Source organism: Tenrec ecaudatus, chromosome 14, assembly GCF_050624435.1.
Source record: "Tenrec ecaudatus isolate mTenEca1 chromosome 14, mTenEca1.hap1, whole genome shotgun sequence".
Taxonomy (NCBI): domain Eukaryota; kingdom Metazoa; phylum Chordata; class Mammalia; order Afrosoricida; family Tenrecidae; genus Tenrec; species Tenrec ecaudatus.
Window position 1 is genome coordinate 119,651,471 of NC_134543.1, and position 253,097 is coordinate 119,904,567.

Sequence of the window (253,097 nt, forward strand, 5' to 3'; positions counted from 1 at the left end):
GTCCTGTGGTAGGGGCAGCACCCCATGACAGGGTGCCCCTTACATTCACAGGGAGGGGTCATCGGACACTGGGAATGTCCCCTATGAGGGACATTCGATATTCCCTCCAAACTCTCAGAACATAAGAGACCCTACCCTATTGTCCACAATTTGAAACTACCGGCCACTCCCGGGGAGAACGATTCAACTTTCTATTCTTGTAAAGAAGTACAGTCTAGGAAACACCTAGGAACAGTTCTTCCCTGCCCTATAAGATCACTGTGCGTTAGCATCTACTCAATGGCAGTGAGTTTGGTTTGGGGTTTGGTTTTTCTCATTGGCTCCATTTCCCGCCCTCCTCCAAGGTTATGTGTCAATGAAAGATAGCTCCATTCTGAGCCTCCAATTTGTCCCTCTGAAACTCAGTACTCTTTCCAACTAAACACCAAAGGCTGTGGTGTGGGGAGGAAAGGTACTACCACCATCCTTGTCACTATCAATGGAACTCTTTACCCTGGGAGCTGCTCTTTCTTCCCGAGACCACGCCCACAGCTTGCACCATTACTGCGGGGATCAGAGGTGACAGCTTTAAGAGTGAGAAATGAGAGGCCTCAGCAAACTCTTCCCCCGTGCTTTATACTAGACACAGTGCATTTGTTCAGCAAATATAAATAAATGAAGCAACAGTGCCATGCACATTGAGCATACAGTACATTTCTAGAGAGGGTGGCATGGTGGACAACAAGTCAGGCTACTAACTGCAACATCAGCAATTCGAACCCACCCCCTGCTCCTCTGGAGAAAGACAAGGGACCTGTTCCTGTAAAGAGTGACACCCTCAGTGACCCTGGGGAGCAGTCCTATGGCTCAGTTGACTTGATAGTGCTTGGTTTGGGGGTGATTCTATTGTATACTTTGTTGTTGTCGGCCTCCAAGTCAATGCCAGCCCACAGTGATCTTATATGCATCAGAAAGAAGGCCCGTGTCCTCCTCCCACTCACCAGGATGCTCAGGGCCATGGTTGTGGCCTCCCAGCCCCTCACTGGGCCCCCACTCCACCTCCCCCTGCAATTGAGCCATCGTGATAATGCATTCAGAGCAAGCATTTAAGCCCATGTTCAGTTGTGGTCCATATCATTTTCATTGACTAGTTTTCAGAAGTAGGTAGCCAAGCGTATCTTCGTAGTCTGTCTTAGTCTGAAAGTTCCACCACAATCTGTCCCCAAGGGTTACCTCGCTGGTGTTGAAAATCGTGGTGGCATAGCTTCCGGCAGGATAGCAATAAGCTGATAGACAGATGGTGGCTGTTTAAGTGCCAGCTCCTGATAGCCCATATGACAGAGTAGAAGTCCTCCCTAGGGGTCTCTTGCCAATAATCTTTTGAGAACAGATCTCCCATGGAGCAGTTGAGCATTTGAAACCAATAAATGTACTATGATCAGCCTACTTCTTAACCATTGCACTACCCAGGCTCCAGAGTCCGTGTAAAAAGGAACCGTAACCTAGCGAGCTTGGAAAACGGCAGGGTCTCTGTCTCTCATGACAGATGGTATCTCTGAGGTGTGAGAGGTCTCTGCCTTATGGAAAGATGAAGAGAGAGAGCAACTCCCCAATACCAGGGGCCCATTCTCTGTACCTGAGCCCCACTACTGCCTCCCATGGTCTGCCTTCTTAGTACCAAGGCCCTCTGCTTTGTGTCCCATCATCTTGGTGCTCTATGGCCCATGCAGTGTCTCATTCTGTTTTCACCGGTGTTCCCTGGCTTGTCTAGAAACTGAGATAGTGTGCTCACACGCTGTGCTACTCATTAAGTCATCACAGATGTGTCTCTTGGATGAGCTGCACTGGGCAGCTACATATAGGATGCTGCTCCTTGCATGTGTTATATTCCACAAATAAAAGGAAAATAATAATAAGGAATAGAATTTAAATTTAAAAGAGGGAGCGAAAGAAAGGTCACAGGCTGCCAAACCCTCCAGATCCCTTACCCATCAGACCTAAACACTGGTCTGAGAGGTTGGAATAGGAGGGCAAGTAACACTGAACAGACTTACATTCTTTTGTGACCCCATAAGCTCATTTCAAGCCGACAGAAGAATAAACACAGAGATGCAGTGTCTCCAGTCTCACCCTTATGATGCTCATGTTTCCTAAGCAACTGGCCTTCTCTCCTGCCTGGGAACCTCATGGTGATGCCGTGAGTTACCAAGCAGAACCGTTCCAGAGGATTTTCTTGGCAACCACCTTCACGGAAGCAGCTCACCAGGCCTTTCTCCCGGGGTGCCTGGCTGGGTGTACACTGCTAACCTTTAGCTTGATAGTAGAGTGGAGGCCATTCGTACCACCTGATGAGCTTTCTCCTGTCTTCCAGGACTGTTGGTTAGACTCAGTTCTGACTCATAGCAACCCTGTAAGAGAGAGTTGAACTGCCTCCATCGGGTTTCCAAGGCTGCAATCCTTACAGACGCAGACAGCCACGTCTTTTCCCAAAGAGCAGCTGGGGAGTTCAATGGCCAGCCCTTCGGTTAACAGCTGAACGCTTGATGACTGCGCCACCAGGGCTTCTTCTCGCCTGCCTTATCTGCAAGTGATTGCTCCCTTGGGGAGCCATTTGGAACAAACCTGCCTTGGTGGCCCGCGGGCCAGCCTCTGTGCCATCTCCGTGTATTTCACACTTCACATGGAGCACAGCAAGACCCAGGCCAGGGGGCTAAGGTCAGAGAGTCAGCATGCCAGCAACAGTCCCAGAGGCCACTGGGAGAGGCCAAGAGTCAGTGAGGCCCATGAGTGGATGCCTGGGAACAGAAGCCCTGGGTGGGGAGGTAGGAAAACAGGCAACGTCACAGGAGGCAAGTCTAAAGGAAGCAAAATGCTTGCCGGCTTATCTGGCCTAGGGTAGCTTTTCCGGGACCAGGTGTGACTGTCTCCTTTTGTTCCACTGTTTCTTAAAGGCACCACCTGTCACCTGGCAGAAGACTGATTCAGCAGCCTGGGTGTACGCAGGGGACCAGCCTGCCTTGGCCATGGCTGTGTTGGGTGGAGCCAAGCCTCTCACATGACAGTGGTAAGTTAACCCCAACAGATGTCTTCACACCCTAAATCATAGGGAACGTTGGGGTGGGAGAGGAATAACTGACAGTGTCCTTGATGAAAACAGACACTTCGTCACAGTATATTTAGTGGAAAATATGTCAGAAGCACGGGCTGAATGCTGCATCCAGGCTGTGCTGCCTAATACATCACAGCCAAGAAGAAAGCCATTGCTAAAACGCTCCCTTAAGTGTGTCTGCGGTGGGTACTATACAGAACAATTAGACAGCAGTCCAACCCTCAGGGTCCAGGCGAGACACATAAATGGGAACAGGCAGGCACAGCACATTGACCCAACAGATATTGATTGAGCATGCCTACTATGTGTGAGGCACCAAGCTGACTCTGTCATTAGCCAGGGCTGTTCTTTATATTTTCAAAGCAAGTTCACATACACAATCCCATCTGACCCTCGTAAAAGGGTTTGGGTTTGGTTTGGTTTCCCTAGTATAGGGTAGCATTAATCTGGGAACCCCTAAACTTCTCTGCATTGGGAAATAGTCTCAATAAATACAAAAGATAGAGTCAGAGAACATCTTGAAATGAGAATTTCTTAGTTTGTGTCGTTTCACTTGGGCAGTGCTGTCAAGTAAGTATTGATTATTAACCGCAAGGTCAGTGGTTCAAACTCACCATCTCAGAAGAAAGGCACGGGCATCCTGCCCCTGTAAGATTTATAGCCTTGAAAAGCCCAGAGAAGGAGTTCTTCCAGTCAGGATCAACTCAATGGCAATAGGTGTGGGGTTTAGGTAGGCATCACTCAAAGGCTATTTGTGTTCACATCTCTGGACACTTAGACTCTTTCCGACCTGTGTCAGTAGCCTGTTCTTCAATCTGGGCACTTATTCCACCTCACCGCCTAACATAGTTAACGTTTATTGTGCCAACATGACCAATGAACACATGTGGGATTCATTGAAGGATGGAGAGAGAAATGGCTCAGCAAACCTCGCCTCTCTTGTCTCTTGCTCTTTGATCATTGGACCAGTGTTCATCTGCCTTGCTTGTTCTGTGCCTCAATTTGCAAGCTACACTACCTCTGGGACACCTCGCCCATGGACTGTGTCGCTGTAATTTGAGGTTCCTTCGAGACCTGCTGTGCCACACTATTGGAATTTACATTTCTTGAGCCTGGGACTGCCAGACCCTGTCATCTGGCAACTGTTAGTGACCTGCCTTGCTGTTTGCTGCCTGTGCCTGGAGAGCCTGCATTGCTCTATAGAGGACTACTCAGCGACCCTCAAGACTTGAAGGACTGCCAGTGTCTCACAACTGTCTCAGGGGAGTGAGTAGCACTGAGCCATTTGTACTGCTTTATAATTTATTAACTGTTTATTTCTTGTGTTATATATTTATCTAGATGTATAAATATATATATAATTATTAGCATTTGGATTTTGTTTCTCTAAAGAACCCTATCTAACACATTACCCGTGTCTCTGAGTTCTGCCTACTCTACTTTTTGGTGGGCACCATGTAACATATTAATAAGGATACTTCAGCTTCAAACAACAGAAAATCTAGCATGAACCCTAATGATCTAATATAATAAGCGATCTGAAAGTAGATCATGCTGGAAGTGGCACATTAGTTCAAAATCTCGATGAAGGACACAGATGTTTCTCTCCACCCTAGCATCCTTAGGCTTGTCCCCTCAGAGCACTCTGCGGCAGCTCCAGCACTGGGCCCTCACACGACTGTATCAGAGGCAGGACTCGAGAAATAGAGATATAAAGATGCGTTTTCATTATTAGTCTTCTCTCCCTTGTTCCTGAAGCAAAACTTTCCCCTAGAAATATGGGGAAGGGTAAGTTTCCAGGTCATCTGGCCACGCCACAGGCAGCTCACAGGCAAGTGTCTGGTTTTTATGGGAAAATGGGGAAATTCAAAGTGGTTAAAAAATTGTTAAAACCTCAATGCCAATGAATCTATTCTGACTCACAGAGACCCTCTGGAACACAGTAGAATTGCTCCCTGTGGGTTTTCAAGGCTTTACATCTTTACGGGGAGCAGAGAGTCACATCTTTCTTCCGAGAAACGGCTGGTGGGTTTGAACTGCTAAATTTAGATTAACAGCCCAACACGTCACCCACTACACTGCAATCTCTGCTGCCAGCAGGTTTCTGATTCCTGATTAGTATCATAGCTAAGAACTTAGTCCTCCTTTTGATCAGAAAGGTGGATTCTCTAACACTATCTATGAGTTGCTTTATTAGCTACTGACGAATAACAAATAACCACTGATTTGGTGAATTAAGACCACACTGGTCTGTTTTCTCACATAGTTACATAGGTCAGAAGTCTGGGAAGCTTCTCTGATTAGAAGAACCAAAGCCAAAACAAAGGTGTCAAGCGGAAGTGGGCTTGTCTCTGAAGCCCTGGGGAAGAACGGGCTCCTGTGCTCTCTGAGGTTGTCAAATGAATTCAGTTTCTTGTGATGGGAGGACATTGGTCCTTGATGCCCCACTGATCATTAGTCAGGGTTCACTCTCTGCTCCTAGTGGCTACCCTCTGCCCTTGCAGGTGACCCCTTCCATCTTCAAAGCCAGCACAAGTGCACCGACTCCTTGGCCTTCACAGCTCTCTCCGTTCCCCTTCTGCCGCCATCCAGAGAAAAGTCTGCTTTAAAGACATCTTGTGAAGAGACTAAGTCCACCCAGACGCTCTACGTTCCATAATCACAGGAGGAGCAAGGGGTGAAGTTCACGGGGGGAGGCTTAAAATCCTGCCTGCCAGAGTTGGCCTGTAAAAAATTACCAGGATTTATTCCTGAAATTCAGAAGGGGTCACCCTTCCTCCAATCAAGGGCAAGAGGACTTCTGATCAAACTTGGCCTCTGTGAGCAAAACATTAAAGGAGTGAATGTTTGGTTATATATACTTTACCATAATTAAATGTTTAAGTCTAGGAGAGCCTAGGTGTTGGATGAGCAGCCAAGAGTGTCTGCTGTGATTAACCGTTCCTCTGTAAGAATGAGATAAGGTAAATTTAGTTAAAACAGTGGAACAGTGTCTAAGGTGTGGGCATTATTTTTCCATGACAACAAAGTGTGCAAGACAAAGATTCCTGCCACATTTACCTCTCCCCTCACCGCCCCCACTGCTCCCCCACCCCGTATCTCCTTAACCAGCTCCCACTCCCACACAGGCACATAAAGAACGCAGACTGGCGGGGGATTGGTTTTGTTTTTTAAATCCCACTGCCATCCAGTCGATGCCAACTGTATAGGCTTCACCATCTTAAAACGGAACAGAAAGTCTCGACTTCCTCCATCGGGGCAGCTGGTGGATTTGAACTGCCGACCGTGCAGCCCAACACTCCCCAACAGTGCCAGCGCCACGGCGTTCGATGGTGTCCGCTTGTTATTTAGTGTGGCTAGATGTCTCGCATTGATTTTTCCCTGAGAAGTTTCTATTAGGTGAGAGAGAGAGATAAAGGCAGAGGCAAACCTAGGACTTACCCAGAGCAGGTTCAAACGCTGTCCAGGGTGCTTGCAATGAGCCTTGGTGGGCTGTGTGTTTCAGTGAAGACATGCATGCGCTTCCAACACAAAAGATGCCTCCTCACCAGATCTTTCAAGGCATGGTTTTCTGATTCATTGCCTCGGAGCTCCGGTGTCCTTCATTAGAATTCCTTTTCCCGGGTTTATGATGTCTATTTGGATTTAACTTGCCTTTGACCCCCTCCTGCACGGAAGGGTCTAATACTCCAGGTCAGATGTCTCCAGGGAGCTTACAGGTGTTTGCACAAACCCATGGAAATCCTTAAGAAGTGCAACTGATCAACCAGCACTGGTCCAATGCCTTTCTAAATTCTTTCCTCTGTTTACCTGCACTTGCAAATGCTTTCAGGCTCGCTCTCATGAAGTGCCTTGCTTTGCCAGGAACCCCGTTCATTTGTTCTCGCTGCCTCCTCCGTTCAGGAGAACCATCCGTCAGGTTCTGGAACAAGGAAGCGTCTGTGTAGTATCAAAAAGTTGCCACCTCACGGTCGATGGTGAGAGACTCTGTGGGCGTTTTTGTGTGGACTCAGGCCGTCGTCTCTGGGAAGTGCCTCTGTGTACAGTGAGTGAGGCAGAGAAGAGTCTTCATTTCAAACACAGCTAGCATCCTCTGGCCTTTTCTTGGTGGAAGCCCTGTGCTGCACGATTAACAGAAAGCACCGGGAGCAGAAGACCAAGCTGGGGTAGGCTACAGGCTTCCTGGCCACCGCTGGCCTCCGCCTGCCTGAGCTCTATGGCTTGGTGCATTTGCCCTCATAGGCTGGAAGAGGCTGTTTATTTTCTACTCTCAGTTATGCATAAAACTGCCTAAACTCTTGTCGTAAGCCGCCTAGACCAGAAATAAAGATGGCAGAAGGGTGATAGGCTTCTCTCTTAGCTGGTACAGAGTTGGCAGCGCATTGTTGCCCTGGTACAGCTTCTGGATCAGAAGACTGGTTGATCTGTGGCCCATCTCCTCCATACAACCATCATCTCTTCTACAGCAGGAGGCCTCCCCAATCCCAGACCCATTTGGCGTCTGGCTGGGAGGCTGGAGAGCACATGGTTTCCCCTGGTGCCTTTGTGGCCCTTCTTTAGATTCTCAGTGACGCTACTGTGGATCTGAGGACCCAGACCTGGGGCTAGTATAAAAGTGGGAGTCACGCTACAGACTCACAGAGATGGCCATCCCAGTAATTGACTGCATAGATCACCAGGGTCATCTTCTGTCTGCAGCGACAGAGAGGGAATCTATAGACAGCGTCTGGTCCATCAGCTATCTGGGAGGTGTAGACCAAACATACTCACTGCCAACGAGTCTATGCTAACTCAGAGCAATCCTGTAAGGCAGAGCAGAACTGCCTTGTGGGTCCCTGAGGCTGTAAATCATTAGGCAAGAAGGAAGCCTCACTTATCTCCCAAGGAGTGGCTGGTGAGTTTGAACTGCTGACCTGGCAGAGAGTCATTCAGTGCGTAACCCACTAGGCCACCAACCCCCATTGGGGAAGTGTAAAAGTCTGTTCAGCAGGGATTTTCCTGCATAACCTCCCTCATGGCCTTACCTTTTAACCCACCTTTCATTTTCTCTACTGAAATATCCCTTTTCATATCGTATGTCGTTTGTATCTTTTTAAAGTGCCTTATATATTTTTGAGGTAAGGCTTCATACAGAGCAGGTGAAGTATATTCTTCCAAAATTGGTTGGATGGTTTTGATCATTGTGGTAAACATAAACGTGATTCGGTGTTGGCCGTCTCAACTGTTTCTGAGTGCAGAATTCAGTGGTGGGGATGACACCCTTCTGTCATCTCACCATGGTCGCTGCGCTTTCCCTCAGTCACCCGCCACCATGAACATCGACCCCAAAGCCATGGGGTCGTAGGAAGGGAAAAATACAAAGGCCTGTGCCCAAGAAGGGGAATTTGCATAATGCAAAGCACTTAGGACATATTCTTTGAAGATTGAAATGAAGTAATTTAAATGAATAGATTCTGTTGAAAAATATATGCTTGGATTCAAGAAAATCCGAATCCCTGACACAAGTGAAGGATGAGGACATGGCACTCCTCACTGCAAAACCCCCTGGGTAATTAGAGACCTGCTCCATGAAAGTGCTCACATAAGAAATGCCTTCCAAAGCCTGGGGTTGGCGAGAAATCCCACTATATTGTACAGAGCAAACGTTTTACAGCTACGCGGTGTCTGAATCGGCGGAATCCGTAAAAGGAAATTATGCCTGTATTCTAAATAAATTCACAGAATTTTCTATTTGCCTCATGGAGAAAGATCTAGGTCAGAAAATGCCTTAGTCAATGCAGGCTCATAGAGACTCTGTAGACAGAGAACTGCCCCTGTGCCCTCTGAGACTGTAGCTATGGGATTAGACAGTGTGGTCTTTCTCTCATGCAGTGTCCTGGGCTTTCAGCCCAATGCTATACCACCAGGATGCCGACTCATCTCGACTCCCTGTGGGTTTCTGAGACTGTAGCTCTTTACGGGAGTTGAAAGTCCAGTCTTTTTCCCATGGAGCTGCTGGTGGTTTTGAACTGCCAGCCAGGCAGACTGCAGCCTAATTCCTAACCACCACAGCACCAGAGCTCCTACAAAAGATGTTAGGGTCCTCTCAAATTTCTCAACAGCCCTCTGAAGTAGATGCTTGGTTTGGGGGTGTGCGCACGCATGTGTGCAGGTGTAGGTGTGTGTGTGTGTGTGTGTGCACGCACACGCGCATGCGAGAGAGAGAGATTTCCACTTTGGGAAGGGCGGTGGCGGGGGAGGGTTAGGTAAAGGAAGGTTAAGTAATTCCTACAAGAGAACAAAACCATTAAGTGAAAGACCTAGAAATTAAGCCAAGAGCTGTCTGATTCTAAAAACAACTCCTTCAGAGTACTCTATTACTTCCCAAATATATAGCTGAGCCCATCCCAGACCCACTAAGTCAACATATCCAAAGAGGGGCTTGGAAACATACCATTTGCTCAACCGTCAAGCCGATTCCCCTTCTTGGCGATCACATACGTGGCAGATCACATACGTGTGCTCTGTAGCATCTTCATGACCGTGCAGAACTTTAGGAAGCAGATTGCCAGGCTTTTCTTATGAGGTGCTTCTGGGTGAGTTCAAACCCCCAGCCTTTCATTTAACTGTTGGCACCTAAGAGCCCAGGTGTGTCTTACTATCCAAGGAGTGCAAGGAGACCATTCTGTTGCCTTGGGTAGCAAATACCATCCAATGGAAGTGATCAAATGGAAGCTATCGAAGTTCACCGAACTAATAGCAAGTGTCACGCTGGCATTTATCCGACTGTAATATCATAGAACATGTGTTCCTTGGTTTAACAATATTGCATTGTCTAATTTAAGGTTCTCTGCATGCCAAAACATCAAGAACATTTTTAAAAGTTGAAAATGGCTCAGGCTTAGATTTTGTAAATGTTCCTCTCCACCCATGCCTTGATCTTGAGCAGCCGAGACACGTTCGAATTCACTTTGGTTTGAAGACCAAATGTTCCCTGGCAGCTTTAGAGCGTGCCCAGCTCCCGTTGTGCAGGGGGATGGGAGGTGGCAGAGCACGAGTCCCCATGTTGGGGTGACTACCAGATTCCCCCTCTTCCACAGAATCAGCAAGTTCCACGATCCAGGAAGTAGAGGCTGCCTCTCCGCCTGTCTTTTCGTAGCCTCCGTTTTTACAGGCCTAATGAGAAGAGCCAAAAATCAGATAAGCCTGCAGCAACAGTATCCATTACAAAAGTGAGCAACCTACTTGGACAGCCTACACGTTTCATTAACTAAGCGGACAGCAGGACGGCAGGGATTGCTGGCAGGGCTGAGTTGAAGGGAAGCTGGGAAGCGCTGAGAGGCAGCCAGGAGGGAAGATGGACACATGGAACCAAAATCTGAGACCATCCAAGGGGCTCTGGGTCCCTGATCCTCCGCAGTAAGTTTTCCAACATCTCCCAGAGAAATCTGAGACGTGGTTAGAAAATGGTAGGGCTAGCTGCTGCCATTTTTAACATAGGACTTTGTGTTTGGGAACTTGGCTGCTGATAGCATGTCCAAGAAATGCACTTTGAATGATATTTCTAGGTTTCCCGTCTGTATTGACAAATCATTGTCATTCCCCTTTACAAAAAAGACCAGCTTAATCTCTTTGGGCACACGTCTACTCCTGTGTGTTCCTTACACGATCTAAAAGCTCCATGCGGTTGGTACTCTTGTGAACACCACTGTAAGCTGAGGAAACAACCACTGCAGTGTCCGCGCAGGGTTAGTAAGTTGCTTGCTAAAAGTCAGTCAGCGAGAGGCCACCTCATAGCCGCTGCACCCCCAAAGGACTCCACCTTCTCAGGGCATTTATTTTTCAAAAGCTAAATCCTTGTGTTGGGTGGAGACATCAGTTTTAATACTATGTATATGGTTTAAAAATAGGCATCTGTTGAACCTCTCAGGACCAATGGTGAGAGTGGTGATACCAGGAGGGTGGAGGGAAGGTCGGGTAGAAAGGGGGAACCGATCACAAGGATCTAAATATAACCCCTGCCTGGGAGACGGTCAACAGAAAATGGGTGAAGGGAGACATTAGACAGTGTAAGACATGACATAATAATAATAATTTATAAACTGTCAAGGGTTTGTGATGGTGCTGCAGGGAGGAAGGGGAAAGCATCAGGAGCTGGCACCAAGGGCTCAAGTAGAAAGAAAATATTTTGAGACTGTTGATGGCAACAAATGTACACGTGTACTTAACACAATGGATGGATATATGGATGGATTTTGATAAGAGTTGTACGAGCCCCCAATAAAATGATTTTTTTCTAAAAATAGGCGTCTGGATACAAAATGGTAACATTTAAAAAGCATGTTACAGAAATGCATGCAAAAAGGAAAGTGTTGGTAACACTGATTACATGCAAAAGAAATGTGGAACCAAAAAAAGTGCAGGGGAGGCTCCTAATTAGGATGAAAAATAGAAAAATCCACACTGAATGATATGAATTAACAAAGAAATGCCCCAGGAGATAGAATTAATAAACGTCAAACAATTACAGTGGGAGGTTTTCATTTATTATTATCAGGTTAGGCAAAAATTAGACAATCTTAAAAATTAAATAGACACATTCTTAGAAGATGGGGCGGGCAGAGATATAAATTTTAAACGTGACTTGAAGCCAACTACCATTAAGTCCATTCTGAGACTGTATCATAGGTTCCCAAACTTACGTGGCCTACTTTTCATTTTTAAAAATGACTCAGTAATCCCCTGCCAGTTAAAACTTTTGTATTATAGCCCAGAGTCCAAGAGAAAGTGTAGAATCCGCTTTTGCAGGGCTCCCTAGGACACTGCTATTAATCGTTATGGGACAGACAGCCTCATACTTCTTCCACAGAGTGTCTGGGGGCTTTGAACCACCAAACTTCCATCTAGCAGCTCAATGCCTAATCCACAGCACCACCAGAGCACCTTAAAAGCAACTTAGAGGGTATGAATACTATACAAGTAATACATTAGAACCAATGAATACACATTAAACCCAAAACATAAGGGAAACACGTTTTCTCCAGTGTGCTTTACTTTAGAAATATAAAACAAGTGAGCTAAGCATTTGACTGAAAATTGTATGAGAAGTTCTCACTTCCTGCCCTGGGGTCGAGTCTGACTCTTAGCGACCCTACAGTACAGGGTAGAGCTGCCCCAGTGGGTTTCTGAGACTGTGACTCTACCAGAGTAGAAAGCCTGGTCTCATTTCTGTGGAGTGGCTCATGGGGTAAACTGCTGACCTGCGGTTAGAAGCCCAACACGTAACCAAAAATGGAGAAAGTCAGCCTAAAGGAAAATAGAATAAAATCAAGATTAAGGACAAAAATAAAATAGAAAATGGATGGAAATAATTTTCTGAATAGGCTACAATTTTATTAATTTCCTTATCCATCCTATTTTCCATCAAAATGTCCACCTCTTGATTATGGGACAGATAAAACCCGTGGCAATATAATAAGCAAAATTGCAACTCACCAAACTAAACATAAGACTAAAGGTCTGACAATTGATCTTCAGAAAGTTTTAAAGACATGCTGACCTTGTGGTCATGTTTATGATGATAATTGATTTGAAATGGTTAGCTAAATGAACAACACAAAAGACTAAGCATAAGACTCACAACATGGAAAATATGATGAGGGAGAAGAAATTTAGTTATTTTAAATACCTGATCAACCCAAAGAAAGATTGTACCAACAAATGTACTAAAGAGTAATTCCAAGAAACACACTTGTCCATATGAATTCACTCCAAATCATTCATAAAACCCACTTCCATTGAGTCTATTCCAACTCATAATGACCCTGTGTAAGTGAGACTAATTGATTCTAAGGTAAGTGCGATGCTCATTTAGAACCCCCAACACACACACACACACACACACACACACACACACACACACACACAGAGTCTTGGGATGACAGATGTCGTTCCCCACTAATACCAATTCCAATAAAACTAGTTTGTGAAGAGTTTAACCAGACTCAGGCCCAAAGCAGATTTCCCCAAAGTAGTGGGTGAACACATGACTCCATGAACACCTGCGTAGGTGAACAAAGAAAATAATGAGGTTAATTAGCAAAGTCTACATGGGCTCAGAGTCCCTAGGTGGCTCCAGCAGTTAATGGTCTCCTCTGCTAACGGAAAGGCACCCAGAGGCACCTCACAAGAAAGGTTCAGTGATCTATTTCCAAAATGCCAGGCTTTAAAATACCAGGACAGTTATTAAAATACCGGGACAGTTTGACTCCGACACACATACACTCTACTCAACTGTTGACCAGCTAGCTGGGCTTTGGCACTAAGGGTGTTCAAGGCAGGAATGACTCATACGTGCTATATGTCGACTACCTTTTACTGGTCACTAATCACTGTGTCAGGCCCAGTAAACGCAGGCAGAAAAGTCACTTTTAATTAAGCTTCTGGAAAACAACCATAAATTAAAATAATAATGTGTGGTGTCCATTAAGGTTCACTACCAAACTCATTCACTGTCATGGAGTCATCTCACTGATAGCGACCCTACAGGGCAGGGGAGAACTCCCCTGTAACTCCTTAGGAGAGTAGAAATCCCTGCTTTTAATACTTAGAGCAGCTGGTGGTTTCGAACTGCTGACTTTGCCGTTAGCAGCACAATAGCTAAACAACCACCAAGGCACCTCTGAGATAAACTTCAGGAAAGGCAAAGGATGACATCACAGAATACCTTTTAGAACCGAAGTGCTACATTTTGCAGGACTGAATGGGATGGAGGAAGGGGGTGGTGGGTGTTGTTATTGAAGAAATGAAGACAACCAGCATCTTCCCTGAATGGATTGTGATTAAAATATCTCCCTCCCTCAAATCAAGTTAAGTATTTAAATATAATTTCCATTAACATCACACCAGAATATTTACCTTGGTAGGTAATTCTCAACTTGGGTACAAAAACGAACAGTCAAGAAAAACAAAATAGATTTAAAGGAAAGAAGGCCTTTGGGGTGTTGAAGGGAAGCCAAGCTAGTCTTTTGGGTTACCATGACCTCTTTTAAAATAGAATTACTAAAAATAATGTCCTATTATGAAAATAGAAATAGAAGGCATAAAATAAAATAAACATTTTAAAGTACCCATTTGCATCTAAAAACTAAATGCATCATTACTAAGAAGAGAGGCTATGTAACACTGTTTTATGCTAATAGGACAGCAATTTACATAGAAAAATTGAGTTAGGTTCATCTCTTAAACCATGTACGTTAGCAAAAATAGGCCAATTTTTTTTAAAAAAGAAGAATGAATGAGTACTTAAACTACCAGTGCTTAGAAGGTAGTATTAAAGTATGCTAATTTAATCACTTCAAGACCGCAAGACTCAATTAATAGATAAATAAAATGTTATAAATATTATAGACTGATAAATCTGACTACATGAAAAATTTTTAATTCTTTTCAACAGAGAGGAGCCCTGGTGGTATAGTGGGTTACACAGTTGACTACTAACCACAAGGACAGCAGTTTGAACTCTACAGCTGTTCCATGATAGAAAGATGAGGCTTTCTGCTCCCATGAAGATGTACAACCATGGAAGCCCACATTTGTATCGTTGAATGTGGCTGCGTGGGTTTAAAGAGGGACCTAGGGACTAGTATTGGCTTTAATGGACTTATCTGGACTAGGCTGGGATTTTTGCTTGATGTAGAATTGCTCTTTGATGTAAAGCTCTTTCTATGCATCTATGAGTGTATCTGTATTTGTTTCTCTAGTCAACCTGGCCTAACACGGTGACTTGAGGCAGTTCCGACTCCTAACAGCCCTATCTACAACAGAATGAAACACTGCCCAGGCCTGTGCCATCCTGACAATTGTTCTTAAGTTTGAGCGTATAGATGCAGCCACTGTGTTAGTCCATCTTGGTGAGGCCCTTCCTCTTTTTGGCTTTCCCGATACTTTACCAAGCATGATTTCCTTCTCTGGGGACTAGTCTCCCCTGACAACATGTCCAAAGTATGTGAGATGAAATCTCATCATTCTTGCCTCTAAGAAGCATTCTGGCTGTACTTCTTCCACGACAAACCTGCTTGTTCTTTGTGTAGCCCACGATGTTTTTGATAGTCTTCACAGCACCATAATTCAAAGGCGTCGATCCTTCCGCAGTCCTCCTAATTCAATGTCCAAGAAGTGATTGAAAACTACATGGTTTGGATCTGGTACAGGTTAGTCCCCAAAGTACCATTCTTACTTTTCAACACTTTAAAGAGAGCTTTTTGTAGCAGATTGACCCCATGCACTGTGACTTTTGACCTCTTGAATGCTGCTTCCATGAACATTGATTGTGGATCCAAGCAAGACAAAAGTCCTTAACAACTTCAAGTGATAAAAAGGAAGACTATTTTTTTTCTTTATCATTTTATTGGGAGGTCTTACAGATATTATAACCATCCAAATTCAATTAGATCAAGCATAGTTGTGCAATTGCTGACATAGTTTCAAAACATTTTCTTTCTTCTTGAACTTTTTGTTATCAGCTCCCCTTTATCCCCTGCCACACCCTACACCCCAGGGGGGGGCAGAATATATATATTATCTGTGTCTTACACCATCCATTATAGCCATTCACCTATACTTCTGTTATTTGCTCCCCTCAAGTTGGGTTATACAGTCATCATTGCTATCAGTCCCCCCCTTTCCCGCTTTCCTTCTCCTCTCTTCCCATAGCCTTAGGGAATCATAACGCCTGTTACTATTTCTTAAGGGTTTATCCATATTGGATTTCATGCACTGAATGATCATAATTATATGATCATAATTATATTGTGTATGAACATACACAAGTCTCACACAATTAATGAGTTTTGAACTTCTGATACCTATTCCTGTTGATACCTCATGCTCACACAGGCTAGTGTACTTCCTCCATGTGGCCTTGTTCCCTGCTAGATGGCCACTTGTTTAACCTCAAGCCTTTAAGACCCCAGATGCTATGACTTTTGATAGCCAGGCACCATTAGCTTTCTTCACCACATTTGCTTATGCACCCATTTTGTCTTCAGAAATCATGTCGGGAAAGGGAGTATCATACAGTGCCACATTATTAGACCAAACTGTTTTGCATTGAGGTAAGATTTAAGCAAAGGTCCAAAGTCCATCTCCTTTGCTATATAAAAGACCTTTGCTTTATAAAAGATAGGTGTATATATGTATACATATATATATACACCTATCTTTTATATATTTTATATAGTTACATTTGTACACATCTATATTTATGCCTATATGTATAGTTTTTACTTTATTGTTTTTCTCTTTTTTTATTTCCTCCTGCCCATTATCATGTTTGCCCATTGTTCACCTCTCACTAATTCCTCTTGGATACATGTCAAGTGATCAAGCATGACTAGGAATGCTACACCCTCCTCACCATCAATTTTAGATCCCTTGTTATTCCTCTGCCCCTGCCGTTATTGGCTCACTCCCCTACTCCTGCCTCCTCCTCCTCTCCCATGACCGCCAGAACCATCAGTCCTGATGCTGTCTGTCTCCTTGGGATTGCTCCTCCTACCTATCTTATATAGATAGATACCAAAAGGGAAAAAACAAATGTACAAATAATTCCAAGTCTAACTGTTGTCCTGACCCCGTTGAATAGATGAGTATCTCTCTATTAAATAGGGAGCAGGCCCTGCAATGATCCATCAGTCTAATCCGCCAAAAGGAAGACTTCTGACAGGATAGAGCGACATCATGGCTACATCAATGGGCTCAAACATAAGAAGCAGTGTGAGGATGGTGCCCGAGCAGGCGGCATTTCATTCTTTTCCACACAGCATTGTGGTGAGCAGGACTGACGTGACCGCACCTAACAGCAACAGTGGTTTTCTTACTGATTATAATTCTTTGTGGTTTTGATGTGTTGCAAATATCTTTTTTGTATCTTCTCTTTTAAGATTTTTTTTTGAAAAAGAAAAAATCACTACTGAACAGTAAATCAACTGATCAATTGGTGCATCTAACAGCTTAAAACCATGCACAAGCATATCTAGGTACAGAGTAATGCTAACCACGCAGATAAGAGAATCAAGGTCTCTCATTGGGCATTGGGATGAATTTTTAGATATTCAGGAAGCCTTCGATCACTGTCACATGCAATAAAAGCAAATACAATGTGCTTTAAAGAGCTGAATGTTTAAAATGAAGCTGAAAGATAAATCAAAGAGAAGAAGTAGATGATCTTCTGATCCTAGAGTAGAAAGCTTTTTATCAACAAAAGCAAAAGGAAAAATTTAAATTTTAATACTAAAAAGGGCTAGCATTCCTCAGGTACTGTTCTCAGGGTTTTGCGTATGTGAGTGAAAGTTGATTACAGAATAAATGTTTTCATAGTCTCATGATGTTCCCTCACAAATTACTTTTTAATTACAAAAAAACAGTAATTAAAATTTAATTAAGAAAACCCAGTAACTAGAAGACAGATTTTGAACCAAATAATCAAAGTGAACCTCACCAGTAAGAAGATAAACCAACATCAAGTTCCTTCTAGTGTGAGGCTCTGAGAAAGACATTTGACTGCATCTGTGGTATTCTTGCCAGGAGCACCAGACCTGGCAAAGGGAATATCAGACCAAGGCAAATGGGGGACATTCTACAAAATAATTGGGCTCTCTCTTTCAATAATGTCAAGTTTGTGAGTGTTAGGGATTGAATCATGTCCCCCCCCCCCAAAGGCACCATTACCTTCAGCATCACGTATTTGTCCTCCATTAGCTTGTCTGATGTAATTGTCCGATGTGTTGTAACTCCTAACCCCTATGATGCTAATGAAGATCCTTGGTGGCCTAATGGGCTAGTATTGAACTACCAACCACAAGGCCATTGGTTTCTGTGAAAGCATCTCTTCCCAATAAGATTTACAGCTTTGAAACCCAGTTCCACGGTTGCCCTATTAGGTCCCTGTGAGTCAAGATTGTTTTCTTAGCAGTAAGTCATGGTGCTAATGAGGCAAGATTAGAAGCCATTACATGGATGAGGCAGGATACAATCTACAGGATTACGTTATACCTGGTACAAATGTCTTTAAAATTATAAAAGGAAGTAACAATGGAGCTGAGATCAGAGGGTCTTACTACCACCAAGAAAGAAGATCCCAGAACAAAGCACATCCTTTGGAGGCAGGCTCCTTGTGCTGAGAACCCCTTGGACCAGGGGAAGGTGGATGCCAAGACACACAGAGATCTCAAAAAAATGCCAGGCCAATGGTTGTTGAAAGAAGCCAAGAGCCTTCCCCTAAGCCTTTCTTAGAGGTAGGACACTGAATTTGGACTTCCGACCTCCGAAAATAAGAAAATACATTTCGATTTGTTAAAGCCATCCACTTGTAACTGAGACAACTAACGACAAAGAAAAGAAGCGAAACAATTCCAAATTAAACGAGACTGTTTAAAAATGACTGCTAAACACATTGCGTAATCTTCTATTGAATCCTGGACCCAAAAATAAAATACATAATTATAAAACATGTCATTGAAATAATTAATAAGCTTAAAGCCCATTTGTCAGCCACTGGAGACCTCCTCACATAGGGGTCTAGGGAAGGAGATGAGTCAGTCAGGGTGCGATGTAGCACCGATGAAGAATACAGCTTTCCCCCAGATCCTGGATGCTTCCTCCCCCCAACTACCATGATCTGAATTCTACCTTGCAGGGATGGATAGGGCAGAGGTTGTACACTGGTGCAGATAGGAGCTAGAGGCACAGGGAACCCAGGGTGGATGATACCTTCAGAACCAGGGGTGTGAGGGTTGATACTGGGAGAGTAGAGGGTGAGTGGTTTGGAAAGAGGGAACGGATTACAAGGATCTACATGTGACTCGTCCCTGGGGGACAGACAACAGAGAATAGGGGCAAGATATGACAAAATAATAATCTATAAATTATTAAGGGCTCATGAGGGAGGAGCGATCGGGGAGGGAGGGGGAAAAAAGAGGACCTGATGCAAAGGGTTTAAGTGGAGAGCAAATGCTTTGAAAATGATTAGGGCAAAGAATGTACAGATGTGCTTTATATAATTGATGTATGTATATGTATGGATTGTGATAAGAGTTGTATGAGCCCCTAATAAAATCTTTTTAAAAAAAGAACAGTAAGAGCTCCCAATAAAGTGATTTAAAAAGAGAGAAATAATTAATAAGGGTTGAATATGACCCATAGCGTATATATGGGGGGGAAAGTATAGACATTTTCACAGCAAACAATGCAATGTCCACTGTAATGTTTTTTATGAGAAAAAGTGTATCAACAGAAGAATGAGAAATTGTGATATATTTATACAATGAAGCCATTTATTGTAGTTTCTTCAGCAGAGATAAATCTCAAAAATAAAATGAGTGTAAAAGCAAGTTACAGAAGGTTATGTGTAGTAATAAGCTGGAAAGCATAAAATAATGCTATATAGTTTTAGGGCCACAAACATCTGTTGCAACTCTATACAAACATGGATGAGAGTGACAGACATCAAATTCACCATGGGGCAGTTGCTCTAAGGAAGGAACATGGAGATTGGGTTTTGGAAGAGGAAAGAAAGCATTTAAAAAGGCCATGGCATTCTAGTGGTCGATGTCCCCCTTCCAGGTGGGAGACCCAGATTCGAAATCCAGCCAACACACCTCATGCACAGCCGTCACCCATCTGTTAGGGAAGGTTTGTAGGTTTCACTGAACTAGCAAGAAAGGCCTGGCAATCTACTTATAAAAACCCACCAAGGAAAACACTATGGATCACAAAAGTCTAAAGCGCAGTTGAACAGGGGATGGCACCGGACTGGTAGTGCTTCCTTCCATGGCGCCTGGGTGCCACGAGTCAGGGTCAGATCGATGGCAGTGAAGAACAACAGCTAAGTCTATTTACAAAATCAGGAAGCATACATGGCGCAACATTAGAATCTGATAGACCTAAGAAGCGGGCAAGTAGGGACTGTTTTGTGTGTTTTAAGTAATTATTCTCTGTTTAATTTTTTTATTTTAGATACACACTCAGATTTTACAAATATGTAAAAATAGATAATTCATTTTTAAAAGTTAGTCAAGAAAATGAGTAATAATATAAAAACAAATTCAAATACATCAATACCATTTTAGCTAATCACTTTAGTAGGAATTTGGGAAACGATCAATATTATTGTTGACAAGAGTGAGAAGTAGAGAGGATAAGGGAGGCACACTCATTCGCTGCTAGTGGAAACTTCAAACAATACAGATGTACTTGTCTGTGTACACGAAAATTGAGAACACCTACTTTAAAGAAGGTAGGCAAAGGAAAGGATGGGAAATGAAAGCCAAGGTTTATATATGATTTTAACAGAACTGGAAGAAACCCTGGTGGTGCAGGGGGGTCACCTCAGGAACATGGATGTAGCAGGCTGCTGGGTCGGAGCCAGTTCTGCCATCATACCGACCCCCTATGAGTCAGAATCAACTCAATGGCAGTAGGGTTCAGGCTTACAGCTAGTGCAAATAATATTTTAGAAGAACCTTTGATATTACAACATATCGTGGATATGCTGGCTAATACAGAAGCCGGTCGTTAGAGCATTTATGCAGGATGTTCGCTGTTGCACTTTTAAATTAAACACAGAAGGGCAAGTCAAAAAATACGACTAGGGTCCCAGTTCACGCATGCATGGGTTTATTGCACACGAAATATGTCGTAACATGTGTCTGTGAACGGAGACAGCTACGGACAAGTTCTCTCAGTCATACATACCCTTAGTCTCCTGGGGGTGGGGGCTTCAAAACCAAACAGGCCCAATCGAAACCGGGGCTTCTGCTGAGATAGTTCAATTTAAGACACAGAGGTCATCTCAGGTTACGGTGACTGTGTTCTGGGATTCCCAAGGGGTCACTGTGATAGACTGTCTTGAAGGTCACAGGACAATCACTGAGACTTATTAGGAAGAACGTTTCAGGAAATTGAAAGCTACAACGGCCAGAAAAAAAGTTGTTCAGAGAATTTATTTTTCCATGTGACAATACACCAGCTCAATTTTCAAGGGTAGAAGGCTCTGTCCTGGGAAAATTTTATTAGGAAACCAGACCCCATTCCCCCCCCCAAACCCTCATCTTATCCTTTCAAGCTTCTTCTTGTTTTCCAAACTCCAAAAAACATTGGAAAGGAGCATGGATTGAAAAGGAGGATGAAGCTGCCTCTTCTCTGAGGTGTAGATGGAAGTGTGCAGATTCAGTGGGGAAGGGTTACAGAGTAGGAAACACCACCTTTGTTGGGTTTTTTTTGGTGTTTATTTTTTTAAACATTAAACATTAGGGGCTCATACAACTCTTATCACAATCCACACATGTACATACATCAATTGTATAAAGCACATCCATACATTGTTTGCCCTAATCACTCTCAAAGCATTTGCTCTCCACTTAAGCCCTTTGCATCAGGTCCTCTTTTTTTTACCCCTCCTTCGCCCTCTCCCCCCTCCCTCATATGCCCTTGATAATCCACAGATTGTTATTTTGTCATATCTTGCCCTATCCGGAGTCTCCCTTCCCCCCCTTCTCTGCTGTCCCTCTCCCTGGGAGGAGGTCACATGTGGATCCTTGTAATCAGTTCCCCCTTTCCAACCCACTCACCCTCCACTCTCCCAGCATCGCCCCTCACACCCCTGGTCCTGAAGGTATCGTCCACCCTGGGTTCCCTGTGCCTCCAGCTCCCATATGTACCAGTGTACAACCTCTGCCCTATCCAGTCCTGCAAGGTAGAATTCGGATCATGGTAGTTGGGGGGAGGAAGCATCCAGGATCTGGGGGAAAGCTGTGTTCTTCATCGGTACTACCTCTCACCCTGACTGACCCACCTCCTCTCCTAAACCCCTCTATGAGGGAATCTCCATTGGCCAACATTTGGGCCTCGGGTCTCCACACTGCACTTCCCCCTTCATTCACTATGAGATATATATATATATATATATATATATATATATATATATATATATATATATATATATATATATATATATATTTATTGCATGATGCCTTAAACCTGGTCCCTTGGGCACCTCGAGATCGCACTGGCTGGTGTGCTTCCTCCATGTGGGCTTTATTGCTTCTGAGCTAGATGGCCGCTTGTTCACCTTCAAGTCTTTAAGACCCCAGACACTAAACACCACCTTTTCAAGCTTATAGAGGTAGATGGAGTTTACATCAACAAATAATACCTTAACATTTTGATACTGTTGTTCAATTAATGAGTCTATGATTTTGTAGCTCTGCCTTTGGACTTAAAGACACATGAAAGATAATTTGGAAGTATCCACATAAAAATGTGCCTAGTAGTACAGTAGCTATCTCTGGATGGTAAATAGTGGACCTTCTTATATTTTTCCTTTTCATCTTCTTTATTTTTATATTTTTCAATAGTAAACATGTGCCACCGTTATCATCAAAATGGTTATTAAGAATAAAACAATCGCCAAAATAAGCCCGGGTTAATTAAAGATTTAAATATAAAATCTAATCTTGGAAGAACTTGCCGAAAATGGAGAAAAGTGTTTATCAGCTCTCTGGGGGTATTTTGACTTCCTCGCCATAAAAGCAATTGAAATGATTGCACTATAAAAAATCTGCACCGCTACAGTTATTTCTCAACGAGAGAAAATATTTCTATCAAGCATTATAAAGAATTAGGACCTATCATAAATTGCTAATTCGATTTTGTCAAAGAAATGTCGAGATGCCAAAGATGAATGGGTAAAAGATGAACCATTCCCAGAAGGGAAATACAATTAGTAGGCAAACATAATGGGAAAATGTTCATTCTCACTGAAAATCAAAGGAATGTAAATGAGAGCAGTCTGAACATGACAATTTACATATTCTAAAGGAACCAACTCTCACCCATCTGTCAGTATGTCATGCTGAGGTGGGTGCCACGTTGCTGTGATGGTCGAAGCTGTGCCACCACTGTTCCAAACACCCACTGGGTGCACGGTTCCAGAAGAGCTTTCAGACTGAGACAGACCAGGAGGAGAACCCTGACTATCTACTTCTGAAAGGTAGCCAGAGAAAACCCTTTGGGTCACAGCAGAGCATTGAAAGAGGGGACCCCGGGTTGAAATGTTCTCAGAAGCAAGTGTGGCAGCAACGATGTACGCAAGCATACCAAGGTTTGTGCAGCGGGTGCAGGACCAGAGGACAGTTTAGTCTGTAGTGCATGGGGGTCGTGAGCAGAGTCAACCCGGTGGCAACAAACCACAACAAACGGAATAACCGCACAAGCACAAAAGAAGGACACAAGAAAACCTCACCATCCAGTGATGGGGGGAGGGGGCTGCCCAGAAATTGATGGTAGCAATTATGGTCTTTAGGCAGAAATGTTAGCACTAAGTATTTATTCTTAAAATATAATTTTGGTCTATCATCTTGTCCCAGCATTAAATATGGCACAGTTAAAAAATAAAATGAAACAGAAAACAACAAGTGCTGGTGAGGATGTGGAGACTTGAATCGTCAGACATTGTACGAGGTTGAACTGTACAATGGAGCAACCACTGTGGAAAACAGTGTGAAATTGCCTTTGGAAGTTGGAAATAGAAAAAAATGTCAATATGATGCAGCATTCCCACCCTAGGCAGATATGCTACACAAACAGGAAAGTTGGAATGAGTGGTAGTGGTTGTTTGTTGGGCAGCTAACTGAGAAGTTAGCTATTTGAATCCCCCAGCCACCCCTTTGAAAGCTAAGTCTGTCTGCTCCTATAAAGATTTACAGCCTCAAAAACCTATAGGTCTCTATGAGTCTGAATTGTCTTGATCCGCTGGGTTTGTGTTTGGGGGTCTATGTACATTACATCGCAGCACTATTGCTAAGAGCAAATGGATGGAAACTACGTAAAGACACTGCCTAAATTATCCAATCAGTGATAGGCTAATAACAAACTGTGATACATGCACACAATGGAACAGATGCAACGTTGAAGACAACAGCGAATCGGTGAACCACCGCAGCACATGGATGAAGCTGGAGGACGTTATGCGAGGGAAACGAGCCTATCACAAAAGGACAAAAGGATGAGGCTGCTACTGTGAAAGAAAGTTTACACCCAGCACATAGTTCACTAGCCAGAGGATAGGTGCATTTGGGGTTAAGGGACAGGCAAGATACCGTAAAGGGGACGACAGCAATAAATAAACAAATTAATTAAAATGCTCGAGGCAAAAGGAAGAGCGATTTTCTATCTACACAGTCCTGTCCCGCCAGTAGGAACAGTAACCTACATGTGGATGCTCAGATCGATCGATCCTCCAGCTAAACAGGTGTGGGGCAAAGAAGGAGACTACGCCCACCGATGTACAGGGGTTGGACAAAGGATATGTCTACATATGCTGAAAATGTGTCCATGATGAGACTAGAGCACACAGAGGGCAAAGTCATGAAAATGCCTTCACCATAACCAAACGTTTTGAAGGAATGAGTCACTGGGCCTGGGGACTCAGGACCGTATCTCAGGAGACCCCCCAATGCCAATGGGCATAACGCGGTCCACGCAGACAGGGCCCACATCCTACTGTGGTAAGAGGTGACTGGCATCTTCAGAGCTTGTCAAGGGCCTCTCGTCCTCATCCGCAGCAAACGATAGTGAAAAATAAGACGGACACAGGAAAACCATCAGTCCAAAGTGCTTCAGTCTCCATGACCCTGAGACAAGAAGAATTAGATGTTGCTAGGCTGCCACTACCAACTGCTCAGAAATGTTAGAAGGCCACCAAATCTGAATTTTTTTTTAAAAAAAATAGTTTTTTAAGAAAAATTGCCATCACGTCATAAATCCCCTGTGGATTTCCAAGACAGTAGATCTTTATGGGAGTAGAAACCCTCATCTTTTTTCCATGGAGTGACTGGCAGTTTTGAACTGCTGACCTTGCAATCAGTAGCCCAACTCATAACCCACTACGCTACCAGGGCTTTCTTAGACAGAGAGGGAGAAGGATTTATGGAAACCCAAAAAGACACTTCTACTCTGTCCGGTAGTGTTACTATGAGTCAAAAATGACTGGGTAGCAATGAGTAGAAACTGAATGGGAAAAATACATGGAACAAAGCTCAAAATCATAAAAAAAAATTTTTAATTTTAAAGACCAGGATTACTGGTTGGATAGAGCCTGCGGGAACATCCACCACCCTCCCCACAGGCACCCTGTAGGCCCAACCCTCAACTCACCTCTGATGCTCAATTTTCATCTAAACAACTCTCAGATGAACAGTAACACTGAGGAGGTCTGCATTCAAACAGTCAACCTCCGGAGATCAAAGAGTCCACCTTCCTTCAAGGAGGTAAGAGGGGTTTGATAAGAAAGCCAGGGAGAAAGGAAAAGCAGGAACAGGGAGGAAGAGGGATGAGTGATGTTATGCTGCAGGGATTATAATTCACAAAATAAAACTATTATGAATTGCTGAATGCTAAACTAACCTGCTCTGTAAAACTTTACCCAATTTATGGAAAAAGCAGAGACACCCCTCCTCATCGCCCTGATTTCCGAATGTTGACCCACGAGAGAAAGACAATGGAAGCAGGCAAATGTCATTATTACATTGAGCCCTACATTAATAACAATGCAGCCTTAGCTTTATCAGGCAGGAGGACCAGAGAGGTCGCCAACAATTCCCCAATTCTAGGTGCCCTCAGCTCACCTGCAGGCCGCTGGACTTCAGCTGCCCCACCCCTACCTCTAAGTCGAAGGGAATGGTTGTGAAGAGGCAGTCCACTCATGTTTGGGCCTCCTTGCTGGAGCCTGCAAGCCACCGCTAAGGTGGACGCTTGACCTCTTCTTCCAGGTCTTCAAGGAAAGCACTGTCCTTCAGGGTCTCTGGGCCTTGTGTTGGTAGTGCGTACTGGTCTGCCACCAGAGAGTAGGCCTATTTGGGCCCCCTTCTCATCACTGCCATTCTAGTCTGAGGTTCACGAGAACCTGTGTTTCAAGCGGGCCCCAGGGGTACAGTGGATTTTGATTCGTACCGCCATAGTCTTTGAAACGCCCACCCAAGACTGAGTTGGGCCATGGCGAGAAGGCATGTGCGATTCCAATGTGGGAATTAGTTTCCCTATCCCAGAAGGCTTAAAATGAGCCTTCTCCAAAGTAGGAAGAGGGGATTTCAGGACCATCAAGGGAGAAAAGCCAGGAGTGAAGCGTGTCCTTGGATCCAAATATTTCTGTGCTGAACCTCTTTGACCCAAGGGGCTGTGATTCTAGAGACGTGGCAGCGAATTGGTGGAAAATGGCAGCCATAGAGACAGCAGAGCTGGAGTGCAAAATTGAGTGGTGGAGCCTGTATGCTCCAAGTACTATCTACAATATAATCCACATCCAAAGGAGGGAATGGTGCCAGAGCTTAAATCGTGGTTTGCAGAAGACTATGATTGACAGTGGAAGCCCAAACCACTTGCAAGATGCACACATCGTTTAAGGCTCCAGCGATTTCCCTCTGACCATAGTCTTGTTATCAAAGAGTATCGTGGAAACGATTATAGTAGCCATAGTGAGGTTAAAATATAGCATCTGATTTGATCCCCCTTTCAACTGGTTTAAAAGTTCTATCAGTTTAAAAAATGTGAAGAAAATATAGACATGGACAAAGCCTTTGGTGAATCCTCTCTGAACACGGATTATGAATGTGAATATGAGAATATAGCCTTGCGGTCATACAGAGTGCATTGGGAAGTACATTATGGAAGATCACATGAGGTTAAAATCTAACACCTTATCATTTGATCTCCCTTCGAAGCATTTTAAGTGTTCTAGTTTTAACATTTTCTGTTTTCTTTTTATTTCTTTTTAATTTTTTTCTGTTTTCTTTTCCACTTCGATTTGTCTCTCTTATATTGTTATTGTTAACTTTTTTGACTCTTTGTTTGATTTGTTTCTGCATGTTTTCAGCACATGAAATACAGAATGGGCGAATCCATACAGACAATGTCTCGATTAGTGGCTCCTTTAGGGCACTGCAGGGTAGACTGGGGGAAACAAGCAGCTAATAACAAGGAGTACAAGATAGAAGAAAACGTTCTAGAGAGAGTGGAGCACATCCTGGCCCACCAAGTCCTGAGAACAATATTCCTGCTCAGAGCAGCCAATGTACAGAGGAGACCACAGAACCAGCCTCAATGACCCATAATGCTATGAGGGACAGCATTGGAGACACAGTGCAGGAATTGTGCCCGATCTGACCCCACCACACCGAGGCAAAACACTAAGGGCGTGCAATAGAACAGCAAGGAGAGCAGAGCAATAATATCCCCAGGGAATACCAAAAATAGACTGAGGGTCCAGGGCATGGCACCCCATCAGACTCGACTAGAAAACACTCCTAAAGGTCAACAAACAGACCTTGATCTATTTATATGCTTTTCTCTCTTTTTTTGTCATTGGTTTTTGCTGTTGTTGTTTCATTTCTTTTGTTGCTTAGTTTTGCTCTGTCTTGTTTTTGTGCATCTTATTATCTCTGCAGGTTTAGCTAGATAAGATAGGCGGGATAAACAATCTGGAGGAGAAAACAACTGGACCAATGCTTCCTGGGGGACATGGGAGAAGGGGATGTGGGAGAAAGGAAATGAGTGTTAACAAACCCAGGGACAAGGGAACAAGTGATCTAAAATCAATGGAAAGTAGGGTGTATGAGATCTGGTAGGGCTTGATCAAGGGCAATGTAACCAAGAGGAATTACTGAAATCCAAATGAAGGCTGAGCATGATAGTGGGACTAGAGGAAAAAGCTAGGAGGCAAAGGGCACTTATAGAGGCCTAAATACAGGCATGCACATATGTAAATATATTTATATATGATGATGGGGAAATAGATCTATGTACATATATTTATAGGGTTAGTATTAAGGTAGCAGATGGACACTGGGCCTCTACTCAAGTACTCCCCCAGTGCAAGAACACTTTGTTCTATTAACCTGGCATTCTATGATGCTCACCTTCTCTAAATGATCGCTGAAGACAAAGTGGGTGCATAAGCAAATGTGGTGAAGAAAGTTGGTGGTTCCCAGCTACCAAAAGATATAGTGCCTGGGGTCTTAAAGGCTTGAAGATAAACAAGCGGCCACCCAGTGGAGAAGCAATAAAGCCCACATGGAAGAAGCACACCAGCCTGTGTGATCAGGAGGTGTCAGTAGGATCAGGTATCAGGCATCAAAGACCCAGAACAAAAAATCATATCAATGTGAATGAGGGGAGTGCGGAATGGAGCTCCAAAGCCCATCTGTAGGCAACAGGACATCCCCTTACAGAAGGGTCACAGGGAGGAAACGAGCCAGTCAGGGTGCAGTATAGGACTGATGAAACATACAACTTTCCTCTAGTTCTTCAATGCTTCCTCCCCCACCCCCACCTCCCCATTATCATGGCCCCAATTCTACCTTACAAATCTGACTAGTCCTGAGCATGTACATGGATACAGATAAGAGCTGGAAACATGGGAATCCAGGATAGATAAATACCTCAGGAACAATAATGAGAGTAGCCATACCAGGAGGATAAGGAGAAGATAGGGGGAGATAAGGGGAACCAATCACAATGTTCTACCTAAAACCCCCTCCCAAGGGGCTGGACAACAGAAAAGCAGGTGAAGGGAGACATTGGTCAGTGTAAGACATGAAAAATAATAATAATTTATAAATTATCAAGGGTTTGTGAGGGAGGGATGGCGGGGGGAATGAGGAGCTGATACCAAAGGCTCAAGTAGAAAGAAAATGTTTTGAAAATGATGATGGCAATAAATGTACAAATGTGCTTGACACAATGGATGGATGGCTGGTGATAAGAGTTGTATGAGGCCCAAATAAAATGATTTTTAAAAAAGAAAAGAAAATGTTATAAAATTGATTGTGGTGATGCTTGTACAACTCTTCTGGATAGGAATGCACTATTAAATTGTATATTTGGATTATTTCCCAAACAAACTGTTTATTTTACAATGATGACCAAAACCCTGAGTAGTAGGCTTCCAAGCCTAGAGAACTAGGTTTGCCATCTCATGGACCTAGAGCCAAGTGCCTTGTGTCAGAACTTTATAACATGTCTTGAGCAGGGCAGAGGTCAAGGGGCCATGTAGCTGAGACACTGAGCAATGGAGAGAGGCACAGGGGAGAACAGGCACTGCAAACCAAAGAATTGTACCCTTCGCATTTATGACCCTGGATAGCCATCTGTTATCTTCCTAATATGAGTATTGTCTATGCATTTTTCCATGAGTTCTGTGCAGAAATTACAATACATTATTGAGTAGAGCACAGAATTAGAGTGCCGTGGTTGGAATCAGATTGGGTGAAGGAGAAAAGAAGGTGGCAGGATGTCTGACCTCCACTTCACAGGAATCAGCCAAGGGCTGATGCTGGTGATGCTCCTTCTCCACCCCCACTTAGCTATCTTATGAATTTTAGCCCCTTTCAATCTCACGAGATACTCCATGACCTTATGCGGTAGGAATCTCAGGTTTCAGTACCCTACTCTATGAAGGTTCAACCAAAACCCATTTGGGTCTAGTCAATTCTGACTCTTGGGAGCTGTGTGTGTTACAGAGTAGAACAGCTCCACGGAGTTCTCTTGGCTGTAATTTTTACAGAAGCAATCCCTAGACCTTTATTTGGTAGTGTCACAGGGTGGATTTGAACCGCCAACCTTTCGGTTACTAGTCAAAGAAAAACTGTGCACCCAGCAGCCTGTGTAGCAATTATGATTCAGTTAAGGCAGAGCTAGACTCAAACCCAAATCTTCTGACTCAAATTCTTCTCCTCCCTGGAGTCAGCTTTTGCCCAGAGTAGGTATCAACAGCCTACCATTTACCTTCCTTGTTTATTTATTGCCTATGGGAGATAAAATAATGGACAAGGGGGTTGCTTTTCTATCAAGAGCTGAAGCAAGTTGTTCTGCAGTAGAGATGCTATGGCAGAGAAAGAGATCATCCCTCGGGGAGCAGAGGCTGGCGTCAACCTGGCTGTGCTGCGCACGTTGGTCTTCAGGATCCCAATTACACACAGGCTGACCTCGGAGATTTAATCACGGCTGCTCCCCGCTGCATTGTGGAAACGGTTGGCTCTCCTGAGTGTCTTCCGTGAAACCTGACAGTCGATGAGGCGATAGCAGGGGGATTGTAGAGTAAAAAATGGCTCTCTCCAGTGTATCATTCTGCCAGCCGTAAAGTTAAAGGAAGCTGAGACCGAGCAATAGTTTTGTCCTCCTTTGTCTGCACTTGGCCTGGAGGGAAGCAATCCTTCCCCCGCCTGGCTCACTCCAAGCCAACCTCTGCCCACGTGCTGCTGAACTCTGATGGAGGGGAAAGTGCAGGAGATCCGTGGAGCTGCTCTGAATCATGTGAACGTTTCTCCAAGACAGAATTTAAATGGAAGCCAATGGGTCACATCCACACAGACACCCAGTCCCCTAGCAAGCAGGAATCACCCTCTAGCGTTGAAGAGGGTCTCCCATCACCAACCCTCCCCAGAGGGCAAAACACACTTGCTAAAGGGAACTTCCTGGGTGTGTGGGTGGTTTCACTCCACTTCCCAGGCTCTCTTGGACCTAGCTCAGGAGACAAACTCACGCAAAGCTCCTGTCTTGACCCCCGAGAGTCACTTCTTCAGGTCTTTGTGTTCCTAGCTTCCCTGCGAGGACTCCTTCTGAGTATATCTCTAATATCCACGAATTGTATAACCTGAGAACTCAAAGCACTCCTTAAATTTAAATTCCAGGTCAGAGGGTCTGGATAGGTGCTGATGATGGGAATTAGTCAGCAAAGAAGAAAGCAACCATTGAGTATGGGCTTTCCTTTGTTAGAGGAAGGAATGCCTAACAATACCTGCAGTTAATGGCAAAGTCAAGGACATGACACCTACATTCTAATTTTTTAAAAAAACACTGAAAGTAATTATCCTGGGGAGCCCAGTGGCCTCGTGGATTACCCAGTGGTCTGCAGTTCAAGCCCACTACTTGCTCCTTGGATGGAAGATGAGGTCTGGGGCTCATAAAAATTCACAGCCTCAGAAATCCCACACACACACACACCCCCCCCTGAGCAGCTCAACTCTGTCCTGGGAGTCATAATCAATTAGAGGTCAGTGATTTTGGCTTTGGTTTGACATTTTTTTTTAATTGCAGTCAGTTACAAGAAAGGAACAGAGAACAAGAAGCAACATGTACAGATGTTGCTGGCGTGTCTGCTCATGTGACTCCAGCTGATAGAGACCCCGTATTACAGAACAGAGCTCACTCCAAGGCTTTCGACATGACAGTGGATTCCCAGGCTCCCTCAGAGCCACTGCCTGGTTTCAAACCACCAACCTTTCGATTAGTGCCTGAGTGCTTAACCAGTGTGCCTCAAGGACACCTCATGTCAGGGACAGGGGAAACAAAACTCAGGATGAAAGGTCATAATAAATAAAATAAGAGCTGGCCTATTGTGTTAGGCATTATGATAATATGAATGTGGATTTTCTCATGCAATCCTCCAAAACCTCTGCCACGTAACTATGGCTACCTCAGACGAAACCCAATTCTTTATACAGAGGACCAGCAAGAGCAGACAACAACCTACGATTAGAACACACAACACAACACACAATGATACCACCCAGATTACAGTCTCCAAAGTAAAGCAAATCTACAAAACTGAAAATAGGGCACCCACACTATCAATTTTCAATTAAGATAGTGGCAAAATAAATAAAGGGAATTGTGCCGTTACAAAACTTTCAAAGGGGAGAGGAAGTCAAGTAAATTTCAAGATAGAACAGGCTGCTTTAAACTTGGGACTAAGTCAATTAAAATACAGGGTTCCCTCAAAGAAAATAAGTAAGCCTCATTAAAGCAAATCAGAGGAATATCATGAGAATTTAGTAGACACTAAAACATCAGCAACGAGGGGGGGAAGACAAGAAATTCCATGAACAAAGTGGACTCAGCACATATTATGTTGAATAAAGAAACCTCCAGCACCCCCCAATAAAACATACACCCACAGAAGAATGGCAGCAATAAATGTATACTTATCAACAATTATATTGAATATAAATGAATTAAATGCACTAATTAAAGAGATAGAGTGTAGCAGAATGCATAAGAAAATAGAATTCATCAATAAGCTGTCAACAAGAGACACCACCAAAACAAAGCCAAAAATAGACTAAAATCCAAAGGGTGAGGGAAAAAAATCTATCATACTAACTAATCAATAAAGAATAGGGGTGGCAATATTAATTTCTGACAAAACAAACTCTGAGGCAAAACCAGCATAAAAGACAAAGAAAGACATTATATAATGACTAAAGGGTCAATTGAGCAATGACATAACCATAAGAAATATCTATGCATTCAGTGAGAAAACTTTAAGGTACATTGAATAAAGTCTTAAAGAATTGAAAAGAGAAATAAACAATAGTAGCAAACTTTAATATACTACTTTTTTTGAATAAAGTACAGAACAACTAAGAAGAAATTCAACAAAGCCACAGAACTAAACACAACTAGAGAGAAACTCAACAAAGCCACAGAAGAACTAATCTCCCAACTTAACCTCATAAAAGTATACAGAACACTACACCCAAAAATAAAACATGACACCAGCGGTTCTCAACCTGTGGGTCGCGACCCCCTTGGGGGATCGACTGACCCTTTCACAGGGGTCACCAAAGACCATCAGAAAACACTTATATCTTTCACAATATATAAGTACATATTGTTTTTGTGATCAATCACTATGCTTTCATTAGGTTCAATTTGTAACAATGAAAATACATCCCACAAAGAAGATATTTACATTATGCTTCACAACAGTAGCAAAATGACAGTGATGAAGTAGCAATGAAAATAATGTTATGGTTGGGGGGGTCACCACAACAAGAGGAGCTGTACGAAAGGGGTGCAGCATTCGGAAGGTTGAGAACCGCTGCATTATGCACTCTCTTCTGACACACATGGAACATGTATGCTTCCGAGCAGACCAAAGCAAGCCTCAATAAATTTTCACCCATCTGGATACTACAAAGCATCTTCTCAGATCACAGCACTATAACATTAGAAATTGGCAATAGGAAGATCAAGGGGAAAAAACTCCAATATATGGAGATTGAATACAATTCTGCTTAAACACTACTGCGTAATCTCAGAAGGAAGAGGGAGATTTTATCACCAGCACAAGAGCCAGGAAAGGGCATGTTTTCTGGGCGCTGTGATCCCGGTACATGGAACCTCTTGGATCTGAAGACAATGTTGACACCAGATGTGTGTCAGAGAGGCAGCAGCAGAACCCAAAGCTACCCTGTGAGGTCGAGCCGTGGTGTTCCAAGCCCACAGAGCCAGCAAGAGCTAGTGCCTCCTGGCAGGGGACGGGTGGGTGTAATGGAGGGCCTCCAGGCATGTAATTGAGGGAGCTAACTTTGCTCCTGCAAGGAAGCAGAATGGAATACCTTCAGGCTGAGGCTTGGGTGGAGTGGTGTACTCTTTGGGCATGTATTGGCAGTCCTAAGAGAGCGCTGTAACATTACACAAGCAGGGGGCCCTTTATCCAAATAGGCAAAGAAGAAATAAAATTCTGTTTGCAGACTATATGATTTTACACATGGAAAATCTCAAAGACTGGGCAAAAAAAAATTTATAGGAATTCATTGAAAGATTCAGCAGTGTGGAAGGATACAATAACTCAAAACCAGTCAGATTTAATACCAACAAAGAGACCTCTCAAAGAAAAAAAATACCATTTCCAATAGCCACTCAAAAGGAAACATACTTAGGAATAAATCTAACTAGAGAAACAAAAGACCTATGCAAAGAAAAACAAAGCTACAAATAACTGTTACAAGAAACCAAAAAAGACATAAATAAATGGAACAACATATCATGCACATGGATAAAAAGACTTAACATTGTAAAAATGTCAATACTACCCAAAGCAATCCAGAGAAACCATCTCAATCCAGATTCCAACGCCGTTCTTTAAAGAGAAGGGGACAAAAAGAACTTAGTGCCTAATTTTCTAAGGAGAGGGAAAAAATCCGAAAGAGGAAGAGCTAAGTAGGAGCCCTCTTACTTCCTGACCTCAAAGCCACAGTAGTCAAAACAGTACAATGATAAATGCACAGACCAATGGGACAGGATGGGGAGCCCAAGAAGTAAATCCATCCACCTACAGACAGTTCGTCTTTATCAAAGGGCTGAAACGCAACAATAGGGAAGAAGTGGTGTCTGTAGAGAGTGTGACAAAACTGGATATCCACTTGCGGAAAAATCAAACAGGACCTATTGCACATCATATAAAAAACAAATTCAAGAGGGATCAAAGATGTACATTGAAAACCTAGATCCCATAAACATCATCAATGAAAGCATAGGAACAAACTTAAGGGCTCTCATAAGTGGCATAAATATATTATCACACGTAATAAAACACACAAATAGAAGGAAAAATAGATAACTGAGACCTTCTGAACACCTGCCATTTATGGACATCAAATGGTTTCACGGAAGAAAAGACCCCACAGAGGGGGAAAATGGGCAATGGCATATTAGACAAGGGATTAATATCTAAAATTTGTAGAGAACATCAACACTTCAATAAGAAAAAGCCAAATGATGGAATTTTTTCATGGGCAGAGGCCACGAACAGACACTTCACCAAGAAGACATCCAGTGGCAACAGATGTTAGTGATCATTAACCATTCAAGAGATGCAAATGAAAGCAACGAGATGTCACCTCAGCCCAGCATCCGTAGCAAAGATCCAGACACAACAAATGCCGGCAAGGATGTAGACACTGCGGGTGGACTGTCAAATGGTGCCGCCACCCTGGAAAGCAGGAAGACTCCAACCTATGTCAAAGAGATTTTCATCATGAGGCTTGATGGCACTCTCTAATTTGGGGGGGGGGTGGAATTAGGCATTACCTTACTTCTCCTGGTTTTCTAGGTCAGACATAGTAAACTCTGTGCTTGCTGCCTATGCAATTTTAAAAACCGCGACCAGCGACCTGATTCCAACTCATAGCAAACCTATACTGAATGTCTAAGACCGTAAATCTTCATGGGAGCAGACAACTTCGTCTTTCTCCCTCAGAGCGAGCATCCTGGGGAGCAGCACAGCGCCTGACCCACGGTGCACCCACAAGCCTTAGGAAGGGAAGAACCCAGCAGGGAAACCTAGCTCCTTTCAGAGCCTAAAAAATTAAAAAAGATGCCCTTGCTTTCAGGAATGACATCAGTCCTGTTAGGTTCAGATGTCTATGACTCTTCACTTCCCTACCACACCTTAACATGAATTGAAAGGAAAATGGTGTACTTCCTTAGGAAATTATGCATTGTCTACAAACAATAGTTTTGCCTGGGCCAGCTGATGAACCTTTTCACTGCCCTTGAACTCTTTCAAGGAGCCCTGGTCACTTAGTGGGTTATGAAATGGACTACTAGCAGCAAGTCCAGATTTTCGAATTCCCCAACCGCTGCTCAGGACAAAGATGAGGCTTTCTGCTCCCATGAAGATGCACAGCCTCTGAAACCACAGGGACCATTCTACCCTGCCTTATGAGGCCACCATGATTTGGAACTGACTTGCGGCAGTGAGTTTAGGTTTTCTTTTTCGTTTGAGCTGTTTCTCAATTTGGTAAATTGTGGATATTTGGTAAATTGTGGATATTTGGTAAATTGTGGATATTTGGTAAATTGTGGATATTTGGTAAATTGTGGATCACTAGTAGAAATGGATACGGGAGGCAGAAGAATAGTTGAGGACTTCAATCTTGGTGTTGGCAAAGAGTAACCAAAGTGCCATGGACTGCCAGAAAAGGCATAACTCTACGTGGAGGAAATATGGCTAGACGACTGCTTAGATGTGAAGAGGGTGTGCTATCATGCCAAGTCCTTTGGACATACTATTAGAAGGGACCAGTCCCTGAAGAACACCAAGCTTGGTAGAAGGTCCATGTAAGAGAATAAGACCATCAATTCTCTGGATTAACACACTGACCGCAATACAGGGCTCAAACCTAGCGCCTACTATGAAGGTGGTGTAGACTGGGAAGCATTTTGTTTGGGTACACATACAGTACCTATGGTTGAAATCAACACCATGGCATCTAACAAGGACACGAACAGCGATGCAAATTTGGTCTTGTCCTGGAGAGATTCAAATGACTTTCCTCGCTGACTATGGAAGAAATTAGTTTCACTTCCACTTCACATTCATTTCATCTTTCTATTATCCATATGTTTGTGGACTTGAGCTTCTTAATAAAGAGTTAAATCATATATTTATCGGCATTTTGTTTTTATGTCTGAATGAGAATAGTTTTTTAAAAAATAAAGTATTTGCAGAGAATTATTAAAGCAGCTGGCTCATTGTTTTCTGGAAGACCCAGAAAGACATACTGATATGATCTAACTCAGAGACTCAAGAATAATAAGATGATGGAAGAGCGTGTGTATCACGGGTTTATGGTGGAGATAAGCTGTCATCATTGGTAGTCCAGGCTCACCCTGACAATTTCCTGTCACACATTGCTCTGTTCCTAGCTACAGGCTATAGTTTCTTCACCATGCCGGTCCCTTTTAACTGCTGATGGCTGAATAGAGGAAGATAATTTTCATAGAGATGGTATAATTTATCCCAGTAGCATGCTTTCATTACTGCGAGTTTCTCTTGTGTCTCTTTGGGTTATTTAAGGGCCATTTCCACGGAATAGCTGAGAGAGGCTGCGAGGGCCTCTCTTTAAAGACCAATGATAATCAGCATACAATGTGTGTACACACACAGTACAAGATGGTTTGTTGCTGTGTGTGTGTGTGTGTGTGTGTGTGTGTGTGTGTTTTAAACCTGGGGTACAAGAAGATCTCACAAGCCAATTCTAACTGCCTTTGACACACCTACATCTTGCTCTGTGGGCCTTTAAGTCAGACAAAGATAGTACAAATCCCATCCTCTCACTTAATAAAAGGTGGAGGATTTCAGCAACTCGGCAACTCTCTGAGCCTGTTTTCCCCCTCTGGAGAAAGGAATTCATTGTGCCTACATCACAAGATATTTCCCAGGCTCATAGGCCACCGTGTAGAGTCTGACAACATGCTTATAACCATGGGAGTTGGCTCCTGAGTTTGTCACTCCTGCCTAGTGATCAATGAACAGCCATGTCAACAAGAAAACTTCCTGGCAAAAAGTGACGACTCATCGGTAGCTCGTCAGAACTTCAGCTAGATCGTTGGGAATTCTGAGAATCATGGTAATTCATTTCTGATTTCTAGAAGCCAAGGGTTGTATGTGCTAACCTTGGAGCGTTTTTACGAGATGTGTCTGTGACACCGTGGTGTCAATGTCACTTAATACAAAAGCGTGTCAGTTCATTTCAATCTGACCAGTCAGTACCCCTGGCCCGTCCAGTAACTTTGCCCTCAAAGAAGTACTGGGATCCACAAAGAGAATGGGCATGTGGATGGGTCCACATCCCACAGGATACCCTTGTGTGTTGCTCCTGATGATTCATGACTCGCTTGGCTTTTCTGCATGAGGAGCTTTGCCAGGATCAGCCCTCACCGAGCACCAGCTAGCTCCCCAAGCCGCTGGAGGATGCAGGCACAATGTAGGCATATGAACAATACTAGACCTTGCCCTCCCATTTTCCCACAAAAAGGAAAACTCGCCAGGAGCCATTGGCTAACTTTTAGGGGCCAATAATGTTCACTGTCTTGCTCCCTGGTCAAGGCCACTTGTTCTGTCCTTTTGCTTCCAAGCATAAAATGAAGAGATAGAAGTGGCTTTCCATTATATTGGAACTACTAAAATCGCAAAATGAATGATTGGTTCCACCGCATCTCAGCATAAAAGACTGCTCTGAACGTGGTTGGTTGGTTGGTTGATTACTCCTGCCACAATTTTGTAGCTGAAATCCAGCACAGACCTGAACACATAAAAGTAAATATAGAAAAAGGTCTCAGAAACAGAATTTGTTAATGAACTTTTTGAATCTCTCTCATGGATACCATAGCCAGTTCTCTACTGATATTTAGGCTATTTTTAACTGTATACGGGGTACCTTAGAGGCATGTTCTGGGCACCTACTCTCCTAGCTGAACCTTCGGTAACCTATGATATTGTTGTTGCAGGTTATTTACACTCAGGAAATTACGGGCCATCATTTGCCAGTTGTCCAGAAAACACCACCTCAAAACTGATGTTATGGAAGCATCCTGGTCAACGGGAGTGCAATTTGGGATTGAATTTTAAACTCTCTTGGGATATAGACTTGCGGGAGTCCTTGAAGCTTATGAATCTCTCCAAACTCTTATCCCGAGATAATCTTTAAACCAGAAGCCTTGAACCAAAACTATTGCCCAAGCTCTCCTTCAGTCATGCAGTAGTTTAGAATGTCTTCCTTGAGCAAGAAGCTCTCTGAACTAGCTATCTGGGTGGAATCAAGAACACAACAACAAAACTCCACTGCCATTGAGTTGATTCTGACTTATAGTGACCCGATAGAGCAGGGTAGAACTGCCCCTGTGGGTCTCCAGGACGGTAACTTGGTAATGCAAAAAGTTAGATGGGAAGTTTAGAGGGCCCGTTGAGTTAACTGTGGAACAGACCATCAGTTGATGGCATGAACGTGGAGTAGAAGAAGATTTTCTTAAACCCATGAAAGATAAAATATGCCCTGCAGTATATTCCACCTGAATTTTCAGGACATTTCAGGAACACATTTGCTTCATTGGGCACCAGGGACGGAAGACTTGATGAACTGCGGAATGACATCAAGAACATACTGCGGGGAGAAAGCAAACAACCATTGACGATAGGGGAAAGAAAGAAAAGATCGAAGTAAACTCTGAAACTTGCTGTTGAATGTAGCTGACCTGAAGCAAACGGAAGAAAGGACGAAGCAAAAGAGCAAACAGAAACTTCCAAAAGGCAGCTCGAGAAGACAAACTAAGGTATTATAACAGAATGTACAAAGCCCTGGAGTGAGAAAACCAACACTGAAGGATATGCCCAGCATGTATCAAGCTTAGCTCTCGAGGTGCAATATTAAAAGCTTCTCTGGGCAACTATTGAACAGTGTATGACAAGCAACAAAAGAAGATGGAAGGAATATACAGAATCACTATATCAAAAAGAACTGGCCCAAATGGAGCCATTTTAGGAGACAGCACATAATCAAAATCTGATGGAACTTAAGAAGTCCAAGCGGCACTGATGATATTTCAGAAAAACAAGGCTCCGAGAATTGACAGGATGCCAGCTGAAGTGTTTCAGCCTCTGATGAAGCACTGGAAGCATTCACTCATCGATGCCAAGAAATTTAGAAATTTCTGTGGTCAGCCGATTGGAAGAGAGCTATATTGAGCCCATGCCAAAGAAAGGTGGTAGAATTAGGAAATTAATGAGTAATACCATTCATGGTTCCTACAAGTAGAATTTTGCTGAAGATCATTGAATAGTGATTGTGGCAATAAATTGACAGGGAGCCGCCAGAAATTCAAACTGGATTTAGAAGAGGATGTGGAAAAAGGGATATCATTGCTGATGTCAGATGTATCTTGCCTTAAAGCAGAGGATATCTGAAAAAAAGCTTTTCTTCTGTATTATTGATTATGCAAAGGTATTCGACAGTTTGCGTCTTAAACTACGGATAACCTTGAGAAGAATGGGAATGCCAGAACATTCCGAATGCTCATTTGGAACTGGTACATGGATCAAGAAGCAGCTGTGCCAACAGAACAAAGGAATGCTAGATGATTTAAAATTAAGACAGGTGTACATCGAGGCATCCTTTCACTATCCTTATTCAAACTGTATGTTGAGCAAATCCTCAAAAAAGTTGAATTATTGGAGGAAGAATACAGTATCAGGATTGGAGAAATCTTATTAATAGCAGAAGACACAACTTTGCTTTCTACTTCAAGCACTTTCTGATAAACATCAAAGTTTGCAGATTTCCATATAAATTACAACTCAGTGTAAAGAAAACTCAAATCCTTACAATTGAGTCAATAGGAAACATCAGGATAAACAGGGAAGATTGAAGTTGTCAAGGATTTCATCTCGCTTGGATCAATGCTCATGGAAGCAGCAGTAAAGAGATCAAGAAACATTGGGTGCTGGGTAAATCTCCTACACAAGCCCTCCTTTAAGTGTTAACAAACAAGGATGTTACTTTGAGGACTAAGATGTGCCTGACCCAAGCCATTACATATATATTTACTTTAAGTCTATTTTTATTAGAGGATAATTCCCACAGAAGCTTCAGCCTCAGTAACATCATTGTAGGTAACAGTTTTATCCACTCAAAAATATTAAATTAATATAAAACATTCTCCTATAAAATTTTTAAGAGTTGTCCAGTTTGTTATAGGGTTCAATAAATGTTAACATGTTCTTCATCTGCAATGATTTATGAAGAGTCTCCAATCCTTTAGAAGAGCATTCTGATTGGGAATTAGTGTCAGATTTTCACCCTGAAATATGTGTGCTTTGAGACTGTTCTCAGGAAGTTCTGTAAGATTGAATACCCCACTGTGTAAGACGGGGTTCTCTAGAGAAACAACACCAGACTGTTAATAATTTTATGTATATTTATATAGCTATATATAACATAAGAAATAAATACTTAATTAAAGTATAAAGCAATACAAATGGCTCAGTCCAACTCACTCCTGTGAGACAGCTGTGAGACATTGGCAGTCCTTCAAGTCTTGAGGGCCACTGGGTAGTCCTCTGTAGATCAATTCAGGCTATCTGGCACAGGCAGCAAACAGCAAGGCAGGTCACTAACAGTGAGCCAGATGACAGGGTCCAACAGTCCCCAGTTCAAGAGATGTAAATTCCAATAGTGTAGCGAAGCAGGTCTTGAAGGAACCTCAAATTACAGCAACACAGTCCACGGGTTAGGTGTCCCACAGGTAGTGTAGCTTGCAAATTGAGGCACAGACCAAGCAAGGCAGCCGCACACTGGTCCGATGAGCAGAGAAAGAGACAAGAGCAGTGAGGTTTGCTGAGCCATTATTTATCTCTCCGCCCTTCAATTAATCCCACATGTGTTCATTGGCCAGGTTGGCACAACAAACATTGACTATCTCACCCACTATGATCTATTTGAAGCACTTGTTTTGTCTTCTTTTCTTACTTCTTCCACTTCATTTGTCAAAATCTGAATTTTGTTTTTTAGGCTCAGAATACTCTCCGTCATTGACTCTATGGTCTCTACTATTTTATCCACTTCTTCCTGCAACAATATCAGACCTGCTTTTGTTAGCTCTGTGCTGTGATTTTTTGTTTTCCATTTTCAGTAGATTTGACCCGTTGGTTAAATTTTTCAGATTTGTAGGAGGGACTTGCAGTGTCGCACATAATTGTAGCAATCTTTTTTTTTTCTCACAAAGTTAAGATGGCACTGAATTTTTTCACCTTCTTTAACATTGGTAGTCAAAATGGTTCATATTGCTTTTTCAACCATAGCTTGCAGGTGCTCTTGTTTTATCTTTGAAAGAGGTTGCCCGGTGTTTTGCTTGTTGCGTGTTCTCTTCACCTGTTTTAAATTAGCTTGCTTTGTTGTCCTGTCTCTTTAGAAGAAAGATGCTTTTGTTTGTTGGTTTACACTGAACCTTTAACTTCTTTCTCTGATAACTCCATTTCTTCTCCATCAGTTCCTCTGATAACTCCAAGTCTTTGTCCTTTTCTCTTGGGATTTGTTTTTAACTGCTGAGATTTTTCTTGGAGAGCTTTACTTTGCCAGACATCCTGGACACAGCAGATTAAGCGTTTTCACCATTTATCGCTAGTTTCTCTTCAATCCTCAGGTTAGCAGTGCTCAGGCACGGTATTTGCCATCACGTCTTATGCTTGTGAAAGATAAACATTGAATCAGGATGTCTGAAGAAGAATCTATGCACTTGAGTTAACTATGGTATTGATGAAAAGTATTGAAAGTACCATAGTCTGCCCAAAACACACACACAAAAAAACAAACAGATCTGTCTTGGTCGGAAGAAGTTCAGCCAGAATGCTCTTTAGAAGCAAAAAAGGCAAGCCTGTCTGATGTACTTTGAACAGGTTGTCAGAAGCGACAGGTCCCTGGAAAAAGACATCACACTTAGTAGAGAGGCCGTGAGAAAAAGAAGAAGACCATCATCAAGATGGATTGACACCACGGCTGCAACAGTGACCTCCAACATGACAGCATGTTGAGGGTGGCGCAGGCCTGAGCGGGGCTTCATTCTGTTGTCTACGGGGTCGGTACGAGTGAGAACTGAGTGGCCACCTAACAGCAGCAGCAGCAGCAGTGAGTTCATGTCAGTGAGTCTGTGTGGTAAAGGAGATGAAGGATAACTGCATAACTCGAAGACTACAACCATCATCATTGGTTTGTGCGTGTAGAAAGAGCTGAACTGGGGTATGTTCTGCTGGGTATATTTTCAACAAAATTCAAACGAAATATTTCTTTTAAAGAAAGCAAGAAAGAGAGTTTGCTCTGCTCCCTGGCTGTTCTGCAATTCAGCCTTGGACTTTGAGAATCCAAGACCATTAAAGATTACGGCCACCTAGAAATCTTCATATGATTAACAATCTAGATTTCTCAGGCGTGTGAACTCTGACAAGAGATCTCTCTGAACCTCAATTTACCCACCTGTAACCTGGGGGGCGATAATTCTCATCAAATCTGACTGTCCCAGGAGTTTTGTTATAACTTAATCTTCATGATCTCAATTTATGGCTGAGTAAGTGGAGGCCGAGAATTACAAGAGTTGCCCAAGTCAGATGCAGAGTCAAGGCAATAGACCCCTAGTCACCAGGCATTGTAAACCTTGAATAAATATAAAGCCCTGCTTCCAAAGCTTACAATACATCATTCTGTCCAATAGTCTGTGATCTCCTCTACAATCTTGTTTACACCTTCCATTTGTTTGCTGGCCATTTTCTTTCAAGCAGAGATAAGGAAAAGGTTAAACTCCAATCCAACTTCTTTCCCAAGGAGAACCACTTCCAAGCCAACTCAAATTAACTAGTTTCCCCTCCTTGCTTTTGTTGTTTTCCCACATGGTACAAGAACATTCACACAGATCACCTGGTGGCCCAATTGAAGCTTGGTCGCACCCACCCTGGCAGGTTGTCTTCAGGAAGGAGAGATCAAGAATGGAGTCATCTGCCAAGGACACGATTCTGCAAACCTCATACATTTCACCCTTGAAGCAAATGAAATTGAGGTTTAAGAAGACTCACTTGTATTCTGGGGAAAGCCAGAGGTGCAGAATTAAGAGTTCAAAGGGTGCCTGGGCGGTACAAATGGTTTGCATCCAATTGTTGTTGTTGCTGTCAGTAGGTACCACCCAGTCAGTTCACAAGGACCCTGCATACAAAAGAAAGCACAGCCCAGTCCCACACCATCACTGTTCCTATGTGTGAGCCCACTGCTGCAGCCACTGTGTCAATCCACCTCCTTGGGCGTCTTCTTTCTTACCTGTCCCTCTACTTTACCAAGTAACACATCCTTTTTCAGGGCCTAGTCTCTCCTGACAACATGACCAATATGCGAGAGGAAATCTTGCCTTCCTAGATAAAACTTGGCCTTGCGATCTTAAGCAACAGCACCGTGGGAGAAAGGCTCAGAGAACGACTGTCGTAAAGATTACATTCAAGAAAATTTGATGGTGCAGTTCGACTCTGGAATATACAGGGTTGGGATGAGTCACAGGTGACTGACGCCATGCACACAGGTTTAGGTGGCTGCTGAGGTTTGGGTACAGGTTTCTGAGAACCAACCCTGGGCTCAGCTGTCTACCTATCCCGATGTTTCCATCTTCTCTGGTTTTTATTAGTGAGGTGCCTTGGTGCCCTATCCCAATCTCTCTAAAATTGAACTGTAAAATTAGAGAGATAAAAATCCCAATCTAAACATTATTGTTGTGATTACTCCTTTCTTAGAACTATAATTAGAGGTTGCTATACTCAGGTATTCCCAGTAGCTGGAGATGAAAATAGAAAAAAATATGATTCTAAATATAAAAACCTTGCTCTTCTCATCAGTCAACTTCACCTTGAACTCTTAGCTTCTCCCTCCTGGGACTTGCTCTCTTTACTCCTGTAAAATATTTATCCCTTTCCTTCTGATTAACTTTCTTATCACCATCACACTAAAGAAAAGGGTTACATTGCAGGTCATCAAATGCCAGTCTCTGGCAATCTCTGGTTCTTCAAGAAGCTCTTCAAATTAAAAGAGAGCAAGAAGGGGACAATTTTTTAAAAATCTAATTATAAAGCCATTATTATTTCAGAAAGAGGATGCAGACCAAAGTGCAACGTCACCCAAATTAGAAAAGTCCTTACAGAATTGCACAGGAAGGAGCATCTAATCTCTCCTGACGTGCAGGGCTTGAGAACTGCTGGCCTCTCAGGGATGCAGGCTTACCTCCTGCTCATTGGCTGCAAAGCAAAGAGTTCCTGATAAACTGCTGCGCTTGCTTGAGCCTGGAGCTGACCAGAAGATCCTGCTCACGGATCTACTACTGCCTCTTTGGAAGCAATGATGGAGTCAATCCGGAGCATTCCCACTCCGTATATGGATATTCATTTGTTTGCAAATTATATAGCACTACTATAGTTTTATAAGGAGCCCGGGGTAGGCTCAACGCTGCCAAACAAGAGCTGCCACATTGGAGCCCGTCAGCCACTCTGTGAGAGAAAAGGCAGCCTGCTCTGTGCCCATCACAGCCTACGAAACCTCCTGGGGAAGTTCTACTCTGTCTTGTAGTTGCTGAGAATTAGAATCAACTAGATGATATATAACAAAAATATATTTCATAATTACATATATGAATTCTATAAATCAATCCCCATCGAGTTGAGTCAGACGCATGTCAATGTAAACTGTAGTCCATGGGGTTTCAATGGCTGGGTCTTTTTTTTTTTTAAGTAGATTCGCCAGGCCTTTCTTCCAAGGCACTTCTGGGTGGACTCAAACCACCAACCTGTCCGAATAAGCCAAAGCTCACCATTGGAAGCACTCACTTGTTGTTGGTAGGTGCCCTTGAGTCCATTGTGACTTCCTGTCACCCTACGTACAACAGAACAAAATATTCCCCCAACCCTCAGCATCCTCGTAATTACGATGCTTGGACCCAGTGTGGTACCCAGTGTGCCCATTCACCTCGTGAAAGGTCGTCCTCGTTTTCACTGACCCTCTTCTTCCCCAAGCATGATGGCCTTTTCCAAGGACTAGTCCCTCCTGATAACACGTCCAGCATACGTGAGTCAATGGCAGGAGCATCCTGACTGTGATTCTCTAAGACAGAGCTTTCCCAGCAACATCATTCAAAGGCATCCTTTCTTCAGTCTTTCTATGCACTGCCCAGCATTCACGGGCAAATGAACACATGATTGAAAATATGATGTCTCAGGTCAGGCACACCTTAGTCACCAAAGCGACATCTTTGCTCTTTTGATTCTTCCAACAGGTCTTTTGCGGCAGATTCGTCCAATGCAAAGCGTTGTTTGATTCATGGACTGCTGCTTCCATGGATATTCATTGTGGATCTAAGGAAAGTCAAATCCTGGACTACTTCCACCTTTTCTTCATTTGTACTGGTTTTGCTTATCGGTCCAATCGTGCACCACCCAGTCACTCCACAAACTGTATAGTACTCACATCTCAGCCCAGCTTCCTGCATTATCTGCTCAGCAATATTGTACTGGTACACGCCTTTTCTGATATTAAATTTTTATCTATGTTCAGGTTACTCATGAGCACCATGAAGTGCTATGAAATTCTCACTCCTCTTAACATTGTCCATAATATTTTATGACCTTTGTGTAGTCCATACACATCCCATCTGATAGCAGTAATGTTATACGTCATTCTCTTCTATACCTGACTTGAATTTCTAACGGGTCTCTGTTATTGTACTCTAACAAACATTTTTAAAATTATCTTCAGAAAAATTTTACTTGCACGTGATAATAATGATAGTGTGTTATAATTTGAGCACTGTGGCATCGTCTTCCTTTATGGATACAAACACGAATCTCTTTCAGTCAGTTGGCATAGATGAGTGAGTGCTTTCAATACTTCATCAACTTCTTGACACGTTTCAATTGGTGTTCCATCGATTCCTGAAGTCCTGTGTTGGCTAATGCCTCCCGTGAAGCGTGGACTTCTTCCTCCAGTGTCAATGGCTCTTGCTCATATTCTACCTCATGAAATCATTGAATGGCAACTAGTTCTTTTTGATACAGTGACTCTGTATTCTTTACATCTTCTTTTGATGCATCTTGCCTTGTTCAATATTTTACCCATAGAATCTTTCCATTTTTTTCTTTAGTTCTTACTCTACAATCAATTAACAGTCAGTTTCAGAGTATCTTCTAACATCTATTTTGATCTTTTCTTTCTTTCCTATCTTTTTAGTGACCGTTTGTTTCTTCCTGTGTGAGGTTTTTGATGTCATCCCACAGCTCATCGGGTCTCCTCTCAGTAGTGTCTAATGTGTCAAAGCTGTTCTTGAGATGTTCTCGAAATTTAGGAGGGATATATTCAAACTCGTGTTTTGGCGCTTATGGACCGGTTTTCATTTTCTACAGCTTCAACCTGAACTTACATATGAATAATTGATCGTTTGTTCCACGGGAAGCCCCAGGCCTTGTTTCAGCGTCTGATATTGAGCTTCTCCATCTTCTCCTCGGACACATGTCGTCAATTTGATTTTCTGTGTATTCCATCCGGGGGGTCCATATGCATAGTCACCTTGGTGTTGTCGAAGAATATTGGTCAATCAGGAAGTCACTGATCTTGCAGTCCTCTATCACGCAATCTCTGGCTTCATTTCTCTCACCAACGCCAGGCTTTCCAACTACTATTCCTTCCTTTGTGTTTTCAGCTTGTGCATTCCGATTGCCAATCATTATCACTGCGTTCTGATTGCATTTGTGATCAATATCAGACTGAACAGGTGAGTAAAATTCTTCATTGTCAGCATCCCCTGTGTCTGATGCGTAAATACAAATAATAGTTGTATTGACTGGATTTCCTCGTGTGGGGGTAGATATTATCCTATCATAGACAGCATTGTGCTTCAACATAGGTCTTGAAATGCCCTTTTTGACGATGAATGCAGCACCGTTCCTCTTGAATCTGTCATTTCCAGCATAGTAAACCATTTCATTTTCTGATTCAAAACAGCCAATGCCTATTGAAGTTCAAGAATGCCCAGGATATCGATTTGTAGGCATTTCATTTCATTTTTTGATGACTTATAATGTTCCTGACCCAAGCCATAGTGTTTTCAATCACTTCACTATGCATGTGAAAACTGGACATTGAGTAAGGAATACCGGAGAAGAACTGATGCATTTGCATGGAGGAGCTAACGAAGAATATGAAAGTGCCATCAACTGCTAGAAGGCAAACAAGTCTGTCTTGGAAGAAGTAAGGCCAGAATGCTCTTTAGAGGCAAGGACGGCAAGACTGCATCTCACCTACTTTGGACATATTGTCAGGAGAGCCCAGTGCCTGGAGAAGGTCATGATGCTTGGTAGAATGGGAAAGAGAAGAGTCCCTAATGAGATGGACCGATGCAGTGGCTACCACAATGGGCACAGACATAGGAGAGATTGCGAGGATAGCAAAGACCCCGGCAGTATTTTGTTCTGCTGTGCATAGGGTCACTATGGGTCAGAACCCACTCAACGGTCCCTAACAACATAACAGTAACCATTTCCCAAATTCATACTTTGAACATTCCAAGTTCCAATTTTTAATAGATGTTTGCAGCTGTTCTCATTTTGAGCCATGCCCCTTCAACAAAGAAGCTCTCGGCGGCGTGACTCCATCCCTGTCATTATGGCTCTACTTTGAGAAGACAGCTCTTCCTCAGTCATAGCTGAGGACCTTCTGACGCCAGGAGCTCAACAAATTTTTCTGCTTCTCTTCCTGAAGTTCCCAGTATCTGACAATGGTTTTGATGCCATGCCTATGTTTCAGGGCCTAATTCCTCAGGTGTGGAGAGCCTAGTCCTTCACTGAAGTCTGTTCTTTATCTGGAAACTGCTAAAACCTGTCCACCTTGGGCAACCCTGCTGACATGTGACATACCAGTGACATAGCTTCTAGCTTCAGAGAAAAACAAGAGCCACCACACTCCAACGAAGGGACGGTCAAGTTGTGGTGCATCTGACTAGATGCTCCGGAGCCACAGCCCCTTAGGCAAAGGACAGAACACAGGTAGGCTTTGGGTTGGGTCCTAGCCTATCCAACCAGCTGTGGCTTCGGAAGATCCTCCCGGTCATATTCACCAAGGCAATGACCATCAAGTCATCGAACCATCTACTTGGCATCCCCCCCTTAGATGTCCAAGAGGCATTTCAACCTCCAGGTGGCCAAAATCGAGTCCCTACCTGACCCCACGAAGACAGCATGGGATGGGGCGATCGCTCATTCTGTTGTGCGTAGTGTTGTGCTCTCAGAACTGACTTGATTGAGCATGTTCCATGCCCAGTGCCCCCTCTACCAGCTGACAGCAATGCCTTAGTCAGCTTGCTCATCTGAAAGAGTCCTATTGAAGTCTTCCTCCACCCCTCTTTTTCTCACAACTCCCCTTCCAGCCATTTGGAAAATCTGTCAACTCTACTTCAAAATACAACCATCCTCCTTTTCTTCTCCCCACTTCCTCTGTTACAAATTGGACCAAGTTACCATCACCCTCTAACGGGATCGCAGCAAAAATCTCCAGAAAAGTCTCCGAACTTCCATCTTCGCTCCCTTTTAATATGTCCCAACCTAGCAAACTAGAGTGATCTTCTAAAAGTGTCATTCAAATCATGTCATGCGTCTGTCTAGAACAGCGGTTCTCAACCTGTGGGTCGCGACCCCTTTGGGGGGGTTTCAAACGACCCTTTCATAGGGGTCGCCCAAGTCATGACAGTAGCAAAATGACAGTAATGAAGTAGCAACGAAAATAATTTTACGGTTGGGGGGTCACCACATGAGGAACTGTATTAAAGGGTCATGGCATTAGGAAGATTGAAAGCCACTGGTCTAGAATGATTCTTCGGCCTAAAAACCCAAAGAGTCTATAATGGCCTACAAAATTATGTGTGACCTGTGCTACCACCTCCTTCCCTGCTTCTGACTCCACTGCCCACTCTCTTTTTGTTCACTGGTCTTGCTGTTCCCAGAACACCAGGCGTGCTCCTACCCTGGGACCTTTGCACTGGTTGTTCTGTTTGCCTGCAGCTCTGCTCTGCAAGATATTCTCAGGGCTAATTCTCTTGCCCCTTCTCGAGCCATTGCTCAAAGATCAGCTTCCCAACAAGTTTTACCCCGAATCTTCATTTAAAACCGCATTCTGCCTTACCTGCTCTTATCTTCTCACCATCACACACACACACACACACACACACACACACACACACACACACACACACACACACTCTGCAGACACATAACTCTAAAACACTTCCATTTGTCCATAGCATTGATATTATTCTACACATCTACACGAGTCTCCTGTTTATCGCTTGTTTATTATTTTTTAATCATTTTATTAGGGGCTCATACAACTCTTATCACAATCCATACATCCATCAATTGTGTCGAGCACATTTGTACATTCATTTCCCTCATCATTCTCAAAACATCTGCTCTCCACTTAAGCCCCTGGCATGAACTCCTCATTTTTTCCCTGCCCTCCCCGCTCTCCCCTCCCTAATGAACCCTTCATAATATATAAATTATTATATTTTCATATCTTGCCCTGTCCGACGTCTCCCTTCACCCACTTTCCTGTTGTCTGTCCCCCAAGGAGGAGATTATATGTACAGCCTTGTAATTGGTTCCCCATTTCCAACCCACCTTCCCTCCAACAATCTGGTATCGCCACTCTCACCACTGGTCCTGAAGGGATCATCTGCCCTGGATTCCCTGTGTTTCCAGTTCCTATCTGTACCAGTGTGCATCTTCTGGTCCAGCCAGATTTGTAAGGTAGAATTGGGATCGTGATAGTGGAGGGGGGGGGAGGAGGAAGCATTTAGGAACTAGTGGAAAGTCTTATGTTTCATCGGTGCTACATCGCACCCTAACTGGCTCGTCTCCTCCCAGGACCCTTCTGTAAGGGGATGTCCAGTGGCATCTATGGCTTGTTTATTATCTGACTTCTTACTCCCCAGCAGATAGACCATTCGAGCAAGACTAAGATCTTTGTTCTGTTCACTTGTGTGTCCCTCGATCCTGGCACATATACTCATGAAGGAAGGCCGGAGGGAGGCTGGGAAGGAAAGAAGGAAGAAAAGGACCGAGGAAGGGAGAGAGGAAGACAGGAATGTTGGGTCAAATAAAACTAGAGCCCTAGAAAACACCACCGGGTCAATCATGGCAGCCTTGTCCCTCTAGGGTCTCGCTGAGTGGCCTCCCTGTTCAAATGACCAAAGTCCTCAACAGAGGTAATCAACAGAGAGCGGGACACAGTGTGTTTGCTCTAGGATCATCCTTCCATGGGACCGTGAAGGAGGGCACCGAGTTCTGGCTCTGCCTCTCCCTCAGCTCCTCCTTACACTGAGGTTAGAGGGTTTCAGCCTCTTTCCTGTAGAGCCTAGATCTGCTGCTCCACCATACTTGGACCACCGCCTGCGGTCATTGTGCCCAACTCCGCGGAAAACCAACTGTTGGGGGCTTCCCACACTGCCCCGAGCCGTTGTCCCTTCCCGAGCTCAGGGACTTGAAACTCCAGGGCTGTAACCCTTCTACCCTCCACAGCACTGCCAGAGGGAGGCTTAGGCAACATGGGGAGCCACCTACCCCTGACCTTTGACAGACTTTCCAAACACAGCACGTTCATTGCCAATTGCTCATTCTGGAAGACTAACTTTGGTAAGAAGGTAAGAGTGCGTGGCACTGCAATGGGATCAAGACAAAACTTTTGTAAATTAATATTTTCCTTTTCAGTCCAGAGAGTTAGATCGGGGGTGGGGTGGGGGTCACCAGGAAACTGTCTGGACCCCAGGTAGCACGTGTAAAGGTTAATTATTAATGGGCAGCCTTCCCTAACAAAGTACCGATAGACACTCTGGTCTCTTCAGCTGGAGAAAGACCGCGGACCCTTGGTGAGACGGGAGAAATGGAGAGCCCCCTGTGCATCTCTATTCTCTTTGTTCTGTGCACCTTGATCCCACCGAGCGCCCACGGACAGAGTCTGCGACCAGGTAGGAGCTGGTCTTTTCGCCGAACATGGGCATGGGCTTTCTTTATCAATGTGTGTCACAGAGAACCCCGGACTGTGGAACCCAGCTCGCCACTGAGCAAACGGGGTGGTAGCTCTGTAAGCAGCATCCCAGGCTCGCAGGGACACGTGGCAGTTTGAGTTTTTGAGGAAAACATTCTGAAAGGAGGGGTCTTCTAATAGTGCCTAGAGCTAGCAGCCGAGGGGCTGGAAGCAGCCCTGATAACATTCCTTCAGAGGAGAATAATCCCAGAGCGTGTCGGACCTTCCCCAGAGCTAATTTGGCCTCGAATTTGCAATCGGGGAGGACGGCTTGCATTACAAGGCTGTGGCTTGTTGGGCTTGTCTAAGTGGCTGGATCTGGTAAGTCCTGCTCCCAGTCAGGTCTGGAGTGGAGGTCTTGCTGCACGGTGTCTAGGATTCGTTTTTCCGCCAAAGCTTTGCTCTGAGATTTCAGAACCCAACATCCTCGACACCTGTTTCCTTTGAAAACGCCCGCGCTGGGTGGAAAACCAGATGCAGATCCAAATGCCAGGACAGGGAAATGGATTAACAGCCGGTTTCCAGCTGAACAATGCATGGGAGCAGACGTTGACCAATAGGAAGTCACTGAGTGATTTAGCCCAATTGGACAGGTGTTTGGAACGACCTTTTGTGGGGGTTACCGGTCAGAACTATTCATGACTTAGTAGATAAAAGCTTGGATTTCTCTTCCTTCCAAGACTGTGGGCTACATTATGGCCTCCTCCCTGGGGACGGACAACAGACAAGTGGGTGAAGGGAGATGTCGGACAGTGTAAGATTTGGCAAAATAACAATAATTTGTAAATGATCGGGGGCTCATGAGGGAGGGGGAGAGGGGAGGGAGGGGTAAAAAGGAGGAGCTGATACCAAGGGCTCAAGGGGAAAGCAAATGTTTTTGGAATGATGATGGCAACAGGTGTACAAATGTGCTTGACACAATGGATGGATGGATGGATGGATGGATGGATGGATGGATGGATGGATGGATGGATGGATGGATGGTGATAAGAGTGTATGAGCCCCCAATTAAATGATTTTTTTTTAATACTGTGGTCAAAGGAACTCCAAACACTTTGAGATTCAGGGATTTACTCACTAAGGAGATCCTGGAACATTCCAGAACATTTTGTATCCGATCATGATCTTTTATCTTAGCTGAGATACTGACTCTTTCGCAGCATAATGATCGTCATTTACTGCGCATTTTGGGTGCCACGCTCAGCGTTAATCACTTTGCATGCCTCATCTCAATTACAGAGTCATTGCCAGTGTTGTGCCTCCCGTGATGATTGATTGCCACATGAGAGAGGTTCCCCAGGTTCACAGTGATTTTGCTGAAGGGACTTATCCTTCCCTTTGACTCGAAATGTTGTTTTGGCTGTTTTCTTGTATTTATATTGTACTCTGTATCTAAGTATAATATGGATATGGAGAAAAGTGTCTGTATTGTAAATGCTCAATAAGTGTCCAGGAACTAAACCAGCATCCCTGAAGCATCCTTCATGTGTCCCCTGGGTCTCTCCCTGCAACCCCACCCCACCCAATAATCCTAGGAAATAATATTTCAACACCGGGTTTCCTTTTAAATCTATGCTGCTATCTATGTTCTCAGCTCTCTGTTTACCCATGTATCGCTCTGTGCTACTATCCATCCCTGTGTGCTACTATGCATCTTTTCAAAACTACTTTTTATTTGATTGCCCCTCCCTCCTTTCCTTTTCCTCCTGCCTCACCCTGGCTTCTGCATAATCATCAGAGTTGGCTTCTGGGGTGTGGAAACTGTCTAGATTTTTTTACTGTATAGTACTGGTCTCATACAGTAATTATCTTTGTAGGCTTGACTAACTTCATTCAGCATGGAATCTTCCAAATTCGTCCCTGTCATGGGATGTTTAACAGTTTCATCATTTATTTTTAGGAGTGTATAGTACTCCATTGGATGGATGTACCACAGTTTATTTATCCATTCCTCTATCAATGGCATTTAGGTTGCTTCCATCTCTTTCATTTAGGTTGCTTCCATCAATGGCATTTAGCTGCTCATATTTTGCTCCTTGTTTCTTTATGGTACATGCTGACCAGAGAGGTTATGGGGCATGGGATGTGTCGAGCCCTATCTGTCTGAGGAGGCACCATGCCTGCCACATTCCATAGTGGTTCTGCAGTTTTGCAGTCGCACCCGCAGCATAGGAGCGTTCCAATCTCTTCACATCCACTCTAGCATTTACTTTTGGTTTCTTTTTAAACTTTGCTATCAGTGCTGGTGTGCGCTGGTATCTCTTCGGTGTTTTCATTGGCATTTTTTGAATGGCTAGTGATAACAAGTATTTCTATATACGTTTCTTGGCCACCCGGATGTCATCTTTGGTGAATTATCTGCTCATGTCTTCTGTTCATTTTTTACTTGGAGTATATTTGTTGTAGAGGTGTGGTTTTCTATAGACTGTTTAGATTTGTCCTTGATCTGAATTATCATTGCCAATTTTCTCCCGGTCTGTGGATCCTATGTTTACCTTTTAGATTCAGTCTGTTGATGTGCACAAATGGCATATTTGTAGGAGGCCCTATTCCTCTATTTTGTCTTCTCTTTCATGCATGGTTTTCATTATGTTTGATACTGTGTTTGTGCCTTGTATTAGGGCCCTTAAGTTTGTCCCATTTTTATAGGTGATCTTACTAGGCCCTAAAATTTATGTTCAGTTCTCTAATCCATATTGATTATTCTTTTTTTAAAAATCATTTTATTGTGGCTCATACAATTCTTATCTCAATCCATACATATATCCATTGTGTCAAGCACATATGTACATTTGTTGCCATCATCATTCTCAAAACATTTGCCTTCTACTTGAGCCCTTAATATCGGCTGCTCATTTTTCCCCTCCCTCCCCACTGCCCCCTCGCTCACGAGCCCTTCATAATTCATAAATTATTATTACTTTGTCATATGTTACACTGTCTGACATCTCCCTCTGCCCTCTCCTCTGCTGTCCATCCCCCAGGGAGGAGGCTATACATAGATTCTTATAACCGGTTGAGCGCTCATACAACTCTTAACACAATCCATACATCATCAATTCTGTCAAGCACATTTGTACATTCATTGCCCTCATCATTCTCAAAACATTTGCTTTCTGCTTGAGCCCTTGGCATCAACTTCTCATTTTCCCCCTCCCTCTCTACTCCCCACTCCCTCATGAACCCTTGATAAATTATAAATTATTATTTTGTCATATCTTACACTGTCCGACGTCTCCCTTCTCCCACTTTTCTGTTGTCCATCCCCCAAGGAGGAGGTTATATGTAGATCCCTGTAACTGGTTCCTCCTTTTACTCCCCCTCCCGCCCTCCACTCCCACCACTGGTCCTGAAGGGATGATCCATCCTGGATTCCATGTGTTTCCAGTTCCTATCTGTACCCGTGTACATCCTCTGGTCTAGCCAGATTTGTAAGGTAGAATTGGGATCATGATAGTGTGGGGAAGGAAGCATTTAAGAACTAGAGGAAAGTTGTGTGTTTCATTGGTGCTACATTGCCCCCTGACTGGCTCATTTCCTCTCTGCGACCCTTTTGTAAGGGGATGTCCAGTTGTCTACACATGGGCTTTGAGTCCCCACTCCACACTGTCCCTCATTCACAATGATATGATTTTTGTTCTTTGATGCCTGATACCTGATTCCTTCAACATCTCGTGATCACACAGGCTGGTGTGCTTCTTCCATGAGGGCTTTGTTGCTTCTGATCTAGATGGCCGCTTGTTTACCGTCAAGCCTTTAAGACCCTAGATGCTATATGTTTTGATAGCCGGGCTCCATCAGCTTTCTTCACCACATTTGCTTATGCACCTGCTTTGTCTTCAGCAATTGTGCCGGGAAGGTGAGCATCATGGAATGCCGGTTTAATCGAGCAAGGTATTCTTGCACTGAGGGAGTACTTAAGTGGAGGCCCAATGTCTGACTTACACTCAGTATTCTATTTGTGAGTGACCGCTGTGTGGTTGGCTAACATTGTAGATCACACACTCACGTAGCTGCAGCATTCGCTGTGTGGATGAATCCATGCTACTCTTGATGGGCTGGGACTGTTTGTGCAACCAAGACTTGGCCACCCAAAACCCTCAGTGCTGTGAGAGAGAGATTGAAGAGAGGGAACCTTTCCCAGAGTTCCTGAACATTGTCTGCATCTTCCTTAACCTAGCTCATTGTGATTGTCGGCTTGCTGCTTCCCCAGGGCGCCAAGCTGCCCAAGACCTGAGGGAAATGGTCCCAACTAAGGGGAGGTGACCCCGTGGCTCAGGTAGAGGTTCAGGTTCAGGAGGCCTTTTGTTCCCCTGAACGAAGAATCTATCAGAATTCTTGACGGGGTGCACCTGTGGGCAAGTATGTGGCCTGTGGGGTGCCTTCCGGAGGTACCTGCAGGGAAGCAGGCATCCTGCAGAGGAGACCAGTCAGGTAAGTATCTCTCCCAGTGATACTCACACAGAGGTGACTTTGCTCCCCACTGGGACATTTGGCAAGGTCCATAGACATATGTGGTTGTCACAAGCAGGGGTGGCTTTTGTCTTTTAGGGGGTGGAGGCCAGAAATGTTGCTAGATATCCTACAATATACAAGACAGCATCTCCCTGTCCCATAACAGAGAAGATATCCCTGCTGTTGAGGCTGAGATCTATATTATACCAAATTTCAACTCTCGCTGGTCAAGGACCAGACAGAGCTCCCTCGAGGAGTCTTCCTCCTTAGCCCGCTTCTCCCATCTGCTGCTTTTCATGATGATGAACGGCCTCCGGCTCCTGGCCTCACTAGTGTGCTGTGTGTGCACCAGCAATACGCACACCTCTTAATCCATCTTCACTCTGTGCTCAAGCCAGCAGCTAAGGAGGTGGATGCAAGCTCCAAACAACTCTCCTAGTGGCTATTCAGTTCTAGTAAGATCTATGTAGACTTCAAATTAGCACATTTTATAAAGCTTTTCTTTTAATGTAAATATTGGGGGTTTCATATTGCTGTTAATCTAACCAAGACTTTATCCAGAAGTCCCCTTAACTCTCACAGACTTGTGCTTATTGTTGGAGTAATTTGGTCAGGGTTCAGGATCTTTATTGTTCACTTGGGTGCATGTATGATGCCCCTGCATTTACACAGAGACTCAAAACATGCCCATTGTAAAGACAAAGAAACACAGTGTGTTTCATTCTATGATTGTCGGTGCCCTCTTAAGGTTTTTATTTGAGTCTAGAATTTAGAACAGTAAAAATTTTGATGACAGGTGAGATATACTATTTGGTTTGGGAAATAAAATGGGATTAAAAATGTTGGTCGTCTGCAAAATCGTTTCACTGACTTTGAGTGGTAGCTTTACAATGGAAATGTGTTCTTTGCACATTGTGGTTGCACAAGATCACCTAAGAAGAGTGAGGCTGTGGATTCTGCATGAGGGTTAAGGAGAATCGGGGAGAGGAGGGTACAGAGTCAAGGGGTGAGGGAATGACCCGCTCCGGGTGTCACAAAGCAAGGACTATTGAGTCTAATAAAGGAGCTGAGGTCCCTGGGCAAACTTCTCTCAGGGAGAAGGAGGGATGCACCCAGTACCTTGGACAAGGGCCACTTTGGATTAAGGATGTAGAGGGGCCACAGGAGTTCACCTGCAAGGGCGAGGGACCGGGAGGCTTCTGGCGGACATGGTGTTTTGAACATGGTCTTCTTTTTTGAGCATGAAGAGTACTATTTGGACAAAGTGCTAAGAACACAAAGGTACAAGCTCAGCAACTTCCAACCTCGAACTTTGGGGGATAGAACATTTTTAAAAGCCATTGGAAAGCAATGGACAGTCTAGCTATGGCTATTTCCATCATCACACAAGTTTTTTTGAATGCTGGCTACATTCTAGGGACTGCTGGGTGTGCTAGTGATGGGACTCAGAGACCACCGTGATGCTCAAACTTCAGCACTCTTGTCTATCACCCAGGACCCTCCGGGGTGGGCGTCAGGGAGTTTTGTTGCTGTCCACTGCAGCCCGGGACCCATGGTGGCCCCATGCCGGACAGAACAAAATGCTGCCCCGTCTGACTCCATTCCTGGGATCAGTTGTGGATCAGGTAGATAGGATCCATGAGATTTTCATTAGTTGGTTTTCAGAAGCAGACCCCCAGGCCTTTCTTCCACTTCACTGAAAGCCTCCCAGGACCTCTCCGGCCTCCACACAGACAGGTGGAGCCTTGATGGAGAACCGAACCCAGGTCTCCTGCCTGGCACCCAGTGCTGTGTGCGTGTGCATGTTTTGGGAGGCAGAGAGATAACCTTTAGCAGACCATGAGAGGGGGACTATGGCCTCCTAAGATTTACAAACCGACACGCACTGAGTTTGTAGCTTCTCTAACCTATTGGTGTTTCTGTGTGCCGTCAAGCTTAGTACTAAGCCAAGCACAACACAAGGGAAAAGCTGCCCGGTCCCATACCATCCTCACGCGGGTCCTGTTGTGTGACCCCATCATTGCAGCCACCGTGTCAGTCCATCTTGTCCATCTTTCCCTGCCCCTCTACTTTACCAAGCATGATGTCCTTCTCCAGGGACTGGTCACTCCCGATGGCACGTCCACAGTACATGAGATGAAATCTACCCATCCTTGCTCCTTCTTCATTTTCAATCATTTTATTGGGGGTCCTTACAGCTCTTATAACAATCCATACATCTATTGTGCCAAGCATATATATATATATATATTGCCACCATCCTTTTCAAAATATTTTCTTTCTACTTGAGCCCTTGGTATCAACTCCTCGTTTTTCCCTACCTAACCCCTCCCACTCTCATGAGCACTTGATAAATTATTATTATTTTCATATCTTACACTGTCTGTTGTCTCCCTTCACCCAGGTTTCTGTTGTTCATCACCCTGGGTTGGGGGTGGGGGCAGGAGGTTATATGTTAATCATTGCAATCAGTTAGCCCTTTCTCCCCCTTTCCCCTGCACTCTTGGTACCATTACTTCCATTATGGTTCCTCAGGGGTTTATTTGTCCTGGATTCTGTGTATCGAGAGCTCTTATCTGTACTTGCTCTGACATGCTCTGGTCTAGCCAGATATGTAAGGCAGAACTGGGATCATTGGGGGGAGGGGGTGTGAGTCAGGGAGTTTTAAAGAACTAGAGGAATGTTGTGTGTTTCATAGGTGCTATACTGCACTCTGGCTTGCTAGTCTCTTCCTTGTGACCCTTCTGTGAGAGGATGTCCAATTGTCTACAAATGGGCTTTGGATTCCCATCTGACCCCTCTCATTTGCATTGATAATATTAATTGATTTGGGTCTTATGATCCCTGATAACTGATTCTGTCAACACCTCATGATCACACAGACTGGTGTGTTTCTTCCATGTGGGCTTGGTTGCTTCCCTGGTTTAATTTCAAGCCTTTAAGACCCCAGCCACTATCTTTTGATAGCCAGGCACCATTGGCTTTCTTCACCGCATTTGCTTGTGTACCCATTTTGTCTTCAGTCATTATGTTGGGAAGGTAAGCATGACGGAATGTCAGGGTATCAGATGAAAGTATTCTTGTATTGAGAGAGTACTTAAGTAGTGGCCCAATGTTTGTCTGTTAACTTAGTAGTTAAAATATAATATATGTATGTAGATCTATCACTATATATAAATATATTTACATATTGCATGCCTGTATATAGACCTCTATAAATGTCCTTTGCCTCCTAGTTCTTTCCTCTATTTCCTTTTACTTTCCTCTTGCCCCACTATCATGTCCAACCTTCATTTGGTTTTCAGTAATTCCTCTTGGCTACATTGTACTTGATCAAGCCCCACCAGGCATTCTACGCCCCTCACCATCAATTTTAGATCACTTGTTGTTCTCTTGTCCCACCTCTCCTTCTCCCATGCCCCGCCCTGGAAATGAGGGTCCCATCATTTTCTCCTTGGGACTGTTTACCTTGCCTATCTTATATCGATAGACATGAGTGTTTTCTGATCAAGTCTGATGGGATGCCAATCCTTGCCCCTGAAATCTATTTTGGGAATTCCTCAAGCACTTCTTTGCTTTGCTCCCCTTGCTGCCCTGTTGCATGCCCTTTGTGTTTCACTCCCGTGGGGGTGGTCAGGCCGGGCACAATTCCCAAACTGCCTCAAGTGTTGTCCCCCATGCACTATGGATCAGTGAAGGGACACTGTGTCTCCTGGTGGGGTGAGCCCTATAGGTCCTCTCTGTGCCTTGGCTGCTCTGAGCAGGAGTGCCATCCTCAGAGATTGGTGGGCCCAGATGTGGTTCTCCTGGTTCATCCTCTCTCTCTCTCTCTCTCTCTCTCTCTCTCTCTCTCTCTCTCTCTCCCTCTCCCTCTCCCTCTCCCTCTCCCTCTCTCTCTCTCTCTCTCCCTCTCTCTCCCTCCCTCTTAGTTTGCTCCCATGTGGTGGTCTGGGCAGACCCACCACTCTCCCCAAGCTGTATCTTCAGGGCCGTCCTCTAAAGTGCATTCTTCTAAGGAGAAGGACCACATAGCTGGGATTGGGGCAGGCCCCACAGACCTCTCTGTTAGTTCACTGCTTCATGCCAGTATGTTGCCTTCAAGTCTTGGCACACCAGGTTGAGGTCTGGTCTCTCTCTCCCTTTCCTATAGAGACATAAACAATACCCTCCCCGTGGGTGGGTTAGTGCCCTGCTCCCCCATTACCCATGTCCTCTTTTTTTCTTTCTTTCTTTTTCTCACCTTTTTAGTTGACTGACATGTGTATCCCTGGGCTGGGTCTGGCCCTTGCTTCTAGGGGACATTCTGGCTATACTTCTTCCAAGACAAATTAGATTGCTCTTTTGGCAGTCAGTGGGACTGTCAATATTCATGACCAGCACCAAAGTTCCAATGCAGTGATTTTCCTTTGGGCTTCCTTATTCAGTGTCCAACTTTCACATGCATATGAGGTGATTGAAAAGACAATGGCTTCGATCAGGCGCACCTTAGTCCTCAAAGTTACATCCTGGCTTTTCAGCACTTTAAGGAGATCTTGTGCAGCAAGTATAGTGAACTTTTATATGAAATAAGGTGGAGAGGGAGGCCAAGTAACATATATGCTGAATCACAACTATGAAAGGCTGTACCCGCATAGTTTTAGGCAGAATAATACACACATTCAGAGACCATATGAATATGTTATATGGCAAAAGGAAATTAGGGTTTCAGATAGAATTAAGGTTGCTAGTCAGCTAACATTGAGATGGGGAGAGTATCCTGAGCTAACCAAGTAGACCCAGTGTAATCACAACGGGTCTCTCAGTGGAAAAGAGAAACAGAAGAGAAAGTCAGGGGCTACAGTATGTGCGGAATCAACCCATCCTTGTGGATGAAGAAAGGAGGCCACAAGCCAAGAATTGCAGGCTACCTAAGAAACGCATATGGGTTGGGTTGCTAACCACACAGTCGGCAGTTCAAAACCTACATCCACTCCTCAGGAGAAAGATGAGGCTTTCTGCTCCCATAAAGAGTTACAGTGTCAGAATCCCACGGCGTCAGTTCTATCCTGTCCTACATGATGGTTATGAGTCAGAATCAACTTGATGGCAGTGATTTGGGGTTTTTGAGGGGTTGGGTTTAGGTAAAGCAAGGAAGCAGGTTCTGCCCTGGGGTCACCAGAAAAGAGCCCAGCATGCCAGCGCTTTGATTCTAACTCATTCTTGAGGACTAGGCCAGACTGTAACCTCCAAAAACGTAAGGGGATACGTTTGTGTCGGTTTTGTTACTAAGTTTATCCCATGTGTTACAGCAGCAATCGAAAACCAATGCACGTGTATTCATGTATTCCTAGGGATTCAAAGAATCTTTAAAGATATAGAAAGTTACCAGATCATAGAGCTTTATTAAAGATGGTCAAATGTAGAAGAAAACTGTTTAACTAATGTTTTAAGGACTCTGATTAGCTGCAGTCCGCGTAGTTGAGAATCCATGAAAATTGTGTTGCGTCAAGTAGAGGGGTGTGGGAATGATCCACCTGGGTGGCAAAGAGTGGTGATATGGTGAAGGGTACCACTTGCCTGACCCCAGGGAGCCACTGGGAAAGAAACCTTGCACTGTCCCTTCAGACTCTCTACCTGGCCCAGAGTCCCTCTCCATCGGGAGAAGACCTCCACAGTCACAGAGGTGGTGGCTCCTGGCGGACGGGCCAGGCAGCACCAGAAGTAGAGCTAACTCACCCGCGTGTGCATGGAGGTCCTCGCAGGCCTGCCCTTCCGGTCAAACCTCATCTTCCTCTGCTGGAGGACCGTACAGCAGGGTGGAGAACTGAGGCAGGGTGGGCAGCAGGAACCAGACACTCCCACTCAGGCTCCCAGCAACCGGACAACCTCCTGGGGCTCCTGAGTCTAAGAGAAGGTGCAGTTCTTGACCAAGGCCACAAGGGAGCGCTGTGGCTTCCCAACTGCCTGGGGTTTTGGGCTTGGAAGAAGCCAGTTCCTGGAGGCCTCTGGAAAACTCAGCCAGCCTGCACTTCTCCCTCTGCTCTCTGCTTAGGCGCCCCCTCCAGAAATTCTCAGCTTCTATCGCTCCACAGTGGGGGCTGGGGGAAGGGACAGCGCCCGTCGGACCACAGCATTTTCACCTCCGTGTATAGGGGCCCAGCTCTTCAGTGGGTTGTTTGTGCAGCCATTGAACATACCTGTATGGAGAGCTGTAGTGGAAACATGGAAGAGTACTTATTCCCCTATGAAGTGGGGGGAAGCAACGCCAAAATGTACGTGTCCTGTGACAACATCTACGTGGACATCCCTAGCATGGATAGGAAGGATACTAGACGAGCATATACCCCCAAAATGCTTACACTTGAGTTGAGCTCCCATCTCTTGAAAACTGTATGTAACCTCAAAATCTGTGCATAGGATATTGGACTAGGTCCCTCGGTGGTTCTCTGACCCTGTGGAGGGTCAGAGTAATCTGCAAGGTTCACATCAGTAACAGTTCTGGGTCCCAACCTCAGAGTCTAAATGGGGAGAGGTTGTTGCTTGGCGCCGGAGAGTCCGTTCTGACCCAAAGCAGCGCCACGTACAACAGAACAGAACAGTGCCCGGTCCTGGGCCATCCTCACAATGGTCGCTATGTTGGAGCCCATTCCTGCTGCAACTGTGCCGACCAATCTCCTCGACGGTCTTTCTCTTTGTCATGGACCGAACATGATGTCCTTCTCTAGGGACTGGCCTCTCCCGATACCACGCCCAAAGCAGGTGAGACAATGCATCCCTATCCACCCTGCTCAGAAGTATTCTGCTTGCACCCCGCTTCCATCGTAGACTTGTTTGTTTTTCTGGCAGGCGGTGGAATATGTAATATTCTTCACCAGTACACCATTCAAAGGCATCCATTCTTAGGTCTGGGGCAGCTTCGGAAACTTGCTTTTCTCACAGCTGCATCTGGGGATGGACCATGTTGAAAGCTGGTGTTGTTAGCTGCCTGGGGTGACACCACCTTATAGAGACCTTGTGGAGAACTAAGTGTCACATAGCCCTGGGGTATCTTCACAAAGGCCACTAAGTTTGAGTGCATTGTGGTAGCTACTGCGCCGAACCAGCTCACCTGGGGTCTCCCATGCATGCCCTCGTTGCCCTCAACTTTACCAAGCATGAGCACCTCCTCAAGGCTTTTTGGAAAGCGACAGCCATGCTGTTCTCCCTGGTCTGTCTGAACCCAGAAGTTCCACTCACTGAAACCTGTGCCACTGTGGCGGTGGGTGTCAGGTACCATCAAGTTGACTCCGCCTCATTGCAGCCCTGTCAGACAGACTAGAGCTGCCCCATGGGTTATCCGAGGCTGCCCCAATGGAGCCAGCAGTGGTGGGTTATTTGGGTTGGCTTTGGTCATCTTTATGGGACCAGATCTCTGGGTCTTTCCTCCTGCAGAGCCGATGTGTGGGTTCAAACTGCCAGCCTCCAAAAACCAAAGCAAAAAACTCAGCCAAACACTTAACCGTTTTACCACCGCAGTTCATTGGAAAACTGCTAGAAAAACAAAGCTAGTGTGTTAGGCCGAGTTGACTAGTTATACATTTCATATATGTATAAAAAAGAGCTTCATATCAAAGAGCAATTGTATGGTGATAAAAATATCCCAGCCCAGTCCAGATCAAGTCCGTAATTCTGATATTAGCCCACATGTCCGATACCAGTCTATAAATTCCTCTTTAGACTCATGGAGCACATGCAATGATGCCGAATGCAGGAAGATCCCAGGTTGGCGGGTGAAGTCTTGTGGGTCCAGTGGCAGTGGAAGCATCTCAACACTGGTGTGGGTCTCCACATGGTTCCTCCAGATCTCTGAGTATCTCTACAGCAGGAAAGGGAAGGCAGAGAAAGCTCCCAGAATTCTCATGAGAAGGCCACGCCCACAAGGAGGGGTGATCTGATTGACAGGCCAGACCCCACCCCTTTATTCTTTTATCAAGTTGACATGAAATTGTGTGACTACAACAACTAGCTAGTTAATTTTAGAATAAGCTTTGAATCCGGGTCTCCTGCCTTCCAGGCTGGGCAAGTCTAGCTCCATTTCTAAGTCTCTGGCATTTGTGGGGAAGAGGAGCCAACATCTATCTACACTCCAGCAATATTAGATGTCCTCCTCTCTGGGTGTGACCATCTTAAGTAATATGAAAGTCTTAGCATATTCATCAACATATATTCCCCCAAAAGATATAAGGCATACCAAAAAGACATCATTTCTAGATGAAACATTCCCAGGCTGGGACGTATGCGTCATTCCTGGAAAATCTAGTTGAAATAACGAATTAACGCTGCATACTGAACCCCTCCTTGGCAAGCCTGAAAATCTGATGAAGAAATGTATTTGTCTCATGAACCTGGCATTACCAAAGGCTCCTCTGATTGGTCTGCCCCTGATGGCTCAGAATGTCCCAGTGACAAATGTTCCAGCTTCCTGGTCCCCAGAGAAATCAAAATAGTGCAAACAGCCTCATCAGTTCAACAGCAGCGAAGGAGAGTGCTTGTCAACCCCCTGCTGTGTACCCAGCCCTAGTGGTACACCCTCCCCCATGAAGAGCTGTGGAAGAAAGACCCGGGAGTCCCCTTCCATTAAGATCCTAGCCAAGAAAACCCCCATGGAGCTGGGGGTGCTAGGGTTTGGCTTTTTGTTTTGTGGGTGTGTGTGATGGGGATGAAAATGTAGCCCTGTGGCTGCAAAAGGTCTTCAGCACAGGTCTCCCATTCTTTCTAAATGCGCTCACACAGACGCGGGTGTGTTTGCATGCGCGCACAAGATTGAGGAGCCTTTCTCTAAAGAGAAACTTTCTTTCAACATGGTAAGCACTCAAGCAACATGATGTTTAAAAGCCTTACAAGGGCCCAGGGCAGGCGAGGTTGGCTGGGGAGCCTTCCCTGACAAGGTGATTTTTGACATGGATCTTGGAGGAAAATAAGCGGAGGGGATGATGGCAGAGGGTGAGCCCACCTGACATGGACGCTAGAGAAAGGATGAACGAGCAATCTGGGGTCCGCCTGGGCCCAGAGTGGGGCTCACACAGAAGGGGCAGAGTGGAATGGGGGGAGGGTGGTGAGGTCCCTAAAAGCCCTGCTCAGCAGCTCCTCCTGACATTCAATGGGACCATTGAGGCTGGTGTTATTTGAAAGGTGGGCTGCCTTATGCTGGCTGGTGGAGGGTCTCCGCTTGGCTGACCACCCAGCCTCATGGAGAGAAGCGTTGTCACAGGAAAGGGCAGGGTGGGGTGGGAGCAGGGCAGCCTAGCCTGGCTCCTCTCCCACAACCACAGGGCTCCTCGTCCAAGGCAGGCCCTCAGACTGGGCAAGGATCTTCTCCGGCTTCCCGTGAATTGCTATTTGACATTCCCTAATCGTCTCTCCCGCATGAATGACAGAGACCAGTGAAACTAAAGCCGGAAACACACAATCAAATTTTAAATGGGAATTTTCCATTTTAAACGGCCTTCTTCCGAGTGTGGGAAGAGAAACATTTGTAAAGTCCACATTCTGGTAGAGCTAGAGCTGTTTTAACTTTTAAATCTTCACTTCCACCAGGATTAGCTCATGGTTTCTGCAGCCCCCTCCTAAAGACTGCTGGCTGAGTGTTCCCACCCCAGGCCCTGGGCGAGACAGCAGTTACACGATTGGCCACTAAGCGAAACGTCAGCGGTCTGAATCCACCCAGAGGAGCCTCAGGGGAAAAATCCCGTAACCTCTTTCCAAGAACATCAGCCTCAAAACCCCACAGCCTCAAAACTCTGGGATCTCCTGACGTGGGAACTGGCTCCCTGGCCACCGGTTAAGAAGTAGGGATTATTCTTGCTTGTTGTTTGGTGGTTAGGGTCCCCACTTTGTACAGCCAAAAAGTCCATCACACAACCGCCAGCAGCACCCCTACAGCCAAATCCAAGTAACAGAGACCTCCCTCTGAGGAAGCCTGGGCCTGCCAGCAAGAGTGCACTGAGGGGGCTTCTCAGAAGATTCGGAGCTGAGGCTCTCTGCTCTCATGAAGGGGAATCCCTGGTGGTGGAGTACTTACAGCACTGGGCGACAACCTGAAAGGTCAGCAGTTCGAAACCACCAAAGGAAAAAGACAGGGCTTTGTTACTCCCCCAAAGAGTTACCATCTCGGACCCCCGACCAGAGCCTGTCTACCCTGCCCTACCGACCTGGCCTCAGTGGTTTCATAACAAGTCGTACAAACCCTGGGAAACCCACATGTCCTGCGGGCATCGACTGATGGCAGTGTGTCTTACAAGAATCAAGTCTGATTGAGTAAATCTCAGGAAGATTCGCTGGGAAGGCAGGGGAAGGCCTGCATTGGGCTCTGTCCAGAGGGGGAGAGAGCTAATGTGATGATTGTGTAGCTTAACAGTTTGCTAATTAGCTGATAATTAATTAATCACTACTGACTAATCATTAATTAAATTAAGGATGACCCAGGGAGATGAAAGTAGGCTTAGCGCTGGCGCTGGCATAGAGCAACAGTCACCGTGCCAGTCAGAACAGGGCATGTTTACTCACACACGGTTCCGGCTTAAAGCTGCTGACGGAAAGGCCGCCGGTTCAAACCCACCAGAGGCTGCAAGTAAGTCAGATGAAGCTGTCTGCTCCCATAAAGACTGACAGCCCTGGAGACCCTGTGTGGCCGCGCTCCTCTGGTCCTGTGGGTCACTCTGTGTCCGAGTCCACTAGAAGGCAGCGGGTTTGTTTTGTTTCGTTCTGATTTCAGAGCGGCCTCCTCTTGTCTTGTGGCAAAGGCAAACACAGGTGTGGCGTGCACCTGCCGCACACTGCTTCCGTTCCGTGGGTATTGTTAAGTTCAATTGGGAACATCATGGTCTGGCTGCCAGCGGGGCTGGTTTAGTTGCTGTGTCTTGTTTCCATTTTCTCACTTATACAGAACCCTGAGTCGTGTCTTTGAAGTCTCTCTATACCTATGCGCCGGCTCTAGGGCCAATGCGGCTCCCTTCCCTTGCTCTTATTTCTCAGGACAGCCTGGGTGTCTGCCGCCAAGTAGAGTGGTCTCCACCCTGCCCCCTGAGACCTACACCAGCTGCCTCATTGAATCGGCCATACAAACACTGTAATGTGAGGCAGAGGGGAAATCAAAGTTCACCACCCATTATGAACCGAAGGCAGTGTACCTGTACTTAACAGAGTCCTGGCCACGGACAGTAGGGACCCTGGTGGTATTGTGAGGTAATTGTTGGGCTTCTAATCACCAGGTGAAGGAAATCCTCATATTTAGCTGAGAAGAACCAGAATGTATAAAATAATAGTAATTGTTTTAGACAAAATATAATGTGCCAGGAGTTGGCCTATGTATCTCATTTACACCACCCACCCTGTGAGACAGGCATCGTGGGCCCCATTGTACAGACAGGGACTTTGTGGCTCAGAGACATGATGTCATTTGCCTTAAAACACTCAGCTAGTGAGTGACTGAGGCAGGATTCATACCACGGCCCGACTTCAAGCTTGCCACTTACAACTACACCTGAGGATGGGCCCTCGGGGTTGGCTGAAAACTGAGTTTGCCTGAAGACCAAAGAGCCAACCAAGGTCCTTGTGATTTGCATCGGTGCTTATTTCTTGGGGGGGCGGCGGTGTCCCCTCAGAACCCACGTGGGTTCCTTGGCCTTTGGAGTTCACCCACCCTGGACTGTCAGGGCCAGGGCAGCCTGAGATCTATACACCCGAGCTTCACCAGACCCAACCACTTCTAACCGGAAGCCGCACCGAAACCAAACTCACTACCATCAAATCGATGTGACTCCAGGTGACCCTGTAGGACAGAGGAGAACTGCTCCCGTGAGTTTCCGAGACTGGAACTCTTTACGGGAATAGAAAGCCCCGTCTTTCTCCCAAGGAGCAGTTGGTGGTTTCAAACTGCTGACCTGCAGACCGCTGAGCTGATGTAACCACTCGACGACCAGGACTCGTCCAAAATTGCACACACCTTACAGATATCTGATATATCTGTAACTATATATCTGATGAGTGACTAAAGAGCATAGTTTTCGTGGTCCAAGAGGAAATTCATCCCGGTAAACGTTCTGGTCTCCACCTGCACCCAGGCCTGCATGTTCACCACAGCCCCTGGATCCCGAAAATCAAGGCCCCCAACACAGGTGTGGGCGCCGACGTGCACGGCTCAGAAAGAGAGCAGCCCCGTGAGGCTAATCCGGAACCTTCTGGGCTGGTTGTAAGGCAAACAGGGGTGTGTGAGAAAGGCCAGACCTTTTCCTTTGGGTGAGAATCCTCCAGTTCAGGGTCGCATTTGCCGTCTGAGTGGGGCCCTCCATGGCTCCTCTGTGGCCAGGCCTGACACACCACACCCGGCTGGCTCCCCAGGCCCAGTGCTTCCTATCATTTCCCAATCTGGTACTCCAGATTCTTGCTTATGCCCTGGCTGCGACCCTCGTGTCCTACAGAGGCCCTGCCCTCCGAGGGAAGTAAGGGATCCGATGCCTCTCCCGCATGGGTGATGTCGATGCTCACAGCACTGAAGGTTCCGGGACGGAAAAGTTCCGGGTAGAGGGATGGGGCTCAGCCTCTCCACTCACCCCCAGGAAGCAAACCAAACTGGCAACGTCAGTCAGGAGGTCTGAGCCCATTCTCCCTTCAGCTTTCGCCCAGCAAAACCTTGTCCAGCCCTGCTCTGTGCCCTTGGTCTCGGGCTAGGCTCTGGGGAAGCCTATGAACAGCACAGAGAGATATTTGTTCTGTTTGAGCTTCAGCAACTCCGGGGTGGTGGGGTGGGGGGGGAGAGGGGGGAGCGGCAGAGTTAGAATAGAGACTTATAAATATACATGAGGCTGGAAAGTGAGCCGTCGCAAGCCCACACCCTCTGAGCCAGGCCCAAACAGGGGGCCTTGGCAGAGAGGGCGAAGGCCGCTACGGCCCAGCTGAGGCCCACCGTCGGCCAGCTGGCAGCTAGAGGAAGGAGACATGGGCCCCTTTCAACAGCATAATGAAGACTTTCTGGAAGCACAAGGAACAACTGGCCAGAGCCCAAGAAGGAGCCGCTGATCTGGCTCCTGTTGGGGATGATCAAACTCGCGGGCTGGGACACCGCCTCCAGGAGCCCTGTCTTCTCAGGACTGTGCTCACAGACAGCCAGGAGCGCACTCTCCTCTCCGTGCCGTGGAGAGCTGTTCGCTTCCCCCACACAGGCTGTGTTTAAACAGGTTAGAGCCGAGGCTCGCCCTGGCCTTGGCTCAGGAAAAAAGGCCCAAGGTCAGTCACGACTCCCGTGGATTTCATGGCCTGCGGCCTCCCATGTTCCCCACTGCAACCATCAAAAGGAGAGGCGGTGCCCAGGACGGAGCAGGGCTGGGAAGACAGATGCCAGGCTCCTTGGCAGGTGTAGGGGCTCCAGAGCCGGGGTGCTCCATCTTCCTGATGCTGAGACCCTTTCATACACTTCCTCATGTGGTGGTGACCCCCAAACATAAAATGATTTTCGTTGCTACTTCATCACTGTCATTTTGCTACTGTTAGGAATCAGGAGACCTTTGTGAAAGGGCCATTCGACCCCCCCAAAGGGGTCTCGACCCACAGGTTGAGAACCACTGCTCCAGAGGGAGACTCTGGGGGCCAGGAGAGGACGAGGTGCGGGAGGCCCGGGTTCAGTTCTTGGCCACAGTACCGGGGGGCAGCCAGCGGTTGGTGGGCAGTGTTAAAGGGTGTGCTGCTGAACAGGTTAGTTGCACTTCCCAGTTTGATTTGACTTGCCTTCCTGAAGGCCTGACCCTGCTGGACATCCTGTCGTGTGCTTACTGTCTGTCCTGTGTCGTCTTTGAAAAATGTCAGTTTCAATTCTTTGCCCCTTTGTTATTTTGCAACTGAGTTGTACATTTGTTGTATTCTGGATTTTTAAGCTCCTGTCATATATACCAGTAAACAATGACCTTCAAGTGGGCTTAAGGAAAGCCATGCTCTACGGCATTGCCAATGGCTGGATTTTCAGAACAAAATCGCCAGACCTTTCTTCTGAGGTACCTCTGGATAGGCTGGAACTTCCTTTTGGTTAGCAGCTGAGTGTGTTAACTGCATCCCCTCCCCAGGGACTCCTGTAAGATATATAATTACCAAATATTTTATCCCATTCCATAGGTTGCCTCTTCCGCATCCTGGTAAAGTCCCTTACTGTACACAATGTCTTGCTTTGGATGAACCCGAAAGAACCCATTCCCATTGAGTCCTTTCCAACTCAGAGCCATCCTACAGGACAGAGCAGTACTGCCCCCCTGGTCTCTGAGACTAACTATTTACATAGACAAACTGCCTCATCTTTCTCCCAAGGAGCAGTCAGTAGATTTGAACTGCTGACCTTGCTGTTAGCAGACCAACACATCATCCATCGCCTTGAATCAAGTACCTTTTATTTCCTCTTTTGCATCCTGTGCTTTGGATGTTGTATGTGAGAGTCCACTGGTGAATACTTGGTCCTGAAGAATTACTCCTGTTTTCACTCAAAAGCTTTAATGATTTGAGTTCTTCCACGATCCAGTTTGTGTTCATTTTTTTGTATATGGTAACATAGGGGTCTTTCATTGGGATGATCCAGCCTTCCCTGCTCTTTGCTAAGGAGGTGATTCTCAGTCCTCTGGACTTCCATGGACTAGGAAATCCCTTCCAGAGCCTTTCAAGAGGGAAGAGAGGATGTGTGTCCTGTTTCTGTTGTCTCCTTGTGCATAAATTTCCCTTGTGCATTAATTTCCCTTGTGCATAAATTTCTCCTTGTGCATAAATTTCCCACCATCACCTGAATGTGAAGTTCACACTCCCCTCGCCTCATGGGAGCTTTCTAGAGCAGGCCTTCTGGAACTTTACTGTACAAAAGATTCACCCGGTGTGGCAGTTTGGTCTTAGGTCATCTTAGACTTGTGTCAGGGTGGAGTCCAACTTGCCACTCAGCCCACAGCCTGTTTGAATCCACTGCTGCAGCTCTGTCTTCCTGGGGGGTCTTCCTCTTTGTCCCTTGACCAGATGGCCTTGGCCAGTTCACCTGCATAGGAAGCCATGGAAAGACCATGGCTTGGGACAAGCCCACCTTCGTCATCAAAGGGACATCTTTGCTTTCTAACCCTTGTCTTTTGCAGCAGATTGGCCCCGTGTGATGTGGTGTTCGATTTCCTGACTGTGTCTGCCATGGATCCAAGAGGATGAAATCCTTTTAAAAGCTCCGCATGTTCTCCGTCACCAGGTTATTTACTGGGCCCCATGTAAGGCTTCTCGTGTTCGTTCCGTTTAGGTTTAACCCCTGCCGAAGATAGTGCAAGCCATTTGTGCTACCCAGGGGCCTCCGATGGGGCTTCAAAAACTCCGTGGAAAATAGGAATTCAAAGACAACAGAATTTTCCACTAACTCTTGGAAGACCCCTTCCTATTGCTGCGTCTGAGGTCTGTGTTTTCCCTTCAGCCCCCTGCATCTCTCTGGTCTTAATGCACGTCTCACCCACACTGAGGCATGGATAGAGACGGGCCAGGGAAGGAAGGCATGATGCAGCTCAGGCACATCCCTGACAGCGGACCTGTGGGAAAGGGGGCCAAGTGGCAGGCAGAGACTCGAAAGGACTATCGGAGAGAAAGGACAGCCAAGATAAAGGCTCAAGACTGCCTCCCGTCGTGCCTTTCGCCTGTTCCGGGCGATAGGTTTTCCTAACGAGGCACAGCCAAGCCTTTTGCAACAAGTTTCTAACAAGGTAAATCAAATGCTGTCCAGAGTAGGAGCTTCTGCCATGAATTATGGCCCCAACTTTGTCACCAAATGGCTGTGTGGCTTTGAATAAAACTCCCCCCTTCCACCGGACCCTTTGCGGGGCTTGGGAGCTCTGTAAGTTCTCCCTGTCTGTCAGAGGATGGCCAGCTCTTAGTCATCCTACAGGACAGAGCAGAGCTGCCCTGGAGAGCCCCCAGGCCGTCATCTTCGTAGCAGTAGATCACCAGGCCCTTTCTCCCACGTTCAAAGTTCAAATCGCTGACCTTTTAGTTAACAGCCGAGCACACCGCCAGGGCTCCTGTAGCAGCGTGCCTGGCAAGTCGTAAACACACAGTAATGAAAATACTTACTGTCAAATGACATGCCAGAGAAGAGTAGCCAGTTAGCCTCACTCTCAGACCCAGTAACCCAGCCAGTCCAAGCATGTGTTTACGACGACGTACTCCAGCTAAGCCGGAGGTGAGAAGCTTATGGGATCCTAAGAGGGGGGTGCTGTCAGCCTTGCTGGTAGTGGAGGTTGGCAGGAGGGGCCAGGAGGCCACTGGGGCTCCCAGCCCCTTTGTTCGTCCTCCATGGCAGCTCAGAGCCCGCCCCCTGCACTGCATCGCAGCCCGGCCAGTCCATGTGTCCTCTCACCCCCTCCCCCCCACAATCTGGGAGTGGAACGTGATGATGCATGTTGGAAACCATCATCCAGGCTTAACTCCATGATCAGAGCTAAGAACCACGGCAGGGGACAATCGCTCTTCTTCTCGCTCAGCTTGGAATTCACTTGGAATGAACGTGCTGCCCAACTTTCTCTCCCAAAGAAATATCAACGTGTGCCGGCCATTATTGGATAGTGTCCCTGCTCTTTGGGACCGACGGCTATTCATTTTGAGAGACATACATGCCTTTATAATCCACGAGGGTCGCTGGGGGTAATGGGTTTTAAAGTGCATTTGTTTCTTCCCTTGGAGATTTGTTTTATATCGCGTCATTCTGTTTCATCTGGGGATAGAAGCCCCCTCCTACCCCTACCCAATAATTATCCCGGTGTCCGCTGTGCCTCTGGAACAAGGAAGCCAGTCTGACCTTGGCCCTGAGCCATTAATGTGGCAGGAGGAAGAGACTTATTCCCTGGCACTGGGAAGGAGTCAGCGAGTGATGGCTTACCCAAGTGCTGGATGTTCCAGTCTATCCCAGGGTACCTCAGAAGAAAGGCCTGGTGCTCTCCTTCTGAAAAATCAGCCACTGGAAACCCTCATGGAGTCCCGTCCTACACACACGGGGTGGCCTGGAGTCACCATCAGCTCGACCGTAACTGGTTTCATTCTGTGTTGAAGGTGCAAACGCATAGTCTGAGGCCAGAGTTAAGACTCCCAAAAAAAAATGTGCTTGAGGAGCAATAGCTGGTCCCCCCTGGAATAGTTCTAGCCTTTTGTATGGCTTAGGGTGGGGCCTGGACACTGAGGCGGGAAACTGAATCATTTAGCACAGTGCTTGGACAGTGGTTCTCAAACTCAAAAATGCATCATAGTCATGGCTTCCGTTGGAGGCTTGTTCAAACATGGATGCTGGGCGCTCCACTCAGTTCCTGGTCCTCTAGGAACAGGGTCGGGCCCAAGGAATTGCATTTCTACACTGGCCCTGTGTTCCACCTGAAGAACTGCAGATAGTGGGACATATTAGAGGCCAATGGTAGAAGAAATTGGGTCTTTGGCAGTGTCTGGCATTTTAGGCGATGTCTGCAGATGGCAACATCATTTCTACTGGGCAATGCAGGGCTTTAAATCCTGGTCTCTGAAATCTTCAGTAAAGGACCAATTCCATTTAAAAGCACTAAAATTTGATTTTGTTTAGAAGATTTATTACAGTGCTAAGTGGACCTAGAACACCTCAATCCACCTATCATTGTCTGCTGTATAAGGCTACTAGGGAGCCAAGGTCCATGGGGTCATGGCTGGGCCACAAGGGCAAGGGTGTTGTGAAGGTCTTGTTGTGAGACAATTCCTGGTGTTGGTAACAACTGGTTCCCACACAATGGTCCCTAAGAGAGTTGGGGGTGGGGGGGGGTCCTGCTTGAGTCAGGGCCTTGCAGGTAAAACTGAGCCTAGAGCAATAGAGGGACACCCTGTAAAGGCTTTGGAAATTCTACCAATACATTGGGCACCCAAATGTTCTGACATTGATAGGGTTCGATTCTGCTATCAAAACCCAGGCCAGACATGACAGGTATCCTTTGGGAAGAAAGAAAGTCAACATATTTGGAGACAGGGAAATAGTTGTAACAACTTCCAATTATGCTGGAATTTTTTTATTACAATGACAGAAATCCAGATCCAACTCTAGTTAATATAAGCAAAAAGGAGGATGTATTTACCCAAATACCAGGAATATACGAAACATAAGCTTCAAATACAGCTGGATCTATAACTAATAAAGCCATCACATTATCTCTATCTCTCCCTCTCTCTCTCTCTTTGGTTGGCGCCACTGCAAACAGCCTCTCTATGACAGTTTGCAGGAAATCCAGGTTTCCTTGGCTTGGAGCTTGAAATCCCAGAGAGACTTGGTCTTGTCATGTACCTCTGACAACCAATGCAGAAAGAACGCTGCTTAGTCAGTTGTCTGGATTGATGTCTGCCGTGGGTTTGACTGCTCTGATGTGGAAATCGTGCCCACCCCTTGGACAGGATCATCTCTACCTGCATGGGAGTGAGGAGGCTCCATATTGGAAAGACATTTCTGAAAGAAAGAGATGCTGCTGGACCACAGATGACTGCCCTCCTGCTTCCCGGGGGCAAGCAGAGTGACGGCTCAGTCCTGGCTCACACACCCCTCACTACGCACCGTACATATTACCCCCAAGGCAGGAGCCAGTGTTCGCTCACCATGGAAACACCAGGCCCCGGTGTACTGTAGTGGAGAAGCTACAGGGGGGCAGAACTGGCTCCTTCAACACTGGAGAGCAGGGAGAATCCAGGCTGGCATTACAGATTCAGTCATGTGTAGGATGATGGGATTTTAAGATCCTCACGCATGGGTCCTCCTCCGGGAAGCAGCATTGGAATTGGGTGCTTAGGGGATGGCCAAAGGGCTCTTCTCAGGTTTATGTGACACCCACACTCCAATGATGGTCCAGGCTGTACTGCAGTGGTTCTCCAGGTGGGGTCCCCAGACCAGCAACATCACTTAGGACCTTGTTACAAATTCAAATGCTCAGGCCCCACCCACACTTGCAGAACCAGAGACTCTGGGGGTGGGGCCCGGCGTTCTTGTTCCAACAAGTCCGCCAGGTGATTCAGACACAGAGTCACCTTCTGGGAAGCACGCTGGGTATGTTTGTTGGATTCAGTTCACTGAGTTCAAGAGGGCTCTCTAAAATAAAATCCAGGACTTGGCGTTACAGCTTTCTTGAGCAGTCTGAGTTTAGAGGGGGATGCACACAGACTGGTTGTATATTTTTCGCGTCTTTACCTTCCACCAAGCACTATCAAGTCATATTTTTTCACCCTTAATCGCATCTTGGGAGGATTTCTTAACGTATAATCTTTTTATATTCGCTTATGTTACCTCGGAGGTCTGTTATATGATTTGAAATTCTTCTTTGGCTCCGTCATGAGCTGCATTCAGGAAGGGAGATGTGGGGTGGGGAACGGGTAGATCCACCCTCTCACGCCTCTTCCCACAAACCTGTCCTTGGCTTCTCTCTCTCTCTCTCTCTCTCTCGTTTCTGAATCAAACTTCTCTGGGTCTGGGGCAGCTGTGGCCACAGGGATCCTAACTCCATCTTGGTTGTGGTGAGCTACCCTCAACCCCCTCTGGCTCCTTTGATCCATCTGCTGCTCCCGGCTTTGGGTCATCACCTCAATTGACCCTCACATCACAGTGCCTGGAAGAACAGAGTGGGTGGATTTTGAAGGCCTCTCAATGTGACCCAGCCCATCTGTCACCTAGAATTCAACCGGGACCTCTTTAGGCTTTCCCGGCGGGCCACTGTCCTCCCATTCTTCCCCATTTTCTAGCACCTCAGAAACTTCTGGGGTCTTCTTCTCCACCTCCTGAGGGTCAAGGGCGGTGGAAACGGAGAGGGTCCCATCCCACCTCAAGCATATACCACAGTCCCTTCATCTCCCTGGACTGAGCCTCTTTGCTTCAGGTAGCTGATGTGGCTCCAGCCCCCACCTCGCACCTAAAACCAAACTCGATGCCCTGGCGTTGATTCTGACTCATGGAAACCCTGTAAGACAGGATAGAGCTGGTCCCTGGGTATCTGAGATTGTCCCTCTTGACCAGAGGCCTCCTTCTCCCACTGAGCCTTTGTGGTTTCCAGCTACTGAGGTTACCAACCCAATGAGTGACTCACTGCGCCACCGGACCCTAAAAATCCCTGAGCATATATCCAATTCTACTGAAGTTAATAGATTCACTCTCTCTCTCTCCTCTCCTCTCCTCTCCTTTCCCCTTGGTTGCCCCTTTTTCTCATTTATCTACCATACTACCTATGTTATTAACTGTTTACTATGGAGCTATCTATACTACTATCTGTCTATGTGTATTACCATCTGTTGGGCTGGGTTTTCTCAAAACACAAAACTAGGCACATTCAACTACGGATGAGAATTTTATATCAAGAGATCAGTCCAGCACAGTCCAACTGAAGTCCAGGGGTCAGAGGCTACCTGGAGACCCCTCCACACTCACACAGCTGCCAGCCAGTGACACAAGGAGGAGAAGCAGGAAGCTGGGAGATCAAAGGCCAGTAGGTGTAGGGTCACGTGCATCCAAGGTCAGTAGGACCAAGGGCACCAACAGCTCTCAGGGCCAGCAAGCCCAGAAGCCAGATGTCAGTCCAAGCAGGCAGAAAGGAGCAGAGAGGCAAGGAAGAGGCCAGTGCTCTGTAGCGCCTTTTGTAATAGGCTGCTGCCAAGAAGCCACCATCAGGTTGGCACCCACTCCTCCAGGGCATAGCAGTAAGACTTCATTTTTCTCTTTGCATCATGCACTTGAACTAGCTCACTCAGCGCACCAGCTTCTTCCTTCCTACCCACGTTGGATACGACCTTCCAAGGCTGACTACTCTATAAAGCCTTTTTATGATGAAGATGGTGTCATTCTGGAATCAGCTACTGTGTTTTTAGTGACTCCACACCCCACGCTGACCAGGAAACTCCATTTGGTCATCAAAATACCTGACACTCTGCTTGGGCATTTTCTCCATGTCAACTTGACTAAAATGGATGTAAGCTGAGTATTTCCAACTTGCACCTAAGCCCCAGCAGTCTCTCTCTGTGATCTGCATAACCCCTTTCCCTCTGCCGCCTGAGCCAAAGCCCAGGTCTCCAATCCTGGCCCTGATGCTGGCTCTTTGGCCATTCCTGCTCATCTCCTATGTCCTTGCCTTGTTGTTAGTCTTGAATTCTATGTTCCTGCGGTGCCGGATGCATATTGGTTTATACTTTTTTTTTTCTGAAAAGGAACATATGTAGCTAGAGGATTAAAAAATACATTTTCATGAGCTGGATAATAACAAAAATTAAATGCAAAATCTCCTTGCTGTCCCTAGTAGCTAGAGTGCTTTAAAAAAACATTCATTTCGATTTTTTATTGTTATAGAGACAGGAATACTTCTGGAGAAAAATGCCTGCCCATAGATCCAGCTCCCTGCCTCTTGGAAGAAAAATAAAAATGGAAATGAGGTCATCCAAGAAGTGTTTGTTGAGTACGAAGTCACACAGACTGACCTTTGAAGTCTAAACATGTTCCTCCCCTAAGCAAGGTCGAAGAGTGTTGTGGTTAGACCGAGAGCTGAGCCTCCCCACAACCCCTTCAATTAAAGCGCCACCCAGGCAGATTCAAACAAGCAAAACCTGGGGGGGTCCTTTCTATGTAGTGCTTATATTGTTACCTGTCATCCATGGCAGGTGTGTGGTCCTCAACCGTGGGCTTTTTCCTCCAAACCAAAACACCTAGGATAACACCTTTCCAAAGAGCAGCCTTCATGCATGGGGCTGCGCTCCTTCCCCGGTCGATTCTAAACCCTCAGTCCTGTCACAAGTGCTTTGGGCAACCAGGGGCAGTCTAGGGTTCCTTTCCCCCTTGAGAAAAGCTCAGAAACCAAAGAACCCTCCATTTCTAAGCCCATCCTGGCAGAATCTGGGTCACCCATCTGCCTGAAGAATTGCCTATGACGTACCACCCACCTCTGGCCCTGGCGGTCCTTGATCCTGGCTTCCTGGGACAATGGAGGTGGGATGGCTCGGCACCTTCTGAAATGGGCCCCTTGCCAAGCATGCTTCTGGTCTTTAGGAGGGGATTGAAGGTGCGCATTAGGTGAACCCCCAAGTCTGCCATCTATAACGTCCCTGAGGTCCACGGCTTTATTGTTTTTCTAATGAATATTTAAGAAGAAAAGGTCATTGATCATAGGCTGTTGAAAAAGCTATAACTCTCCTATTGGCTCTGGGCGCCAACCTCCTAGGAAGGAGAGAAGGGTGGGCCCACTTGATGTTTCTCGGGCGAGGAATGTATTTTCTAGCTCTGCTGAGACTCAGTCATTCAAATGTCAACAGCCTAGCAGACATTATGGAAGGCTAGCTTGCCATCAGCCTAAGAAGATCCCGGGGCAATCTCATCAAAATGCAATAGCTAAAGGACAAAGTCCATCCAATCCACAAATACAAGGATTAAACAAAATGTACGTTATGCATCCAATAGATGTGTTCAGTCACCAGGAGAAAGGACGCTCGGATTACTTGGATGGGCCACGAAAACATACCGGATGAAATGAGAACCAGGCCCAACAGAACAAACAGTCCATGATCCTACTTGTAGGAAAGATCGAGAATAGGCCTGGGTACAGAGCAAAGAGTTGATCGGAGGTGACCAGGTCTGGGAGAGCTGCAATGAGGAGTGGAAGGGTTTTGCGTTTCTGTGTGGGGAGATTGAAAACGTTTGGAAATCGATGGTAGCGATGGTGTACAACATGGTGAGTGTAATTATTGTCACTGAACTGTCCACTCAAAAAGCATGCAAATGGCATTTTATGACACATATTTTGCCACAATCATTTTTTTAAGTCCTACTGGTGGATATTGAATCCTTCCAGCCATCCAAGCAGTGACCCAGAAAGGGTATTCTGAGAGACCCCGCTTCAGAGACTGCTCACAGAGGGGCCAAAATGCACATGGATGGGGTCAATCTTCGGCTTTGCTTCCTGGGCTGAGTGAACCAACCTTCTGGACAACTTTGGACAGCTGGCTCCACTTGTGGCTTCTTCCTTCCAGAGTCCCTTCTGAAGAGTTCAAACGAAATAAAGGCGGAAACCGCATAAAAGCTCAAAGCGTATCAGCCCAAGTCCCGACTTGGCCCAGGTTTTCAGGAAAGCAGAGGAGGAAGCTCCACCCACTGCAAACAAGCAAGAGGGGCGTCCGCCAGCATCCAGGTGTTTCGTGCAGGGGGCCTTTACACTGACGAGGGAATAAACAGGAAGTGGCCCGTGTTGAGGTAACCGGCTAGCAGGTTTTCTCTGTGTGTTCTGTCTACTCCCACGGCTGTCACAGGAAGGAACCAGATAACCCCCCACACCCTTCCCACGAAAAACCAGCCCTGCTTCTGGCTCCGTTTACCCATTAGGGAGGAGCCCGGTTATCTCCCAGCCTCACAGTCCTTGTGCAAGCAACAAGGCTTCCTCTTTGGCACACATCCCTGCGCGGCCTGGGCAGGGCCAGCAGGATCTGAAGTGTGCCGATGCTTGGTTGCTCTGAAATTAGAATAATAACTGACAGAGCATGTAGTTGATTCCTATCTGACAAGCGCTGACCTCTCCACTTTTCCAAAGAGGGGACAGCTCACCAACTTTCTCCTGAGGGCTCCCAAGCAAGCCTGCTTGAGCTTCAGCTTATTGCCTTCAGGGCCACCGGTGGATGTCTGCTCTGGAAGCCCTGTCAATGCCTAGCACACGCACGCAAGCTTACTCCAAAATCCAGGAGCCCCCAGCCTGTCGGAGCCACGGTCCATTGCGAACCTGGCATCTGGATTTAAGGTCCTTGAAGCATAGCTTGAACATCATGTGGTGCCTCTGTGTTAGGCCAGGTTGACTATAGAAATAAATCCAGAAATGCGTTTACATGTGTAAGAAAGAGCTTTATATCAAGAAGTGATTGTATATCAAGAAAACATCCCAGCCCAATCCCACTCAAGTCTGTAAGTCCGATATTAGTCTGTATGTCACTCTTCAGACTCACAAAGCCACACGCAATGATGCAGAATGCAGGAATATCACAGGTCAGTGGATGCAATGTCTTGTGGATTCAATGGTGCTGGATGCTTCTCCAGGGCTCTGGCATCAACCAGGGTCCACCTGTAGGAAGGTGAAGGCAGAGAGAGAGGGAGAGGCTCCCAGGAACCTCCTTGTGAGAAGGCCATGTGCCAACAAGGAGGCGCCATCAGGCTGTGACCTGATTGACCAATTGAATAGCACCCCTACACTTTCATATATCTACAAGTTGATGTGAAATTATGTAACTACCACAGCCTCTTACCTGGAGTCCTAACTCTGTGAACATAAAGCAATGAGGCGCAGGCTTTAGAGAATTCAGGAGTTAGAGAATGCCTCATGGACAAGAGGAGGGGAGCCAAGGTGAGTTTTCTGGGTGATCTGGGTAGTGGTGGAGCTCTAGTGACATCGTAGTTACTCTTTGGACTGCTAACTGCAAGGTCAGCAGTTCGAAACCACCAGCTCCTTGGAGAAAGAGGAGGCTTTCTACTCCCATAAAGAGTTACAGTCATCAAGGGTTCATGAGGAGGGGAGGGGAGGGAGGGAGGAAAAAGAGAGGAGCTGATACCAAGGGCTCAAGAAGAAAGAAAATGTTTTGAAAATGATGATGGCAACATATGTACAAATGTGCTTGATACAATTGGTGTATATATAAAAGCCTCTAATAAAATTATTTAATTAAGAGAGACAGACAGAGAGAGAGTGTGTGTTACAGTCTCAGAAACCCACGGGGCAGGTCTACCTTGTCCTATAGGGTCGGCGTGGGTCAAAATTGACTCGGTGGCAGAGAGTGTGAGTTTCGGGTTGTGGATATGTGGAAAGGGAAATAAAGGAAAGGGAGGGGAGGGGAGGAGGGGGAAGAGGAGGAGAAGTACGGGAGAAGGCAGATATGCAAACTACCATGCGCTCTCTTGAGCCAGGAAAAGGCCCACCAACATGAGCGGAAGGCGGGTTGCCATTTCAGAGGCCAGTAAAATTTGCCAGACATGCTACCAAAGCCTTCATTTAGGTTCTAATCTCACCTGTTCCCCATAACTACCATACCAGGGCCCTCTTATCATAGAACCCCCATCTCAATGTTGTCCCAAGGCTCAAGACAGCTATGTGAGCTACTCAAGGTGAGCTAGCCAGGGGGCAAGCCCGAACTGCAATCTTCACATCACAAACTGCACAGCCTGTGCAGGTCCACTTCCTGCCCTGCCGCAGTGTCTCCCAGGAAGGGTTTGGAGACGTTCTGGATTTAGGGTGTAAAGAAGGAGTCAGACGCCGAAGCCAGAAGACCTAGGATCCAGTGCCAAACCTCAGCCTCTTTTGCCCTTGACTCTGTCAATGGGCCACTTCATTGCTCCGCTGAAGCAGGGAGCTAGCAAGACTGGAAAAAAGAAGTGAGTCAAATATCTAACTAATGAGGCGTTGCTGGAGACTGTCTACAGGTTGGTTGCAGAGGGGAGGGGGAGAAAAACCAGGAAGATCGAGCTCTGTGCTGTGCAGAAATGCAGACGTGAGGTGGAGAGAGCAAATGTCAGGAGGTGATCCCCTCTGGAGGTGATCCCCTCTGGAAGGAAGAGATCGAAGGTCAACAGCAGTTAGAGGTGAACTGAGATGGTAGCAATGGTAACAAGTGACATTTACTGAGAGTGGTGCCAATCATCCCCAACCACCACATTCTAACAGCCCCTCCCCACACTATGGCAATGATCACTGCCCCCTCACTTCACAGATGAAGCTCTGGGAGGTCAGAACACAGAGCTGGCAGGTGGCCGAGCCTGGACTTTCTATCCCCATGAGATCCTGCCTCCTCTGAGCTCATTCCTATCAGGTTTCAATCCATTTGCTAAAATCTTATCCCATCTTCACACCCCTACCCCACCTGCTCCATGAGCTGTCCACCCTCCATGTGCAGAGAAGGACACCCCACCCCCAGCCTCTCTGCATCTCACCCACACTGGCCTTCCCAGGATGCCCTTCTCCCTCTCACCCAAAGTCCCTTCAAACTGTAGTCGCTCCTTCACACCTTCATGGCCCACTCCGCCCACCCACGCACTGCCTTCCGCCACCCGCCACCCTCATCCCTCCCTCCCCCCACCAAGTACAAGTTTGCTTCCAGCAGTTCTGGAATGTCCTGTGTTCACTCAGCCTCTCTCCTGCCCGCATGGCAGTCTTCCAAGTCACATGCAAATGCCATTCTCTCCATGCCCCGCAGAGGAAGGCCCATCTCCTCTTTGCTTCTATCCTCTCTTTACCTCTATCTGCATTTACCACCCTGGACCCGCTAGGCATTTTTGTCCGTATGTTCATATGACCATCTTCTCTATAGTGTGACAAGCACTTGGGGGACAGAAAGGGCTGTCATTTGTGTCCAGTGCATGGCATGTGGTGAACACTAGCTAAATGCTGACCAAATGTCCATCTTGACTAGGATGGAATGAATGAATCTATATCTGGGTCCAGGGAGAGGGACTGCTCTTGGTTCCAATGCCATATCAAGATCACACTTGTCATCTTAGGAGGACTTAGTGGTCATCTAGGTGGATGGTCTCCCTAGTGAAGCGTCTACCCTCTCTTCACTGGTTCACTTTCTGCCTTATCCTTCATGGACTTCATTGGTTCACTGGTTTAAACACACACGCACACACGCACACGCACACACACACACACACACACACACACACACACACATACTTATTCCCTGGTTGAACCCCAGACCAAGACCAATGGACTAAACACCCTTCCGCCGCTCTTAAACAAATTCATCCTCAGCTGGAGTGGACCACACCGGGCAGGTCTGCGGATGGGCTCTCAGAACCAAAGCTGGCACCCTAGAAGGAAGGCTCCATGGAGCCAGGCAATCTCCAACGTGGTTTTCTCACTTGAAACCATCCCCATTCCTCCTCGTGCCATGTGGAGCAGTGTGGGGCCCAGCCCCGGCTGCCTCCAGCTGACCCTTCCCTCTCCAGCCATCCCCGTGGGAGCCCACTGATTGAGCTCCAGCACCTGCAGGCCCGGGCAAAGTTGCCCCTGGAGGTCCAGCCCCCGCCCTGACCCCTGCCTGCTGAGACAGGCCTGCAAGTTTATTCTGGGTGCTCATTAGCACATGCACAAGCTGTTGAATTATTCTTACATTGCCAGTGCACCCCAGAGTGCTGAGGACGTAACCCTGCCTTTGAAGTCATTATAGGAGAATCCAAGGAACGGATTCCAAACTCTTCCCTCCCAGAAAAGGGTTCCCACCGGAGCAGCACTGGGGTAGTTGGCAGTTAGAGGGGTGGCCAGACGCCAAGAAAACACTGCTTCTACCGAGCATCGAGCACCGAAGCGCAAGGCTCCTGGCCCTGCCAGCTTGGTTCCTGTTCTCCACGGGCCACTAACTGGGAAGGGACACTCTGCCATCTAGTCACTATGACACACTGTCAACTGTCTCTATGAGTTTCCAAGACCGTAACTCTTTATGGGAGTAAAAAGGCCTGCCTCTTTCCCAAGGAATGGCTTGGTGGTTTCAAACCGCTCACCTGGCGATTGGCAGCCCCCATGTGTAACCACTACACCACCGAGGCTCCTTGTGGGGGGGAAGCACGTGTCATTCCAAGAGGCCTGACGGCCTCTTGCTCAGAGCAGAGAACGCTGGTAGGTCCCGAGGCCAAGGCTCCAGCTCTAGTGAGCTCTGTCGCCTCGGGAAAAGGGTGCAATCTCACTGCACCACGTGGCCTGCAGGGCAGCGGAAGCAAACAAGAACCAGCCTTGTTCTTTTGCCTTGTGACTTCATCTCCCCAACCCTCATCTCCAAACTCATCCAACTTTACCCCACTGAGCTTCTTTCGATCGCTACATCCACAAAGGCCTCCAGCACCCCCTCCTCTGTGAATAATGGAACACTAGCTGCTACCTTCAATGGAGCATTTACGACGCCAGGCATTGTATTAAGCCATTTCCTCGCCTCTTCCCAATAATCCCACAGTCCCCACTCAACACAAGAGGACACAGAGGCCAAAAGAGGCTGCCTAACTTACGCAGTTCACACCACTAGTACCCGCAAGGGCCAGGACTCGCGCCTAGGTTTTCCAAGTCCACGTGGTGAGCATTCCAAGTGCACAGATAGATCTGAGTCTGAACGGACGGGGGAAGTTCTCACAGTCTCCGACTGTCCATCCAACCACGCCAGCTTGGGGTAGGGTCACAGGCGATATCCCAGGGAGCACCTTCCTCTCTCCTGGTCTGTCCCATGGGATTCTGCCACTCATTCCAGTGCCCCCTGCTCTCTCCTCTGGATCACAACCAGAAGGGCAGCCCCTGGAGGGAAGACCATACTGGAGGGGCTTCTCTGTTCCAACAACAGGGCTGCTAGCGGCCCACAGAGGAAGCTCGGTGAGATGACAAAATAACAATTTATAAACGATCAAGAGCTCATGAGGGAGAGGGGAGGGAGGGGCAAAAATGAGGGGCTGATGCCAGGGGCTGACGTGGAGAGCAAATGTTTTGAGAATGATGAGGGTAACGAATGTACAAATGTGCTTGACACAATGGATGGATGTATGGATTGTGATAAGAGTTGTATGAGCCCCCGATAAAATGATTGGGGGGAAAATAAGAAGAAGCTCTATGAATGTTTTAACCGGCAAATGGAAGTCATTTCGAGGGAGTCTTGGCAAGAGCAGACATTCTGGGCGAGGAAAACAATTAGCACACTTTCCTGCTAACCACAAGGTTGATGGTTCAAGTTATCCCCCAGAAGAAAGGCCGGGAGAGTTACTTCAGAAACTCATGCACTGTTATCCAGTCAATGCCGACTCAGTGAGCCCCTGTGGGTTTCCGAGACTGTAACTGTTCACTTTAATAGAAAGCCCCATCTTTCTCCCAAGGTGTGGCTTACGGTTCCGAACTGCCAACTATGCAGCTCATAGCCCGACAAGTACCCACTGCACCACTAGGGCCCCACTTCTAAAATCCCTGGGGGGCACAGTTCTCTTCTGACACGCATGAGGTCACCATGAGACAAAGTGGCTCCACGGCAACTGGCCTCCCAAAACCTCCTTCGCCATGACAGGAGTCTGTGGCCCAGAGGAAGCTGAATGTTCCGAATATCTGTCACTCTGCCCATCCACTCTCCTGTGGTGCTAAATCCATCAGGTGTCGGCCCAGGCTGGCATGAAAATGTCTACTAATGCTGAACCCGTTCCTGACCATTCTGGCCCAACTCTCTCTCCCACCAGGGCCTCTGCAGCTGGCCCCGGTCAACCATGCTCCTCCCATGGGGAAGAGAGTGGGGCTGGGGGTGGGGACATCAGGTCTTCTCCTCTCCACCTGAGATGAGCCATATGCTCACTCCCTCCTCCAGTCCCACCACCTGACCCTCCCCTGTCCTCTCCTAGGACAGGGATCCCGACATCAGGTGCTTAGAAACGCTCCTAAGCTTATTTTAAAAAATCACTCCCTTGAGGTTCTTCGGCCATGCTTCATTTGAGTAGGAAAAAGGCGGGAGGGTGGGGGGGAGTCAAATAAAGGTACACAGTATCATCAAACATTTGATTTTGATACATCTTGCAGGATTCACACAGTAGATCAATACAGATAAAATCATTCGGATTGGCTGATATTAAACATTGCTGACCCCGGCATTTTATTTTTCTTATAAAAAGCATTTGGAGATCTCGCTGCATTGTTATGGCGACAGGTTTCAAAGATGAAAGTAATGGAACAGAAAATAGAACCGTGGAGAAAACACAGATGAAAGGCAAATAGCCCATTTGGAAATCCAAAGCGTTCTCTTCCTTGCACTCTTTTTTTATTTGAGAAAGGGAAAAAAATTGCCACAAGCGCTCATCTGTGTTAAAAGCGATCGTGATCAAAGGAGCACAAACTGGTCCCCTGCTTGAAGTCCCGTCTCCTCTCTGCTTGTCTCTCCCCCTCGTTAAGTGCTCCAGCATTTGTTACGACTTGACTGACGACTGCCTTTCCAAGGCCAGTGCGCCCAGGCCGTGATCTGTGTTGTCACAGAGCTGCCCCAGACGTTCTGGAGACCTGGCAGCCCCTGGGTGGTATGACCACAGGCAGCTGCTAACTGGAAGGTTGGAGGTTCAAGTCCAGCCGCAGGCACCTCATAAGATGGGCCCTGTGACCTGCTGGAAAGGCAACCATGGAGAAGCCCACGGAGCACAATTCTACTTGGACATGGACTGAGGCAGCACAACTGGTGATGAGTGTCCGGGGGTCGCTTTTACCGCCTGAGTGACTGAACGAGCCTAACTAGAGCCCCGCACCCCATCCACATGGTCAAAGGTCAATCTCCTGTCACTAGAGCCCCACAGAGCTTCTCATGAAGCAGCACATACTGAGCTGGGACAAACAAGCACCTACCATGTAGAGCAGGATTTAAAGGCAGGTGAGCATTAAGCATTAGAACCACTTTTCTCTTGCCATCTGTCATCAACTAAGGCAGTTTTGGGTTTTGCTCAAATTTGTGTAGAATGTCATTTTCAATTTCACTTCAAAGTCCCTTGGGACCTGTCCTTCCAAGTTCTTTGTTCTTCTCCAAAGGTCAGTGGCTTTGCCAGGCATCACACAGGTGGGATGCTGCTTCCACTTTGTCTTTAAAAAACGAATTAAAAAACAATGTTCTAAATTAAACAACAACAAAGACGCTGAGATCTACATGTGACCTCCTCCCTGGAGACGGACAACAGAAAAGTGGATGAAGGGAGACGTCGGGCGGGGCAACATATGACAAAATAATGATTTATAAATTATCAAGGGTTCATAAGGGAGGGGTAGCGGGGAGGGAGGGGGAAAATGAGGAGCTGATGCCAGGGACTTACATGGAGAGCAAATGTTTTGAGAATGATGAGGGCAGTGAATGTACAAATGTGCTTGACACAATTGATGCATGTATGGATTGTGATAAGAGTTGTATGCGCCCCTAATGATTTTAAAAATAAAATAACAAACAAACAAAAAAGATGACTGTGCCTACATGTGTGTGCTAAAGAAAAGACTGGTAAACTTGCTGCCGTCTCCGAATGGTCTGAGGGTCTCCACGGGACCCCTGCCAAGGCCGGAGGACGAAGAAGGCTTTCTGTGACTCACGACACCCTGCATGTCACACTGTTGCACCCCTTCTTCCAACCAGATAAGGTCCTTTCCCCACCCTACTACCTCCCGACCTCAGCCTTTTGCCCTTTGAGCAGGCTCTCTCAATTGATTGATTGGGTTGACTTACAGTTACTATCTCTTATGTCCGGCAAACGAGTTTATACCTCAGTAGCCATAACCAAGAGCTACAATTTATTTTCTTTTTTTAAAAAAATCACATTTAGAGGGAATTCCATGGCATCGTGCCAAAACAGTTCAAAGGGTTTTCAACAAGAGAGTGAAGTCATAGGTTAAGTACAGTCTACAGGCAGTCTATAGGCAGACGTGACAAAGACTGGATGTCAGACTATGTGGCGTGCTGTCAAACTAGGAATAGGTATAAACTAAACCAAACCAAACCTACTGCCATCGAATCCGTGCTGACTCTGAGAGACCCCGCAGTGGCTTTCTGAGACTGTAACTCTTTACGGGAGTAGAAAGCCCAGGCTTTCTCCCGAGGAGCTGCTGGTGGTTTTGAACTGCTGACCATTCGGATAACAGCCCAGCGTGTAACCACTACACCACCAGGGCTCATTCAGGTATAGGTGTAGCTCCAGACATCTCTCAGGGTCTGATTAACACAGGGGCAAAGGAATTGGATCTTCTGGGACCTTAGACGATCCCAGAGGGGATGGTCTTAAAAATCCTCGGAAGGTTTACACCAAACTCGTTCATGATTTCCCTGCAAAGTCCTGCCTACGTGGTTAATCAGCCGTCATTACATAAGGTGATTGGGGGAAATCTATCTATCTGTCTCAATGGTTCCTCTTTTACAGCCAGACAATGGGGTGTTTTGAGGGGGCACTTGACCACTTTCACCTCACCATTCTGAAGAGGATTTCCTCACACTCTAATCAGCCTTCACCAGATGCACCTCGGTTTACGGAAGACCTGCTTTCTATCTTGCATGCACTCCTTCCTCTAATGAGCTACAGGTTAAGCTACTGTACTCTGGGCCTTAATGTTCTCACCTGTGAAATAAAGTGATCGATGGACTACGTCACCTCTGTGGCTCCTTGAAATCTGAAGAATCCACGAAGGTAGATTTTTGGGCAAACAAGGTTAGTTCTTTGGGCCAATGCCAACGTCATAGGTAAGAAACAGGCTGCCAGGACTTCTCAAGTTTTCCCGTTCTTAGGAGTCCCAAGCCAGCACAATCCATCCCTTAGAATGGTTGGGTGATTTCCCCCTGAGCATACCATGACCTTGACCATGCTGAAGGTCATCCTCTATTTGGCTGCCTGCACACATGGCCTCGGGAGACCCTCCAGCTCTGTCCACAGAGCATGTTACTGCAGGAGATGCCTGTGGATTCTTCTCTTTCCACACCACATCAACCTCTTAGAGGGTACTTACTGCAATCGCTAAGAGATTTTTCACAGCCCTTCTTCCAGAAACTGGTCCTACTGCTCAGGCTTGCCTTTAATCCATTGCATCTTGATTGCGCCTCTCCAGTGTCCCTGGCCTTATTCCATGCAACACTCCCGTCTCTGGTAATGTCACTGGTGGTGTAGTGTAGGGCGATGACAACCACCTTTTCCTTCCTAATAAACTTTAGCCTGGCATCTCCCCACATTCTCCCTGATAGTTCCTGCCTTTGTTCACACCTTGTATTTCTCTCGATATCCTTGTTGGCCCTTGGGGGCTGGGGAAAGGAATCGGGTAGACTAATGAAGCAGAGATCCGCCTTCTGGAAGGCCGGTGACACTAAGAGCTACATGGACTTCTGCTGCAAGCACCTCTGACCATGGTCTCTATGACCAACAGGCGCCTGTCTCCCAGGAGCTTACAAGTACACCGCATCTGCCCACTCTCTTGGATTACCCTTTCAAAATCTCTTATTGTGAATTTGGAGCCCAGGTGACACGGTGACTTATGAATTAGGCTGCTAACTTCGAAGGTAGCAGTTTGAACCCACCAGCCGCTCTGTGGGAGAAAGATGAGGCTTTCTAGTCCTGTAAAGAGTTACAGTCTCAGAAACCCACTAGGGAAATTCTGCCCTCTCTGATCGGGTCATTGAGTTAGTTTGTTGCGTCAACCTGGCGGACAAACACAGGTGGGGTTAGTTGAAGGGAGGAGGGATAAATGGCTTGGTGAGCCTCACATTCCAGTTCTCGGGTCTCTTGCTTTGTAATGGTCGGACCAGGGTGCAGTTGCCTTGGCTGATTCCCTGCTTCAGCTGGCAAGGCTCACTTCCTGCAAGACAACCCCAAGGGAAAGCCACATGGACCTACCCTGATACAGCCCTGGGTGCTGGAGCAGCTGTGTGGAAACCCCTGCCAGCACTGGGATACTTACACATTCACTGATTCAGCTTTCCTCCTGCAGTCAGCGTCATAGTGTGTGTTTTGTGAAATGAAGGAGGACTTTGTGTATTGGTGTTGGACATGTGGGTTAATGTTGGACTTGTGGGCTTGGGCAGCACTGGGTTGGGATGTTTTCTTGATGTGCACTTAACCTTTATATAAAACTCTCTCTTACACATGAGTTTCTGTGGATTTGTTTTTCTAAAGTACCCAGACTAACACAGTCACCATGAGTCAGAATTGACTGGATGGCAGTGAGTCTGGGTTTTGACAGTGAATGGGGCTTACAGAGCAGACCGCCAGGTTTGCATTCAACAATCTGCATACCTCAGCTTATCCATCATGGTCTCCTCAGTATATCCACCCTTTCCCACTTCTTCCCTGTGTTTCCTGTTTCCAGTCCTCCTCTGTCCTGGTCCCTAAATTGAGGTGTAAGGAGCTCCCAAGCTCCCAGCTCTTATTTGGCTAAAATTTGCCCATCATTGTCCTTCCTGGTGGTTTTTCCTGCCCCTTCCCCTTGAGGCTTGGGGGGTTTATTTTGATTTTGTTTTTCTGTGTTCAAAGCTGTCCTTTCCCCCAAAATGACCTCTTTCCCTTAGCTCCGGAGTTGGTTGTGGAGTTTGTGTTCTGATGTCAGGCTTTCAGGGAGGGAGGGAGCTTCCTTGGGCTTCTGTGGAGCTGGAAGAGCACCCTGCGACCTCCCTGCGGGCTGTTTGTGCAGTGACTTTTGCCTCCTAGCTAAAGTCAGCCTCTTATTAGAGAGGCCCATTCTCAAGCAAAGTGGCTGAGCGGTTGATGTGTTCACTGTGTTTTCTTCTGGAACTTTCCGGATCTGCCCAGGCATGTACACATTGGCACTTGCTCAGTGTTGCATAGTTGTTCACCTACCAGGTCACCCTCACCCCACAGGTCTGCCCACCATGTAGAAAAACTGGCAGCTACAGGGTGTAGCCACATCATGGTGCCCTCAGGCTATTTCTAGAGAGAGTCCGGGAAGGCACAGTGAAGGGGTTCAGGTCTTGGGGTGTGCCAGAATCACCTCTGATCTGTGCTTCTAACAAGGTTGTGACCCTTTCCACACTTGACTGATAGATAGAGACGACAAAACAAGAAGACCTACCTCCGAGAAAGGTTGAGAAGATCCGTTGAAATAATGGGCATAAGTTGCTCGGTACAATTAAGCACCCCTGGGTGGCACAAATGGGTCAGCATTGACAATGAGCTCAACGGCTGGCGATTCAAGCCCACCAAAAGGGACGTAGGAAGACAGGCCTGGCCATCTGTTTCCCAAAGGTGAAAACACGATGGAACATGGGCGTGGGGGGAGGGGGGGTGAGCTGGACCGGGCTTGATGGCAACTACGGAGAACAACAGCAGGAACCTTGCTGCTCTGGCACGCCTCCCTGGAGGAGGACAGGGGACGACACTGAGCTCAAAGAGCTCTGGGCCACACTGCATGTCTCACTGAAGAGCCAGGACATGTTCCGGGCCACACTGCAGGTTCCACAGAGGCTCGTCTAGGACACACTGCACATCTCACTGCAGATCCAGGCCTTCTGCCTCCTCAACTAGCACCCTTCCCACGTCTCCAACAATGCCCCCCAGTGGGCCCCAAACTAGCAGCGTCAGCATCCCCTGGGAACCTGTTAGACACGTCAGTTCATGAGTAGTCTCCCCAGGGCACACTGAATCTGAAATTCAGAAATTCTGGACGTGGCACCCAGCCATCCGGTTTCAACAAGCCCTCCTGGGAAGGGTGACTCACAGTCAAGTTTGAGAACCCTTGTTCTATGGAAGAACACCTTATCTTTGATCTAATGCCAATATCTCTCACTGCCATGGTGTCCAGTCTGACTCACAGCGACCCTCTAGGGCAGGGGAGAATGGGCCTGGAGGTTTCGGAGGCTGTGACTCAGTAGAGTGCCTCATCTTTCTCCCGAGGAGTGGCTGGTGGTTTCGAACTGGCTTTGCGGTTAGCAGTCCAACGGGCACTCACTATGTCGCCAGGGCTGGTGATCCCATCAATTCCCCTTTCTAGTAGACGTGCAACATTATCCTCTCAGGAGACAGGCGGTCGGTGCATACCATTTACTATGTAACTCAGGCACTGGGGCTCACCCCTGGAAACACATGAGACAATCACGGAGGGGCTTTATTAAATCACACCAAGTCTGGGGCCCACCCGGTACCAGTCAGTGTTCGGTTCCAAAGATAGCTCAGCCTGAGACTGAGAACTGCTGCTCTAGACTTAACTTACTTGCACGGAACTTAGCCTCGCTGGTAAGATTTATACCTCAGTGAGGTTTGCGTGCTTCTTCGCAATCCACTTCCCCTCACTTGGCTTCGTTTCTCCCGATGAACCTTGTGCCATCTGCCCTCATCAACCCCCGCCCACCTTGTGCCCACTCTATCTGCACGGCCCTGGCATTAATACAGAGGTCTTTACTTACTGCAGCTCAGCCTCGGTGTCGCTGTCCACACCTCTGGGTATCCTACTTGATCGGAAAAGGTCTTACCAACATTAAACTTCAGCTCTCCATGGTTCTTGTTAGTGTTTTCCTGAGGATGAAAGGGGCTTGCCGGAGAACAATTTTGAGCTGACGTGCCCTAAGCTCACCCCTTGGCCCGCCAGGGCTCCCAGCTATATTCATTACGAAAGACTCAGCATGCTATTGCTCTTGTTAGGTGCCCTCCGGTTGACTCCGTCTCGTAGCAACCCTTTGCACAACAGAAAGAAACACGGTCTGGTCTGCATCACAATGACTGTCCTGTCTGAGTGCCTTGCAGCACCCACCTGGTCCACCCAGCTCGTGGAGGCGTTTTTTGATGAGCCTGGTCCCGTGCTCACCCTGAGTGGGGAAGAGATGATTAGGTCCAAACTCATCAGGAGACTTTCTCCTCCCTCCGTGGGAGAAAGCGGAGTTACGGTCGTGGAAACCCACAGGGGCAGTTGCACCTTGTCCTGTAAGGTAGCTGGGAGTCAGGATGGACTTGACGGAAGTGAACTAGTTGTGTGGGATCCCTTTGGGTTGAACTTCACCAAACTGATAACCAGCTGCTGTCAGTCCACTTGACGCACGGACGCTTCATGCGTGTCTGAGTGCAACTGTGCTCTGTAGGACTGTCGAGGGGAGGGAGGCCTGTTGATGTCCTGGGTTACACATTGGGCCACTAACCGCAAGATCAGCGGTTTGAAACTACCAAAAGCTCTGTGGGGAAAAGACAAGGTTTTCTACTCCCACAAAGAGTTACAGTCTCAGAAACTCGCAGGAGGAGTTCTACCCTGTCCTGTAGGGTTCTTATGGGTCAGAATTAACTCAATGGCAGGGAATGGGTTCACCAGATCTTTCCTCGGAGGCACTTCAGGGATAACATGAACCTCCAGTCCTTTGGTTAACAGACAAATGCAAGCTCAGAGTCAATCCAACCTGGTGTTTGGACATCATCAGCTGCCACACAGGAACTTGGGCACTTTGCCGCCCACGGTAGCCAGGCAGAAGATGGGCCACACTGGGTGGCCTCACTTACCCAACCACCTGGGCTTGTCCCGTGGAGTCTGGCCACTGTGACTAGACCAGGAAGCAGAGGAAGGCCTGAACTCTTGCAGGACCCCATTGAGGGACAGAAGAGTGTTGCCCAGTGGACCCTACTTATCCACACATCATGCCCTATAAAAAAAGCAGGCACTTTCACTTCCAGCACTTCCCTGAGATAAGAGAGGCGTGGACACACATGGCAGCCTGCATGGGACTAGGAGAGGCCCCTCCTACTGAGCCCGACTTGATTGGCCCTGAGAGGGCTGGCAATAGAGAAAGCAGGCAAAGTTACACAGTCAAAATTAGGTATGAAAGGACAAAAGAGAAGCAAAGCTTTAACCCCCACATGCTTCCCTGTAATTTCGCCTCTACCGCGATAATCCCTGCCTAAAGCTGTTGTGGGCTTTTTAGAAATTCTTCTCTTCAGGTGGACCCTTTCCTAATGGCTGGTGGCCTTCCATCATCCTCGTCATCTCTGTAGAGCACAATCTTTGCATTTTAAGACTAGACTCTGTCCGCGGGAAATTTGTTCAGAGCAGGGACTATTTTGCACATGTGCAACCCAAAGGGCAGCTTTTTAATTCAGTACATTTTTAATTAGGTGGCATAGTCCCATGATCCGTTGTTCAAATGGCATGAAAACCTTATATGAGCATTTCTAAAGAAAATGCATTTGTTCCTACTTAAAAACGCTCAATACAGAATTTGAAAGAAAGAGAGAGAAAACGATACATCTTTAACGGTATCACTCAAAGACAAAATTTAAGATTTTTTTTTTGGAAAACCATCCAAAAAAGAGTTGATGGAGATGGACACTTGTCATTTGTGTCAGCCTGCATTCCCTCCTCCTAATACCTCACACCCGTCTAATCTTTGAAGTAGTGGGTGACAAATGGGCTCAGTTACAAATGAAAAGGAGGGAAGAAGTGAAGCATGGCAGTACTTTGTAGGGAAATTACGAGTGTCTGATAGTTACAGAGGCCTCAGAACACACTCATCTTGCATGGTGATGATCTGGCATGTAGGCTGGGAAGTAGGTCTCAGTTCCAGTAACAATTCCATTCCATCAGGAAGGACTACTTGGAACACAAGATGGAGAGGAATGGCAAATTGACACGTGGCTTAATGAGAAAGAATGCTGTGACCTATTAGCCGTGTTTGTCATCGTCCTGGGAGAAGGGAAGGGCCATCTGTCTAAGGGCAACACGCGTGTCATGGCGATCTGGAAGCAGACTGAAGAGTGGATGGGAATTGTCTAAATCACCCACTTAGACTCAGCGCTTCTGACATGTCACTCCACTGAGTGAGTGAATTAGACCACTCAGACATGCATGAATGGCCCCTCCTCATTGTACAGAGAGGTGCAGGCAAGACAGGTCCCACTGGTTGTGGAATCACTCAACTACTGAAGAACTAACAGAGATGTTAGGAACCACTGGAGGGCCTCCAGGAGTCCTGGTGGGGCACTGAATAAGCACTCAGCTGCTAACGCCAAGGTCAGTGGTTCAAACCTACCAGCCTCTCCACGGGAGAAAGAATTGCTGGTCTGCTTCCATCAAGATTGCAGCCTGGGGAACCCACAGGGCCATTCTACTCTGTCCTACTGGGTCATTGTGGGTCAGAATCAACCAGATAGCAGTGGACTGGGGATAGGTCCTCCACCTTCGTCCCACCCCATTCAGTCACAGCTGTCTCTGTGGCAGTGCCCCACCCTGACCCAAGCCAGCAACCCTTTCCCTCTTGCACGTGCCCCTGGAGGCTCCTCTCGCCCTCATCTGTTTCCCCTCCCTCGGGGGAGGAGCTCTGGGGGGTACTTCCTACCACCTCCCTCCCCAAGGCCTTGCACACCACCCTGCACAGACTCTGAGTGCGCTGGACTGACCAAATGCAAGTAAACTCTTTGGAGTCCTAAACGTATAAGAGCCCCATCCCTTAGCCATGTCCTGGGCCCTTACTCTACTCTTTGAGTTCCTAGGGGACACAATCAGCCAAGTAGTCCATGACTAACCAAAAGGTTAGCTATTCAAGTCCATCCCGAGGCGTCTCAGAAGACATGGTTTCTGAAAAATCGGCCATTAAAAATGCTCCAGAGCACAGTCCTGCTCTGATACACGGGGGAAGGGGCCACTGGGAGCTGGAACCAACTTGACAGCCATTGGTAGCTCTGCGTCAACATGTAAATTAAATCATAACTTATAAATATTGTGAACTAAAGGATAAAATAAATCTTCATAAAAGGACGGTTATTCAAACTCAAGATAAAAGCCCTGGTTATGCACTGGGCTGTTAATTGAAAGGTTGGCATTTCACGGGGTATCCAGGACGGATGATGCACTTCAGGCCCAGTGCTGAGAGTGGCGATACCAGGAGGGTGGAGAGATGGTGGGGCAGAAAGGGGGAACCAATTACAAGGATCTATATATAACCTCCTCCCTGGGAGATAGACAACAGAAAAGTGGGTGAAGGGAGACATCGGACAGTGTAAGATATGACAAAATAATAATAATGTCTAAATTGTCAAGGGTTTGTGAGGGAGAGGGGAGTGGGGAGGGAAGGGGAAAAATGAGGAGCTGATGCCAGGGGCTCAAGTAGAAGGCGGGTGTTTTGAGAAGGATGAGGGCAACAAATGTACAAAGGTGCTTGACGCAATGGATGGATGGATGGATGGACTGTGATAAGAACTGTATGAGCCCCCAAGAAAATTATTACATTTTTAAAAAAGAAAGAAAGGCTGGCATTCCGAGCCCACCCAGTAGCTCTGAGGGAGAAAGCGTTGATGCTCTGGTCCCACAGAGATCCCACCCCAGAGAATGCGATGGGGAAGTTCGACTCTGGCACTTTGAGTCAAAATTCAACTCGATAGCGCATAGCAACAAACAATGGAAGAAGCTAAATGCCAGGTATCATGCTAAGCATCTTACTTTCCGGATCGCATGATGTTTGCGCAGCCCCGAGAGGTTTACTGCTATTGCCCGACGGCACCCAAACAGAAACGGCAGCTTCATTATTCAGTGGAGGAAGGAGCCATGAGTCGCCTTGGGTCCGTCTGTTGGTGACTGTTTCAAGTGAATCGATGATCATTTCGACTTGGGTTTCAGTAAGGGGTGTGAACTTTGCATCTCTGGCCCCCAAATAGTAAGAGGAGGCAGCCACTCCCGGCCCTGCTACTGGGACCCCCAATGTCAACCAATGACCTCCCCAGCCAGGCCCCGCCTAGGTCCCTAACCACTTGCAATCCTCTCAGAGCAGAGCAGCCTGCTGGGACTCATGGTCCTGCGTTCCCTGGGCACTGGCTGCTGGGTGGGTTTTATCGGACCAGAGAGAAGCAGGGAAAACTGATGAGAACTCAGAGATCTGCCAGCGAGTCGGAGATGAGCCACAGGAAATGCTTTTGTCTAAAAATATGCCATTTCAGAGAGGAAAACAGTCATTAGAGGGTGTGAGAAGCCCCACGGTGAGGCTTTCCTCACCGGGAGGCCAGTGGAACAACCAAGCAGCCCACCCACTTCCTGTGCGATTAGAGAGATGAAAGGCAAGCAGATGAAATGACAGCCCACAGACAGGACGCCAGGGGAAATGGCTGGGGACAGCATCGGAAGATGCCACGGGGAGGGAGGAGGAGGGAAAACATGGCTCTGGCTAATATTTCTCTCGAGTCAGCTGGTTCAGCTACAGCTTTGACTCGGGTTTCCTGTGTGCTTACTCTCTGCCAAGCCCAGTTGGGGGGTTTGCATACATCATCCTGTGCTATCCTTTAAGTAACACTGTGGAGTCTTGGAGGTTAAATGACTCATCCAAGGTCACACCAGCTTCCATCCCGGCTTCTCTGACTCCAGGTCTCCTGGTCACTCCAGCGTACCAGGCACCTCTAGGAAGATAAGGCCTCCTGACCATCCCCAACCTCCCCAAGGGAGGACCGGTCACTCCCATTTACCCATCAACCTGGGGCCATCTTAAATTTGTTTTATCTTTTCTTGCATTGATTAAGCAAATCGGCTTAAAGAAGCTCACCAGCCCATCAGGTTTATTCAGAACTCAGTCAGCACAGACACTGCAGTCACACCAGACTGCGCTTCTCCAACTACTGGAAAGGAGGGTGTCAGATAAGCCACCAAACCCAGGGCAGCCCTGAAGCAACCAGCGTCCCTCCTTTGCCGAGGGTCCCAGGGATGGGGGGGGGGGATAGGTACACTTTGGGTGGGCAGGGGGTTCCTGCAGGCCCACCTTGACCATCAGGGAGCAGGTCCTCTGCACTTTCCAGCCATTTCCCTTTCCACTTCCCCCAGTTTGGGAGTGATCCAGACTGTTTTGTAGACAAGGAAAGAAAACCTCCGAACCTCAGATATTCCCACACAATGAGATGCTACATGATTGGCTGAGCAGGTGGTGTGCATGTCTTGCTGTGTATGTTTTGCCATATACAATCTCAACAATAACAAAATAAAAGAAATATTTCAGCGAAAAAAAGTGAAGGGTGATGGACGGGACACTCATCTGCCAGGTGGCATGTCAGGCGTATTCCAGCCACGATCTCAATCATGACAAGAATCCCAAGAAAGCGGTATTCTGACTTGTCTCATGTTACGGATGGAGCTATTCCATCTCAGCAGGGCTCGATGATCTGTTCAAGGTCTTGGCATAGTGGACGTGGGTCTCTGGCTCAGCAGTGACTCAGTTTCTCATTATCTCGGGTAAAGCAGGCTGCCAACCAGTCTCCAGAGCCCAGGTGGGAAGAAGGCAAGCCAAGTTCTTGCCGGGCAGACCCTAACGAGCTAGCCAGGGAAACGTGGTGCTGGGAAGCTCCCTTTCTAACCCCTTTCTCTTAGGATCACATTTCTCATACCATCCTCCAAGGGACATAATTCACAGGAATTTCCAGAAGCAAAGTGGTCTAGTTCCCCTTGATTTCATCTGTGCCCCAATGGGAGGCAGTCCTGGTCACAGACAAGAGCCAATCCCAAGTGCGTCTTTAAGTAGAATGTGTAAGTTGTAGGTGTCCTGGTGCCTTGAGCTAACCCTCACCAGCCACTCTTCAGAAGAGAGAGGCGCCTCTGCTCCTATAAAGATGCACCATCTACACCGCCGTCTGGGTCACTGTGAGTCAGAATAGACCCCCTAGCGGTGGGAAGGGAGTCAAGATGGGTGCTTATGATTCGTACGTACCCTTACATTAGTGCAAGCTTCTCGCTGATTTAAAAGCTGCATGTCTAACAAGTGAAAGCGACTGTGAAGAAGAATTTATATTGAGTAGTTGTTTCAATTATTTCAAAGTGAGGGCAAATTTGTATAAATTAAAGAGCAAATTGACCACAAATTGTAACCTGACGCTGTGACTTCCTTCCAGGCTAGCATCGTGGACTGAAGTTAGGGCCAGTACTCTCCTTCATGGATCTGGGTAAACCAAGGCACCGTCACAGTGACTCACACAGGGGCAACACTAGAATTCACAGAGGTGGTTGTCCATTCGTTGGTGAGCCTGGGTGGGTATATTTTGCTGCAGGTGTTGGAAACCTCCATGATCTGGCCCACCTCCTCCTAGTCTCAACTCACACTCTCTCCTGCCAGAGCAATCTGCACCCTGCAACTACCCTACACACACCCGCCTGCCAGCTCCCACTCCTGAAAGGCCTACCCACCTCCTCCCCATAACTGAGTATATCCATGGGTGAACCAACCTAATGCCATGTCTGACAACTCCACCCCCAACTTGACATCTCGGACAACACCCCACAGACACACACATACTTCACTGCCTTCTTAGAACTGCCGCACATACTCAAGTATAAGCTGACCTGAATATCTGCTGAGGCACCCAAGTTAACCACAAAAACGGCATTAAACATGTGCTGATAAACTCGGCTTATCCTCGAGTACATACGGTAATAAATTCAAAGTCACTACTGAACTCCAAGAAGAGGAGGAGGAAGAGAAAGAGGAGGAAGAAGAGGAAGGGGAGGAGGGGGAGGAGGAAGAAGAGGAGGAAGAGGAAGAAGAAAAGGAAGGAAGGAAGGAAGGAAGGAAGGAAGGAAGGAAGGAAGAATTATAATAAAAGCTCACATATCTTGAGATGAGTGCCAGGTACATTACAAGTTGTGTCCCATTTAATCTTCTACCAGTCCCATTGTGTAGTCCTGAGTGTCATTCATTCCCATTTCACAAATGAGAAAATGAAGACTGAGTAAGGGTATGTAAAATGCCCCAGGCCATACACACAGTTCGTGTCCCAGCCAAGAGCTGACCTCAGAGTCTGGTTCTCAGTCAGAGATGTGCCCCCTGCTCAAAGGCATCGCATTGATGCCGTCGCCCACTGCCTGCCCGCACCATCAGCCTGACTTTGCAGGTGCTGTGTAATCTTTACAAGGCTGTCCTCCTGCCGGTGGAGAGCACCTCCCTGCACAGCATCGAGCCCTCAGGAATACATCGAAGAGGAAATGTACATCCAACTAGAGAGTGGAAGCAAGTCTTATAAATATTAAAAGGATTTGCCATGCCAATAACGATTCATTAGACACCAACCATGTGGCCCACATTCTAATAGGCTCTGGGGTCCCAGTGTTTAAGCTGAGCCTATCAGACTCAACTGTGTGATGAATTCCCACTTTCCGATCTACGAGTATAGAGATTCGGCCCTCTATCGGGTACTGATTTTCAGTCTCCTACCAGCTCCTCTGTTCATTACTGCTTGGCAAACAATGTGATTTATGCATGAAACAAACACATTAAGATGCAATGTAGTTAATCCAGCTGTCATAACTACCAAATTAGATTGAATGGCAATCTACTGATAACTCAACCTCTGCAGAAAAAGAAAAAACTCAGCCTGAAAATAATCAACCCAGTGGTACTGTAGAGGTATTGCTGAAACAACTGTTAAAGCTATAGAAAGGTGATGTCAGGACTGTCAGCTATTAGCGCAGAGTTTTGTATTCTGGACCCAGATGAAGGCCACTGAAATGTGAAGCTAATTTGTCCAAACAGAATTTCTAATAAATACCTTTGATTGTTCCTTTGTCTTTATCCTTTGTTCAAGATGGGCAATTAGCAGCATTTGCAATATTAAAGGCAAATGAAATTGGGTCTCTGCCCAGCCCGCCTACAAAGGACTTCTACAGCAATAAAAATAATCAATTGGATTCTTCATTTTCTGCTGGGTCCGTGTGATTTCCCTAATAAAGTCAATGCAGGCTATAATTTGCAGGAAAAAATAAATACCACTTGCAGGAGGTGTGAAATCTCAAACCACAAAGATGTCATCTTTTCCTACAAAATTGCTTTGTTATAAGGGCATGCAGCTTGAGCGATCAAAGACCTTGCCTGTGAAAGACTGTAAGTCTGGGCAGACTAGAGAAACAAATTCATAAACACGCATATGTGTATAAGGGAGAGGTTTATATACAAGAGGAATTGAAAATTGAGAGAACATCCCAACCCAGTCCAGTGATATTAGCCCATATGTCCGATACCAATCTATAAAGTCCTCTTCAAACTTATGAAATACATGCAATAATGCCAAATGCAGGATGAAAACAAACCAGTGGGTGGAAAGTCTTTGGGTCCAGTGGCATTGTAAGCATCTCAGCGCTGGCAGGAGTCTCTCTGTGGCTTCTCTGTCTTATGAGGTCTGATTGCGTCCGTGTGTCTTGTCTTCTGCAATATCTCCCAGGGGATAGAATAAAGTGTCTTCCACCTCCAAGGAGGAAGTACCGGATTTCTCAGAATTTTCAGGAAAAGGCCATGCCCACACAGAGGCCTCATTTGCTCTGATCTGATTGACAGACTGGACTCCACCCCTTCACTCATAATCCTCTCAAGTTGACAGTTAGATACCGACCACAAAGACTGACCTAAATTTTGTCATCTACATGCACTTGTGTGTTTCTCCTCTTCTTTTGCTCACCAGCAGTTTGGGCCTCATGAGGGAAAACACAATGAGTCCAAAAGTCAATGTTGAAAGTCCACTTCCACCACTCACAGCCTTGGTTACCTTAGTCAAGCCATTGAGCCTTTCTGGGTCTCAGATTTCTTCTTATTAAAATGAGACCAAGAGAGCAGTGCCTACCATCAAGGTTCTGCCAGATCCTAGGAAAGAACTAGCCCACAGCAGGCAGGCAGGATATAGATCTTAAAGAAATAAATGGGTGTGTGTCTAGTACCGTAGCTAGCATGTGGTCAGGACAAATTAATTGTTGCCCTACAAATGAAAACGTACCCCCCACCACCTATAACACCCAACTGCTGCTTCTTCACCCAGCAAAATCGTACCACTCTATAAGACTAGAATCCAAGTCTGCTCCCGCTGAGAAGCCTTCCCAAGACCACACTGGCTACAGAAGGTCAGACTCCTAGGGACTTGTTAGACTTTTACTTCCCATAAGCCTCACCGAGAACTTGAACCTCGTGCCTTCCCAGTGTTGATTCCCTTTCCCTGAGGGTTTCCTCCGTTGCCTCGGGAGCAGGTCCACAGTCTGTGGTCCTTGGAAATCTCATAGCTCCTGGCTAAGAACGGGACTCAGAGTAGATGCTCCATAACTATTCATAGATTGGCTGGGTGGGGCGGCGTGCGAGGGTGGAAGTTCAGCACCATGGAGATGAACAGGTGCTCAGGAGGAACTAGCATGTTGCCCTGCCCTGGGAAAACCCACAGCATCCTCACCTGCCCCGTTTAAATCCACTGCGTTTCTGCTGCTTTCTCTTCCCTAGAAAGCTCCCTCCACTTTGCTCAACCCTTCCCACTCATCAGGGATCAGTCACTCTTGTGTTCGGCAGGACAAATATACAACCTCTTCAGGGAGCAATGTGGCAATAGCACTCTGATTTTAAAATATCATGTACATTTAAAAATATGTAAAGGCATATGAATACGGCTTGAGAAATTATAGACACCTAAACATTTATCCTGGTAGAAAGACAAGGCTTCCTAGGCAAAGAGTTACAGCCTCGGACAGGCACAAAGGGGCTGCGTCCTCTCACCACACTTATTCAATCTGTGGGCTGAGCAAATCCTCAGAGAAGATGGGTAACTTGAAGAAGAATGTGGCATTACGATTGGAGGAAGGTTGATTAATCACCTGCCATATGCAGATGACACCACCCTGCTTGCTGAAAATGAGGAGGGCTTAAAGCCCTTGCTGATAAAGATCAAGGATGGCAGCCTTCAGCATGGATTACAACTCAATGTAAAAACATTAAGTCCTCACAACTGCGTCGGTAGGTAAGATCATGATAAACAGAGAACAGATTGACGTTCTCAAGGATGTCATCTTGCTGGATCGGCGCTCAATGTTCATGGAAGCAGCACTCAGGAGATCAAACGACACATTGTATCGGGTAAATCTGCTGCACACGCCCTCTTTAAAGTATTGGAAAGTAAGCATATTACTTTGAGCACGAAGGTGTGCCTGACCTCAGCCATGGTATTTTCAATAACCTCATGTGCATGTGAAAACTGGACATCGAATAATACATTTAAACCATGGTGTTGGTGAAGAATATTGAAAATATTATGGACTTCCAAAAGTACAAAAAGCTCTGTCTTGGAAGAAGTCCAGTCAGAAAGCTTCTCAAGGCAAGGATGGCAAGACTTCATCTCACTTACTTTGGACGTGTTGTCAGGAGAGACCAGTCCCTGGAGGAGGATAGCGTGCTGGGGAAAGCAGAGGGGCAGCAGAAAGAGAGGAGGGCCCTCAGTAAGACGGATGGGCACCGCGGCTGCAACCACGGATTCTAACGAAAGAACAATTGTGTGGATGGCCCAGGGCCCGACGGTATTTCATCCTATACCTTTAAAAAGGCAGGGAGCAAAACTAGTCACTGTCATTCTGAATCCATGTTTATGCATGCATTGTCTATCTTTCCTTAATCTTTTGTGAATTTTCATTTGCTTTTAAAAAGTAACACATTGTCCAAACTATTTAAAAAAATACAACACGGTGCATAGTATTGAGTCTCGCTCCCCATCCGCTTCCCCTTCTTTCACTCAGATCCTGTCCCAAAGAGAGCTAAAGGGAGTCTGAGAGCCCCTCCTCTTCTAGTGGACAGTTAATGGCTCCGGCTGAAGTGGGTGTAAGGGGAAGAAGCAGAGCCTGTGACGCATGCAGGTCACCTCACAAGTGCAAGGGGGCTGCTGGGGTTGCTTTAATGCTCTGGGGATCAGCTCCCCGCCGCTGCTTGCTGCTCGAGGCCAACAAATCACAATCGTATATGGGAGGCACTCAGAGACCGTGATACGTGTTTCCAAGCAGCTCAATACCACATGCATGTTGTGCTGAACAAGTCCTGTATTTCCGCGATGGAAGTCTATGACGCACATCTACAGCATGAAAATGCTGGGCTGTGGCGTTATGCTAATTAGCAACACAGGTCCTTCCCCCTGGGTTTGGGGACCTTTGAATGGGTGCAGGTTTGGACAACAGGATATCTACTTTTGAGCCTGATTCTGCCACTAGCTGGGTCTCCTTGAGCAATCCACTTCTCATCCTGAGCCTTAGGCAGATGGGTTGGGTGATTTCTCAGGCCCTGACCAGACTGACAGCCCCACTGTGTGGATGGGGTGGGGGAGCCAGTTGCTCAGGGGCAGGGTGGCTGGATGGGCCTCTCAGGTAGTAAGTGATTCTCGAGCAAAACTACCAACTCTCTGCATGCACTTACACAATGATGTAAGTGTAGCAAATACTATGTTCTTTAAAAATGGAGTAAATCTTTAAAATTATTGTATCAAGACTGAAATCATGTGCAACTCACATCGCCTATGTCGAGTTCAGCTGTTAACAGCCCCTTTGTCAAAGTCAAGTTATTGAAGTCGTAGAGATTAAGAAATGACTACTGGAAACCAATGACTTACAGAAGAAGCTCATTTACAGGAGTAATAGCTCAAACGACCCATGGCCTCATCGATCCCGAGACCAGAAGAACTAGATGGTGCCCAGCTAACGCTACCGATCATTTTGAGCAGGGACACTATAAATCACAAAACAGAAGATGATTATTACATTATACTTGACAAAGCAACTGAGGATCGTGGCCTAGCCACGTTGACACATGAACTCAGCTATCGCAGTCACTAAATAATGTGTACAGAAACTATTAAATGAGTACCTAATTTTATGGGTAACCATGTACCCAAAATTCAATTCTGAAAAAAACAAAAACAGTGACCACAGGTAACAAAAGTTGTACAGATCAGTAAAGTGAGAGCTGGGAGAGTTCGTAACCTCTTACAAAACTCTCTGAACTCCAAGGGCCTCTAATCTGATTATTGGCAAGCAAGAATTTTTTATATGACACATTGGTAGTGCGGTTGACAAAATGACACCTATGATATTGGCAGTAAAAGGGGATTTGGTAGCTGCAGAGGTGTCCCGGAAACACTACACACCCGTGAGCACAATCATTCACATGTGTGCACACACATACTAATGCCATGGGTGGGCGGAGCCTGCTGTCTGAATAGAAGGGGCCATTTCACCATGTCTCCCTTACTTCTTTCTATAGCACCACTTAGAATTCAGGCACCATTCACCAAATCAACCACAGATATAAAGTAGAAAGATGATTCTCTATCTATTTTTTAACTAAATTTGGGGATTTCAAGAACACAGCTGCCTCCAATAATACCATGCTCATTGAGTAAAAATATCTCTTTGCAACTTGTCCTAAATCAATTTTTTTTAATGAGCCCTCTTTTTGCCTACTTAGTATGGGTAATTTGATAGCTCTGTAAAAAGCGCTATTGAAGCTAGAAACGGAGTATTTTCTAATCTATTCTCTGGGAGATCTATCTGTTAATCAGATATCTTAATTTCCCCAATGTTTAAAAAAAGGCAATTTAAAGCAACTTCCCCAAGTCATTCCAGGACACTCCTTGAGTTCTATTCTCCATGTTTAAAGTTATGCCCGACACAGGCCCCCTCCCTGTTCCGAATGAGAGGTTGGGTGATCATCCATTGGTGGTGCTGTCTATCCGAGCAGGCCATCCACAAAAGCCCATGAGAACTGGGCCTCTGACCAGTCTTGCTGGGGTGGGCAGAGTACGTTCAGCCCCAGGTTCCCCTTGATGTCTGCTCCTGGCAAGCTTGTTCTTGGCATGCTAGCTCATCAGTTTTCTCACCACTTGTTGGTCCTTGGGCCTCGCTCCTCTCTTCCACTAGGCACCTTTCTGGGCACCAACAGACAGAAAGTTGACTAAGCCACAGTCTTTGTCCAAAGCAAAGTATGATTAAGAATGAGGGCAGGCAAACACATCTGATGAAATGCCATCCCTGGGATGTCATGCCCAAGTGGGATGTGCAAAGTGCCCAGGGAACAATTCATTTATTTTTATAACAAAATGCTTATATTGTATTTACTAGGGACCAGGTGGGGTGCTAGGCTGGCAAGGGCTTTACCAGTATTAGCTCATAAATCCTCACAACGCACTGAAACGAGTACTACTGTTATGCTTTTGGACTGATGGGGAAACCGGGGCATGGAGCAGCTAGGTAACTTCCCCAATGTCATTCGGTCAGTGTCGATGCCAGGTTCTGCTTAGACCCCCTCGATCCAGCATCTGTGCACCTATTACTGGATGCTGCTGCCTCTCCAAACACTGTTCTCCCCAAATTAAAGTTCCAACCAGTTGCTGTTCAATCAGAGTCAACTCACAGAGATTCTAAGTGTGTCTAGTGAAACTGTGCCCCATGCAGTTTTCAATGGCTGGTGTTCCAACAGATATACCACCAGGCCTTGCTTCTGAGGTGTCTTGAGCTGGAAAAATCCAAACCCACTGCAGTCCCATTTATTTCAACTCATAGCAACCCTCAAACTACGGCCTGCGGGTCACATGTGGCCCACTGAGGACATTTATCCAGCCGCAAGGTGTTTTTGCCGCCACTGCCTGTCCTGCTTAGCAGCTGACTCATCCAGTGTGCATAGGAATTTGTTCATAAGGTTTTTTTTCTTTTTTTACATTTTATTAGGGACTCATACAACTCTTATCACAATCCATACATATACATACATCAATTGTATAAAGCACATCCATACATTCCCTGCCCCAATCATTCTCAAAGCATTTGCTCTCCACTTAAGCCCTTTGCATCAGGTCCTCTTTTTTTCCCCTCCCTCCCCGTTCCTCCCTCCCTCATGTGCCCTTGGTAATTTATACATCGTTATTTTGTCATATCTTGCCCTATCCGGAGTCTCTCCCCCCCCCCCTTCTCTGCCGTCCATCTCCCAAGGAGGAGGTCACATGTGGATCCTTGTAATCAGTTCCCCCTTTCCAACCCACTCACCCTCCACTCTCCCAGCATAGCCCCTCACACCCCTGGTCCTGAAGGTATCATCCACCCTGGATTCCCTGTGCCTCCAGCCCTCATATGTACCAGTGTACAACCTCTGCCCTATCTAGCCCTGCAAGGTAGAATTCAGATCATTGTAGTTGGGGGGAGGAAACATCCAGGATCTGGGGGAAAGCTGTGTTCTTCATCGGTAGTTTTTTTTAACTATATTCCAGCCCTCCAATGGGCTGAGGGACAGTGAACTGGCCCCCTGTTTTAAAAGTTTGAGGACCCCTGCTCTGTAGGATTTCCAACACTGTACGTCTTTAAGAAAACAGATAGCCTCAACATTTTCCTTCAGAGAGGCCGGTGGGTTTGAACCACCGGCCTTGCAGTTAGCAGTCCAACACTTAACCCACCAACACCACCATCGTCTTCAGATGGACTCAATGGGCAACCTTTCAGTTAGCAGCCAAGCACCCAACTGTCGGCACCATCCAGGATTCCAAATGCAAAGACGCGTCACTAAAGTCATTTGCAAATGGAATACACAGACTGAGAGTGCCACAGAACACATTGAGGAAGCGACTTTGGGCTAAAACCTGACCGATGAACAGGGGTTACGCTGCAGAGCAGAGGAAGGAAAGTTGAGTTGCAGGCGGAGCTTCCGGGTGAAGAGGAGGGCGATGAGTTCTAAGCACTGAGCCTCTGTGGCAGGAGGGTGCAGAGGGAGGAGGAAGAAGATGATTCCAGGGGAGGCTGGACGTGGTAAGAGAAGATTTCAGCACCCGCCCTAAGGTCAAGGGATATTTTAGGAATGGCTTTCCCATGAATAATGGGCTGGACAGAAGAGTGACAGCATTCGTTTTAAACCATCTGGTTATGGTTGAACTTGCCAGTGTGTGAGATGGCCTATAAAAGGCCCAGGAGCGGAAGCAGACAGGTGCAGGTGGAAGCTAGGACAGTAGCGCAGAAAGAGAAAGTGGGCTTGCAGGTGAGAAGATAAACAGTGGCTTCGGAGATATCGAAGACAGGCAACAGACAATGATTGTTTCATTATGGGAGGGTGTGAGGGAGGTGGCCTCATAAACTCTCAAGTCTGGGAGCACTGGGGACGGGAAAGAAGACCCCACACCACATCCATGGTCAGCATTCACAGGTGCCTCCAAGCCTCCCTGCCTTCACTTAGACTGGCCCCAGAACGTTCCCAGTGCTCCCTCTCCTTTTCCTGAAGAACTCCTCCTCGGAGACCCAGGCTCCTTGCCATACGCAGTGGAGGCAGGCCTAGAGAGCCACCTACTAGAATGGGTGCTTGTACGTGCACCCTGTTACATGGACCTCACAGCACTCTTTCGAGGAAAATATCATCACCCCCATTTTACAGATTAGGGAACTGAGGACCAGACAAGTTCCAAAGTTTGCCCAGGCAGGTCATGAATTAGAGATGCTTGATGTCCCCTTTTTCTCAGTGGCATTGAGGTGAGTCCCTGTGCGCACTGAGAAGCATTGGGCAGGTCTGAGCCATAATCAGTGGAGCTGTGTGAGAATCAGCCAGGGTGCAAGTGAGGGCTGCTGGAAGCCGACAGGCGGTACCCATGAACACAAGAACCCAGCACAGACTGCGCTTAGCTCTTTATCTCTGGAAATCTTCTCGTGAAGTCCCATCTGAGCACCAGGCCCCAGGACTTCCCTGTTCTCCCTAGAAGTCACAGACTAGTGATCAGACAGGCCACGGTGTCACTAAATACAAAGGCTGTGTTACCACCACCCTGTTGAATCCACTTGCTTCCTCTCCTCACAAGGACCCTCCAAGCACATCACTGTCCCTTTGCTTGTGGTCCCCCTCTGCCTGCACCCTCCTCCCTCTCCATTATTTGTCAGGAAAAGCTCTCTCTACAGGGCAGTCCCACCTGTAGCATCCCTTCCGCATCTGTCCTGACTGGGTGTAGGGTAACTAGTTTTTCCTGGTTGGCCTGAGTCTTACAGAGTCTTACAAGATGCAAGACTGTTCGTGCTAAACAGAGAGCCCAAACCAAAACCCACTGCCATCAATCCAATTCTGACTCACAGTGGCCCTTTACAGGGTTTCTGAAACCATAAACCTTTATGGGACCAGAAAGCCTCGTCCCCTTCCCTTCAAGTAGCTGGTGGGTTTGAACTGCCTTCTTTGTGGCTCAACAGTCCAATGCTCATCCCTTAGTGCCACCAGGGTTCCGGGCCTGTGTAAACCAGAACACTTAGTCACCCGGGTTTAATACCTTAGTTGTCTCTGCTTACGACAAGTCCACCAAGTGTTCAAGTTGCCTAGTAGTCATTGGCTCTTTCTTCTGTTCCCTCCTCTACAGCAGAGATGACTCCTTGAGATGAGGTCCTGTACCTTGCTCACCCCATACCCTTAACACCTGGCACTGTGCCTGCCCCAGAGCAGCTGTAGAGGCCGTGTTTGGAGAACACGGGTATGACATGAGCACAGACTCAGTCTGAGCATGGTCGATGGCACCTACTGGCCAGCAAGTGGTCCAAGGGCATTCTTCTAAAGAAGCACGTGGCCAAGTTCTCTCTCTCTCTCTCTCTCTCTCTCTCTCTCTCTCTCTCTCTCTCTCTCTCTCTCTCTCTCTCTGTCTGTCTCGCTCTCTCGCTCTCTCGCTCTCTCGCTCTCTCTCTCTCTCTCTGCCATTGAGTGGATTCCAACTCATAGGCACCCTATAAGACAGAGTTAACCTGTCTCTGTGGACTTTGGAGACAGTAAATCTCTACAGGAGTAGAAAGCCTCATCCTTCTCCCTTGGAGTGGATGGTCATTTTGAACCACTGACCTTGCAGTTAGCAGCCCGGCATGTAACCCACTATGCTACAAGGGCTCATTTTATGGCAAAGATGATAGATAGATAGATAGATAGATAGATAGATAGATAGATAGATAGATAGATAGATAGATAGATAGATAGATACATGATGATAGATAGATGCATACATACATTCATACATGATTGATAGAGATAGATACATACATACGTACATGATGATTGATAGATGCATGCATACATACATTCATACATGATTGATACTAGATAGACAGATAAAAAGACAACATGACAGTGCACACAACAGTGGCACACAAAAGTCAAGGCATTTATTTATTTGACAGCGGGTAATTAATGGAATCCCATCACTTGTGCATTCAACTTGACAAAGGTCAGCCAAAGGCTCTTGGCAATCCGGCGGCACAGAGATCAAGCACAAGGGAAGGCAATAGGCAATTAAGCACTGGGATGCCGCCGCTCGCCATGCCATCCACCGTGAGAGCAAGTGGGCAGCATGGGGCCCTCTCGCTTCCCTCGTGTCTCTCAAGTCTTGAGCACATAAAGACCCTTATTCCGCACACAGTGTGACCCCTGAACTTAGGCGACTTCCACTGCTGACCAACTGAGGACCATAGTGACCTGTCTGTACTTTATAGGTGATGAGACTGTCAAGGGTAGTGGTGACTGCACGGGCGTCCTGGCTCTAGAAGCCCCAGGAGTGAGGCCCTGTGGCCTCGAGGCAGTACCCTGCGCTGGAGTACCAGCTGCCAGTTTGTAGCTAAGTGATCTCCATGACAGAGCTGCACGCCGCCTCCTGTGGAAATGGGACAGAGGGGACTGCCTGTACCTCACAGTGGGGGTGAGGGCTCAGGGAGCAGAATTGCTGCCGGATGCACGGTGAATGCCAGTAAATGTTGTTTAATGCTATTGACCTCCTCCCCCCGCCCCCAGGGTCATCTAGACTGTCATCTTTACCCAAGTAGATCGCCAGGTCTTTATGCTTCAGACCCTGGGTGGGTCTGAGCTGCCAACCGTTCACTTGGCACCCGCCATTTGCACCACCGGAGCGTCTTCACTGAACTTCGCTATTGCTATTAGCGGTGATAATAACACGACTTTTGTTTGGCAGTTTCTTTGTGTGTGTGTCCAGTACAAAACTTTATTAGTTTTTTTAAATATTTTATTGGGACTCATACAACTCTTATCACAATCCATACATACATCCATTGTGTAAAGCACACTCATACATTCATTGCCTTCATCATTCTCAAAATTCGTTTTCCACTTGGGTTCCTGGAATCAGCTCCTCATTTTCCTTTTTTTCCTCCCCCTCCCTCCCTGCTCCCCTCTCCTTCATGAACCCTTAATAATTTATAAATTATTATTTTATCTTATCTTACACTACCCGGCGTCTCCCTTCACCCACTTTTCTGTTGCCCTTCCCCCAGAGAGGAGGTTAAATGTAGATTCCCAAGATCGGTTCCCCCTTTCTACCCCACTTCCCTCCCAGTATCGCCACTCTCACTGCTGGTCCTGAGGGGTTCATCTGTCCTGGATTCCCTGTGTTTCCAGTTCCCATCTGTACCACTGTGCATCCTCTGGTCTAACCAGGTTTGCAAGGTAGAATTGGGATCATGATAGTTGGGGAGGGGAAGCGTTTAACTAGAGGAAGGTTGTGAGTTTCATTGTTGCTACACTGAACCCTGTGTGACTCATCTCCTCTCCACTACCCCGCTGCAAGGGACGTCCAGTTGTCTACAGATGGGCATTGGGTCCCCATCACACGCTCCCCTCATTCACAATGATATGATTCTGCCCCCCCCACCCGCCTTTGGTGCTTGAAACCTGGCCCCACAGCCCTTCATGATCACACATGTTGGTGTGCTGCTTCCATGTGGGCTTTATTGCTTCTGAGCTAGATGGCCACTTGTTTACTTTCAAGCTTTTAAGACCCCAGATGCTATACCTCTCAATAGCTGGGCTTCATCAGTCTTCTTCACCCCACTTACTTATGCACACATTCGTCTTCAGCGTTTATGTGGGGAAGGTGATCACACAATGATGGTTATTTGGCAGTTTCTTTAATGACTAAACTGTGTGGCCAATTCCCCCAGGTGGCCAAAGCGAAAGGCCACCCCTTCATAACTAGCTTCCAGATGATTGGCCATCGAAAACCGACTGCATTTCTGCTTCTTGGTTATCAGTCACATTACATCTTCCGCTGGTGGTTCTGGCTCTGGAACAGTGTGGCCCAAACAAGCCGCCTGATTATAGCGCCTATCAAGCACAAGCAGTCATTGAAAAGCAGCTTTCTCAGGAGCTGGGACTGAAAATAACTGGGCAATTAGCCGGCATCACAGGATCTCCCTCCCCACCCGATGCCCCGTCCCTGTAACGCATTAGGTGGAGCACAACAGAGAGCTTCTTAAAATGAAAAGTATAGCCAAGGCACTGTGGGGTTTGCGATCATCTGTGTCCCCATGGAGACACCATGAAATCCTGCGGCCGAGAGCATCCAGGGCGTGTGATGGGAGGCAGGAAAGCCACGGAAGCTCAGCCCTGGCACCAAAGTAGCCAGGTGACTGGGCCCCACCCCAACTCTGGGCCTGTCTCTTCCTTGTAAAGTAGGAAGTTGGCATCTTGACTCCCACAGCTCCTTCCACTCAGGAGCTGGACGGTTCTCAGAGACCAGGGCCACGTGCTCGGTTAGCCACTGACTTACGCATCGCCGTGTGGCTCCGCTTCCCTGTCTATGCCATTCCTCCAACGCTGATTCCTTTCATCCCGACTGGAGGGCAGTGGCAGAATTCTCACCTCCCACGAGGGAGACAGAGTTCAATTTCTAGCCAAGGCCTCTCATGGGTAGCCACCATCTCGATGTCGGTAGAGCTTACATGTTGCTGTGATGCTGGATGTGTTTCAGAAGAACTTCCAGACTAGGAGGAAAGACCTGGTGGTCAAATTCCACAAAGCAGCTAATGAGAGCCCTGTGGGTCGCTGATGATAGGGATGCCACGTAACGGGGGTGCTCCTTGTTCTTTTGCCCACGAGGGAGGGGGCTGTGACTCAGGGCACACTTGACAGCAGCTAGCCACAACATTAGGTGCTAGGCACTGTGCTTAGGTCTGGGATCCTCTGTCTCATGCCTGTTCTATCTGGACATGCTACAGGTATGCCCTCGCTTCCAGAGTCAGCCTTCCTAGACAAAAGTGCCTTGTCCCATTTCCCTCCCATCTCCAACTAGAAATCTCTGTGGGCAAGGAATATACTAGCTCTCTGGCCTGCGCCATCCTCTGCCATATTTCGGCATGAGAAACTCTGGAGTTTGGGTTTATTTTGGTTTGGGCTTGTTTGGTCTGGTTTGCTTTGGGCCTCCCATTCTCCAATCTTAGAGTTCTACAGAAGAATGGGATTCTTTCCCTGCATAACTCATCTCCACAATACCCAAGGCTTTCCTCCATGAGGGCCACATCCCAGCGTCTTCAGAGGACCTCACGGTCAATGCTCCACTGTATCTCAATTGGAGGGAGGGAGCGGAAATTAAACAGGATTAGGAGTCACTGGAGAAAGTCACTTAATCTTGGGTTGTAGTTTTGTCACCAGCCCAAAGCGTGGGGCATTAAGGGCTACTTTCTAAAGCTGTGTGTGGCCCGAATGGGAGTGTGCATCTGAAAGTGCATTGCAAACTGATGGATAAAAACATAACCATGACTCCCTCTTGGCCTTCTTCCTATTCATGACAATAGGAAGTTATCTTCAAAAAATAAGCAGAAACCGTGATTATCTTCATATGACCCCAGAAAACTTTACCTGCCCCCGTGGGGTCTCCTCCCCCTCCTGTGATCTTGGTACCATTCAGTTACTTGTAATTCACTTCTTTGAGACTTCCAATGTCTCCATGTTCAGGAGCACCCCATTAAAGACCCATAGTATCTGTCAGCTGTGATGTGCTGATGCTATGAGGAGAAAGTGCGTGCCCTGTGATGTCGCGATGTCCTAAGTCCATCCGAACACTTAATTTTTGTTGTTAAAACCCATCATTGTGTGATCACCTTCCCCACATAAATGCAGAAGATGAATGTGTGCATAAGTAAGTGTGGTGAAGAAGGCTGATGGTGCCTGGCTATCGAGAAATATAGCATCTGGGGACTTAAAGGCTTGAAAGTAAACAAGCAGCCATCTAGCCCAGAAGTAACAAAGCCCACATGGAAGCAGCACATCAACAGGTGTGATCATGAAGGGTCGAGGGGACCAGGTTTCAAGCATCAAAGGTGCGGGGGTGGGGAAGGAAATCATATCATCGTGAATGAGGGGAGCGCATGATGGGGACCCAATGCCCATCTGTAGATGACTGGACATTCCTTGTAAGAGGGGTAGTAGGGAGATGAGTCACTCAGGGTTCAGTGTAGCAATAATGAAACCCATACCCTTCCTCTAGTTCTTAAACGCTTCCTCCCCCCAACTATAATGATCCCAATTCTATCTTGCAAACCTGGTTAGAAAAGAGGATGCACAGAGTACAGATGGGATCTGGAAACACAGGGAATCTAAGACAGATGAACTCCTCAGGACCAGCGGTGAGAGTGGCGATACTGGGAGGGAAGTGGGGGTAGAAAGGGGGAACCGATCTCAGGGATCTACATATAACCTCCTCTCTGGGGGGTGGGCAACAGGAAAGTGGGTGAAGGGAGATGTCGGGCAGTGTAAGATAAGATAAAATAATAATTTATAAATTATTAAGGGTTCATAAGGGAGGGGGAGCGGGGAGAGAGGGGGAAGGAAAAAAGGAAAATGAGCTGATTCCAGGAACCCAAGCGGAAGGCAAATTTTGAGAATGACGAGAGCAACGAATGTATAAGTGTGCTTTACCCAATTGATGTATGTGTGGATTGTGATAAGAGTTGTATGAGGCCCAATAAAATGATTTTTAAAAAGTTTTTTCGTTGTTATCCCAAACCAAGCCGTGAGATACTGTTGTTGTGTGCTGCTGAGTGGAGTCGGAGTTTTCGAGAACTCATATGATAAAACAGAACTGCCCCCACACAGGGTTTCTAAGGCTGTGAGTCTACAGAAGCAGACTGCCACGTATTTCTGCCACACCGTGGCTCCTGGGTTTGATCGGATTACCACCAAGTGCTTAACCTCTGCGCCACCAGGGCTCCTTAATCTGTGAGGTCTGAATTGTTATTCCACTTATCTTTTAATGTTGGGAGCCTGCCCCTAAGCGAGTTTGGGAGAGTGGCCAAAGGCCCCCAGGTCCTGGTTCAATTAAACCTGGGCAGTGCCTGAAAGGGAGCCCTTGGGGCAACCAAATCAAGAGATCAAGGGATGCCTTGCATTTGGGTGAGTCTCCTGTCGAAGACCTCTTTAAAGTTCTCCGAAGCAAGGATGCCACTTTGAGGACTAAGGTGTGCCTGCCCCAAGCCGTGGTGTTTTCCAATTGCCTCATAAGCACGTGAGAGTTGGACATCGAATAAAGAAGACCACAGAAGAATCAATGCATTTGAGTTACAGTGCTGGAGAAGAATAGTAAAGTACCATGGAACCAGAGCAAACAGGTCAGTGTCGACGTACAGCCAGAATGCTCCTTAGATAGAGGCAAGGATGGAGGGATTTCATCTCACCAGCTTTAGATGTGTTACCAGGAGAGACCAATCCCTGGTGAAGGACCTCATGCTTGGCAGGGAATCTACGAAAAGGAGGAGGACCTTGGCCAGGATGGACTGACATTGGCAGCAACAATGGGCTCAAACACAAGAACAACTGCGAGGATGTGGAGGAGCAGGCAGGGCCTCGTTCTGTTGAACCGACTCGACACCACCTAACAACAATAGTCGTGCCGGAGAAAGCACCCTGGTGATGCAGCACTTAAGCACTCGCCTGCTAACTGAATGGCTGGGCCTCCTAACCCAACAGGCGCTCTGTCAGATGGAGACATGGCAGTCTTCTTTTGCAAAGACTCGCCACCTTGGACACCCTGTGGGGCCATGGGGACCAGGCTTTACGGTACCTGGGAGTCTGCCTCAACTGTACAGCAGTGGGTTTGGTTTGGTTTTGGGGTTGGGTGGGTTCGGTTGGTTGGGTTGGGTTGGGTTGGTTGGGTTGGGTTGGGTTGATTGGGTTGGGTTGGTTGGGTTAGGTTGGGTTGGGTTGGGTTGGGTTAGTTGGGTTGGGTTGGGTTGGGTTGGTTGGGTTGGGTTGGGTTGCAAGCTGGGGAGGTAGTAGGCCAGGTAACACACAGGAAGGACAGAGCTCCGGGAGAGAGGCAAGAGGTTGTTAGCCTGAGCACCTGCTGCAGCCACCAACTTTCTGACTTCCTCCAACCCGCTGCCCCCAAATGCCCCCGCCACCCCCATGGAGAAAACCAGCATTTCTGCCAAGAAGGAAGTAAGAGATGGGAGTGTTGTTTATTTTCCAAAACAGTGTATCCCCATCCAGATATATTGTTTACTGGGCCCTCGAATGCCCCTCAGTAGCAAAGGGGGTGGATTTGAGCCTCACAGTCGATCTGGCACCACTGTCCTCTGCGAGTCAGTGCTGTTCAGTGGCTAATTACCCCGCTGTCTTCTCACCTCCAGAGAAAATGCGAGGCGCCCTCTTTCCAAATCTAGTCCTTAGTGCTAGCAGCACTTGTATTTTTAGAAGCTGTTTTTCCCTGATAGTTTCACAACCGCTAATCTGCCACTCTCCAGATGAATATAAATTGAAACACAACAATTAAATATGGAGAAATATTGCAGCCCATCATAATCGCCAGTTCCCGAAACCCGGCACCCGGGAATGGGTGGAGCCCCTGACCGGTCCCCAAAGCAACAGGAAAGGGGGGCCTGAGGAGAGGCGTTACCTGCTGGCATCCGGACTCTGATGACAGGCTGCCAGCCCGTTATTAGGGAGGGGAGATGTGCCCAGGAAACTTCAGGTCAGCCAGAGGCTGAAGCTGGAGGAGCGCAAAGGGTTATAATTACCCAGGGAGGAGGCTGGCCACAGCTCACCTGCTCGGGAAAGAGTGCTCCCGTTAAGTAGCTGGGAAGGAATGGAGTTCACAGGGGATCCGATTTCTAGATTTCAGCCCCAAAGCCATTCTCAAATGTATCTCTTGAAATCTAGAGAAGGAACAAAAGTGTCTTTGAGAGTAGGTATAGGTGGCCTTGACTCTGAGAGCAACAGCCAGACGAGGACAGACATCTGGGCCGCCCTGGGCCTGCCAGTTCCATCCTGATCGGCCTAGCAAGCCCCAAAGCTGGAAACTCAGACCTTGGCCTTCCCAGGAATGGCCATGCTCCCCAGACCCAAGAGAAAGAGACTTGTGTTATAGGGAGCAAGGCCTGGCCTTAGAGTGTCCACAGCAAGAGTGTCTGGGCCGGAATCCCGGCTTGTATTTCTGACTGCACTCCTTAACAGCTATGTCGCCTAGGGCAAGCTCTTCAACTTCTCTGAGCCTCGATTTCCCAACCAATAAATAAAGCAGGAACCATCCTAAAGCTTGTTGTGGTCAGCTGCCATTGAGTTGTCACCTGTGGTGACCCCATGCACAGTGGCATTGAGTTGCTGTGACCCATGGGTTTGTGCCCAGTGATTTTCAAAAGCAGGCCTGCAATGCATTCCTCCCATCCCCACCTGATCCCCACACATCAGACATAAATTCCAGATAAAACAAAACCAACTGCCAATGAGTCAATTCCCGGTCATTGTGACCTTATATAAGGTGTCCGAGGCTATACATCTTCATAGGAGCGGATAGCCTCATCTTCCTCTCTCAGGGCAGCTGGTGGCTCTGAACCACTGACCTTAAAGTTAGAAAAGCAGCCCAACACTTACCCGACACCACCAGTGCTCCTTAAATCCTAGATAAAATTCCTGCGTGCTCTCTCTGCTCTCTTTTCTGGTGCCAGAGGCTGGACAGACACAGCTTTGTAACTGGATGTGCCCCACCAAACGGGCCTCTCTGCTCTCTTTGTTTCGCTCAGGGCACAAGTCCAAGGGCAAAAGCCGATTTGGGGCTTTAGCAGATCAGGACTCCAAGCACTGGCCCTCCCAGAGTCTTGGGACTGAATGCAGGTTGTCAGCACAAACAGGGCTAGGCCGTGCAGGACTGTGGATCCATGGGGCTCAGCGGTGCCAGGCTACCGTTTGTCACATGCCTCCGTGATGTTCCTTCCCAGGTGCCAGCAGGTCGGGGGCTGGAGGCCTCTCTGTGACCCTTGAACACATGACCTGCTCTCCTCACTGCATTTCTGAGCGAGTTGGATACTTTGACATGGTCCCAGCAAATAACACAACCCTCATTGTTTGCAAGAGTTTATCCCTGCCAAGTATAGAGGCTCCACCCAGATTCCGGCTGCAGAGAAAGCCTCCCTGATCCATCATTCCAGGACGCTGGAAGGTGAGAAACTGGCATCTACAGAGTTGACGGTGCCCCCAGCCCAAGGAAGGAACACTTGTTTTCTGGTTTGGTTTTAATTTTGTTGGCGTTCTAGAGAACACACACAGCCAAACGTACACCGGGGGTACCATTTCTGTGTGTGCAGGTCAGCGATATTGATGGTCTTCTTCAGGTTGTACAGCTTCCTCCCTCTCCCTTCTTCTCAGAGTGATTCTTACCCCGTTAGGATTAACTCCCGTAAGATCTCTTTCTGATCTTTTCAGTTGCTGTGGCCTCTTAGATCCCATATAAAGAGTTCTTAGAAGTGGCGTTTGGGGTTTCGATGTTAAAGAGGATCTCAGGGCAATAGGGGGCCACGTGGCCTCCAGGGTTACAGCAAGCCTAGAGGCTGTGGGAATGCCAAATTCTGTTCTGCATTGTTCTTATTGCAACACAGCCACCCCCACCCAGGCCACGGGGCCTGCCGGGGTACATGGGTGTGTCCATTCTGCTGTGTGTGAAAGTTTGCTGCTTTCTGCTTATGGTCCTGGAGATCTTGTAGGTATTTTTGTTTTATGACAGCTAATGATTATTCTTACTGTGGGGCAGGCTGTGTGACATTGTAAACTCAAACCAAACTCCCGGCCACTGAGTGGATTCTGACTCCCAGTGACCCTGTGGGACAGACGCGAACTGCCCTTGCAGGTTTCTGAGACTGTAAAGCTTTATGGAAATAGAAAGCCTGCTCTTTGCAGAGGTTTCAAACTGCTGGCTTTGCGGTTAGCATCACAAGTGACTACACCACCAGAACTTCCCCCCACATTCTCTGAAACCCACACCGAACTCACTGCCAGCAAGTCGGTGCTGGCTCATAGCAACCCTACAGGACAGGGTACAACTGCCCCATGGAGTTTCCAAGTCTAACTCTGAATGGGAATAGAATTTTCGGTCTTTTTCCCCATGGAGTAACTGGTGGTTTCGAACTGCTGACCTTGCAGTTAGCAGCCCGACGCTTAACCACTATGCCATCAGAGTTCCTATCACATTCCATGAATGAGGCAAAAAGTAGCACTCAGTTCCACTTTGTAGATGAAGAGCATCTGCAGAAGTTGAAGCGGCACTGCAGGCCTGTTTATCCATGCGCTTAGTGGTACCAGGCACACGTGTCACGTGACTCCATGTTGCCCCTTCCCAGGTACCAGCAGGTCCAAGGCCACATAGTCCATAAGCACGCAAGCACCCGCTCCAGACATTCTGATCTCAGAGCGTTGTTAGCTCCTCAAAACCAGCTGCCCAGCCCCCCAATCTGGTGTGCTGGTGGCAGGGCTCCAGAGACCGAATATAAGGCACTAAGATATCCACTCAGCCCCCAAATGTCACTCCATTCCATCTTGGCATGGTGCCTGAAAGCCTCGGATCTTTTCCTTTATTTTAAAAATGCATGCTTTCTTGACATACACAACTATCTTTGGACAGGATCAGATGCCATACTCGCTCCCTGCCATTAAATCCGTTCCAACTCAGTGTGACCCTATCTGTCAGAGTCTAACTGTCCCGCTAGGTTTCTTGTAAGGAGTCCAACTCTTTCCAGGAGTGGAAAGCCTCATCTCTCTCCCACAGAGCAAGCGCTCTCTTCTAACAACATGTCCAAAGCACGGGAGACCAAGTCTCTCCATCTTTGCCTCTACGGTGCATGCTGGCTGGACTTCTCCAAGACAGGTTTGTTTGCTCTTTTGGCAGTCCGTGGGACTTTCCATACACTTTGCCAGCGCCATATTCAAGTGCTTTGATTCTCATTCAAACTTCCTTATTCAAGGCCCAACTTGCACGTGCATGTGAGGCCACTGAAATCCCACGACTTGGGTCAGGCCCACCTGATCTTAAACCATGCAGTGTTCCCTGGTTCTGTTCACACAACTACCTCTTGATCCATACTCGAGTTCTGCAGGAGCATGATTAAGCATTTGGGAATCCCTAATCTTCTTAAGCCTATGCAATAGTTGCTTACGGGTCCACACAGTCGAATGCCTTTGCATAATCAAGAGAACATCTTCCTGGTAGTCTCTGCTTTCAGTCAAGATCCGCTTGACATCAGCACGCCCTGTCAATGTACTGCTACAACCATGGCTGGATGATCTTCAGCAAAATTGTACTTGCGTGTGATATCAGTGACACTGTTTGATAATTTGTGCATTCTGTTGGATCGCCTTTCTTTGGAATGGATACACATTTGTATCTTTTCCAGTCAGTCGGCCTGGAAGATTGTCTTTCTGATTTCTTGGTTGAATTGAGGGGGTACTTCCAATGCTTCATCAGTTGGTTGAAACATCTCAGCTCCCAGAGTCTTATTTGTGGCTAAAGCCTTCAGTGCAGCTTGGACATCTTCCTTTAGTATTGTGTTAGTCTGGGTACTTGGGAGAAACAAATCCACAGAAACTCGTGTATAAGAGAGAGTTTTATATAAAGGTTAAGTGTGCATCAAGAAAACATCCCAACCCAGTGCTGCCCAAGTCCACAAGTCCAACATTAACCCATCAACCCATATGTTCAATACCAATCCACAAAGTCCTCCTCCATCTCACAAAACACACACTATGATGCCAACTGCAGGAGGAAAGCTGAGTCAGTGAATGTGTAAGCATCTCAGCACTGGCAGGGGTCTCTATACAGCTGCTCCAGCACCCAGGGCTGCATCGGGGTAGGTCTATGTGGCTTCTCCTCAGGGATGTCTTACAGGAAGTGAGCCTTGCCAGCTGAAGCAGGGAATTGGCTAAGGTAGCTGCACCCTGGTCCAACCACCACAAAGCAAGAGACCCGAGACTCGAAAGGCAAGGCTCACTGAGCCATTTATCCCTCCGCCCTTCAATTAGCCCCACATGTGTTTATCAGCCAGATTGGCACAATAAACTAACTACCTCAAGTACCATTCATTTTTTATCATATGCTACCCTCTTGAAATGATGCGATTTCAACAAGTTTCATTTGTTAACAGTAGCTGTGCGTATTTTTTCCATCTCCTTTGCCCGTAACGTCTTTCAATGTGGAAAGTTGAGGTTTGAATTTTTTCTCCAGTTGAAGATCTACTGAGCATGCTCTTCCTTTTTGGTTTTCTCATGCCAGGCTTCTGCACCTTTCATTCGACGTTGTCTTCTTGTCACAAACATCATGCTTTGTCTTGAGCCTTTGAAATTTTCTGAGCCGCTCTTTCTACTTTTTCATTTCTTCCATGTGCCTTAGTTACTCTATGATGAAGAGTAGGCTTCAGGGTCCCTTCTGACATTCATCTGAATCTTTCCTTCCCTTCCTGCCTTTTGAATGACCTTTCACTCTCTTCATGTGTGATGTTTCTGATGTCATCCACAGCTCATCTAGTCTCCTGCCACTGGTGTTCAATGAGTCAAATCAGTGCTTAAAATGTTCTCAAAATTCAGGTGGGATCTATTGAAGGTCATATTTTGGCTCTCTGGATTGGTTTTAATTTCTTCAACTTCAACATGAACTTGCATGTGAGCAATCAATGGTCTGTCCCACGGTTAGCTCCTGGCCTCGTTTTAGCACGATACCAGTTGATATGCTGTTCTGCTCCACAGACTAACTTCATGGGCTAATTTTGGAAGTAGATGCTCAAGTCGTTCATCCTAGTCTAGAAGCCTTGCTGAAACCTGTCCGACACAAGTCACCTTGCTTGCATTTGAAGCACTGGGGACACAACTTCCAGCCTCAGCACAGCATGAAGCTACAGCAGTACATCAAACTGACAGACGGGTGGCGGAATTTGCAATATTCCTTCCTATTACTTTTCCCCCTTGTGTGCCTCTCATTTCTGCCTGCTTATCCATTCTCCAAGTTTCATGTTAGAAAGAAACTAATTCACACCTACTCCTCACCTATCTTGTTGCCCATCACCTCACATTGATGACCAGAGTGAAATCTCCACTCTCCAACTATTTTAATGTGGTGCCAGGCCAAGCAGCTGTGGACTGTTCGCCCCTTGAGATGATCTCCCTGTGTCCTCTGGGGAGCTGTGCCAAGCTGCCCATCGCCCTCCCATTGGTGGGGGAGCCACCCCATAGGGCAGCCTCCCCTCCGTGGCCAACCTCTCTGGCTGGTAGCCATGCAGGAAGCACTGAGATAGCAAATACCTGCCCGGCGTTCTCAGCTCCTGTGCCACTTGAACAAAGCTCAACAAGACAGACTGACACCGTGGCTGCGACAGTGGACTCAGATTGGACAACCACAGTGAGGATGGCGCAAGACAGGACATCGATTTCATTCTGTTGTCCACAGGGATGCTCGGTGTCAGAGCCAACCAGACGGCCCCGGAGAGCAAGAGCAACGTGTAGGCTGCAGCCCTGCAGCTCAGAATGTCTGTGAGGTGTTGGAAGGAGGACAAAGGCAGAAGTAGAAGAGGGGGTGTTTGGAAGCTATGCATGCCAGTAGAATGCCCGCAGTCTCCACCTGAGTGGAGCACAGCTAAGCTCCCAGGAATCCCTGAGCTGGCCTGGAGGGCCAAGCAGGCTCCAGCCCATGGAGACTCACCAGTGTGGAAGGGCAGCTCTGTGTGGGAAGCTCTGAGCCAGCACAGGAGGAAGGTGAAGGGACAATGCCCTTGACCCTCCTGTCACGCACCTGGCTTAGCCCAGCTTTGTCTTCTCCAAGCTGCCACCTCTGCAGAGGAACGACCCATAACTGGACTCTTAACAGTTATGAGCAGATCAATAAATCCTCATTGTTATTATTTTTATGATCATGCGTGATCAGTAGCTCCAACCATCAGCTAGGTCCATGGGAGAAAGAAGGGGCTTTCTACTCCTGTAAAGAGTTATGGTCTTGGAAACTCACAGGGGCAGTTCGACCTTGTTCTATAGGGTCTCTCGCAGTGAGTCAGCATCGACTTAATGGCAATGAATGTTTCCTCAAAGGAAAATCAGACCAATGGCTGATCGGAAACAGAAAGAGAGAGAGAGCGATGAAAGGAAGAAAGAAAGAAAAAAAGAAAGAAAGACCATTTTCCTTTAGCACCATTTTTGCCTGAAAACCTGGTTTTAGGAAACAAAAAAAAAAAGGTGTGTGGGGGGGCTGGTATGTCACTTAAACTCTTCCTAAGGATGCTTCCCATCCCCACCTGTGACGAAGCACATCATCAGACCCAGAGCAAACTCGCTCACCTTATGAGAAAGTCACCCTGGTGACCCAATTGTCAAGTGTCCAGCTGCTAAGCCAAAGGTCAGAGGTTGGAGCACATCCGCAGCTCCACGCGTCTCATAAAGACGGCTGCTTTGGCCAGTCACTGAGCCGCCGCCTGCCGGGGCAGGAAGAGCCTGACCACTGTCCAAGGGATTGCTGATGACTATGACAAAAAGAAGCTAGTGGAGGAGGTTAAGAAACTTACCTGCAATGGCACTGTGATGGAGCATCCAGAACACCAGTCCTTTGCAATCCTTACTTCTACATTAAGTTATTGATTACACAGACCAGCCCCAGACAAGGGTGTGAATTCAGGGATGTGGGATCTTAGGGTCCTTAGGGGCATCTTGGAGCCTCGCTACCCCAAGAAGCTATAGATCATCGTGAGGTCTACAGTTGGAGGTATCTGGCTTGCAGCCATATGCCCTTGGGCAGGTCATTTAACCACTCCCAGCCTCAGCTTTCTCTTCTGTAAAATGAGAATAGGGTCATTCAGGATCGCCAATGTGTCTAGAAGTACACATTGTAAATGTGTGAACCATTCTACAGCTGGATGGACCTTGGTGGAGTGCTCATTGCTAGGAGAGGTAGAGGGGCACATTACCCAATAAACAAGGTGTGCACAGGCTAATGATACTGAACTAGTCTGCCGTGAATAATGTCACCTAGGCTTCCCCGCATCTTTGACATGGTGAAACCCAGGTGCTATTGCTCAGTGCAGACTGGTAAATAAGCACAGTTGTTTCTTGCTTACTTATTGCAAGGCTATGCACAGCATGCTTACTGGTTCGTCCACCCCTGCCAAAGGTCCACGGTTCTTGGAACTCAGGTTATTGAAATCTTAGGCCTGATCCCTCTGTATAAAGCTGTGCAAGTGTGTATTTCAGATTGCCAATACCCAACATCAGATAATGAAGTGTCGCAAAACACAGCTTGGGCAGAACCTGTTTAATGACCTGTTAGAGTTGATTTATAATTAGCCTTTTACCCGAATGCAAACAAGGAGTGTGAAGTTCTTGCTGGCTCGTGGTTGGAAAGGAACGGTTTTCTTCATTTCAAGGCTCCCTTAATCACCTTACCTTAGCAACCCTGCTTTTTCTATTTTAATAGATAGTACCAAGGTGTCCACCCACCCAAGATTTCACCCAGCCCTGACTTCATGAAGCCTAATTGCCCCTCCCCAGCACTTTTCCCAATCGGCCTCCATTCTCCACCCCACATTGCTCTCATTGCTCTCAGAATGACTTCCTAAACTGGTGAAATCCAGAAGAAAGTTGTCCCTAGGGACAGCTTTCTAGCAGCCTGAAGGAGGAAAGGTGGGCAGTGGTGGGGCAGTGGTAGAAGTTTTGCCTTCCACACGTGAGACCTGAGTTTGAATCCCAGCGAGCACACCTCTGCATAAAGGCAGCCCGTCTGTGAGTGGAGACTGATATGTGACTGTGATACCAAACTGGGTTAAGCAGAGCTTCAGACTAAGATTGATTCGCAAGACGTCTGGTGATCTGCTTCTGAAAAGCAGTCAATAAAAACCCAATAGACCCCGGGGTGTGAGGGGCGATACTGGGAGGGTAGAGGGTGAGAGGGTTGGAAAGAGGGAACTGATTACAAGGATCCACATGTGACCTCCTCGCTGGGTGATGGACAACAGAAAAGGGGTGAAGGGAGACGTCAGACAGGGCAAGATATGGCAAAATAATAATTTATAAATTATCAAGGGTTCACGAGGGAGTGGGGAGCAGGGAGTGAGGGGGAAAAAGAGCACCTGATGCAAAGGGCGTAAGTGTAGAGCAAATGCTTTGAAAATGATGAGGGCAAAGAATGTACAGATGTATGTTACACAGTTGATGTATGTATGGATTGTGACAAGAGTTGTATGAGCCCCTAATAAAATATTTTTAAAAAACAACAATAGACCACAGTGGTCCTATCCCCCAAATCGTGGGCATGACACAAGACAGGGCAACATTCTGTTCTGGTGTGTCTGTGTTGGGGACTGACTCAACAGCAGCTCACACCAATAAAGAATTACTGCAGAGCTGACCAGGCAGGAGCACTGCAGTGGGAGCCAAGAAACTGGAGCCTAGTCAAGAAACTAGCATACTAACCCCGGGTCTGACCTGTATGGTGTCATCGCGAGCAGGTCACCCCACTGCCCTGGGGAGTTTATACGTGGCTATATAGAACTCCGTGTTTCTATGGAACTCTTCTGGGTCTTCTCCCTCCCTCACCTGCCCTACAGCCAGAAAAGAAACAAGCCATCCATAAACCTTCTGAGTACTCTTCAGGTGTTGCTTATCTCTGTGTGAGTTTGGTTGATGGGTTGGATTTTCTCATTCTGAACAGTAAACTCATGAATCAATGGCAACCCTATGAGAGAGGAGAGACACCCCTTTGGGTGCCTGAGACAAGTCTTTACCCGAGTAAACAGTCTATCTTAATTGTAGGAGTGCTGCCCTGGGCACAGGACTAGTATAGGTCTGATCACTTAGACTCATCTTGCTCGCCATGCCCAACCCATGACCATTACTCCAGGACAGAGTAGACTCGGTGACTGCCCATTTGCTTTCCAAGGCTATAAACCTTAATGGAAGCAGACTGCCAAGCATCCTTACCTCTCGGAGTCGCTGGTTGGTTCGTAGCAGCTGAGTACTTCAACCACTGTGCCACTAGGGCTTCTTTTAAGGATCATTAAAAAATAATAATAAACTTCCTGCTATCAAGTCAATTCTGATTCAGAGCGACCCGATAGGACCAGGTAGGACTGCCCCCGTGAGTTTCCAAGACTGTAACTCTTAACGGGAGTAGAAAGCCTCGCGTTTCTCCCTCGGAGCCAGCTGCTGGATTCTTACTGCTGACCTTGAGATTAGCAGCCCGACTTGTAAGCAGTACACCCCTGGGGCTCCTATGAATCCTAGCTACTCCTTACAGAGCAATCACTATGCACTAGGCACTTTCTCATGTAATGTTCACAGCGATGCTTTGGCCGTAACCAACACCATATCGTAGTGTAACATATGAGGAAACAGAGGTTCAGAACGGTTAAGGAACTTATTTGAAACTACCCAAGGTTCAAGGTGGGGGGAACCAATCACAATGATCTACCTATGGAAATGCATAAACTCTAGCCCTACCTTTCCAGGGCACAGAATCAAATAGGTGGCAGCACACTGGTTTAATATAGCAGACATTCAAACATCTCATAGACTCGTGGGATTTAGGCTTTCCCAACTCCCACTGGGCAATTAAGAGAAGATGTCTAGAGAGATTCCACGAGTTGTTTCTAATCACACACAGCTCATAGTAACAGAGCGAGGACTTGAACCCAGACTTCAGGCTCCCTGCCTGGACTGCAGGCGTTCAGCCCAGGGCAATGGTCCTCAATCACAAGGATTTTACTGCCCCTCCCCACCCCTTGGGACAGCTAGCAGTGTCCGGTCATATTTTGGTTCTCACTACTGGGAAAGGAGATGCTGCAAGATCTAGTGAGCAGTGCCAGGGAGATTACTAAGCACCAGACAATACACAGAACCGTTACCAGTAAACACTTCCCTGACCTAAACTGTCATCAGTACCGAAGTTGAGAAACCCTGGTCTGGGGCCCCTCCATGCCTGTCCACACACCTATAGCTGGATTTCTTGTCTTATTCCTCCAAGTTAGCACCTGATTCATAACAGTAGCAAAATGACAGTTATGAAGTAGCAACGAAAATAACGTTATGGTTGGGGGATTACCACCCCATGAGGAACTGTCTCAAAGGGTCGCAGCACTAGGAAGTTTGAGAACCACTGGTCTGCGTGCTCAGGAAAGTACCTAGCATGTCAAGCATGCGAGCCCAAGTGTGTTGGATGAAAGGGCCAGGAGAAGATGAGGGAGCGGAGGAGAGAGCCAGTCACAGAAGGGAGAGAAATGACAAGAAGGAAATGGGGCTTTCCTGGGGGCACGACCTCTCTAAATCAAGACCTCTGCTCATCCAACAGTGAACGATTGGCTGACGGGATCAATTCTTGCGCATCTTCCCCAGAAGAGGACCAGCTCTGAATAACTTAATTACGCCTTCGCATAATTCCGGGCGATAGTAACAAAGCGAATTAAACCCAGAACGCCAGCACTGCTATCGAAATGCCCCCCTACCACGGTGAGGCTGATTGATGGGCAGGAGAGAAGGCTGAATGCACTGGCCTTTTAAAAAATAACTGGCTCCGTCTAGGTACCCATTGGGAAAATTGCAGCAGTGAGCGCAGCCATTGAGGAAGAGGTAATCGACAGCTCTCATTCCAGAGCAGCCGAGCCTGGCAGGAGGGCTGGGCCTGAGAGGGCAGCGAGCTGGAAAGCCAAAGAGCCAAACACAGGGTGTGCTTCTGCCCCGGACCCAAAGACAGATGGCGACACCCCCCTGCCCCAGGCTGGCAGGTGACACACCACTCCCCACCCCCAGCCCAGCTGTCACACACCCCCCAAGTGGGCCAGTCTGTCCACAGCTACTAAACCTCAAGAATGTGGGTGTCTGGGGCAAGCAGGGGGTGGTCGGGCATGGAGAGAGAGGGGTCTCTGAACCTGGGGACCTTGGGGACAGTAGCTGCAGGATCTTGCTGTGGTCCCCTCTGTGGTGGCATCTAGAGGATTCCTGGAGTCCTTTGGGTGGAAATGCAGCTTCTTTGCATCCCATTCCCCTCCCTCCCCTCACCCCCCTTCCTCCTGTAATTCCCCCAACTCCCAAATCCTAGGACGCCCTGCCCTCTTCTTCACTGCCTCCTCGCTAACTTCATCCTCTCGCCGGGTGCATGCTCTCCCCGAGCCAGGGCCGCGCCACAGACGCGGGCCTGGACATGGACATGGGCACAAACGCAGACTCGGGCGTGGACACGGACAAGGGCATGGACAAGGACACGGCACGGACATGGACACAGGCACAGAAGCAGACACGGACATGGTTGCAGACACAGACAAGAGCCCGGGCACGGCCATGGACACGGACACAGACAGGGCACGGCCATGGATGCAGGCAGGCTGGGCGCGCCTCGGGGAGAGCTGTGTTCCCCCAGGCAGGGTGTCCTGAGTTCTTCCAACCTCAATGTAAAAACCTGGGGGGAACATGGCAGCAACTCCACAGGGCAGAACAGAAGTCCCCAGAGGGGTTCCGGGGCGGTCACTTAGTGGAAACAGAGAGTCTGGCAGTGGCCCCTACCCTGCTAGTCCGCAGTCTCTGTTCTGCCACCCCTGTAGGACCGCCACCGACCTCCGTGGGGGCAAGGGAGCTGAGGTTTTGAGACTCCTCTCCCTCCAGAGTTGCTACCTAATCGCCTAGGGGTTAGGTGAGAATCCCACCCTTGACCTCCCAATGGCTTCTCAGCTGCAGGCCCCACAGACCTCACCCACGCTGACTCCCGCTCTGCAGAGCCTGCACGGTTTGATTCGCCGGTGAGTCGATTCCCACTCCCAGCGCCTGCAGAGGAGCCAAGAGGACAGCGTCTCCAAGGCTGTCACAGTGACAAGAGCAGCTGGTGGTTGGTGTCACCAACTTTCTGATTAACCATTAAGCACTTACTTACCCCTGCACCACCAGACTGGTTGGTTGGTTTCAGATCATAGGTACTCAGTAAAGGTTGGAACGTTGAAAAGGAAAGAGTCCTGACAAGGCTTACAATTCATGTGAAGTTTGTGTGTGTGCTAGTTAAGGTTTATGGTGCCAACCTGGCTGATAAACACATGTGGGATTAATTGAAGAGCGGAGAGATAACTGGCTCAGTGAGCCTCGCCTTTCTAGTTCTCAGGTCTCTTGCTTTCTGATGATCGGACCAGGGTGCAGCTGACTTAGCCAGTTCCCTGCTTCAGCTGGCAAGGCTCACTTCCTGTGAAACATCCCTAAGGAGAAGTCACATGGGCCTGCCTGATGCAGCCCTGGGCGCTGGAACAGCCATGTGGAGACCCCTGCCAGTGCTTACACTATTACATAGCGCTTACACAGTGCTTACACAGAGCTGAGATGCTTCCACTAATGGGGCTTTCCTCCTGCAGTTGGCATCATTGCATCATTGTGTGTGTTTTGTGAGATTGAGGAGGACTTTGTCGATTGGTATTGGACATATGGGCTAATGTTGGACTTATGAACTTGGACAGCCCTGAGTTTGGATGCTTTCTTAATGTAGACTTATCCTTTATGTAAACTCTCTTATATACATACGAATTTCTGTGGATTTGTTTCTCTAGTCTACCCCGACTAACACAGTGTTTTAAACAGACGATCTCTGTTTCCCTCCACTCAGCTTGCTGACATTGAATCAATGATGGCTCCCAGAGACCTTTACAGGAGTAGAAAGTCCTCTCTTTCTCCCTCAGAGGAGCTGGTGGTTCCAAACAGCGGACCTGGTGGATCAATCACAGCCACACTAATAACCACGGCACCACCAGGTCACCTGTATTTCCCCAAGGCAGGGCTCTTATCAGATTCAAACACTGCAAGGATATGACCCTATAGCACTACAGAGCTGTCCCATAGAGGTTCTAGAATACAATCTGTACTTCCTCCCAGGGAGCCACTGGTGCCTTCTGAATGCCTTTAAGTTAGTAGCCAGAGCTTACCCAGGGCTGCTCACGAAACAACCAGTACCCCTACACGCTTCGTCTAGTACAGTGATTCTCAAACATGAACAGGTATTAGAATCCCTGGAGGACTTGTTAAAAGGAACTGATGGCCCCCACTCAAGTCTCTGGTACCGAAGGTACGGGAGAGGAACCCACAAATGTGCATTTTAACAAGTCCCTGGACGATGCTGATGCCAGTCTAAGCACCTTCCCCCCCCCCCTTTTTTTTTTGGATCCTCAAGGGGGTAGAGCATGGCCTTTGACTCAGCTCCAACTCACCATGACCTTATCCAAGGTTTCCAAGCCTGTGAATCTTGACGGGGGCAGCCATGCTCATCTTTCGCCCATAGAGCGGCCAGTGGGTTTGAACTCCCAACCTTGCGGTTAGCAGCCCAATGCCTAGCCCACAGTGTCACCAGGGCTCTTTCAGGGGCACTGAGGGGGAGTGGAAAGAGGATGAGTTTTAATTAACAGGTTGTCTCAAGCAAGAGACATGTCCCCGAGCCTCAGCTTCTTCGTATGTAAAATGGAGATGAGAATGTCTACCTTGATGCCGGTGGTGACAGGTGAGTGAGGTGTAAGCGCTCCACAGATGAGGCTGTTGATGATGGCAGACTCACCGGGACTCTTTGTAGCCCCTTCGCTGACACACGTGCTATCTTCCCAGCATCTCCAGTAGCACCATGTGGCTTTGATTTTGTAAACACAACCGAACGTAATGTTCCATTGTCACCTCTCCAGAAAAGAAGAGGCCAAGAGAGTCTGTTCCTTTCCCCAGAACACAGGCTGCTGCTGATGCAACCCAACAGCATGAGGCAACTCTATGCAGTATGTACCCTGATTGCAACGCGTAAGCAAATCACCCCGAGCCTATCCGAGAGGTCTGCTTCTAAGGCCCGGGTCCCTGTTCTTTCCTTGAGCAGGTGGTTAGGACCCAAGGGTGGCTCTGTTATATTTTATCTTTTCAGATTCTCTCTCTCTCTCTCTCTATCTCTCTCTCTCTCTCTCTCTCTCTCTCTCTCCTTCTCATCGTCTATTAAATCTGTGCCTTTTATTCTGGTATCACCTACAGCTTCTTCAATATCTTATGTTGTTTTCTAGTTCAATGGCAAAATTGTTGTCTAAGACAAATCCAGCCCCAAGTCACGACATAAACGCCCTGCCCCCACGCCTTCCGGGATACACCTATCAGCATTCTGGGGGTCCATTGCCTCTGAGTCACTCACCCATCTAGCCATGCTTGCAGGCAGACCTTGTTTCTCCCTTGTTTCCACAAGGATATCTATTGAGAAACGTCATCCGATACGCTGTTCACATCCTTCTCGTCTTTCCCGTCCATCCCAGGACCAGGGCCAGGACCGTGGCTGCCAGGGCCGCTCTGGCTCTGGTGGCCCCACGGGTAACAGAGCAAAACTGGCCCCCAGAGACTAGAACTTGGCAAACAGCCGATTTTTTTCTCTCTCCAAAATAGACCACCAGGCCTTTCTCCCAAGAAGCCTCTGGTTGGATGCCGACCTCTAGCTTCTCAGCGATTGGTCAAATGTGTCCATTCTCTGCATCTCCGGGACTCCTGCTCATCACTAAAGAGTCTCCCTGTCCTGTGGATTCCACCTCAGAATGTCTCCTGTTCGCCTGTCTCTCTGCAGCCACCCACCTCAACAGGGCCTTTGTCATCTCCCCCCGAGCCAGGTGCCTTCTCACCTTGAGTCTTTGATGCTTTCCAGAATGATAATTAAGGCAGCTCAGGGTGCCTATACATACATATAGATACATATTGTGCATACAACCTACACAAATTATATATATACTTTATGTATATACTTTTTAAAAATTTACTTCCATAGAGTCCATTCTATAGGACAGGGTAGAACTGGCCCCTGTGGGTTTCCTAGACTTGAACTCTTTAGAGGAGTAGAAAGCCTCATCTTTCTCCCAAGGACCTAGCTGATGGCTTTGAACTGCTGACCTTGCAGTTAGCAGCCCCCAAAAATTCAATTTCCCTAAACATTTCCAAGGCCCCTTCTTTCATAGATATAGATATAGATTAGAGATACTGATAGAGATATAGATAGATATAGATATAGATACGCACACAAACCCACTGTCATCTTAATCAATTCCAACTCACGGGGAACCCGTATAGAATTCTGAGGCTGTAAACTGCTACAGGAGCAGAATGCTTCATCTTTCATCTCCAGAGAGAGGCTGGTAGGTAATCCAGCCAATGCTTCCCCAGCAGCACAGCAGATTCCCTTATATACATACATACCTGGATGGATACATATATAGAATATGCATATGTCAAAATGTATGTATTCGAAAGCATTGAGTGTTCCCCAGTGTAATCATTCCTTGGTGCATTCTTCTGTCGATGAGTTTACCCAGGAGACACCCTTCTCTGTTTGAGCGCTGTCAGGTGGCTCCCCCAACCCCCTATTAATTCTATGCTGTAGTATTGCTTTGGCGATGACAGATCTTCTTCCAAAATGACAACGAATTTAGAAACATTTTCCATTTATATTTAACATCGGCGTCAGTGAACAAAGACATCAGCCCTGGTGACAGAATTGGGAGGTGGGAGAGGAACTAAATTATCTTTGACTTTTAGAGAAACTTCCATCAGTGCTGGTCACGCTGGGATGTGACATCTGATTGGGTCTAATCACAAGAAGAAAAGGTACATGAAACTGCCATAATGCTGTTTGCCAATTTTTACAATACCACTTTTAAAACTCTGCACAGAAGTTAATTTCCTTAAGGGAATGTTACCTGAGTAAGATTTTTTTAGAACAAGCAAACCCGAAATTCCCGTCTTTGCCTATATCAGCTCCTCTAGCTCTAATGCTGCAATTCTGAGCGCAGACATGGGTGTGATCCTGGCACCTCTGACGCTCCACCCTTCAGGAATTCTCTGCCACCCAAAGGGGGCACGGAGACACGAGGATGAAAATACAGGTTAAATCTCTGTCCTACCTCAATGCTGGAGAGCACGCGTGGAAGCCCCGCTCGGCCATGCTCTCGGGGAGGTGGGGATTCAATGGAATCCTTGAGCTGTGCGGACAGAGGGGACGATAGCAAAGGGCTGAAGATGCCCAGGCACCAACCTTCAGGCTGACCAAGTACCTGACATGAGCGAGAGCCGTGTATGGGCTCAGTGACCATACAGCTCCTGGATTTCAACGAGAAAAGCAGACACACCTCAGCCCTTTCCCATCTTCCTCCTTCCTGGGCTTTTCCTCCAAAGCACCTGCTCCGTCATAAACCCGTGGGTCTTGTCCTGCTCGGGATCTCCAGAGCCTGCCAAATGGCATCCCGGGACCCTGCCCTGCTCTCGGGGCATTCGACCCTCTTCCCCAACAGATCGATGCACAGGTTCTCGACAGTCCTAGCACACAGTAGGTGTGAAGGAAATAGTTCCTAAAAGAGAACAAGGTTTGTGTTGCATCACTGTGAAACTGGGGTCTGCAGACTGTGTTCAATTCCATGTAATTCCCTTCTGCTTTGGTGACCTAGTTAGTGCTGCTGGAACAGAAATCCCAGGTGCAGGTAGCTTTAAAGAACAGAAATTTACTTTCTCGCTGTCCTGGGGGCTGAAAACTCAAAGCAAGGCCTCGGCCTTCCCGGGAGGTCATCCTGAGCCTTCCTTGGGCCCTCGGTGTGTACACAATCCTCACAGGGCATGTCTTTCCCCTGTCTGTACCCTCTGCACCTCATCCGCTCTGCTTGCCACTCCAAAGTGATTAGATTTAGGATACATCCCAGTCTCACGGCCTATTGACATAACAAAAATAAACCCTGTTTCCAAACATGATCACATCCGCAGAAGAGTTGCTGGGCTCCAACACATATGTGCGGAGGACATACTGCAACCATTTAGCTTGTTTTTTGTTGTTTTTAATCATTTTATTGGGGGCTCTTACAGCTCTTATCACAATCCATACATACAAAGTGTCAAGCACATTTGTACATATGTTGCCATCATCATTTTCAAAACATTTTCTCTTTACTTGAGCCCTTGGTATCAGCTCATCACCACCCCCTCCCTCCTTCATGAACCCTTAAGAAATTATTATCATTTGTTATTTATTTCTTCATGTCTTACACTGACTGATGTCTCCCTTCACTCGTGTTTCTGTAGTCTGTCCCACTGGGAAAGGGTTATATGTAGATAGTTGTGATCAGTTCCCCCTACTCCCCTCCCTCCCCTACGCCTCCGTTATCACTACTCTCATTATTGGTCCTGAAGAGTTTATCTGTCCTGGATTCCCTGTGTTTCCAGCTCTTGTCTGTACCTGTGTACATCCTCTGGTCTAGTCAGATTTGTAAGGTAGAATTGGGATCATGATAGTGGTTGCAGGGGAAAGGGAAGCATTAAAGAACCAGAGGAAAGTTGTATGTTTCACCAGTGCTATACTGCAGCCTGACTGCCTCATTTCTTCCTGTGACTCTTCTGTGACAGGATATCCAATTGTCTACAGATGGGCTTTGGGTCTCCACTCCGCCTTCTCCCTCATTCACATTGATATGATTTTTTGTTCTGGGTCTTTGAACCTGATACCTGATCCCATCAACACCTCGTGATCACACAGACTGGTGTGCTTCTTCCATGTGCTCTGTTGTATGTCCCTAGTGTTTTGCCCTAGTGTGGTGGGGTCAGATCAGGCACAATTCCCACACTGTGTCTCCTGTGTTGTCCCCCGTAGCACTATGGGTCAGTGAGGGACATTGTGTCTGGCCGGCCCAATAGTACTCTCTGTGCATTGGCTGCTCTGAGCAGGAATATCATCCTCTGGGTTTGGTGGGCTAGGATGTGTTCTTTCCCTCTTTGTTTGCTGCTGTGTCCTCTAATCAGACCCGCCCTTGAGGTTACAAATTCCAAAGTAGTTCGCTCCAACTCACTAAGGAGTAGAAATTGAAGTACAATGTTACCAAATCCAAAATAAATTTTGTAAAACTAAGGCTTTCAATGCAAAGAAAAACAAACTCACTGCCATTGATTCAATTCTGACTCATAGCAACACTACAAGAGAGGATTCTCCTATGTGTTTTTGAGACTATAGATCTTTGGGGGAGTAGAAAGCCTCATTTTTCTCCCAAGTCAGTGTAGAGTGATGGTGTCAACTGAGAACAGATTCATTCATCCACATACCTGTTCAATATGCCATGTGGGGGCTGTCCCCTACACCAGGCAGTGGGTTGGCCTTTGGGCACATGGTGACCGCCACCTCCTAGGAATTTTTGGCTTGTAGACCTTTCCCAATCATTCGATTAGCAGCTAGTCAGGCCCTGAGGTGCTGGAACCCCTCGCCTGGATTTTTTCAATCTTTCATTTATGTTTAACAAACACTTCTAGCGTGTGTGCCAGGCATCGTTGGAGATCATTTGTAAGCACTATAAATAATTTACTCAGTTGCCGGATAAATATTAACTCATTTTATTTTTCTAACAACTCAATGAAGTGTGGACAATTCATTATCTATGACGACACACAGATAATCCCTTTAACTCTTACAAGGGCAGAGTGAGGACAATATTGCTAGTCCCTTGTCAAAAATGAGGGGGATGAAGCTCAAGAGCGCAGACTAATTTATCCACAGTCTGCTAAGTAGTAGAGCCAGGACTGGGCTGTGGAACAGAGAAAGTCCCTTCATCATTGCATGGTGAATAAAGTTGCTGGATGAATATGCTCTGCCTTCTCTTTAGTATTAAAAGCAAGTCCCTTAAGGCCTGCTCAGAATCTGCCACCAGATTTTTCTGCTGTGAATTCAGAGGCTGGAGGGGGATGACAGGTCCCAGAATAGTGAGTGGAAGGCTGGAGGTAGAAGGGGCGGTTTAAGATAAGGCTTTAGGAGCCACACGGCCCTTTGGGTAACAGGGGCCAGAAAAGTCAAGGTTATCCTTGGCAGGATCGCAGAGGTGAGGGTTTTGTTCACCTGGACCACCTCTAGTCTTCTCCTGGTCCGCAGCATCCGTCTACCTGCCTCCATCACAGGTACTGCTCTGGGAGCATGTGGTCACCAGCAAGTCAGGCTCCCAGTTCATTAACTTGTTTCAAAACAAAAGAGACAGACAGCCAGGCCTTGAAGGCCTGCTAAGGTGTGGGAAGGGGGCTGATGTTGGCAGCTGTCTGGCTGAAGGGGCCACTACTGCCATGGACACAGCAAAGACCAGACATCTGGGAGCAAGCCTTCTGAGCAGAGATAACAGGGCAGAAATCAAGGGCAGGCAACCGGGCTGGCAGGGCTCCATCGTTCATCAGCCTGCAGATCTCCAAGCCCCTGGCACATAGGGAAGTATTATATACATACACCCACATTTGGCACAATAGTTATCCAGCCATTTCCCATTGCTGGGGACCCCCTGTGTGTCAGAGTAGACTGTGCTCCATCAGTTTCCAATGGTTGGGATTGTGGAGCAGTAGAACACCAGCTCTTTCTTCGGAGGAGCCTCTGGGTGCATTAATCTCCAACCTGTTGAGAAGTCCCCAAGGGTCTTCACATGGCCCCTCCTTGCGACAGGATGAGTGCTCAAAGTGGTTGTTGTCGAATGGCCAGCTCGCTGGTAGGGATTCGGGAAGAGGGCTATAAAGATAGACGGGTCAGATGTTACTCATTGAGTAACATGTTCTTTGAGTAAAATGTTCTTCCCTTGGTTGTATCTATTTCTTTCCTGCTCCACTCAGCTCCCCATCAGCCCTTCTCCTCTTTGGGTTAAATATCCCTCCCCGCAAATGCTCCTGAAAGGACTTGGCTTCTCATCATCTCACCCTCCCAGTCACTCTCCTCTGGATAAGCTCCAATTGGTAAACATCCATCACGACCAAGGCCCACGTTCATTGCAAGATCTGACGGGACGTCATTTCCTAGTGGAGAGAATAAAAGGGGAATTCTCAATCACGCTGTTTACCACAGAACGGACGCCTCAGATCAGTCTGACATCTTTGTTCTGACAGACCGGGCAGAAAGCTGAGCCCTTTGGTGTCCCAGCTATGGAAGCTGAAGTTTCCTCTGGACTCCACAAAACTCCAGGCTCGCCCGGCATGGCATGGAAGACTCCCACATGGGTCATGCGGATCTTGTTTAAGCCTGGCTGTAACCTCTCAAGCAGAGGCAAATAAATATGCCATCGTCAGAGGCTCCGGGGCGGAGGTGATGACAGTGACGCCTTCTAAATGTTTGTTTTATAGGCCTTTGGATATCGAAAGTCAGTCTGAGTCTCACAAGCAATTCCTTGAAGTTACGGCTACAAAGAAACTCACTTTAACCGGCTCTGACTTCCCATGTGCGCACAGGGGGCTTCCAGGAGGGCCATCGGGGACAGCATTCAGCAGCCAGGACCAATCAAAGACTTCGTTTCAGGACTATCTTACTCTCCTGTTCATCAATCTGGTCTCCTCGCCACTTTCAACAATCCATTTTCTTGGGTATTAGGTGGTTAAGAACAAATTGAGGTTTCTTTTCTGCTTTTTCTCCTTCGCCCAGAAACCTCAAATGTGCCAAAAGTGAGGAAATTTCGACCATTATTGTCAGAAACGAGGCAGAAATAACATGCCACCATCAAACGCCAATGTTCTTTTACCAGTGAGCAACACACAGAGAGTACCGGGTCGCTAAGTACTACCCAGAGCACTTACATCCAAATGGCCCATTATCTCAACACGCAGCGAGCTGGCATGCTGCACTCTGTTGTAATGATCTGCCAGGCTTCTGGGAGCAAGGGAATGATCTCCCAGTCTTACCGGACCCTGGGGACATGGAGAACAGCCAGAGAAGGAATATGACCTGTGTGGTCAAATCGTTTGGGTCATACCAGACCTGAGAGCCTGGAACCACCCCCAAGGGCTGGGTGTCCCCACCAAGGCAAACAGAATGAACATTCCCCAGATCCTGGTTGTCGGAAATCCCCAGTGCTCTGTGCCATCTGAAACTTCATGTGACAGCACTGAGGGAAGCTGTCAGCCCACAGATGGGCAAGGGGCCTAAGGAGTATGGTGACCACAATAAAGCTTCCCATGTTCAACAGGGAGTGGGGCTGCCCCCACCAAATGAAGACCCAGGCTCACACTCCTGAGCTGGAAAACCACAGCGAGACTCAAGCACAGAAAGAGAAGCCACACCCAACCTGCCCTGGAGTGGTGCATCGAATTGAGCATCCTTCTCCTGCCGAGAGTTAAAGGGCACCCTCCCACATAAGACACCCACTCAGCTATGCTAAGAGCTGCCTCAGCTGAGGGGCTGGGTCCCTGGGCAGAACAACACCCTCTTACTCCCCTACCACCACTACCAACTCTCACCCGCCCCTGTCCCCATTAAGCTATCCATTGTAAATCCAAATCCCTAACTTCTATGAAAGTCATGCAGGCAGCAGTACTTCCATTCTCCAGAAAGAGAAAGCAACTGCCCGGAGGCCCCTCAATAAAGCACCAGTGTTCTCCCTGGAGACACAGGCTTAAATTGTACGCTGCTCAAAGCGGGCTCTGTTCCCGGATGAAGCAGCCCCATTGACTTCCTCCAGCCTCCACCCCATCAAGAGAAGACCCAACAGGTGTGTAATGGCCACCAGGGGAGCACCAATAGTTTTTTTATATACATTAGCTCCAAAAAGGAAATCGCTTTTGACCATGGCTGGGTCGTTTGGAATCCCTTCCTCCTCTCTGATCTCTCAAGTGTCTTTCTAGTCAATGGATAAACAGGTTCGGTTTCCTGTTTCTTCTCCTTTTAAAAGAATGAAACCATATAAGACAGCCCAGCAGGCTTCACGCCTTATTCAAGCATGAACGAGGTCCTACTGGTCCTTAGAATGCTACCTGTCATCTGCATACCTATAGAACATGTGACCTATCAACTTGTCAGGCACACATTAGTGTTCGCCTCTCTTCTCTGGATCAGAGCAAGTGCCCCTAACAAGGACTGGCACTTTCCTGACTTGGGTAACCAGCAGGGCTCACTAACGTGGTCCACTCTGAAACGCAGGGAGGTGGCGTGACAAAGCTCAGCCTCTGTTCTGGAACACAGAAAGGGCAATTTGCCCCACAACTTTGGACTCCACCTTCCACTAAGTATTGCCACCCGACAGCCAAATTAAGCATGTAACTGGCAAAGCAATAGTTCAGCTCAGCACCTTTAATGACAGGTGGCCTCAAAAAGATTCTAGAGAATGACACTAGTGGTCAGTGGTCATGTGAGGGTAGGAAGGTCCTTACTTGTCATATCTTCATGGAATATTAAAGCACTTCCCTAGACGATTCTATGCCTTTCCCATGAACATATCCCCGCTGTGTTAGTCCGGGTGAACTAGACAAACAAATTCATGGACACTCATACATGTGTAAGAAAGAGTTTCATATAAAACAGTAATCATATATTAAGAAAATATCCCAACCCAGTCTAGGTCAAGTCCATAAGTCCAATGTTAGCCCATCTGTGCAATACTAGTCTATAAATTCCTCTTCAGGCTCACACAATACATGCAACGATGCCAAATGCAGGAAGATCACAGGCCAGTGGGTGGAAAGTCTTGTCGATCCAGTGGTGGTGGAAGCATCTCAGTGCTGGTGTGAATTTCCATATGACTTCTTCAGCTCCAGGGCTCTGGTCCCATCAGTGTAGCTCCATGTGGCTTGTCATCAGGAATGTCAAACAGAGAAAATGTGTCCCGCCTCCAGGGAGGAAGACAGGAGTTTCCAGAATGCTCAGGAGAAGGCCATGCCCACACAAAGGCCTCATTGGCTATACTTTTGATTGACAAACTAGACTCCACCCCTTTTCAAGTTGACAGATTATGTAACTGCCACACCCACCACCTGTAATTGAATGGAACTAAATGAATTCATGAATGTGGGGACATTTGAGTATTCTGCTTGCCCCAAATGGGCTCAAGGACTGAGAAAAAGGCATTCAAGGCTGAAGCTGTTTCCAACAAATTTCTCATTGGCCCCAACTTCTCTCTTTCTCTCTGTTCTTACATGAAAGGGGACCTGGCCGGTCACATTGATTGCTTTGTTTTGTTTAACCCAAAGGACCCGGGTTGCTCTTGGTACTTTTTCTCAGCATTCTTCTGCAATTCTTCTCAGTCAGCCTCTCTTTGGAGTACAAGTTGAAGCCTGTGCTTCCACAATGGCACTGCCTTTGTGCCCAGGCCTCTGGCAAAGCAGCCCTCATAGGGCAACACTTACAGCACCTGTTCACTGGACCAAGGAATAAGCCAAGTGGGAAAAAATAGTCTAGCTAGGGATGGTGGGCGACACTTCAGACACCTTACTTTGTTATATACTCAGCGCCACAAGTTTTACTCAACCTGGTGTGACAGAAAGTGGTTCACATAGATTGTTGTGATTAGTTGTTGTGGAGTCTGTTCAGATGGAACAAAATCCAGCAACTTCAACTTGACTTCTTTGTAGATGGTGATCCATATGCTCCACCCGACTTGTCCCCCTGAATGTCCATTGACTCACCGTCATTGTTCTACAAATCCCAAATTTTCTGGCACAGCATAGAGTGGTTGTAACATCAATGGTCTCGATGGAATCAGGATGACTCGGGTTATAAAATATCACCTGGTGAAGGTGTTGCAGGGACCATAGTCTAGGAGGACAACAAGATCAATTGACTACAGAGTCCACAAAGACGATATTCCACATCCTACTTTAGTGAGCAGCAACTGAGGTCTTTAAAGTTTGTGGGCAATGATCTGAGATATAACTACTGTTCTCTCCCCAGTCAGAGCAAAGAAGCATGAAGAACATCAATGATGCCCAGGAACCATGGGTTCAAAGGACTAATGGACCATGCAAACCTTAGCTGCCAAAACCTGAGACCAGTAGTAGTGGATTGTGCCTAGCGATCACTACTGACTGTTCTGAATGGGATCTATCACACTATAAGGGCCTGGATAGAGTGAGAAAGAAATGTGGAACATAACTCAGAATCATAACAAAGACTAGGCTTACTGACCAGGAGGAGACTGGTAGAACTCCTGGGACTGTTGCCCTCAGTCACCCATCAGCCCTGAAACCGGGTTCACCTAGTGGCTCCATTTTGAGCCAAACAATAAAACCCAAAATCCCACTGCTGCCTAGTCCCTTGGGACCCAGAGCAGCCCTATAGGGCAGGTAGAGCGGCTCCAGAGAGTTTCTGAGACTTTACATCTTTCCAGGAGCAGACAGACTTCTCTGCTCCCTGCAGAGCAATTGGTGGATTTGAACAGCTGACCCAGTGGTTAGCAGCTCAATGTTTGATCCATTACACCACCAGGCGTCCTTAACCAAATAATAAACAGGTCTATAAGGGGAACAATAACCCTAGGGAGGAACATACTCCTGAGACTAATCAACCATTTCAGATCAAAACAGCAGCATTTTCTCAAGGACAAAGTTCAGAAGGCAGGAAGGATTAGGAAAGAAAGTGGAATGGAAACTGAAGACAGAGAGGAAGTTTGGATTGCAATCAATGACTTGAAACAAAATGCATATAAATTGTTGATTAGAAACTTGATTTGTTCTGTAAATCTTTGTACAAGTCACAATAAAAAATTAAAATATGTATATGTGTGTGAATATATATACACCCATATATGTATATATGTATACAGATAAATAGATGCCTGTGTGTGTATACATCTTAAGACAAGTGTAGTTTAGCTTACTTAGTAAAGACTATCTGTCTTAAGAACTATGCTCTTATAAGCAATGAACTGCTAATTGCAAGATCAGCCATTCAAAACCATGAGAGAAAGATGAAGCTTTATACTCCCATAAAGAGTTGAGTCTTGGAAACCCACAGGGGCATTTCCACTCTCTCTAATGGTCCCTATGAGTTGGAATCAACTTGATGGCAGTGAGTTTTTTTTTTGGGGGGGGCGAATCTCTGTGAGGGATTGAAGTGGTGACAGCAACTACAAAACTTAGATAGGAACCTTTGTGGGGCAGGGGGTGGGGTGGGTGGGCGGCGTGAGTTTATATTAGCGGGGATGGAACAAGTCAGGGGAGGAGGCTGAGAATGGCTACACAGCTCAATGGACTCGGTGTCACTGAGTTGAACTTGCACATCTGGAAATGGTTGGACTGGTGTTTGTTGTGCTGTATTCTCAACAACAACGAAATCATTTTCTTTTTAAAAAAGGAAGAAAACAACGACTCCATGCAGAATCCTGGAGTCACAAGCAGGTTACTTACTCTCTTCCTGCAGCGTGGTTTCCTAGTTGTAAATTGAAGCTGTGCTACTTCATCCGGAGTTACTGTGAGGATTAAGTGAGCACGCTAAGTGTCTCCCATGCTATAGGGCTGCTATAAGTTGAAATCGGCTTAACGGCAGTGAGTTTGGGCTTTTGTTTGGGGGAGGTATTGGTTTTGGTTTTGGTTTGGTTTTGTGTTTGGGAGTTTTCTGAGAAGCATCCTACACCTAACCGCTGTTCAGTAAATATATTCATCTATTCTTCCCTTTCAAAATTCCTTTCCCATCGCCACTTTTCTAAAGTTCTTCAACAATCTGCGTGCTTTGACATGTCATTTACATGGTTACCGCTCTATCTCCTCCTCCATCTTCTCCTCCTTCTCCTTCTCCTCCTCCTCCTGAATTGATACTGCTTGGTGATTATAATCAAGAACCATTCTGCCACCATCACCAATGATAACATCTCCATGTTTGGCGATGGAAAAAATGGCATGCAAAAACCTTTCATCATCTGATCACGAGAATTCCACCATCCTATTTGTTGTGTTGCTAAGCACCATGGGACCCATTCTGGCTCACCGCAGCCCTCAGGACCACAGAAGGAAGCACTGCTCCATCCTCATCTGTACTGGTTCAGATGTTGATCCTCAAAATCGATATCACCAATTAGACTAATTCCAGAAGAAAGGAGTTTTTAGAAAAAATAGACGCTACTTGTGTACTATTTTATTCCCATAAGACTGTAACTAATTCCACAGGTCTTACCTGTGTGTGTAGGTATAGAATTACATTCATTCTTCCATTCCTTTGCTAGGTATATATTGATCACCTTCTACTAAGTGCTGGCCCCTCATGATAGGCACACCAACAAGGCCAGGCTCCCCGATAAGGGAAACAGATCCTTCTGAGCAACCCTAAAACACACACTTGACTGTGTCTTACAAATGAGACTATTGGCAAATCCATGATTGTGATAGAACTGTCATGTCTGAGCCTGTGAAAACTTGGTCAGATTGTCATCACTTTGAGTTATGTGCATTTTTGATACTATGGGGATTGAGCTGCATGTCATTTAACATATTTTCTCAATGTATGGTCTGTGATTTGTACACAGAAAAGCCATGGAACCTGCAATCAGGCATAAGTTTGATACCATCTTTGAAGTAGTTACGGCCATCCCATATTTTCTTACAAAGTCACAACCCCGTGTTTATGCAAAGATAATTGCAATATAGGAAGCTGTGTTTTACTGATGCGTGTGCAAAAGAACTGTCCATCATGCTCCCAGGCGAGCCACTGACAGTAAGGGAACCTACCAAACCCTTAAAGTAAATAACGGACGTCTCATAACGGTGATGCCCCGGCATGACACAGGCGATCATTAAGTTGTGTCAGACTTTAATGCATAGCTTTCCTCCTCCCCCCATCTTTTTAGAGATCTATACAAGGGAGGCTTCAATAATTTCATGGCAATTTTAAATGAAAAGATAATGAAATCTTTCCACCGACTTTTGGAAGCCTGCTCTCATATATGCAATGGGGTGTCGCTGCATCCCTACCATGTTAAGTTCAGTGTAATGCTGTAATGAATATGTGAACTAAATAACTAGAGGTCCTGAAAGTACTCCGAAACAATAGAGACAACGTTATGATAGGGAGTAACAAGAGGGTCTGGTTTATAGAGCTCAGGAAGGTCTCTCTGAGGAGGTGAGATTGAAGCAGAGCCAGCCAGACATCGAGCCATCGGCTGCTCATGGCAGGCAGAGGATCTGCTTGGGCAAGAGCCCCAAAGCAGGAAACAGTTGGTGTGTCCACAACTTGAGAGAGGATTCGAGCCCTAGTCATAAAACCCTGGTCTGCTCAGAAGGACAGACAACACGCGGTAACATGTCCGTCTTTCCACAAAGAAATCTGACCCATAGCAAATGGTGTAATAAAAATAATGTCCAAAAGTTGAAAAATCCATTTTATTCCTTATCCTGATGAATTCGTGGGAGCAAGTGTATTCTCATTATTCTGGTTAAGGAATGTCCATTTGCATCACCACCCACCAGGAAATTCAGTCGTACGTATCTCTACAGGGAGAAAACGATTGCTTGATTCAGTACAGCAATTGCCCCCTCTGCTCTCTTTAACTCAGTGTCTCATTTTCTAGCGTTGCTCTGTGTCCCTCGCTTGGTGCCCTTTACAACAATACATTTGGCTATAGTGACTTCCATTCTTTCAAACCAATCATAGTTTGAGACAGGAGACAGACTCAAGGAATTTAGAAACAAGTTAACCCCAAACCGGCTACTATACCAATAAATAAACTCACTAGCTCATACATATCCCTAACAACCACTGTCCACACAAGGGACTACAGCGTATGAAGTAGACTTTATGATGCACTATGTGGAGTAGATGTTAATATGCACGATGTTATGGAAGGAAGATGACGCCTTCTGCTCCCACAAAGACAGAAAATCCAACAGACATTTTTACTCTGTCTTACAGAGTCGCGATGAGGTGGAATGGACTCAGTGGCAGATGGCTTGTCTTTCAGATTATCGCACATCAATTACCACTTATCTCTGCGTTTGTCTTACTATGACAGCTTGTACGTAGCTGTGATGCTGGAAGCTACGCTACTGAGCAGGGTCACTCAGGTGAACAAATTTCAGTGGAGCTTCCAGACAAAGACAGCCCAGGAGGGAAAAACATAGAGCCACTCCTGAAAAACCAGCTACTGAACATCTTATAATTATAAGTGAAATATTGTCTGATGGACTGCTGGAAGATGAGCCCCTCCAGTTGGAAGGCACTGAAAAAACGATTGAGGAAGTACTGCCTCCTCAAAGCAGAGTCAGCCTTAATGGTGTGCAAGGAATAAAGCTTGGGGACCATTCTTTGCTGATGAGGCATGACTCAAAATAATAAGAACCAGTGGTAGACACCATTAATAATTGGAATGTGGAATGTATAAAGTATGAGTCTAGGAAAATTGGACATTGTAAAACCTGAAATGCATAAAGATTGATATCCTAGGCAATAATGAGCTGAAGTTAACTAGTATTGGCCAGTTTTAATCAGACACATGCATATAGTTTACTGAGCCAGGATGGAGAATATACAAGGAACAGCATCACATCCATTATCAAAAAGAGTATTTCAAGATCTATATTGAAGTTGAATGCTAACCATATCCCTACAAGAAAATCCAGCTAATGCAACTATAAAAATTTACCCACCAAACACTAAAGCCAATGATGAAGAAACTGAAGAATTCTACCCACTTCTTCATTCTGAAATTGATCAAACATGAAATCAAAATGCAGTGATAATCACAAGTGATTGGAAGGCGGAAGATGGAAACAAAGAGGAAAGTCCGGTAATAGGAGAATATGACCTTAATAATAGAAACAATGATGAAGATTGAATGATAGAATTTTACAAAACCAATGACTTTTTCATTGCTGATACCTTTTCTCAACAACAGAAATGGTGTGAGGTAGTTAGTTTACTGTGCCAACCTGGCCGATAAACACATGTGGGATTAATTGAAAGGCAGAGAGATAAATGGCTCGGCAAGCCTCGCCTTTCTTGTCTCTCGCTCTTTGATCAACAGACCAGTGTGCGACTGCCTTGCTTGCTCTGTGCCTCGATTTGCAAGCTACACTACTTGTGGGACACCTAACCTGTGGACTGTGTCACTGTAATTTGAGGTTCCTTCAAGACCTACTTTGCCACACCAATGGAATTTACATCTCGTGAACTGGGGACTGACTGTTGACGACCTGACTGACTGTTGGTGACCTGGCTGACTGTTGGTGACCTGCCTTGCTGTTTGCTGCCTGTGCCTGGATAGCCTGAATTGCTCTACAGAGGACTACCTGGTGGCCTCAAGACTTGAAGGACTTCCAGTGTCTCACAACTGTCTCACGGGAGTGAGTTGCACTGAGCCATTTGTACTGCTTTATAATTTAACTGTTTATTTATTGTGTTATATATCTATCTGTATATATATATATAATTATTAGCAATCTGGTTTTGTCTCTCTAGAGAACCCTAACACATGGTGACTACACATGTGGATATCATTTAATGAACTACACAGGAATCAAATCAACTACATATATGGAAAATGATTATAGAGAAGTTCAATATCATCAGTCAAAGCAGGAGTAACAGTGCAAGCTCAGATTGAAACTGAAGAAAACAAAGACAAATCCGCAGGAGCCTATGTATGACCTTGAGTCTATCCCACTGAATTTAGAGACTATCTGAAAAATAGATTAGATGCATTGAACGCTAATGACCAAAGATGAAGCCGATTGTGGGATGACATCAAGAACATTGAGTGTAAAAACAGCAAAGGTCATTAAAAAAACAGAAGAGAATAAAAGGCTGATGTTAGAAAGACAATGAAACTTGATCTTGAATATAAAGTAGCTAAAAGAACTAGAAGAAATAATGAAGTCATAGAATTAAACAGATATTTCCAAAGGGCAGCTCAAAAATGAAAAGGAAAGTGTTGCAATGAAAGGTGTAAAGACCTGGAGTTCCAAAAAGAGAGAATACGTTCAGCATTTATCAGGCTGAAAAAAATGGAGAGGGGAAAAGATGAGGGACACCAACAAACCCAGCAACAAGGAAACATGTGATCTGAAATTGATGGTGAGGAGGGCATAGAATGCCTGGTGGGGTGTGATCAAGTGCAATGTAGCCGAGAGTAGGTACAGAGAGCCGAATAACGGTCAAACGTGATAGTGGAACAGGAGGAAAGTAAAAGGAAATAGAGGAAAGAACTAGGAGGCAAAGTCATTTACAGAGGTATAAATATAGGCATGTATATATGTAAATATGTTAATATATGATAGGGATATAGGTCTATGAACATATATTTATAGGTTAAGTATTAAGGTAGCAGGCGGACATTGACCTCTACTCAGGTCTTCCCCCAACTCAAGAACACTTTGTTCTAATAGCCTGTCATTCTGTGATGCTCAAATCGGCTACCCAACAGGATTGCTAAAGCAAACGTGGTGAAGAAAGCTGATGGTGCCTGGCTATCAAAAGATATAGCGTCTGGGGTCTTAAAGACTTGAAGATAAACAAGTGACTATCTAGCAGGGAAGCAACGAAGCTGATATGGAAGAAGTGCACCAGTCTGTGTGATCATGAAGTGTCCATGGGATCAGGTATCAGGCATCAAAGACCCAGAACAAAAAAATCACACCAATGTAAATGAGGAGGAGTACAGAGTGGAGACCCAAAGCCCATCTGTAGGCAACTGAACATCCCCTTACAGAAGAGTCACAAGGAAGGGATGAGTCAGTCAGGGTGCAGTATAGCACCAACAAAACACACAACATTCTTCCAGTTCTTTAATGCTTCCTCCCCCGCCCCCCACTATCATGACCCCATTTCACCTTACAAATCTGGCTAGATGGAGCATGTACACTGGTACAGATAAGAATCCAGCACAGATAAAACCCTCAGGAAGAGTAATGGGAGTAGTGATACCATGAGGGTAGAGGGAAGATGTGGGGAGAAAGGGAGAACCGATTGCCATGATTGATGTATAACCCCACCCTGCCCATTGGGATGAAGAACAGAAACATGGGTGAAGGGAGACAGTGGACAGTATAAGACATGAAAATAATAATCATTCCAACTTATCAAGGAATCACAAGGTTGGGAGGGTGGGAGAGGGAGGGGGAAATGAGCTGATACCAAGGACTCAAGTAGAAAGAAAATGTTTTGAAATTGATGATGGCAACATGTGTACAGATGCGCTTGATACAGTTGATGTATGGATTGTTATAAGAGCTGTCAGAGCCCCCGATAAAATTAATTCTAAAAAAAAAATGATAAATAAATAAAGGGTCAGCAACAAGAGGAAGACCGTCAACAACATGGATTGACACAGTGGCTGCAACAACGGGCTCAAACATAACAACAGTTGTGAGAATGGTGCCAATTTGAACAGTGTTTTGTTCTGTTGTACGCAAGGCTGCAGAGAGTCAGAACTGACTGGTTGCCTCCAACAACATCTCCTATCAATAGAGACCCGATGGTGTAGTGGGTTAAGTCTTAGGTTATTAATCACAAGATCAGCAGTTCAAACCCACCAGCCTCTCTGAAGGAGAAAGATGGACAGTTTTACTCTGGCCGATAAGGTTGCTATCAGTCCGAACCCAGTGGCTGTGGGATTTGGTTTTCTCTTCAGTCAGCAGTTCCCAGGTGGCAAAAGTCGTCAGCTCATTTACTGTTACCCAAAGGTTAGTGGCTAAAGGGCGGCCAGAGATACCTGGGAAGAAAGGCCTGTCACTCGACCTCTGAAAAATCAGCCACGGCAAACCCTAAAGAGCCATGAGTCAGAATCAACTCAACAGCAGCTGGTGTGGTGTTTTATTTTGTTTGTGTGTCTCATGTCATCCACACAACTTCTCTCTGATCAGGAATGAAGCTCCATTGACAAACAAAGGAAACAGAAGCTCAGACAGCATAAGTGACTTGTCTAAAGCGACACAACCGGTCACAGTCAAGAGCAAAGCCTGACTCCTGGGTAGGTCATGTGAGGGTTGCCAGAGGCAATACAAGAAATCCAGTTAAATTTTAATTTCAGATGAATGATTCCTATCTTAGCATGCCATGCATATTCCATGGGATATAAGACTCAAAACCAAACTCATTGCCATTGAGTTAATTCCAACTCACAGCGACCCTACAGGAGAGAGCAGAACTGCCCGTGGGTTTCTGAGGATGTAAATCTTTAGAAGAGTAGAAAGACTCATATTTCTCCCTCGAAACACTTGGTGTGATTTTTGAACTGCTGGCCTTGAGGTTAGGAGACCAACACATAACCCACTATGCCACCAAAGCTATCATTCACAGGACATACTTATACACACAAAAAAAAGAAGAAGAAGAAGAAAGAAAGAAATGTATCTGAAATTCTCATTTGACTGGACATCCAGTATTTTGATGTTAAAGGCAGTAGCCCTATCACAAGCCTTCATCCTAGCAGTTAAATAGGCGTGGCCTTTTCTTAATTCTCCCTGTTCTTCACCTGTGGACCCCTCCCCCTCTCTTTTTGTCAAATGTCTTCTGAATTGGGACTCCTTTACCTGGAGTGCATAAAACTCACTGTGTTTATGGATAAAACTCAGGGAAGTTCATGAGCTTGGAGGAGAATAATTACCCCTTCATTAAACTCCAACTGAAAGTTAGTATAGCTTTCCATTATGCATGCAGGCAATAAAGCACAGGGAGATCACAATTCAATTGTTCCAGGCATCTCAGCATATCTTTTATGCTCATCACTACTTCAACTGTATAATTATTTGATCTGCCACGAGATCTTATTTAATGCATGGTGCAGGTGGAATTCCCTGGGAAGCAGATGCTGAACAGTCGGTGTTCAAGATGTTCGTCAGGGCGGGCCTTTGGTCCCCACACCTGTGGAAGGAAGGGAAGGAAGCAGGAGCTGGCAGAGGGAGTGGTTGAATTTTTGGCTCCACTCACCCCATGACAAGGCCTGGACCTGCAGTGCCTGTCACTGTCATCCTGCATTGGCTGAGGTGGCAGGGTCTGATGATTCGTTGCTGGATGCACGTTGTGCTGAAAGAGATGGCTCTTTGCAGCTGCTGGTACTCCCAACAGCTGAGTGATAGGTCTTCCCTTGAAGGGAACCAGGATGGCCAATTCTATCATGATACAGGTGGGATGGTGGTTTCCTTGGCAATCCTATGTATTTTCTTATATCTGCCCCCTTACTTGAAACTTCAAGGTCTTGGAAATGAGTGTGCTAAGCGTCTATTAAAGGAACACTGTTGCACCATGACCTTGGCGGTGGGTTGCAAGGTTAGACCTCCAAACCCATCAGCCACTCCTCGGGAGAAAGATTTCCAGTCTATGAAATCCTATATACACCAAATCAACCTCACTGCCACCGAGTCCATGCCAACTCATAGCAACCATGCAGGACAGGGCAGACGTGCCCGCTGTGAATGTCTGAGACTGTCACTCTTTAGGGAAGTAGGAAACCCAGACTTTCTCCCAAGGAGTGGCTGCTGGTTTCAAACTGCTGACCTGGAATTATTAGGTCAGCATGTAACCACTGTGCCTTCAGGACTCCTGAAACTCTATATAGGGTCCCCATTGATTGGAATGCACTCATTCCAATGGGTTGTTGTTGTTGTGACTTAAGAGTGTCTTCAAGGAAAATGAATGTGTCTGTTCACGTGTGTTCGTGCAGTTCCTGATGACCTCCCCCAGCAGGGCCAAACTCAGAAGCCTGAAAGACCCTTGAGCAGCTGCCGTAAAGCTCAGCAAAGAGCCGTACATGGCTGGAACATGTGCAGTGTCTCAGAGGATCACATCACCTTCCCACCAGATACAGTTTAGTGTAGGAAGTGTGTCATTAGCTCCTCCCCGCGACGTTTTGAAGAGTCATGGTTCTTCTTTGGTTATCACTCCCTGCCCAGCTGGCACCCGGAGGTTGAAGGGAATCGAGAGAGGATACCCAGCACTGCTGGACTGAAAGAACATTTAAGAGGGATCAATAGCTGAGAAATCTCATTGGAAGCATTCTGGTCTTCCAAAGATGGCCACTTGATGATTAGGTGATCATTAAATCATAGCCTGTCCCATTTTGTGTTGTGCGGTAGAAAAAATTTGGAATCAGGATTCCAAATTGAAGGCAATAATGGTAAATGCTACCGCATAGCCAATCGTACAGTAACAGTAATAACCATAATCTTCAAGTGGGTAGGTGCACAGACAGACTGAACAAGGGCGGGGTGGTGAACGGGGCTACATCTGGGAATATACCATGTAGAAATAGGAGCGCATGTGGAACAAAGTAATGAAGATGTTTTAGCCACAGCGAGATGCCTTGAGGGAATGAGAAACCGGGACTGGGAACTCAGGAAAATAGACTCGGGACACTGAGGCTAATTGGCATCGCATCTTTCACAGACACTGTTTTGTATTACCCTACTTCAGGTCTTCAACGCGTACAAGCAGCCATCTAAACTATAACTATTGGTCTCTCCTCATCTAGAGGAAAGAAGAGTGAAAAAAATAAAAGACATAAAATAAAAAACAATCATTCCAAAAGCTAGGTGGACCTCAGCCTCCTCTACTCTGAGACCAGAAGAGCTAGATGGTTCCCCACTTTCACTGCCATCTGACACGGATCCTAAGAAGGACCTGGGAGAAAAACTTACAATTGCTTTTGTCAAGCCATACCTCGTGATCTGATTTAGACGAGTGGAACTCCCAAGACTGTGGCCTTCAATCACCCTTCAAGCCCAGGACTGAACTCACCCCAGGGTTCAACTTTCAGCTAATTGTTATCATTCGGTGCTGTGAACTGGTTCCAACTCAGAGAGCGGCTCTGTACAACAAAAGGAAACGCCACTCAGTCCCGCCCTGTCCTCACAATTGTCGGTTTGAGTCCACTATTGCAACCACTGTGCCAATGCCTCTCATCAAGGGCCTTCCTCTTTTTCACTGTCCCTCCACTTTATGATGTCCTTTTCCAGGAAGTAGTCTCTCCTGGTAACCTGTCCAAAGTATACAAGACGGAGTCTCGCCATCCTTGCCTCTAAGGAACCTTCTGGCTGGACTCTTTTCAAGAGTACTTTCTTTGTTCTTTTGGCAGTCTGTGTGCTTTCAATAGCCTTTTCCAGCAGCATAAGTCTTTATTTTTTAAACATTTTATTAGGGGCTCAAACAACTCTTATCACAATCCATACATCCATCAATTGTGTAAAGCACATCCATACATTCTTTGCCCTCATCATTTTCAAAGCATTTGCTCTCCACTTAAGCCCTTTGCATCAGGTCCTCTTTTTTTCCCCTCCCTCCCTGCTCTCTCCTCTCTCATGAGCCCTTGATAATTTATAAATTATTATTTTGTCATATCTTGCCCTGTCTGACGTCTCCCTTCACCCCCTTTTCTGTTGTCCATCCCCCAGGGAGAAGGTCACATGTAGATCCTTGTCATCAGTTCCCCCTTTCCAACCCACTCACCCTCTACTCTCCCAGTATCTCCCTGCACACACCTGGTCCTGAAGGTATCATCCACCCTGGATTCCCTGTGCCTCCAGCTCCTATATGCACCAGTGTACAACCTCTGCTCTATCCAGACTTGCAAGGTAGAATTCGGATCATGGTAGTTGGGGGCGGGGGGAAAGGAAGCATTTAGGAACTAAAGCAAAGCCTAGCAGCATGTTTCTAATGTATTGCTTCTTATTTGGTCTTCTCTATTCAATAATCAACTTTTGCATGCATATGAAGCAATTGAAAATACCCTGACTTGGAACAGGTACACCTTATTCTTCAAAATAACATCCTTGCTGTTCAATACTTTTAAGAGCTCTTGTGCAGCAGATTTACCTAACGCGATGCATTGCTGAACCTCTTGACTGCTGCTTCCATGAACATTACCTATGGCTCAAGAAAGACAAAATCTTTGATAATTTCAACCTTTTCTCCATTTATCACGGTGTTAGCTACTGGTGCAGCTGGGGGGATTTTTTCCCCTCTTTACATTGAGTTGTGATACAGACTGAAAGGTGCAATTTTGGATCCTCATCAGGAAGTGTTTCAAGTATTCTTCATTTTCAGCAAGCAAAGTTGTGTTATCTGCGTATCAAAGGTGCTTAATAAGCCTGCCCAATCCTGATGCCCTATTCTTCTTCATATAATCCAGCTCCTCTGATAATTTTCTCAGCATACAGATCAAATAAGGATAGTGAGAAGATACAATCTGTCACACACCTTTCTTGATTTTGAACCAAGTAGTATTCCCTTGCTCTGTCTGCACCCTGCCTTTTGATCCATGTGCAGGTTCCGCATAAGAACAATGAAGTGTTCTGGAACTCCCATTCTTATCAAGGTTCTCCATGGTTGGCTATGGTCCACACAGTCAAATGCCTTGCTACAGTCAATAAAACAAAAGTAAACATCTTTCTCATATTCTCTACTTTCAGCCAAGATCCATCTGACATCTACAATGAGAACCCTTGTTGCATGTCCACTTCTCAATTTCTGGCATATTAACATACTATTAACATACTGCTGCAACCATTGTTGGATGATCATCAGCAAAATTTTACTTGCATGTGATATCAGTGAGATTGTTCTATAATTTCTATTGAGTCATCTTTCTTTGGAATGGGCACAAATCTGGATCCCTTCCAGTCAGTTGGATGGGTCTTCCAAATTTCCTGGCATGGACAAACGAGTGCTTCCAGTGTTTTCTTAGCTTACTGAAATGTTTCCATTGGCATGCTACCAATTCCTGGAACGTTGTTGGGGGCTAATATCTTCAGTGCAGCTTGGACTTCTTCCTTGAGATTCATTGGTTCTTTCTTACGTGCTACCTCTTGAAATGATGGAACGTTGACTAGTTATTGATGGTAGAATGACTGCGCATTCTTTTTAAGCTTCCTGCATTGTTGGATATTTTGTCTATAGAAGCTTTCAATCGTCTAACTCTAGACTTGATTTTTTTTCTTTAGTTCTTTCAGTTTGAGACATGCAAGCATATATTTCCTTTGTGGTTTTCTAACTCTGGGCCAGCCAAACAATAGGCAAGGCTATAATGCGGACAACAGCATGAAGGAGGAACACGTTCAGCCATATGAGATCAAAAGGGCAGTCTTTGTCCAGGAATAAAAGAAGGTCGGAAGGCGAGAAGGGTTAGGAAAGAGGACGGATAGAAACAATAAATACAGCAGGAAGTGGAAAGAGTGCTGTCACATTGTGGAGATTGAAGTGCTGAACGGAAAAATATAACTAATTTGTTCTATGAACTGGCACCCAAAGCACAGTAAAAAGTTCAAAAACAAATGTAAAGCAATGTGGGGACCCACTCATTCCATTGCATCGACCATAGTGCTCGGCAAAGATTATAGCTGGCACTGCAGAAGAATTATATTGCCACATCCCCAAAGGTTAGGTCCCAAACAAGGTCTCACATGAGAGCCATAGGTATGCCTGGACTGTGGCAAGTGGGGGCCGAAGTAAGGCCCCAGTTGTTCCAAAGAACAGGGCACTAGCTGTTTGTCTGCATGAGTTAGAGCTAGTATGGACCTAATCTACAAGTGGAAACGTGTACTGAGAATCTTGTCTCATGCACAATGGACATGCTATCAGGAGAGAGCCGTCCCTGGAGAGGAACATGACCCTTGGTAGAGTAGAGGATAACCGAAGACAGGAAGAGTCTGAGCTTCCAGGAGTGGGATACAAGTGCCTGAAACAATTGGCTCAAATATACCAAGGATCGTGAGGAAGATGAAGGACAAGGAGCCTCATTCTGTTGTACAGAGGGCTAGTATGAATTAGGGCAGATTCAATGGTATCCAACAACTATAACAATATTCCCCAAAGCCTTTAAAATAGTAAAAGCAGACGGTCTAAACCACAGTCATGGGGATCGGTTAAGTCCAATAACCCCTAATTTTTAAAGACACCAGAAGGACTCATGGGCAGTGCTTTGAGAGGAGTTTTAGCATTCGCCAAGCAAACAAGAATCTCTGACTAGAGTTTTAGGAAACTTTCAAACCTGCCGGCAGCTTTCTCCTTTGATTATCCTAGAAGAGGCTCCTGGTAAAGTGAGTGTACATCAGTCTGAATGACTCGCCTTTTGGCTGGATGGATCAGTTTTTGTATAATTTACGTGAAAGATGCTATAAATCAGTGGTTCTTCACCTTCCTAACGCCGCAACCCTTTAATACAGTTCCTCATGTTGTGGTGACCCCAACCATAACATTATTTTCGTTGCTACATCATAACTGTAATTTTGCTACTGTTATGAATCGTAATGTAACTATATGATAAGCAGGATGTAGTATTTTCTTTGTTACCAATTGAACATAATTAAAGCATAGTGATTCATCACAGAAACAATATATACATATATAGTGAAATATGTATTTCTAATTACAAATAAATGAAATTTTGTCTTGAAAAAAAAAAGTTTACTCACTTGACCTAGTAATTCCACTGCCAAGTACTAATTCAAAGGTATCAATCTGGGATGAAGAGAAAGGTCTAGAAGAGATTGCATCTCAGTATTGCTTATACTTGAGGGAGGTGGGAGAGGTGGGGGCATGGGTAAATTACAAAGCAGAGAATTGCTCAAATCATTCTGGTACAACATTCAATTGACATATGTGACCATTAAACCATTTATGGATGGGGGAAAGGCCAAAACGAAACACTGAGTAAAAAAGTCAGGACTCCAAATTATACAGAAAGAGATAAAAATTTCCAACCAAAAAGCCAATTCCATACCATGGACTCAATTCCAACCCATAGAGACTTGACGTAGGGTTTCTGAGGCTGTAAATATTTGCAGTGCCAGATTGCCTCCCCACTGGCTCTCCCCAAGGAGCAGTGTAGGCCTGACCTGCCGACCTGCATTTAGCAAGCAACACTTACCTAACAGTATTAGATATAGATATAGATATAGATAGTCATATATCTAAGTGCAAGCATGTACTATATTCACAACCATTGATATGAACAGATGTGCATATGTACATGCAGACACATACCACATTTTAGAAACGAAACCATACCATAATGATTATTTATTATTAGAGGATTGCATGCAATCGTTGTCACTTTTCTTTCAACTTATAGTATTTTTTGCTATTTTTGAGATTTAAAAAAATAACCTTATGCCCTTTGGAATTAACTTATTTATTTATTGAGTCTTTTTGCTTTCATTTTTAAGAGAAAAGACGCCATCCAAGTTAGAGGCAGGGAAGGTGAGCAAAATGGCAAGGGCAGGTGGAGACTGGAGCAGGTCAGGGAGGAAAGAGAATGACCTGGGAGAGCGGATTGGCCACAGGAATCAAACAGTTCTTTAAGAAAGTGGGCTATGCACTAAATCCTAGGTCCAATTTAAGAGCAATCCGTTCTTACGTCATGGAACTGCTTGACACTCACCTTCATGACAGGATCACTGAAGATAAGGGTACTAGAGCAAAGTGCGATGAAGAAAGCAGACGGTGAGCGGCTGTGTTAGTCTGGGTACATTAGAGAAACAAATCCACAGAAATGTATATGTAGGTATAAGACAGAGTTTTATATAAAGGGTAAGTGCACATCAAGAAAACATCCCAACCCAGTGCTGCCCAAGCACCAAGTCCAACATTAACCCAGATGTCCAACACCAATCCACGAAGTCCTCCTCCATTTCACAAAACACACACAACGACGCTGACTGCAGGAGGAAAGCCAAATCAGTGAACGTGTAGGCATCTCAGTGCTGGCAGGGGCTCCACACGGCTGCTCCAGCACCGAGGGCTGCATGGGGTAGGTCCATGTGCCTTCTCCTCGGGGATGTCATGCAGGAAGTGAGCCTTGCCAGCTGAAGCAGGGAACTGGCTAAGGCAGCTGCACCCTGGTCTAACCATCACAAAGCAAGAGACCCGAGAACTCGAAAGGCGAGGCTCACTAAGCCATTTATCCCTCCACCCTTCAATTAACCCCACATGTGTTTATCGGCCAGGTTGGCACAATAGACTTTGAAGCACTCAGCAGCTATCAATCAAAATAATGTCTGGGGTCTTAAAGGCTGGTATTCAAGCAAGCAGCCTTCTAAGCGAGGAGTCAACTGAATCCTCATAGAGGAAGCATATTAGCTTATGTGATCCAAAGATCGCAATTACAAAATTGGAATATGGTGAGGAGAAAATTGTGCATCAGAACAAAAATTGTGAACACCCAATTTCTGGAGGGGACAGTGGGAGCCCTTGGCACATCCACTCTCGCCATAGGCAAGAGTCTCAAACAGCCTTACCATTAGGCAGAGGCCATTGTCATCTTGATTATGCTGGATTGACCTTGACACCCGGCCAGTTGACCACCCTGTAGATGCAACCTGAATTTGTTCTGCGTGCAAGTGTCTCTTACTGGTTCTATGACAGAAATTTCTTCCCTGGCTTTTTGTTTTAATGTTGTGGAGGGTCTTTTCCTTCTTTACGCATTATTTGCTTTTTTGTCTGTAGACTGTTATGTTTTTATCTTCACCACCTTCCGTGATTTGGGTTTTGTTTTCTGTTGGGTGTCCCAGCTGGGAAGCACAGGAGGATGGATGCATCGTGATAGTAACGGATACAAGGAGTTCTAGGGAATGCAGGGTGGAGGGAAAGGATAGGAGAGGAAGGGGATCTTGGGAGTAAATAATGAAGACAGGAGGGGGAGGGAGCCCTAGAATGGACTGTGATTGAATAACTCATCTCAGAGGTGAATTAATCATGGGAGGGGGGTGCTCTAAAATTGGTGTGGGGGTGATTGTGCAATTCTCCTCGATATGATAGAGCCATTGAATTATATGTTATGTAAATTACTCGCCAATAAAACTGTTGAGAAAAAGAAGAGAAGAAAAAGATGAGCTAAGTCTTGGGCTAGTCCCACCCTCATCTTGAGCCATAACACATGCCCTGTCCTGAGTTAGCCAATACATTTTGGGCGGCGCTGAGTTAAGAGGAAGATCATAGACGGCAAAATCCACAGCCTGTGTCCTCAAGATGCTGACAGCAACGGAGAGAAGTGATTTGGCCATAAGGGTGGGGGAGGGGTGGGGTAATGAGCTTTCACAATCAAGGTCATTTCACAAACACCCTTACAGACGCCCCTGTAGAAGTTGCCTGTCTCTATGAAATAGAACATAAACCACCAATCAACACGAATAGGAATGACAATAAGTTCCCCAAAAATAAGACACCGAGGCACCGAGGGCCACAGAAAAGTCACATAAAAGCTCCTCCACCCTGATTCATGTTTCATCCCAAAGGACACCCTGACCTTCTCCGGGACATCCTGCCACCAAAGAAGTCAATTATTCACGGCCCACGGTCCCCAGATGCCACCCGGCACAGTCTGGCATGGAGGAGTTCATTAATGGAAGCTTCACAGATTCAAATTTCTCTACAATTCCACCTCCCTTTCTGCCCAGAAGCTGTTCTGAAAGATGACATCCCTTGCAGCGGATTCGCAGCCTGCCCCCTTAACGAGGCTTCACTCAGAGGAGATTTTTAGATAAGCCCTGTTCCAGACCCTTGCTCCCAAGGACAAACGGGAAGATACTCCACACAAGCTCCTCTTTGGCCTTCACTTCTCCAGCCAAGCCAAGGCCATGGGAACAAACGGAGCCAGAACAATGGGCAGAAACACTGAAACTCAAAGCAGGGAGAGAGGTGGAGAGGTGAAGAGGAGGCAGGTAAATGGAAGAAAGGAAAGGGAGTTGGGAAAGCAGCTACAATTAGCAGATTCCTCCTCAAGGGAAAAAAAAGTGAAGGGGGAAGGGCAGAGTGGAGACCCAAAGCCCATTTGTCCGCCACTGGAGATCCCCTCACAGAGGGGTCTAAGGGAGGGGGTGAGTCAGTCAGGGTGCAATGCAGCACCATCAATGAAGAATTCAGCTTTCCTTCAGTTTCTAAATGCTTCCTCCCTCCCCCCACTACCATGATCCGAATTCTACCTTGCAAGTCTGGATAGAGCAGAGGTTGTACACTGGTGCAGATAGGAGCTGGAGGCACAGGGAATCCAGGGTGGATGATACCTTCAGGACCAGGGGTGTGAGTGGTGATACTGGGAGAGTAGAGGGAGGGTAGGTTGGAAAGGGGGAACCAACTACAAGATCTACATGTGACCTCCTCCCTGGGGGACAGACACAGAGAAGGGGGTGAAGGGAGACTCCAGATGGGGCAAGATATCACAAAATAATAATCTATAAATTATCAAGGGCTCATGATGGAGGGGGAGCAGGGAGGGAGGGGAAAAAGAGGACCTAATGCAAAGGGCTTAAGTGGAGAGCAAATGCTTTGAAAATGATTAGGGCAAAGAATGTACAGATGTGCTTTATACAATTGATATATGTATATGTATGGATTGTGATAAGAGTTGTATGAGCCCCTAATAAAATGTTTTTTTTTTTTTAAGTGACAAGAGACTCAAATGACACACTCTGCCCCAAAGAAGCGCCTTAGTTCCTTCACTCTGGAGCCACAGAGGATTCTGGAGAGGCCCTGGAGAGCAGCCTGCATCTGCTGCCCGGCTCCTCCCAAAGGGCTGTGTCCTCAGAACTCCCCGCCATCTGTACCCACATTCCTCCCGGGTGTGGTAGGAGGGGTGTTTCCGTTTCCAAAGCTCTGAGCCACTTGCTCTCAGATAAACAAACATCTCTCCAGCCTTTGCCAAGTCTGCCCAGCCAGAAAGTCGTAAGGCTGATTTAGTAGCATCTCCATCACTTGGGTGACAAGCTGGTGACAGGCTCGACTCGGAGGAGAGGCGCAATCAGATGCTGTTAAGGAAAGAGGCATGAGGAGAGAATAATAACAGAGCAGGGCCACCGTCGTCATCATCATCATCATCATCGTGCTCCCCATTTACATAAAATGTATAATTACCAGCATAACACAACGAGCAACAGACCGCTTGAAAGCCAGACCTGAGCCGGAATTGCAGCTCCTGCCCTTTCCGTCAGGCTGAGCCTGAGCAATCTCCGTGGCCTTTCTGGGCCTGGGATTTCCCACTGGTGGGTCTCAGTCTCCACATCTCAGGCAGGGTTAGAGGGCTGAATGAGGTTGTGTCTATAAGGCATTTGCCCGGGATTAGAAATGAACGTGGTAACAATACTCCCTCTGCCATGGGGTCGGTGCTGACGGCTCATGAGTCCAGAGGACAGAGTTTCTGGGACTGGGGCTTTTTCCGGGATAAGATGCCCTTTCTCCCTCTGAGCGCTTGCAGATCAGAGTCCAATGCATACCCACTGCATTCCCAGAGATTCTGTATCAGTAGTATTACTTCAATTCGTACGGGGTACTAGTTCACGTCACTCTTACCTCAGGGAGGAAAGAGATCCTTGGCCTGCTCGGGTTCGGAGTAAAATCGAGACCCAGAAAGGTAAAATGCCCTCCCTAGTAAATAGACGGGCGTTCACGGGGAGACGGAGACTGTATGGTAGGTCTTCTATCACTGCTGTAGCAAAGTACTACACGCTTGGTGACGGAAAGCAACGTACGGCTGTTACCTTCCAGCTCTGTCTCCCTCTCCACAAGGGAGGGCCTGCGGCCTAGAAGCTCTCTCCAGATTGCACACAGGAACATTGGAGAGTTCCTCCCCATTTGTTTTCCCCTCTTCCCAATCTGCCCTGGGCTGCCCGTGGCCCAATGTTCGGAAACTATTGTTTCCTATATTCTGTCTAGTCGTTGAAGTGGAGGGGATAAATTCAGACCCCGCTGCTCCACCTTTGCCGGAAGCCGGAGTTCTCTGCTGCGCATTGTTTACTTTTAGAACTCACAGCGGCTCACAGAAAGGGGTTGAAACCACCTCAAGCCTTGTATTTAGATGCCAACTGACAGGCTACTGAGGATCACGATATGGTGCCAACCATATTGTATCCGGGTTTCATACTATCCATTATCACAATGAACTCCAGCCTTCCCTTCACTGCGGTGTTTGAGTACAATGATTACTACCTCCCCTCGCTCACTTATTGACTCACAAAACAAAGGTGCCCGCTGTTCTCAGGCGCACCCCACACTTCTCCGGGTACAAGTTCACACCGCACCAGGTCTCTTACCACTTGCTCACAGAGGGCCACATCCGCCCTGGACTGCGTGGCGCAACAGCCTGAGCTAATGCTGCCCTGTCTATTATCTGAATCGTATACATCCCCACCCCCAAAAGACCCATAGCTCCCAGTCCCTGACATCGAAAATCAGAGAGCAGATTCCGTTCTAAACGCACCCTACTTTTCTGGAGTGAACATCTTTTTAGAGGCATCAGAAAAAAATCTGATTCATAGTAACCCTACAGATCAGGTCAAAGTACCCTGTGAGTTTCTGAGACGGTAACTCTTTAAGAAAGTACTAAGCCTCAGTTTCCTCCTTTAAGGGAGGGAGCGGTTTCAAACGGCTGACCTTGCAGTTGGCAGCCCAATGGCAACCACTCCACCGGGGACCAGAGGCATCACAAGACGTTAAAAGAGCACTTGGAAACCACAAATTCTATCGCAGAGAGCTTCAGCCTGAGAGGGTGGCGGGGCGGTGGAAGCATTGCCCCATACTGCCATAAAACACCTTTCGTGTCTGCGCTCCCTTCCCACACAAGTCTGAGGATGATACAAGGGATGCGGGGAACGCGGGGCACAGGATCTCGGGAAGCAGCAAACCCTGCTGAGATGAAATATTCTTGCCCTGACATTGAGCCACCCGTACAAGCTTGACTCGATGCCGTAGTCCAGTGACATAGCAACAAGACGTGTTTCCAAGAGATCCTGCGGACATGCGCACTGCGACCCTGGCAAGGGGAACAAGCATTATCACAATTCCCCAGCTACGCAAGAGGAAAACGTGTAATCAAGAGGAAGTTCGGAAATGAGTGAGCTACTTAGGGGCACAGGGAGCCCTTGAACCCAGAGTCCACAAGGGTAACTCTAGGTCAAAAGCTCTTTTTGCATCCTACTTCCTAGCTTCCTGTATCAGAAAAAAAGAAACCACCATCAGCTTCCCTATGTTGCCTCTAGTCCAAGGTTCCCCCTGTGGCCTCAGTATTGACATTTCTGACTCAATCATTCTTCCCGGAGGCGGCTGCAGGGCGGGAAGTAGAGGGAGGTGGCTGCATTGTGCACTGGAAAATGTTTAGCCTTCAGCCCATCAGTTTTTACCTGCTAGACGCGAACAACACCCATCCACCTCCAGTATTGACAACCAGAAATGTCTCCAGGCCTTGTCAAGTGCCCTGGTGGCAGGCAGAGTATGCACAAAAGTGACTTCTTTGTCCCCTTGGAGAACCCTCAAAGAAGTCTAGGGGCACTCCCTGGGCAGTTGAGGAGGCGACAAGGATTTGTTTGCTTGTTTGTTCGTTCGTAAAGATAACAACAAAAGTGATCCTTGTGTTTAGGCCATGAAAGGAGAATGATGTAGGCTGGGAACCACCTGAGGAGCCCTGGTAAGGAGCAGTTACACACTGAGCGACTGACCGCCCACAGGGAAGCCGAAGGTCATGCTCTTCAGTCCCATAGGGTCCCTTTGAGTGAGAATGGACTTCCTGTCTTTTTAAAATTTTTATTTTAATAAATCATTGTAGGGGGGGGGGCTCATACAGCTTTTAAACCAAGAAGAGCCGTCATTGAGTTTTCAAGTGGGGACCATCTGAAACAGTCTCTTCTTGGCCACCCACTGAACTTTTGCTCTCTCACTCCACCCCTTCAGGTTGTGCAGATTTTTTTCTCTTTTTTTTAAATCATTTTAGTGTGGGCTCATACAGCTCTTATCACAATCCATAAATCTATGTGTCAAGCACATTTGTACATTTGTTGCCCTCATCATTCTCAAAACACTTTCTTTTTACTTGAGCCCTTGGTATCAGTTCCTCATTTTTTCCCCTCCCTCCCCGTCCACCTTCCCTCACGAACCCTTGATAATTTATAAATTATTATTATTTTGTCATGCTTTACACTGTCTGACGTCTCCCTTCACCCACTTTTATGTTGTCCATCCCCCCAGGAGGGGATTATATGTAGATCCTTGTGATCGGATCCCCCTTTCTCCCTTACCTTCCCTCCACCCTCCAGGTATCGCCACTCTCACCACTGGTTCTGAAGGGATCATGTCTCCTGGATTCCCTGTTTCCAGTTCCTGTCTGTACCTGTATGCAGATTCTATATAACGCAAGCTCTATCCAAGGAGAGATTTCAGGAAGCCCACAGGACGTTAGTTAATGAGTTAGTGAACGTGGCCTTCGGCACTGGTGTAGCAGTTAAGATGTGGGCTCTGTAGACACAGCAGCACGGCCACCCTCACAGAGTGCTGAGTGAGAGACACCAGATACAAAGAGCGTGCATTGTGACTCATGAGTCCACTGCCATGAAGTTCAAGAGCCGCCCATGGTGATGAAAGTCGGGAGAGTGCTTATGTCGTCGTATGGTGGGATTGACTGGGAAGGAGCTGAGGGAACTGGCTGGGAATGAAAATGCAGCCCCCTCCACCCCCACCCCTAAGAGCTGCTGCTCATCGGAGTACAGACATGTAAAGATTCACTGAGCGGAACGTTTCCAGCCCGTGCCCTTTACTGGGTGTGCCATACCTCAAAGACACAAGTAGTCTATCAGGAAAAAAGGAGAGAGACTATTGGCTCTTCAAACAAACTACCTCCATTTGAGTCCTAGATACAGGGGTGGGTTTTCAAAAAAGCAAGGTAAATTCCAAGCCAAACCAACTACCATTAGGACATTTTCCACTCACAGTGACCCTGTAGAACACAGTTGTTCTTCCCTGTGGGTTTCCTAGGCTGTACATCTTTACAGATTTTTCCCATGGAACAGCTACTGGTTTTGAACTAGTGACCTTGTAGTTAGAAGCCCAACATAACCCACTATACCGCCAGGGCTGTAATGGATAATTTCATATGGGTTTCACGTCTTTCATTAAAAATGAGGTTTTTAAAATTGAAATTGTCCACTATAAGTACAATTAAGCCCATGCATACATTGTTCACTGGCGGCTCCATCCCTGCCAGGGACTGTACGGTTGAGAAAGGACCTGACAGAGTGGATGAAATTGTAAGCGGTCAAATGCTCTACGCTCATAATCACGGGGTTTGGAAGGCCAACCCTGGTGGGAGGGAACTCTTGCAGTTATGACAGAGATGACTCCCAATATACTGAAAATCACCCCCACCAGAGCCCCCCATAAGGTGCCACCATAAAAGATGACTCCTGCTCGCGTCGGGCCGCTCACTGCGCCCCTGGAGGCTCTCTGCCTTTCAGAGCCCTCAGCTACTACTCTGCATCCCATCTAAGGGGCAGCCAACTCCCCTCTGACACTGATCATGGTTGTTCCCCTGGAGAGAGCTCAGGGGGACATCCAAGCTTGAGCCGATAGCTTAACTCTAGTACCTTCCCTCCAATTCCATACATGCCTTGGGAGCCCCAAGACTATATAAACCCATTGGAAAATACATTTGCTCTCTTGCTCCTGAGAGTGGGAGAGGTGAGCCCCTGTCCCTACTCTTTCTGTCTCTTTATTTTCTATCCTTGCCCCGCCACTGCTCAGAGCCATTCCGTTGTGGGCCAGACCGCACGGATCCTGTAGGAGGATCCTATGAGATTAGAAAAGAGACAGATGTCAGCTACGCCTGGACGCGTGAATCTTTGATGTGGTGAACAATGTGAAACTCTTCGTGACAGATTCGTAAGGAGGCCAATGCGCTCCCCTTGCTGGTGGAGTAGCCCAGTACTTCCCAGGCAGGAGAAAGGTGGGAAGCACTCTCAGAGCATTTTTGTGAAATATTAATAAGCACAAGAAGTATTAGCATCATTACCATTGAAAGGACCGCAGTTCCAACCAGCCAGGCGAAGAGAAGGATTCAGAAATGTGTCTCTGTTGTCCTCTCCTCCCCCACCCCACCAGTGCATTGAACACAGCATGTGTATGCGGTAAATTCATGACGACTCAGTCAAGACCCTTCCTGTGACATACACCCCCACCTCCCCCTCCCCAAGATTGAGGGCAGCCACGTCTGCCATTTTTCTCTGTCTCCTCTAACTTCCCCGTCCTCTCTGGAAGCTGCCTTCCTCACTGCCTCTGTTTACAGAGCTCTTCATCAATAGACGGGATATTTACAGAATAAGGCAGTTTTGATTAAACAGTTCATTGCACGGGGGCTGGGGCTTTGCACGGTGTCTTGCGATGAGTTATTCTTGGCACAAGCAGCCCTTCCTCTGCATGCATTTCTGTACATCTTAAGGCTGAGGAGAGGAACGGCGGTGAACCAGATCGAATGAGGAGCAGACGGGATTTTTCTGTACCTTTCCCCAGATCTGTTTCTCACAGGATTGGCCACACTATCTCCACTGCTAGCTGCTTCTGGCTGTTAGCCTTCTCTTTGGAAACTGGCTGAGTCGGAGTGGGGAGAACAGACCCAAGAAGGTGTGCAAAGTGCCAGAGATGGTGAGAGACGAAGTCTGGGTTCTAGATCCAGCATTGACAGGCTCATTTTTTTTTTTTTGGCTTTTTGTTTTGTTTTGTTTTGTTTTCAGTTTCCAGTACCTCGGTTTCTAAAATCCATGTTATGAAGAGATGGGGGTCTCGGTTTGTGGTTTGGGAAACACACATCATCTCTGGAAACTTTCCAACAAGTGGGGTGTGCGCAAGAAGCATTCACATCTAGAAGTAAGGTTGATGGTGTTGAAAGAGAGGTGGGCGGGCAAGAAGCGGCCCTCTTACATTTCATGTCCCCTCTGTCCATCCCAACTAATAAAGGGTGGGGACTGTCCTAGTTGATACTAAGAAGCAATGTGCTCCAGTGCATGGTGGTCCAAGACCACCCAGGGGCCCTGGGAAGAAAAGCCCAGAAACCTGCTGCCCAAAAGTCAGCCGTTAAAAAGCCCTGTATCAATAGTCTCTTTAATGGTCTGCTTTATCTCCAGCCCAATTTTACCAAGCACGCTGTCCCTCTCTAGGGACTGGCCCCTGGGAGTGACATATCCAATGTATATGAGGTGAAGTCTTACCAGTCTCGATTCTAAGGAGCATTCTGGCTGTACTTGTCCATCACTTTATTGGATAATGCAAATTAAAGAATGCGTTGGTTTCTGTGCTAAGTACTGGGACCCCATGGATGCATACAACATCTACAGCTTAAACTCTGGTCTCAGAGTGAGCAAATAAATAGAATTCCACCCTCAAGAGCTACTCAGGAACCAGGTGAGCATAGCGAGGACCTTTTCCCCTGATCTGAGAAAGAGCTACAGCATCATTTAAGAGCAGGTAGCATTGTGCCCAATGATCCTGTTTGTTCCCCCTCCTCCCATTCATCCTTCTGCAGAACACAGGCTGGGATGGGCCTGCCGGGCCCTGCCAACCCCCCATTCCCACTCCTGGCAGTCAGAAGAAATTTCCTGAAGACTGAACACTGAGCACCCATTCTAGTTCTTCCAAGTTTCAACAGCTGAGGTGTAGGAAGTAGAAGAGGTTCCTCGCAGCGGGCATTGAGGAGCAGACACATAGAGGTGGGAGAGGGGCAGCCAGTGACCTTCAAGTGACTCTGGCCCTGGCAGGGGTGGAGCGGACCCAGGGGAAGCAGTCACTCATCTTAATGTTGCAGGGAACTAAGGTTGCTGATAGCAAGGAAGAAAGGGGGGGGGGTGGATGGGGGAATGGGAGATGACTCAGAGGAAAGAGCAGGAAGAAAGAGGCATTCCTGTGCAGAAGGAAGAAGTCAGCAAAGGCTGGTTGAAGGTAAGGAGGTGGAAAGTCAAGTCCAGACCTCAGCAAGTTAAGCAGGTTACGTAAGGATGTCTAGACAGTAATGAAGAAACCCCAGAGGCGTAGTGAATTGTGTGTTGGCCTGCAAACCACAGAGTCAGCAGTTCTAGCCCACTTGTTCCTCCGAGGGGGAAAAACAAGGCTTTCTGCTCCCATGAAGACTTACACCCTCAGAAACTCACAGGGCAGTTCTACTTGGTCCTAGAGGCTCTCGGCAAGTTAGAACTAACTCAGTGGGGTGAGTTTGGGTATGGTTCCAGACAGCGATGAGGATGATGGTGGAGGTGGTGGTGGTGGCGACCATGATTATAACTCAAATATCTTTCTCTCTCGCTCGCTCGCTCGCTGTGTGTGTGTGTGTGTGTGTGTGTGTGTCCTGGTTGTGGGGCCATGGGTATATGGCAATAGTTAGACAGGAATGTTGCTGGAACTTCTCAACAAAGCCCCCAGAGGGCAGGTAGAACAGAGCCTGGTCATCCTATCAGCCACCTTTCTGCCCATTCATCTTTTGACAGAAGACAGGCTGCTCTTGGCCAGCTAGGCCTTGGCCCCATCCCGACCCCTAGCACTCCAGTGGTCCATATTCAGAAACTCTCTCACGAAGGGTGCCCTCCACCTCTCCCCCACTTCTTACGCTGTCCCTGCTGGGAGATGCACACACACATGCGCGCACACACCATGACTTGCCTACACCCATCTTTTAACACTCAGCCTAGCCCTCAGTGGGGGTTCCATCCTCCTTCCTGCGGCCTCAGCTTGTGAGCAGTCTGGGCTGAGCTGAACCATCTCCCCACAAAGGAGAGAACCAGGGATAGCTTCCATGCCAAACAAGGCCACGCTGAAAACAGTACTCTCCTCTTAGGCGGCCTTGTCTTCAGGGGAGATGATGAATTCTAGTAACACGTTTTCTAGGGTGCTTTCGAATCCAGACACGCTGGAGCTTTGCTCCAGCCTCACTCTGGGCCAAGCCCTGGGCTCACCTCCAGTCGCTGGCTGGCTGCTGGCTACGGCCCCAGCTCCGTCCTGGTAGACAGTTACTGGCCCAGGACTGGGAGCTTGGCAGCTTGCAACCTCAGGCCTGAGCTGGGTTTGTTACCTGGCCTGTTGATCTCTTCCCCTGCCAAGACCTCCTATACAGTCCGCCTTCTAGCCTCATCTTTAATGCGCTCCTGCTTCTCACGGAGCCTCTGCACCGCCTCCCACACTTGGGAGGGTCGAGTGGGAGCTGCCCGTTGTAGACTTTGCCCCCATTTCCTTCTGAACCCGATGTCTTCCAAAGAGCCCCGCGCCTCTCACCTGCCAGTGTGAGCTGTGCGTTTCCAGAGTTGCCGATGGCACTTTCCAACACTTGACATGTCTCAAACATCCTCACTTCCAATGCTCCGCGAGCACCAGCCCCAGACAGCTGGCTGCCAGAGAAGTGTCAGGGCCTAAAATGGGCTGCCTGAGAAGGCCTGGGTGGTGCTGGGGTCTGGTCGCACTTCCCCTGCTGAGCCAGGGAGTGAGCAACCCTGGTTCCATCCCAGCCCTCACCGCCCAGCTCTGAGCGTTTTGTGCTCCCTAGAATTGTGGGGACTCCTAACTCTCTGCCTCCACCAGACCCAGTTCTGCCCCAGAGGAAGCTGCCTACTGGGAAGTTCCCTGCAGGACAGCCATAATGGTAACCTGGACTTCTTCGCTGTGTACAATGTGAGAGATGGACTTGACTTTATAGCTCTCTTTGTACAGTTATCCCACCACTATTCCTTTAAAAGTCTACCTTTGGGCATTGGGCCTGCACTCAAGGACTCCCTCAATGCAAGCACACTTTGTTCTATTACACTGGTATTCCACGATGCTCCTGATACAATTGCTGAAGACAAAGTGGGCACATAAGCAAATGTGGTGAAGAAAGCTGATGGTGGCCGGCTATCAAAAAATACAGCATCTGGTGTCTCAAAGGCTTGAAGGTAAACACGCGGCCATCTAGCTCAGAAGCGACAAAGCCCACATGGAAGAAGCACACCAGCCTGTGCGATCACGAGGTGTTGAAGGGATCAGGTATCAGACATCATCAGAACAAAAAAAAAAAATCATATCATTGTGAATGAGGGGAGTGCAGAGTGGAGAACCAAAGCCCATCTGTAGGCAACTGGACATCTCCTTATGGAAGGGTCTCGAAGAGGAGACAAGACAGTCAGGGTGCAGGGTAGCAACGATGAAACATACAACTGTCCTCTAGATCTTAAATGCTTCTCGACGCGCCCCCTCCCCCCAACTATCATGATCCCAATTCTACCTTTCAAATCTGGCTAGACCAGAGGATGTACACTGGTACAGATAGGAACTGGAAACACAGGGAATCCGGGACAGATGATCCCTTCAGGGCCAGTGGTGAGAGTGATGCTACAAGGAGGGTGGAGGGAGGGTGGGGTAGAAAGGGGAAACTGATTACAAGGATCTACATGTGACCGCCTCCCTGGGTGATGGACAACAGAAAAGTGGGTGAAGGGAGATGTCGGATAGTGCAAGATATGACAAAATAATAATTTATAAATTATCAAGGGTTTGTGAGGGAGGGGGAGCGGAGAGAGAGGGGAAAAAATGAGGAGCTGATGCCAGGGGCTTAGGTGGAGAGCAAATGTTTTGAGAATGATGAGGGCAATGAATGTACAAATGTGCTTTACACAATTGATGTGTGTATGGATTGTGATAAGAGTTGTATGAGCCCCTAATAAAATGTTTAAAAATATATATTACAAAGCCAACACAATCTTACACACACACACACACACACACACCAAAGCCCATCTTTATCCCTATTGATTTATGGCACCTCTAACAATTATGGGATTCCCGTGTGCATGAAGGTGTCTGGATTTCCATTTGGTCTGTCTGTCCACGTACCAGCACACACCATTTGGATCACTGAAACTTTGTGATGTGTTTTCATTTCAGTGGAGAAAGTCTTCCTCCATCGTTCTCTCTCCGGAGCTTTTCTGGCCGGTGGTAACAAACTGATCTCTGTCACTAGACTCTCGCCTGGCTCAGTGTCACATTTCAATCTTCTCTCCTATGAGGGGACCAGCCTGTGCCTCAGAACTTGCAGTCGCAGAAGGAACCAAACACAGTTTACTCCCAAACCACAAAGTCCTCTTGGGGAAGGGTTAGCAGGATTTACCCGTGCACCTCTTTGAGGTAGGTGTGCTGGAGAACGGCTGGTGGGAGACCTATGTCTTCCTAAGGGCTTGTGCTGTGCCCGGCAGGCTCCCCAGGCTGATCTAATTCAAAGGACGTTGGTCCCAGAGCATCCTGACATAGTCATCCCATCTGACAGTCAATCTGCTTGCAATCTGTTGCAGATCAGGTGGGTCCAGGAGTACTCTTCAAACAGGAAGGTACTGTACTGGCAGGACCGATCACTATACCACATGCCACCCCCCGCCCCCCACCGCCACTTTTCACTGGGAACCTGCCATATATCAGGCATTGTGGAAGATAACTCACATGTATGTTTAATTTATATGCAACCCTATGAGGAAGTCATCTGTAAACTTGACCAAGAGTCTAACTACTTAGGAACAGAGCCAAGCTTTGGACCCTAGCCTGCCTCCAAAGCTGGTATTCTTAACCGCTAGGCAGATTTGTCTCAGAACGCCTGGCATCCTGGAGCAGTGTTGAGTCTCAGGCTTCACGAGCCCTATTGACTCCATTGCTCTGAGGCTGAGTCCCAGGAGTCTCCATTCTCAGGACAGGCGGCACCCCTCTCCATCAATGTAGATCAGGTAGAGTCAGAGAGGGCAAGGGCTCGCGTAGCAGAGGCGTGTTTTGCGGTCAGAACTTTACTTCCCCCTGAGGAGAGGTGGTTGGCCTAGGCTCTTGTAGCCTGGCATGGCTGTTCTAGTGGCCAGATTTTGGTGGCATTGCTGGGACACTTCCGCTGGCATATTAATTTCCAGAGCTGCTACGTAAGGTTGGTGGGTTTTTACTGGCCAGAAGAGTCTGGCAAAACGGTGGGGTTTGTACCTTTTCTTGGTACAAACACATAGTGCTCTTGCCAAGCCGAGCACCAAAGACTATACTGCTAGAGGGGTCGTGCAGCATGCCCGCCATCCAGGGAGAGGTGGCACGGAGCTTGGCAAAGACCTGGTGGGTACGTGTCAAAAAGTACCTGGAAGAAACCATGTTGGGTCAAAACACGAGAGGAACAGACGCTGATGTACGCTGTGAGAAGAAAGGGAGCCAAGGCCTGGAATGGCAAGCTCTGAACCAGACATGGTACCAGCTTCCATGCAGTTCTCACAACAAGCCTCAGGGGTGGATCCTAATACTTCCGATTAAGGTGGGGGAAGTGAGTCTCCCCAAGGTGAAGGATTTGACCACACAGCTAACACGTGGTAAAGGATCAGATATAGGACCAACGGGCTCCAGAGCCAGTGCTCTTTCTATCCTACTGCACGGCCTCCATCATTGCTCCCCTTGGTGCCCCACAAATTGTTGGGGTACGTGAGACCATGGTCTGAAGGAAGCAGACAGCCATCAGCTGGGTCTCCGGACACGGGCCACAAAGAGCAGACGTGGCTCCAAACGAATGTGATGCACACGTGGAGCAAGAGCAAAACATGCACTGAAGAGGTAGGTGTGCACCCTCAGGACCCCGCCGAGTGTGGGGAGCGAGGTGGCCGACAAAGAGGATTCTGGTTCTGGTTTCATTGTCAGCCACCTACCCACCCGCCTTGGGGCCAGTCACCAACCCTCTCCTTATGTATTTATCAGTAACTGAACGTGTGGAGGACAGGAAGCGCTGTTCTGGACCACAGGGCCTGGAAGACACAGAGGAAATGAGCCCTGTCGAGGGCCACACGAAAATGGAAGGGCCCTGGGCACATGCTGTGTCCTCAAGCTCTGGGCTTCTAGTGGATTCCTTTCCCAGGCTGTGGTAGCAAAATACTATGAGCGAGGTGGCTTGTAAGAGAAGAAATGTATTGTCCCAGAGTTCTGAAGGCTGGACGTGAGAAATCAGGGTGTCAGATGTGATTTCTTCTGAGGCTACAAGGGAGAAATCGTTCTATATTTCTCTCCTAGCCTCTGATAGCTTTAGATGTTCCCTGGTTTACAAAATCAATGGCCTCCTCCTCCTATGTTTCTCTGTTTCTGCTGCTTTAAACTTTGCCCTCAATACACTCCCCGACACTCATCGGTCTGTTTCCAGCCTAGGTAAATACACACAGAGCACTGTCCTCCGTCGGGCCTATAGATGTCCATGGCTTTTAGTCCCATTCGCCCTCCCACATCCATCCCTCTTCTCCTCTTTCCTAAGAACGCAAGTCTGAGCGTTATGACTCACCTTGCTCCAGTACACCTCGACTTAGCGTAAATGAAGACATCCCATTTCCAAACAGGACCATATCCACAGGGTCAGAAGCAAAGACTTCAAAATATATTGCGGGCGGGGGGTGGGAAATAAAATGTAATACATAATCCATGGGCTAGCCCTTCTCCCACGTTCCATAGGCCTTTCCTAGCTTCAAGCAGCCTTCAACTGGCCTTTCCAGATCTGGAACCTGGTGGCATCACCCCCCCCCCCGCTCCCCCAGCTGCCTTTATACCAGTCATCCTAGAGTTAAGCAGCCGTCTCTCCTGTCCACTGCACGTTCATGCTGTTTTGCCATTGTCTGTTTAGTTGCCTCCACAATAAGACCATGGGCTAATTGAAAGCATGCCCTCTCTTATTCGTTGATGTATCCATATAGGAAGCACAGTGCTTGGACGTAGTAGATGTTCAATAAGTCTTTGGTGGGACACATGCATGAATGCATAAATGAATGGATGGGATTAAAGCTGGCCCTCAATGTCTCCCAGTATTCCCAGTCACTGGGCCTCTCAGCTGACATGAAGAAGCTCCAAGTAGGCTCGGGGGTTAGTTCAGACCCATTTCTCGCAGATAACCCCAGATCCCTGCGCTAGACAGCATGTACAGCTTGCTTTGCCTCAGACCCTCTACTCATGGCTTCCCTTTGCCTTAGTAACCCTGTGCGATTTGGCCAAGTTCATGCTTCATGCTGTCCCAGGGCTATAAGTTTCTCTCTGCAAAGCATTAGACACCAGTTCCAACAAGAGGAGAGGGAGCATTCCTGCTGGGAAAGGATCCAGAAGGTCCCAGGTCACCTCTGTTCTCACTCGCTTTTCTTTCTGCCTGTTTAACCCTGCCTCAAAACAAGCTCTCTCTGGCATCCCTGATATACTCAAAGTCCGAAATGGAGCAATCTTAAGACGAAGCAAAACCAGAATGAACGTGGATCTGTAAAACGTGGGTGAACTGGAACACTGACTGGAAGGGGGGAAAGCGCCGTAAGCGACCTGCTAGAAACGTCATTTTCCTGTGAGAAAGTGAGGGCAGCGCGCGGGTTGCGCAGCAAGCTAATCTCTTGGCCAACAGAGTAGGAAACAACCTGCAACGATGGCGTCCGACTGCACAGGTGTGCACGTGTGCTGCTCTCCATGAGCAGACCATAGCCCGTCACCTACGTCAGACTTCTGCAAGGGCTCCCTATGCCTTTGAGTTTCCCCTTCCAGGGTGCACACCCATTTCCCCATCCTATCACTCCGCCGTTGCAATGTTGCTTAATCGGTATTGACTATGGGAACTCCAGCCAGTTCAAAGTCCTCTTCTCTACCCTCACTCCTCACAAGTCCTTAATATAGTACGTATTGTTATTGGTATCTATATATAGCTTACACCACCCATTCTATCCCTACACCTCCTATCCTGGTGTTCGCCCCCCCCTTGGGGGGCTATTCCACCATCATTGCTAGCCATTCTCCCTTCTCCCCACTTCCTCTCCCTTCCCTCCCCCTGCCCTCCTTGTCATACTGTGGTGGCTTGCATGTTACTGTGATATCACCCGTAATTTGAATATCAGTAGGGTCATTCTTGGTCGACAGGTTCCAGAGGAGCTTCCAAATGAAGACAACTTGGGAAGGAAAGTCTGACAACCTCCTTCTGGATGTCAACAAACTATTGTCCAACGGTCTTGGAAAATGAGCTCCTAAGCTAGAAGACACTCCATGATAGTCCTAACAATACACTCAAACATACGAATGGCTGTGAAGGCAGGACAGGCCCGGACAGTGTTTCCTTCTGCCCTGTGGATGGTTGCTATGAGCCAGAGCCAACGCGACGCCAACAAGATCTTGATTCACTGGGAGGCAGCAGAGTGGGAGATCAGGAGCAGATCTGAGTCAGACTGTCTGAGCTGGAGGCCCAGCACAACTATTTCACGTGGATTTGGTCTAGACCCCCAGTCTCCTCAGGGCGAGTAGTAGTACTTACCTCATAGGGGTGTGGTAAGGGGTGGTTCAAATAAGACACACCAAGTGACTATCAAAAGTAAGTGAGACACTTATCTTGATGCTTCCTGGGCTTATTAGCAAGAAGGAGTTAGGTGATTCATGACTTGCTGGAAGCCATGGTTGGTTGGCCAACACACCCTATTCAAAAAGAAGTGTCTCTGCCAATATTACTCAAGAGTCATGGGTAACTAGCCACAACGGTCCAGCCAACAAGGAAGAACCTAATTCCTTCTTGGTAACGAGACCAGCAAGCATTAAAATAAGCGTCTCACAGCCAAATGCTTGTTCATTACCTCTCTTCGCCATAGCGTATTATGTATGCCCAAATAATACTTTGAATTTAAAGCAGACTTCATAAAATCAACCTGGGATGATTGACCTGATCCATAGCATCTAACCTTCAGAAACCAAGGTCCCAAACGAGTTGGGAAGTGGAACTAGTTGAGCAGACTAGAGAAATACACTTTTGCGGACCCCTCTCTTCCCTTTGTGCTAACCTCACCTGCTTGGGGGTTCCTTAACCCATTATCGTCATTCTTCTTTCTTTTCAAAAAAGAAATCTTTTTATTGGGGGCTCTTACATATATGATAACAATCCATGCATCCGTGATATGATGCGGACATGTATAATTGTTGGTGTCAACAATTCCTAAACATTATCTTTCTTCTTGAGCCCTTTGATATCAGCTCCTCTTTTTTGTCCCTCATTTCCCCCATCCTGTCACCCCCATAAACCCTTAATATATTATGTATTGTTATTATTATCTTCCCTCCCCCCTTCCTTGTCCTTCCCTTCTCCTACCTCCCTGGAATCGTTACTCCCATTACTGATCCTGAGGGTATGTTTTTCCTGGACTCCATATAGCGAAAGCTCTCGTCTGTGCCCCTGTGTGTACACCGCTCTAGCGGGATGTTCAAGGAAGGACTGAGGTCATAATAGTGGGGGGAGGAAGGATTAAAGAACCAGAGGAGTGTTGTGAGTTTTGTCAGTGCTAAGCTGCTCCCTGGATACATTTTCTCCTCTGTGCAGGAATATCCAATTATCCACTCATGGCCTCTCACCTCCCTCCTTGACCCCTCTCCATCACCTTGATGAGATTGTTTGTTTTTTAATTTCTTATGCCTGTTCCTGTCGACACTTCATGATCACACAGGCTGGTGTGCTTCTTCCATGTGGGCTTTGTTGCTTCTCTTTTCAATTCTTTAATTTTTTTTCACTTCCCATCCCTCCTTCCTCCCTCCCTCCATAATTTCCTGTCCGTCTCCTCTCCCTACCCTTGCCCCAGTCCCATTTCTTTGATTTTCCTTATAATAATGGTGTCGTTAAATATTTATCTTTATAAAATTTTCTAACTTTGATAAGCATGGTGTTCTCGAGTTTTGTCCATGTCTTTCCATGTTTGAGTCATCATTGTTTCATTGATGCACAGTGCTCCAGCATGTGAATGCAGCAGACTTTGTTTATCCTTGCCTCTATAATCAAAGTTTGGAGTTCCCATCTTTTTGCTCTTGTGGAAATTGCTGCATGAACATAGTTGTGCATATGGGGGAAACAGCAAGTGATTGTCTATGTAAACTGCCTTTAGCCTGACTCACCCACTCCAGCTCCTCCCAGCACCCTGTCTCACCTTCCCTGAGACCTGCCCGCAGGGCCTGATGGAGTACTTGGGGGTGACTATTATGCGGCAGACAACTCGGTGGGGACTCAACCTATAAGACTGTTTCAACTCTTATGTCAAAAAATAATCACACCATTTAACCAAGTAAGCTCGCACTGGGTTGTTGGTCCCAGTGGAAAAACATTCTGTGTTGACTTAGTCTGGGTACATTAGAGAAACAAATCCACAGAGACTCATGTATCAGAGATAGTTTTATATAAAGGGTAAGTGCACATCAAGAAAACATCCCAACCCAGTGCTGCCCAATCCCACAAGTCCAACATTAACCCATTAACCCATATGTCCAACACCAATCCACAAAGTCCTCCTCCATCTCACAAAACAGACGCAATGATACTGACTGCAGAAAGAAAGCCGAATCAGTGAACATGGGAGCGTCTCAGCGCTGGCAGGGGTCTCCACATGGCTGCTCCAGCACCCAGGGCTGCATCGGGGTAGGTTCATGTGGCTTCTCCTCAGGGATGTCTTGCAGGAAGTGAGCCTTGCCAGCTGAAGCAGGAACTGGCTAAGGCAGCTGCACCCTGGTCCAACCATCAGAAAACAAGAGACCCGAGAACTATAAAGGCGAGGCTCACTGAGCCATTTATCTCTTTGCCCTTCAATTAACCCCACATGAGTTTATTGGCCAGATTGGCAAAATTAAACTACCTCATGTGTGAAGTTCATTGCTGCTTTATTTGAAGAGGTGAAAAATTGAAGGAAATAAAAAGTCAATTGATAAGGAATATGAGATTGTGAGCACTTTTTTGTGAGCACTTTTTTTAAAAAAATATTTTATTTTTCTATCATTACTCAAAGGAGTCCTGCTGGCACAAGAGTTAAGCTCTTGGCTACCATTGGAAAGTTTGGTGGTTTAATCCCCACCCCTCACCCCCAGCTGCCCTATAGAAAGAGATGTGGCAGTCCACTTCTGTCAAGATGTGTCACTTTGTAAGCCTGCGGGGGCAGAATTACGCTCATCTAGATAGTCCATGTGACTTAGCGGCAATGCAATGGCACGGGATATTGTCACTCAACATTTGGGCTATAAGCACACTGTTCCAGAAACCACTTAAAAGAAGGCAGCTTCCACCTGGGGAAGAAGACTTGGCACAGAGCAATTGCTAGGGCAGTGTTGTTAGAAAGAAGCACAGAATGAGGCATCTCCGTTCCCACACGGATGCCAAAACCTGGCCACTGGGAAGCCTAATTAGACGGGAATGATTTGTGCTCTTTTGCCATGTAAGCTTCTGGCTTATGGTAGATTCATAAAAGCCATCTTGGGTCTGATGTTTCTAATGGAGAAGAAGCAAGAGGGTGGGTGAGGCCATGTGGACCTGAGCAGGCACAAGTTGAGATAAAGTAGGTCCAAGGCTGAGCAGAGTGCCTGGCACAGGGTAAGCACTCAGCAAATGCCATGCAGGAGGCCAGGGCTCAATTCCCAGCCCCTGCACCTCAGACATAGCAACCACCCATCCCTCGGAACACGCTTCAGAGGAGCTGCCCAGACTGAGGCAGGTTAAGAAGAAAGTCCTAGTGATCGACTTTTGAAAATCAGCCCGTGGAAATCCCATGGTTTAATTGGCTACATTAATGACACTATCAATCGAATTACTTCTGCCCTAAAGGGGTGATTGATAATGCTCTCTAACATAAAATAATGATGATAGCTCAAAAAGGAACCAGAGACATATATAAACCATGGATATATAATGGATTGGGGCCTCACACTTAATTCCAGCCCCAATCTACCTACAACAATGAGTTCTTATTATATGCCTCCCACCCCTTGGTGTTTGCCCTCATAAAGAGATCACTGAAGACATGGATGCTATAGCAGCGTGTGGAATGGCCAGCTATCAGAAAGAGTAGCATCTGGTGTCTTAAAGGCTTGTCTTCAAATAAGCAGCCATCTAAGTGAGGCGTCAGCCAAGTCTACATGGAAGAATCACACAAGCTTGGGTGATCCAAGGATTTGAAATCTTACGATCCGAATCCGAAAGAGGGAATGGCATCAAAGCTTAAAATGTGAACACACCGTTTGCAGAAGGCTAGAGATGACAGTGGAAGCCTGAAATCTTTTTGCAGGACCCACACATGAATTAAATCTCTGGTGAGTCTCCTCTGACCATAGTTGAAGAATGTGAATTGCCTTGTTATCAGGCAGGGAGCAGTATAAAGTTGATTATGGCAGATGTAATTAGGTAAAAATGTAATATATTATTATTTGATCTCCCTTTTGACCCACTTTGTTCTAGTTTTTAATATATTCTGCCTTCTTTGCTCTATTTTATTTTGTCATTGTTTTTATGTGGGGGTGTTGTTTATTTGGTTTTTGGTATGTTTTTCTGTATATGAAATCCAGGATAGATAAACCTATAGAGACAGTAACTCAATTAAAGGTTTCTTGGGAGGCTGGGGGGAAATGGAGAGTGAATAACAATGAGTACAAGAAAGAAGGAAATGTTCTAAAATTGATTGTGGTGATTGTACAATTCTTCTTGATGTGATTGGACTATTGAATTGCATAATATATTAATTATATGCCAATAAAATTTCAAAAAAAATAACCCCCCATGGTGTTCAGCCAAACACCTGAATGTGCCAAATCTCATCTGATCTTGGAACCTAAGCAGGTTGAGTCTGGCAAGTCCTGACATGGGAAAATCTCATGGGTCTGAATGATCCGATCTACAGCCTTTCATGAGGATGGCATGAGACTGGATACTTCCAGAAGTCCGCTGCTCATGGAAATAGCAGTCAAGAAACCAAACAACCTCCTGCATTGGATAAATCTGCACAAGACCTCTTTATAGTGTTAAATGAACAAGATGCTGCTTGAGAACGAAGGTATGCTTGACCCATGTCATGGCATTGTCCATCGCCTCATGCACAGGTAAAAGCCGGACAGTGAATAAGGAAGCCCAGAGATGCATCGGCGCCTTTGAATCAAGGTGCTGGGGAAGAGTATTGAACAAGACAAATAGTCTGTCTCAGAGGAAGTACAACCAGAACGCTCCTTAAAAATGAGGATGGAGAGACTTTGGACATTTTTGGACATGTTCTTAAAGGAGAATAGTTTATGGAAATGGACATCATACTTGATAGAGGGTCAGAAAAAAAAGAGGAATACCATCAAGGAGATGGGTTGACTCCGTGGCATAGTAGTCATGCATTGGGCTGCTATCCACCAGGGCAGGCAGGTTAAAACCACCAGCTTCTCCTTGGGAGAAAGATATGGCTTTCTGCTCCCATGAAGAGTTCCCGTCTCGGAAACCCCCGGGGGCAGGGCTACCCTGTCCTACAGGGCTGCTTCCAGTAGGAATTGACATAACGGTAGTGAGATCAGTCTGCTATGAGTCCAGAATTGATGCCACAGCACATGACACGATAAGGACCAGTGACTTCACAGAAGGGAAGTCTCGGGTAGTGTGTCTTGTTCTATCTTTTCCACGCAACAACATGTTTTGAAGGTCGATTCATGCTGCGGCATGTATCAGGCGTTTGGTCCTTTGAGGGCTGAATAAGATTCAATAGAATGCTCCAAAAATATTCTCAGGAGCTTCCTGCTGGCCTGTTGTGTGACCGAACGCCGGCCTCACTTTCCCTGACCAGTGTGCCCACTCTTGCAGAATAACCTCATGAGGTTGAGACTGGGGTTGAAGCTGGCAGAAGAGTTGAGACAAGGCTTTGGGGGAGGCATGGGGCTGCTTTTACCTCTATCACCCTGGTCTCCCTTGTTGTTTTGAGGGTCTTTGGCAAGATGGTGCCCCAGGCAGGTGTCCTCTGCCTGGGAGGGACACAGGAAGACCGGAGGCGGGAGGGTCTTCCTGGGTGGGACCAGCCGTGTGGGGCGTGGGCCGTGACAATGTGAAGAACAGAATTCCAGAACACAGCAGAGATGTGGGTTGGAACTCTTACGCCTCAAAGTAGAAAGATGCTGGTTTGAATGTGCAGAGATCCAAATTATTTTGGTTCTGTTGCTAACAAGATGTAACTGGGGCATGTCAGTTGGGCTCTCTGGGTCCAATTCCTCATTCTTACCCCAAAAAAAGGTGCCTGGGCCCTTACAGAGTAACAGTTGTGGGTGGGAGAAGGACGTTGCATAACTATAATTCAAATGGAAATTGTAAAGGGCGATCGGGAGGTCATACAGCACAGAGAACGACAGATGTCGGGTTTACTTGCTTTCAGCTGGAATTCTATCTGCTTGAAGTGTGAACACAGACAATCTCCAGAGGATTGAAGGCCTAGATCGGTGGTGTTATCTGTAACTTTACTTAATAGGGAAAGAAAAATGAATTACTCCTTAATAAATGTAGGCTGCCAAAGACACGAAAAGAGAATAAAAGGCTGGCAGTAAGAAGGCCATGCAATATGAGGATGGGGAAACAGTTCTATGTACATATATTTATAGGTTTAGTACTAAGGTAGCAGGTGGACATTGGGCTCCACTCAAGTACTCCCTCAATGCAAGAACACTTTGTTCTATTAACCTGGCATTCCATGACGCTCACCTTCCCAACATGAGAGCTGAAGACAAAGCAGGTGCATAAGCAAATGTGGTGAAGAAAGTTCTATAGTGTCTGGGATCTTAAAGGCTTGAAGGTAAACACACGGCCATCTAGCTCAGAAGCAACAATGCCCACATGGAAGAAGCACACCAGCCTGTGTGATCACGAGGTGTAGAAGGGATCAGGTATCAGGCATCACCAAAACAAAAAACCATATCATTGTGAATGAGGGGAAGTGCGGAGTGGAGATCCAATGCCCATCTGTAGGCAACTGACATCCCCTTACACAAGGGTCTCGAGAAGGAGACAAGCCAGTCAGGGTGCAGGGTAGCAACGATGAAATGTACAACTTTCCTCTAGTTCTTAAACGCTTCCTCCCCCCTCTTCCACCCCACCCCTCAACTATCATGATCCCAATTGTACCTTACAAATCTGGCTAGACCAAAGGATGTACACTGGTACATATAGGAACTAGAAACACAGGGAATCCGGGATAAATGATCCCTTCAGGACCAGTGGTGAGAGTGACAATACAGGGAGGGTAAAGGGAGGGAGGGGTGGAAAGGGGGAACTGATTATAAGGATCTACATGTGACCTCCTCCCTGGGTGATGGACAACAGAAAAGTGGGTGAAGGGAGATGTCGGACAGTGCAAGATATGACAAAATAATAATTTATAAATTATGAAGGGATCAGGTAGCAGACACCAAAGAACAAAAGCCATCATTTGTTCACCTTCCCCATATAAACACTGAAGACGAATATGTGCATAAGTAAGTGTGGTGAAGAAGGCTGATGGTGTCCGGCTATTGAGAGATATAGCATCTGGGGTCCTAAAGGTTTGAAGGTAAACAAGCAGCCATCTAGCCCAGAAGCAACAAAGCCCACATAGAAGAAGCACACCAACATGTGTGATCATGAAGGGTCGAGGGGACCAGGTATCAAGCACCAAAGGGGTGGTGGTGGTGGAAATCATATCATCATGAATGAGGGGAGTGCGCGATGGGGACCCAATGTCCATCTGTACACAACTGGACATCCCTTTCAGAGGGGTAGTGGGGAGGAGATGAGTCACTCAGGGTTCAGTGTAGCAATAATGAAACTCACAATCTTCCTCTAGTTCTTAAACGCTTCTTCCCCCCCAGCTATCATGATCCCAATTCTACCTTGAAAATCTGGTTAGACCAGAGGACGCACAGCGGTGCAAATAAGAGCTGGAAACACAGGGAATCCAGGACGAATGAACCCCTCAGGACCAGTGGTGAGAGTGGTGATACCGGGAGAGAAAAGAGAATGGGGGTAGAAATGGAATGGATTACAAGGATCTACATATAACCTCCTCCCTGGGGTATGAGCAACAGAAAAGTGAGTGAAGGGAGATGCCAGGGAGTGTAAGACATGATAAAATAATAATTTATAAATTATCAAGGGTTCATGAGGGAGGGGGGAGCTAGGAGGGAGGGAAGGAGGAAAAATGAGGAGCTGATTCCAGGAGCCCAAGAGAAAAGCAAGAGTTTGAGAATGACAAGGGCAACGAATGTATAAGTGTGTTTCACACAATTGATGTATGTGTGGATTGTGATAAGAGTTGTATGAGCCCCAATAAAATGATTTTTTAAAAAGAAAAAAAATCATATTGTGAATGAGGGAGAGTGCAGAGTGGAGACCCATAGCCCATCTGTGGGAAATTGGTCTTCCCCTTAAAAAAGGGTCCCGAGGAGACGAGCCAGTCAGAGTGCAATATAGCACTGATGAAACATACAACTGTCTTCTAGTTCTTGAATGTTTCCTCCACCCCTGACTATCATGACTCCAATTCTAACTTACAAATCCAACTAGACCAGAGCATGTACATAGGTACAGAGAAGAGCTGGAAACACAGGGAACCCAGGACAGTTAACCCCCTCGGGACCAATATTGAGAGTAGCCATACTAGGAAGGGAAGAGGAAGGTGGGGGGAGAAAAGGGGAACCAATCACAATGATTTCCCCTCCTAGTGGAATGGACAACAGAAAAGTGGGTGAAGGGAGACATCAGTCAGTAAAAGATATGAAAAAATAATAATAATTTATCAATTATCAAGGGTTCATGAGGGGGGGATTAAAACTGACACCAAGGGCTCAAGTAGAAAGAAAATGTTTTGAAAATGCTGAAAGCAACCATGTACAAATATGCTTGATACAATGGATGGATGTATGGATTGTGATAAGAGTTGCATGAACCCCCAATAAAATGATTTTTTAAAATAGAATACTTAGGTATAAAATCTAAGGGAACAGGTACAGAACTTGTATGACCAAATGACACACATCTGATAAGAGAAATGAAAGACAGTTTACATAAATGGAGAGACAGATTTCATTCATGGCTTGGTAGATTCAGAGAGCAGAGATGTCAATTCTCCACAAATGTACACACGGATTTAAAGAAATCCCTGTCAAAAATTCCAGCAAGTTATCTACAAGGTAGAGCTCTAAACAAAATTATTCTAAAACAGGTATAGAAAGGCAAGGGATAACAAAAATAATTTTGATAAAGAATAAAGTAAAGTCACTAAGGGTGTGCAACAGAACAGCAAGGGGAGCAGAGCAAGGAAGTCCGGAGGGAATACCAAAAATAGACTTTGGGGCCAGGGCATGGCATCCCATCAGATTTGACCAGAAAAAAATCCTAAAGGTCAACAAACAGACCTTGAACTATTTACAGGCTTTTCTCCCTTTTTTGGCCATTGGTTTTATTGTTGTTTTGTTGTCTTTTGTTGCTTTGTTTTGCTCTGTCTTGTTTTTTGTGCATATTATTATCTCTGCAGGTCTGTCTAAATAAGATAAGCAGGATAAACGATCTGGAGGAGAAAACAACAGACTGACAGTTCTGGGGGACATGGTAGAGGGGGAGGTGGGGGAAAGGAAGTGGATGTTAACAAACCCAGGGACAAGGGAACAAGTGATCTAAAATCAGTGGTGAGGAGGGTGTAGGAGGCCTGGTAGGGCTTGATCAAGGGCAATGTAACCAAGAGGAATTACTGAAACACAAATGAAGGCTGAGAATGATAGTGGGACAAGAGGAAAGCAATAGGAAATAGAGAAAATAACTAGGAGGCAAAGGGCATTTATAGAGGTCTAAATACAAACATGTACATATGTAAACATATTTATATACGATAATGGGAAAATAGTTTTATTAGATATACATATTATGAATGCTCTCTCCTGGTCTGTGACTTGCTGTTTCACTTATTTAATAGACTCTTTCAAAGAGGGATTTTTTTTTTAATCAGGCCTTGTTCCTGAGTTGCTTCTGATATGAGGCAACCCCATGCATGCAGAGTAGAACGTCACTCCATGGGGTTTTAAAGGAGAGCACCGTCCCCTTCTTCGTAGGCGCCTCTTGATGAGTTCAAACCACCACCCTTTCAGCTAGTAACTGAGTGTGCATGCAGAGACTCCGCTCACAGATTCCCATAGTCGTTACAAAGCATGGCCACTGGTATCGTCTTCTGTTCTTCACCCATTCGTTCAGCTGCTCTTCAGGTAATGTGGTCAGCTCAGCCCAGTTGATCCAGGACTATGACATTCTAAGAACCCCTTCCATCCTGGGCAAACAGGACCTTCCCTTGGACCTCCCCAAGAGCAACATGTGCCCATGACCTGGAAGCCCCCTCAGGGAATGAGTGCCATTTTCCCAGAGGATCTCAATGGCAATGGAAAGCATTTCTGAATGGCATACTCTTTCGTAATCAGATTTCTTGGAAGGAGAAAAAACAAGCACACATTCCGATTCCAGCCAGGGCTGCAGAGAACACAGCCTAAGAACAAAGTTTGGAAAACGAAGAGAAGAAAAAATGTCTGGCAAGAACACCCAGCCTCTAGTGCCTTTGTTCCCTGGAATCTACAAAAGGGGCAACTACAAATTCAGGCTTCAGAATGGCTTGCAAAACCAGGCCAAGAGAGACCAAGAATATAGATTAAATCAGGCCATGGAAGCCTCACAGCCGCTCTAAGAAGAAGGTGTGAGGGAGCAGAGTGAGTCAGTTATTAGGGAAGAAATTTGTTCCATCTTGTGTGGACTCCAAGCGTCTCCTTCTCCAGGCCTAGTTCCTAAAACTGTCGTGTGGTCATGTTTTTCTGTAGTAGAAAGGATGACACAGTAATAATAAAAATTGGAGAATGATCCTGCAGTTTTAAGAGGGAGAAATATTAACCAAGGCCCGCTGTCAAGTGCTCCCAGCAGGCCAGCCCCGTATCCTACAGGAGCGAGGTGATGGGTCAGAGAGACTGGAGGCTGCACTCGGCATGACAGCAAGTGCCTGGGACAGCAGAGGTGTCCTCAGAATCAGTGTGGAGGCAAAGCAGGTGGAGTTATTAGATTTCTTATATGCACGACCTTCCAGCAGGTGATTTCTCGCTTCCTAAATCAGCCTGCAGATTTGAGGGCTCCTATTATGTCCTACAAGAACAAATTATTTCACTTTCTTTTGGATAAACACATCACCAGGTAGATGACAGCAAGAAACCAAGCTGTGGGGGGGCGGGCATCAGTGGAATTCAAGATGCTGGCCACGTTCCGAGTTAGAATCTGAAGGTGATGGTTGGGCAGGATGATCGCACAGGCTGATAGTACAATTCAACCTGGAAATGGTTGTATTGGCAAATGTTACATTATACACGGAAGCTTCAAAAAGTGTGTGGAAGTATGGAATTAAGAATCATGGGATTTTCCTGTAAGTTTTAGAAGCCCCCTTGTGTATGTGTAAGTGTGTGTGTGCATGTTTATACTTTAACAATTTTGTTGTTTAGCATAATATATATGTTATTTATTATGTTGTTTAACATAATATATATAACATAAAATATATGTTTAACAATTAAAAAACAGTAATATAAACAAAAAGATGAGGGTGGGGACCAGGCCAGTGGCAACGAGGCACAAGAGGACAGCATGGACATAGGATCATTCTATGAGCCACAGTAGGAAAAAGAGAATGAAGGGTGGGTTGGTATCTTAGTCTGGGTACGTTAGAGAAACAAATCCACAGAGACTCATGTATAAGAGAGTTTTATATAAAGGTTAAGTGCACATCCAGAAAACATCCCAATCCAGTGCTCCCCAGGCCCACAAGTCCAACATTAACTCATCAACCCATATGTCCAACACCAATCCACAAAGTCTGCTCCAGCACCCAGGGCTGCATTGGGGTAGGTCCATGTGGCTTCTTCTCAGGGATGTCTTGCAGGAAGTAAGCCTTGCCAGCTGAAGCAGGGAACTGGCTAAGGCAGCTGCACCCTGGTCTGACCATCAGAAAGCAAGAGACCTAAGAACTCGAAAAGCGAGGCTCACCGAGCCATTTATCCTTCCGCCCTTCAATTAACCCCACATGTGTTTATTGGCCAGGTTGGCACAATAGACTAACTACCTCAGCTGGGGAGAAAGATCACAAATTCAGTTGGACCTTCGTGAGTTTACAGTGCCAAAAGAATTTTCTTCATGGCTGCCACTGAGTTGGTTTGTAGGAACCGGGGTGTTTCGGAGTAGAACTGTTCTCAGTGTAGCTTTCCGTGGCTACTCTAGTAGTTAGTCACCAGGTCTTTCTTCTGTGTGAACTTGAGCCGCCATGCTTTCTGGTAGCAACCAAGCACAGTAATGATCTCCACCATCCAGAGACTCCGCCATGCCTAGTCAAGTTTGGCAAAGTGATGCCCGTAAGGCTTTGGGTGTGGGTGATGTCCTAAATAAGAAATCCTGGAAGCCGAGGGCATGGCTGAGGATGCCCACTCATCCTGTGTGTCCTGTGAAGGGGTCCAAGACTCTGATCCCATGACAGCTCTAGCACTCTTCTTCCCAGACTCAAGAAGTGACCTCACACGAACCCAGCTTTCCTCTGCCCAAGGGGCAGCTACTGGATCACATTGAAGAGCCTTTCCAAGATTTCCCGCCATGGTGATGCTTTAGGGATCCGTATCTGTTGCTTCTGTTGGCGACCTCGAAGCCTTTTCAGAATCCACCCATTGGCCTTACTATTGTGCACGTTGTAGGGATGGTGAGTCTGACAACAGCCATTGCCTCGGCCAGTGGCCTCTGCCCAACAGTCCAGAGGGAAGCCATCTCAAGGCTCAGGTCAGTGAAGGCTGTGGCACAGCAGGAACTGTGTCCCCACACTGGCTGCCCTCTTTGCTTTGGCCAGTAGGGAGATCAGAATAAAACCTGTGGGCCATTAGCAGCCACCTGACAGGACCACCGAGTATACATTGTAGGCCTTTTATCTTCCTGGCTCTGTTGTTTTACTGCCCTCGTTTGCTCTTTGTTCCAGTTCCTTCAAGTGTCAATTTTCACAAGCGAATAAATGACATTTTCCTCCACAGCAAGTTCACCCATTGATTCCGCTCATCATTCTCGGAGCTGCACAAGATAATGCTAGTCCCGCTTCTCCATAACACTCCGTCACGCCTCATGTCCTCATCTGAACCGGACATGGCTCTAGGCACTCAAATTCCACTCTCTTCAACTATCCCTCTTGACAGCGATGCCTGGAGAAGTGTCCATCCTTCCAGAGATGCTCATCTCCTCTGGGCATCTGCCTTGAAGCCCCCCCCCCCCATTCTGGCCTTTACAGCAACCACACTGCAGCAGCTGGTTCTCAGCACTGCCTCCCGCCCGCCCCCTCCCGCCCGGGCTAGGGACTCCTGGAGAACAGAAGCCATGGTGTTGTTGCTTCTGACCAGCACCTCAGTAGGGAGCCTGGATGGCACAGTGGTTACCCATGTGACCCTTAGCCCAAAGGTTGGCAGTTCGAACTCACCAACCTCTCAAGAGAAGATGTAGCCGCCTGTTTCTGTAAAGATGCCCAGCTGTGCAAACCCAAAGGGGCAGTTCTGCTCGGTTCTACAGGGTTGCTATGAGTCAGAAGCGACTCCAGGCAGTGAGTTTGGTTTTGGAGTACATTAGCGGAGCCTGCAACTTAAGATAAACCCAGTTGCCACTAAGTCATTTATGATTCATGGCAATTACACGTGTGTCAGGGAAGAAACTTGTTCCTTGGGCTTTCTTTTCAATAGCTAATTTTTCAGAAGTTGATCACCAGGCCTTTCTTCTGAGGTGCCTTTGGGTAGACTTGAACTTCCACCTTTTTGATCAGCAGCCACACTTGCTGACCATTTTCCTCATCTAGGAAGGCCTGGAGCATAATATAGACTGAGTCACGTATGCTTAATAACCATTGTTAAAATGAATCAAGGAGAGGACATATCCCCTGTCTCTCATATTATAGGAAGCCAGAGTCCCTAAGAAAAAAGAAAAGGGAGAGTCCAGTTTCCCTGCCTGAGGGCCTCTCTAATGGATGGCTCTTCCCCACAGGACTCAGCTTCAGGCCACAGCACCCCATCAGAGTTTATTCCCCCAGCTGCATCCTCAGTAAGTAAGAATTACATAGAATCAGCCCCATGAGGGCAACTGGAGTAGATGGTCACAGAAAGAAATTATTTCACAGATCAAAGATGCAAGATGCTCCATTCAGCCCCTTCTAAACAACGCAGATGTCTGCAGGTGCCCATGTAGGACCAAGCATCATTCTGAGCTCTGTACAAGTGGACTCTGATGGAAACCTTGTGACAGCTGTATGGGATAGACAGACAGACAGATAGACAGGCGCTGTCTCACCCCCATCGTATTTTCATATGGCCCTAGCATTCAAGCTAACTCTTTTATGCTGAGATGAAGGAGGCATTGGTCTTAACAGAAGAAAATGAGTTACATTTAGCTCCAATGTGCAAATGATGGGCAGATCAAATGTCAGCCTTTGGTCCGAGTCCTGGATCCCAGAGTAAACCACCTAAAACACACACACACACACACACACACACACACACATACTGCTATCCAGTCGATTCCAGCTCATAGCAACCCGATAAGGGCAGATAAAGACCTGCCCTGTGAGGTTCCGAAGCTACAATCCGTAAGGAGGGTAGAAAGTCTCATCTTTCTCCCAAGGAGCGGCTGGTGGTCTCGACCTGCTAGCCTTACGGTCAGCAACCCAAAGTAGAGCTGTTAGATCTCTCAGGAAGGAGACATACCTCCATACCTTGGTCCTTGGCTCTCTGCGAGAAAGAATTCATGACGAAGCCTGGTTTGTGATCCCAGTGGGTTTATAGAGAATAGTAGCAGTTTCAGGTTCAACAGAGTCCGCAGCACAGTTGCAGGACAGCAGCCCAGCTGTGCTACATTGTGTCGCAGCCTCTGGGAAAGAGAGGCCAGAGCAAAACCTCTGGCCTTTTCAGGAGCCCTGTTGGGAGGTGTGGTCAACAATACTGGTCGACCCCATTGGCTGAATCAAATTCGCCTGGCTTAGATGGGCCCATCCAGGTGTAATGCCCACCTAGGTGTACCACCCCTTCCTGGCTAGAAGGTCAAACCTCTGAGCATGCATGATGGATGCCACAGTTCCTATGCTAGCTACCTTACAGAACCACTCCACTACCAGGGTTCAAAAACCACCTCGCTTGCCACAAATTCACCAAACACCCGCCACAAGCTCTGCCTGCCTCCCAATCCAGATATGCAGCGGACCGACAGGGTCTCTGACCACAGAGTTCACAAGCTGGTAGAGGAAACACACACACACATCAGCAAATAAACTCCCGAGCAGCGGACAAGTCCATTTGGATCAGGTACACCAACGGTGCTGGCAGCCTCGGGCAGCGTGATGGACAAGAAGGCTGGCCGCAGGGGGAGATGGCTGAGTTTCGTGTTCGTGGGTGGACCAGGGTTCCCCGGAAGCTGATGGGAATCAAGGGAGCAAAAACAAAGGGAGTAACATCGCATCTGATAAACAACAGCGCCTGCGGCTGACGGGCGAAGAGAGCGCAGAGGGGCCCAGAGGGGCCCGGTCATTAATCAGGTGGGGTCTTGGCGCCAATGCAAGAGGACCCACCACCCACAGGGAGAGGAGCCGTTGGGAGGAGCACCTGGCTGCTGATCCAAACGTGTGAGGCCAGCGAGAGGCACCTCGTAAGAAAGTGCTGGCAATCTGCTTCAGAAAAAAACAGCCATGGAAAGCCCCTGAACGGTTTGCATCTTGACTGATTCATCCCTCGGCCTGGAAGTACCCAATTGCTCGCTCCAAGCATCTTCATAGGGTCACCCGCGGCTGGTCCACGGCAGCTAGGTAATAGTTTTCTGATGTGTGAACGTTACGCATTGTCATTTAAAACAATTCCCAGACATGTGGACCGAAGCCCATGTAAAATGTGACATCCCCTTGCCAGGGTTTTATTTGGTTGGGGACTATTTTGCCAGGAAGAACCGATTGGAAACTTTTGCAGTCTGGAAATTCTGAGACTTTCCTTTCTGAAGTGACAATCAAGAATGGGTCTCTTCTTGAAGATCCCACGGAGGGCTGAGAGAATACTCTTCCACTCTGCCTCCACCCGTTGCCCGGAGCCAGAAGTAAACGGTTCCTTTCACTTGTTTAGTTTCAGTGGATGTTGTTGTTGAGAGCTTTTCTGTTGGGGTGGGGGAGCATGACCCCATGGATAACAGGAACCGCACTGCCTACACAGCCTGCACGGTTCTTCCGCACTGGGTCAGTCCCTCTGGGCCAGGGCCTTCCACGGCCTCGCTGGCCTGCAGGCTCAGATGGACCATCCCTTTGGAGAGGCCCCACAGGCCAGTGGGCAGGTTCTTCAGGATCTCAGGAGAGTTCATTCCGATTCTTGCTCACATCTTCTTTTCAGACAACATCATGCCTTTCATTCTGTCGCCCAGCGAAAACGCATTGCTCTTTGCTGGGAATTAATAACCTTTTGAATTAATCATCTTCGGGCAGGAAAATTGGCTTCATGAATACCTCCCTGCATGCATGGTAGGTTCATCATCTCTGTCGCGCTGTCCCCTGAAACCCAAAGCCCAGGACTTATTATTTGAGAAGCCTGAATGACTGTGCTCAGGAAGAATGATGGGGGCCTCAGTAGTTGGACTGACGTGAGGTCAGAGACCAAGCAGACCAGTACGGCCAGCTTGCTGCTCCCTGGCCACACAAGTAGGGTTAGGGGTACCTTCTGATGGAAGGGAGGGTGACAGCCTCCACCTTGGCTTCACCGCTAATCTCGGTACAAAAGAAGTCACCCACGTTGGGGAGTCACCGGCACATGGCCCTCCTAGGCTTGCCCAGACCTTGCTCAGAGTCAGGGTGACCTGCAGGGTGGCTGCCCATTCCTACCCCAAAGTCGGGCTGGGGCTTTCCCACAGCTAGTCAGTAAAACAACAGCAGGTGAAATCTTTAAAATGGTCTTTCTCACCTTCCCAGTACTGACCACGGTCCTTGAAGAAAACTCCTTAACAGCCACCTGCCCCTTGGAGCCCGGAGCCCAGAGCCCAGATGCAGCGCCACATCCCCGGGGCTTTCACGGTCAGGGGCCCAGCCTCCTGGCTGCCTCTTTGCTCCTGTGGGCTCGATTGTACCCATTTGTTCCCCCAAGGACCCCCCATTCATTCTCTAGGGCCAGCCTGCAGGGTCGCTGTCCCTGAAAATCCCTCCTGCTGTCTGTCACTCCTCGCATCCAGCAAACCCTCCTTTGCGACCCTCCCAGGCTGACTCCACTCCTGTGCGATGACCAGACAGAACCTGTCGTATAATCTCCCTGTGTGCAAACTGCTTGGGGGACATGAGATCCTGCATGTTGTTGTTGTTAGGTGAGGAGCCCTGGCGGCGGAGTGGTCTGAAAGACCAGCAGTTCAAAACCACCAGCTGTTCCTTGGGAGAAAGACTTGGGGGCTGTCTACTCCCATAAAGAGTTACAGTCTCAGAAACCCACAGGGAGGCAGTTCTCTCCTGTCCTCTCAGGTCGCTGTGAGTCTGCATCCCCCTGATGGCAGGGAGTGAGAGTTGTTGGGTGCTGCTGAGTGGATTTCAACAGGGTAGAACAAACCCATGGGGTTTCCCGGGTTGTAACCCTACTGCGGACAGACTGCCAGAGCAGCTGGGGAGTTTCAAACCACCAGCCTTTCCATCAGAAGGCAGATGCTTAACTGTTTGTACGCCAGGGCTCCTGTGATAACACAGAAAGCCGTGTCAAACTCAGAGTGGCCCTTCAGCAACCCCTAGGTTTGAGTGGGACTGTCCCATAACCCCAAACCCAAAGCCACTGCCCCCGAGTCTATTCTGACTCATAACCACCCTCTACAGGGTCCCTGAGGCTGTGACTGCTGACAGAAACAGATGGCCTCGTTGTTCTCCTGTGGCGCGACTGGAAGGTTTGAACTACCAACCTCGTGATTAGTAGTTCAGCACTTCCCCAACAGTGGCACCAGGACTCTGCACTGCCCCATGTTGCTACTGCTGTTAGGTGCTACTGAGTCAATCATAGGCAAAGCAGACTAAAGCGCAACCAGGCCCTGAACCAGCTTCACAATTGCTGTTATGCTGAGCTCACTGTTGCAGCCACTCTATCAATCCGTCTCATTAAGGGTCTTCCTCTTTGAATTGCCCCATAGTATCCTTTAATTAAGATCCTTCCATGCATTGCCTCCTGGCATAAGGATGTAAAAATTGGGAATTGCAGTCAGAGGGACCTGCGTTCAAATCCTGACTCTTACTATCAGTGTTCAAATCCTCACACTTATTATCACTGTGATTTTAGGTGAGATGTGTATCTTCTCGAAGCCTCTGCCTGTTTCCTCTCCTCTATTCTCCTTCTCCCAGAGTGATGCTCAGTTAAAAGTCTTGGTAGTCTTGCCTGTCTAGAGGGCCAGCTTCTTTGGTCACTGCGATGGCACGGTGGAGACTCTGCCTCCTCTTGGGTACCCTCGATGGCCCCCTTAGTCAACCTCCATCATCTCTTCGGTGAGAGATGGCCATTCTACTGGAGACATGCTTTGGCTTCCCCAGCATGCTGGCTCACAACAACCCCATAGGTTTGTGTGCTTCGAGGTCTGTGAGTGGTCCCAGAGCCGGCAGAGGGTAGCAGGTCGCCAGGTTAACCGCTGTCCCCAATGGTGTATTCCAGAGCCACTTCGAAGAAGTTCTCGAGATGTTGAAACAAAGAAAACACCACAGGAGATGAAGACCAAATTTCTGCTCTTTGAGGAAGCACCTGACAAAGGCTGTCAGATCCGGCTCCATCGCCCGGACTCCTTGCAGGACTGCGGTTTCAATGCCTCCCTGCCGCTGGTGCTGATAATCCACGGGTGGTCGGTAGGAAATGCTGACAGCCCTTTTTTTTCTCTCTGCTTTTAAATTGTCTTATTTCCCCCCTGCCTGGTGTGTCTGATTTTAATAATATATATATATTTTTAAAAGATGGGGAGCCGATGATAACAACTTCATGCATAATATTTGTAGAGCACATTCTAATTTTCCAAGCCCTTCCCTGCACATTACCGCATTGATTAGCTCAATTCTGTGAGGGAAGCAGGGCAGGGGAAATATAATTATCTCCGTGTTTCAGATAATAAAATGGGGGCTCAAAGAGGTCACACCGCTCACTAGAGTCTGCCAGAGAGAGCAGACGGTGCCAAAGGGAGGCTGTCGCCTGAACTTGCCTGCCTCAGAGGCCAGCAGGCTGGGAGTCCCGGTGAAATGCGCTACCGGAAAGGATAGGTTCAGTAGCCAAAACAGGGACCTGGATTAGCAGAGGTTCAAATAAAACAGAAGATCACATCTATTTCATGTCCACGTCCAGTGGGGACCCAAAACGGGGTAGATGGCTTTGATCACTGAAGTCCTCCAGGACGCGGCTGTTTCAAGCTTACACGTCTGCCATTCTTATCGGGCATCCCTCATCCTTGTGGCTCAAAGTGGCAACTAGAGCCCTAGCCATGGCATCCGAGCGGCAGGAGCACAGCGCAGCAATGGATGAACCCGAGGTGCTCCTAGACCCATCCCTGGAGTGCCTCTCGTCATCCTTTGAGCAAACCTGGTGCCAAGGAGGTGATAAAGTCTAGTCTCCGAAGGATAGGCATTGGGTGAGGTTTAACATTCCAGTATTCTAGAAGCGGGAGGACAGGAGATTGTAGGCAACAAACCAACTGAAGACTTCTTCCCAAGAAGGAATTCTGCCATCCTGGTCCCGAGTCTGTGCACCACTTGGAGCTTCATTTGCCCTTTGAACCCCACTGAGATGTTAGTGCCGATTTCATGACTGAAACCCTGCCCTGACATCTACTTGAATAAAACAAATAGCTGCCAAAGCGTCCCTCTACCGTACTCTAGGAAGGGCCCTGGTGACAGAGTGGCTGCGTGCAGGGCTGTTCACAGCCAGGCCCACCATCGGCTCCACAGCAGAACAACCAGGTTTTCAACTCCTGTAAAGAGTGACAGGCTGACAAATCCACAGGGCAAGTTCTACCCTGTCCTTTAGGGTCACTGTGACTTGGAAAGGACTCAAGGCAGTGGATTGAGAGCACAGATGGAAATGCATTCCCGTGAGAACCCTTGTGAGAGGGAGACCCAGTGACCTGGCAAAGACAAGCTCGGCCTCCACACTCCTTGTGCCCAAGGGGCCTTGAAAGAGGAAAGGCGGTGGGAAGGAGGGGCTGCTTCAAGAGCAAAGGGCAGAGTGGTGAGCATGGGAGTCTGACTGGAGCTGCGAGCTAAGAAAGATTGGCAGGCTGCAGAGCCAATGCTTCCAGGGACTCTGGTCTGACCCTGCCTCACCCTTCCTTTCCCTGCCTCCTCCTCACCTCCCCTGCCTTCCTCCGTCTTCCCTACCTCCTTCTTATGTCCCCCACCTCCTCTGTATTCCCTGTCCCCGCCCCTGTCTCCCCCATCTCCCCATGCCTCCCACTTTACCCAGCTGCTTAGACGTCTCTCCCCAGACTTTGCAGTGGCTCTCTTTTTGGGAAGGGCCCAGGCGGCACCCTCGATTCTCCTGATTGACTCCCACTTGTCCTGTGGGGCACCATCCCACATCCAGTCCCCCTGACAAGCCTTCTGGCCCCATAGCCAACACTCCCCGCCCTAGGTCTGTGCAAGCCCTTGGGGCACCAGGCTGCTCTGCACACTCTGTAGGCCTCCATGCACACCTTGCCACTTGGGGGTGGGGGGTGGGGCGGGTTGGGGACGTCTTCCTGGCTAGTCTGGAATTCTGCCCGGTTCTCATCTACTTGATTATTGGGGGGCGGCAGCCAGTATACATCAGGGCCTGGAAAATCTGTGTTGACTGAAGCAGGGAGTGAACAAATGAGTGTTTGGGGTACAAATGCAACTTACAGATTGTGGGGTCCTCTTATCAGAGCCATAACTGCCCCCCACCCCCGGTGGTGACCTGAGTATGCTGGGATAATCCAGCTCCCCTCAAAATTCTGCCCCATCTCGAATATGATTACTAACAACAACAACAATGGCAACCGTAGCAATAAAGACCACTCACAGCTGCCGTGAGTAACACTGACTGCATACTCATTACGTTCCAAGCCAATCTTCTACGTTACGTCCACTAACTGATCTCTCCATCGCAGCAGTTATTGGTGGCAGGCACCATTCCTATCCCCACTTCCTAGGCATCAAAACTGGGGGCACAGAAAGGTTAAGTGACTCGCCCAAGGTCTCTCAGCTAGGAGCTGAGAAAGCCAGGGTTTGAACCAAACACGGTTTGCCTACAAGTCTCTTTGTATTGACATAGAAAGGACTTGGTAAACACTTAGTCAACAGAATGAATCTTATCCCGGAGTGGCCAGTCAGACCATCAAATCACTCATTCGTTCTTCAGCTTCCCCCCTACTCCTTCCCTCCCGGGGCCTAATCCTGAGCCACACCCCTCCTTTCTCCTCTCCCCAGACAGACTTTCACGGCTGCCTCTGCAAGCACTGTTCCTTCTGCCGGAGCACCCTGCCAGCAGCCCCTGCCCTTGCCCTGGTCCCCCAGCAGCACATTCACCTGCCCATTCTAGTCATAAACCAGAAAACGCACTGCCAGCAAGTTCATTCCCACTCAGAACACTTCTGTAGGAGGGGGTACCACTCACTACTCTGTGGCTCTTTTCAAGGCTGGCAATGTTTGCAGAACGAGGCTGCCTCATCATTCACCCACACAGCAAGGGGTGGATTCAAACCATTGACCTTGCAGTCACCAGCCCAATCCTTAACCAGCCCAGGGATCCCTTCAAATGCTATCACTCTGTGCAACTCCATTGGGAGGCCCTGTACATTGTTTGCAAACAGGTCTCTGTCCACGTTCAGGGGGCTCCTGCTCTGTACCCATCTTTAGAGCGAAGCATACGACAGTGGTCGAGGATCTGACCAAATGCCTTAGGAGACAGACAGGATGGGGCCAGCGGAGAGACACCTCACAGAGAGGGCAGACATGTGTGTCTGGATCACAGATGATTGTCTTCCATCTCGGAAAGTCCCAATGTAGAAAAATGTTCAGTTAGTGGCTCTCAGAAGAGGACAAGTCCCTGCCCTGCCCGCCCCACCCTAAACATTTGCCAAAGCCTGGAGGCATGTTTTGGTTGTCATACTGTGGGGTGGGTGGGTGCTGATGGTACCTAATGGGGAGAGGCCAGGGGCGCTGCTAAACATCCTACAAGGCATAGGCCAGGCCCCTACACACACACACACACACACACGCACATGCACACAAGCACATACGCACACACGCACACACGCTCACAGCTCTGGAGCATCGTGTCTCCAGAGCTGAGCTTAAGGGTCTTCATGGGGATCCCCGGGTCTTGGCTCCAATGCCATCCAGGAACAGGAGAAGGAAGAGGGGTGGAAACTGCTGTCCTGCCTTGCCCTGTCCCCCGCTCCCATGAGGCTGACTGCCCTGTGGCCACCCTCTCTCAGGTGGACGGCTTGCTGGAAGCCTGGGTCTGGCAATTGGTGGCTGCTCTGAAGTCTACGCAGTCCCTGAACGTGGGGCTGGCTGACTGGATAAGCCTGGCCCAGCACCACTACGCCATAGCCGTCCGCAACACCCGCCTGGTGGGCCAGGAGGTCGCTGCTCTTCTCCGGTGGCTGGAGGTAAGGTCTGCCCCACATGTCCCCACCCCACCCCCTCCCTCCAGAGTGAGTGATTAAGCTGGTCTCCCATAGCAACCCAGAGAGGAGCCCTCTTTCAAGGAGCTCACTGGATGGCCACGCCCTGGACAGAGACCTGGCCCCTGGCTCTCTCAAATGCTTCATTGAGAGCCCTGTTCTGTCTCCTCTTCCCACCCCAACCCCTTTTATTTTGTGCTAAGAACACACCCTAACCCATCAAACACAAATAAACCCCCCACACAAACGAACAATCACATCCACAGGGGATTAAGATGGGGAACAGGCAGGAAGTCAGGTAATGCAGTTGCTGCCAGGTAGGGTCCCAGGTAGCTGAACCTTCGAGCCTGGCCAGGGAGGAGAGAGGGAGGAAGAGAGGAGAGAGACCAGGTACAGATTGGATACAGAATGAGGTGCCTCCTTTCCATCAGGCGCCCACGAGCAGGGGAGGTGCCCAGACAAGCTGTACCCACAAAAGGATTTCATCCAGGCAGCTCTTGTCTGCCTGCAATCACCTTGCTGCTGTCTTCCAGGAATCGGTGCAATTTTCCCGAAGCAATGTTCACCTAATTGGGTACAGCCTGGGCGCACACGTGTCAGGATTTGCCGGCAGTTCCATCGGCGGAGCGCACAAGATTGGGAGAATAACAGGTAACCGTGCCTGAGAACTAACAAATTGTGATCTCCATCCTTGCACGGGGGCGTGGAGCCAGGGCCGGCTTCCCCCAACACTCTCGAAATGAAAACACCCCCCACTTCCTTTGTGCTGCACTGAAGTTCACGGAGGGGCTGCGGGCCCGCATTTCAGATACAGTGGTGGCAGGAGATGCCCATCGGAGACGATTCGAGCACATAACAACCTTGAACTCCTACTGCCTCTGCTCACAGAGCAATCTCTCTCAGACACTCCATACAGGGCCTAAAATGTGGGCGCTCAGGATGCTTGGGAAGCCAAAATGATTCCTCTGGGTTTTATCCCACCCCGAGTTTTAAGCTGGGGACTCAGGAATCGAAGTCCTGCGTTTGCTGCATCCCGTCTGCCACGTGACTGCCTCAGCCGAGAAACACACCCACAGGTCCTCCTCTGGGGTGGAGGTGGTGGTAGGGGTACACAGAAACAAGAGCTTCACCCTGAGCCCCCCACACCCCACATTCTCCAGAAATGGCTTTTGTTGCCCAGGATACAGGAGAGGTGACAGAAAGCCCCTCCAGACATGCCACTCCTGGGGGGCCAATTCCCTGGCTGAAGGCCTCCTGATACCCCCAGGATAACGCCCAGCAGGTAAGGACAAGGCCCCCAGGCCTCGCCAGCTTCTCCTCCGACCTCGCCCACCCAGTAAGGCTGGGCTTCAATGCCCCTGCTACATCACTACTTCACAGACACCCATCGAGGTCTTTGGTCCTCTCACCAGTCCACTAACCCCTCGTCCACCTACCAAACTCCTACGCCTCCATCAGGGCCCCCTCAGGCCAAAGCAGACTTGCTCAGGCGATGCCAATGCCAAGAAAATTTGGGAGAAAACGGTTTTTACCAAGTAAGAATATTAAACACACACATGCACACAAAGTATCTATTATTACTGTTACTTCATAAAAGAGATTTCGTTTCATGCAAAAAGGGAGAGAGATCGTGCCAGACTGTTAAACTAACTGGGTTGCTTATTAAGACAGCCTGTCAGCGTCCTTATGCCTGCCCGCAACCAGCCCATCTTGTTGGATGCTGCTGAGGCCTGGTGCACAGCTCAGCATTTGGCCTCACTGATTTAACCCTCAAGGGTCTCAGGCTGAGCAAGCAAGCCTCCCCTCCACGCTTTTCAGAAGCCAGCGAGGCCAGTGCTGGGAACCAGAGCCCAGCCGGAGCCAGAATGGCAGAGGGCTTAAGCCCAGGGAGCTCCAGGGCCCCGCAGGCAGAGGCAGCAAGTGGGCTAGCCTCGCTGTGGACAGCAGCACGATGAAGAAAGGGACAAGTCAGGGCGAGAAAGCACTTGCTTGTCCCTGTTGATGGCCGCTGGTGACAAGAGACCTCTTCACCCCCAGTGGAGCCGGGAGCCCGGGCTGCCGCAGGACATCAAAGTGTCTTCCAGAGAAAACCATGAGTGACAACATGCTACCCAGCAGGAGTCAGCCGACAGGGCTGCTTACCTCCTGCACACCCTTCTGTCACTTGAGGCGCAGGGCGTAGAGCAGTCCATGTTGCTTAGGGATCTGCCGAGGCTGCTCTGGACATTCCATTGAAGCGGAGTGTGCGCCAGAGAAAAGTCCGTTTGTTTTGGAAAACCAGACTGGCCACATGCAGACAGATCAAGTTTCTCTGATACTCACTATTACTCACTGCCCTCAAATCGAGGCTGATTCATAGGACAAGGGAGAACTGCCCCCTTGGAGTTTCCAATACTAGCTATCTACGGGACTAGATAGCCCCATCTTTCTCCCACAGAGCTCCTGGTGGTTTCGAACTGCTGACCTTTCGGATCACAGCCCAATGTGTTACCTGTTGGACTGCTCCCCACAGAGTCAGCAGTTCGAAACCACAAGACGCTCTGTGGGGGAAAGATGAGGCTTCCTGCTCCCATAAAGAGTTACAGTAAAACCCCCAAGGGCAGGCCTAGCTTTGGTGATCACTGTTCTAGAAGGAGGCATGGGGACATAGTGCTTACAATCGGGCTGCTAGCCACAGGGTGAGCGGGTCAAGACCACCTCCTCAAACTGCACCACGGGAGAAAGATGAGGCTTTCTACTCCTGGAAAGAGGTACAGGCATTTCTTTGCTAGATGGTGAGAACTACTTCTAATGATGACACCTTGTTGTTGTTGTGTGTGTGTGTGTGTTTGCTTGCTTGCTTTGTTTTGTTTTCTTTTCGCTATGTGAACAGATGCCCTTGAAAATAACCCAGAAAGTACTTTCTCCTTGCCTTGCTCCAAAAAGTCCAGCATGCCCCCCTGAACCTTGCTTCAACCAGGGGAGAGTCTCCAACCCCTTCTCCTTCCCCTAATTGCTCTCCAGCCGACGTGTACTTGCCAGCACCGGGAAGGACTGTCTTTTTGCTGTGAGAAGGGTCCTGGCCAGATGTGCTGCAGAGAAATTAGGGCATATGTGTCTCTTCTACCTGCCAGTTCATCGATGTGTAACATCAAAAAGCCGCACGTGCCTTTCTCCTCTCCTCCCCATGTCCTCCCTAACCTTGCCCTTGCTCTACTCTTAGGCCTGGATGCCGCGGGCCCTTTGTTTGAGGGAACGCCCCCCAGTGACCGACTTTCCCCAGATGACGCCAGTTTTGTGGACGCCATCCATACCTTTACTCAGGAGCACGTGGGCCTGAGTGTGGGCATCAAGCAGCCCGTGGCGCACTACGACTTCTACCCCAATGGCGGCTCCTTCCAGCCGGGCTGCCACTTCCTGGAGCTCTACAAACACCTTGCCACGCACGGCTTGAATGGTGAGAGAGGAGGAGCCAACCTCACTGGCCACACTTCTGTGGGACCACTGGCATCTACCCACCCAGAGGGGAAGAGTTGGGCGAAGGGCAGCAAGGCCACTCAGAGAGAGGCCTTGTAGGAGTGGGTCAGGGCTGGCCCCTGGCAGAGTTCTTGGGAGCCCAGGCCCTGAGGACAGTGGCCAAGAGCCACCATCAGGATGTGCTTCCTCCCACAAGCAGTGGACCCAAACAAACTCTCCCTGGGTGCTAAAAAAACAAACAAACCACGCCCTTCGTATTGAGTCAATCTCAACTCACGATCACCCCATGTATGTCAGAGCAGAACTATGCTCCACAGGGTTTATGGCTGGGCTTTTTATTATAAGTAGTAGATAGCCAGACCTTTATTCCAAGGCACCTCTGGGTAGCCTCCAAATATCCACTTTTTTTCCCCCCTGCTTATGGAGTGAGGTGAGCAGAGATAAGAAATGGTCTAGAAGTCCAAGCTTCAGAACTTGCCCCAGAGCCAGGGCCCCTTGGAGCCCAGGTGTCAAAGGCTCAGAGGAGACTGTGTCCTGAGGGTGATCAGAACCCAGTGCTGGTCATCAGGGGACACTTCCAAACTCTCGGCTAGCAGTCCAAACACTTGAACCGTTTGCTCGTCCCAGCGACTCCCCACGGGTCTGAGTCCTTCTGAACATTGAATTCTGGCGCCCTATTTATTCCTCATTCAAGAGTTTTCTCTATTCAAGGAAGCATGAAAATCCACTTAATCATAGATCAGGGCTACCTGAGCCTTGTGGAGCCCTGATGTTGTAGCGGTTACGTGGTGGACTACTAACCACAGAGTCAACCGTTCAAAACCACCAGCTGCTCTGCCGGAGAAAGAGGAGGCTTTCTACTCCTGTAAAGAATTAGTCTCGGAAACCCACAGTTCTACTCTGCCCTGTGGGTTCACTATGATTCAGCCTCAACTCTATGGCAAGGAGACCACCAGACTCGATCCTTGACCTCACAAGAGCGGGAACACACCCAGCCTCCCACCTTCGCCCCGAAGGTCCATCGGCTGATCCTATACTTTATCGCCGTGATTCCTGGAATTTGGAGTTGAGCTTCCAGCAGGCCCTGGTTGCATGCTTTACCTTTGGCAGAAATTGGATTTGGCATTACCTGGGTTGTGATCCCACTTCTCATAAGTCCCAAACTGAAAATATTAATATGAACATGGGTGGTGGCGCAGGATGAAGCAAGCAAATGTCGGTAGAAACCGCACATTCCGCAGGCCCTCCAAATTTCTCAGAATCTACTAGATACCACCCCAGGGAAAACATGCCAACGCACTCCGAGCCAACTGGAGGCCGCCAGCCCCCGCACACCGCCTTCTAACCCCACTCGGCCCAAAGTGAGCTGAGAACACACTCTTGCGATGACATCATCACTCTCACCCCTCACACACCAGGCTGACCTTCAAAGATTGACATTATCTGGTTTTGGCTGGACTCCCAGCCTTCCACCCGCCCACGCCTGAGAGAGCCTTCTGGGAACTTCCCCTTATCATCCCTTACAGCTCTCTCAGGTCACAGTCCCTCCCATGACCAGCAGGTTCCTGGCAGGTCAGCCCTCCTTGGGCTGGCATTGAGCACCTCTGCCTGTCAGATGCATCTGCCCAACAGCCGCCACTTGCTCCTTGGTGTTAAACTTCAGCGTGATGGGACCACACATTGTCATTCGGCTCACCCATCCCTGGTGAGCTTTTTGGTTTCCCTCATCCTTCTGTTTGAAAGTGGTTGTATTCTGGGGGTTCCCCCAACCATACCTGAACAGAATTGCCACTTTGCTCCTGGGACCTGTGTATCACAGATGCAGTGATGGCAGGTCTGCATCACCTCCCAACGCGGCATAGCAGAGTCCATCATTGCTGCTGCTGAGCCAGTCCATCTGGCCCCCAAGAACTCCGACGCCCTCGTCGGTCCTCTCTGTCCCCAAACATGATGTCCTGCTTAGTGTGGTTTCCTTCCTGGTGACCCCCCCAAAGCAAGCAAGTCAGACAAGGTTCTATGAGGACCCATCAGGTTTTCGATGACTGTTTTTCCGAAGTAGCTCACCAGGCCTCTCTTCCTACTGTGCCTTAGTCAGAAAGCCCTGCTGAAACCCGGCCATCATGAATGTTTTTTTGTTTGTTAAGTCTCAAAAATCCATAATAGATAAGCCTCATTAGTTTGCTGTTAGGTGAGGCCCATTCATACTCTGGGCCAAGTCCTTACAAATCCACTCATACTGGTTTTACATGCCAGTTACCTAAGTTAGTGGCAGCTTCCCGCGTGACAGCAACAGGCAACCCATCCTAGTACGGAAGCGTGCATGTAAGAATATTAACCATCACTGATTCATAACGGCTTTGCCATTCTCAAAACCCGCTGGTCAGGGGAGAGGGAAGGTGGGGGAGAAGGGGAAGAAGGGGGAACCAATCAAAATGATCAACACATAACCGCCCCTGCCCCCTTGAGGGGGACAAAGAACAGAAACGTGGGTGATAGGAGACAGTAGTCGGTGTAAGATATGAAAATAATAATAGTTTATAATTTATCAAGAGTTCATGGAGGTGGAAGGAGCGGGGGGGAGTTATACCAAAGACTCAAACAAAACGTAAATGTTTGGAAAATGATGATGGCAGCATATGTACAAATATGCTTGATACGATTGATGTAAGAATTATTATAAGAGCTGTAAGAGCCCCCAATAAAATGATCTTTTAAAAAAACTTTTTTTTTAATCCAAATCTCCTGACTCTGTGAAGCTGGGTGAGCTAGTGAATGGCTTTGAAGCTCAGCTTACACGTTTATTAGAGCTGCCTTGCAGGGCTGAGCTGAGACCAAATGAGAGGCTGCAGGCAAGGCATTTGGCTTAACTTTTGCCTCACAGCAGATGTTCAACAAACATCTGTAGCCACCGTGGGCTACACTCTGCTGTGACTCATCTTGGCCTCTAGCCTTCAGGTTCAGGCCAGAATACGGATGCTCTACCATCACTTTTGGTACTTTACAGATCTTGGGGGTGGCTCTTCAACATTCCTTAAAGAGAGGTTGAGCTGTGGTTGATAGAGTAATTAAAATTTAGACTAAGGCCTAGAGAGGTTTTTTGTTTGTTAAGTCTCAAAAATCCATAATAGATAACATAATAGATAAGCCTCATTAGTTTGCTGTTAGGTGAGGCCCATTCATACTCTGGGCCAAATCCTTACAAATCCACTCACACTGGTTTTACAAGCCAGTTACCTGAGGGGTGTAATGCCTGCTTTGAACAGAAGGTAAATGTGAGAGATCAGCTTTTCCCTGATCCTTAGGATGCCATATGCCTTGGTGGCATGGCTTAAATCTTGGACCACTAACCACAAGATTAGCAGTTCAAATCCACCAGCTTCTCTGAGGGAGAAAATGAGGCAGCGTGCTCCCACAAAGTAGTTCTGGGGGCATAGTGGTTACATGTTGGGCTGGGGTCTGCAAGGTCAGAAACCATCAGCCACTCCACGGGAGAAAGACAGGGCTTTCTATTCCCATAAAGCGTTACAGTCTTTGAAACTCAAAGGGGCAGCTCTACCCTGTCCTTCAGTGCAATCCATACAGTGAATTTGGTTTGGGGGCTTGGCTTCCACAAACTTAAAGGGGCAGTTCTACTCTGTCCAATAGTGTCAGAATCGACCCCGCGACAGTGACGTTGGTTTGGATTCTTAAGGTGCTGTCGGGGGGGGGGGGGGGGGGCTGTGTTTCTTTCTGTAGGAAGGAAAGAGACATCCCACACAAGCCGCTCCACCCACAAGGTATCCACGTTTATGTGTGTTTCTCTTCTAGAGAGAGAAAGTCACGCCTCGGGTGAATTACACCCCGCTTTCTTAAGGAAGGCGGTGAATATAGTCTGATGTGTTCTGAACATTTCAGGGTTCCTATGAACACATGAGCTCCCCTGTGAGGGCGACCCAGGACAAGGTAGTGTTTTGGTCTGTTGTACATTGTCGGAACCAACTCACCGGCACCAACAATGAAAACATGCACGAAAATCCCCAGGGGTGGCCGGGATGAGGCTTCTACGCTACACGACCCCAGATGGACGACGCTTTCTTTCCGTTTCAATCAGTTATGAGCCCCCCTCCGCCACCAGTGTGTCAACCCATTGACCCACTCCTTGATTCCAATTTGCTATCGCTAATCTTCAATGAGGAGCCCTGCTTCTCAAGGCCAGCAGTTCAAAACTGCTCCAAGTCCTCGGGAGAATGGCCCGGCTTTCTACTCCCGTAAAGAGTCGCCGTCTTGGAAACTTACGGGGATCGTTCCGCCCTGCTCTAAGGGGTTGCCGTGAGTCAGCATCTACTCGCCAGAGTGAGTTGAGTGGAGTTGGATCTTCTGTGGGGGTCTCAGTGGTACAGACAGACGGTCGTGTGCCCAGCTGCTAACACTGGTTTGAATCTATCCCAAATCACCTCAGAATAAAGGCCTGGCAATCTACTTCCAAACGATCACCCCCATGAAAAGTCCTCCAGGGTGCCCTTCTGCTCTGAAATCCATGGGGGTCCCATGAAGGGGCACACACTCGCCAGGAACTGGTTTGTATTCGCTTGCTTGCTCGTTTTCCTTTGCTGTGGCCTCAGACCCATGAGGACCTTTGGGTGGCGGGTATCTGAGGCTCAGGAGCACTGAAGCCCGCCTTGCCTTTTGTGTTGCAGCCATCTCGCAGACCATAAAGTGTTCCCACGAGCGGTCCGTGCACCTCTTCATTGACTCCTTGCTACACGGCCGCATGCAGAGCACGGCCTACCGGTGCAGCAGCATGGACGCCTTCAGCCAGGGCCTGTGCCTGAGCTGCAGGAAGGGCGGCTGCAACCTGCTGGGCTACCACGTCCGCCAGGACCAGCCGAGAAGGGCCCGGAGGTTCTACCTCGTGACTCGAGCCCAGTCCCCGTTCAGAGGTGAGTGCCTGGAAGCTTTCCCAGGGGCAGGATGCAGTCATCTCTCTGGAAGGTTCTGAGGGTCCCTGGGCTCCCCTCCTGAGTACTCCAGGTTCCACACCCTCCACTACGACAGGCCTTTCTGAAAGGGCAGGATCCAGACAGCGATGTGGACACGGGCTCTCCTTTCCCAAGAATGTGGCCCCCTTGATGCCAAGGGGTAGGTGCAGAAACCTTAATCAATTCGGGAAGTGTGCATGGGCTGGGCTCTCTGCAGGCCTTTTCCTAGAATTTGATAGGCTGAGAGTCAAGAGCAATGATCCCAGCGGCCCGGCACCCACTGTACAAGGTCCCAGGGGCGTTTCCAAACCCAGACCAGAACCAGGTCTCTCACCTGCTCTCCAGGCAGCCAGGAAAGCCCTGCGTTCCGGCTGGGGCTTGCGGCTTCTCGCTTCTCCTTTACCTGAGGCTTTGCTCAGCCGACCTTACAGGGCACTGTGGTCCTGCTGAACCTTCGCCGACCCTCGGTTCTGTTTCTAGTGTTTTCCAACAGGACTGTGAGCCTCCAGGCAGACAGGAGCCCCTGCCGCTCTCTGGGTTGAGCGGGAGTACTGAGGAAGGGCCTGGCCCAGTCTTGAGCTGAGGCTAGCAAAAAGACCCTTTCAGTAAAGCCCGGGTCCTCCTGGGAGGAGCAAGGTGGCATCTGTGGCCATGCGCATTTCTGCCAGATGCTTAGAAGATCTCAGGAGTGGCTTAGCATCTTACTGTTTCACAGCACAAGGAGCTTTGGCGGCATTGTGGTTACACAGTGGGCTGCTAACCACAAGGTCAGTGGTTTGAAACTACCAGCCCCCTCCATGGGAGAAAGATGAGACTCTATTCCTTCAAGGGTTACATTCTGGAAAACCCACAGGGGCAGTTCTACCCCAAGTTGATGGCAATGAGGGTTTGGGTTTGGCTTCCTGGCACACACTCTCCAGTGCTGCAAGAAGGAATCTGGTATGTTTGCTGTTTGATTATGACCACTCAGATATTTGCATCTGGAGACCATGATCCCCAGCACCTTACATGGGTACCTTATTGCTAAATATTCAAAATGGAGTCCCCAGATGGGGCAAAGGGTTATCATGCCTGACTGATCAAAGATAGATGGGCACGGCCCAGGGCGCTGTGCACACAGAGAGAAAGACACCTCCCTGTCCTGAGCCAGCATCCCAATCACTGGTAAAATCTACCCTCTAGTCGCTGCTCCTGGGAATTCTGAGCACCTTCCTGGGGCTCCCCTTCCAGAATGGTAATGGACAATATTATGTTGCAACCCATAAGATTTCCATTGACCAATTCTCAGAAGCAGGTGGCCAGGCCTTTCTGACTAGTCTGTCTGAGTCTGGAAGCTCCCCTGAAACCATGAGTGACGCTGCTGGAATTAGAAATACTAGTGGCTTAGCTTCCAGCCTTGTCGTACCAGGGAAGCCAGCTCAGTACAATAAACTGTCAGCAGCTGGTCCCTCGGGCCCCTTCCAATGGCCCCCAAATTCTACTTTTGTCCCTCACTGCCAGGGAGTAGCCATCTGTCAGTCCTCACATCCGGGTATGGACAGAAATGATACCACGCACCTGTTTGGAAGTGCCTTTTGATGGGGGCGGCAATCTGTACCACATTAGGTTGCCCCATGCGTCCGCCTCTAACCATAGGTGGCTATTTAAGTTCAGGTTTAAGTTGTTTAAACATTAAACCAAATCAAACCAGAACTTGAGCTTCTCAGACAGGCTAGCACTCTCCCAGCGTGCCGCAGAGCGCAGGAATCGGATGTTTCTTCTGTGGTGTCACAGAAAGCACTGGGAGGGGAGGGGGGGTGCTGATTGGAGCCTATCATCTATGCCGCCACCGCCACGCCACCAGCATCGCTCTCCACCCCCTCGCGGACGCCATGTCCCTGGCTTGTCTCATCAGCCTCCTCCTGGCATTTTGATCCATGCCTGCGGATCTTCCAAAAAAGAGACATGCCCGATTCTGGTACACAGAGAAGCCACAATATCTGCGTTTTTTCGAAGACGTCTAGTTCTGCTCTGTATTTTGGTGCAGAGTTTAGTCGGGCACAGTAAACATCGCCTCCCCACTGTGGCTCCCACAAGAATGACTAACTTGCCTGCAGTTCCTCTGGCTCCCATGATCACTGGACAAAACCATCCAAGGATCTATTTTCTACGACCAACCGCAGCTCTGGGTGTACACCGCCAGGACAGCGGCGGCCCGCAGAGACCTGGGAACCGTCTCAGCTAGAAATGAGGCGATTTATCACCCACTTTCTCAATAGGAACCTTTACCCGTTGGGGAGTCCATTTGAAGGGACAGGGGAGTAGGAAAACTCACCTGTTTTCAGTAAATACTGTTTAGCAAGCGCCTTCTCTCACTTAAACCTCACTGCCATCTGGGGGAGAGGAAGTTCCCCCCATTTTTCAGATGAGGCAGCAGAGGGAGAGGGGGGAGTGACCCTTATGGAGGGTTCACACATGCATCCGGGAACCCAGCTGACTGTGTTGAATAAATGATCCCCTGTAAGCCTTACAGGCGGAGGAAGAGGGCAAGAGAGAGAGGACGCTTAATTGCCCAATAAATAAATTGAGATTTGGAGAGGTTAATGATCTTCCCAAGGTCGCACAGGCTTTTTGTTTTTTATTCTAATTAAGCTTTGTGCTTTATTGTTGTTGAAAATAGACAGTGACGAAACCATTTCTACCTGTACATGTTGTGCAGCACCCTCTACAGAGTTGCTCCTTCCCTGTTGCCATAAGCCCCCACCCCCAACTCCTGTCTGACCTTGCCACTTGCTAAGGTCAGTCTGATTCCAGGTAGTCATTTTAAAGCACAAGGCTCAAGGCACACGCTCTTTACTGGTTAAACTAAACCGCTGTGAATCAGGGCTGACTGGAGAGGGCAGCGAGCTTGGTTTGGGGGATTGATTGGTTCAAAGATGATCCCAGAGCAATAGCTTGAGGGTGGGGGGATGGTCATGCAGCCTTAATGACTCCAGAAAGTCTAGATGATGTGAGAAATTGAAATTCTGTCCCTCCTTTTTACCCTCTTTTGATCAGGATCCTTCTTGCAAGGGCTTAAATTCGAAGCGAATGGAAAGATAATGGCCTTTTCTGACCACCTCTTTGAAGTCGCTCATAGACTGTTTTCAACCTTCGGCAATGGCGCACAAGGTCTCTAGTATGTGCCTAGTTCACAAGCACAAGGTTCCACCCAGGGTCTTCGCAGCTCCTTCTCCAAGTGTCCCCTCCCTTCAACCCACATGGGCCACCCCTGGCTGCAGGCCCCTCCTCTTTCCACACTCCTTTCTTCCGCTCTTCTTGCCTTTCCTGTGCATTCCTCCTTCGCTCGGGGCCTGTCCTGGCCAGCAGACAGTTGTTCCCACTGCTCCGGGGAGCCTGTCTGGGGTCCTGGGAGGGACCATCCAGTGATAAGATTGGTGTGGGCCTCAGTTTCCATGGCCAAGAAGTGAGGGGCGTGGGCAGGCATGGCCACACAAGGGAGGAACCACGGAAACAAGTGACTCTCCAGCCTTGGCCCCCTCCGTGCAGCGCCTAGGAAAGAAACTGGCAGCAGTGGGTCCCTACCATGTACCTGTGTGCACAATCACTTCACACCTCACAACAACCCCCGCTTGGCAGATGAGAAAAGGGAGGTTCCTGAGGCTCTAATTGGTTTAACACAGCAGTGGCAGTAGATGGCTGGGAGAGAACTGGATTATAGGTCGTTCTCACTTGGGGGCTCTTCTGGAGCACATACAGCCTTGGACACAAAGAGGGGCCAACCAACACACACTCCTTAACAGCCCCCCCCACACACATACACACACAACATCACACCCTTACTCCTCAGACACACGGCCCCAACACTCCTTACCTCTCACACAGACATCCACAACACAACACTCACAGCACAACACCCCCAAGCCCTAAGACACACGAAACACGGCACTCTTCACCCTTTCCACACGCAAGTGATGCCCCCACCCCCCCACACACACGCACACGCACACATGACACATTCTTTCCTTCACACACACAAAAAAACACGCTTACTCCTCTCAGATGCATGATACTCCGTACCCCTACAGACACACACACACACACACACACACCAGTCCTGATCCCTCATATGCACACTCATCTACACACACAACACTCCTCGGTCTCCCACCCACTGTGCCCGCCCCCCAGTCCCTAACCCCTCCCCACCCCTAACCAGTTCACAACCACCTACCAACAGAAAAGTCAAGAACCCCCTGCTCACATGAGGATGGCACCTGGAGGGGGCTCTGTGGGCCAGCTCGAGGGCAATGACCCAAATAAACCCGGATGCACAGACGTAGGTTTCCAAAATCCTGCCCCCTGCCTCCTCAGGAGGCGCCTTGCAAGCACTGGTGACCTTACTAAATTCGACCACATTTTCTTTCCCCTGTGGGCCAGCCCGGCCAGCACTGACTGCCGGGCACACGCTTCCCCAGAGTGCCATCTCTGAACCCCTCAGGAGCCTTGACCTTCAGCTTCCTTTCCTGGTGCCCAATGTGAGGCATTTCAGAGGGAGGAGCAAGCTGTTGTTGCCTCAGGACAGAAAATCAATAACCCAGGGGAAAAAGAAAAAAAAGGCCTCTATAATGTTTGCAAATAGAGTCACAATATCCCACCTCCCCAGAGCCAATAGCTAATGATTCCAAGTCATTTTCTCCCAGAGATAAAAGGAGGGATGGGAGGTGGGGAGAAACAGAGACGAAATATTCTCCTTTCATAAATTCCACAATCCTGAAATATTCTCCTTTCATAAATTCCACAATCCTATGCTCACAGCGGTTGCCTTCTGAAAGGAATTGATTTTATTTTCCTTTCTAAGAAGGCTCAGGTGGCCTCCACACAGGATGAGCAGCCAGAGTCTTTGGGGGTCAGGAGCCCCATCTGGTGAGAAGCCTCCCCACAAACTGAGCTTGCTTGCTCATCTCAATCAGGGTTAATGGACTGGTGCATGCTTTTTATCTCTTAAGACTGGAAATAATTTCTCCTGCCAGACTGGGGGACGTGTCGTGCCAGCCTCTTTGCCGTCAGAAGATCAAAGCATTTTCCTCCAAATCATTTTTTAAAATCCTAATTAAACATGTCACAAGGTGAAGTGAGCAAAATTACTCACACTTTTCCCGGTTATCTTTGTAAGAGCATCGTTGTCCTAGAGGGGGGACACCATATGCAAATTGTCTTTTTTTAAAAAAGGGAAAGGGGTCATGAAAAAATGGTAGGACAATCAATTCTTAGTATCAAAGGCTTTTTCGTAGTTGAAAACGATAATTTCACCTCAAGATTTCTCTGGGGTGAAAAAATAGTGATTTCCCTTATACAGAAAATGCAGGATCTGCAACCAATGTGGCTGAAAGGCAGTTTTTCCAGAAGGTTCTTCAGCCCTCTGTGCAGGCTCCTTCAGGAGTATGAGCACTGGGCCCCCTCCTGGCTGAAGCCCCTGCAGGCTCTGGCTCCCTGCGTGGACCCCACCCCAGGCTGGTGCTGCGGAGGGACAGGGAATGCTCACCCATCATGAGGGCTGAGGGAGACGGCTCCCCTCAGAACTGCAGACCATAGCATCTCAGCGCCGAAAATCTGGCTTTACCTATTCCCAATTTAAAGAAAAAGGGAATTCAAAAACCCACCTCCAGGGCAGGGCCATGACACTTTAGCTGCATTCTGATTTCTGAGGACGGAAGGGCGGAGCCTGCTGTTCAGCGGCTGAGATCACTGTGGTTGAGGAGTGGGGGGAGTGTGCTGGGGGTGGGGGGTGCGAACCATCCAGCATTTTGTCTTCCAGGCCAACTTTACTGGCAGCCTTGCTTCAGGAGTGTGTGTTTGCTGCTGACTCCGAAGAGCAGGTCGAACTTGCAGACCTAAAACCTCGGGAGGGCGTGGAGGGGTCTTTTGGAACCAGACAGACACCTTCTGCTTCTCACTGGCTGGGTGGCCTTAGATGCATCTCACCTCCAGACCTTGTCTATCATTCATTGATATAACTGTCACCGTATCGTCTGGGTCTCCACTGGCCTGCGTCAGGTCCGACACGGGCAGGACTCCTACCAGAAGAGTGAGTGGCGTGAAGGGAACCCACAGCAAGTCACAAGGAGCCTGGAGAAGCATGTAGAGGAGCCCTGGGGCCTGGGAAGGGCCTGCTAACAGCAGCAGTCCTCAAAGCAGGGTCATGGGGGCCACAGCAGGCTCCAGACCCAGGAGGGGACAGAAAACCTTTCTCTCTTCCTGCCCGCCTCCTCTCTGCCACCACCTCCTGCTGGTGCCTCCCAGAGATCATGCCTGACCAGAAACCAGTCTGCAAGGGAGGCTGGGAGATGCAGCCCTGGGGCCACCTTCCCAAAGCTCAGGGCTAGACAGAGTGGCGAAGAAGAAATGAAGATTGGAAGTGGGGATAGGAAATGAAAACTCACCTGAGTATTATTTCTGTTCCCTCATCTTGTGAGGACTAGATATGAGGGTGGAATCTCAACAAATGGCAACTGTTTTATGATTATTCCTACGCACAATTAGGCAGTCTAATACACTACATATTCCACGTTGTTCTTCATACAAAGAGCCCATCAAGCGCTCCTCTAATGGAGGCTGTGTAGGCTATGTAAGCTCCAGTAGGCTGTGCATTTGTAGGAGTACAGCATTACTCTGGCCCAAGCTGCCTTCCAAGAGATAAGACATTGACAAGGATGCCCCTGGGAAGAGGTGACAAGGGCCACAGGGGTGACTGTGCTTCCCAGGCTGCCAGATGTCCAAAGCCCAGACCACAGCTTCTGTTTCCTTTGTAAATGCTTTTTTGAAGCTCTTGTGTTTTCCAGTCAGATTCTAATTAGAATGCACGCTTCTTGTAGAAAACATGGAACTGGCAGCAACCCACAAAGAAGAGAATTAAAATGATCTCTTTCCCTTTTCCAGAGAGAAGCACTGTGAATCATTTGGTGAATTCTTCTACTTTTATGCCTAACTGCGTTACGCAATTGATCTCACACTAAATACTCAGTTTTTTCTTCTGGCTGAGTTCCTCTGACCCCACCCCTTCTTTCATAAGAACTGAAATCTTGCCCAATTTATCTTGTAATGGCTTCATAACAGTGTATCACGTGATTGGGAACATGAACTCAGAAATCAGCAGACTTTTAATTAATTGCAGCCCTAGCTGCATGACGCTGGGCAAGTCACTTGCCTTTTCCTGAGCTGCAGCTTCGTCATTTGTAAAGTGATGTATGAGGGAGGTTAAAGTAAGGCCCTTCTAAAGTTGTCGTAAGAAGAAATGAGGTCATTATGTGAGAGGATTGGTAGGTGGGACATAGCAAAGCGCTGAACAGTCATTATCATTGGGGTTACTATTCTCCCTCTATTGCTAAATATTAAGGGTGCTTGTGATTTACTTTAAAATAAATAACTCTATTATGCTGCCTTTGAACTTAAATCTTTTCCCACGTGTTAACTTTTTTTTTTTTTTTGCGCAGGGTGCGTAAAGCTCTTTGCCCTATGTATTTAAGAGTTTAAGTTCTGAATCTGACTCCCATCCCAGCTATGCTACCTACTAGCTGTGTGATCCTGGAAAAGGCACCTACTCTCTCTGTGCTTCTGTTTGCTCTTCTGTACAGTAAGATCACAATCGTTTTGAGGTTGCTGTAAGGACTACATACGACAACAGGTGTCAAGCCTGGCAGGTGGTAATTGGCACCTTTATGGCACCCGGCAGGTGACACCATAAAGATTAGCTATTGTTATTACTTAGGCTTATCATCAATACACTTCCACTTATTTATCCACAGAGGCACTGGCTGGAGCACAGTCTCACAAGTCGATTCTGACTTGCAGCAACCCTATAGGACAGGGTAGCACTTCCCTGTGGGTTTCCAAGACTGGAACTCTTCATGGGAGTAGAAAACCTCCTCTTTCTCCCAAGGAGGAGCAGGTGGTCTCAAACATGCAGTTCGCAGCCCAACACATAACCCATTACACCACCAATACCTATCAAAGTGGGCTGACAATTAGGTGCTATGAGCGTTCCTTGAGTGTCCAGGAAGATGCTTTGGCTGGTTGCTCAGAGAATAGCCCCAGATCAGTCCTGTCTGCACCATCCTTCCTCCTCACCATGAAGCCCATGGCCTGTGTCCTTGCAGAGCCTTTACTTTTTTGCCTCCATTCTTGCTAGAGCACTCCTGGTTCCCTTGGCAGACACTGGGTAGTGTAGGATAATAGTGTAGGATAATAGTGTAGGATAATAGGCTCCAAGCTCTGCCGCTACTGCTGTGACACAAGTTTGGGGACCTTCCCTGGGCCTTGATCCATCCATCTCTTTCCCACTCACAGCCTCACAGTCGTGAAGACGTCAAGCCACTGAAGTCCAAACTTGGCTCTGTGAGCAGCTGTCCACCCAGGACACCGTGAGTGGTGCCAAATGCTAGCGGAGCTCGCCTTCCTGCTTTAGGCAGAAAGTCCTCGGGCTGCAAATCCACGCTTCACATTCGGTCATTGATGGGCATCTGTAAGCATCGTCATTTGGTGCTTCAAAGAGAGCCGCTTTAAGGAAACCCAAGCCATGAGGCACTCCACCAGGAAACCCAGAGGAGGGGATGGGTGTATGCCAAAGGGTGGGGCTGTGTAAGCCATCCGGGAACCCAGCGGTACAGGCACACCCAGGCACTGCAGCTGGTATGTTGACAACAGCTGCTGCTAAGTTTGCTGGTGTCCTTTTCACCAACCTCCGGTGGAAAGGGCACCACCAGGGGCTGGTAGATTGATTCATGAAGATGATGTTGCGTGCACAGAGGCATGATCCGGTGGCTGCTCACCGCTGTCTGTGGTTTTCAGTAGGAATTCGCCAGTGTCAAAGCTGGCAACGCAGGTCATGCATTTCAGAGGTGGTTCTCATCTTGCTGGCTGTGAATACTCATTGTGACATCTGAGCCCCACCTCCACCCCACCCCCGCCAGCAGATTGCCCTTTTTCTCAGGAATGTGAGCAGCACTGACTATGGGCCAGGTGAAGGAGCCTGGTGGGACAGGCAGTGGGTTAATCACTGGGCGGCTCACCGCACAAAGGGCGTGGTCCACAGGAAGAAGATGAGGCTGTCTGCTCCCATCACCACTGACTATCTTGGAATCAATCCCTAAGGAGCAGTTAGTTCTGCTCCCTGCGGATTACTCTGAGTTAGGATGGCCGGAAGGCAGTGGGCTTTTCATGTGAGTCGGAATCCACGCCATAGCACCTGGCTGGGTTGGGTTTTCGTGGGCGAGGGGAGGCCCCTGTGGGTGCGAGCAGTTTGTGATGATTGGTAACCAAAATCTTGGCAGTCCACCGCGCTCAGCAGCCCTGCAGACGAAAGGTTAGCCATCAGTTTTCATGACAGTCGAGAAAGCCTTCGGGGCAGTTCTGCCCTGTCACCCATGGGAGGGGACCCTAATTTGGAAGCAATTTGAAAGCTTCTATACAAAGCACTGTCGCAGTGACCATTTTCCAGAAGGCGAAGGCGGGGTGCACAGCTGGCAAACTCTAATCCCCCATCCTTGGCCCCCGCAGACACCAGTCTTCCCAAGAGCCTGGGCACGATCTACAAGTCGGCAGAGAGGAGCTTGCCCTATTTCTACCTAGATAAATTCTGTGCTGGCTAAGTGAGCGCAAACTGCTTACCACAAGGCACCCACTGCAGAAACATGTCACCGTTGCTTCTTCTCTAGTTTTCATCAATAACCCTAGAAGGTAGGCATGGTGGTTATCGCCTTAGCCTCCAGACTGCCCTCTGCCAAGACTTCACACTTGCTTTGCATTCAGAGCCACCCTCCCTTCTGACCGGCTGCCTCTAAATTCAAGGGTTCCCACGACTTCCTCCGGTATGACGTCAACATAAAGCTTTACGCCATCACCAGCAAACAAATAAAAATTTTTTAAATTGTTTATAAGCCTGGAGCTAAGACACCCAGTTTCTTACATGTGGGGGAAATGCCAGCCCCCCAAAACTAATCCCGGGTTTGATAAGTGCAATTGTACGGTTAAAATATATAAAGGTTATAATAAAGTCCTAGAGAGCATGAAATGTAAAAGAGATTGTAATAATGGAGTCAGACGCATTTCATGGTAGCATGCTCACCTCAGCCCCGCTTGGTGGTCCACGTGGAGATGGGAGACCAGAGGGCAGGAGAGAGGGGGAGGGGAAGGAGGACAAGGGGAAAGGGAACAGGGGAGTGAGGACAGGAGAGGAGAGGGGAACCCAAGAGAGGCCAAAAGGGGAGCCTGAGAGAACTCTTTATTACTAACCCAGGCTTATATACCTTTAGGAGGGCATGCAAGCCCCCTAATTACAGATAAAGACATGCATCACAGGTAGGGGTTGCACTATAGGTTATACAGCAATGAGAGGGGGGTGATCTAGGGGTATACACACAATAGGAAGAGGAGGGATTTGGGGTATGCATGTGACAAGAAGGGCGGACACTAGATTCAGGATGGCAGCCTAACTTTGGATGTCACTGAATTATTTGACCTGTTCTCTGGATCTCCATAGAAACCATTATCAGTAGGGTGCAAACCCCACTTACAGGGACCAGACTAATGGTCACAACCCTTTTGGGAGAAGTAGCCCATTGTCCTTCACAGCATGGAGTGGGCCCACCACAGGTAGTTGTCTGGCAACTGACTGCCTTTAGGGAGGGTGTCTCTAAGCATCTGACCTCCCACCATGTGCTGGCAGAAAGCCTCTAATGTTTGGCGTGTCTTTGAAGGAGACAAAGCTGGGAAAGTCTCTTATAATCCCACACTTAGAGAATAGGGTGACAGCAACAGAAGTCTGTGCAGCATTGGCCATTTGGAATGAGATGGGGTTGTGTTTATAAGAGCTCACAGACCGTTGGTGGAACAAGGCGGGCTGAGCCCTGGACCAGCTAGGAACCTTAGCAGTAGGTTCGGGGAGGTGAATAGCAAAGACTCCGCTATACTTGACCTTGAGCAAATGACTATGTCTCTCTGAGCCCGTTTTCTTATCCATGAAACTCATAAGAGCCACAATGCCCACCACACAAGTTGTTCCAAAACTCACTGCCATCGAGTCAATAATGACTCAGAGTGACCCTATAGGGCATGGTAGTATTGCCCTTGTGGGGTTCTGAGACTGTAATTCTTTTTTTTTCTTTCAATTAATCATTTTATTGGAGGGCTCTTACAGATCTTATAACAATCCATCATTCAATTGTGTTGAGCACACTTGTACATATGTTGCCATCAACATTTCCAAAACATTTTCTTCCTACTTGAACCCTTGGTATCAGCTCCTCTTCTTCCCCTTCCCTCCCCCAACTTCCCGCCCTTGTGAATCCTTGGACAATTATATATTGTTGTTGTTATTTTATGTCTTACACTGTCCATTGTCTCCCTTCACCCTCATTTCTGTTAGTCACCCCCCCTGGGGGGGTGCGGGGAAGACTGTAATTCTTTACAGGAGTAGAAAACCTTGTCTTTCTCCGGAGGAGCTGGTGGTTTTGAGCTGCTGACCTTGTGGTTAGCAGGTTGATTTGTAAGCCGCTGCACCTCCAGGACTCCTTAGAATGGAACAAAATGACGCTATGCAGTATGACGGGTTCACATGGTGCCTGCCTGGTTTGGGGAATGGGGGGAAGCAATTTGCTTTTATCAATTAAGCATAGAATGTATTTAGGTAAAGAAAAATAAGATGGACTATACTCTTCTAATCAACCCAGCAGAAGGACATTCTGGACATTTGATAAGACAGAACATTTTAGACGCAAGTCCCAAAGCTAAAATTATCTTATTTCCTCTGGGAAATGTGCTTGTTGAATTCTCCAGAGTTACTTCTCAAGATCTGCCCCCAGAATGCAAAGGCGTGGTCCCTAGAGCACAGAGGCAGACCCCACTCAGACTCGGCCACCTCCGATAGGGGCAACAGAGTGTAGCAGTCAGTTGCTTCCGTCAGCGCTACCAATGGCGTGCTTCCAACAGCAACAACCTGGAGTCAGGCCAGACTTCAAAGATTAAGGACACTGACTCACACACTGCCAGGTCTGTCCAGGACTGCACATGCAAGCCCAAGATCCTCAGGGCCACCCTCACTTCTGACCAGCCAGCACCCCTCCCCCTACCCCGTGGGGTTTAGTGGTTGGCTACAGTGACTCACAGCTCTCAGGATGATTGTAGGGAAAGAAAACAAAGCTGAGCACAGGGAGGGAAGCCGAGGGAGGGGTCTGGGTGAAACTTTATGTCCTGAGGCCTTTGTCACCCTTGCTGAGTGTTTTATTGAGGCTTCCTGGTTTGGGCTGGATGCCTTAAATGTGCTTAGATACAACCTCCAGCCAAGACCACATGGCTCGAAGCTCCAAACTGCTACTCAGGCGACTATGTCCATCTCCATCCTTCTTCCTTTTGTCAGCATGAGCTCTAGAAGGGTCCACCAGGGACCGTAAAGGCTCTCCAAGAACTCAGGAAATTCCCAAGATTTGGAAGCTACCTCCAAGGGACTTGGGGCAAAGGTCACTCCGATTATTTACTGTACAGGGATCTAAAAGTACGATATCCTTTGACTCACAAAAAGGGATCATTGCCAGACATATGATATGCTCCTGCAGGCTTTTTATCTAAATTCCCGAGAATGCCACCTAGGCTGGATGAGCCCTTCTCTTCTGCCTTCTTTTGTTAAATAACACTTTTAAAAGTCTCCCTTCCGTCGAGTCTGTTCTGGCTCGCAGCAACCCTATAGCACAGGGTGGCCCTGCCTCTGTGGGGTTCTAAGACTGGAACTCTTTGTGGGAATACAAAGACTGGTCTGTCTCCCTGGGAGCATCTGTTCCTTTCAAATGGCTGACCTCGCAGGTAGCAACCGCTCAGGTAGCCCGCTACATCACGTGCTCTTATTATATTTTAAGTACAATCTAACTCCTCTTTAGACATTTAGAAAATACAAAGAAACAAAGAGAAGAACATAAAAAGAAACATTCAGAATCCTACCTCCCAGAAAAAGAAAGGCAAGTTAACATGTTAGTATCTATCCATGTACATTTTTCCCCCGCTTCGTTTCCAAATGGTATGCGTATTAGAATTTTAATTACAATTTCTGCTTAATTGTCCCTCTCTCTTTCTCTAGTTTATCATTACCAACTCAAGATTCAATTCATCAACCAAATTGAGAAACCGGTAGAACCCACATTGACTTTGTCACTATTTGGAACAAAGAACACGCCGCAAATTCCCATCATCACCCTGTGAGTATGAGCCGCTCAGAGCCTCTGTCAGTGGCGACGACATGCTTGTCCCCCCCTCTCCCCCCGCTCCCGGGTCTAGCAGGCCTTCAGACTTTTAGACACAAATGACTTCTCAACCCGTACATCTGCCCACACTGTGTAACCCCTCCTCAGGACCACCCTAATTCTACTTTCTGTTAGCATGGCGTGTGTGTGTGTGTGTGTGTGTGTGTGTGTGTGTGTGTGTGTGTGTGTGTGATGAGCCTGGTGCAACATGGGCTGAGCAGAGGGTAACCAGGGGTGGCCAGTCAAGGAGAATCTCACCCAGCTCTTTCTTGAAGAGCAATTCAAACAATGATTTATTTACCCTAAAACAAACCGCTCACTCTGACCCTACCTTTGGTGTCTCTGTTTCCCAAAAACGAACTCAATTCTTTGAGCGCAATACCGATGGCAAAAATGGTCTTACCAGTTTATCTAGACCACTGTTTGACTCAAAGGCCTTTTGAGAAATCAGTTCTTCTTCAAGGTTCAAGGACACCACTGGCCTGGATGGTCACCCCAACGCTATGAGCCCCAGGAATTCAGATTTCAGGAGAATCAGAATGGTTTCTCAGCATAGCATTTTATTCTTAATCTGGTAGCACTGGCAGCCCCTCCCGTCTATCCTGCATCCCTCTCTTAGCTTCCTGGCACTTTTGTAACAGAAATACCCCCAAGTGGATGACATCAGCAAGTGGCAATTTATTTCCTCCCATTTAGGAGGCCAGATTCAGGTGCCAATGACCAGGGAAGGTCACTCTGGAGGGTATGGGCAAAAGCCGTGTCCAGGTTTCTATAGCCCTCATGCTCCTGTGTCTCTTGGTACTCTCCATGTGGCAGGTACCTTCCCCCCACTTGTGCTTGCTCTGCTGTGTCTAGAAGTCCTGGTAGCAGAGTGGTTACATGTGGGGCTGAGATCTACAAGATCACCAGTTCGAAGCCACCAGACTTTCTTCAAGAGAAAGCAGGAATTCTCTACTCCCGTAGAGTATTGTCTCAAAGACTCACAGGGGCCGCTCTACCGTCTCCGTTAGGGTCACTATGAGTTGGCATCAACTCAACAGCAATGTGTTTTGAATGTGCTGCATCTGCTCTGCTCTTTTTATATTTCCAAAAGGGATCACATCTACAAGGATAGCGGCTAAGAGTCCAACACACGTTTTCAGGGGACACGGTTCAATCCTGAATATGGACTGATTCGGTCATTCCACAAGATGCGCTGGCCTGATTTGGTCATTCCACAAGATGCGCTGGGTGCTCCATACCAAGATAGCAGGGCCCTGGCCTTCGCTTGTTTCTCTAGATCAGTGGTTCTCAACCTGTGGGTCGCAACCCCTTTGGGGGTCGAACGACCCTGTCACAGGGGTCGCCCAATTCATAACAGTAGCAAAATAACAGTGATGAAGTAGTAGCAATGAAAATAACTATGGTTGGTGTCACCACCAAATAAGGGATTGTATTAAAGGGTCAAGGCATTAGGAAGGTTGAGAACCATTGATCTAGACCATTGTTGGGAGGAGCTGGGGCTCTTCGCCTTCTGCAGAAAGGAAGGGGATATGCTGAGCAAAGGACCCACTGTCATCAGCTCATCCAGAATCCAGTGTTACCTCCACACCAAAGAACCAGACTGCCTGCCATCCAGGCAATACAGACTCATAGCAACCCTGGAGGACAGGGCAGCCTGTGCCTGGGAGTCGCCAAGATTGTTCATTTTTTACGGGAGTAGAAAGCCACATCTTGGTACTGTGGGGCCACTGGCGGTTTCAAGATGCCAACCTGGCAGATCACAGCCCAACTCATAACCATGACACCACCAGGGCTCCAGTGTGACCTCTCCGCTCCCCCAAATCCCACTCCCAGGGGACGGTTCTAAATCACGGCAAAGGCCTCCAGCAGCTCTGTCGGTGTTGGGGTGTTTGCGTGTCTTGTGAGCACAGCTGGCTAGTGAATAAAGCTGATAGTTATACTTGAGTCTGCATTAAATGTTTGCTCCAAATCAGTGTAAGTTTTCATGGACGGTTTTCTATGACTTCTCTGCTTTGCTGTTTTAATGGAAATTTTTATTTCTGTGGAAGCAAAAATCTTCCTGGGGGGCAGGCAAGGAGCATGATGTGATTTTACTAGATTAATCAAACCCGCAGAGAACGCAGATGCCCGAAAAACATTACCCGTCTCTCTTTCTGACTTATTTAGCTAAAAGTAAAGAAGAAATAACCTGAGCTAAACAAAGTTAACTAGATTCATTATGGCAGGACTTCTCAGAACCTTGTAAACACCGTATATACTCGAATATAAGCCGACCCGAGCATAAGCCGAGGTACCTAATTATTACCTGGGAAACCAGAAAAACTGATTGACTCGAGTATAAGCCTAGGGTGGAAAATGCAGAAGCTATTGGTGAGTTTCAATAATCAAGACAAATGAAAATAAAATGACTAAAAATTGAGACATCAGTGGGGTAATGTATTTAAATATTTATTTGAAATAAATCAAAGGACAACAAGTCATTTAACATTAGTAAACCAGCACAGTCAGTGGAAAATAGGTTCAACAAAAACAATAAGGTATCAACAATGATACCTTAAGAGTACTATTCCCTGAGCTCAATCAGCAACCAAGCTAAAATATAAAGAGTTAAAATCCTTCAAAACTGGATTCCTCATCATCATCCGTATCCCATTGCAGAGTTTCAGCTGGTGTGAGGTCATCATAGACGCTGCCCTCACTGAGATCACCGTCTTCACCATCACTGCTGTCATTTTCATACAAAGCACAGTCTTCACTGCCATCCATAGCATTACTAATACTACATTTCTGGAAGGCACGTCGCACCATGTCTTCTGGAATGTCTTCCCATGCATCTCGAACCCACTTTGCTATTAACTCTGTCAGGCTTCATGAGATTTCTTCCTTTTGTTAGTCGGGCTTGACCAGATGACATCATTCATGCCACATCCTTCACACATGGTCTTTAAAAGGCTTATTCAAAGATACATCCAGAGACTGCAGTATGATGTAAGCCCACCTGGAATGACAGCTGAAGTAACCTTACTAGATTTTGTCAATTTTTTTTATGTCATCTGATAGGTGGGCTCTGAACATATCCCAAACAAGTAACGATGGCTTTTTTTTTTTTAAAGGCAGCTCCTGGTCGTCGGTTCCAAATTTCTTCCAGCCATTTTTTTGTTCCATCTTCATCCATCCAGCTTTTAACATGCACGCACAGTAATTCTTGGTGGGAAATTGGTCTTTTTAGGCAAAGTTTTTCTTTTAAAAATGACAGGATGCATCTTAGTTCCATTAGCCAAACATGATAGAACAACTGTAAAGTGGTTGTTGTTTTTTTTTCATTTTCTGTGGTCTTGAGGAAAATGTTTTTTTCTCCTAAACTTGCCACAGTTCTGTTGCTTGGAAGATCAAAAGTCATGGCAGTTTCATCCATACTCCCAATATCTGCCAGGTCATAATTATAAATCCTTCTTTGTTTTATAATAAATGGCTGGAATGACATAATTTTTCTTCAAGGTCTTGTGGCAATTTCTGGGAAATCTTTGTTCTTTGTCCCAAACATAGTAGGCCAAACCTATTCATGAAGTGGGTACACCATCCTGCTGATGCAGCAAACTTTTCAATGCCTCGTGCTTTATATTTGTCATCCTTAGCCATATGCGGATTCCCATGCATGTCACACAGAAACCATTTTGACGACACTCCATAACCCATTTATGCAATTTACTCTCTAGAGCCCCATAAAAAGACGTTAAATCACGACGAGTTTTTTTAGCTTTTGGAATCTGTTCCAAGTCAGCCTTCATTTTCCGCCACTCCCTCACTTGCTTTTCGTCAACACAGAATTCCCTACTTGCAATACTGTTATTGCTCTCTTCTGCTCTTGACACAACCTCCATTTTGAAACCAACCTCATATGAACGGCGTTTTTGTTTTGGTTCAAGAGTATCAATTTCTAATAGGATAAAAAAACAAAACTTTGAAAAAGAACTTTCATGGTAATGCCCCCACCCCCCACGACGTGTGAGCGGGGAGGAGTGGGGGAGTCCGCACGAGTGGGGGATGCAGATGTGAATTAACACAGAGACCAGAGGGGAGAGACAGAGCGCAGCCACAGAGACATCCTTACCAGTTCAGCTGCCGGCGTAAGTGAATCACTATGGGTGCTTTTGCAAATTGGAGCCGTCCACATCATAGGACGGCTCTGGTTGGTTAGATGTGAGTAAACAAACATTCAAAGCCCTGCAGTGTCAGCGGGGCTTTGAATGAAGAGCAGAGAAATGGAATCACCCGCGAGATAACAGACGCTCTTCCCGTTACCTCGAGGGGGTGAGGGGTCCAGTGAGATGTTACACCTAGGAGTACCACTAACCCGTGTATAATCCGAACCCCAGTTTTTCAGCACATTTTTTGTGCTGAAAAACTCGGCTTATACACGAATATATATGGTCGACTAACACATGAAACAGGATGGTTTTTTTTTAATCCTTTTCATCTGGACATCCATTTTTCCTTGGCACCCCTATTGTTACCTCTGTTTCGCTTGAACACCGGGTTGAGGAAAACGGCAAATAAGTCCACCCCCTCTAGCTCAGACAAATGCTGACCTGCCCTGGCTGTGCCTCCGTGTTGCTTTGCTATTACAAGTAAACTGACTACGTCTGGTTTCCTTTGTATCTTCAAGGGGCGAAGGAATTACTAGTAATAAGACCTACTCCTTTCTGATCACGTTGGACTTTGATATTGGCGAGCTGACCATGATCAAGCTCAAGTGGGAAAGCAGTGCCGTATGGTTGAACGTCTGGAATACCATGCAGACCATCATCCCATGGGGCACAAAAACCAGCTACTCAGGGCTCCTCCTGAAGACCATCAAAGTCAAAGCAGGAGAAACCCAGCAAAGGTGACTATTGACTCAACCCCCTACTAACAGATCTTCCATGCTTACGTATGCCAGGCATCCTCACAATCTAAGACTTGATTATCATCTGTATTGGTCATTGTGAAGTGGTTGTTATTATGCCCAGGTGATAGAGTGCAGATGCTCAAAGATGAAGGAATCCTCCCAAATTTACCTGGCTTTAGATGGAAGGACTAGGATTTGAACCCAGGGCTGCTGGTTTCCAGGCTTGTCTCTTCCCATGGCCAGTGGCTACTGCCCCCAGAGATTAAGAACCACTTTGTCAGCCCAGGGCCTCACAAACATTACCAGGTGAAATCGGGCTGCTCTGAGGACTTCACTAGGAGGGACAAGCACCTGGATGTGACATCTTCTTTTCAGTGTTTACCCAGAGAAATCTTTTCAACAGGTCACGATATCAAGGTGTCAACTGACCCTTCTCTGTGATGGTGCCATTTAAATCTTAGATTGTGTAAGAGCCACTGAGAAGCGTATGCCATGGGCAGCATTCTCAGACCCACTGACAGAGCTTCTGCATCAGTGCACCCTATCAGAGAACCTGGCAATGAACATGTTTCACTGGGGCCCCAAGAAATTCTGATGTGGATCAGTGAATCCCCAGGCGCCATTGCTCTTGAGTTCACTCTGACTCGTGATGGCCCTGTGCACATGTGTCAGAACGGTGCTCCATGGGGTCTTCGACAGTTGATCTTTCAGAAGTAGATCCCAAGCCTTTTCGAAAAATTTCCAACCCTTTTGTGAGTAGCCAAGTGCATTAATGATCTGGATCACTTTGAGACCAGTCGGCTGTAGGCTGCACTTGAGGAACCCTGCTGTGTGTACGTGAACCTCTCTCCTGGTCTCAAAGGTCCCAGGCAAGTAGAGACTGGGATCTGGGGTGCAAGGGGTGGTGAAGGGGGAATAAAGAAAAGAATGGTGTTGCAGCAGTTCCTACGGGTTTCTCAGCAGAACCACAGGATGCCATGTTTGTCTACAGTTCCACACCTCTCTGAGAAAAGAGGAGCCTACCCTTCCTCAAACTCTTTCCTAGCTCCTCCCCTGTATCCAGGAGACTGGAACATCCTCTCGCACTTCCTCTGTTGGGAAGTCCATTTCTCCCGTTGGTTTGCCCTCCATGGAAAAGGGAAACGGGAGCCTCTAACCTCCAATTCCACTGTAAGGAGACAGCCTGGGGGCTAACTGACAGCTGCTGAATCCCTTGGTAGGACAATGTTCTCTCCCCGGGACGCTCATTGCTGGCACTTATGAAGAACCTGCTGTGTCGCCTGCCCACAGACGTCTCCCCGGGATCACTGTGGGGGAAGGCAATGACTCTCTCCTCTGGCACACTTAGCCATTCTGGCTCCGTGGAAGGGTGCTGCTTCTCAGCACCACCTCCCCCAGAGTTTCCTTAGTGGGAGAACAGCGCCTCTGTGCTGGAGGCCCTTCACCACGACTGTGTTCTGCGAGTTCCCTTCTCCATGGGTGCCAGCCCACACAGTGCCGAAGACGAGGGAAAGGAGGGACTGGCACTGATGGAGTTCTTTCTGCACAGCAGGCTTGGGGCTGGGTCCCTATACACATCCATTGCATTTGATCTGAGGCTCATGGACATGGCAAATAACTGTCCGAAGCCAGAGCTGACTGAGGTTGACATTGCTCACGGGTGGCCCACCCATCAAACTTCCCACAGAGGTCCTTCTTGCTCCCATTAATGGTGGTGGTGCTAAAGGCTCTTCCAATGCCTAGCAGCCCGTGAGAGCACATAGCCAGGCCCTCATAGGGTTTCCTGGGCGACAGCAATGGGCTCCAGCATAAGACCCATTATGAGGATGGCGTGGGACCACATAATATTTCGTCCTGTGGTCCATCGAATCGCCAGGTGTCAGAACTGACCCGACAGCGCCTAACACCACCACCAACCATCTTTACAGGAGGAGAACACCAGGGTTCCCCCCTAACAATCCCACCAGACGGATTTCAACTGCCAGCCTTTCCCTTAGCAGTTGAAGCACTTCACCTCTGAGCCACCAAGGCTCCATCCACTCATCTTGACCCCCACCCCAATAATCTGGTGTTTCTTACTCTCATCGGTTAGAGTTGCAGGACTAGACATTAACACATATGCCCACAAAACCCTTCTTAGGGTTTTCCAGACCAAAACCCCAACTCTCTGTCGATTCTGACTCAGAGCAACCCTCTCTGCAGGACAGGATAGAGCTGCCCCTGTAGGTTTCCCAGACTGTAACTCTTTACGGGAGTAGAAAGCCCATCTTTCTCCAGGGGATCCACTGGTGATTTTGAACTGCCAAACTTGCGGTTAGCGTGTGACCACTATGCCACTGGGCTCCTTCTTAGGGTTTGGGGACACACTATTGTTTAAGCAATAAGAACTGAGATGCTGCTCTATGACCACACAAGACGCAGTCCCATTGGGGAATGCCAGACAAATGGATGCTGTGCCTCTTGGTATAAAGAAACTCCAGAACCTAAGAAGGAAAATCAAGGGCATCAATTTTGCTAATGGGGCGCGCCATCCCAGTGCATCTTGAAATTTAATGTGCCCATGAACCACCCGGGCATGATGTTAAAATTCAGGACCTGCTTCAGGAGGTCTAGGGGGTAGGAGGGTGATCTGCATTTCCAACAAGGTCCAAGTGATGCTGATGCTGCTACTCTGTGGACCACTCTTTTGCTGGTCAGCCCTGAAGTTCAGAAGGAAATCTGAGGAGAAGAGCAGTCCAGGGGGGTCCGTGAGGCTGTGGGAAGGTTGGTGGGGCTCCCAGGGAGCTCAGCACAGCTCAGTCAGTTCTGAACTCAAATGTGGACGTCACTGCTGACCATCGGAGGATCTCTGGCAATCACGCCACCTCTCTGAGACTCAGTTTCTCCAGCCAAAAGTAAGCATGAGGCTACCAGTGTTTTGATATCTTCTAGAAACAAAAAAAACCCGAAGACAGGATACAAACATTAAACCCAATACTTAAACAACAACAAAAACAACCTCTGAAATTGTGGATTGGGTGGAAGTTTACATTTCAGATCATTAATTTTGTACTCTACTGTGTAGGCTACTTATCAATATCACACACACACACAGACACACACACACACACATACACACCCATACACACAACCTTGCAGAATCTCTAGAAGGCTTTGGACTTCGTGTTCTTTTTACACACACGCACACACACACACACACACACACACACACACACTCCTTCCCTTACCCAGCCCTCCCCTCTGATTGCTAGTCTCTCTCTGGTGGATGACTGTCCTGTGTTTCACCCAAAATGACACCTGTGCACCCTTCTTGCCCTCCCCACCCCCACCCCACCCCAACCTAGGTTACCTCCAGAATCTGTTTCCTTTCCTAGGAAAATCAGCTAACTACAGCATTTGTTGTTTTTTTTAAGGCTAAGTGATGCAGTCGGGTGGGATTTAATGTGGAGTGGCTTCCTTTCCCCCAAAGGGACCAAGCCAGGATGAGCAGGGTCTGGTGTGAGGGTGGAGAGAAGGGCAAACCTGTTGATCCTACAGCAGGACATAAAAGGTGATCGGCTAACACACCATGAAAAGATGCCCAAGTTCGGCAGTGTTCACATCCACCTGTTCTTGGTAAGAATTTTGTCATTTAGTAAATAAAGGCTTGCCCTGAGAAGCAAGAAAAGAAGAACAAAGACAGACAGCAGAATTCTCTGCGACTTTTTGTTTTCTTTTAAACACATCCAATTGGAAGTAGAAACATAGGATAGCATCTTGAGACTAGTCAGAGTCTAGCAGTTGGTCTCCAAGAGAGACTCAACTCCTAGCGGGTTTTCCCTGTGGCCTGTGTCTGCACCCATAAAGAGATGCACCGAGAGCCAGGTGCATGCTGGCAGAGATGCCCGGAGCATGCGCAAAGAAGGAAAGCTGGGGGTTTCCGCCTGCTTTTGAGGAACCGAGAGCGTGTGCCCCGGAGTCCTGGCAGTGTCCTGAAAGAAACCACAGTTTCCGTGTCCCCTTCCTACGGAATTGAGACCGCCCCAGCTCAAAGCCCCAGGACGCCTAAGATGCATGCTTTCACTGCCTTGGGTTTTTGCTTTTCTCTGAAGTTATGAGAATATTTGCGAACATGAGCAGCTAATTAAAGAAACGGCATTGCATGCCTTACTTTAAATTGAGTAAATATTTGACAAAAGATGAAACACTCCAACGAGCTGCACCGAAAACTTAATGCCTCGCTTGCTTTGTGTTTTTCTATTCAGAATGACATTTTGCTCAGAAAACAAGGAATACCTGCAACTCCGCCCAGCCCAGGAGGAAATTTTTGTAAGATGTGAATTAAACTCTACAAAATGGAATGAACAACCAGATGGATAAATGAATCTGACTCCTAATCAAGGGAGGTTGGGCCTGGGCAAGGGGAGAGGGGTGGGGAACAAAGCCCCAGATCAAAGTTGTCTAAATAATTTTGCGTTAAGTTTAAATAAAGTTTGAAAGTTAAAGAAGTGTGTTTCACTATTGTAAACTGTGTTTTTTTTAAAAAAAAAAAAAAAACAACAATATTATGCAACTCTTTTCAAATGCCAGTATAGCGGAGAAGTTCTCTGTGTTGCCTCTGGTTGAATGGTAATGCATGCTAATCAGTACAGATGTAAGAGGCATTTCAGATCCGTTGTTGTAATTTAAACTGTCTTTTACAATTAAGTCAAATGCCCTGCATTTCCGAGCTGGTTAACACTGAGCACTTTTTCGGCGCCATGCTGGAGGAGTACGTCACTGCATCACTAGCCCTTCAGTCAAGGGAAATCACAATGAACATCCCCGGTGTGCCCAAACACAGTTTAAGCCAACACACCTCACCCAAACGAGAAAGATCTTAATGCAACTAATCGCTACCATCATACAAATCAGAGTTAAACAGCTGAAGCAAACAGACCTAGACGCACAATTCTACCCAGACTACGGATGGTAACTCTAAAAGCCAGATGGTGGTCATCTGCATGCGCATATGACCAGTTACATATGTACATTTTCCCTCTTGTACTGATGCTGGCAATCCCAGCTCGTAGAGAACCCGGGCTTTCTCAAAGAGATAACCAATCCCAATTTGTCCAATCAATGAACGAGTGGTGCTTTGACCAACAGGTTTCCCTCACAGATCACAGGAAGAAAGCTGATATTAGATAGGATCATCACTTACATCGGTGTCGCGTGGAAGTTAGGGGGGAGGGCCTGACAGTCACGCAGGCTCCACACTCTTCACAATTCACATGCTCTCACCAGCGTGTGGGACACCAGGCCCTATGGAAACAAACGTCCCCAAGAGATTCCTGTCTCTGACTGACTCAACGCAAGATTATCTTGTGTGATTCATTTCATTTCCCTTAGAAACTAAAGGGCCTCTGGGAGAGAGACACCTGCTGGGTCATTCTTTCAAAGTTCTGAATGTGCATGCCACCTGCAAAAGGATCCGGCCCCCTTTGGGGTTCAGTGTGTGTGAATGAGTGTGTGTGTGTATGTGTGTGTGTGTAGATGGATACATGTTAAATGAAAATACTTTACATTGTGTCTAAAATACTAAGGTTTACAATAAAACCCTGTTTACAGTGGGTCAGCATGTCTTAGCATTAGCTATCCAGAAATAATTTGGCAACTACTTTGCTAAAAGACCACACAGGAACACGCCTTGCTGTATATCCTAGAGAATAGGTGCACATGGGTACCAGGATACATGTAAGAGGGTGTTTATGTAAGAGGATGGCCTTGCATGTATTGCCTTCGTTTCCTATGGGATAGTGTCCCCAGTGGAATGTTATACTGCAGTGAAAAAGAGGCCAAAGCTACAGACACAAGCACAGGGCTGGGGTGGGGGTGGGACAGGATGGTGCCCAGTGTAAAATTTGAGGGGGCTCGTGCACTTGCACAAGGACACACCAAGCAAAGCATAAAGTGTGCAAGACTAAACTGTGTTGCTCAAGATGGAGAGGAAGGTGGTGAAACCAGAAAGAGGAGCCCTGGGTCGCAGGGGTTAAGCACCACTGCTAACAAAAAGTTCTAGTTGAATCCACTGGCCATTCTGTGGGGCAAAGATGTGGCAAAACAATGAAACCGTTCCCACAGAAGCGAGCTGCCTGGAGGAGGAGCCAGGGCGGCCCAGGCTTCCCAGAGCCAGCACTGCTCTGCTCTGCTCTGCGCGGTGGTTACACAGTGCTCACATTTATAACCGTTCTTTCAATTGTCTGTCTAAAGCAGGCGTCCTCAAACTAAGGCCCGCGGGCCACATGCAGCCCGCCGAGGACATTTATCCAACCCGCCGGGTGTTTTTGCCCCATTTTGGTTTTTTGCTTCAAAATAAGATATGTAGAGTATGCATAGGAATTTGGTCATAGTTTTTTAATTTTTTTAAACTATAGTCTGGCCCTCCAACGGGTCTGAGGGACAGTGAACTGGCCCCCTGTTTAAAAAGTTTGAGGACCCCTGGTCTATAGTCATGCTCTTTGGGATATGAAAGTCACCTTCCAATGTAGGAGAAAAACTAAAACATTTTTCTAAGGTCGTGTCCACAAACTTCACTATAAATATCATTTCACAGGAAATGTAACTAGGAGCTATTTCATCTTCGGTAAGAAACCTTGAAGTGACACAGTATATCACCACACTTGGAGCAGAAAATCCAATGAGCCACCAACACGACAAACAATCCATTGGAGCATGCGCAACTCCCGCGGCACGCGTCCGTATCTGGTTGCCAATTCTGTTGCCAGGAGATTATGTTCACTTGGGAAACACGAGTACATCGGCATCACGTTGTCTTTAGTATATTTCCTCAGCAAAGTCAAGTAGGGAACCTGAATAATGCAGCCACATCTGTTCATTGCAAATGCAAAGTGCATGATGATACACACCTCTCTCCAAAGACTGCATTCGAGCCCACTCAGGAGAGCTCACGCTGACAGCGTGCCTTCCAGGCAAGAGATGTCTGTGCGTTTATGGAGTGGGGATGAGACCACCGCTGGGCTCTTGGAGGTAGGTGATATGGAAGAGAGGGAAACCAGCGCTCATCCAACATGGACATGACAGGCTCTCCCACACAGCCAAGCTAACTGTTCGCCGTGGCCACCTTGAGTAACGCTGGGCTGGTCACAATTTCAGTGTGCAAGCTTTGACTGCAGTTACAGTGCTGGGAGTGGCAGAGTGAGGAGCAAGGCTGCCTGGTGCAATGCTGGCTCTTCCGCAGAGTCTGGCTTAAAGGAGCGTCCGATGGTTGGGAAGTCACACAAGCAAGAAGACTACAGAAAGCCAAGACTGGGTCCTAAAAATTCCCATCCACCTGCTAACCTCATGGTCTACTGCTTCCTCTCAAATCCCAAACACCTGTACACAGCTAGGAGTCCCAACACACTTCCTTCCTTCCTTCCTTCCTTCCTTCCTTCCTTCCTTCCTTCCTTCCTTCCTTCCTTCCTTCCTTCCTTCCTTCCTTCCTTCCTTTCCATTTCTGTCTTTGCTTGCACCTCTCTCTCTTCGTCCTCTCTCCTCCAGAATTCCCTTCTCCCTGTATAACTGCATTTCACTCATCAATCCAAAACCGGAACCAATCCCATTGCCATCGAGTTGATTCTGACTCAGGACAGCCTTGTAAGATTTGTATGGCGCTCCTGCGGGTCGAGTAGAATGGCCCCACGGGGTTTCCCAAACTGTCATCTTTGAGGAAGCGGGCTGCCACATCTCTCTCCCAGACTTGCACATGAGTTCAGACCACTGACCTTTCAGGTAGCAGCCAAGCGTTGAACCACTGCGCCACTGGGCCCAGTCTTTTTCACTGGTGCCTACCTGCTCCCCTCTCTTCAGGAGGCCTTCCGTCATGTGCACCATGACCTCTGCTCACTAACAGTCGCCGTCGACTTAAGATTGATGCCCAGAGTTGCACAGTCGCAGGGGAACTGTGCGCCTGGGACAGAAGCAGGGCCCCATCGGCATCTTTAGGGGGCACCATTGGGTGAGTGGTGTCAGCCCACACTTTGAGGAGGAGCCCAGGGTTAACCTGGGCACCGCAGGCTCACATCCTTGCCAGGATCCTGCTGTGCTGCCTCCTGCTGCTGCTTTCCCTTGACGGGACGTGTCTGGGGCTCACGTTTGTGTCATTTTAATTTTCTCATTTTAAAGATGTGCTACAAAAGCGAGGGGGGAAAGCAGCCCGTGAAATAAAACAAAAGCGTATAAAGAGAAAGCTAACCACCTCGCTTCAGCCCCCTCCGCCCGGCCCCATGAACTGGGATGGAGAACGTTAAGTGCCCGGTTAATAGTTGTCCTTCCAGGTAGCAAGCATCAAGGAACAAAAAATCATATCATTGAAAATGTGGTGAGTGCAGAGTAGAGACTCAAAGCCCATTGGCGGCCAACCAGACACCCCTTACTGAAGGGTTGTGGGGAAGAGATGAACCAGTCAGGGTACAGGGAAGCAACGATGAAACATATAACTTTCCTCTAGTTCTTAAATGTTTCCTTCCCCCGACTATCATGATCCCAATTCTACCTTACACATCTGGCTAGACCAGAGGATGTACATTGGTACACATAGCAACTGGAAACACAGGGAATCCAGGACAGATGACTCTTGCAGGACCAGTGGTGAGAGTGGCGATGCCTGGAGGGTGGAGAGAATGTGGGATAGAAAGGGGGAACTGGTTACAAGAATTTACGTATAGCCTCCTTCCTGGGGGAGGGACAGCAGAGAAGAAGGCGGGGGAGACATTGGACAGTGTAATATATGTCAAAATAATAATAATTTATGAATTATGAAGGGTTCATGAGGTAGGGGACAGTGGGGAGGGAGGGGGGAAATGAGCAGCAGATATTAAGGGTTCAAGTAGAAGGCAAATGTTTTGGGAATGATGATGGCAACAAATGTACATATGTTCTTGACACAATGGATGTATGTATCAATTGTGATAAGAATTGTATGAGCCCCCAATAAAATGATTACATAAAAATAAATAAAAATAGTTGTTCTTCAACTATCTACAAGCGCCTGTGCTTTGTACATAGTCGGGGGTGGGTGTTGAACAGAGCTGGAGTATTTCAATTATTTCAATTACTCTAGGACTTGCTTTAATGTTTCCGTTTCCTTTTTTTATCTTCCTTTGGTTATTATTATGTCATGAGTATCTCTCTTCATTCCAGAGATACAGATCTCTTTTCTAATTTCTTTATGCATACAAACTGAGTCTGTTTATATAAATAGGAGTATATCATATGCATTATAGAGTGTAATGCAATCTTTCCCCCTAATCTTTTTGTGCTTTTTTGTCTTTGTTTTCATTTTAATAAATCTTTTATTGGGTCTGTGTTAGTCTGGGTACTTTAGAGAAACAAATCCACAGAAACTCATGTATAAGAGAGTCTTATATGTAGGTTAAGTATGCATCAAGAACACATCCCAACCCAGTGCTTTCCAAACCCACAAGTCCAACATTAACCCATTAACCCTTATGTCCAACACCAATCCACAAAGTTCTCCTCCATCTCACAAAGCAAACATAACGATGCCGACTACAGGAGGAAAGCCGAGTCAGTGAGTATGTAAGCACCTCAGCGCTGGCAGGGGTCTCCACATGGTGGCTCCAGCACCCAGGGCTGCATTAGGGTAGGTCCATGTGCCTTCTCCTTGGGGATGTCTCACAGGAAGTGAGCCTTGCCAGCTGAAGCAGGGAACTGTTAAGGCAGCTGCACCCTGGTGCGACCATCACAAAGCAAGAGACCAGAGAACTAGAAAGGCAAGGCTCACTGAGCCATTTATCCCTCTGCCCTTCAATTAACCCCACATGTGTTTATTGGTCAGGTTGGCACAATAAACTAACTCAGGGCTCTTACAGCTCTTATCACAATCCATACATCAATTGTATCAAGCCTATTTGTACATATGTTGCTATCATCATTTCCAAAACATTTTCTTTCTACGTGAGTCCTTGGTATCAGCTCTTTTTTTCTCCTCCCTCCCTGATCCTCCCACCCTTGTGAACCCTTGATAACTTAGAAATTATTTTTATTTTCATATTTTACACCATCCACTGTCTCTCCTCACCCACGTTTCTATTGTTCGTCCCTCTGAGGTGTTTATCTGTCCTGGATTCTTTGTGTATAGAGCTCTTATCTATACCAGTGTGCATGCTCTGGTCTAGCCACATTTGTAGATAAAACTGGGGTCATGATAGTGAGGGATGGGTGGAGCACTAAAGAACTAGAGGAATGTTGGTGCGATACTGTACCCTGGCTGGCTTGTCCCTTCCTTGTGACCCTTCTTTAATGGATGTCCAATTATCTAGAGATGGGTTAATTGTCTACACATGGGCTTTGGGTCTCCACTCCGCCCCCCCTTGCTGGAATCCAAATGGTTATTTGCTTTGGGTCTTCTGATGCCTGATACCTGATCCCATCAACACCTTGTGATCACACAAGTTGGTTTGCTTCTTGCATGTGGGCTTTGTTGCTTTCCTGCTAGGTGGCCACTTATTTAACTTGTCAAGCCTTTAATACCCCAAATGCTATATCTTTTGATAGCTGCGCACCTTCAACTTTCTTCACCACACTTGCTTATGCACCTGCTTTGTCTTCAGCGATCGTGTTGGGAAGTGAGCATCACAGAATGCCAGGTTATTAGAACACAGTGTTCTTGCATTGAGGGAGTACTTGGGTGGAGGTCCAATGTACATCTGCTACCTTAATACTTAACCTATATGTAAGTAGACTTATATCCCTATCTTTATATATTAATAGTATTTACTTATGTACATGCCTATGTTTATACTTCTATAAATGGCTTTTGCCTCCTAGTTCTTTCCTCTATTTCCTTTTACTTTCCTCCTGTTCCACTATCATGTTTGACCTTCATTTGGCTCCCTGTACTTCCTCTCGGCTACATTGCACTTGATCAAACCCCACAAGACATTCTATGTCCTCCTCGCCATCGATTTTAGGTCTCTTGTTGTTCCCTTGGCCCTGGGTTCCCCTAATGTTCTTGTCCAGATCAGCACTCTTACACACACACATCCACACACAAACCATGTGAACAATTTGGGGTGCAACTGAAATTTTCCGATGGTTATATTGTTGTTGTTGCTGCTGCTAATGCTGTGTGGTGCCATCAACTGGATTGTCACTCAGAGTGAGAGCCCGTGTGCCAGAGCAGACTGCGCCACAGGGCCTCCTAGACTGTGATCCTTACAGAAGCAGATCCTGGCTCCGCTGGGTGGATTTGAATGGAAAATGTCTCAGGTAGCAGCTAAGCACCTCACCATTGAGCCACCAGAACTCCTCGATAGCTTAGAAGCAAACATTACTCTCAAGTAGGGAAAAATTGTCATTGTTATACCAAAAATGTAATTATATCATACTTTGTCCTTAGCAAGTCGATTTTCTGACTCAACACCTCCTGAAATCTTTCTAGATCAACGGTGTCATTTTTAATAGCTGTATAATCACCTCCATTGTGCAGCTGTCTTACTTGACCCAGTGTCCTACTGACGCGTCTTTACTCTGCATCTAGCTCGTAACCCCTCTGAAAGTTGCTGCATTGCACCTCCTTGGACACATATCCTTACATCTATACATTATACTTGTGTACAGTATTACAGGAAATATTTCTGCAGGTGAAAACTTTTTGAACTTTACTTGCCATATTGCTCCCTCAAACACATGGCAATTCCACCAGCAATGTCTGAGTGCCAGCTCTTTCCATGCAGAAATATTTATGGACAATTTCCTTTTTTACCAGTCTGAGAAGTGTAAGTAATGACCTCATTGTAACTTCACAAATTTCTACCTACTATTGAATTTGAGAATCTTTACTGTGAATTAATTGCTCATGTTCTAAATAAAAGCAATTTAACCATGAAAAAGAAAATGTTCTAAAGCTGGGTGTGGTAATGATTGTATAATTCTTTTTGATATGATTAAACTATTGAATTGTATGAAATGAGAATTATGTGCCAATAAAACAAAAAGAATGTACAAAAATTGCTCATGTCCTATTTTGTTAGAATGTCTTTGTCTTGTCCATTTGTAAAAACATATTTTAATGAAATATACTTAACCCTTTCACTCTCACTTTGCAAATATTTTTCTAAATCTATTCCTTTGTTGATCAATTATACACATATATCATTTGCTACACAGTTTTCTTTCTTTTTAGGTACAATAAATAACATTTTTATATAATTTACAGATTTCCTATTTTGGTTAAATCCTCATCCTTGAATTATAAATTGCACAAATTGAAGTTTGAGTTTATTTACTGTTTTTGTTTTTTGCTTATTTTTGCCCCTGAAAAACTTTAATCCACCTGAAATTTATTTTCATATTTTGTATCAGATAAAAGATGAACTGTTTTTCTCCAACATGGATAAACAGTAGAGCCAATTCACTCACTCACTGCCACCAGATTGATTCTGACTCATTGTGATCCGGTAGGATGCCGTAGAACTGCCCCTGCGGGTTTCTGAGACTACAACTCTGTACAGGAAGAGAAAGCCTCATCTTTCTCCCACAGAGCACCTGGTGAATTTGAAGTGCTGATCTTTTGGTTATTAACCCAAAGCTTAGTCCACTGAGCTAAGGGTTCCTTCTTGTTTGCTTACAGAGGCTTTATCATAAGTTCACATAAGGTAAATCCTCTTCAGTTTCCTTTTTAAACCCCACTCCAGAGTCTGTGTACACACACACACACACACACACATCATCATCAAGTCTTTATGGACTTTTAGGTAACTTTATCCAATTTTCCCCAAATCGTGTTGGGATTCTAATTAGAAATCTCTCTCTCTCTCTCTCTCTCTCTCTCTCTCTCTCTCTCTCTCTCTCTCTCTCTCACACACACACACACACACACACACACACACACACACTACAAAAAGGAGTATGAGAAGGGTTGACCTTTCTATGACAGGAAGTCTTCTTGTCCAGGAACACTGAATATTTCCCATTTTGTGCAGATCTGATTTAATGTCCTTCAGTAATATTTTATAGTTATGTGAGATTTTTTTTCACTTTTGTCATCATTTCAAATAGAATATTTTATTCTATTCCATTTCACGGGAATTCTTACTAGATTTAGGTTTTCATTATTCTGTATTTGTCCCATTTTTGAAATTATCTTAATTTTTTTCTTTTTTATTTACTGGAATCTCATAGTGTGCAATCACGTTGTCCTCAGAAAGCTAATATATACTGCTTATTTTGTTTTTCCCTTTTACCCTATGGGTTTGCCCGAAGCGCCAAGAGAAAGTTGACTAATGATACCAATCATCGTCACCAAGTCTTATTCCTGATTTTAATGAAAAGTTTTAGTATGATCCCAACCCGAACATTCTCTGAGCTTTGGCAAGTGAGCTTTATTATATTTAATTGGTTTTCCTCTGTTAGTATTTTAATTGGTATTTTTATTAGAAATAGCTGCTGACTTTTAGGAAAAGCTTTAGCAATGCATGTTTTTTCTCTCCTTTATTCATCAGATAAATTATATATTGATATAATTATTGATTCTGACTCACATTTGTATCTTTTTAGGAAGCCACCTTTAGCTGCAATGTATATGTGTGTAGATATATACACATAAATATACATATAAATATAAATATGCACATAAATGCATCTACATATAAACATTGCTGGGCTTTACTTGTCGAAGTGCTATTTGGAATGTTGCTTTTATTTTGATAAGTGAAACTGGTCCGCATTCCCTTCGTTTGTTGCTCTCCTTGGCATGGATTGATATGCTATCATTTCTTCCTATGGTCTTGGATAGTTTGAATAACGCTTGATGATATTCTTATTTTCTTAATGTAAGAAAAATTCAGATGTGAGACTATCTGGGCTTTGTGCTTTTACATATAATATTCTGGTCATTTCAGCTTTTTGTTTGTTTGGGGCATCACATGTATTAACATTAGGTTTTGTAACCTCTTCCCAGGCAACAAAGGTACAGGGTACATGTGATCCTAATAATGAATAAATGAAGGCATGAAAGCAAGAAGGAAAAAAAATAAACTCTGAATATTTAGTAATTCCTGAGGTAACCGAAGCAGATGCAGACACTTAGCATGGAAAATCAGACTAGGCCACAGGAATGCTAAGCAGGGCCCTCTGCAACATTAAATTTATGTATATTCCGCAAGATTAAAGACAGGGAGAAGTAGCCTAATAGACTGTAAATAGTTGTGCTGTTAAGAAAATCCGTGGGAAATTGATCATATTCTTCCCAATACCTGAAGACACGCTTCTTAAGATTACATGTAACTGCTCACCCTTTATCTTTGTGTTTCTGAGTTCTTTCAAGTCCTCATAGGGGAGGGGGTTTGGTGGGTTCATTAGTGACAAGATTAGAGATCACCGACCAGGCCCCACGTATTTGTTTCCTCTTTATACGCTGAAATTATGTAAAAATGCTTCTTTATTGCTACTTTCATTATTAGCAGTGTCATATGATGTCAAGTGGGATAAAATATACCAAATAACCTACCTATATCAAGAAAGGTAAAGGATCTTGTATAATTTAAATGAGTTTAGAAAAAAATAAAGTATGTATAAGGACAAGTGTAAAGGCTAGTAATAAGGTACTCATCATGCTTGATGGTTCTAAATATATTGTCTCTCATGTTTTTAATAACATATATTGAAAAAACAAGAATATAATTATGTTATGGGGTCACATAAAATAAAGATACAGTTAGTAATAACAATAGCGAAAGTAGAGCAGGAATGGTATAAACATTCTTGTATGTTGAAGTGAAGTTGTTACTAACTTCCCTTGGAATGTTTAACTACAAATTCTTAAATGTAATATTCATGGTAACCACAAAGAAAAATATGTATATATTTTAAACAGACGCAAAGGGAAAAGAGAGGGAAACCGAAAAGATTGAAGACAATACACCAACAAAACCAAAGCAAGCAATACCAAAGGACAAAGTAGGTTTTCTATTTTTGTTTTTAATTATTTTATTAGGGGTTCGTACAACTCTTATCACAATCCATACATACATCAATCGTGTAAAGCACATTTGTACATTCGTTGCCATCATGATTCTCAAAACGTCCACTCTCCACCTAAGCCCCTGGCATCAGCTCCTCATTTTCCCTCCCTCCCTCCCCACTCCCCCCTCCCTCATGAACCCTTGATAACTTATAAATTATTATTTTGTCATATCTTGCCCTGTCCGTCTCTCTTCACCCACTTTTCTGTTGCCTGTCCCCCGGGGAGGAGGTCATATGTATATCCTTGTATTCAATTCCCTCTTCTTTTTTTTTTAAACGTTTTATTAGGGGCTCTTACAACTCTTTTCACAATCCATACATACATCAATTGTGTAAAGCACATCTGTACATTCTTTGCCCTCATCATTCTCAAAGCATTTGCTCTCCCCTTAAGCCCTTTGCATCAGGTCCTCTTTTTTTCCCTCCATCCCCTCTCTCCCCTCCCTCATGAGCCCTTGATAATTTACAAACTGTTATTTTGTCATATCTTTCCCTGTCCGACATCTCCCTTCCCCCCTTTTTCTGTTGTCCATCCACCAGGGAGGAGGTCACATGTACATCCCTGTAATCAGTTCCCTCTTTCCAACCCACCCTCCCTCTACCCTCCCAGCATCGCCCCTCACACCCCTGGTCCTGAAGGGATCATCCATCCTGGATTCCCTGTGTTTCCAGTTCCTGTCTGTACCAGTGTACATCCTCTGGTCTAGCCAGATTTGTAAGGTAGAATTGGGATCATGATAGTGGGAGTGAGGAAGCATTTAGGAACTAGAGGAAAGTTGCATTTTTCATTGTTGCTACGTGGGACCCTGACTGGCTCATCTCCTCCCCAAGACCCTTCTGTAAGGGGATGTCCAGTGGCCGACAAATGGGCTTTGGGTCTCCACTCCACACTCCCCCCCTCATTCACTATGGTAAGATTTTTTTGTTCTGATGATGCCTGATACCTGATCCCTTCAACATCTTGTGATTGCACAGGCTGGTGTGCTTCTTCCATGTGGGTTTTGTTGCTTCTGAGCTAGATGGCCGCTTGTTTAAGATAAACAAATAACAAAAGAGAAGGAGTAAGTCATTTCTTATCAGGAATTACAGAAAACAGAAGTAAAACAAATGCTCCAGTCAAAAGGCAAGGAGTGGCATAATGGACCTTTTCTTAATGAACTATTTGCAAGAGACACACCTTTAACCTAAGGACGCAGATAGGTTGTAAATAAAAGAATGAAGAAACATAGTTCACAGAAATAATAACCAAAAATGGGCTAAGGTGATAATATCATACAAAATAATCTTTCAAACAAACTCTATAGAAAAGATCAAAATGGAAGTTATATAAGGATAAAAGTGTCAATAACATTTAACAATCATAAAAATATATAAAACGTATATGCCCAACATCAGGACACCTCAAAATAATAAAGCAAACCCTGATAGAATTGAAGGAAGAAATAATACTACAATAATAGTTGGAGTCTTCAGTATACTAGTTTCACTACTGAACCAAAAATCTAGAAAGATGAACCAGGAAACAGAGGACACTCCCCCAAATCAAACTCACTGCCACTGAATCGTGGCCGACCCAGAGCAACCCCATAGGACAGGATAGGCTGCCTCTGTGAGTATCCTAGACTGTAACTGGTTTTAGGAGTAGAAAGCCCAGCCTTTTTCCTGAAGAGCTGAGCTGCTGGTGGTTTCAAACTGCCCACCTTGTGAAGAAGACATACTTAAATCTTACCTCAGTACAAGAAGGTTTGTTCTAATAATGTGCCACTGTGTGATACTCATCTTCCCTACACGAACACTGAAGACAAAATGGGTGCATAAGCAAATGTAGAAAAGAAAGCTGATGGTGCCCGGCTATCGAAAGATTAGTGTCTAGAGTTTTAATGGCTTGAAGTTAAACAAGAGGCCATCTAGCGGGAAGCAACAAAGCCCACAAAGAAGAAGCACACCAGCGTGTGTGATCATGAGGTATCAATGGGGCTAGGTATCAGAAGTTCAAAAACAAGCAATAAAATTGACGTGAAGGAGCTTGGAAAAAGTGGAGACCCAAAACCAACCTGTAAGATAATCAGACAGTCCAGAAGGGCCAAATGGAAGGGATGATAAATCTAGGGAGCAGCATAGCACTGATAAAACACATAACTATCTCTAGTTCTTTAATATTTTCCCCAATACCATTATGGTCTTTGTTTTACCTCATTAATCTTGTTACACCTGTCTATGTTCATTTGTATAATTAAGAGTGTTCCGTGCATGAAAGCCAAGATAGATAACCCTTCAGAAACAGTAAAAGGAGTAATGATTCTCTGAGGGTACAGGAAGAGGGTAGGGCAGGAGGGCGGGGGAACAAATAGAAGAATTGCAGAGGAATGGATACATGTGGATGGTGTAAGATACAGAAAATAATAATAATAATAATAAAGGATTCCTGGGGGGTAGGGTGGGGATTGAGGGGATAAAGGAGAGCTGATTTCAAAGAGCTCAAGACGAAAGAAAATGTTTTGAAAATGATGGTGGTAGCAATTGTAAAATCATGCTTGATCTAACTGAATTATAGATTGTTACAATAGCTGTAAGAGCTCCCAATAAAACGAATGAATAATAAAGAAAGAAAGATGTCCCCCTACAGCTGTGCCCGGAGTCTAAACTTCCAGTCTGTTGAACTGTGAAAAAATAAATATCGCTTCCTTGCAGCCAATATAAATATAAGTTCATTAAACATAGACATGTAAACTACAGTAAGTTATTGCTGTAAGACCTATTCTCTCCTAGGCTGCAAAAAATTAGTGAAATTGAGAGAGAATAATAGTGCATAAGCAAGGCCCCTCATACCTGAGGGGTCTGCGTCCATAGATTCAATGACCCAAGGAAAGAAAAACAATTTTTTTCAGGTCTCTAAAAAGTAAGTAACTAGTCAGAGTAATTCTTCAAAGACTAAGAAGGAGCCCCAAATGCTAGTTAGATAGCATTTATATTGGCTTAGGTATTATAGGTTATCTGGAGATGTTTAAAGTATATTGGAACATGTGCATCGGTTATATGCAAATACAATGCCATTTTATAGAGGGGACTTGAACATCTCTGGGTTCTGTAGGGGAGTCCTGGAATCAATCTCCCAAGGATACCAAGGGCCAGTTGTATACATTTCTGATGAGTTATCATGAGAGTGATTTTTTTTTAAAGGAAACTTTAGGACAAATCTCTTTTCTCCCCAAAAGGGAAGCTTTTACATCCAGGACTAAGATTAAAGTGAGTGATTTTTTAAAAGGAAACTTTAGGACAAATCTTTTTTTCTCCCCAAGAGGGAAGCTTTTACGTCCAGGACTAAGATTAAAGTGAGGCAAGAAAGGCATTTAGCTAAAAAATCGTTGAGTGCCAACAACCTCTTACTTGTACAGCTTGGGGGTGAAGCAGGCTTGGCACTTCCTGGCGTCCTCCCCAAAATCATTATGTTTGAGCCCCTGGTTGCAGCCACTGTGTCAACCCATGTCATCCTTTTCACTGACAATCTACCAACCATGAGATCCTTTTCCAGAGCTTTATCCATCCCGATAATATGTCCAAAGTACACGAGACCAAGTATCCCTCGCTTTAGTGGTTGGTGCATAAATTTGAATAATAGTCCTGAACTGGACTTCCTTAGAGGCATATAGATATTATCCTATCACGTACTTCACGGTAGATCTTTGTTGGTGAATTGAATGCCATTCCTCTCAAATGTACCATTCCTGGAATAGTGAACCTATAACGGTCTGATTGAAAATGACCAAGACCAGTCCATCCATTTCAGCCCATGAATGCCTAGGATACCAATCTTTCTGTGTTACATTGCACCGTTGACAGTTTCCACTTCTGCTAGACTCATTCTTTGTACATTCCCCATTCCAATGATCACTGGATGCTTGCAGCTCTCTCTTCTTCTTGGGAGCCATGCCCATCAGCAGAGGAAGGTCGCAGGCTTATTCCTTCCACATCATGAAGGGCAGCTCTGCTCGGAGGTGGTCCTCTTGCCATATTTTGAGTGTCTTCCTCCCTGAGGCTCATCTTCCTCCCAGCGCTGCATCTGTCAATGTTCCACGGCTAATCGGCAGGTTTTCAGGGACTTATCCCTCAGGAGAGGACAGCCCATCCCTTCTTCATCGTCTAGCAGCTCTGCCGAAATCTCGTCCCCAGGGGGGACCCTGATGGTAGTGACATGGCTTCCAGCACCACAGCAACATGCAAGCCCCCGCAGAAGAACAAATTGTCCAGAGTCTGAGATCTGTAGAGCAGTGGTTCTCAACCTCCCTGCTGCCTCATCCCTTTAACACAATCCCTCATGCTGTGGGCACCTCCAACCATTGTTATTTTCGCTGCTACTTCATAATTTTGCTACTGTTAGGAATCGTCATGTCGATATCTGATAGGCAGGATATATTTTCATTGTTACACATTGAGCATCATGAAAGCATAGTGATGAATGACAAAAACAATATGTAATTATAGATGAAATATTTATTTCTAATGACAAATTAAATTTTGTCTTGAAGCATGGCGTAGCATGGGCGACAGTCTTCACACCCAGTACTTGTATGTGGGTGTATCTACATGTGAGCAGACCTGGAGACGGACAGAGGAGCGGTGTCTCGGTTCCTAAGACCATCGGAAATATGTTTTCCGATGGTCTTAGGTAACCCGTGAAAGGGTCGTTTGACCCCCAAAGGGGTCTCGACCCCCCAGTTGAGAACCGCTGGTCTATATGGATTCCTTCATTGCTTTCTTTTCTTCATTCTCCAATTCTTTAATAAGTACACATTCAGGCTATCCTTTTCCTCTTAGTACAGATTTTGATATGAAGCATTCATTCCCTTTTACTACCTTTGAGGTTGTTTGCAGCTTTGACTCCATGTTCCTTTTCCTCCAAGAGTTAGCCAGGAAGTATCCCATAATTGATACATAAGCTATTCTGGCTATTTTTCAATTCTTTCTCATTTCATTGGACAGTGACCAGAGAATGTGACTACAAAAATCTCTCGTTTTTTAAATTTGCCAAAAGCTTCTTTTGTGATCAAGCACGAAATCAATTTTTATAATATTCTGTTGGAGATATGAGGGTAGGGGGAATTCCTATGCTTTCTCCTTGAGAGACTTAAGATGATTGATGCTTCTTTGTATCTAAATTGAATATGTTGATTGCATTATTTAATTCTTCTATAGCTTCAATTTTTGGATGTTACATATGACTTTGAAAAACGTTTTAAAATCTATGAATTGCATTTTTATGAAATTGTCTTTTCATTTACATTTTTTGGATACAAATAGGTTGATCGATGTCAATTTCGCTTCATGAAGTGAGCTTTACTTTGTTACATAATACCGTGTACACCTACTCCTCGATTATGGACATGGTTAGGTTCCAAAGACCAGGTCATTATTCAAATCAGCATTTTGGACAAAGAGGAGGAGGAAGAGACAGGTAGCTACAGAGACCAGAACTCTTGTGCCTCCGGCACCATTGCTCTGTGAACCTTAAGGCCCTGCCATCAGTGCTGGTACTCAAAGGTCTGATGGCTGAAGTAGAGGCACAGTTGATAGTTCTGAGACTTGGGCAACTGGCAGTATGAGGGCGAAGACAACCACTGGGCTGCTGCCGTGCCTGTCTCCCCACAGCCTCCCACCCCACAGCCCCAGTCCACTACGGCGCCCCACAGGTGGGGGAAGGCCCACGGAAATGAACACCACCTTGTGGGTCTTGGAGCACTGGGAAGTCACGGCCCCAAACCTGGAGAGGACCAGCTGCTTGCAAGAGGAGCTCAGCAGCTCAGTCTGCAGAGCGGGTGGGGCTTTCACTGCTCTCAGGTCCCAAATTACCCCCTGCCCCCCATCCCCCTTTTCCTTCAGGACCTGGGCCCTCCTGGCTACTTCAGTATCAGCCTACCTCACCCCCACCTCTTACTCTCAGCACTCCTTAGAAAGTCTCCCACAGAATTCATTCACCTCTTTCATACGAAGTTGTAAAAGAGGCTCCAGGTTGGTGGGGGTGGGGGGAGCGGGGAGGGGGGGCGGGGACTGGCAAGAGGCGTTCAGAGAACTGCCTGCATTCGCTGTGAGTCTGGTAGACATGGTGGATCTACGGGCTGGTGGTAGGCAGGAGATGGGGAGGAAATCCAGGCTAATAAAGAAAGAAAACAATGACATTCGAGAAGAAAAATAGTTAAAATCTGAAAACATATACAATTGAAAATAAAGGGATGAATAGGGTACCCAGCAAGTATAACCAAAAAGAAAATTGGTTCCCAAAATGACTAAACAAGGTGGAATTGAAGGTTAAAGGCGTTACACCGACTCCCCAGCATACATTTCACATTTACCACAATGGGCCCCCTCAACCTGGAGGTCCTGACCCCTTCTCCATCCACGCCATGGGCCAGACCTTTAGAACCCTGACTTCCCAGGGCCCAGTGTCACTGAGGACTCTTTTTTATTTTACTGTGTTAATTATTATACATTAACTTGTATTGTTTTCTAATTGCCGACCTTTTTTTGGGGGGGGAGGGGGGTGTCCAGGAGGTTAGTAATGTGATCTACTCAAAAAATAAACTTTTTCAGACTAGAGGACCCAGAAACACGCGGAGGAGGGATGAGGTTCCGACCTCTGAGTAAGTAGCCTCCTGCCGTCATACACTCTGATTTGGGGGAAGACACCCTTCGCATTCCCTTAAATGAGATGATCCCTGGGCTCACCCCTCTCTTTTTATTGGGGGCTTATACAACTCATCACAATCCACACATCTATCCGTTGTGTCCAGCACATTTGTACATTCGTTATCCTCATCATTCTCAAAACATTTGCTCTCCACTTAAGCGCCTCATTTCCCCCCCTCCCTCTCTGCTCCCCCTCCCTCATGAACCCTTGATAATTTATAAATTATTATTTTGTCATGTCTTACTCTGTCCGACATCTCCCTTCACCCACTTTTCTGTTGTCCGTCCTCCAGGGAGGAGGTCACATGTAGATCCTTGTAATCGGTTCCCCCTTTCCAACCCACCCTCCTGGTCTCGCCACTCACACCACTGGTCCTGAAGGGATCATCTGTCCTGGAGTCCCTGAGTTTCCAGTTCCTATCTGTACCAGTGTACATGCTTTGGTCTAGCCAGATTTGTAAGGTAGAATTGGGATCATGATAGTGGGGAGTGGGGGGAGGCATTTAAGAACTAGAGAAAATTCTGTTTCATCTTTGCTACATCGAACCCTGACTGGTTGGTCTCCTCCTGGAGACCCTTCTGTAAGGGGATGTCCAGGTGCCTACAGATGGGTTTTGGGTCCCCACTCTGCACTCCCCCTCATTCACAATGAGATGTTTTTTTGTTCTTTGATGCCTGATACCTGATCCCTTCGACACCTTGTGATCACACAGGCTGGTGTGCTTCTTCCATGTGGGCATTGTTGCTTCCGGGGCTCGCCCTACTCTTCTGGAGACTGGCTCTGAGTCGTTTTGTTCACCAAGTGGCAACAACTGATAAAAATGCACCGGATTCTTGGGGCTTCTGCAGGACTGAAGGGGGGACAGGGAGCAAGCACTTCGACAACCCGCAGGGGGACATTTCCTCGGGGTGGTCTGCGGCCTTCCACAGTGTGATTCCCAGTGCTGGCACTAAGCACAATTCGTTTTCCTTCATGGTGGTTGGTTCCTTCAGTGGGCTGTTAGGTGCCGAGCGACCCCGTGGTAGGGAGTTCGAGACCCCTGGGGTCCTCTCTGTAGGAGCCCGAGTCCCCGCTGTGCCCACCCTGGGCGCTGGCCATCTAGCTCAGCATCTCGTGCATGCCCTGGTCCTTTCACTGACCCTCCACTTTGCCAAGCAAGACGTCCTCTGAAAGGCGATTCTGTGGAGAGGGGGGCAAGACTCTCCTCTCCCCTGCTACCCGCCCTCCCCCTCTTCTTGGAGACTCGAAATGTGTCACTTTCTAGCATCTTCGAGCTGTGGGCTGCAGGCCTCTCTTCAGCTTGGAAACATGTATTATATCCTTGATTACCTCTTCTGAAAAACCTCAAGCCCTAAAGCACCCCCCTTAAATCTCTTCTGATTTCCAGCTCTGTATGTTTGCTCTGTGCAAAATGCACCTCCATGTACCGTGAGAGGTGCCTTTTCATTCACGCCTACCAGGACACGAATCCAGTGGCCACCAAACACCTCACTGCCATCGATTCCAGCTCCCGGTGACCTGCGAGAAGAGGGTAGGACTGGACCTGTGGGTTTCCCAGAATGTGAGAGTACAGAGCCGCCGCCTTCCCCAGCAGTGCTGATGGCGGTTTTGAACGGCTGACCTTGCGGTGAGCACCCACTCGGCCCCTAGGGATCCTCCGAGGGACCGCAGTCTCTTTCAGTTAATCTCTTGAAACTTAGTTCAAAATGATCTTTCCATAAAATTCCCCTCTTTTGTTTGCTTTGGGTGCCTCCTTTAAATTTCTCAAAGTTTTCCCATTTTTTTGTGTGATCAATTGCCTCTGCCAGCACCTAGCTATTTCTTCTCCATGCGTGAGGGTGCCACTTATAATTCCAGCCTGGGTCTCATTAGAAACCTTCTTTTACCTTGCTCAAGGAGGCCTGGGGATTACGTGGTTTCACATTGGGCTGCAGTCCTCATGGTCATCAGTTCAAAACCACCAGCTACTCGACAGGAGAAAGATGGGGTTTTCTACTCCCGTAAACCATGACAGCCTCAGAAATATACAGGGCAGTTCTCCCCTGTCCTATCCGGTCACTATGAGTCAGTACAGACTCAATGGCAGTGAGTTTGGTTTGGGTTTCTCACTTGGCTCCCTTAAACCCTGTCCCGGGGACTAGGCATCTTGAGTGAAAGTACTCCCAGGCTGTTGAAGGAGGATGGGTGGTCTTCATCTCCCCAGGCCCAAGCTTAGCAGCGTGCCAATTGCCAGTCCTCAGACATGTCGCCAGCTCCAGGAGAAAGCCGCTCTGCTCCCTTCTGGCCTCCCAGATTCAGAGGTGGAAGCAAGTCCACCTCAGGGACCAGGGACACCAGGTGCACTCACGGGACTTCTCCGTGTCCCCTTCCTTGGGCCGGATACAGGGCTCAGTTGTGCCCCCACTCACTGTCAGGACCCTGCCAGAGCCGGAAGCCTCACAGACAGCCTTGCCTACCTCCGGCTTCCATAGAGAGACTCGACGGGCTCCGTGGCAAGTAGAAGGGAATCGGGGTGTGCGAAGCTGCTGTCTTTCCAGAACCCCTTGTTCCCCACCTCTCACAACTTGACTGGGCCATTATGTTTGCATACCAAAGAGCCTGATAAATAGAATGGTTAAGTGCCCACAGCCCTCACCTTAACTGTTCAGTGGCGCAGGTATTCTCGATTATGACACAATTGAAAATAAACTCAAGCTGGCTTCAATAATGACGTTGTGCTTTTTTGGTTTTTGTTGGTTGGTTTGTTTATTCTTAATCCTACAATGTAGATTCAGGAATGAATGGTGTCGCAGCTTCGGGTCACTAACAGACAGGTATTGTTTTTGTCCCTTTCCTTGACTCTGCCATCCCGATTTTGGGATTTTGGCTTCACTTCGGGCTGACAGGAAGGTGGTCGCTGCACTTCCAGGCGTCTCATTTAGATATGGCAGCGTGGAGCACAAGACGTGTACAGGTCATCCCGTGGATACCCCCTCATCGTCCCTGGCCAGATTAGGTGACATGTCTCTTCTTAAAGGTGGTGAGGACAGTGAGACTGACGGTCGACCCATCATACCTAGCCAAGGTAGCCGCTTGAGGAGGAGAAGCTACTGAGAAGGAAGAACCACTTGCTAAGGAGCTCAATGTCCCCCATTGAATAAGAAGTTCACGGGAAGGGTAGCTCCTTATTTGCAAGGCACCTTGACGTGCTTGCTCCCAGAGGTGCCCACTGTAAGGGTGCTCATTCCACAGGTGCGGATACAAGGTGACCCTGGCAACGACTCGTCACCTCCCTCATCAAAGGTTCCATTTCATCTATCACTGCAGCCTGCCATTGCCATCCGCAACAAATGTTCGGTGCATACTAATGCCCTTGAGCCCCATACGAGGCCTATAATTAAGTACTCCACTTAAAAAAAAGTTGCTGTTGAATTGATTGCACCTTGTGGTGAACCATACTGTATCAGAATAGAAATATTCCACCGGAATTTTAATAGTGCTTTTCCTGGGAGATCACCAGCCCTTTCTTCCAAGGTGCCTCTGGGTGACTTGAGCCTCCAGGCTTTCAGTTAGCAGTGGAGAAATGTCAACTATTCACTCACCCAGCAATTTACTCTCCATGAAGATGGTAACCTTGTTAATGGTGACTGTTGAAGTTGGGCACATTGGTAGTATTCTGTACTTTTAGGTATATTAGGGTATTTCTACAATAAAAGTTAAATGTATTGTAAATCAAGCCTACAGAAATACACTACATAGGTATCCAGTCTTTCCATGTTACAGAACTCAGCAGTCTGCCAGACAACAGTGGAACACCCCCATGGCAGACAAGAGCTTTGTCCCCAGTGATGTTGCTGTCTGAAGAAAACATTGGGATATGCCTTGAGGTTTGACCTTTGCTTGGTGATATAGTTAAAGTTTATTGTGCCAACCTGGCCATTAAACACATGTGGGGTTAATTGAAGGGTGGTTGATAAAATGGCTAGGTGAGCCTCGCCTTTCTAGTTCTTGGGTCTCTTGCTTTCTGATGGTCAGACCAGGTACAGCTGCCTTAGCCAGTTCCCTGCTTCAGCTGGCAAGGCTCACTTCCGGCAAGACATCCCTGAGGAGAAGCCACATGATGGACCTACCCTGATGCAGCCTTGGGTGCTGGAGCAGCCATGTGAAGACCCCTGCCAGTACTGAGATGTTTACACATTCACTGATTCAGCTTTCCTCCTGCAGTTGTCATCATTGCGTGTATTTTGTGAGATGGAGAAGGACTTTGTGGATTGGTGTTGGACATGTGGGTTAATGTGTTACTGTTGGACTTGTAGGCTTGGGCAGCACTGGGGTGGGATGTTTCTTGATGTGCACTTACCTTTATATAAAACTCTCTCTTATATATACGAGTTTCTGTGGATTTGGGGTGAGGGGAGCATAGTTACAGAAGACATGGAGGTTTTGCTTCTTAAACAGGTTCAATGTGAGTTGTACACCAAGGTGTGCAACACAATCCCTTGAAAAATGAAACAGTGAATTTTATCTTGTCCTTTAAACAGTCCACATAGTTTAGAACATATATGTTGTTGTTGTAGTTGTTGGGTGTGCTCACATCAGTGCTGACTCAAAGCGACCCTGTGTCCGCGTCCAGCAGAAAGTTGTACAGACCCTCACCGCTGTTCCGACATTGGAGGCCCTTGTTGCAGACACGGTGTTAATCTGGCTTATAGAGGGCCTTCCTCTGGCCTCTCCTGATAACATAGTAAGTAGTCCATGGCTTTTTTCAATAGTCTTTACCAGCGCCATAATTCAGATGCATCAATACTTCTTCAGTCTTCCTTGTTCAATGTCCAATTTTCACATGCGTACAAGGCAATTAAAAATATCATGGCTAGAGGGAGGGAGGGAGGAAGGTGGGAAATGAGCTGATACCAAGGGCTCAAGTAGAATGAAAATGTTTTGAAAATGATGATGGCAACAAATGTACAAATGTACTTGACACAATGGATGGATGGATTGTGATAAGAGCTGTATGAGCCCCCAATAAAATGATTTATTAAAAAATACATTTATCATGGCTCAAATTATGGAATGATATATGTGCTTCAGCTCCCTATAAAATGGTTTTGGAAATTATTAGATAGATAGATAGATAGATAGATAGATAGATCGTGGCTAGGTTCACTAGAATCTTAGTCCTCACAGTGACATCCTTGTTGTTCAACTTCAAGAGGTCTTGTGCAGCAGATTTACCCAATGCAGTGCCTCATCTGATCTCTTGACTGCTGCTTCCATGAGCATTGAGTATGGATCCAAGCAAGACAAAATCCTTGACAGCTTCGATCTTTTCTCTGCTTATCCTGATGTTACCTATTGGTCCAGTTGCAAGGAATTTTTTTTTAAACATGGAGTTCTAATCCACACTGCAGGCTGCAGCCCTTGATCTTCATCAGCAAGCGCTTCAAGTGCACCTCACTTTCCACACGTTGTGTCGTCTGCTTAGCAAAGGTTGTTAATAAGCTTTACCTCACTCCTGATACCACCTTCTTCTTCGTAGAGCCCAGTTTCTCTGATTATTGGCTACACATACAGATTGATGTGTGTGGAGCCAGTCTCCACAACCGAATTGGTCTAAAGGGTTGCTGTGTAATTGAGGGGTAAATTAAAGAGACATCAGACAAGATAAAGCATGCAAGGGCTCACCTCTCAGTCACGACTTCAGGAGCCAGGTCCGAGCAGACAGAGAGCATCATGTAATCTCACAGGTTTATATCATCTTGGGTATGCAGGCCACGGTAAACACACACAGAACAGGAAGGGTTGTGCAAGAGGCATACATGTCACAGGAGGGGGACGAGCTAGCGATAGGAAGGGGAGGCACTAGGGGCACACATGTGACAGGAGGACATACAGGTAACAAGATGGGCGGGCTCCAGCGTCAGGATGGCAGCCTAACCTTGGTTGTTCCTGAGCTGGCTGGTCTTTAGATGTCTTTGGGCTCTTCTTCAGGGGGACCATCCATTATCCTGATCAGAAGGGAGTGGGTCATACTTAGGGTAGGGCAGACAATAGGCTCTGATTGCCTTGGATGGTAGACAACCTGGAGGCAGGTAGCCTTCAAGCAGTTGACCTCCACGTGTACAGTCAGTGACCATGTGGTTGCAAACCGCACCTTGGATTTGGCGTTATTATGAGGGGGACACCGAGGGAAATGACTTTTCCTTAAGAGAATGTGATTGGGACTCGTGGTGGGAATGCAAAGTGGCATCTTCAACCCAGAAGTGCAGTTTCCCTCCCTGGAGCCCTGGTCTCCCAGACCCCTTCTCATAGGAATGCTGAGGGTCTGTCTGCATATGTTCGCTTCGTGGCTCTCAGTTTCCCGCAAATAAGTATGGTGAGAGGATACAAGCCTGATGCTTGCCTTTCTTGATTTTAAAACGTGTAACATTTCCTTGTTCTGTTCAAACAATGGCACCTGGTCCCTGCTGAGGTCCCACGTGAGCACAATGAAGTGTGGTAGGACTCCCCCTTCTTCTCACAGCGTGCGTCATTTGTGAGGAGCCACCCAACCAGATGTCTCTGCACAGCCAATGAAACCCAAGGAAGCATCGTTTTGTTGTTCTCTGCTTTCAGTCAAGATCCACCTGGCATCGGCAATGATATCGCTTCCTCTTCTGAAGCGAGCTGGAATTTCTAGCAGCTCCCTGTCAATATACTGCTGTACCTGTTGTTGAACTTCAGCAAAATTGTACTTGGATGGCATATGGATGAGAATGTTGTATAAGTTGAACAATTTATTGGGTTACCTGTCTTTGGAATGGGAACAAATATGAATCTTTTCCAGTCAGTTTGCCAACTTGCTGTCTTCCAAATTTTCTGACACAGACTAGTGAGTGCTCCCAGGGCTTCATCGGCTTGTGGAAACATTTCAGTAAGTATTACATCCATTCCTGGATCCTTGTTTGGGCTCCCGATCCTATGCTGAAATAGTTGAATGCCACTTAGTTCTTTTAATAGTGACTCTGTGCTCTTTCCATCTTCCATCCACCCTTCCTGCATCCATTCAATATTTTTGCCCATAGAATCTTTCAATATGGCAACTCAAGTCTTGAATTTTTTCTTCTTCACTTATTTCAGCTTAAGGTCTGCTAAGCATATTCTTCCTTTTTGGTTTTCTAATCCAGGTTTTTGCACATTTCATTATAATATTTTACTTCATCTTTTTTAAATTAGGGGCTCATAAAACTCTATCACAATCCATACATATACATACATCAATTGTATAAGGCACATCTGTACATTCTTTGCCCTAATCAATTTCAAAGCATTTGCTCTCCACTTAAGCCCTTTGCATCAGGTTCTCTTTTTTCCCCTCCCTCCCCGCACCCCCTTCCCTCATGAGCCCTTGATAATTTATAAATTATTATTTGGTCATATCTTGCCCTATCCGGCGTCTCCCTCCACCCCCTTTTCTTTTGTCCATCCCCCAGGGAGGAGGTCACATGTACATCCTTGTAATTGGTTCCCCCTTTCCAACCCACTCACCCTCTACTCTCCCAGTATCGCCCCTCACACCACTGGTCCTGAAGGTATCATCCACCCTGGATTCCCTGTGCCTCCAGCTCTTATATGCACCAGTGTACAACCTCTGCTCTATCCAGACTTGCAAGGTAGAATTCGGATCATGGGGGGGGGGGGCGTAGGAAGCATTTAGGAACTGGAGGAAAGCTGTATTCTTCATCGGTGCTACGTTGCACCCTGACTAACTCATCTCCTCCCCTAGACCCCTCTGTGAGGGGATCTCCAGTGGTGGACAAATGGGCTTTGGGTCTCCACTCTGCACTTCCCCCTTCATTCACTATGGTTAGGTTGTTTTTTGGGTTATTTTGATGATGCCTTATACCTGATCCTTTTGGCACCTCGTGATCGCACAGGCTGGTGTGCTTCTTCCATGTGGGCTTTGTTGCTTCTGAGCTAGATGGCCGCTTGTTTACCTTCAAGCCTTTAAGACTCCAGACACTATCTCTTTTGATAGCCGGGCACCGTCAGTTTTTTTCACCACATTTGCTTATGCACCTGTTTGTCCTCGGCGATCGTATCATGGAGGTGTGCAGCCAATGATATGATTTTTTGTTCTTTGATGCCTGATAACTGATCCCTTCGGAACCACGTGATCACACAGGCTGGTGTGTTCTTCCATGTGGGCTTTGTTGCTTCTGAGCTAGATGGCTGCTTGTTTATCAAGTTGCCCTTTGAAATTTCCTGTTCTGCTCTTTGACTTCATTTCTTCTATTTGCCTTCGCTACTCTATGATGAAGAGCAAGTTTCAGAGTCGCTTCTGACATCCACTTTGATCTTATCTTTCTTTCCTGCCTTATAAAAGACGTTCTGCTTTCTGCATGTACGGTGGCCTTGATGCCATCCCATAGCTCATCGGATCTTCTGTCCTCAGTCGTCAACAGTCAATCTGTCCTTGAGATGTTCTCCAAAGTCAGGTGAGATACCCTCCAGGTCTTCCATTTCAACCTGAACTTCAAATGTGCCATCCATGGTCTTTTCTGCAGTTGGCCCTTGGGCATCATTTTAGCTGCTGATACTGAGCTCCTCCACCATCTCCTCCCAGAGATGTAGTCAATGCGATTCTGTGTATTCCTTCTGGAGAAGTCTACTGCGGGCTATTGAATAAAGGTAGCCTTTTGTCTTGTTGGGAAAAAAAGCCTTTTGTGTTGTAGATGCGATGATGAATCATTGATCTTGCAAAGTTCTTTCATGCGATCCCCAGCTTCCTTTCTATCACCAAAATTATATTTTCCAACTACTGTTTCTTCCTTTTTGTTTCCAACTTTTGCATTCCAATTCCAATATGTATCAATACATTTGATTGCATTTTTAATTTCAGACTGAAGACATTAGTAGGGTTCTTCAATGTCTGCATCGCTAGCTTTAGTGGTTGGTGTATACATAACAGTTGCAGTGATTGGACTCCTTTGTAGATAGACATATACTGTCTTATCACAGACAGCATTATACTTCAAGATAGCTGTTGAGATATCCTTTTTGAGGATGAAGATAATGCCATTCCCTGTGAATATGTCATTCCTGGCATGGTAAACCATATTCTGATTCCAATAGCCCGTACCAGTTCATCTCAGTTCAGTCACACCTAGAATATCAAGCTTCATTGCTCCATTTCATTTTTTGAGAAGTTCCAATTTTCCTGGAGTCATACACGCCAAGTTTCAATGATTAGTTGATGCTTGCAGCTCTGTCTTCTCATTTTGAGTCATGCCCCACCAGCAACGGATGGTCCTGCAGGCTTACTCTCACGGGCTTTATAAACTCTACCCACATCTTTATGATCGGCTCCACTTTGAGCAAGCAGCGTTTCCTCAGTTGGATCTCAAGTGCCTTCTGAGCTGAGAGGCCCATCTTCTGGCATGACCTCTGTGATAATATTCTGTTGCTATTGATGTTTTCAGTCTCTGATAATGTTTCAGAGCTCATTCCTCAGTGGGGTTTGCAGCGGCTAATTCCTCCCAAGTGGACATTCTATTCCTTCTTCATAGTCTGCTCCTACTCTGGAAGCTTTGCTGAAACCTGTTCATCATGGGTGATCCTCAAGGTGTTTGAAATGCCAATGACACAGCTTCCAGCGTTGCAGCAACACACGAGCCACCACAGTACAACACACTGACAGATGAGTGATAGAGAAGAGGGTATAATAAGAGTCAGATCCTTTATAATGAAACATTCCAACAGTAGGAGTAGATCCTCAAGGCGTGAGGACAAATGTATTGGGAGACCACAGAGAGCAGGACTACTTGCAAGAGTGAAGGAGAAATCTGAAGGGTTGTGCTCAGAAATCTCTGCCAACCACCCCCACCCACCCAACCCCCCCCCCCCCCCCCCCGCAGTTGATGTGGAGAGTGAGCCTTCCTGGTTGGGAGACCCTGTCCTTGACCTGTGACCCTATGAAGATACCAGACATCTAAGCAGCTTACCTGATGTGCATTCTGC

The 253,097-nt window shown here is 47.0% G+C and overlaps 1 protein-coding gene, 1 non-coding gene and 1 pseudogene across 2 annotated transcripts; 1 reads left to right on the plus strand and 2 right to left on the minus strand.

Moving 5' to 3' along the window:
- Nucleotides 1-40,418: 40,418 nt before the first annotated feature.
- On the minus strand, nucleotides 40,419-188,585 carry LOC142426762 (centromere protein Q-like; annotated as a pseudogene).
- A 2,144-nt stretch (nucleotides 188,586-190,729) lies between these two features.
- Nucleotides 190,730-225,787, plus strand: LIPC (lipase C, hepatic type). Its single transcript, XM_075532310.1, has 9 exons — nucleotides 190,730-190,793; nucleotides 190,886-191,073; nucleotides 194,667-194,843; nucleotides 195,392-195,509; nucleotides 198,061-198,294; nucleotides 202,991-203,233; nucleotides 216,375-216,492; nucleotides 221,207-221,425; nucleotides 225,673-225,787. Exons 1-9 carry the CDS (start codon nucleotides 190,730-190,732, stop codon nucleotides 225,785-225,787), a joined length of 1,476 nt encoding a protein of 491 aa, XP_075388425.1.
- On the minus strand, nucleotides 198,803-198,889 carry LOC142427186 (small nucleolar RNA SNORD88). The gene has a single exon (XR_012779998.1). It is a non-coding gene; the product is annotated as a small nucleolar RNA SNORD88 (small nucleolar RNA).
- Nucleotides 225,788-253,097: the final 27,310 nt, after the last annotated feature.

Coding starts and splice junctions, on each gene's coding strand:
- LIPC (XM_075532310.1), top strand. CDS start 190,730: ATGGCCATTCTACTGGAGACATGCTTTGGCTTCCCCAGCATGCTGGCT. Junction 190,794..190,885: donor GGCTCACAACAACCCCATAG/GTTTGTGTGCTT, acceptor GGTGTATTCCAG/AGCCACTTCGAAGAAGTTCT. Junction 203,234..216,374: donor AGCCCAGTCCCCGTTCAGAG/GTGAGTGCCTGG, acceptor CTCTTTCTCTAG/TTTATCATTACCAACTCAAG.